Source organism: Arabidopsis lyrata (assembly GCF_000004255.2).
Source record: "Arabidopsis lyrata subsp. lyrata unplaced genomic scaffold ARALYscaffold_1, whole genome shotgun sequence".
Lineage (NCBI taxonomy): Eukaryota > Viridiplantae > Streptophyta > Magnoliopsida > Brassicales > Brassicaceae > Arabidopsis > Arabidopsis lyrata.
The window spans coordinates 858,842-1,111,288 of record NW_003302555.1 but is presented as its reverse complement, the minus strand read 5'-3'; the positions used below and the strand labels follow the sequence as shown (position 1 = coordinate 1,111,288).

General features: G+C 36.9%; 65 protein-coding genes, 6 long non-coding RNA genes and 3 other non-coding genes across 113 annotated transcripts in view; 32 read left to right on the top strand and 42 right to left on the bottom strand.

Moving 5' to 3' along the window:
* Nucleotides 1-6,834: 6,834 nt before the first annotated feature.
* On the bottom strand, nt 6,835-7,933 carry LOC110225019. Its single transcript, XM_021013509.1, has 3 exons — nt 7,642-7,933; nt 7,185-7,536; nt 6,835-6,891 (listed from the first exon to the last, which is right to left on the bottom strand). The coding sequence occupies exons 1-2, from the start codon at nt 7,912-7,914 to the stop codon at nt 7,192-7,194; spliced, it is 618 nt and encodes a 205-aa protein (XP_020869168.1). The 5' UTR covers nt 7,915-7,933; the 3' UTR covers nt 6,835-6,891; nt 7,185-7,191.
* A 1,384-nt stretch (nt 7,934-9,317) lies between these two features.
* Nucleotides 9,318-20,709, bottom strand: LOC9325534. Of its 7 annotated transcripts, none has more exons than XM_021013472.1 (3): nt 18,293-18,687; nt 17,814-18,205; nt 9,318-9,366 (listed from the first exon to the last, which is right to left on the bottom strand). In XM_021013472.1, the coding sequence occupies exons 1-3, from the start codon at nt 18,623-18,625 to the stop codon at nt 9,333-9,335; spliced, it is 759 nt and encodes a 252-aa protein (XP_020869131.1). In that variant the 5' UTR covers nt 18,626-18,687; the 3' UTR covers nt 9,318-9,332. The 7 variants fall into 7 exon arrangements, with proteins under 7 accessions (XP_020869131.1, XP_020869132.1, XP_020869133.1 ...); XM_021013473.1 differs by lacking the exon at nt 9,318-9,366 and adding an exon at nt 16,235-16,586 and having other exon boundaries at nt 18,293-18,686; XM_021013474.1 differs by lacking the exon at nt 9,318-9,366 and adding an exon at nt 17,212-17,405 and having other exon boundaries at nt 18,293-18,686.
* Nucleotides 20,710-21,040: 331 nt separating this feature from the next.
* Nucleotides 21,041-22,754, top strand: LOC110225013. Its single transcript, XR_002329444.1, has 2 exons — nt 21,041-21,559; nt 22,108-22,754. It is a non-coding gene; the product is annotated as an uncharacterized LOC110225013 (long non-coding RNA).
* Nucleotides 22,755-23,719: 965 nt separating this feature from the next.
* Nucleotides 23,720-24,702, bottom strand: LOC9325532 (the record flags this gene model as incomplete). Its single annotated transcript, XM_021013231.1, has 2 exons — nt 23,720-24,310; nt 24,415-24,702. Coding segments are annotated over 2 exons (681 nt in total), but the record flags the coding sequence as incomplete, so codon positions are not given.
* A 516-nt stretch (nt 24,703-25,218) lies between these two features.
* Nucleotides 25,219-26,549, bottom strand: LOC9325531 (CASP-like protein 1C2). Its single transcript, XM_021014779.1, has 3 exons — nt 26,190-26,549; nt 25,984-26,086; nt 25,219-25,535 (listed from the first exon to the last, which is right to left on the bottom strand). Exons 1-3 carry the CDS (start codon nt 26,345-26,347, stop codon nt 25,302-25,304), a joined length of 495 nt encoding a protein of 164 aa, XP_020870438.1. The 5' UTR covers nt 26,348-26,549; the 3' UTR covers nt 25,219-25,301.
* Nucleotides 26,550-26,766: 217 nt separating this feature from the next.
* On the bottom strand, nt 26,767-29,135 carry LOC9328237. Its single transcript, XM_021014778.1, has 8 exons — nt 28,827-29,135; nt 28,378-28,518; nt 28,194-28,286; nt 27,989-28,115; nt 27,774-27,880; nt 27,564-27,644; nt 27,381-27,463; nt 26,767-27,281 (listed from the first exon to the last, which is right to left on the bottom strand). Exons 1-8 carry the CDS (start codon nt 29,118-29,120, stop codon nt 27,062-27,064), a joined length of 1,146 nt encoding a protein of 381 aa, XP_020870437.1. The 5' UTR covers nt 29,121-29,135; the 3' UTR covers nt 26,767-27,061.
* Nucleotides 29,136-29,663: 528 nt separating this feature from the next.
* LOC9328236 (thioredoxin M1, chloroplastic) lies at nt 29,664-30,899 on the top strand. Its single transcript, XM_021013956.1, has 2 exons — nt 29,664-30,056; nt 30,418-30,899. The coding sequence occupies exons 1-2, from the start codon at nt 29,831-29,833 to the stop codon at nt 30,729-30,731; spliced, it is 540 nt and encodes a 179-aa protein (XP_020869615.1). The 5' UTR covers nt 29,664-29,830; the 3' UTR covers nt 30,732-30,899.
* Nucleotides 30,900-31,498: 599 nt separating this feature from the next.
* Nucleotides 31,499-33,529, top strand: LOC9328235 (protein ACCELERATED CELL DEATH 6). Its single transcript, XM_021013910.1, is given in 3 exon segments — nt 31,499-32,073; nt 32,075-32,293; nt 32,295-33,529. Coding segments are annotated over 3 exon segments (993 nt in total). The 5' UTR covers nt 31,499-31,570; the 3' UTR covers nt 32,566-33,529.
* Nucleotides 33,530-37,227: 3,698 nt separating this feature from the next.
* On the top strand, nt 37,228-38,617 carry LOC9325530 (putative ribosomal-protein-alanine acetyltransferase). The gene is made up of 2 exons (XM_002892126.2): nt 37,228-37,685; nt 38,278-38,617. Exons 1-2 carry the CDS (start codon nt 37,406-37,408, stop codon nt 38,508-38,510), a joined length of 513 nt encoding a protein of 170 aa, XP_002892172.2. The 5' UTR covers nt 37,228-37,405; the 3' UTR covers nt 38,511-38,617.
* Nucleotides 38,618-38,775: 158 nt separating this feature from the next.
* On the top strand, nt 38,776-38,848 carry TRNAF-GAA. The gene has a single exon. It is a non-coding gene; the product is annotated as a tRNA-Phe (tRNA).
* Nucleotides 38,849-39,253: 405 nt separating this feature from the next.
* Nucleotides 39,254-41,123, bottom strand: LOC9328234 (protochlorophyllide reductase C, chloroplastic). Its single transcript, XM_002889419.2, has 5 exons — nt 40,891-41,123; nt 40,687-40,785; nt 40,056-40,593; nt 39,618-39,973; nt 39,254-39,541 (listed from the first exon to the last, which is right to left on the bottom strand). Exons 1-5 carry the CDS (start codon nt 40,945-40,947, stop codon nt 39,386-39,388), a joined length of 1,206 nt encoding a protein of 401 aa, XP_002889465.1. The 5' UTR covers nt 40,948-41,123; the 3' UTR covers nt 39,254-39,385.
* An 89-nt stretch (nt 41,124-41,212) lies between these two features.
* On the top strand, nt 41,213-44,663 carry LOC9325529 (ELMO domain-containing protein A). 10 transcript variants are annotated; one of them, XM_021013027.1, is made up of 11 exons: nt 41,992-42,280; nt 42,429-42,471; nt 42,751-42,831; nt 42,988-43,105; nt 43,232-43,300; nt 43,413-43,528; nt 43,634-43,688; nt 43,783-43,906; nt 44,044-44,091; nt 44,250-44,344; nt 44,434-44,663. In XM_021013027.1, the coding sequence occupies exons 3-11, from the start codon at nt 42,761-42,763 to the stop codon at nt 44,533-44,535; spliced, it is 798 nt and encodes a 265-aa protein (XP_020868686.1). In that variant the 5' UTR covers nt 41,992-42,280; nt 42,429-42,471; nt 42,751-42,760; the 3' UTR covers nt 44,536-44,663. The 10 variants fall into 10 exon arrangements, with proteins under 10 accessions (XP_020868684.1, XP_020868688.1, XP_020868682.1 ...); XM_021013026.1 differs by having other exon boundaries at nt 42,429-42,650; XM_021013025.1 differs by lacking the exons at nt 41,992-42,280; nt 42,429-42,471 and adding an exon at nt 41,213-41,518.
* Nucleotides 44,664-45,869: 1,206 nt separating this feature from the next.
* On the bottom strand, nt 45,870-48,112 carry LOC9325528. The gene is made up of 5 exons (XM_021014272.1): nt 47,431-48,112; nt 47,132-47,352; nt 46,730-46,916; nt 46,463-46,640; nt 45,870-46,384 (listed from the first exon to the last, which is right to left on the bottom strand). The coding sequence occupies exons 1-5, from the start codon at nt 47,521-47,523 to the stop codon at nt 46,137-46,139; spliced, it is 927 nt and encodes a 308-aa protein (XP_020869931.1). The 5' UTR covers nt 47,524-48,112; the 3' UTR covers nt 45,870-46,136.
* A 2,071-nt stretch (nt 48,113-50,183) lies between these two features.
* LOC9328233 (photosystem II repair protein PSB27-H1, chloroplastic) lies at nt 50,184-51,136 on the bottom strand. The gene has a single exon (XM_021014218.1). It carries the CDS (start codon nt 50,940-50,942, stop codon nt 50,418-50,420), a length of 525 nt encoding a protein of 174 aa, XP_020869877.1. The 5' UTR covers nt 50,943-51,136; the 3' UTR covers nt 50,184-50,417.
* Nucleotides 51,137-52,340: 1,204 nt separating this feature from the next.
* LOC9328232 (probable protein phosphatase 2C 1) lies at nt 52,341-55,740 on the top strand. The gene is made up of 6 exons (XM_002892124.2): nt 52,341-52,575; nt 53,602-54,073; nt 54,164-54,502; nt 54,609-54,726; nt 54,818-55,041; nt 55,127-55,740. The coding sequence occupies exons 2-6, from the start codon at nt 53,831-53,833 to the stop codon at nt 55,583-55,585; spliced, it is 1,383 nt and encodes a 460-aa protein (XP_002892170.1). The 5' UTR covers nt 52,341-52,575; nt 53,602-53,830; the 3' UTR covers nt 55,586-55,740.
* Nucleotides 55,741-55,813: 73 nt separating this feature from the next.
* On the bottom strand, nt 55,814-55,885 carry TRNAQ-CUG. The gene has a single exon. It is a non-coding gene; the product is annotated as a tRNA-Gln (tRNA).
* A 23-nt stretch (nt 55,886-55,908) lies between these two features.
* On the top strand, nt 55,909-58,051 carry LOC9328231 (pentatricopeptide repeat-containing protein At1g03560, mitochondrial). Its single transcript, XM_002892123.2, has one exon. It carries the CDS (start codon nt 55,989-55,991, stop codon nt 57,975-57,977), a length of 1,989 nt encoding a protein of 662 aa, XP_002892169.1. The 5' UTR covers nt 55,909-55,988; the 3' UTR covers nt 57,978-58,051.
* A 3,230-nt stretch (nt 58,052-61,281) lies between these two features.
* LOC9325527 (secretory carrier-associated membrane protein 2) lies at nt 61,282-63,633 on the top strand. Its single transcript, XM_021014117.1, has 12 exons — nt 61,282-61,518; nt 61,608-61,712; nt 61,812-61,874; nt 61,980-62,013; nt 62,103-62,225; nt 62,297-62,359; nt 62,448-62,541; nt 62,650-62,695; nt 62,790-62,857; nt 63,006-63,054; nt 63,143-63,208; nt 63,305-63,633. The coding sequence occupies exons 1-12, from the start codon at nt 61,465-61,467 to the stop codon at nt 63,389-63,391; spliced, it is 852 nt and encodes a 283-aa protein (XP_020869776.1). The 5' UTR covers nt 61,282-61,464; the 3' UTR covers nt 63,392-63,633.
* Nucleotides 62,144-62,796, bottom strand: LOC110225155. The gene is made up of 3 exons (XR_002329564.1): nt 62,641-62,796; nt 62,365-62,534; nt 62,144-62,247 (listed from the first exon to the last, which is right to left on the bottom strand). It is a non-coding gene; the product is annotated as an uncharacterized LOC110225155 (long non-coding RNA).
* On the bottom strand, nt 63,497-65,608 carry LOC9328230 (pentatricopeptide repeat-containing protein At1g03540). The gene has a single exon (XM_002889416.2). It carries the CDS (start codon nt 65,471-65,473, stop codon nt 63,647-63,649), a length of 1,827 nt encoding a protein of 608 aa, XP_002889462.1. The 5' UTR covers nt 65,474-65,608; the 3' UTR covers nt 63,497-63,646.
* Nucleotides 65,609-65,785: 177 nt separating this feature from the next.
* LOC9328229 (H/ACA ribonucleoprotein complex non-core subunit NAF1) lies at nt 65,786-68,852 on the top strand. Its single transcript, XM_002892121.2, has 3 exons — nt 65,786-67,056; nt 67,256-67,333; nt 67,435-68,852. The coding sequence occupies exons 1-3, from the start codon at nt 65,995-65,997 to the stop codon at nt 68,707-68,709; spliced, it is 2,415 nt and encodes an 804-aa protein (XP_002892167.1). The 5' UTR covers nt 65,786-65,994; the 3' UTR covers nt 68,710-68,852.
* A 659-nt stretch (nt 68,853-69,511) lies between these two features.
* Nucleotides 69,512-71,550, top strand: LOC9328228 (beta-glucuronosyltransferase GlcAT14B). Its single transcript, XM_002892120.2, has 4 exons — nt 69,512-70,431; nt 70,602-70,677; nt 70,758-70,873; nt 70,955-71,550. Exons 1-4 carry the CDS (start codon nt 69,789-69,791, stop codon nt 71,461-71,463), a joined length of 1,344 nt encoding a protein of 447 aa, XP_002892166.1. The 5' UTR covers nt 69,512-69,788; the 3' UTR covers nt 71,464-71,550.
* Nucleotides 71,551-71,690: 140 nt separating this feature from the next.
* LOC9325526 (putative pentatricopeptide repeat-containing protein At1g03510) lies at nt 71,691-74,408 on the top strand. Its single transcript, XM_002892119.2, has one exon. The coding sequence runs from the start codon at nt 71,900-71,902 to the stop codon at nt 73,187-73,189; it is 1,290 nt and encodes a 429-aa protein (XP_002892165.1). The 5' UTR covers nt 71,691-71,899; the 3' UTR covers nt 73,190-74,408.
* Nucleotides 71,709-71,780, bottom strand: TRNAD-GUC. Its single transcript has one exon. It is a non-coding gene; the product is annotated as a tRNA-Asp (tRNA).
* A 113-nt stretch (nt 74,409-74,521) lies between the features above and the next one.
* LOC9325525 (coumaroyl-CoA:anthocyanidin 3-O-glucoside-6''-O-coumaroyltransferase 1) lies at nt 74,522-76,035 on the bottom strand. The gene is given in 2 exon segments (XM_021013200.1): nt 74,522-75,884; nt 75,886-76,035. Coding segments are annotated over 2 exon segments (1,398 nt in total). The 3' UTR covers nt 74,522-74,636.
* A 188-nt stretch (nt 76,036-76,223) lies between these two features.
* LOC9328227 (NAC domain-containing protein 6) lies at nt 76,224-77,914 on the bottom strand. Its single transcript, XM_021014116.1, has one exon. It carries the CDS (start codon nt 77,593-77,595, stop codon nt 76,468-76,470), a length of 1,128 nt encoding a protein of 375 aa, XP_020869775.1. The 5' UTR covers nt 77,596-77,914; the 3' UTR covers nt 76,224-76,467.
* Nucleotides 77,915-79,104: 1,190 nt separating this feature from the next.
* On the top strand, nt 79,105-81,345 carry LOC9328225 (coproporphyrinogen-III oxidase 1, chloroplastic). The gene is made up of 8 exons (XM_002892117.2): nt 79,105-79,726; nt 79,804-79,879; nt 79,965-80,059; nt 80,145-80,228; nt 80,411-80,498; nt 80,593-80,717; nt 80,810-80,908; nt 80,985-81,345. The coding sequence occupies exons 1-8, from the start codon at nt 79,199-79,201 to the stop codon at nt 81,051-81,053; spliced, it is 1,164 nt and encodes a 387-aa protein (XP_002892163.1). The 5' UTR covers nt 79,105-79,198; the 3' UTR covers nt 81,054-81,345.
* A 980-nt stretch (nt 81,346-82,325) lies between these two features.
* LOC9328224 (protein NETWORKED 3A) lies at nt 82,326-84,230 on the top strand. 4 transcript variants are annotated; one of them, XM_021012050.1, is made up of 3 exons: nt 82,326-82,674; nt 82,788-82,890; nt 83,232-84,230. In XM_021012050.1, exons 2-3 carry the CDS (start codon nt 82,806-82,808, stop codon nt 83,930-83,932), a joined length of 786 nt encoding a protein of 261 aa, XP_020867709.1. In that variant the 5' UTR covers nt 82,326-82,674; nt 82,788-82,805; the 3' UTR covers nt 83,933-84,230. The 4 variants fall into 4 exon arrangements, with proteins under 4 accessions (XP_020867709.1, XP_020867710.1, XP_020867708.1 ...); XM_021012051.1 differs by having other exon boundaries at nt 82,784-82,890; XM_021012049.1 differs by having other exon boundaries at nt 82,779-82,890.
* Nucleotides 84,231-85,508: 1,278 nt separating this feature from the next.
* Nucleotides 85,509-89,345, top strand: LOC9328223 (RNA-binding protein BRN2). Its single transcript, XM_021012046.1, has 9 exons — nt 85,509-86,063; nt 86,400-86,482; nt 87,226-87,277; nt 87,416-87,541; nt 87,625-87,704; nt 87,807-87,977; nt 88,173-88,476; nt 88,573-88,716; nt 88,803-89,345. The coding sequence occupies exons 1-9, from the start codon at nt 85,904-85,906 to the stop codon at nt 88,961-88,963; spliced, it is 1,281 nt and encodes a 426-aa protein (XP_020867705.1). The 5' UTR covers nt 85,509-85,903; the 3' UTR covers nt 88,964-89,345.
* A 350-nt stretch (nt 89,346-89,695) lies between these two features.
* Nucleotides 89,696-96,414, top strand: LOC9325524 (serine/threonine-protein phosphatase BSU1). The gene is made up of 22 exons (XM_021010798.1): nt 89,696-91,268; nt 91,348-91,408; nt 91,543-91,621; nt 91,805-91,878; nt 91,961-92,055; nt 92,323-92,419; nt 92,516-92,585; nt 92,733-92,834; nt 92,907-92,988; nt 93,252-93,410; nt 93,605-93,685; nt 93,857-93,941; nt 94,048-94,159; nt 94,256-94,387; nt 94,458-94,696; nt 94,809-94,893; nt 94,974-95,072; nt 95,163-95,362; nt 95,441-95,516; nt 95,604-95,739; nt 95,827-95,957; nt 96,049-96,414. The coding sequence occupies exons 1-22, from the start codon at nt 91,061-91,063 to the stop codon at nt 96,100-96,102; spliced, it is 2,457 nt and encodes an 818-aa protein (XP_020866457.1). The 5' UTR covers nt 89,696-91,060; the 3' UTR covers nt 96,103-96,414.
* A 1,114-nt stretch (nt 96,415-97,528) lies between these two features.
* LOC9325523 (LRR receptor-like serine/threonine-protein kinase ERL1) lies at nt 97,529-99,452 on the bottom strand. Its single transcript, XM_002889413.2, has one exon. The coding sequence runs from the start codon at nt 98,982-98,984 to the stop codon at nt 97,794-97,796; it is 1,191 nt and encodes a 396-aa protein (XP_002889459.1). The 5' UTR covers nt 98,985-99,452; the 3' UTR covers nt 97,529-97,793.
* A 2,761-nt stretch (nt 99,453-102,213) lies between these two features.
* Nucleotides 102,214-103,940, bottom strand: LOC9328222 (histidine-containing phosphotransfer protein 5). Its single transcript, XM_002889412.2, has 7 exons — nt 103,817-103,940; nt 103,516-103,631; nt 103,243-103,373; nt 103,054-103,125; nt 102,876-102,947; nt 102,649-102,721; nt 102,214-102,525 (listed from the first exon to the last, which is right to left on the bottom strand). The coding sequence occupies exons 2-7, from the start codon at nt 103,582-103,584 to the stop codon at nt 102,469-102,471; spliced, it is 474 nt and encodes a 157-aa protein (XP_002889458.1). The 5' UTR covers nt 103,585-103,631; nt 103,817-103,940; the 3' UTR covers nt 102,214-102,468.
* An 81-nt stretch (nt 103,941-104,021) lies between these two features.
* Nucleotides 104,022-105,864, top strand: LOC9325522 (omega-hydroxypalmitate O-feruloyl transferase). Its single transcript, XM_002892113.2, has one exon. It carries the CDS (start codon nt 104,239-104,241, stop codon nt 105,625-105,627), a length of 1,389 nt encoding a protein of 462 aa, XP_002892159.1. The 5' UTR covers nt 104,022-104,238; the 3' UTR covers nt 105,628-105,864.
* On the bottom strand, nt 105,762-111,109 carry LOC9325521 (autophagy-related protein 18g). 2 transcript variants are annotated; one of them, XR_002329275.1, is made up of 10 exons: nt 110,575-111,109; nt 109,519-109,983; nt 108,882-109,319; nt 108,398-108,643; nt 107,485-108,312; nt 107,245-107,402; nt 106,908-107,035; nt 106,292-106,773; nt 106,126-106,195; nt 105,762-106,043 (listed from the first exon to the last, which is right to left on the bottom strand). XR_002329275.1 is itself a non-coding variant. In XM_002889411.2 (9 exons), exons 1-8 carry the CDS (start codon nt 110,746-110,748, stop codon nt 106,334-106,336), a joined length of 2,877 nt encoding a protein of 958 aa, XP_002889457.1. In that variant the 5' UTR covers nt 110,749-111,109; the 3' UTR covers nt 105,762-106,195; nt 106,292-106,333. The 2 variants fall into 2 exon arrangements, 1 of the variants encoding a protein (XP_002889457.1); XM_002889411.2 differs by having other exon boundaries at nt 105,762-106,195.
* A 354-nt stretch (nt 111,110-111,463) lies between these two features.
* LOC9325520 (C2 and GRAM domain-containing protein At1g03370) lies at nt 111,464-116,237 on the bottom strand. The gene is made up of 8 exons (XM_021012296.1): nt 115,507-116,237; nt 114,201-115,421; nt 113,906-114,088; nt 113,456-113,739; nt 113,253-113,369; nt 112,873-113,135; nt 112,417-112,582; nt 111,464-112,322 (listed from the first exon to the last, which is right to left on the bottom strand). Exons 1-8 carry the CDS (start codon nt 115,850-115,852, stop codon nt 111,831-111,833), a joined length of 3,072 nt encoding a protein of 1,023 aa, XP_020867955.1. The 5' UTR covers nt 115,853-116,237; the 3' UTR covers nt 111,464-111,830.
* Nucleotides 116,238-116,574: 337 nt separating this feature from the next.
* Nucleotides 116,575-120,283, bottom strand: LOC110225291 (putative E3 ubiquitin-protein ligase RF4). 2 transcript variants are annotated; one of them, XM_021014652.1, is made up of 3 exons: nt 120,017-120,283; nt 117,589-119,654; nt 116,575-117,173 (listed from the first exon to the last, which is right to left on the bottom strand). In XM_021014652.1, exons 2-3 carry the CDS (start codon nt 119,623-119,625, stop codon nt 116,703-116,705), a joined length of 2,508 nt encoding a protein of 835 aa, XP_020870311.1. In that variant the 5' UTR covers nt 119,626-119,654; nt 120,017-120,283; the 3' UTR covers nt 116,575-116,702. The 2 variants fall into 2 exon arrangements, with proteins under 2 accessions (XP_020870311.1, XP_020870310.1); XM_021014651.1 differs by having other exon boundaries at nt 117,589-119,628.
* A 124-nt stretch (nt 120,284-120,407) lies between these two features.
* LOC9328221 (exosome complex component RRP4 homolog) lies at nt 120,408-122,178 on the bottom strand. The gene is made up of 7 exons (XM_021014663.1): nt 121,936-122,178; nt 121,764-121,865; nt 121,609-121,654; nt 121,429-121,518; nt 121,252-121,317; nt 121,072-121,140; nt 120,408-120,980 (listed from the first exon to the last, which is right to left on the bottom strand). The coding sequence occupies exons 1-7, from the start codon at nt 122,094-122,096 to the stop codon at nt 120,546-120,548; spliced, it is 969 nt and encodes a 322-aa protein (XP_020870322.1). The 5' UTR covers nt 122,097-122,178; the 3' UTR covers nt 120,408-120,545.
* A 138-nt stretch (nt 122,179-122,316) lies between these two features.
* LOC9328220 (BSD domain-containing protein 1) lies at nt 122,317-124,009 on the top strand. Its single transcript, XM_021014660.1, has one exon. It carries the CDS (start codon nt 122,480-122,482, stop codon nt 123,836-123,838), a length of 1,359 nt encoding a protein of 452 aa, XP_020870319.1. The 5' UTR covers nt 122,317-122,479; the 3' UTR covers nt 123,839-124,009.
* Nucleotides 124,010-124,253: 244 nt separating this feature from the next.
* On the top strand, nt 124,254-126,917 carry LOC9325519 (elongation factor Tu, mitochondrial). The gene is made up of 12 exons (XM_002892111.2): nt 124,254-124,519; nt 124,707-124,782; nt 124,868-124,960; nt 125,046-125,120; nt 125,205-125,309; nt 125,400-125,490; nt 125,584-125,789; nt 125,882-125,965; nt 126,048-126,113; nt 126,192-126,254; nt 126,342-126,582; nt 126,685-126,917. Exons 1-12 carry the CDS (start codon nt 124,341-124,343, stop codon nt 126,753-126,755), a joined length of 1,350 nt encoding a protein of 449 aa, XP_002892157.1. The 5' UTR covers nt 124,254-124,340; the 3' UTR covers nt 126,756-126,917.
* Nucleotides 126,909-128,722, bottom strand: LOC9328219. 2 transcript variants are annotated; one of them, XM_021014661.1, is made up of 5 exons: nt 128,571-128,722; nt 128,269-128,446; nt 127,813-128,188; nt 127,640-127,720; nt 126,909-127,556 (listed from the first exon to the last, which is right to left on the bottom strand). In XM_021014661.1, exons 1-5 carry the CDS (start codon nt 128,640-128,642, stop codon nt 127,067-127,069), a joined length of 1,197 nt encoding a protein of 398 aa, XP_020870320.1. In that variant the 5' UTR covers nt 128,643-128,722; the 3' UTR covers nt 126,909-127,066. The 2 variants fall into 2 exon arrangements, with proteins under 2 accessions (XP_020870320.1, XP_002889454.1); XM_002889408.2 differs by having other exon boundaries at nt 128,269-128,449; nt 128,571-128,720.
* Nucleotides 128,723-128,793: 71 nt separating this feature from the next.
* Nucleotides 128,794-130,404, top strand: LOC9325518 (sm-like protein LSM2). Its single transcript, XM_002892110.2, has 3 exons — nt 128,794-129,048; nt 129,293-129,451; nt 130,097-130,404. Exons 1-3 carry the CDS (start codon nt 129,046-129,048, stop codon nt 130,214-130,216), a joined length of 282 nt encoding a protein of 93 aa, XP_002892156.1. The 5' UTR covers nt 128,794-129,045; the 3' UTR covers nt 130,217-130,404.
* Nucleotides 130,405-130,469: 65 nt separating this feature from the next.
* On the bottom strand, nt 130,470-131,351 carry LOC9325517. Its single transcript, XM_002889407.2, has 2 exons — nt 131,248-131,351; nt 130,470-131,171 (listed from the first exon to the last, which is right to left on the bottom strand). Exons 1-2 carry the CDS (start codon nt 131,315-131,317, stop codon nt 130,600-130,602), a joined length of 642 nt encoding a protein of 213 aa, XP_002889453.1. The 5' UTR covers nt 131,318-131,351; the 3' UTR covers nt 130,470-130,599.
* On the top strand, nt 131,148-131,479 carry LOC110225292. Its single transcript, XR_002329674.1, has 2 exons — nt 131,148-131,233; nt 131,325-131,479. It is a non-coding gene; the product is annotated as an uncharacterized LOC110225292 (long non-coding RNA).
* A 171-nt stretch (nt 131,480-131,650) lies between these two features.
* On the bottom strand, nt 131,651-134,777 carry LOC9328218 (isoamylase 2, chloroplastic). 2 transcript variants are annotated; one of them, XM_021014649.1, is made up of 2 exons: nt 134,671-134,777; nt 131,651-134,431 (listed from the first exon to the last, which is right to left on the bottom strand). In XM_021014649.1, exon 2 carries the CDS (start codon nt 134,248-134,250, stop codon nt 131,734-131,736), a length of 2,517 nt encoding a protein of 838 aa, XP_020870308.1. In that variant the 5' UTR covers nt 134,251-134,431; nt 134,671-134,777; the 3' UTR covers nt 131,651-131,733. The 2 variants fall into 2 exon arrangements, with proteins under 2 accessions (XP_020870308.1, XP_020870309.1); XM_021014650.1 differs by having other exon boundaries at nt 134,648-134,755.
* Nucleotides 134,778-134,880: 103 nt separating this feature from the next.
* On the top strand, nt 134,881-137,399 carry LOC9325516 (DUF724 domain-containing protein 1). The gene has a single exon (XM_021014653.1). It carries the CDS (start codon nt 135,178-135,180, stop codon nt 137,182-137,184), a length of 2,007 nt encoding a protein of 668 aa, XP_020870312.1. The 5' UTR covers nt 134,881-135,177; the 3' UTR covers nt 137,185-137,399.
* Nucleotides 137,400-137,483: 84 nt separating this feature from the next.
* LOC9325515 lies at nt 137,484-141,113 on the bottom strand. 4 transcript variants are annotated; one of them, XM_021014656.1, is made up of 10 exons: nt 140,922-141,112; nt 140,361-140,427; nt 139,976-140,141; nt 139,541-139,837; nt 139,149-139,384; nt 138,778-138,951; nt 138,575-138,691; nt 138,266-138,445; nt 138,122-138,168; nt 137,484-137,977 (listed from the first exon to the last, which is right to left on the bottom strand). In XM_021014656.1, the coding sequence occupies exons 2-10, from the start codon at nt 140,406-140,408 to the stop codon at nt 137,677-137,679; spliced, it is 1,566 nt and encodes a 521-aa protein (XP_020870315.1). In that variant the 5' UTR covers nt 140,409-140,427; nt 140,922-141,112; the 3' UTR covers nt 137,484-137,676. The 4 variants fall into 4 exon arrangements, with proteins under 4 accessions (XP_020870315.1, XP_020870314.1, XP_002889451.1 ...); XM_021014655.1 differs by having other exon boundaries at nt 139,149-139,834; nt 140,922-141,113; XM_002889405.2 differs by having other exon boundaries at nt 139,149-139,837; nt 140,922-141,111.
* Nucleotides 141,114-141,847: 734 nt separating this feature from the next.
* On the bottom strand, nt 141,848-143,412 carry LOC9325514. Of its 3 annotated transcripts, XR_002329672.1 has the most exons (4): nt 143,275-143,412; nt 142,723-143,057; nt 142,484-142,608; nt 141,848-142,210 (listed from the first exon to the last, which is right to left on the bottom strand). It is a non-coding gene; the product is annotated as an uncharacterized LOC9325514 (long non-coding RNA). The 3 variants fall into 3 exon arrangements; XR_002329671.1 differs by lacking the exon at nt 143,275-143,412 and having other exon boundaries at nt 142,723-143,268; XR_002329673.1 differs by lacking the exon at nt 143,275-143,412 and having other exon boundaries at nt 141,852-142,333; nt 142,723-143,268.
* A 221-nt stretch (nt 143,413-143,633) lies between these two features.
* LOC9325513 (general transcription factor IIE subunit 1) lies at nt 143,634-147,912 on the bottom strand. 3 transcript variants are annotated; one of them, XM_021014658.1, is made up of 11 exons: nt 147,811-147,912; nt 147,229-147,374; nt 146,946-147,068; nt 146,540-146,660; nt 146,011-146,124; nt 145,773-145,882; nt 145,493-145,676; nt 144,793-144,987; nt 144,477-144,704; nt 144,156-144,372; nt 143,634-143,929 (listed from the first exon to the last, which is right to left on the bottom strand). In XM_021014658.1, exons 2-11 carry the CDS (start codon nt 147,279-147,281, stop codon nt 143,832-143,834), a joined length of 1,443 nt encoding a protein of 480 aa, XP_020870317.1. In that variant the 5' UTR covers nt 147,282-147,374; nt 147,811-147,912; the 3' UTR covers nt 143,634-143,831. The 3 variants fall into 3 exon arrangements, with proteins under 3 accessions (XP_020870317.1, XP_020870318.1, XP_002889449.1); XM_021014659.1 differs by having other exon boundaries at nt 147,229-147,351; nt 147,811-147,905; XM_002889403.2 differs by lacking the exon at nt 147,811-147,912 and having other exon boundaries at nt 147,229-147,778.
* Nucleotides 147,913-148,331: 419 nt separating this feature from the next.
* Nucleotides 148,332-151,804, bottom strand: LOC9325512 (probable inactive tRNA-specific adenosine deaminase-like protein 3). Its single transcript, XM_002889402.2, has 11 exons — nt 151,693-151,804; nt 151,111-151,256; nt 150,716-150,810; nt 150,560-150,611; nt 150,350-150,426; nt 150,147-150,268; nt 149,926-150,008; nt 149,595-149,694; nt 148,981-149,391; nt 148,790-148,893; nt 148,332-148,715 (listed from the first exon to the last, which is right to left on the bottom strand). Exons 3-11 carry the CDS (start codon nt 150,786-150,788, stop codon nt 148,535-148,537), a joined length of 1,203 nt encoding a protein of 400 aa, XP_002889448.1. The 5' UTR covers nt 150,789-150,810; nt 151,111-151,256; nt 151,693-151,804; the 3' UTR covers nt 148,332-148,534.
* Nucleotides 151,805-152,245: 441 nt separating this feature from the next.
* Nucleotides 152,246-155,865, bottom strand: LOC9328217 (putative DUF21 domain-containing protein At1g03270). Its single transcript, XM_021014657.1, has 13 exons — nt 155,428-155,865; nt 155,156-155,232; nt 154,961-155,044; nt 154,749-154,862; nt 154,397-154,480; nt 154,171-154,242; nt 153,847-153,914; nt 153,603-153,690; nt 153,451-153,524; nt 152,987-153,359; nt 152,786-152,832; nt 152,625-152,685; nt 152,246-152,527 (listed from the first exon to the last, which is right to left on the bottom strand). The coding sequence occupies exons 1-13, from the start codon at nt 155,666-155,668 to the stop codon at nt 152,411-152,413; spliced, it is 1,500 nt and encodes a 499-aa protein (XP_020870316.1). The 5' UTR covers nt 155,669-155,865; the 3' UTR covers nt 152,246-152,410.
* An 859-nt stretch (nt 155,866-156,724) lies between these two features.
* On the top strand, nt 156,725-159,469 carry LOC9328216 (TVP38/TMEM64 family membrane protein slr0305). The gene is made up of 9 exons (XM_002892108.2): nt 156,725-157,263; nt 157,402-157,463; nt 157,601-157,655; nt 157,792-157,890; nt 158,066-158,152; nt 158,268-158,384; nt 158,676-158,768; nt 159,006-159,036; nt 159,155-159,469. The coding sequence occupies exons 1-9, from the start codon at nt 157,162-157,164 to the stop codon at nt 159,331-159,333; spliced, it is 825 nt and encodes a 274-aa protein (XP_002892154.1). The 5' UTR covers nt 156,725-157,161; the 3' UTR covers nt 159,334-159,469.
* A 192-nt stretch (nt 159,470-159,661) lies between these two features.
* On the top strand, nt 159,662-161,608 carry LOC9325511 (R3H domain-containing protein 4). Its single transcript, XM_021013626.1, has 7 exons — nt 159,662-159,828; nt 159,982-160,052; nt 160,264-160,372; nt 160,515-160,597; nt 160,750-160,908; nt 161,001-161,102; nt 161,200-161,608. Exons 1-7 carry the CDS (start codon nt 159,771-159,773, stop codon nt 161,353-161,355), a joined length of 738 nt encoding a protein of 245 aa, XP_020869285.1. The 5' UTR covers nt 159,662-159,770; the 3' UTR covers nt 161,356-161,608.
* Nucleotides 161,609-162,451: 843 nt separating this feature from the next.
* LOC9328215 (basic 7S globulin) lies at nt 162,452-164,079 on the bottom strand. The gene has a single exon (XM_021013629.1). The coding sequence runs from the start codon at nt 163,930-163,932 to the stop codon at nt 162,631-162,633; it is 1,302 nt and encodes a 433-aa protein (XP_020869288.1). The 5' UTR covers nt 163,933-164,079; the 3' UTR covers nt 162,452-162,630.
* A 4,354-nt stretch (nt 164,080-168,433) lies between these two features.
* On the top strand, nt 168,434-170,090 carry LOC9328214 (small nuclear ribonucleoprotein Sm D1). Its single transcript, XM_021010792.1, has 4 exons — nt 168,434-168,541; nt 168,686-168,762; nt 169,424-169,615; nt 169,745-170,090. Exons 1-4 carry the CDS (start codon nt 168,528-168,530, stop codon nt 169,810-169,812), a joined length of 351 nt encoding a protein of 116 aa, XP_020866451.1. The 5' UTR covers nt 168,434-168,527; the 3' UTR covers nt 169,813-170,090.
* A 1,369-nt stretch (nt 170,091-171,459) lies between these two features.
* On the bottom strand, nt 171,460-175,776 carry LOC9325509 (phenazine biosynthesis-like domain-containing protein 2). Of its 2 annotated transcripts, XM_021012422.1 has the most exons (7): nt 175,553-175,776; nt 175,101-175,291; nt 172,596-172,935; nt 172,374-172,448; nt 171,928-172,089; nt 171,812-171,895; nt 171,460-171,692 (listed from the first exon to the last, which is right to left on the bottom strand). In XM_021012422.1, exons 3-7 carry the CDS (start codon nt 172,827-172,829, stop codon nt 171,585-171,587), a joined length of 663 nt encoding a protein of 220 aa, XP_020868081.1. In that variant the 5' UTR covers nt 172,830-172,935; nt 175,101-175,291; nt 175,553-175,776; the 3' UTR covers nt 171,460-171,584. The 2 variants fall into 2 exon arrangements, with proteins under 2 accessions (XP_020868081.1, XP_002889445.1); XM_002889399.2 differs by lacking the exons at nt 175,101-175,291; nt 175,553-175,776 and having other exon boundaries at nt 172,185-172,448; nt 172,596-172,925.
* Nucleotides 175,777-176,209: 433 nt separating this feature from the next.
* LOC9325508 (DNA repair helicase XPD) lies at nt 176,210-180,640 on the bottom strand. The gene is made up of 13 exons (XM_021012421.1): nt 180,492-180,640; nt 179,766-180,324; nt 179,345-179,625; nt 178,960-179,042; nt 178,450-178,853; nt 178,123-178,316; nt 177,855-178,035; nt 177,579-177,703; nt 177,321-177,410; nt 177,136-177,214; nt 176,965-177,041; nt 176,656-176,764; nt 176,210-176,557 (listed from the first exon to the last, which is right to left on the bottom strand). The coding sequence occupies exons 2-13, from the start codon at nt 180,297-180,299 to the stop codon at nt 176,438-176,440; spliced, it is 2,277 nt and encodes a 758-aa protein (XP_020868080.1). The 5' UTR covers nt 180,300-180,324; nt 180,492-180,640; the 3' UTR covers nt 176,210-176,437.
* Nucleotides 180,641-180,862: 222 nt separating this feature from the next.
* Nucleotides 180,863-183,217, bottom strand: LOC9325506. The gene is made up of 7 exons (XM_021012423.1): nt 182,511-183,217; nt 182,013-182,070; nt 181,625-181,933; nt 181,478-181,526; nt 181,303-181,397; nt 181,145-181,224; nt 180,863-181,071 (listed from the first exon to the last, which is right to left on the bottom strand). Exons 1-7 carry the CDS (start codon nt 182,657-182,659, stop codon nt 181,014-181,016), a joined length of 798 nt encoding a protein of 265 aa, XP_020868082.1. The 5' UTR covers nt 182,660-183,217; the 3' UTR covers nt 180,863-181,013.
* Nucleotides 183,218-186,600: 3,383 nt separating this feature from the next.
* Nucleotides 186,601-188,868, bottom strand: LOC9325505 (protein FANTASTIC FOUR 2). The gene has a single exon (XM_002889395.2). The coding sequence runs from the start codon at nt 187,696-187,698 to the stop codon at nt 186,772-186,774; it is 927 nt and encodes a 308-aa protein (XP_002889441.2). The 5' UTR covers nt 187,699-188,868; the 3' UTR covers nt 186,601-186,771.
* Nucleotides 188,869-189,281: 413 nt separating this feature from the next.
* On the bottom strand, nt 189,282-190,318 carry LOC110224972. Its single transcript, XM_021013188.1, is given in 4 exon segments — nt 189,282-189,912; nt 189,914-189,980; nt 189,983-189,994; nt 190,312-190,318. Coding segments are annotated over 4 exon segments (159 nt in total). The 3' UTR covers nt 189,282-189,839.
* A 611-nt stretch (nt 190,319-190,929) lies between these two features.
* Nucleotides 190,930-196,006, bottom strand: LOC9328213 (probable transmembrane GTPase FZO-like, chloroplastic). 2 transcript variants are annotated; one of them, XM_002889394.2, is made up of 11 exons: nt 195,485-196,005; nt 194,849-195,387; nt 194,662-194,730; nt 193,894-194,091; nt 193,676-193,807; nt 193,040-193,126; nt 192,509-192,949; nt 192,241-192,408; nt 191,835-192,065; nt 191,496-191,611; nt 190,930-191,339 (listed from the first exon to the last, which is right to left on the bottom strand). In XM_002889394.2, the coding sequence occupies exons 1-11, from the start codon at nt 195,972-195,974 to the stop codon at nt 191,039-191,041; spliced, it is 2,772 nt and encodes a 923-aa protein (XP_002889440.1). In that variant the 5' UTR covers nt 195,975-196,005; the 3' UTR covers nt 190,930-191,038. The 2 variants fall into 2 exon arrangements, with proteins under 2 accessions (XP_002889440.1, XP_020867862.1); XM_021012203.1 differs by lacking the exon at nt 193,040-193,126 and having other exon boundaries at nt 195,485-196,006.
* A 395-nt stretch (nt 196,007-196,401) lies between these two features.
* Nucleotides 196,402-200,576, bottom strand: LOC110225192. 4 transcript variants are annotated; one of them, XR_002329603.1, is made up of 6 exons: nt 200,293-200,576; nt 200,080-200,178; nt 199,779-199,857; nt 199,556-199,620; nt 199,319-199,451; nt 196,402-196,513 (listed from the first exon to the last, which is right to left on the bottom strand). It is a non-coding gene; the product is annotated as an uncharacterized LOC110225192 (long non-coding RNA). The 4 variants fall into 4 exon arrangements; XR_002329602.1 differs by lacking the exon at nt 199,556-199,620; XR_002329605.1 differs by lacking the exon at nt 199,556-199,620 and having other exon boundaries at nt 199,324-199,451.
* A 1,289-nt stretch (nt 200,577-201,865) lies between these two features.
* LOC9328212 (N-terminal acetyltransferase B complex catalytic subunit NAA20) lies at nt 201,866-204,229 on the bottom strand. The gene is made up of 6 exons (XM_002889393.2): nt 204,029-204,229; nt 203,833-203,923; nt 202,722-202,854; nt 202,411-202,480; nt 202,167-202,227; nt 201,866-202,077 (listed from the first exon to the last, which is right to left on the bottom strand). The coding sequence occupies exons 1-6, from the start codon at nt 204,203-204,205 to the stop codon at nt 201,986-201,988; spliced, it is 624 nt and encodes a 207-aa protein (XP_002889439.2). The 5' UTR covers nt 204,206-204,229; the 3' UTR covers nt 201,866-201,985.
* A 28-nt stretch (nt 204,230-204,257) lies between these two features.
* On the top strand, nt 204,258-206,160 carry LOC9328211 (pre-mRNA-splicing factor 18). Its single transcript, XM_002892103.2, has 2 exons — nt 204,258-205,168; nt 205,660-206,160. Exons 1-2 carry the CDS (start codon nt 204,335-204,337, stop codon nt 206,077-206,079), a joined length of 1,254 nt encoding a protein of 417 aa, XP_002892149.1. The 5' UTR covers nt 204,258-204,334; the 3' UTR covers nt 206,080-206,160.
* Nucleotides 206,161-206,278: 118 nt separating this feature from the next.
* On the top strand, nt 206,279-207,116 carry LOC9325503 (photosystem I reaction center subunit II-2, chloroplastic). The gene has a single exon (XM_002892102.2). The coding sequence runs from the start codon at nt 206,399-206,401 to the stop codon at nt 207,014-207,016; it is 618 nt and encodes a 205-aa protein (XP_002892148.1). The 5' UTR covers nt 206,279-206,398; the 3' UTR covers nt 207,017-207,116.
* Nucleotides 207,117-207,177: 61 nt separating this feature from the next.
* On the bottom strand, nt 207,178-208,385 carry LOC9325502 (late embryogenesis abundant protein 3). Its single transcript, XM_021014247.1, is given in 2 exon segments — nt 207,178-207,537; nt 207,944-208,385. Coding segments are annotated over 2 exon segments (558 nt in total). The 5' UTR covers nt 208,288-208,385; the 3' UTR covers nt 207,178-207,323.
* Nucleotides 208,386-209,677: 1,292 nt separating this feature from the next.
* Nucleotides 209,678-212,399, bottom strand: LOC9325501 (tRNA (guanine-N(7)-)-methyltransferase non-catalytic subunit wdr4). The gene is made up of 10 exons (XM_002889391.2): nt 212,120-212,399; nt 211,686-211,850; nt 211,334-211,514; nt 211,159-211,215; nt 211,005-211,075; nt 210,767-210,845; nt 210,625-210,684; nt 210,408-210,511; nt 210,272-210,332; nt 209,678-210,201 (listed from the first exon to the last, which is right to left on the bottom strand). Exons 1-10 carry the CDS (start codon nt 212,254-212,256, stop codon nt 209,836-209,838), a joined length of 1,281 nt encoding a protein of 426 aa, XP_002889437.1. The 5' UTR covers nt 212,257-212,399; the 3' UTR covers nt 209,678-209,835.
* Nucleotides 212,400-212,609: 210 nt separating this feature from the next.
* LOC9325500 (non-specific lipid transfer protein GPI-anchored 2) lies at nt 212,610-213,545 on the bottom strand. Of its 2 annotated transcripts, none has more exons than XM_002889390.2 (3): nt 213,120-213,545; nt 212,944-213,018; nt 212,610-212,821 (listed from the first exon to the last, which is right to left on the bottom strand). In XM_002889390.2, the coding sequence occupies exons 1-3, from the start codon at nt 213,430-213,432 to the stop codon at nt 212,721-212,723; spliced, it is 489 nt and encodes a 162-aa protein (XP_002889436.1). In that variant the 5' UTR covers nt 213,433-213,545; the 3' UTR covers nt 212,610-212,720. The 2 variants fall into 2 exon arrangements, with proteins under 2 accessions (XP_002889436.1, XP_020870650.1); XM_021014991.1 differs by having other exon boundaries at nt 212,944-213,015; nt 213,120-213,543.
* A 359-nt stretch (nt 213,546-213,904) lies between these two features.
* Nucleotides 213,905-216,721, top strand: LOC110224910 (pentatricopeptide repeat-containing protein At1g03100, mitochondrial). The gene has a single exon (XM_021012663.1). It carries the CDS (start codon nt 214,270-214,272, stop codon nt 216,649-216,651), a length of 2,382 nt encoding a protein of 793 aa, XP_020868322.1. The 5' UTR covers nt 213,905-214,269; the 3' UTR covers nt 216,652-216,721.
* LOC9328210 (methylcrotonoyl-CoA carboxylase subunit alpha, mitochondrial) lies at nt 216,696-221,237 on the bottom strand. Of its 2 annotated transcripts, XM_021012664.1 has the most exons (16): nt 220,821-221,237; nt 220,598-220,719; nt 220,350-220,497; nt 220,002-220,139; nt 219,684-219,779; nt 219,538-219,597; nt 219,137-219,229; nt 218,943-219,054; nt 218,645-218,749; nt 218,374-218,510; nt 217,949-218,183; nt 217,705-217,865; nt 217,455-217,568; nt 217,108-217,353; nt 216,923-217,019; nt 216,696-216,824 (listed from the first exon to the last, which is right to left on the bottom strand). In XM_021012664.1, exons 1-16 carry the CDS (start codon nt 221,169-221,171, stop codon nt 216,820-216,822), a joined length of 2,220 nt encoding a protein of 739 aa, XP_020868323.1. In that variant the 5' UTR covers nt 221,172-221,237; the 3' UTR covers nt 216,696-216,819. The 2 variants fall into 2 exon arrangements, with proteins under 2 accessions (XP_020868323.1, XP_020868324.1); XM_021012665.1 differs by lacking the exon at nt 216,696-216,824 and having other exon boundaries at nt 216,918-217,019.
* A 3,135-nt stretch (nt 221,238-224,372) lies between these two features.
* Nucleotides 224,373-230,770, top strand: LOC9325499 (protein NETWORKED 1D). Of its 2 annotated transcripts, none has more exons than XM_021014982.1 (5): nt 224,373-224,568; nt 224,793-224,859; nt 224,993-225,188; nt 225,361-229,523; nt 229,712-230,659. In XM_021014982.1, the coding sequence occupies exons 3-5, from the start codon at nt 225,089-225,091 to the stop codon at nt 230,657-230,659; spliced, it is 5,211 nt and encodes a 1,736-aa protein (XP_020870641.1). In that variant the 5' UTR covers nt 224,373-224,568; nt 224,793-224,859; nt 224,993-225,088. The 2 variants fall into 2 exon arrangements, with proteins under 2 accessions (XP_020870641.1, XP_002892147.1); XM_002892101.2 differs by having other exon boundaries at nt 224,375-224,568; nt 224,988-225,188; nt 229,712-230,770.
* A 118-nt stretch (nt 230,771-230,888) lies between these two features.
* On the bottom strand, nt 230,889-232,648 carry LOC9328209 (BI1-like protein). Its single transcript, XM_021014984.1, has 4 exons — nt 232,049-232,648; nt 231,843-231,956; nt 231,391-231,548; nt 230,889-231,274 (listed from the first exon to the last, which is right to left on the bottom strand). Exons 1-4 carry the CDS (start codon nt 232,311-232,313, stop codon nt 231,071-231,073), a joined length of 741 nt encoding a protein of 246 aa, XP_020870643.1. The 5' UTR covers nt 232,314-232,648; the 3' UTR covers nt 230,889-231,070.
* Nucleotides 232,649-232,737: 89 nt separating this feature from the next.
* On the top strand, nt 232,738-234,572 carry LOC110225382. Its single transcript, XR_002329737.1, has 2 exons — nt 232,738-232,805; nt 232,894-234,572. It is a non-coding gene; the product is annotated as an uncharacterized LOC110225382 (long non-coding RNA).
* Nucleotides 234,573-235,787: 1,215 nt separating this feature from the next.
* On the top strand, nt 235,788-250,825 carry LOC9328208 (protein SPIRRIG). 3 transcript variants are annotated; one of them, XM_021013420.1, is made up of 20 exons: nt 235,788-236,165; nt 236,358-236,706; nt 237,087-237,156; nt 237,318-237,403; nt 237,580-237,715; nt 237,796-237,852; nt 237,997-238,170; nt 238,318-238,509; nt 238,652-238,717; nt 238,889-239,003; nt 239,160-240,325; nt 240,475-241,174; nt 241,282-241,384; nt 241,493-242,607; nt 242,703-244,353; nt 244,624-247,629; nt 247,976-248,284; nt 248,442-248,748; nt 248,843-248,989; nt 249,101-250,825. In XM_021013420.1, exons 2-20 carry the CDS (start codon nt 236,525-236,527, stop codon nt 250,334-250,336), a joined length of 10,818 nt encoding a protein of 3,605 aa, XP_020869079.1. In that variant the 5' UTR covers nt 235,788-236,165; nt 236,358-236,524; the 3' UTR covers nt 250,337-250,825. The 3 variants fall into 3 exon arrangements, with proteins under 3 accessions (XP_020869079.1, XP_020869080.1, XP_020869078.1); XM_021013421.1 differs by having other exon boundaries at nt 235,788-236,706; nt 244,624-244,783; nt 244,871-247,629; XM_021013419.1 differs by having other exon boundaries at nt 235,788-236,706.
* An 801-nt stretch (nt 250,826-251,626) lies between these two features.
* The window catches only part of LOC9325498 (beta-carotene isomerase D27, chloroplastic), a 1,825-nt gene continuing 1,004 nt past the window's right edge, over nt 251,627-252,447 (top strand). Inside the window, exons 1-3 of the mRNA XM_021012101.1 lie at nt 251,627-251,963; nt 252,062-252,207; nt 252,284-252,376. Of these exons, the coding sequence (XP_020867760.1) occupies nt 251,705-251,963; nt 252,062-252,207; nt 252,284-252,376 (498 nt within the window). The 5' untranslated portion in view covers nt 251,627-251,704. The remainder of the gene's footprint in view (nt 251,964-252,061; nt 252,208-252,283; nt 252,377-252,447) is intronic.

Here is a 252,447-nt window from a genome sequence, read left to right as displayed (position 1 = left end):
AAAGCGGAAAAGTTAGTGAGACGGCAGGCAGCTGCATGCTGCGGTCACCTAGAGGATCCAAATTTTTTGGCGGGAAAAATTTTTACGGGAAAATTTTACAAGGTTTTTAAAGGTTTTTACAAGTGTTTTGGCGGGAAAAATTGCGGGATCACTTTTCCCGCCAAAAAATATTTTGTATTTTGTGGACCTAATTTTGTTTCAAATAAGGGTAAAATGGTCATTAAAAATTAAAAGAGGGCAAACTTAAAAATGGACTCTCAAAGGGGGCATTTTTGAAAAGGGGTATTGAAAAAGGGGCATTTTTAACAATTTCTCTATATATAATGAGAGAGTTTCTCTCCTCTTAAAGTGTCCACATCATCACCAAATATTTAATAATTAATAATTATTTCAAATATTTAATTTCATGTTTAATTACATCTCATTATCAAAGAGTAATCATCAATTAATGCACAGTTTTAAATAAAGGTTATTTGAATAATAATAACACAAGTGTAACATATTTACATATAAAACACTTACATTAATTTTTGGGGCTTTTGCAAAAATGCCCATTTTTCAATGACACTTTTCAAAAATGTCCCTTCTTTAAAACCTTATAAAAAATGCTCTTAAAAATATAAGATTTACCCAAATATGTATGTAACATTATTAAAACATACACAAACTACATTTCTATGTATCTAAAATCTTATAAATACTTTATAAATAACTTATAAATGCATTTTAAATACCTTTAAAAACCTTTAAAATATCTTGTAAAACCTTTGAAAAACCTTAAAAATCCTTTAAAATAACTTGTAAAACCTTTAAAAACACCTTATAAAACCTTATAAATACTTGGATCGAGTCTTCAAGTAGTAGTTACAATCCATAAGTACCTTATAAACCGAATAAAACTTTATAAAAATTTCAGATTTAAAAAGGGGCATTTTTGAAAATGGACATCTAAAAGGGGCATTTTTGAAAAAGGGCACACCAAAAGGGGCATTTTTAACAATTTTTCTTAATTTTTTGTTAAAATATAACTTAAAATGTACATAATCCCTAAATATTTAATTAAGAAATAAAAATAATTATGAAAATTTCATAGAAATACCAATGTTATTTAAGATGGACAAAAGGCTTCTTAATGAAATTTATTATACAATTACAAACAAATAATAACTTATTAAAAATAAAAAACGTTTAAAAACTATCACTTTTAGAATAATAAGGAAACCTCAAATATAATTTAGGATGAAAAAACACTTACATTAATTTTTTGTTAAAATATAACTTAAAATGTACATAATCCCTAAATATTTAATTAAGAAATAAAAATAATTATGAAAATTTCATAGAAATACCAATGTTATTTAAGATGGACAAAAGGCTTCTTAATGAAATTTATTATACAATTACAAACAAATAATAACTTATTAAAAATAAAAAACGTTTAAAAACTATCACTTTTAGAATAATAAGGAAACCTCAAATATAATTTAGGATGAAAAAAATTGAATTGAAAATTTGAAATGGAAGGCTATAAGAGTTTTGTTTTTTTTAATAATAAGAAGATATTCATATTTCATGCAAACATTAAATCTATATATATAATGAGAGAGTTTTCTCTCCTCTTAAGGTGTCCACATCATCATGTTAAACATCCAATTAAACAAAGCCATGTCATTACTCAATATTTTCTAATTTTTACATTAAAATATAATTACAATGTTCATTTAATTCATATTTATTTATATTGATGTTAGTTATAACTAATAGAAATTTTAATTAAAGAAAAACGAATTAAATATAATAAATCAAATTTTAAAATTGTGAAAGTAATACTATGGCATTTATATCAATAATAATAATATAATTCAACTTTTAACATAAACAAAATTTAAAATGATCATACTTCATATTTTTTGAATAAGTTAATGAGTTTTAGAATGGAAGTCATATTTAAATGCATGGTAGAGTAAAATTTTTATACGTAATTGTGTTTCTACAATTTTAAAGAGAAAAATAAAATTTAAATTGAAATATTAATTTATAAGAGCAATATACTACAAGATTTTATTTATTATTAAATGTTCACTAAAAAAAGTTACTAAACTGAACTTAAAATTTTTCATTTAAGACAAAGACATTGAAAGCGTCACACTTTTTTGTGAAACTACACAAACAAATTGATGACAAAAAAATTATAGAAACAAATCATGAAAATTCAAAAACGTTATAATCTGTCTTCTATAAAAATAATAATAATAATGATATTATCCATGAGTTGTATAACAAAATATACTTAAAGTGATATTTAAGTTGTTAACTAAAAAAAGTGATATGTAAATTATGTAACATATATCTCAAGTGGAACTACAACTCTATAACATAATCAAATAGAAAAACACATTTGAGAGTTTCTCATTTAAATCCAATGTTTTTTAACTCAAAAATTTGGTAAAAAAACATATTTAAAGTATATTATGTTTACATTTGACAAGACGATGTTAAGTTTGCATCACAAAATTAATAACTCAAAATAAGAACAACACTAAGCCAAATAGTGGTTTGAAATCACAAAAAATAGTAGGCTAGAGAGTGGTCTGAAATCTTAATGACTTTATCACGGATGAAGATCAATAACCTTATTTAAGTGTTAGATGTGTAAGTGTTATGAAAAAAAAAACTAATATTTTCATAGAAACTTTTTAAGTGTAATTATACATTAGATTATGCAATTAAAAAAAAAAAAACAAATTGTCTAAAAAATATCAAATATACATTTTTTTACAGATATTAGTCAAATTTTTAACGTTTAGAGTTATCTTCTTCAACTGTTATAATTATAAAAATTTGACTCCTATAAAAATATAATATATTACTAAACCCACGCAACGCGTGGGTCATTTTCTAGTATTCAAAATTCTAGACATACTATTAATTATTGTAAAGTTGGAATATTATAAGGAAAAAGTAAGAGAAATTGACAAAAGATAATAAATAGGATTGCTTGGAGTCGTGGCAATGTTTTTGGTTGCACACTGCTAAAAAGATTAATAACGTCAATTAACAAAACTGCCGCTAACTTTGAATTATAACATCATTTAAAAAAGTGATGCTAAATATTCTTAGCTTCACAAGAAATATGCTAAATTTCTTCAAGAACTAATCAATAATAATATAGAGAGAAAATGTCAATCAGAATAATTAAAGAAAGTGAGAGAAAAAAACAAATAAAATTAAAAGCCTGAATTTTTGGAGTTCTTCGTTTTTTTTTTCTCTGGTGTGAAGCCAATTTTTTTTTTGTTCTCTTTCTTGTTTGGATGATAGCTGGAGGAAAACTTAGAGAATAGTTACATCTACTAGTTAGAAGGGTATTTTGGTCAGAATAATACAATTTGGCTAATTCATGAGAAGTCATTTTGACTTTGCCAAAGTGTGGAAGAAAAACTAAAAAAAGTGTGTATGGTGAATTTTTTTTTTTTTTTTTAAGTAAAACAAACGACGCAACAAGTAAGAAAAAAAATAAGAGTAAACCAAAACAAACCAATTGTACTACAGATCTAAGCTGCATGGAATCGGAAGCGGGTACGTGGAAGTGGAAGCGTTCGGAAGCGCAGAAGCGAATTTTTTAAAAAATATAGGAAGCGGGTACGGATTGGAAGCGTATATATATATATATATTTATCTGTATTTGTAAACAACTATCCAAATACATAATTTAAATATTGTAAAGATAAAAGTAACCCAATATTGCAAAGATACATAATTTTTTTTTGATACAATCTCTCTCTCTTTATTCAGGAAGTACCACACGTACTCAATAGTCAATAGCCTACTACACACTACAGCCACCCTAGGCACTCATTCACCTGCTTTGGAACTCTAAAAAAACATCGACAAAGTAGACAAAACACACTTACACATTGATGGGCCTTCTCACTACCACAGGCCCAAAAACAAAAACGTCCAGCCCATAGACTTCATCTTCTTCTTCTTCGATACACCACGAAGGGTTTGTAAACGCAGACCGCATTAATCAACACATATCCATATTCAAATTAATCATTCGACGCTTCCATTCTCTTTTTGTGCGGTTCCAAATCGGAATCATGCGTTTCCCGTGAGCTTCCAAATTCACCTTTTTGAGAATCGCGATTCCATAGCGCTTCCGAACGATTCCGAGCGCTCCCGCTCCCGCTTCCGCTTCCGAAGCGAGAATCGGAGCTTTCGTCACGCTTCCATGCTGCTTAGCTACAGATCCAATCCGAGCTATACAAAAATTAAAAATAAGTCAAATCAATTTGATTGTGTCCGATTAAACTATAACCAAAAAAAAAAAAGAGTCTCATATAGATATTGGAAGGAAAAAAAAAAAAAAAGACTCATATATATTGGGCTTTATGGTCTTTTATGGGCTGAAGTATCGACTTCATGAGTTTTCGTAATGCGTGCCGTGTCTAACTTTTATTGGTTAATATGGCTAAATTTACGCGTAGAGGATAAAGTCTCTACACTATGTAACATGTACCGGAGAAACAGAAATCTCTTAATTTTGGCGTAATGTTTGGGTTCATGGTATTTCATTTTGGTAAACCATAACATAAATCTAAACTGAACCAACAAAATATCCTTGCAACCAAATGAACAAAAGAATCCAACTACCGATTCATGCATTTGTCAAGTTTTAGAATACTGCATGTTTAACTATATCAGATAAAAAAAAACTATATCAGATCTTATCCATTATTAACTACGTTTAAAGTGTCTAAGGTATGGGAGATGGGCCAAAAGTCCAAGACATAATCACCTATAGTAGTCTTTAGAACTCTCTAGTGTTGTATAGTTTGTAAAGAAAAATATATAATTGTTTTCAAAAGCCTAATGGAAAAAGTGGAATCAGACAGGAAACTATGCTTGCGTTTACAATTCGTTAAATATTTTTTTATTGAACTAATTACTAAATAAAGATTTTTTTTGTGGCTTTTATATATTTTGCCATTTTACTTAATTTTTTTTTTAGATTTGCCACTTTTCAAGATTTAAAAACACAATTTTACACATTATGCTTGGTTTTTTTTGTTCCATTTTTTTTAGGGTTTAGTGTTTATTATTAAGGGGGGTGTATTGGATCAAGAACTTTGGAAGATTTGGTGGAATTTGAATATTTTAGAGTTTTGAGTGATTTGGGAGAGTTATAGGTTGATTTGTTAGATTTTTATTCGTTTTATATTTTGAAAAGAAAAACTGATAAGTGATTTTAGTGAAATTCCGGGTGACTTTGAGATGTTTTTTTAAACAGAAAATGGGAAATCTGCGTTTTAGCCCTTCTGCACATGGACGATTAATTAAGCTGCAAAAATGTTTTTCAAACAAGAATATTCAGAAGAGGTCATACAATCTTTTAAATAAAAGACATTGTTTTTAATCCCTTCTTCATAATGATTGCTGTGATTGTAGTTTTGGCTAAAGATAGTTGACATCATCATAACCCGAGAAAGGATGTGATAACTATGATCCAAGTTCTACGATTAAAAAAATTATATTGCCCATGAGCCATGACTTGGACTTTCTCAAGGGAAAACTTGTAAGATTGGATGAAGAACTGTTAAACTTCTCGGCTATCAAATAGTCTCCTAATGCACGTCTGATTTCTTGAGGTTGATCAATAAGCAAATCGTACAAAAGGCCCAAGTCATCATCATGTATCAGCTCAGAATTCTTAAGCTAAACAATTACTTCAGTCACAGCCCTATCAAAGAGATGACAATACTATATACATTCATAGTAGTTCTATCTAACCTATGCTGATGTAATTCAAGCTTCAAAAAATAGATCAATTAAAGATTATTACACAAATGAATACAAAAACAGAACACAATCAATAGCACCACAAGGTCCACAATAAAGACAACATTGGAAATAATAATTATCTTAAAGCTGATATCAATATTCACAGACACGTATACATATTTATTTAAGGAATACTTCAAGAACAACTATTTTTAGAGAATCGAGATGGTATGATATGATAAAATCTCTTCATTGTTGTTCGTGCTGCTCCAAGACACTACAAATCATTGGTTAGTGAATCATTTACCATATCGTAGGTTTTGCTCCGAAAAGGCGGAATAGAGTTCAGACCCGCCGTAGATGGCGACGAAGATTTTGCCGTCGGGACAGATTCCCAAATAGATCCCATGCTATCAAATCAAAAACGTAATTGATTCGATTGACTCTGGTACCACCTTCACAACGAGAAGATCAAGTCCGCGATTAGAGAGATCAACACTTCTCGTTCTTCGCTAGAGAAACTCCCCACAGAGATGTCGATAGAGACCATCCTTTGCGACACATTTTTTCTTTGAGACTGTTTTTAAGAAAAAAATGAATCATTCAAAGTTCCACCTCAATAGGTGGTATTTTCCCAGTCCTCTTTTTCAATTAAAAAAAGTAAAACAAGTCTCCTAAAATCACTTATAGTAAAAATTTTAAAAAGAATTGTTATGTTTTGAATAACAGTGGATTTGATATGATATTTACAAATTGTTGATTGAATAACAAAAGATTGTGAATTATTTTAAGTGATTTTAGGTAAATTCCAACTTCAATAACATAGGATTTGAGAACAAATTTAAAAATCAACAGTTGAATAACAGGGGATTTTAATAAAAAACCAAAATCATCTAAAATTCTTCATCCAATACACCTCCCTAAGAATGTATTTATAAAAGAAAATCACAAATGTATTGATTTTGAAGTGGCAAATCCAATTTTTTTTAAGAAAGTAACAATTGAAAAGATTTGGTTGACAAAGTGGCATTTTCAACAATAATCCCTTTTTTTTTTCTATTGAGTTAAAAACCAGATAAAGGTCTCAAGATCTAGGGTGTATGATCAATCCTGCAATTAGAAAAAGAGAACACATTAACATTCGAGGACCTGTATGGAATATCGATTATAAAAATCATATGATAATAATCAGAAGCAAACATAAAGATACTCGAGGTTAAAGACGAGGTTGAAAACAGAAGCAAACACAAACACAAAGATTAAAGCCTTATATACATATATATATATATATATATTCAAGAAAACAATGATTAACCAGATACAAAAGTGAATATAATAATAATCTCTCTCAACCAATACATATAATTAGTAATTAATTAGGAAGAAAAGAAAGAATCCATCACCTTAAAATTAAGAGGGAGCTGGTCTGCAAAAGATGGGATGAATGTTTCTTTGCCATGCCTTGCGCTCAGCCTTAGCTTGATACTCCACAAGCTCTCCATGAGGAGACTCCTTTGCCATGAAAGTAATATAACCTTTGATTCCATAGCTCATTTGCACCACGACCCTCACTATATGATCAAGCGTAACCGTCTTATTCTCTACTTGGTTGTATTTGTCAATAGCCACATTGGCCATAATCTCCATGTACTCACGCCCCGTCACGTTTGGCTTGAAGAAGAGGGCATCCAGATCGAGACCGCGTAATCCGTGAGTAAGATGTTTAGGAAACTTATCTTTATCCACCTTGAAACCCTGTAACCCCACACACAAGACCAACAATTTTACACAAGATTCAAGCTTTTTACCAAGATTCAACTTTTACGAATTTTTTAGGGTGAATCGTTCGTTTCAACAAACCTGGCTCTCGTGGTAATGGCGCGCGTATCGACGAAATTCCAATTCCTCTTTATCCTCGGGAGGCTCATCAGGTGACTCGTAGTCTGATCCTTCGAAACTATCGAAACCCCAAACCTGGTCGTCGCTTTCACTGTCTCTCTCCTCTTCCTCGCATCCTTCATCCGGTGAAATCGTTTCGGCCTTGCGTTTTCCACAAGACGAAGAGAGATCCGAGCAAGATGCATCCATCACCTCCGGCTCAATCGTATCGACATCACTGGATTTGGGATCCATTCTTTCCCAAGTAAAACCCTAGAATTCTAAGACTCGGACAAGTTGTTAGCCAAGACGACGATAGGCCCAACTCCTCCTTCTAAACGTGGCTATTTACTATAATGCCCTGGTGTTTCAGTTTTCTTGTCTTTTTAAATATATATAGTCATTAATTTTTTATTTTTTTATTTTAAATTTTAATTTGGACCAGAATTAATAAGTGGATTCTTACAAGCCAACTTTTAAAGACACACGTTTAGTCATATATAGAGAAAATAGTGTAAAATCACGTTTAATTTATTTGATTTGAGATCTCGGCTCGATACATCTTTAAAGTACGTAATTACACTTTTAAGGAAACATAAATCTCGATAAGTAAAATTGTGTAAAATCAAGTTTAATTTATTTGATTTGAAACCTCGTCTGGATGCATCTGACATTCTAAACCTAACCCTAATCCTAGGCAACACTCAGACTATTTACATAAATGCCATTTTATTATTCTTTTAAATTAAAATCCCATTAAAGGTTCTATTCTATGCTTGTGCTTTGAACTTCTGTTCTACACGTGGATAAAAAGAATTCACCTTTCCCATTGACACATTGGACAAACTTTTCTATTTTCAGTTACTAATTAAATTTAAAACTGATGTTTGTGAGTAGAATTGACAAGTGACAACTTTATAATTGATTTTAAAAAACAAATTAAAAGAGAAGTAAAATATTAACCAGAGATATCTCACTTGTCCCATCAAAAAAAGTCGTTTTGTTTTGATGAGAGATCAAAAGCTAAATTTTCGAAGAAATTGATCTGTCTACTGATGAATTGAAAGTGAATTTTACACAAAATTAGAAGCTGTATCCTTTGTTTGAGTCATTGATGGAGTATATTATTAGTAGGCACAATTAACAACATCGAAATTAACCCCACAAACATAGGCTGATAAAACGATCGATCATAGCAAAAAATATCAATTAATATTTTGTAATCAAGTTAATTTTGTAGTTATCCTTCAAAAATGATCGAAAGTAGATTTTACATCATGTTAAAGTTCAAGTTATTCTTTCAATTTCGTGTGGTGATCATATTTTTCTTGTCAATACATGCATCAATTCAATTTTGATTATCAATTGAGGAAGAGATGTTTGATCACGTGATGGAGTGTGAGCTTGTCAATCGTCATCAAGTAATGGAGCCCACAAAAAGATTTTGCTACAGAAAATAATCTTTGAATATACCAATGTTAACATTTTCTAAATAGCCCACAAAAAGAATGTTATTAGAAATAATAATAAACATTTCCGTCTTTAAATACTTAATATTTTTTCATTGCATCATTTGCTTTTTATTTTCTAAATTGATCATTTCAAGTTATTATTTGGATATACGTTGTTACGTTAATCCATGTTCTCACCTTTTTCAACTTGTTAAACTGTTCTCAACTTCTCATCATTTTCAAGTTATAGCTGTACCTGCAGGTGTAAAAAAACTAAATTGTTAGTAATCTATTAGCTAATTAAAACTTAGGAAAGTCAAAACTCGTTGTTCTTTTGGATAAATTTGTGGAGTTGCTATAGTGTAAATTCGCAATTTGATTTGCTTTTAAAACCCTAAGGCTAACTCTTCATACTCAGGCTATTTACAAAAATGCCATTACTGTGTATTGGTACCTTTTTTTTTGGTAGGATGTGTATTAGTACTAATCACACTAATATGTTGGTGCTTTTGTATATTTTCCACTCGTGGATAAAAGAATATATACTAATTTTCATATTTCCATTTGACAAACTTTGATATATATCCTCTTAAGATTTTTAAAAATCACTTGGTACATGGTACTACGATTAGATTAATTGGAGATATAGTTGGTAAAAGTTTGGATCTGTTATAAACCACATGTTGGATGGACTCCATAACCGTGGACCTTATGCATATTCTAGAAGGCCCATGTCCATGTCCTAGAAGGCCCATGCCCATGTTCTTGAAGATTCTCCTTATGACGGCCTATATTGTACTTAGTGGGCTTTTGGGCTTTAGGGTTTACTAGCCCAATGGGGATTTGTCTCCCCTCATCATGTATATATATGTATCGAAATCTCATTCATTAATCAATAGAACAACACAGTTTACAACACGTTATCAGCACGACTTGCTCTTAACGAAAACCCTAAAACCCTAACCCTAAACATCGCCGACACTGTTCATCTCGGTACTGTTCATCGCCGTACTGTTCATCGCCGTACTGTTCATCGCCGTACTGTTCATCGCCGCACTGTTCATCGCGGGTACTGTTCATCGCGGCACTGTTCATCGTGGTACTGTTCATCGTGGTACTGTTTGCGGTTCGTTGCAGCAGCGTGAGTTACCGAGGTCTTTAGCTCCCGGTTCTAGTCCATACAACCCCATAAGGTGAAAGGTAACATCAAAACCCTAAAGCTAAAGAACCAACAATTGAACTTGAAAGTTAAGCAAAGAGAAACCCTAAAACGAATGATGATTGATTAAGTGATTGCTTTGCTTGTATGATTTGATTGCTTGTTTGATCCGATTGCTTGTTTGCTCGATTAGGTTGCTAGAAAAAGTTGATTATCGCTTAAGCTAAACTCGCCTAAGTTGCTAGAGAAGTTTTAATTGTCTAAACCTAAAATCGCAAAACGAAAATACATAAGCTAATAACCGAAACTTTAAAGGTCTAAAAACCTAAAACCTAAAACGAATCTAATCCAAAAAATTCCATAAGTTTAAATCGGCTTGATTGAGATTGTTTAGGTTGTTAGATTGTTTGCTCCTTTGATTGATTACATGCTTAACACCCTAAAACTAAAATTGCATGAACCCTAGAAAACTTAGAAAAGATAATCCTAAAAGAAATCTCAAAACCCTAAAACCTAAAATCCTAAATAAAATAGGAAACCCTAAAATCTAGGAAACCTTAAAATCCTAAATAAAATAGGAAACCCTAGATAATAGAAAATCTTAACAACCCTAAATCCTAAATAGGGAATCTTAAAATCTTCAATAAAATAGGAAACTTTAAAATTCTAATAGAAAGCATGAAAACCTAAATAAAATCCTAAATCCTATTGTACTCTAAATCCTAATTAAATTAGGAAATTCATAAATCCTATTCAAGATAGGAAAACTTTAAGAAATAGAAAATTTCCAAATCCTAATTAAAATAGGAAATCTTAAAATCTAAAATCATAAGTGAAATAGGAAAATTAATCCTAAAGTAAAGAGGAAAGTAAATCCTAAAAAGGAAAAGGAAAAGTTAATCCTAATAAAAAGAGGAAATCTAATCCTAAGCAAAAGAGGAAAGTCAAATTCCTAAGTAAATCGATTCATGGTTCGGTCTCAAATACCGCATGACACTAACGATTACATGATTTTGACTCAAAACTTTTTCTTGTAGATGTTGAATTACAACTTGTACTTTACTGCCCTAAATTTCTTAGGAGATAATTATTTTAAAATGGGCAATGGATACTAAGATTATCCTAAAGTCAAAAGGACTTGGTGAATGTATCTAATAAGGCAAGAATGCCAAGAGAGAAAGATAGATACAAGACAATATTAGACACCATCTTATTGAGAGTCTCATAATCCAGGACTATAAGTTCGTGGATGAGTCTATTGCTAGATGAAAAAAAAAATAAAAATAATGACTTACAGATAAAAACAGTGAGTTACGACCTCATAGATTAACCCCATTACCTAATGCCAATAAGGCCGCAGAGGATAAGAAAGAATCCAAAGAATCTAACCACGTCTAAAGTGATAGACCACACGGCCGTGACCGTGGTGGATGGAAAGGACGTGGTTGTGGCCACTATAACTCATCCGGCCGTGGGAACCACTATAACCGTGGATGTAGACCCAATTCCGGCCGTGGTCGAGGGCGAGGACGATGTGGTATTTCCAAACCACAACACTCGACCAAATGAGTATACCATAGATATGGAATGGGAAACCATTGGGCTAAGATATGTAGGACTTCCAAACATCGTTGTGACCTCTATCAAGAGAGTGTAAAAGGGAAGAATCCTAAAGCCCATTTGGTATATAAAGATGGTGAACATGATCAAGATGATCTAATAGAGTATGAAACTTCTGATTGCATAAAAGAATCAAGTTGATAAATCTTACTTCGACATCAAAACCTCTATGTTTTTCTTTGCATTTTATGTGTTCATTGATTGTTATTTGCTTGAATTTATTTTATATTATTTTATGTTTAGAACATGATTCTTGTCCATATAAGAAATGGCCGAGGACAAGAACATAATTGTGGTGGATAGTGGAGCCACACAAAAGATAAGAGATATTTTCCTAAATCTCATAATGAAAAATGCCAATATTAGCACCATAGCGGGTATAGCTAGTCTTATTGAGGGCCATGGTCATGCCCATATACTTTTATCAAAGGGCACGCATCTTGAAATAAGCGATGCCCTATATTCACCCAGCTCGAAGAGGAGCTTGTCAAGTTTCAAAAATATAAGATTGAATGGTTTCCATATTGAAACAAAGGGTGAAGGGAACAAAGAATTCCTAAATATAATTGAGATCACCCAAGGACATAAGAAAGTCCTAAGAGACTATACCCGCATTATCCACTGGTCTCTACTATGCTAAAATCGATATGATCGAAGCTAATATGGCAATGAACAAAGAGTTCATCGAGAAATTCACTTTATGGCATGACCGGCTTGGCCATCCGGGTCATAGTATGATGCGTAAACTAATAACTAATTCAAAGGGGCACACCCTAAGAGAGAAAAGAGTTATCCCTAAGAATCTCACGTGTGAAGCATGTTCACAAGGGAAACTCATTATAAGGCCATCACCGGCTAAGGTAAATAAAGAGACCTTAAAATTTCTGGAAAGGATACAAGGAGATATATGTATGGTCCTCATTGATGCATCGACAAGATGGTCGCATGTTTGTCTCCTATCTACTAGAAACCAAGTGTTTGCTAGGTTATTGGCCCAGATAATAAGACTGTGAGCCCACTTTCCAGATTTTCCGCTTAAGACTATACGTCTAGACAATGCCGGTGAATTCACGTCCCAAGCGTTTAATGACTACTGTATGTCCATGGGGGTAAGTGTGGAATATCCCGTAGCACATGTACATACACAGAATGGATTAGCGGAATCCTTCATTAAACGAATTCAATTGATAGCTCGACCATTACTCATGAGGTCGAAGCTCCCAGTAGCCGCTTGGGGACACGCTGTTTTACATGCATCAGAACTTATACGCATAAGGCCATCTAGTGAACATAGATATTCACCATCCCAATTACTTATGGGTCATGAGCCAGACATATCCCATCTAAAGACTTTCGGGTGTGCCATATATGTACCGATTGCTCCACCACATAGAAACAAAGATGGGACCTCAAAGGAGGATGGGAATATATGTTGGATTTGATTCTCCCACCATTATTAAGTATCTAGAGCCAACTACGGGTGATCTATTTAAGGCTAGATACGCGGATTGTCATTTGAATGAATCCGAATTTCCTACTATAGGTGGAGAGACGAACAAGCTGGGTAAAGCAATAAAAGAAATATAATAAAATCAAACATCCTTAAATTGGCAAGATCCTCGGACTCTGGCATGAGAATCAGAGGTCCATAAGATTATACATTTGAAAAGCTAGCTAATCAATTGCCAGATTCCTTTGCTGACCCAAAGAAAGTTACAAAAACGTACATACCAGCTTGTAATGCACCAGTACGTATTGATATCCAAAAGGGAATCAATGAAATTGCTACCGAGTCTAACACACGAAAGAAACGTGGTAGACCAATAGGTTCCAAAGATAAAAATCCTCGAAAATCAAAGAAAGGTGCAATAGGAATCCGAGGTTACTAAGGAAACCATCCCAGACATGGAGATAAGGCCGGCCGGCTCTAAGGTACAGGTACCATATAATGTAGTTTGGGACGCCAAGCTGCAAAGTATTAAAGGTCCTGACCATAATAAATCTCAAATCGATTATATCATGTCTGGAACATAATGGAACATATAAGAAATGTCGACATAAGATGATTTTGCATGCAAGGTAGCACTTGAATTTATGAATATAAATGAGGATCAGGAGCCCACGTCTATACTAGAGTGCACTCAAAGACTTGATTGATTAAATGGTACAAGACCATAAAACGTGGAGCTAAGAATCATTAAGAAAAGGAATGAGTTTGGTCCGACCTTAAGGACACCATTCGATGTAAAAACCAGTAGGACACAAATGGGTCTTTGTGAAGAAGAGAAATGAGAATAATGAAATCGTGAGATATAAGGCACGGCTTGTAGCACAAGGATTCTCACAAAGACCGGGGATAGATTATGAAGAAACATACTCCCCTGTGGTGGATGCTAAGACATTTAAATTTTGCTAAGTCTGGCTATATAAAGAAAAAGACTTGATTTGCGGCTAATGGATGTAATGCCTGCATATTTATATAAGTCCACTGGATGATATATATGAGATTACCAGAGGGTATTGAGCTCAAAGATAAAGATAAGAAAGGGTCTCGAGACCAATACTGCATAAGGCTGAACAAATCGCTTTATGGACTGAAACAAAGTGGACGCATGTGGTACAATAGATTAAGCGAGTACCTAGTCAGAGAAGGTTATAAGAATGATCCCATCAGTCCATGTATCTTCATAAAGAAATTTGCAAACGAAGGGTTTGTGATAATAGCAGTATATGTGGATGATTTGAACATCCTTGGAACCTCTGGGGAAATCGCCCAAACAGTCAAATATCTAAAGAAAGAATTCGAGATGAAAGACCTAGGCAAGACAAAATTCTGTTTGGGATTGCAACTTGAGTACGTGAATAATGGAATCCTTGTGCATCAAAAGGCATATACTGAAAAAGTACTCAAGAGATTCAATATGGACCAGGCCCACCCATTGAGCAGCCCAATGGTGGTGAGAAGCCTCGGATTGGATAGTGATCCATTCGGTCCAAAGAAGGATGAGGAAGAAGTTCTCGATCCTGAAGTGCCATACCTTAGTGCCATAGGAGCGTCAATGTACTTGGCTAGCCACACTAGACCAGACATATGTTTTGCCGTGAACCTCCTTTGCCTAAATTTAGTTCATGATCAACCCAAAGGCACTAGAAAGGTTTGAAGGAAGGTTTGGTTAAATTTTAAATTCTATTCTTCCTATGTTTGTTAGTTGGGTTTTATTCTATACTGATCTAACCAAAGAAGGTCTAGTTTGCTTTGGTTTAGTTTGTTTTGCTGATGCAGGTAAAATCAGATTATGGCATGGTCAATAGATAGGAACTACGTGTGGCTTGATCCCTTCCAAGGGTACGTAGGCAGCCTTCTTCAAGGCGCAGCTACTACAACATCAAAGACCATCATATGAGGAGACAACACAGCCTGTATCGCTCAGCTCAAGGACGGCTACATCAAGGGAGATCGGACGAAGCACATTCTAACAAAGTTCTTCTTCACGCATGACTTGCAAAGGGATGGAGAAGTTCGAGTGGTACAAGTTCGATCCAGCGACAACTCAGCCGATCTCTTTACCAAGGCATTACCAACATCGACATTGAGGAAGCTCACGCATCAAATTGGAATGCGGAGACTTAAGGACTTGCAGGGATGACCAAAACAGGGGGAGTAATACGTGCTGTACTCTTTTTCCTTAACCATGGTTTTGTCCCAATGGGTTTTCCTGCTAAGGTTTTAATGAGGCAGCATCCCCAAGCGTATTACTGAGATCCTTTGGCATCTACACGGTTATGTCATCCAAGGGGGAGTGTTATAAACCACATGTTGGATGGACTCCATAACCGTGGACCTTATGCATATTCTAGAAGGCCCATGTCCATGTCCTAGAAGGCCCATGCCCATGTTCTTGAAGATTCTCCTTATGACGGCCTATATTGTACTTAGTGGGCTTTTGGGCTTTAGGGTTTACTAGCCCAATGGGGATTTGTCTCCCCTCATCATGTATATATATGTATCGAAATCTCATTCATTAATCAATAGAACAACACAGTTTACAACAGGATCCATATTGTCAAGACGTTGTTTTTTTCATGCTCTACTTAGACTCAATTATAGAAATGATTAGCTAAAGTCTGGGTCTCTTAACAAGACTTTATTTTTGTTACCGATCACGAACATTTAACATGGTAAAACACATTATGAGAAAACAAAATGGTAAAAGAATTATTAATTTTTTAAAAAGATTCCCAAACAAATTAATTTTCTTTTCTTTTTTATACAAGTTGAAATTTTTAGTGAACACAGACGGAAAATACCTAGACTTTTAATAAAATACCTAAATAAAAGTTTTAATTAATGAAAAACCGAAATTATATTCAACATTGTGGGTTTTGTTTTCTCTCCCAGAAACAAACAAGAAAAAGGAGACATCGATTGTTGTAATTTCCTTTTCTGTCTGCTCACTCTGACTTTCTATTTTACAAGCCAACAAATGCTCAGTCGCCGAGACTCGCCCTGAAACAACCACCTTCCGTTCTAGGGTTCGACGAAAGCTCATCACTTTACTTCGCTGTCAAAGTCTCCGACGTCTCCTCAAACGCTCACTTCACATCCTCAGGTGATCCCAAATTTTTCTCGGTAACACAAAATCCCAGAGGACTCAAAAACCTTGCCTTTTCTTTCTTTCTTTCACCGGCGACTCTCCCTGTGTTTCCCGACTTTTTGTTGTTAAGAGAAAAACAAAGCTAAAATGAAAAACAAAAAAAAATGCAACCTTTTTGAAAACCCATTTTCTGTTTTTCCTTCTTTTGCTTTCTCTTTGTAGATCTTAAGTGTAGCTGGGTTTGTTCTCATGATTACTTGTTTTATTTGCTTATCTAACTATAATAAGTTTCAGAAATGAAAATCCAAACAAAAATGCAACCTTTTTGAAAACCCTTCTTTTGCTTTCTCTTCGTAGATCTTAAGAGTATGTGGGTTTGTTCATATGATTACTTGTTTAATTTTTGCCATTTTCTTATCTAACTATAATAAGTTTCAGAAATGGAAAAAGGCGACTCTTCGTCCATCGGAGCTAAACCCAAGGGGCAAAGACCTCAGCCTCAAGCTCAAGCTGGGAGGAACCAAAACGAGCCACCTGTAGAAGATGCTGGAGGGGTATATATGCAAGACGCTGACTTTTTTGGTTTTTCTTACACATATAAAAAGTATATAAAAATCTCTAGTCCTCATTTTTAATCTGTCTTTTAGGAATTTGGAGATGGTTCCCAGTTGTCTAAAGATTGGAGGACATTTGTAGGGATTGTTTGTGAAGTCATAAAGCAATCCGGTGGTATAAAATTATACTATAGTATATAGAGCAGTTTAAATATTTCTTGTGATTGTAGCTAGCTATTTATATTGTAATTATGATATAATCTATAACTGTTGTTGTGCAGCAACATGCTGGGCGATTGTGTTAACTCGTCTCCTCCAAGCAATCTTCAACATCAATCAAACTCATGTGGCAAACTATAAAACGTTTCTATACGAAGATTTAGTTAGTCACCTCAAACCGGATACAAAGAAAAAGGGAAAGAAAGTAGCATCTTTGGAACTTAATAATATTCAAGCTGCTCTGAATCACATGCGTAAGGAAGGGTTGCTCAAGGTTAAAGCTTCAGGAACTTAATAGTACTTAGATTCAACAATCTTCCATCACAAACTGTTAGTTCATTCTACTTCTCTCACATGAGTTTATATAAAAAAAAATCATAGCATTTAATAATTACCAATGATGTCAATTTCCCAGTTGATGCATCAGCTAGCACACAATCCATAGTTTTTAACGAGGGATAAAAATGCAGATCAATTCATGTAGAGTGACAAAATCTACCTAGGAAAAGAAAGATAGAGAAACTAAACAAGAGATGATTTGAAGATAGTTTCACACCTTTCTTCGGTGGGCAGAGGATTGGGTAAGTATCTGGCAGGAATAGGTTTCATGGCAAGAGCTGGTCTGCAGAGAATGGCATGAGCATTTCTCTGCCACACCTTCCAGTCAGTCTTGGCTTGATACTCAATGAGATCACCTTGAGGAGACTCCTTAGCCATGAACGTCACGTAGGATTTGATTCCAGAGCACATTTTAACCACGGCCCTCACAACATGGTCAAACATGACATCGGTTTGATTGTGTTGGTTGTACTTGCTAAGAGCCAACTTGGCCATATTGTCCATGTACTCACGTCCCGAGATGTTGTGCATAAACTTTTTATCGAAATCGAATGGACGACACCCATGAAAAGATCGATCTGGAACTATTTCACTATCCACCTTGAAACCCTAAACAACAACCACCATTAATTCTTAATTAGCTAACGCACATCTTCCAATCAGCACAAATATCAGAGAGAGATGAAATTAGCATACCCGGCTGTTGTAAAGATGGCACAAATACCGATTCCATTCAAAATCCACATCATCATCACTCTGCTCGGATTCATAGTCTGTTTCATCGAAGCTATCGAATCCCCAAAGTTGGTCGTTTTCGCAGCTGTCTTCATCTTCGTCCTTCTCCTCCTCCTCCTCCTCCTCCTTCTCCTCCTCCTCGTCTTCGCTCAAATCAACAGAATCCGCATCGATCTTGCGTTTTTTCTGAATCGAACCGTTATCTTCACTAGACGCCTCCGTGGATTCCGTCGTCTCGCGCTCGCTGCTTTTTTCTCCGTCAGTCATGTCGCCGTCGCTTAGATTCGTAGCCATTATCGAGAATAAAACCCTAATTTCCTCTCAGAAAAGAAAACGTCTTTGTCTTTTTGGTATCGCGATGGAAATAAATATCTCCGTGGCGAAAATATATGACCTCCAAAAACTTGGTTATTACACTAGTGCCATCGCATTAACACCACTCAACTACTACTCCTTTCTTTTTTTCCTTTTTTTTCCGTTTTGATCAAAAAAATTTAATTTTATGTTCACGATGAGGCTTTATAATTTTTTTTTTTTTAGGCTTTATAATTTTGTGGCAACTATAGTTTGTGAAAAATAAATAAGAGATTTATCTTTTGAAAGTACAGCTGTATATTTATCCTTTCTCTGTCTTCTGATAAGCTGTTTGGAAATGAGGAGAAACATCGAACATGTAATAAAAGTTGATTTGAGATTGGTATCATTTCCTACAAACCATGATAAAAATAATATCAAACATTTCAAAAACATTTCTTACAAACCATGATAAAAATAAATAGTTGAATTTTTACGTTCCAAATTTTCTGAGTACGCATAAAGTAGATGAATCCATATCGATACACTTGGTCAAACATTTTATTTAATATCACATATTGTTGTTGTTATTATTAACACTCCCCAAAAAATCACAAAACCTGACTTAAAGAAATCAAATAAAACAAACCTAATATGATATCACTATGTATTTTTACTCATTTAGGTTATCAAGAAAAGCAAGAAAATAATTGAACATTAAAATCACAAAAATACATATTTTCTATAAAATTTATATTACTTGATTCATGATTTTCGAAGAAGAAAAAAGATCGATAACATGGTGTGGACTGTGGATAGAAAAAAATGAGCAAAAAAGGTAGAGAACCAATGCAACTAAACCGGCGAAAAGCTCCGGTTATCTGATCGCAAAATCTCAGTACTTGCCCGCAAATTGGCAACCATCCCGTGTTTGCGTTTCCTCTTTTTCCCACTTGTGCCACTGCCATCACCGCTTCCAGTTGATGCATCTAGAAGCACACAATTTCAATGTTTTTCTTTTTAACAATTATTGGGGATAACACAACTACTGACAAAATCTACCTAGGAAGAGGGATAAAGAAACTAACTAAACAAGAGATTTGAAGAAAGTTTCTCATACCTTTCTTCTCGTGTTTAGGAGTCGGTGGGCAGAGGATTGGGTAAGTATCTGGCAGGAATAGGTTTCATTTGAAGAGCTGGTCTGCAGAGAATGGCATGAGCATTTCTCTGCCACGCCTTCCACTCAGTCTTGGCTTGATACTCGATGAGATCACCTTGAGGAGACTCCTTAGCCATGAAAGTTATGTAAGATTTGATTCCAGAGCACCTTTTCACCACGGCCCTCACAACATGGTCAAACATGACATTGGTTTGATTGTGTTGGTTGTATTTAGCAAGAGCCAACTTGGCCATATTGTCCATGTACTCACGTCCCGAGATGTTGAGCATAAACTTTTTATCGAAATCTAATGGACGACACCCATTAAAAGATCCTTTTGGAACTATTTCACTATCCACCTTGAAACCCTAAACCATTAATTCTTAATTAGCTAACAGATTCTTCTAACGCACGTATTCGCCAATCAGCACAAATATCAGAGAGAGAGATAATTAAGAGGAAATTAGCATACCCGGCTCTTGTAAACGTGGTACAAATACCGATTCCATTCAAATTCCACATCATCATCACTCTGCTCGGTATCAAAATCTGTATCATCGAAGCTATCGAATCCCCAAACTTGGTCGCTTTCGCAGCGGTCTTCATCTTCGTCCTTCTTCTCCTCCTCCTCTTCTTCTTCGCTTAAAACAACAGAATCCGTATCGATCTTGCGATTTTTCTGAATCGAACCGTTATCCTCACTCGACGCCTCCGTGGATTCCGTCGTCTCGTGCTCGTCAGTCATGTCGCCGTCGCTTGGATTCGTAGCCATTATCGAGAATAAAACCCTAATTTCCTCTCACAGAACGTTTTTGTCCGTCCTTTTGGCATCGCAATGAAAATAAATATCTCCGACGCGAAAATATATGACCCTCCAAATACTTGGTTATTACACTAGTGCCATCGCATTAACGCTACTCAACTACTCATTCTTTTTTTTCTTTTTCTTTTTTCCTTTCCATTTTTTTCGTTTTGGTCAAAAAAGTTTAATAATTTGAAAGTACAACTGTATTTTTCAATTTTTTTTTACTGAAATGGCTCAATAATATTTGTGTGGATTTTGGTCTTTCTTTCATTTCAGAATTATGGTGACTTTTCTTTTAAGAGATCTATGCAACAGCGAAATATTTTATGCCAAGAAATTGGACTGGTAGTTACATATAGTTTGGTTTACACATTTATGATCGTCCACTCTTGAGAGTTAAAGGACAAACTCACAAACATATAAAACTGAAAAAGACATCTAGATTAACCCATAAATGATATATAAACCAACTACTTTGGTTCAGTAGATTACAACAATAATAAGAGGTCTTAGACTATGTACATGGGCGATACTTTTAAAGTATCAGAAGCCCAGAAATTAATTTTTAATGGAGCAAACAATTAAAATGGGACTGATACGTATCAGTTTTTGATACTCAGTATCAAGTGACGTGTCATCTTCTGATTTGTTGCGTTTTGTCGAAAGGAGGAAAAAAAAAATTTATTTTGGAGGTCGAACTCTCCTCTCACGCGATCGGCGGAGGCTAGGTTTCAGATCAGAGCGTGTTCTGGATTGAAAAAGAAGCTATGTTGATGAATCAAGAGAAAATCCAGAAGCTTCAAGGAGAGAATCGGTAACGTGTTTATTGTTGCTCGGTGAGAATGGCGTCATGAATCTCGACACAACAGGTCTTGTTGTTCTTGTGTCTAAAACCACTTATAGACATTGCAGAACATCAAGCTTGTGCTTAACGATGATGAACTGAACTTCAAGCTTCTCCATCCTCCACGTTAGTGTTCTGTTCTTTCATTCGAGACAAAAATAGAGGGACGTCGTGTTATAGCTTGAGAAATACAAGGTTGTTGGTTTAGATTCATAGGATACAAGGTTATTGGTTTAGATTCATAGGATTGGAATCAAGAAATAGATTTGCTTGATTGGGTTTGATAAGAATGGGTTTATGGCTGCAAAGTTTCTGGTTTTTGCTGAGCGCACACAAGGTGTTTGATAAATTGCCAAAGAGAAAAACGGATTGGGTTTATGCAAATTTTAGCTGGCTGATGGATGAGATTCAAATAGTGAGTATGATTTAAGGGGTTGTGGAAGATAAGTAAGACAGTTGGTGTCTTCATAGCTTAAGGTCTATAAGTAAGACAGTTGGTGTCTTCATAGCTTAAGGTCGATAAGTAAGACAGTTGGTGTCTTAAGGTCTTTAATTAGAGTATTTGTGGACTCAATTCATCAATTCCTTCATAAGAAGCTATGTAACCAAAAGAAGAAAAATGTCAAGGAAGTGAATGATATCTCTTGTGATCATTCTCTTTTGTTGTCTTGCAGGTTGAAGTTTTAAAGTTAAATGAAGAAGCTTTAAAGTTAAATGTCAAGAAAGTGAATGATATCTTTTTCTTTTTACCCACTTTTACTTTATATTATGTTATCCGGCAATTGAGAATGGGCATGATGATGATGTTGATGATGATGTGAGATATTGTTTGAAATTGTAGGAGACTACTCTTGGATGAAAAGATGAGAGAAAGACAAGTTGTTGGTGCCGAGAAGTTGATACAGCTCTTGCATCCGTCAGAAGACAGAATGGGCAACTCCATTCATTGCACTGGTTTGGAATCTCATCGATATACACCAAGCATTTTAGCAGCTTCGACTATTCTTAGTTATGTCAAGCACTAAAAACTCTCGTGAGTCATATTCCTTGCTTGTAACACTTAAGTTTTTTTGGTCATACATTGTCATCACTCATAAGGACCCCCTTGTTTGATACTAGAGTCACTCAGATTATTTTCTCAGCTCTATTACTCTTGCTATAGGTTGGAATTTTTATCATAAGAGTACTAACATATGATAAATTACAGTAAAGGGGATTATGATCCTTGTCGATTAGATTATCTCAGCTTGTCGATTACATATAACTCTGTTTCGGTTTGCTCTGTAACTTGATTTATGACTTATAACTTTGTTTTATTTTAGATTTGGTTTTTGGATTTTTAAATTTATTTATCATCATGTTTTTTTTTAAGTTTTTTTTAATTTTATGTTTTATTTTGCATAAGTATATTCTACGTTTTTTTATTGTAATATTATCTTTTGTAATCCTATGTTTTTTTAGATTTATTTTTGATTTTGCATTTTTTTTTTATGATACTTAAACCGGTCTCACCAATGCAAACATATTTAGTAGGAGTATCATAAAAAATCTCAAACAATAAACAAATATTATAAATAATACTAAAAAATTCCTAATGATACTATATGAGTATCACCTATAACCATGCTCTTAAAGCTTTTGAATAATTAAATCCATTACAACAGCATAATAGCTTATAATTTTTACGAGGACAACTCTTTTTTAACTCGGTTTTTAATCATGGCAACAATAGCAGGATCCACACCATATATTTTGTTCAATAGTTTGGGAAATGTTTTATTTTGTTAGCCTGGGAGCGAAGTTGGGTATAAGGCAAAGTGGGATTTTGCTACCATATGTTCAATGCTGGAGTTGACATAATTAAAGCAAAGGTGGATATCTCTCCTGTTGGGATAGTTTTTGACCTCACTCCCGAATTTTGTAGCCTTAAAAAGGTAATTTAGTTGTCAAGATTTATTTCATCAAGTCTTTTCACACACATGTGTATATATTATATACTAAGTTTTACCAAAAAATAAAACCCGGGTATCTACACCGTACGTGGCACGAACATGGTGGAAGGACAGATGGGGAACATAGACCGACATATGCTTATCATTGTCGTAGGTTACGGCTACACGAAAGAGAGAAAACTATTCTTCGTAGATGATATCTCCAATTTCATGCTTATTTACCCGTGTTAGGCTTGGTAGATCATGATTTAGAAACAAGCTGTCAGTTTTTTTGGGATGAATATCATAGTGATATACGTTTTGTTACGTTGGTTATGTTAATCTAGTACTCATATTTTCTTCTACTTTTTTGTTAATTAGATGTTTGGAGTTTCGTAAAACCACAGAATGAATGAGCATGTAAAATGATTAATAACCAGAACCAGCGAGCTCAATGGCATCACTTACCTGCAATTAGAGAAAGAACAAAACAAATATCATTGGCAATTAGATCATCATAAACCATAAAATTCATCACACCTTTTTTATCTGTTTAGGAGTGGGTGGGCAGAGGTTTGGGTAAATATCTCTCTGGAATAGGTTTCATCTCAGGAGCTGGTCTGCAGAGAATGGCATGAGCATTTCTCTGCCACACCTTCCAGTCAGTCTTGGCTTGATACTCAACGAGATCACCTTGCTGAGACTCCCTAGCCATGAAAGTTATGTAGGATTTGACCCCAGTGCTCAATTTCACCACGACCCTCACGACATGGTCAAACACCACATTGGTTTGATTGAGTTGGTTGTACTTATCAAGAGCCAAATTTGCCATATTGTCCATGTACTCACGTCCGGAGATGTTGGGCAGAAACGAACCATTGAAATTGAATGGACGAAACCCTTGGAAAGGCCGATCTGGAATGATTTCACTATCCACCTTGAAACCCTAAACAACAACAACCACCATTAATTCTTAATTAGCTAACAGATTCTAAACATGAAATCGTTTGCGCACATCTTCCAATCAGAGATAAGAGGAAATTAGCATACCCGGCTGTTGTAAACGTGGCACAGATACCGATTCCATTCAAATTCCTCATCATCATCACTCTGCTCGGATTCATAATCTGTTTCATCGAAGCTATCGAATCCCCAAGCTTGGTCGCTTTCGCAGCTGTCTTCTTCTTCGTCCTTCTCCTCCTCGTCTTCGCTTAAATCAACAGAATCCACATCGATCTTGCGTTTTTTCGGAATCGAACCGTTATACTCACTAGACGCCCCTCGTGGATTCCGTCGTCTCGTGCTCGCTGCTTTTTTCCATGTCGGCGTCGCTTGGATTCGTAGCCATTATATAGAGGATAAAACCCTAATTTCCTCTCACAAAACGTTTTTGCATGTCCTTTATTGACATAGCGATTTAGTCCCTATTGGCATAGCGATTATGACCCCTCCAAAAACATGGTTATTACTTATTTTACACTATGGTTGATTTCCATTTTTATCTTACAAACCACGATTAAAAGATTTAAACATCATATATTTATAGGTTCCAATTTTTTTTATTACGCATAAAGTAGAATTTTGAAAGAATTATAAATCATATTAGTAAACATATAATTCTATTTTTTAGGATTTGAATACAAATAGTGACATAACTATATCATACTATTTTTTTTTTGGTCAACCATTGATTTTATGGGTGTCACATATTTTGTTATTATTAACACTCCCAAATAAATCACAAAACCTGACTTAAAAACAAATCGAATAATTTGTTTTATAAATAAATATATATTTTAAGAACTCGTTTTTTTCCTCGCATATTTATAATCGTTTGAAGTGATCAAGAAAAGCGAGAAAAAAACTGAACAACATTAAAATTACAAAAATACACATGTCTCTATAAATATTTAGCCTTGAAATTTGTATTACTTGATTCACGATTTTCGAAGAAGAAAAGGATCGACAACATGGTGGATAGAGAAGATGAGCAAGAAAACGTAGAGAACCAATGCAACTAAACCGGCGATTAAAGCTCCGGTTATCTGATCACAAAATCTTGGTACTTGGCCGCAAATTGGCAACCAACCTGCGTTTGCGTTTCCTCTTTTTCCCACTTGTGCCACTGCTACCGCCGCTGATAAGCTTGACGTCAGCAGCATTGTCACCATCTTGACGATTAATTTAGCATTTACAAATACAAAATGATTAAACACACATATTTATCGAAGATAAGCAGTAAGTCAATAACTAAGAAAATTACAAGTATCATGATTCAAATAATTTTTTTATTTTCCTAAAATGTTTATATCTAAATTGTTATTATCATTATGTTTTTGAATTGTCAACATAGTTAGATCCATTATCTAATTAATAGTAAATTAAAATAAAGTACAGCCAACTGAGTTAATAATTAACATAAGATTGAATCTCGATTCTCCCTTGAATTCGAATTCAATAGCATGAACACTTATAAGCAACTACGAGTTACATGATGATAGGAATGTCTATTTCAGTTAAACCAATGCGTACCGAACCAAAATTAAATTGGTTACGCTCCAGAATGTAATTTTGATACCATTAGGTAAAAAGAAAGAAGTTGAAAGTATAATTAATTACCAAGTCCAACACAACGACGAACTTCCACAATAAACTCTCCTTTGGAAGAAACAGAACGAGAAAGCTATAAACAGTCACAATCGCATTTGCGATCACGAAGTACCTGCCATACATACATGAATGCATAAGTACTTATCATTACAATACATATATATATATATGCTTGTCTAAATCCTAATTAAACACGCAAAATATGAAAAACTTACTTAAACGCAGCCAAATCGCTATACTTAGCTACTAGGGAGATGACAAAGAAGGAAGATCTTTCACGGCTGGTGATCATTGCGATAACCGCTCCTAATGCGGCACAAAATGCCGCAAATCGCAGCACCAACCCACCCAATCTCTGCGTTAACTTCACCATCAGTTTAGTTTTTTTTTTGGATCTCTAGAGAGTTTATAAACTGTAGAATTTAACTATGGAAGGGAAAAGGAGAGAGAGATAATTATGAAAACTAAATCACGAAATATAAACCAAAGTAAAATGAATATGTTATTGATGTGTTGGATGGGTTGGTTGGGTTTTCTTCAACTGTCTCCACCGGTCATGCAATATTTATTTTTTGTTTAAAGATATTTAAAAAGCCAAAGAATAATGAAAACTAAATTTGTAATGAAACCATGGACATTTTTCAAGCTTATATTCTTTAAGTTACTATAGATTAATTCGGTATTATAAGCTTATACAACTCAAATTTCATTTTGGAAAAGGATAATTCCTAATTTGATGACATCATAAAATGAACAAAAAATCTGTTTTGAAGTGTTGTCCTCACTTAGGTGTACCCTCTGGGTTGTTTAGTCTGTAGTTAATGTCTTAATGATTAGCTTTGCTCGTTTTGAGATTCTAGTCTTAAAACTTGCGTGGCTACAGAAACTGTCTCAAAAAGGTTACAAAATTTATGTGTTTGCCTCAACCATTTAGAACTCACTTGACATGATCGTTGTATCTGATGTCATCAATTCTCAGCCAGAAATCTACCTCTTTGCTCCCGTTGATCCTCATTGATGATCTGTTCATTACATTGTTGTGAGTTGTGACAATAGAGAAACTATTGTGTCCCAACTGGTTCTGTTGTTAGCACATGCTGATGGTGTTTCTGCCTTTACGAGTTATGGACCTGCCCATTCTTAAGCGGCGTCCTGTTAGTGAGTCCAGTAGTATGACCAAAGCTTCCTCAACTGCATCAGCTTGTTTGTCTAACTCGTAGCTGCTTAACTGTGGGAGAAGGCTAAGCTCAGATAGGAGTCCAATTGCTGCTGCAGCCGTGCAGGTCCGGTCCCATGATGGTTGTGGTCTGTACGTCAAAGATCAAATGAGGAAGGAGAACACTATTGTGGCAGAGAGAGATTGGACCAGGAACACGAGTAATTTAGAGGTTTGAGACTATTTTTACCGGAGTTTGTGCATTGCTGATGCACCGGTTGCAAGAGATATACAAGGAAGATCTTCATCTCCCCATACTGACTTTGCATGATCCTACAGATGAGTTCATAATTTAAGCATCTTTTCGTTAAGCAAGTTCTTTAGAGAAAGGAAAAAAAAGATGAAATCCATGTACAGTGTGATCAGCCTGTACCTTTAAACGCTTGAGCATTGCAGCAGAATTGTTCCACGTGCCATCAAGCAAAATGAAATGCAGAGTTTTATCCTCATCTGTCTGGGAAATATAGAAAGTGTAGAGTTTGATGTCTATATCCTCCCACAACCTTATCTAATAATTTTTCTGTTTGAAATAAGCAATGAATGAAGAACAGAGAGTGTATAGTCAAAATATTGCAATTTTTACCATGGATGATCCAGGATTCTCTGAAGCCGTAGTACCAAAAGCGTCTTTAACCGAGAAAGTTAATTCCGAGTTGTGGTTGGGATAGAGGCAACGGACTTGATTTTTTCCTGAGCATCCATCAGTACAGAAGACAAATCTTTTAGCAAAATCAATTGAGTGAAATCTATTTAAGATTAAACAAATGCATCTACACTAAGACTAGAAGAATCAACTACCTGCCCGCTTGAATTCATTCCACATGATCTCTTCGTCTTCAGCTAATCCAAAGACGCAGAGTGTAGCTGATTGGACGCCAAATATCTGCCACAATAGCTTCCCTGTGTTGTTCTGGCGTAGGAAATCCTGCCAACAGCTAAACCGCATATCAATACATAGGAACTGACGATTGGAAAAGCCGAGACTGGTTGGTGCAATACTAACCCTAGGATGCATATACAGCCAAAAACGTATACGTTTCCATAAACCACATGGCTTGACATATGAACACATGCAATCCTCCATAGCAAGCCAACACTGCATATTTAGAAAATGTTGCGCCTCTTAGGTATTGAGTTGTTATTCATGGCAAATACAACAATTCAAGAACAGTAAGTAAACGAAGTACCTTCTGGCATAAATAACCCCTGCTTCCGAGCAGCCGACAAGCAATCTGTCGAGCAGAGAAAAACCGGAACTTTTTCTCCGGGTCATCTAATGCTTCATATGTAGCCCTATGCTTCTTATCTTCGTATGCACCAAACGGTCCCTGTGATAGTTGCACAGAAGTATAAGTATCAATAAGCTCACTAACATTTAAGAGCCAAAAGATCAAGTCAATCATATAAACGAGAGGAAGAAACCACTGGCACATCACATAGCACCACATTCGTAAGCATAGGTCAAATCAGGAACGGCGACTCTCTAACTTAGCTTACTACTAGTTTGAACACAAAATTACAAAAACAGATTCATAGTTATCCAATAGAAAGCACTAAACAATCTAAGCATAAACGTAACAAAGGAAACAAGCAAAGCAACGAGGTTTCATTCATCACGATAGTCATCGGCATTTACCTGTAACTTGCCACCATTACCACCAAACTCTATCGGAGAATCCAATTTACACTCCAGAACCTTCAGATCCTCCACAATCTGTTTGACCGCAGCTGGAAGTGGAGACACCGGACCCCATCTCCGCCACTCCTCTACCGAGATGAATCCGTCATCACAACCGTCGAATTCCCTCGGCTGAGAACGAGAATTAGCGGAAGTCATTAGCCGTCTCCGGCCAACTGCTCCGAGATAACGGCTGTGAAACAGTAGAGACGGAGAGAAATCGAGTACGGATGCTCCGGCGATATAACGCATCGTCCTTGCTGTATCGAGCAATATTAATTTTATATTTTACAAGTAATTGAATAATAATGGGCTTAAATGAAACTAAGGCCCAGTAGGCTTATAGCAGTGCCAGTGTGATTGAGAACGTATCCGATATACCTACCTGGTGAATAAGATTTATACAACTTTAAAATAGCGTACTTGGATCGGGCGTCTTGAACAGTAATAATTACTTTCAAAAATGTTGAATTTTCTGAGCTATAAATTGGTTTAGATGGTTCCTAATGAGAATTTGATTTGGATGAAATTTTGACCAAGAATTTCTTTTGACTATATCTTTCTGACACTATAACTAAAACCTAAATTATTACTGTATTTTGTAATTAGCAAGTCCAATTACACAACTAGGAATAATGACAAAAAAATTCGAAAACGAGAAATTTTAATGGGCTTTAGTGAAACTGCGGCCCAATAGGCTTAGAGCTTTTATGTATTTAGATATAAATAATAGGGAATTTAACCAGAATAAATAAATTAAATAATATTAGCTCTCCTCTAACCATATTGTAAAGAAAAAACAAAAAAGATTGATCAAAATCAGTCTTCTTCTTCTATCTCTCATTTTCGATTTTTTTTTTGTTATCTTCTTCTTCTGGATATTATTACGTTTGGGACTCAAGAAGAATCGAATCTTGATTGCTTCTCTCTCTCTCTCTATCTCTATCTCTCTCTACACAACAATGGCTGCTTTCACTTGTACTTCCCGTCCGCCGATTTCAATCCGGTCAGAGATGAGAATCGCTTCCTCGCCGACGGGTTCCTTCTCTACTCGACAGATGTTCTCTGTGTTACCTGAATCCTGCGGATTGAGGACTCGCGTTTCTCTCTCTTCGGTTTCGAAGAATTCTAGGGTTTCCCGATTACGACGAGGCGTTATCTGCGAAGCCCAGGAAACTGCTACAGGGAGTATGTTCTCTCGTCTCTGTAAATCTGTTATTTCTCGATAATGCCTTTGTTTCTGTGAATTCGTATTGCTTAACTCTGATGGGGCTCTCTTTTAGTGTCTATGAATGACTTCCCTGTTGAAAAGTAGTGAACTTGGAAGACAACTATAAAAAGTTTCTTTGTATTCGAACCTCTGTCATATGCACATACTAAGATCTCTAAGTATCTATAGAAAATCAGATGCTTGTTTGTTGGATTTGGATATCTCTCTCTCTCTCTGCATAGACTTATGAAGCATTATGTATGTTAACATTGTTTTGTTATCCCTTCATTCACAATTCTAAACCCATTGATGTTGGTTTTTGCTGTTTGAAACATGCAGTTCCAGTGGTCAACGATTCAACATGGGAGTCTCTGGTTCTCAAGGCTGATGAGCCTGTGTTTGTCGACTTTTGGGCTCCATGGTGTGGACCTTGCAAAATGATTGATCCCATTGTCAACGAATTGGCACAACAGTATGCAGGGAAGTTCAAGTTCTACAAACTTAACACTGATGATTCTCCTTCAACCCCTAGCCAGTATGGTGTTAGAAGCATCCCAACTATCATGATCTTTGTCAAGGGTGAGAAGAAGGATACAATCATCGGTGCAGTGTCTAAATCCATTTTAGCAACCAGCATCGACAAATTCTTGTAATGAAGTCTAGTAGTCATTGTTAAAGGTCTCTCTTTTCTCTGTATCTCTCAAGTCTGAACCTTTTACCTATCTACTCCCCCACTCATCACTGTTCATCTAGACTTGTATAATAATATATGATGTCTCAGATTTTCAGAAATTGAGTTTACGAAAATATTTTATGTGATTTTTACCCATCTCCACGGTTTGAGGAGACCAGGTCATAAGGGATAAAATTATAATCTCTAACTAACAACATTGAATACAACTGCAAAACTGAGATAAGGTCAGACCTTCACACTCACAAACTTACAATACTTTGATCTTTAGAACCTTAAACCTTAAGGATGTTGTTCTATTGTCTTATTGAAAACATTGAACAACATTGCATAACTGAGACAAGGTCAAAGCATTACACACAAACTTACAAAGCCTTGGTGATGATAAAATTAAAGTCTGATCTTTTGAAGCTTAAGGATGTTGTTTATAACCAGAATAAAAGCGACGCCAAGTCGCTTAATCCTCTTCATGTCATCAAGAGAATATATTTCTCACATTTATAACTCTACAGAACCTAAGAAGTAACTCACTCTGTGCACAGATTCTCTCTCTGTTCGAATCTGTTTCTCAGGCTTCTGCTTTGTAAAGTCTTCAAGTAATTCTCCCTTTTCCTAACTTTTTTAACGGAATTTATTGTTTTCTCAGTTTTAAACTTGCTCTTTACGATGATCAAATGTTCATGAAGTTATAGGATTCTTATACGTTGGAGAGTTTAGAGGGTTTGGCAGATAAAGCTTATCAAAACTGACTTACTCTTTTTGTTCAGGAGATTTAAAGTGAAAGTAGCACTGAGCAAGACTATGAAGTGTGACATTAAATCTGAACCAGGGATCACATCACCCAGTGGTTTCCTATCAAATCCAAATGAGTTGACTATTTCCAAAGACAATGATGATGAAGCTGAGATTATGAATCCAGGGATTTTGTGTGCAGTAAGAGCAGGTGAAAAAGTCTCCCTCCTGAAAAGGATAAAAGATTACGTAAAGGTCACTCAACGACTCGTAGACAATCAAGGGAATTCAATACTTCATATTGCTGCTGCTTTGGGCCATATCCATATAGTGGAGTATATAATCTCTAAATTCCCAAATCTTCTACAAGAAGAGAATTTGATGGGTGAGACAGCTCTTCATGTTGCAGCCAGAGCAGGCAATCTCAATATTGTTGAGATTCTTGTTCGATCCATTACAGAGTCTTCTTTGTACGATGAGTTAATTGATTCTAAAATCAAGAACGGAGATACTGCACTACATGCTGCGTTGAAAGGAAAACATGTAGAGGTGGCTTTCTACCATGATGTCACAGAGTCGCATACAAAGTCCAGAAAGATACAAGGATAGTGTCAATACTCTTATGGTGACTGCAACACTCGTAGTAACTGTGACCTTCGCTGCAGGTTTGACATTACCCGGTGGTTACATGAGTTCTGGTCCAGATTTAGGCATGGCTGCATTGGTCAATGAGTTGAATTTTAAGGTATTTCTGCTGTTCAACAACATTGCAATGTGCACTTCTGTGATGACTGGCTCTTATTTGGGCACAACTGGGTGATGCTCTTCTGACAAAGAAAGCTTTTCAACTAGCTTTACCACTTCTGTTAACGGCTATTGTATCAATGATGATGGCATCTGTGGCTGGAATCACTCTTGTGGTGAGCGATCTCCCATGGCTTTCCCATCTTGTATTAGCCATAGATTCAGCCTTCTTGGTAATCTTGATGCTACTTATCATTCCTCCCTGTTCTGTTCTGTTTTGTATCATTGATGATGGATGGTTAGTGTTCTTTTATGAGTGAGTTTGTTTTTAACAGTTTTGTATCTCACGAGTTTGTAATTGTGTTTTTACAAAGTAACCAAAGAGCTCACATGATCCCGACTTTGCTCCTCTCGATTTCAACGGCCCATTCTCTGTTTCACAAATAAGAAACCTAATTTATCTTGAAATGATAAATTGTTACGCACTAGATAATTTTACGTAAAAATAACAAATATGACCGTTACGCACTAAAACTCAAATAATTTAATTTTACGCAAATATGACCGTTGTGAGCCTAATTGAAATCTCCTTATTTTGCAGCCTAATTGAAATCTCCTTTTTCTTAACCTCGTCAGAAAAAAGGAAACAATAGAGAGACTTTCCTTTTTTCAATTGAACAACGTTTGCTTATAAATACTCACTCTTCTTCCTTGTGAAATCAAAATTCTTCATCTTTCATCTTTTTCTCTTTTTTCATACCTCTAGATTCTTCCGCAGCAAAGCTCTGCGATTTTGTTGGTCCGATCTTTCATCTTTCATCGAGACTAAAACTAAAGAAACCATCTTTCATCTTTTTCTTTTTTTAATACCTCTAGTCTCTAGAAACCATCTTCTGGATCGAGACCGTACGTGAAGGAGATGATCCATTCAGAGATTGAAGTGAGCCGAGGATCAATGTAACGATTTCATCCGTAGGATTGGTCGGAGGAAGACATCTCGTTTCGGGAATGATCCCCATCCTCTGATTCCAGGTCGGCTCTACCCTAATTTCACCGTTCTCATGAGATTACGAAGAAAAACAAAGCGGCAATAAAGAAGATTACAGAGACAGGGAGGGTTAGTGAAGGAGAGCACCAAGACGGCGATGGATACGAGACGGTGTTTCCATGGCTGAGATCATGAATACGTCGCCTGAGGATGATCTCTGCGTTTCGTCGATAACACGAGCATCAAGGTACCTCTCTTAATTTCCTTTTTTCTCTCTTAATAAGATTTTTATTTCTGTATTTTAATTAACTAAAAATATTAAATAACAAACTATTTTCAAAACCTAAAATTAAAAACTTTAACTAATTTTTAAAAATAATAATAATGATTTCCACTTATATTCTTTAATTTAACCAAAATTTAAATAAATTTAACACTTAAACATTTAAAAATTATTACTTTTAACTAAAACATGTTAATTTCACTAAAATTTTTTAAACATTAGTTTAAGTATTGAATTTTAAACACGTCGAAAACTAACCGCGCCTAGGCATCCTGTCCTTAGTTGGTCCGTAAGCTTTTGGTGTTCGAAAGTCGGCATAGTTTCACAGGATAGAAATTTAACACTTAAACTTCTTTTTAAAAAATAATAGTGATTTTGACTAAAACTTAAAACAAATTTAATAATTAAACTTTAAGAAAATAACGTTTTTAAACTAAAACCATGTTAATTTCACTAAAAGATTTTAAAATACCTTGTAAATTTTTCCCGCAAAAAAAAATTTTTGGCGGGAAAATTTTTTGGCGGGAAAAATTTTTACGGGAAAATTTTACAAGGTATTTTAAAGGTTGTTACAAGTGTTTTGGCGGGAAAATTGCGAGATCACTTTTTCCGCCAAAAAATATTTTGTATTTTGTGGACCTAATTTTGTTTCAAATAAGGGTAAAATGGTCATTAAAAATTAAAAGAGGGCAAACTTAAAAATAGACTCTCAAAGGGGGTATTTTTGAAAAAGTGTATCGAAAAAGGGGCATTTTTAACAATTTCTCTAAATTTTAAACACGTCGAAAACTAACCGCACCTAGGCATCATGTCCTTTAGTTGGTCCGTAAGCTTTGGTGTTCGAAGTTCAGCATAGTTTCACGTGATATAGATTTAACACCTAAACTCATTTTTAAAAAATAATAGTGACTTTGTCTAAAATGTAAAACAAATTTAACATTTAAACTGGAAGAATTAAGAAAATAACATTTTTAAACTAAAACCATGTTAATTTCACTAAATGTTTTTTTTAAAATTAGTTTAAGTGTTAAATTTTAAACACGTCGAAATCTAAACTGCACCTAGGCATCCTGTCCTTAGTTGGTCCGTAAGCTTTGGTGTTCGAAGTTCGGCATAGTTTCACGTGATAGAGATTTAATTGTAATTTTAAAAAATAATTGTAATTTTGGCATAGTTTCACATAAACTTTTTTAAAAAAATAATTGTAATTTTGACTAAAATTTAAAAACAAATTTAATAATTAAACTTTAAGAAAATAACGTTTTTAAACTAAAACCATGTTAATTTCACTAAAAGTTATTTAAAAATTAGTTTAAATGTTAATTTTAAACACGTCAAAAACTAACCGCGCGTAGGCATCCTGTCCTTAGTTAATCCTAACCTTTGATGTTTGAAGTTCGGTATGTTTTCACGTAATTTAGATTTAACACTTAAACTCATTTTAAAAAAATAAGAGTGATTTTGACTAAAATTTAAAACAAATTTAACATTTAAAATTTAAGAAAATAATATTTTTAAAACTAAAACCATGTTAATTTCACTTTTTTTAAAAAAAAAAATAGTTTAAGTGTTAAATTTTAAACACGTCGAAAACTTACCGTGCTTAGGCATCTTGTCCTTAGTTGGTCTGTAAGCTTTGGTATTCGAAGTTCAACATGTTTTCGACGTGTTTAAAATTTAACATGTAAACTAGTTTTTAAAAATAAATAATGATTTTCACCTAAATTATTTTAAGAGAAATTGTTAAAAATACCCCTTTTTCAATACCCCTTTTCAAAAATGCCCCCTTTGAGAGTCCATTTTTAAGTTTGCCCTCTTTTAATTTTTAATGACCATTTTACCCTTATTTGAAACAAAATTAGGTCCACAAAATACAAAATATTTTTTGGCGGGAAAAGTGATCCCGCAATTTTCCCGCCAAAACACTTGTAAAAACCTTTAAAAAACCTTGTAAAATTTTCCCGTAAAAATTTTTTCCACCAAAAAATTTTCCCGCCAAAAAAATTTTTTTGCGGGAAAAGTGATTCCGCAATTTTTTTTGCGAAATTTTTTTGGCGGAAAAATTTACAAGGTATTTTAAAGGTTTTTTACAATGTATTTACAAGTGTTTTGTAAGGTTTTACAATGTATTTTAAAAGGTTTTACAAGGTACTTTTAAGGTTTTATAAGGTATTTATAACTTGTAAAACCTTATAAAAAACTTGTAAAACCTTATAACTTGTAAAAACCTTATAAAAAAGCTTGTAAAATCTTATAATATCTTATAAATACCTTGTAAATACGTTGTAAAACCTTTTAAAATACATTGTAAAACCTTATAAATACCTTGTAAAAAACCTTTAAAACACCTTGTAAATTTTTGGCGGGAAAAATTTTCCCGCCAAAAATTTAACGCCAAAAAAATTGCAGAATTACTTTTCCCGCAAAAAAAATTTTTTGGCGGGAAAATTTTTTGGCGGGAAAAAATTTTACGGGAAAATTTTACAAGGTATTTTAAAGGTTTTACAAGTGTTTTGGCGGGAAAAATTGGGGGATCACTTTTCCCGCCAAAAAATATTTTGTATTTTGTGGACCTAATTTTGTTATATTTCCTTATATATATTTATAATATCTTTTATTAAAAGAAGGGTAATTTAGTCATTTTGTACATAAAAGGGGTATTTTTAAAAATGGACATCCAAAAGGGGCATTTTTGAAAAGGGGTATTGAAAAAGGGGCATTTTTGTGAGTCTCCCTTATTTTAATTTCACTAAAATTTAAAATAAATTTAACACTTAAACATTTAAAAATTAATGCTTTTAACTAAAATCATGTTAATTTCACTATTTTTATTAAAAAAATTAGTTACAGTGCTGTTCTCACAACTGTTGCTCTCATATGGGCACAACTTGGTGATCTGGTGTTGATCCTCAATGTCTTCAAGTTCGTACTGCCGCTTCTTGGATTATCTCTTATTTCTATGTCTGTCGCATTTCTAGCTGGTATGTTTGTTGTGGTGGGAAACCAGATTTGGCTTCCTTTGTTGCTGGCTGCATCAGGTGTCGTCTTCTTGGGCATGGTTTTCCTGCTGGTAGTTCCGTTTATCTGCCCTTATACTTCAAGTCCACCCCTTTTCAGGTATGTCTTGCGTTACCCATTTTGGCTTCTTATGCTCACTGTGTGGAATGATACAGACGATGACTTGGAATGATATGAAAGTTTTCTGTATTGTTCATCCATACTTGGTCTAGAGCATTATTTCTGATTCTTGATTGTTCATCTTTTTAATCTTCCATGTAAACAAAACTTTGATTCTAGAAAATGCACTTCAATGGATGTATGAATAACAACTTTCTTCAAGTTTCTTACAATGATTGATCAAATCTTGTAACCTTATACAGCCCCGGCTCAATATATTTGAGAGCCTTAGGGCAAAAAATTTTTTTTTGGCCTATTATTATATACAAAGAGAAAATTTACTTAATTTTTAAAAGTTTTGCGGAGTTTTTATAGTAAAAATTGTTATTTTAAAAATTTTGGACCTTTTTATACATTTTTTTATAAATAATTAGGCTTCTTAAAATATAATTCTCATATTAATAATATTTTTAAAAAATATTTGGGCCTTTTTTATATGTAAATTTTTTTATAAAAAAAAAAGCCCCGGGTCGTCGCACCTCCGCTCTAACCATCTGAGCCGGGGCTGACCTTATAGTGTTTTTATGGTCTCTGAGATTGTGTTCTTCTGGTTACTGCTGGTTTCGTTCATTTCTTTTTCTGAGGACTAAATTGTCATAAAACTTAAACTTGTGGGCCATTTCATAATTTCGAATAATTTCTAAAAGTCGCCGCCGTCACTAAACACGATTCATCAAATGCGATACCTTATTCGCGCACACCTTGCGAATAAATGAATCAAACATCCACAAAATCGAATCTTTCTACAATGGAAAAGGGAATTGTAGTAGAACTGATTAGAGGGTCGACCAATTTGACCAAAGTTGTGGAAGATATCGTGAAGCTGGAGAAGAAAACGTTCCCTAAACACGAATCTCTCGCTCAAACTTTCGACGCAGAGCTGCGCAAGAGAAACGCCGGTTTGCTATATGTGGAAGCCGACGGAGAAACAGTGGGCTATGTTATGTATTCTTGGCCATCTTCACTTTCCGCTTCCATCACCAAGCTCGCAGGTATAAACAAACGTCCACCAAGTGTTCGATGAAATTACTCAATGGTAAAATTGACAAGCTTCGTATGAATTTTGCTGAGAAGAAATGGAATTACTTGCAACACTCTACTGAAATCTCTTTTAAACCGTTTCATAAATTAATCTGTTGGATATATATCTGATCAAGGACTAATGATTCTAGTAAATTCGGGAGCTTTCAATTGATATTCTTATAAGACAACAATTGTTTTAGCTTTGTTTTTGCATGCTAAGAGTAATGAAAATAGACAAGAAGTCAAGAACTCGTTTGGAATGTTTCTTATCAGAAAACTAAGAAATGGAATTGCTTGCCACACTCTACTGAAATCTCTTTTAAACGGTTTGATGAATTAACCTGTTGGATATATATATATATCTAGTCGAGGACTAATTATTCTAGTATATTCGGGAGCTTTCAATTGATATTTTTACAAGACAACAATTTTACGTTGTTCTAGCTTTGTTTTTGCATGCTTCACGTTTGGAATGTTTATTATCAGAAAATTTAAGAGCTTAATCATCAGGAGGAATGTATCTCAAGTGTAGTTTTTTTTCTGTTGTTTTGGATTATGTAGTGAAGGAGAATTGGAGGAGACAAGGTCATGGAGAAGCATTGTTGAGAGCGGCTATCGAAAAGTGCAGAAGCAGGAAGGTGCAACGGGTTTCACTTCATGTCGACCCCACGAGAACTTCTGCCGTGACTCTGTACAAAAAACTTGGGTTCCAAGTAGACTGTCTGGTGAAAAGCTACTACTCTACCGATAGAGATGCTTACAGAATGTACCTAGATTTTGATGACTCCATTTAGATTCATTGGATTTGGCTGGTGAATGTCTGAATGATATGCCTTGTACTGTTGTACACACTCATTGATTACTTCTCTACATCAATATATGTCTAGCAACTTCTTCATGATATAGAAATGATGCCCTGATGATATTAGGAATTAGGAAACGGTGTAAGATTACAAATTGTGTAAATATCTTATCATCGATGGTCGAAGAATTAGCTTTTGATAGTGTTTAAAATTGGTTTTACGTATTATATAATGATATTATGTTTAAATGTCAAAAGCGGGGATAGCTCAGTTGGGAGAGCGTCAGACTGAAGATCTGAAGGTCGCGTGTTCGATCCACGCTCACCGCATTTTTTAAAAAATTTTAATCGATTTAAAACGACATCGTGTTGAAGAATTAGGTAAAACGGCATCGTGTTAAATAAAGGCCCATTGAAAAGATCCGCGACACCACCAAACCGCATTCTTTTAAAAATTTTCGATTTAAAACGACATCGTGTTAAAGAAAGGCCCACTATGAAAAGGATCGACGACATAATTCAACAACTCCGTTCTCGCCGGTGTTAACCACTTTGTTATTCCGATCATCGGGTAATTTTCGAAGAGAGAAGGATGTTAGATTCTCTTGATTCCTATCGGGAGGACTCTACTCAGTTATATTTTACTAAGGAGGTTAGTCGTGTCTCAACAGTAACGATTCATGTCCCCAACTCATCAACGATGGAGCAATTAACGAATCATCATTCTAATTTGTAAGTGTCTGCAGATTCAAATTCGATTATTCACTCTATTGGACTTCACTCGAATATATTGTTCTGCTTGATAGTTATGGTACATGTCAAGAAACATAATAATCTATATGAATTTGCATATCAAAAATCTTAATTTCAAGCCAAACCAACAAGCTTCTCGCTAACCTCCCACAGTTTCTTTGCCTTCTCTGCATCACTTGCTTCTTTAGAGAGCTGATTCTCAAACGAAGACGAGTTATTGTTCCAGCTCCAATACACTCCTGACTTTCCAAGACTAGGGTCACTCACAACCTACACAAATCCACCGCCTCAGTATCAATCAAGAATCTGTTATACTTGTTAGAAAGGATTTGCAATGCATACTGACCTGTGCTAGTCTTTTCCCAGCTTCCTCTTCAGATACATAACCTTTGGTGATATACTTTTGAAAAGGCGGAAAAAGAAGCCGGAACAAAGGTATGTGTTCTCTGAACAACCCTGTTGTAGCAATGCAACCAGGGTAAAGAGAGGCAAACGTGACTCCGGTTTCCTCGTGGTAACGTCTGTGAAGCTCCTGCATTGTCAACATATTGCAGACTTTGCTGTCTTTGTAAGCCTTTGCTCCATCAAACTCTCCTCCATCTATCATTGAACTGTTTTGCCCATTCAATCCAGATGCTAAGCCTCTTAGGTCACCAAGGTTTGCCTTTGGCGGAACATTTCCAGCCAAAGTATTTGTGTTTCCTGCAAGAACATAGAAAATAACATTCATTGTTTGAAACTAGCAACTATCTTGGTGGAAATGGACTTGTTATCTGTTATTTACCTGTTATAGATCCTACGATGATCATACGTTTTGATGGATAATCAGATTTTTTCAGGTCATCAAGAAGCAATCTTGAAAGAAGAAAATGTCCGAGATGGTTGGTTCCAACGCTTAGCTCAAAGCCTTCAGCTGTAAAAGATGGTTCTTTAGCAGTTGGTTGGTAAACGGCGGCATTGCAGACAAGAACATCGAGCGGTTGTTCTGTTCTCCTGAAATTGTCAACGAACTGCTTCACGCTTTCAAGCGAAGCAAGATCAAGATGCATCACAGTGTAATCTTCCTTAGACATTCCTACAGATCTCGCTGCTTTCTCGGCCTTGAGAAAGTTCCTACAAGCCATGATCACATGCCATTTCCCTGTGTCTGCTAAAGCTTTGGCTGTAGCTAAACCTAAACCTGACGAAGCTCCGGTGATCACTGCAGTGCCTTTTCTCTCAGTCTTCTTTTGCTCCGGCGATGCCTCGCTTGCCGGCGGCGTGGCTGTAACTGTTTGTGCACGAATACCGGTGGAAAATCGCGGTTTTTGTCTTCTCTGTTCCTGAAACGAAACAGAGTAAAAAACCTCAGGACATTTTCGATATCTTTCTAAGTTTTTTGAGAATTGCACATCGTACAGGGTGATTGATTTTACCTTGATGGTTAAAAGTGTGGAGATCTTGTCGGCCCTAAGATGGTTGGCAAATGAAGAACCAGTTAAAGTCGTCTCCTTTAGAGAAGCATTGAATTTGCCCTGCAAAATCACCATGGCATTGAGGTACAAATTCTTGAGAAGTTTCTCCATTTTTATGGAATAAATCATAAACAGATGACATCATTAGTAACAGTGAAAACATACCTCTTTTTGGATTGAAATGGTTGAAGGAAGAAGAGAATAAGCAGCTTGGAGAGCCATTGTTGTACGGAACTGAAGGTGCTAGAGCGTCAGAGTGTCTTCGAGTTTCGCCGATTTGAGGAGCGACAAAAGATAAGGTAGTATTGGGTTAGTGACACGTGTCTTCCAGGGTAAAGCTTTTTTCCCTTAACCAATCAGATCACTAGTTTCAGATTCTTCTTCTATCCCTCGTTTATTGGGCCTTCAGATGGGCTTTGATTTTATTGTTAACTCTCAACTGATCTGATCGTCGTTGATAAGTGAACTGTAATGAATCTGGACCGTCCAAATGTGTCGAGAATAATTTGGTGGAAGAGAGAATAAGGCGGCAAAACTTAACGGTCAATGGAGAAATTGGAGAGAGAGAACAAAACAAAAAATGAGAAGAAGAAAAAAAAAACACTTTTGGATCACAGCTCTCTTCATCTTCTGCAATTTCTAAAAGTTGCAAAATTCCAATGAAAATTTCCATTTTTGCCTCTCTTTTGTTTTTTTTTCTCTTCTCTTTCTCTTTCCTCTTCCTCCTCCGTCGTCCAGTTTCTAGACCAACTCCTCCTCCTCCTCCAGTGTCTTGTTCCTATGCCTATAACAGGTAACTTTCCCCATCATCTTTTTAACCAATCATATCGATTTGTTCGTGAAATTTGATTTGATTATCATTGATTGCAAATTATGTTTTTTCAAGGTAATTGCATTGCCAAACTTTACATAAAAAAGTAATGAAAAGAAAACATCCTTTAATTGCGCTATTATGTTAGTTTCAACTTCTAGAGACACCTTTTTGTATCCAATTATACCAAAAATTTGACTAAGTGAAAATGGAAATGATGATGAATCTTTGAATTTTTAGAATCGAATTAGAACATGAGTTAATACATATACAATCATTCTTTTCTTTTTTTTTTTGGTGGGATCATATATAATCATTCATTTACCCTCTCTTTTTTTTTTTGGTGAAGTTCATTTACCCTTTTTTATTTTATCATCTTCTTGTCATTTTCTCAATTAACTCAAATTAAGGAGGCAAAAAATTACAAATTTATATAGAACAATCCACAATTCTGTCTAGTTTAGGTAAAACGTGTTAAAATAATCACGAATTGTTTTCTATTATTAAACATTAATAAGCTCTGACCTGTACGCAACCAAATAAAACACTAAAACTTATCTGTGATCAACTTATCTCTGTATAAATCTTCCTTCTCTTTCTTTCTGTCCAATTCTCTACAGAGAAGTCTTAGCATTTTTACCATCCAATTCCAACTTTCATCATTTTTTTTGCAAAATCAATAACTTTTGTGTATTTTTCCCCAGACTAATCTCTGTTTTGATGACTAAATAATTTGGATGTAGGGTAATACCTAAATTCTTTCTTTCCATGCATTTATTTTGGTTTTTGTGACAACAACATTTCACTTAGTTTTTTTCTTTCTCTCGACATCTTTGTTCTCTTAGTTAATCTTCTTTTCTTTGAACATTTGTGTCCATCTCATGAAGTTCAGGAAGCGTAGGCAATTCTTTCCTTCTTGTTCGTCTCATCACCAAGTAATGATCTCTTCGTCATGTTCTTCTTCTCCAAACTCATATCAAATTTGAATTATATCATCGAATTGAGAGTAATCAACAACACCACTTCAATCTTGCATATACATTGTTCTTGTGTATTCCACCCGTTTCTTTAATCATCAATGTACCGTAATTGAGTGTCATTTTGGTTGTAACTTGTAAGTGAATAAAGCTCACGCAAACTCTCTGATCTTCCTAATTGAAAATCATATGTTCTGATAATGTTAAACGCAAACATATGTCTGAAAACGTGTGCAGGTAGAGGAGGATGAAGCGCGGGAAAGGCGAGAAAAAGGCAACAAAGAGCCGCGATGGCAGCGGTCAAGTAGTTCCGCTCACGTAATAGCTCAATTGGCTAAATATATGTTTTAGTGAGTATATATTGCTAGATATCATAGGGTATAATGACACACCATGTAAATATGCATGTGATTAGTTTATTAGATATATATATTTAGATCTATCATCTCATATATGAATATAAATGTTTATTAGTGAACCAGTGGTTACAGCTACGGGTATGGTTGGAACAAGATCATGGATAGGAGGGCTCTTCACACGCTCCAATAGACGTCAAGAAAAGTCAGTCGAATACACTTTGTCTCCTCTTCAGGTTAGCATATATAATCACAAGTTTCATATATCATCATAAATATAATTAAGACATTAGAAATAGTTTGTAACACTTTTGGATTTAAGTTTGTAATACTTTTGGATTTGTAATCACTCATACACATAGGAGGAAAGACTTCAAAGGCTACAAGATCGTATGGTTGTACCTTTCGACGAGACACGCCCGGATCATCAGGTAGGTGAAATTTACTTTATCATTAAGATGTTTAACAGTGAGCAAACAACATGCAGATATATTGTTTTAGCTATAAGAATTCTGTGAAATATATTTCCGCGATTAATGGCAGGAATCACTTAAAGCATTGTGGAATGTCGCGTTTCCGAATGTTAATCTCACGGGTTTAGTAACAGAACAATGGAAAGAAATGGGATGGCAAGGTCCCAATCCATCTACCGATTTCAGGTAAGATTAGATCTATACTAAACTTATTGCAAAAAAGATGTATAAGACATCTTAAGGAAAAAAACATAGTGTTGACTCATGTTTTGTTAAACCTAATGTTTGTAGGGGTTGCGGATTTATCGCTCTAGAGAATTTGCTATTTTCTGCAAGAACTTATCCGGTAAATTACTCATAAAAACGTGTTCATATATATAGTTGTTTTATGGGAACTTCTTTGCTCCACAAAATGTGTTAATACAAATAAAATTGTGAAGGTTTGTTTCCGGAGGCTATTGTTAAAACAAAGAGGCGACCGGGCAAAGTGGGAGTACCCTTTTGCGGTGGCCGGAATCAACATTTCCTTCATGTTGATCCAAATGCTCGATTTACAAAATAATCGTAAGTTTGTTAATCTATTACCATTTTATTCAGGTCATATTTCTTATTATAAGAGGATGTTTTGTATATTATCATTTCGAGATTGATTTCTCATACGATTTCAATTTGCTTTAAATTTGTGTTTTGTTTCTGTGCAGCAAAGCCAAAATGTCTTCCAGGAATGAATTTCCTCAAACTCTTAGAAGGTAAACAATAGGAATATATATATATATATATATTTTTTTGGACAAAACAATAGGAATATATATGTTCTTCTAAACTAAATAAAAATTGATTCCTAAAAGTTAGTAGTGTAGTATTACGATCGCTAAATGATCAAGAATCATATTCCAATAATGAACAGAAGACGAGAAAGCATTCGATGTACTATACTGTATAGCTTTCGCAATGATGGATGCTCAATGGCTTGCAATGCACGCTTCTTACATGGAATTCAATGTATGTCTTCTCAATCAATCTATCTTCTTTCTCTTTTCAATCTTTTTTTGAGAATTAGTTCTTAAGAATTGTGTGTGTGTATTTATCAGGAAGTATTACAGGCGACTCGGAATCAGCTAGAGAGAGAGCTTTCTTTGGATGATATTCATCGGATTCAAGATCTTCCTGCATACAATCTCTTGTTCCAATAGAATTTTTCTTTTTTTTTGTTATTTTCTTAGTTTGATTTCGATTTTTATGTTGTACATTAAACTGAATTTATGAACGAAATGAAAATGATAATCAATGAAATGAAGCAAAAAAAGATTAAAATAGAAAATGAATGATTATGAACATATGTACTGTAATATGATGCATCATTGTTTGGTAATATTGATGATGATGGTGTTGAAATTATGAAATGGTAGTGGACTTTTTGACTTTTTAACTTTTTAACTTTGAAAAATCAACTCTCTTGTCTGTCTCGAATAATGAGTTATGAAATATTTTGTCGGTTCTTTTAATACTTAAGAGTGGTTTATGGTTGATTGATTTTATATGACATAATGCAAATTATGAAATTAATGTACACGTTTTCATTTATTCTGATAAAAGATCTTCAGACCAAACTAATTACTTCGATTGTCCTTGTCGGCATGAAATCCTGCCTGACCGTTTATTTTGATAAAATTCGGTCTGATTTAAGACCTTTTGGTACCTTTATAAAACTAAGATAACGTTCTTACGTGTGCTTTGAAGGTCGTAAAAATGGATATTTTGATCTTATCCATTAAAAACAAAACTAAAGGGACATCACTTTTGAAATCTAACGTCAAGGATAAGATGCTTTATTACCACCACATTTCCAATTCCATGATTCCTATTCAATTCGAATTATCTTTTTAATCTTTTGTTTCTTTTTTACAAGTCACTTCGATAAAATAATGTGATGAAGCCTAGATCAATCCAAAACTCTACACTTTTTTACAATTATCTAGGCAGTGATCTGTTTTCTGTAAGTAACTAAAAAAAAGTTTGGCATGTCTCTATTAAATTTGGTGGAGAAACCAAACAGTACATGAAAGTCTATGAAAGTCAAACTTCCAAATCATTTTTTGTACCCACATATATTTGACATTTTTGTCACAAAAGGTCCCTCCTTTATTCATTTCAACTTGGATGATTTATAGTAAAAAATAAATTTCCGTCTAACAATTATTTTATATTTTTATATAGCTTACATATCTTTAATTAATTAGAATTACATTCGATCATATAAGATTTGTTTCAGGATCAATTTCTTATAAAAAAATGTTGTGATAAAATATCTGACTTTTTTCCTTGGCAAAATGTTGTGATTAAATTTATATTATTTCAATGTGAAAAATGTTAAAGCATATGAGTATGAATTAACATATAAATTAAAAAAAAAAACCTAAAATTGATAATTTAGTCTCACCCATTTTACTTCCGAAAAAGAAAAATTAATTAACAAGACTAGTTCGTTACATTACTATTTCAGTAACGGTACCGAGGCACACTCAAGTTCTCTCTCCACCATGTTTCAACTTATAAGAAACAATCACTCTGTTTTTAACAAGCAACATCAATTACTCTGTTTCAACAAGCAACAAACTCTATGTACGACATATACTCTCAAAGGTTAGAAGACTCAAAACGCTATTCTAAACAAAACACTGCAAAGCGAATCGCTCGATTGCGTTTTACAAAACGCAAGAGGTTCCAGAACAAAGCAAGAATTAGACTATATATGAGGAAACAAGCAAACATCATGGTGTCATCGAACCGAGTTTTAGCCACGATGAGTCATTGACATACTGCAGAAGTAGTTGAAGTCATGATGTTGGACCCTAAGCTGTTTTAGCCAAGAATCTGCAACACTATAAAGCGAAGCCAATCTCTCTTGATCATCGTGGTCCTGCGAAAGCCAAACATCGCCTTGCATCTTGTAAGTAGCCATCCCAAATGGGAGCAGAGTTATATCTTCCCCTTCCCTCCGCACCCTCTCCTTGTCCCCACCATTTTCTTCCGGTTCCATATCTATGATATAACAAAGTATTAAACCCGATGATCACACAGACTTAAAGGATAGTAGATAGAGAGAGAGAGAATCTGCACCTTGGAAAGAAGAGGAAAGAGTGTGATAAGTGAGGAAACAAGTGGATAAGTCTTTAATGGTTCTTCCCATTGGTATATGGTAAATCGGGTACCACGCTACCGACATCCAACTTGCTGGAGAAAGATCAACGCTTCTCAACGACATCAATCCAGGGTATCTTTGAGCCAATTCATTGATCTGGAATCAAATTAAAACACCATTTGTGATGCTTACTCGATTGGATCAGGTGAACAAAACGGATGTCTACATAAGGTTATATTATCTACCTTATCCATCAGAGGAACTCTGGTATAAGGAGCTGATCTCTCAAAGTATTGGAGATAAAGATAACCCAAACGATCATTTGGATGCAAGAGCGTGTTGTTTTCAAGTCCTTCCTCAGAGACACTCTCATCGCTACCTGAATCGCTAAACGGATCTCTACCCTCACATTCCCCATCTTCAGACTCTTCCCTAATCAACCCAACACCAAATATAATCAGATATCTGTGAAGTAACCCATGAGAGCAGTCATTCTTCAAGAAACTCATATATAATACACGCATTCTGCTGAACCAGAAACCACAATCTATTCTAATGATCAACGAAATCATAAGAAAGTAATAAAGATGTCAAAGTATCAATCTTTGCTATAATACAATGAAAAGACAATGGTGGATCAAACAAACCTTAATCGGATCAAGGAGGAATGAGAGGTGAAAATCTGGATGGCAGAAAGATAAGGAACATAGTATTGAACAAGAGATTCTCCATTGGTAATATGAATAGGGACGCTAGCTCCATAAGCGCTCCATTCATCATAACGATCCCACAAATCACTCAACCTGAAAAACTCAACCTTTTCTCTCTCCCATGGATGCCACAATCGATTTAGGGTTCTAATCTCCGCCTGCAAATTCCCAATTAACACCATCAAACCAAAATTGAAACAAATCAAAAAGAGAGAGAGAAAGAAACGTTCACAAACCTTGGGGAGAGATTGGGGTGGCACTAAGGGTGTTATGCAATGAAGGAATCGATCAAGATTCGATTTTTTTGTTGACCCTTTACCATTCACCATGATCGTAATTGAGAAATATTATGAAGGTTTCTTCTTCAATGGAGGAGAAGAAAGAGATGGGCTTTTAGAGAAAGAGGCACGCAAGCGAGTTATTCAGATATCTGAGCTTTGACGTTATGTATGGAGGCTGAATTTAAGGGACAAGCAAAACCAAAACCAAAACCAAAAAAGAAAAGATGGATTCTTTCAAGAAAAAAATGTATGGAGAAAACGATTACAATCGAGAAGACAGACAATGAGTAAGCAAAGATCGAATATTGTTTTCCGTTTTTTTATATATATAATGTGATTCTCTAAGAAAAAATTGAAGCCACGCGTCGAGATTTCTAATCTTGAAGTCAGATCAATCAAGAGAAGGTAAAAGAATAAAAGGTAAAGCCATAAAATGAGGGGAAAAAAAACACAGAAGAACAGAGAAACAATTCAGTAGATTTTCGAATGAAAGGAAAGAGATTTTTCCGGGAAAGTCAAAACTTTTTCTCGGGAAATTTGGTTATGAGATTGAAAAGAAAAGAAAAACGATTGCAGACGATCGTCAAACAAATGGTTTTTGTTTTTTTTTTTTACAATTGTGTCTTCTCTTCTCGATACATTTGGGTTTTTAAGATGATTAAAGAAAAAAAAAAGACAGGTATTTATAAAAGAAAAACAAAATAAAAAATCAGAGAAAAAGTAAATGAAAAAAATAGATAAAATCTTAATTAAGTTTGACCGATTTTCCTCGTCCACCACCTCACCACAGCTCATTGTCTTCTTCACGTGGATTTGTTGTTATATATAAATCCATTCATATCCAAACTTTATGTATGAATTGATCTTATATATATATATATATATATATTTTTTTTTTTCATCGATCTTATAAATTTTGTTAGTTCAATCATTTTATTAGTTATGAGTGATCAAAGTATCGTTTTTACAAATTATTTACATCAATCATATTGTATACGGAATTTAATGATTTGATATCACAAGCTAGCGGATTAAGTAACCTATTTAGCTGCTTTTAATTTGTTATCCAATTTGTAAGGAATGTAGTAAGGATGGATCATTTTAGATTCATTAATATATATATATATATATATCCCTGTTCTAAAAATCCCCGCCTACCCCCGATTACTCACCGCTTAATCGCTAGGCCCACCCTATCCGCCTCGATTAATGACTAATCCCCTAAAAAATCAGTAACCCGATTATTCTCCGCCTAATCCGATTACTTCCCGCCTAATCTTATATACCCCGATTATTTTTTAGATTGCAAGTATAAAAAAACTTTTTATTTTTGTTATTCAATCATTTGAATGGAGAGTTTATGATGTTTTACAATAACTTGTGTTCAAATTTTAATAAAAATCATAAATTTTTACAATATTGGATTAATATATTTTAAAAATATTAAAATAACCCTAAAACTAATCCCCGATTTTAATCCGATTTTCCGATTAATCGCTAGGCCCATGCCGAACGCCCGACTAGCGCCTAGCGATTTTTCAAACAAGGATATATATATATATATATATATATATATATATATATATATATATATATATATATATATATATTCATTATCATATTACTCACGGATAAAACCAAATCCTGCATTTCACCTTTTACCAAAAAAAAAAAAAATCCTGTAACTGGTATGGCTTAAATTATAATATACTATATAGTCTATATGACTATATTGCATTTGGTGAGGTGAGCGAATGTTGACTTACAAGATTATTGGTATTGAATAAAGTTGACACGAAAAAATGATGCAAAGTTATTAACTACTGACCAAATAAATAAATTAGGCGTAATTAAACAGCAGTCAGCAGCAAACACGATCATTATTTTCTACACCCATCAATTTTAAGTTTTTAACGTATTGGAAAGGTCAGTCTAATGGTAGGCTAGTATACGATGCACACGTGTAGTTATTAATTACGTTGAATATTACTCCCTCCGTTTCTTTTTACTTGTCGTTTTAGAGTTAAAATTTTGTTTCATAATTGTTGTCGTTTTAGATTTTCGATGCAAATGTTTTGTGAAAATTCCAGTTTTATCCCTACTGTTTTAATGTTTCGGCCAATGAATTTTTTTATAAAATATATTAATAAAGGGTAAAACAGAAAATTTAATGTTTTTCTTAATTTGTGTGAAAAAACCTTAACGACAACTAAAACGAAACGGAGGGAATACTTACTACTTAGTACTACTATCTAATTAGAGTAAATAGTTTATGGATTGAATATACACTACTCTAGTTCTCTAAATACGAAGCCATGTGGTAGTTCACGTGTAGACCTGCACGTGATATGTTCGTATTCTTGTGGAGTTTGTGGTCGGTCACTTAAAAAATTAAAAGGATCAAACTACACACTTTGTGGGCTTTGTAGATGGGCCATAGAAAAGGCTTTTCATAGACTTTAAAATCTTTTTAGTTTGATAAGCAACATTTAATGCAAAAATGTAACTTAGGAGTTTTGGGATTTTCTAATGTAAACTAAATAAATTAAAGAAATTAGTTACTCCAAAAAACTAAAGAAAGTGTAAACAAATTTTCTAGGAAAGTATATCCCACAATAGAGAGTTAATAGAACTTGTTTGACAAAAAAAAAAAAAAAGAGAGTTAATAGAACTTATGAGTTATTATGACACGAGAATTACGCCAATCATTGAGAAAATGGAATTCGATATTACTAGATAAGCTATCGCTGATAAATGATAATCAAGTAATTATCATGCAGGATATTGATAAGTATTTTACAGGGAAAAAAAAATGGCATGCGATTGCGAGCCAATTCAAGTTTCTCTTCTCATATAATTTGATTGGCATTTTTAGGAAAATAAATTTTCATCAACAAGAAAATGGAGGAGAAGAAGAAATTGTCAGGTCTCACTGCAATTTTTCATCTTCCTCTTGAGAGAGCCTTCTCAGCAGTTTCCATCTCTTCAAGAATCCTCGCCTTCCTCTTCGCCGGAATCGGAGCCGTCGGACCAAAACTCACATAATGACCTGAAACAGCATTCAACGCCGAGTAAATATCCCGGAAAGAAGCTTTTCCGAGAAGAGCTTTCTCTTTCCGGTACTTTGCAACCCAAGAATTCGACGCTTCTCTCAGCTCCGCCACCGCATCGGCCACATTTGGATCTGTCTTCTGCATCGAAAGCGTACTCCTAACTTTACTGATCACTGCCGACGTATCTTTAATGTACTCTTCATCTTCAGCGGCGGAAGCTGGCGCCGGAGCTAGAAACGGAATCGATTGTGTTAGAAGCGTGGATGTTGCCGCTAGGGAGAGGAAATCGCGGCGGAGGAGGTGGTTGCGACGTGGAGGAGGAAGAGGCGGGGATACGGAGGAGGCGATGATGGTCGGTTTATGCGGCGGAGGATTGGGTTTGAGAAGAGTAGCTGTCGCTGAAGCTGAAGCCATTGTCGGAACTCGGGGAAAAGGTGTAAGAGAATGAAAGAGTTTTGTTGAGCGTTAGTAAATCGGGAAAATGAGTTTGTGGGTGTTGGTTTTTTGACACGTGTCCCTTATCTTCTTATCAAGATTGTATGGTTTTTGAGGATGACACATGATGCAGAGCCAAGCAATGGACCTCACTGCCAGGTCAAGATTTTTTTGTTTTGGTTTTTATCTTACTATATTTGTTTATGGGCTTCGACATATGGGCCTTATCTTATATGGGCTTTTACAATTAAAACAAACAAAAACAAAATTTGATTGTTTTTAGATGTTCATGTGTCATCCTCAAAAACCATACAATCTTTGACCTTATCTTCTTTGATTCATGCGAAACAATTCTGATCGAGAGAGAAGAAAGACTCCATGTGATTGATAATAAGCTTTCTAATTAAATCGTCTTTCATTGGCCAAGTGTGAAAAAGGGAAAGAAAAAAAAACGAAAGCTAAGGCCTACGTGGGAACTCCGTGAACGATTTGTCAACAGAACTAAATGGGAAAGAAGCTTTAAACTCCAATCTAATTTTACACATTTATATTCATGATCTACCAACCAACCTGTCCTTTCGTTTTTTTTTATTGTGAAAACTACAAATTCAAAAACAAAACATATTAGTAAGAAATGTTTTGGATATCATGATATTCTCTAAACACATGAATATGATGATTACTCCATACAAGTGATAATAAATTTAAACATGGCCTTTACATTTCTATTTGATTATCTATCAACCATATACTTGGCTCTCATTTTCTTTAATGGAATGTGAATATGTATGAAATTCAGAGACTTTCATTGAACATAAAAATAAATAACGAAGTGGGGATTGTTAGTATGTGGAGAAAAGTTGAACAACTCATCTGTTTTGTAAACTTTGCAAGTGTCCATTTATTTCTCGTCTCTTTTGTCGTCTTGCTTTTTATTAGGACACCACATAAAAGAAGGTTGCCTAATTAAAAAGCTAACCATTTTATTTGTTTGTAAAAGATTAAGCTAACCTTATTCATTTTACCAAAGCAAAGTTGTGCTTTTAAAAAATTAACTATCAACACATCTCAGAAACAGGACATAACCTCATAATTTATTCTAATCTATCGTGAATCGTCTACATATGACTTTAAATTTCATGTTGCTGCAAAATCAAAAATGTATGCAAAGTTATGATTACATTTTTGAATATTTTTTTCATGATATTAATCATAATGCAAAAATCATGAATTACATTTACAAAAGTTGATATTTGGATTTTCATTTTCATCTCCCTATATTTTTTGTAACAAGAAAATAAAAATAGGAAATTTAGGAAAGTATTAAAAATGATTAAATAGCAAAGCAAGTAAGCTTTTGATTTGATCTTTCATGAAAGAAAGCGAAAACCAGAAAGATTCTGTGGGGAAGCTCTCTTTTTTGTTTTCTTTATCTTCTTCTTCTTCTTCTTCTTCTCCTCTCTGCTTATTCGCTTTCTTCAATTAATGAGACCTCACCCATCTCCCTCTACCACTACTACAACTACAACAACTACTCAATCGCTAACTCTCTCCTTTCTCTTTCCATTGTCAGTCATTGTCTGATCCTCCAAAGGTTCATGATCCCCCAAAGGTTCGTTCTTTTCCTCTGATTTGCTCTAATTCCTTACATTTTTGCTTGTTTCTCTCTGTCTTGTACTGTGTTCGAGTTTCGTAGGATCTTTTTTCTGATGATTTTGGTTTGTTCTTTTCTCTCTTTTTTCACTCTGCACTTGTTTGGGTTGCAGAGGAAAGTTATGAGAAACTTTATCAGATCCATCTATCTAAATCGGATTTCTGAAAAGTGAATCGCTTTTCCACTTAAAAGGTCCCACCTTTTTCTTTTGAGGGTTTCATGTATCTATCTGTTTAATAGAATCTCCACTTCATTGTCCAATTCACAAAGAAAGTTAGTTCACGAAATTCCATGTTTTATACATTTACCAGAATCTGGGTTTTCACAATTAGGGTTTCGTTATGCTTGGTTGCAGCATTACTAAATAAAACCCATATTAGATGATGATCTCTTTTGCTTTCAGCTAAAGCTTTGGGGGGTTTTTGCATTATCATTTTTGTTTGTCACTGGAAAATGTTAAAGGTTAAAATTGATCATTAAAGGGAGTAATTTTATTAAAAACTGCAATGAAATGAAATGTATATGTTTAAGTGCAGAATTTTGGTGCAGGGTTTAGGATTAGACTCTTTAAACAATGATTCTTTAAAAATCTCTTCACTGTTAAGAGTTTGTATGGAATCTTGTTTCATTATTTCATCTTGCAATTTGCCCCATAACAATTTTTTTGATTCATGTGCCTATATGGGGAAACCCTCTGTTATTGATTTGTATGTTTTTCCGTTTTCCTGTCTTTTTTTGATTAATTTATTTGCAAAGATTAGTGAAAAGTGAATATACTGTATTACAAAACATGGAGCTATAAGAGTCTTGAGGTTGGTCCAATGCCAAACAATTAGGACAGGCTGTTTAGTAATATCTACATATATTCTATTGCTAAAGATCACATGCTGGGTTTTCTTCTTTCTGACTTGTTTGCGTCTGCTTTTCTTTTTTCGAACTTTGCATTAAACTAATCACTAATTCATTTTTCTGCAATGTTTTCAGCTCACGGTCCATGCATCATCATTGACCAAGATTCGAAGAAAAGGTTTTGCCCACAAAGAGTATTTTATACAGAAAAAAGAAACTTGTGTGAAAGCTCTTTGATTTGACCAAATAAGTTGCTAAAGCCTTACATTGGGGGATCTGGTTTTGGTACAACAACAGAAGTCTTTTGTCTTCTTTTTCTCTATCTCTCTGCGATCAGATCCATAGTGTATGCTTGCATTGACCAATGGGAGGTTGTATCTCTAAGAATTCGTGGAGCAATGAAGAGCCTATGCATCGCCCGTGTCTCGGGATGGGATGTTGTGGGAGCAAAATGGGGAAGAGAGGTTTTTCAGACCGCATCGTTTCGCTTCATAACTTAGTTTCTATACCGAATCGGATCATCGGTAACGGAAAGAGCAGGAGTTCTTGCATTTTCACTCAACAGGGACGCAAGGGTATTAATCAGGACGCAATGATTGTGTGGGAAGTGAGTTTCTTCTTCTTATTCTTCCTCAATGATGTTTATTAGAGCTTTGTGTGCCCCCAATAAACTGGATTTGCTATTGTTTTTTCGTAGGATTTTATGTCGAAAGATGTTACCTTTTGCGGTGTGTTTGATGGACATGGTCCCCATGGTCATCTTGTTGCTCGTAAAGTGAGGGATTCATTGCCTGTAAAGTTGCTGTCTCTCCTGAATTCCATTAAGTCGAAGCAAAATGGATCCACAGGAACTCGTACAAGCAAATCCGATAGCCTTGAAGCTGAGAAGGAAGAATCTACTGAGGAGCATAAATTAAATTTCTTATGGGAGGAAGCTTTCTTGAAATCATTCAATGCTATGGATAAGGAACTGCGATCCCATCCTAATCTAGAATGCTTCTGCAGTGGCTGCACGGCTGTTACAATCATTAAGCAGGTAATCATGACAACAAAAGATCTCTTCTGTTTTTTTTTGGGTTCAAAATCGATTTTCCATTGTGTTCCAAGTATCTATCGGTTTTGATGTGTCTTGATTGTTTCAGGGGTCAAATCTATTCATGGGAAACATTGGGGATTCTCGGGCGATACTTGGATCCAAAGACAGCAACGATTCGATGGTTGCAGTTCAGCTAACAGTTGACTTAAAGCCTGACTTACCAAGTATTATGCTTTAACAACATTTGGTGATATTTGCTCTAATCTCTATTTTTATTTTGATTTTGTCTAACTTCTTAGATATTATTATTTGTAGGGGAAGCTGAGAGGATCAAACAGTGTAAAGGTAGGGTCTTTGCACTGCAAGACGAACCAGAGGTGTCACGAGTTTGGCTACCATTTGATAATGCTCCTGGATTAGCTATGGCTAGAGCTTTCGGTGATTTCTGTCTGAAAGACTACGGTGTGATTTCGATACCAGAGTTCTCTCACCGTGTTCTTACAGATAGAGATCAGTTCATTGTCTTGGCCTCAGATGGAGTAATGAATTGAACTCTTAAAGTGTCTTCTAAGCATTATCAAAATGAATTTCTTTTACTGATGATTCCAACCTTTGTTTTGATAGGTCTGGGATGTGCTAAGCAACGAAGAAGTGGTTGAAGTTGTAGCATCAGCTACAAGCCGGGCATCAGCAGCTAGACTCGTGGTGGATTCAGCTGTACGCGAATGGAAACTTAAGTACCCGACTTCGAAGATGGATGATTGTGCAGTTGTGTGTTTGTTTCTAGACGGCAGAATGGACTCAGAGTCATCGGATAACGAAGAACAATGCTTCTCTTCGGCAACAAACGCAGTAGAATCAGACGAAAGCCAGGGAGCAGAACCGTGTCTTCAGAGAAACGTCACAGTCAGATCATTATCAACGGATCAAGAAAACAACAGTTACGGTAATGTGATTGCAGAGACTGATAATGCAGAGAAGGAGAAAACGACGGTAGGAGAACAGAACTGGTCAGGACTAGAAGGTGTTACTCGAGTGAACTCTCTTGTTCAACTTCCCAGATTCCCTGGAGAGAAACCTTGAGACATGGCTTTTGATTGTTTTCAGAACTGATTTTGGTCAGGAAAAAAAATGTCTTCTGCTCAACATAATCTTCTTTATTGCTTCAAGTGAAATGCCTGAAGCTCCGAATATGGAATCCTAAAAGTATATGTAAATGTCTTAGGTCTTTTGTCTCTCTGCTTGATGATGAACTCTTAAAAAAGATTAAAACGTTGTGTGAGATAAGAAAGGTTTGCACAAACATAAAAAAGGTCCCACCGAGACTTGAACTCGGGTTACTGGATTCAGAGTCCAATGTCCTGACCACTAGACCATGGGACCATTTGTTTCCGAATGCTCCAAGTTCCTTTAAAAATGAGGACTTTGTGTTCGAGTACTATATGACCAATGTCGCTACCGCACCGGCGGCTTGAAGAATTTACCGATGCGAAGATTTTACCGGAAGCCCTTTTCGTTAGCTCTTCTGAATCGTCCGCATTGTTCTTCACAATCTCTCTGTTTGTACAAAAATGGCGACTTTTTGTCGGATGATTCAAAGTGCTTGCCTTTATCAAGCTCAAGGACGAGTGTTAGGTGGGTGTTCAATAGCAGCTCACTTCCTCCTCCCGAATGGATAGAACCCTTTAACGATGTCTCCGATTTGGTGAAATCGAACCGTAATCTCCAGCCATCTCCATGGGTAAGCCAAATTCTCAACCTTTTAGATGGTTCGGCTTCCATGGAATCGAATCTAGATGGTTTCTGCCGTAAGTTTCTTATCAAACTATCGCCCAATTTTGTTTCGTTTGTGTTGAAATCCGATGAGATTCGCGAAAAACCCGATATTGCTTGGAGTTTCTTCTGTTGGTCTCGTAAGCAAAAGAAGTATACGCATAACCTCGAGTGTTATGTCTCCTTGGTTGATGTATTGGCTCTGGCAAAAGATGTGGATAGAATTAGGTTTATCTGCAGTGAGATTAGGAAATTTGAGTTTCCTATGACTGTTTCTCCTGGGAATTCTCTGATTAAGAGTTTTGGAAAGCTTGGAATGGTGGAGGAATTGTTGTGGGTTTGGCGCAAAATGAAAGAGAATGGTATTGAGCCGACTTTGTACACTTATAACTTTTTGATGAACGGATTAGTGAGCGCGATGTTTGTTGATTCGGCAGAGCGTGTTTTTGAGGTTATGGAAAGTGGCAGAATCAAACCAGACGTTGTGACTTATAACACAATGATCAAGGGTTATTGTAAGGCAGGGCAAACACAGAAAGCTTTGGAGAAGCTTAGAGTTATGGAGACGAAAGGTCTTGAGGCTGATAAGATTACGTATATGACTATGATCCAGGCTTGTTATGCAGATAGCGACTTTAGTTCTTGTGTGGCTTTGTATCAAGAGATGGATGAGAAGGGACTTCAAGTCCCACCTCATGCGTTTAGCTTAGTGATTGGTGGACTTTGTAAGGAAGGGAAATTGAATGAAGGTTATGCTGTTTTCGAGAATATGATCCGTAAAGGTTCTAAACCAAATGTAGCTATATACACGGTTTTGATTGATGGTTATGCGAAAACCGGAAGTGTTGAAGATGCGATAAGGCTTTTACACAGAATGATAGATGAAGGGTTTAACCCCGATGTGGTAACTTATTCCGTTGTTGTTAATGGTTTGTGTAAAAACGGGAGAGTGGAAGAGGCAATGGACTATTTCCAGACTTGCCGGTTTAACGGATTGGCTATCAATTCGATGTTTTATTCTAGTCTTATTGATGGTTTAGGAAAAGCAGGCCGAGTAGATGAAGCCGAGAGGCTTTTTGAAGAGATGTCTGAAAAAGGATGCACAAGGGATTCGTACTGTTACAATGCACTGATCGATGCGTTTACAAAGCATGGGAAAGTCGATGAAGCGTTAGCCCTGTTTAAGAGAATGGAGGAAGAAGAAGGTTGTGATCAAACGGTTTATACATACACGATACTCATATCCGGAATGTTCAAAGAACATAGAAACGAAGAGGCGTTAAAGCTTTGGGACATGATGATTGATAAAGGCATTACACCAACCGCAGCTTGCCTCAGGGCGTTATCGACTGGGCTATGTTTATCGGGAAAAGTGGCGAGAGCTTGTAAGATACTGGATGAGTTGGCTCCAATGGGTGTGATTCTGGATGCAGCTTGTGAAGATATGATAAACACATTGTGTAAAGCTGGTCGGATCAAAGAAGCTTGTAAATTAGCTGATGGGATAACAGAGAGAGGAAGAGAAGTGCCAGGGAGGATCAGAACAGTGATGATAAATGCATTGAGGAAAGTGGGAAAAGCAGATCTAGCTATGAAGCTAATGCATAGCAAAATTGGGATTGGTTATGAGAGAATGGGTAGTGTTAAAAGACGTGTCAAGTTTACGACTTTACTTGAAACTTGTTTTGACTCTCACTGGTAAGAATTGTTTGCGTTTATATCTTCTTCATGTGTAGTAATGTTTTTCCAAAACATCAAATATACAATTTTAGTTTCTCCACGAATATAGATGACGTCATCACTCCAAACGACGTCGTAACAAAAACGTAACAATTTCCTTTTCTTTTTGGTTATAAAATAAATTTCCATTTTTATTGATCGAGTGATTTCCATTTTTTAATATAACACGTGTGTATAAAAGAGATTTCCTTTTTGTTTTTCCGAAACGACCTAACATCTCTGCTTATAAATATAATCGTAATCTCTTCTTTCTTCTTCGAGAAAGATCAAAATTGTATCTTGAGTGAGAAAGTTCTAAAGCAAGCATAGCTTTTCGTGTTCTTCTAAAGCTTTGAATCGCAACTATTTTCGTGTGAGGCCGTGGCGGTGGATGTGAGGCCGCAGCATACGTCGATCATAATCTCCACAAACCCTATCGTCGGAGAGAAGAAGGCCCAATCGTCGTTTACAATCACAGTCCTCCTTGTCTGCTTCAATTAGGGTTGATGCTGTTATGACTCAACAATAACACCAATATCTTAATCCTCTCTTTCTTGACCTGTAAGTAATCTCCAAAATCCTCTGTTTTTCTTTATTTTCTTTTGTTTCTTTTTTTTTCGGTTCAACTTTTTTTTCTTTTCTGTTTCTAAGTTTATTATTTATCCCTCTCAACCAATATTGACTCCTTTCTTTGTTTTATTCAATTTCAGCATATTGGAAGTTATATCGCCTACTAGATTTGTGGACAAACACTATCATCAACATTACTAATTCTCTGTAAGTTATTTCTTCTATTATTCGTTCATTTTTTTTATTATAATAAAATAGAAAATGTTTTTGTTTTAAAAATAAAACTAAGTATTTTTAACACTATTTTTTTTTTATTTTACAAAATGTTTTTGTATAAAAACAAAACTAAGTGTTAAATTTAAATAGCTTGAAAACAAGTTGGGTTTAGCATCCCGTCCTTTTGGTCCGTAAGTCTTGCGATGTACAAGTTCAACATGTTTTCTCGTAATTAAAATTTAACATTTAGTTATGTTTTAAACGGTTTTTAAAAATAATGTTTTAAGTAAATTTTTATTTTATTTTACAAAATGTTTTTGTTTAAAAACAAAACTAAGTGTTAAATTTAAATAGCTTGGAAACAAGTTGGGCTTAGCATCCCGTCCTTTTGGTCCGTAAGTCTTGCGGTGTACAAGTTCAACATGTTTTCTCGATTAAAATTTAACATTTAGTTATTTTTAAAACGGTTTTTAAAAATAATGTTTTAAGTAAAATTTTATTTTATTTTACTAAATGTTTTTGTTTAAAAATAAAACTAAGTATTAAGTTTAAATAGCTTGAAAACAAGTTGGGCTTAGCATCCCGTCCTTTTGGTCCGTAAGTCTTGCGGTGTATAAGTTCAACATGTTTTCTCGTAATTAAAATTTAACACTTATTTATGTTTTAAACGGTTTTTAGAAATAATGTTTTAAGTAAAATTTTTATTTTATTTTACAAAATGTTTTTGTTTAAAAATAAATCTAAGTGTTAAATTTAAATAGCTTGAAAACAAGTTGGGCTTAGCATCCCGTCCTTTTGGTCCGTAAGTCTTGCGGTGTATAAGTTCAACATGTTTTCTTGTAATTAAAATTTAACACTTAGTTATGTTTTAAACGGTTTTCAAAAATAATGTAAATTGTTTTGATTTTTAACTAAAATTTTTTGAATTTTACAAAATGTTTTTGTTTATAAAACTAAACTAAGTATTTAATTTAAATATGTTGAAAACTAATAAGACTTTGCATCCCGTCCTTTTTGTCTGTAAGTCTTGAGGTTTCATAAACATGTTTTCACATAGTGAAAATTTAACACTTAGTTACGTTTTAAACGGTTTTCGAAAGTAATGTTTTAAGTAAAAATTTTTTTTTATTTTTAAGTAATTTTTTTTTTAATTTTACAGAATGTTTTTGTTTTAAAAACAAATCTAAGTGTTAAATTTAAATATGTTGAAAACTAACCGAACTTAGCATCTCGTCCTTTTGGTCTGTAAGTCTTGAGGTGTCATAAATTCAATATGTTTTCACGTAATTCAAATTTAACACTTGGTTAAAGTTTTTCACAAATAATGTTTTAAGTAATTTTTTTATTTTTACCTAAAAGTTTTTGATTTTACAAAAAGTTTTGATTTTGAAAAAAATCCTAAGAGTTAAAACTAAATATGGTAAAAACAAAAGCATCCCGTCTTTTTGGTCTTTAAGTCTTGTGGTATCATAAGTTCAAGTTTTCAAGTATATTAAATTTAACTCTTGACTAAGTTTTAAGTTTTTTTCACAAATAATATTTTAAGTAAATTTTTTTGACTTTTAACTTAAAAGTTTTTTTTTTTTTTTGTTTTAAAAAAATAACTAAGTGATAAATTTAAATACTTTGAAAACAAACCTAATTTACCATTATGTCGTTAGGATTTTATTTGGTCCGTTATTTAGTGTCATTAGTCCAACATGATTTCACATGATATAATTTAACATTTAGCTAAATTTTAAAGTTTGTAGCAAATAATGTTTTTAGTTAATTTTTCAATTTCTAACTAAAGCTTTTTTGGTTATATAAAATGTTATTATTTAAGTGCTAAATTTAGCAAATAATAGTGCTAAATTTAAATACGTTGAACACAAACCTCTTTGGAGAGGATGGTTCCTTTACTGAGTAGTCTGAGTTGGACCTCGGAGAACCTTCAGGCAAAAAGTGTTGTACTCTTATGTTCCAAGTTTAGTGCAAATCAAGCTACCTAAAGCTGGAGGAGGCAAAAGGAAAAGACAAAGCTATTAATAGACCAATTCGGCAATTCTTAATCCATTTGTGGTTGGACCTGTTTTTAAATCTTAAAACTTTTTTTTTTTTATTTTCCCTTTCTTGTGCTTTGGTGTGTGATTTGCGTGTAAACATGTTAGCACGTTGAGCTGAAACATTACAATATTGATCTTCATTATTTAATTGAGTTCTAATTTTGATAAACTAACAATAGAATGCTCTGTTACAAGCTTAGTTGTGACCTGTGACTTTCTAGCCACTAACCACAAATTTCGGATTCAAACTTTTCAAGTGCGTAGGGTTTGTAACCAAATTGAATCAAACCGTTGAAAAACTCAACCGGAATTCTTTTACTAGTGAACTAAATCCAATTGAAGCCTCATAAAACCGAATAAAATTCAGTAAACCGATCCATAAACCAAAATGTAAAAAATAATTCCTGTTGAATAGGTGTTGAAATTTTGCTGAACAAAAACGAAGCGAGCACCCTTTAAAATGCCTTCGATTTCTCCGGCGCCATTGATTTAGTTTTCTCTCTCTGACTACAAAGTACCCATTCGTTGAAACCATTTTCTTCCCATTTTCGATTTCTGTCATAATCCAACGACCTCCACAATCAACAAATACTCTTTCTTGAATAAGTTTCTTTATCTTAAAACAAACGATCTCAAAGAATGGCACGGCACGATCCTAATCCATTTGCTGATGAAGAGATCAATCCTTTTGCGGTAAAGAGCTCTGTTTCATAATGATTGAATAGAAATGTCTGATCTTTCTGTAATCTTTATCCATTTGATCTCAATTTATAACGTTGTAGAATAATACAAGTGTTCCTCCTGCGAGCAACTCTTATCTCAAGCCACTTCCACCGGAACCTTATGATCGTGGTGCAACCGTTGATATCCCTTTGGATTCTGGCAATGTATGATATCTTCAATACCTTCTGCATTTTGCCTTTCATGTTTACTCAAGATCTGGTTAGATGAAACCGTAAATTTCATTTTGCTGATTCTGTTTGAAGGATCTTCGAGCTAAAGAGATGGAACTTCAGGCTAAGGAGAACGAACTGAAGCGGAAAGAGCAGGTGATTTCTGGTTTTCGAGTCTCTTGGGTCGATATCCAAGCTAATCTTGAGACCTAAGTTTCAATGTGGATTGTTTCTAACAGTCTTCATCTTCTTGTAATGCAGGAGCTTAAAAGAAGAGAGGATGCAATAGCGCGAAGTAGTGCAATCTTCTATATATGATATTCTACATCTTCCAATGACCTTTTACGGGTTTTTGTAGCTAACCTGATATGGTTGTTTTGGCAGCTGGAGTTGTCATCGAAGAGAAAAATTGGCCGGAGTTTTTCCCTATAATTCATCATGACATTCCAAATGAGATTCCAATTCATTTACAGAAGATCCAATACGTCGCATTCACCACATTGTTAGGTATGTAAACCGCCTTAGACCGCTGCAAAAAATCCAGACAAAAGTTAACAGTAAATTCTTGAACTATGCAGGTTTAGTAGGATGTCTCTTGTGGAATATTGTGGCAGTAACTGTAGCTTGGATCAAAGGAGAAGGTTACCGTTTTTACCCAAACGATCAGATTCATGATGGTATTTCCTCTGACCATGTTGATTCATCTGATGTGCTTTGTTTTGTAATCAGGTCCCACTATATGGCTTCTCTCAATCATCTACTTCATTGCTGGGGTACCTGGAGCTTACGTCTTATGGTACCGTCCTCTTTACCGAGCTACCAGGTAAAAACAGCTCTCTTAGTATATGCTGGAACTTGCTCGGGAATACGATGAATTGTGAACAGATATATGAAATGAGTCAATAATACAATGAGTGTGTACCTCTTGCAGAACTGATAGTGCCCTGAAGTTCGGAGCTTTTTTCTTTTTTTACGTGGTAAGAAAAACCGCATTTCTATTGGTAGATTTCCTCTGCATTAAAGTTTTTTAAGAAGCCATGAGAAAATAAACCCGTGTCTTGCACTTTTTAGTTTCACATCGCGTTCTGCGGCTTTGCTGCAGTTGCTCCACCAGTCATCTTCCAAGGAAAGTCTCTCACGTAAGAGTTTTCCTTCTATATGAAAGCATTAGAACCAGCCTCTAAGTTTTACATTTTTTAACCATTCGTCATTTTATGAAGATGTTATAACCTTTTGAGTCTTTGATGAGCTCCATCTGATTCCATGTACTGTTGGTTTTGTGGACAGAGGTTTCTTGCCAGCACTTGAGCTTCTAACTACTAATGCTGCAGTCGGGGTAACTAACCATTCTGCTCATTTACAAGTACTTTACTTCGGATTGTGAGAGTATTCTTACCTAATTTTCTTCCTTTTCACCCTCACAGATAATGTATTTCATTGGTGCTGGGTTCTTCTGCATCGAAACACTTCTCAATATCTGGGTCATTCAGGTTTCTCAACTTCTTCTACTCCAGAATTTATCAACACTGTAAATCACTTCAATCCATCTGTTTTCTAACCCATGACGTGCAATAATCGATTTTCAGCAAGTATATGCATATTTCCGAGGGAGTGGCAAAGCTGCAGAGATGAAGCGTGAAGCTACAAAATCGACCTTGATGCGTGCACTATGAAGAAAACACTCTTCACCAGAAAATGTATCAGTGGCGGCTTGAGGTTAAAATCTTAAATCATCAACAAAACATTTGACTCAACCCTTTTCTCTGCAAAGTCTAGGCTGGCAACTGTTTTACGTTTGAATTACTTTGTAAAGACAAATCGCTTACATGGGGACCTCAAGGCAAAATTATGTGGTTTAAAGTTGTCAAACCATTTCTTTATGAATACTAGAGCATGATCCCTAGAGGGACACGAATATTTATGGCTTTCTAATGAGCATCAATCCAGCTCTGTCCAACAGTCTTTGCTACTCCTCGTCTCACCATTAACTTACGAATCTTGAGTGCATCCCCATGGCGACCTATCGCCTTGTACATGTTACTGAGAAGAACATAACTCATGTGGTACTTTGGTTCCAACTCCATCATTCTCTTTGCAATCCGCTCTGCAATACTGGAGGCATCTGTATTTGCAGCACAAGGTCCAAGCAGAACTCCCCACAGAGACGCATCATTTCTACACTCCGCTCTGTCCAACAGATTCTCCGCTTCTTCAAACAAACCTGCGCGTCCTAGAAGGTCAATCATGCAACTGTAATGCTCGGTACCTGGTTTAATCCCATAACTCTTAGCCATCAACGCAAAGTAATTCCGTCCCTCTTCAACCAACCCTGTATGACCACATGCAGTGAGAACCGCGATAAAACTGATGTAATCAGGCTTTATCCCCTTTTTAACCATATCATTGAAGAAACTAACAGCTTCTTCACCTCTTCCATTTTGAGCAAGCGCAGAGAGCATAGCGTTCCACGTTATCATGTTCCTAACTGACATCTTGGAGTAAACACGACTAGCATAATCAATGCACCCGGATTTCCCATACAAGTCAATTAAAGCCGATTCTACAATCACATTACCAAAACACCCTCTTCGCACGTACTGGCCATGAATCTCTTTCCCAAGTCTTACTGCCGCCAAACCAGCACACGCCTTAAGAACAGTGCCAAAACAATACAGATCTTTCTCTTCCATCTCCCTGAACATCTCAATTGCTTTCTCATGTTCTCCATTCTGACAGTATCCCCCGAGTAAGGCAGACCAAGATACGATGTTCTTCCTAGGCATCCCATTGAACACTTGCCTAGCCTCCCGAACTGATCCACTTTTACCATACATATCAAGGAGACTACTCTCGACCACCACATTGCTACCTATCCCGTTTGTAATAAGCTTCCCATGAATCTCTTTCCCTTGCTTCAGCCTCCTCAGATTACCACAAGCCGTTAAAACAGTTCCAAATGTAGACCCATCAGGCACCAACCCTTTTCCTCTGTGCATAGCGTAAAAAAGCCCCAAAGCTTCCTCGTACAAGTCGTTCTTCGAAAACGCAGAGAGTACAGCTGTCCAACAAATAACATCTGGCTCAGGCATTTCATCAAACACCCGGCGTGCATCTACTGGTTCTTTATTCACACCGTACATGTACGCCAATGTGCTAGAGATAACATGGTTCCACTCGAACCCATGAGTAATAACAACACCATGGAAACACCTCCCTAGCCTAACTTCTCCAAGCTCAAAGCAAGCCTTAACTGCCGAAGACAACGTAAATTTATTCGGCTGCAAACCAAAACTCACCATCTCCACAAACACCTCAAGCGCCTTAACGTGTTCTTTACTGGCAACGTATCCAGACATCATCGAAGTCCACGAAATCGCGTCTTTGACGAACATTCCATCGAAAACTCTCCGAGTCTCCCTCATATCAGGTCCCAACTTGAAGTACAGAGAGAGCAAGCTGTTCCCAACGTTCCGGTCTGTTTCCAGACCCGATTTGACGACATGGGCATGAAACTGAAGGCCGTGGATAAAGGAGAAGACTTTTCTGCATGTTTGTAAGAGAGACGCGTAGAGATTCGACTTCGCAGAGATCTCAGACGAGTGTGTTGAGTTTAGGATCCGAATGGCGTCGGTGAGCTGACCCAATTTACAAAGCTCCAGGATCCGAGATTGTTTCGTCGGAGCAGAGGAAGAATTTGACGGCGTCAGACACAGAGAGGCGTGTCGACTGAATTGGCGCTTAAGGATGAGATTCATCGGAGTACCACAATCACCGGTGAACTATTCTTACATTGAAAATTAACCAAATTGGTAAATCTATTAATTAAACGAAATTTGATAGATAAATAAATCATATAAATTAATTTTGTAAGAAAACAAATATAATAACCAAAAATAACAAATATATATAGTCAAAAATAACCATAAACACTAATAATTTTGTATAAATTACGATGGTTATAAGATTTATGAGTTATGACTGATAAAACTTAATTCACATCAAATTGTATAGTTTTTGACTTTGTATTCAAATTAAAATAAATACGAAAAAGAAAAAAAAAAAAAAAAGTAGGTGGAGGGAGAGAGGAACGGATAAAACCCTATTTTGGCAGTGGCACTACCAATACTTTGCTCTCAAAACCCTAACGTATCTGCGATAAACCCTCGCGCCTTTGCTCAAATAGCTGCCTTTATAACTTAGCCGCCACTTTTACTCTCGCAAGTCATGTTCTTTCACTTTCTTGCGCTGGTTCTTCTTCGCCCTCTCTCTTCTTGCCATGGTTGGATTTCCCCCTAATCCAGCTATAACAGTTAAAGAAGAGCTAGCTTTGCAAGTTGTAGTCGATCAAGACCCCAAGGTAAAAACTTTCAAGGACTCTATTGATTTCCCCTCCATCGATTCCTATCTGGATTTCGATTCCGTCACTTGGTTGGGGAGTTATCGGAACGGTGAGGAGTTTAGCATAGAAGATACGGACTTTGATTTCTTTGAGGACGGAATGGAGATACCTCAAGAAGGCGTTGTTACTGTTAGCGATGTAATGCGTCCTGAGTCGATTGAAGTAAAGCCTGAGCTTTGTGATGACATGTCTGGGGAAGTTGGTGTGAGTTCGGTTAGGTCTGTGTCGATGGTTGAAGTAAAGCCTGTGCTTTGTGATGTCATGTCTGAGGAAGTTGGAGAGAGCTCAATTAAGTCTGAGTCGATGGTTGAGGTAGAGCCCAATGTTTGTGTTGACATGTCTGCAAACGGTGGGGATGAACCAGCAGTGAAAGATTCAGAACCGGTTGTTTCTGAAAACTCTAGGTCAATGGAAGGTGAGACTGAGCCAGTTGTTGTGTCTGCTCCTTGTCCCACCATGGATTTGGATGAATCAGGGTTGAAGAAAACAGATGAGAGTTTGGCTTGTTCTATTGAAGTAGGGTTGAAGAAGGTAAGTTTGGCCATGGATGATGATGAGAAGAATGACGGGGATAAGGGAAAAATTGATTCTGCTGAGTCTGACAGTGAAACATCGAGCTCTTCTTCTAGCAGTAGTGATAGTAGTAGCAGTGAAGAAGAGGAGAGTGATGAGGACGAGAGCGACGAAGAGGAAAAGAAGAAGGAAGAAAAGTTTGAAGATCACATGGTTATGGGGAAAGAGGATGATCTAGCAGGGGAACTTGAAGAGGGTGAGATAGAGAATTTAGATGAGGAGGATGGGGATGACGAAATTGAGGATGACGAAGATGATGATGCTGATGATGACGATGATGAAGCGATGGTTGCTTGGAGCAATGATGAGGATGATGACCTCGGTTTACAAACAAAAGAACCTATAAGGTCAAAGAATGAGCTCAAGGTACCTCCTATGCTTCAGCTTTTCACATTTCATAGCTTTATTTACTTGAAAGAAGTACGGTCCATTCTCTTTGTAGAGTACTGATTAAATATTGCAACAAGAAAACTATATACTGTCCGCAAGCTATTTGGCATTACCTTAGAAGCCTTCTTTTTGTTGAGTAAATTTTGGAAGATTTTCCCCTTTTTAACTCTTGCAGGAGCTTCCTCCAGTTCCAGCTGTGGATGTCACTCTGGAACCACATCATGCCACACTTCCTGTTGGAGTTGTTCTTTCGGTATATTACAATTTATCTCTACTTGTATGCTATTGCTTCTCTGATTTATGTCTAGATAATCCACTGCTATAAGTATACCCGTGTGATTTGTGATTTTACAGGTAATGAGCACACAAGTAATAGTTGAGGGAATGGAAAAGCATAGTCCTTTGACTGAAGGTTCTATCCTTTGGATAACTGAAAAAAGAACGCCATTGGGACTGGTGGATGAGATCTTTGGACCAGTAAAGTGCCCTTTCTATATTGTGAGGTTCAATTCAGAGAGTGAAGTGCCAGAAGGGGTTAGTCAAGGGACACCTGTCTCATTTGTCGCCGATTTCGCTCAACACATTCTCAATATCAAGGAACTGCAGAAGAAAGGTTACGATGCATCTGGTGATAACGACGAGGAGATACCAGACGAGCTAGAGTTCTCAGATGATGAAAAAGAAGCCGAATACAGAAGAATGCAGAAGATGGAAAAGAGAGGAATGATGAATGACCAGAAAACGGGTAACACTAGGAACAAGAAGAAGAAAAACCGAGATCTCGGAAGGCCTACCAGCAGTTACTCAGGGGAATGGACAGAGAACCAGGGATCTAGTCCCCTATCCTCAAACCGTTCTGATCCTCAAATGGGTGGTCCGCTTTCAAATCTTGGTCCGCGTCCTCAAATGGACGGTTTTCCTCCAAACAATGCAGCATGGAGACCCCAGAGTAATCAGCAGAACCCATATCAGCTTCCTCATATACCTAATCAGATGGGAATGCCCAATCTAGCCCCAATGCAGATACCTTTCATGGCAATGCAAAATCAAAATCAAATGATGTTCCAACCGCAGTTCAATGGTGGCCAGATGCCAATGCCAGGTGGACCGGGAGGCTTAAACTTCTTTCCAGGACAGGCTTCAGAGCCATGGCCTGCATTGGTTGGTCAGAATTGTTTCAACCAACCATTTGGGATGGGTCGCGGTATTCAGCAGCAGCCATTACCAAATGAGCTGAGTTTTAATCTGTTTTCTCAAGGTCTTCAAATGCACCCGCCACAGTCCCAAATGCACCGGCCACAGTCTCAAATGAATCCACATTTCCAAATGCCACCACAGTTCCAAACCAACCCGCAATCTCCAATGAACCCGCAGTACCAAATGATGCACCGACCACAGTCTCCAATGAACCTGCAGTTCCAAATGCAACCACAATCTGATGTGCGACCACCACAGTCACAAATCCCGCAGTCACCAACAATTCTGCAGTCCCCAATGGAATCACAGTCTCAAGGGTTTAGCAGCGGGCAGTCTTCTGAACGGGGAAGGGGCTTCCGTGGTCGTGGGAGGGGTAGGGGTCGGGGTCGCTTCGGACGTGGGCGAGGTCGAGGCCGGCAACAGTCTGGATGAAACTGTTTTTGTGAAGCATATTGATGTGTGCCATAGACAGGACTATATTAGTTTTGTATGCCAGTTTTCAGCTATGATTTTATCATCTTTTTACACATTCTCTAATTGCTAACAGTAAATTCAAACTTTGATCTTTCTTTTTCTTTCTCCTTGCCAAAGTCAAACTGGCTATAGAGTATAGAGTCGACTATAGTCTCTCTAGCAGCAGGCAAAAGAACAGTTTTTTTTCTCGCCGTTAATTTCGTTACTTATCTAAAGCATTCTTATCCGTTGATAATGCCACGTGTACGTCGTCGCTTGTAAAGGGTGTGAGTCGTACATGATCATTAAATTCTCTACTGATTGATTTTGATTTTGCCAACAATTATTAAAGCTTAACGCCACGAATTGTTTCGTGTTTAAATTAATTGCCATGTCTCTCTGTCTGTCTCTCTGTATCTCTCTCTCTCTCTCTCTTCTTCCCCGCGTCGATTTCACATTTTCTCTTTTAAGACAGCTTTGAATCTAAAGACAATTTCAGTTTCTTTTTCTTCAAAGTATTGAAATTTCGTATTTTCCTCTCTTGCCCACTTCTGACTTATTGCAATCAGAAGTTTAAACACTTTTCCTCTCTCTTTCTGCTACCCTAATTTATCTTCTTAAAGCGTCTGCCTCTTTTAAGGTAATTTCAAGACTTAAACTTGAAGTATCTCTCGCCTTCTTCTGCTGTCTGTTTCTTTTTTGAAATCGATTTGAGATTAGATCTGACTCAGCTTTGGACTAAGACAAAACCTTTTCTCTTTGCATGCCATAAAAGCCATTGCTTTCGATTGCAGATTCCGTAGTGGGTGTTCCATTTTATCTCTTTTAAAAAGTCCTCTTTTTTAAATCAATTCTGCTGAACTTGGCCAATTCTGAAACTTTGTTCTCCTCTTGGTCTCGGTTCTTAAGATTTGAATCTGTAGTCAGATTCCTTTGCTTACTTTGATACAAAAGATTCGGGCTTTGATGCTAATTTGGTATTTTATAGACACCTTCGATCGCCTGTCTGTACATATCTGAATTGGGTTTCTTGGTTGGATAGGATAAGTGGTTAGGGAATGAGAAAATTGTATAGGAAGCTGGTTTCATTCAGAGACCCTTTTGCTAGGGTGAAGAGACATGTTAGTTCACACTCAGGGATTAGAGCTTTCAGCGACAGAAAATGGATGTTCCCTTTTCTAGCAAGCTTGATCATGTCGATTACTCTCCTGATTTTGTTAATTTCTGGCCAATTCGACGGCTTCTATGGGGAAGAAGATCAATTACCATTAGATGTTGTTTCAGAGTCTAATGAGTACTTTGTAGAATCAGATTTCAAACAATCTTTGAATTCGACGGCTGATGTTAATTTAGGGCCTCCTAGGCTAGCTTATTTGATATCGGGAACAAAAGGGGATAGTCATAGAATGATGAGGACTTTACAAGCTGTGTACCATCCTAGAAACCAATATGTTCTGCATTTGGATCTTGAGGCTCCACCTCGTGAACGGATGGAGCTGGCCATGTCCGTGAAGAGTGATCCGACTTTCCGTGAAATGGAGAATGTTCGTGTGATGTCTCAGTCTAATCTTGTTACTTATAAAGGCCCTACAATGATTGCTTGTACTCTTCAAGCCGTTGCAATTTTGCTGAGGGAAAGCTTATATTGGGATTGGTTTCTTAACCTTAGCGCCTCGGATTATCCTCTAGTAACACAAGATGGTTAGTAAAAGAATGCCCTTTGCATACATATACTCTCTCTATAATGCTTTAGTAGTCTCTCATATGTTTCATTTGCAATTTTGGTTCCTTCGGTGACTTATCATCCTTTTGAGCTTCATATTTAGTTGGGACTTATAAGTTTGGTTTGGCTTTACATTCCCTTTCTGTAGATTTGTTGTATGTCTTCTCAAATCTGTCTCGGAATGTCAATTTCATCGAGAATATGCAGCTCACCGGATGGAAACTGTAAGTAGAACTATGCTTTATTATTCGAGTCACACCAGAATCTCAAAGCATGTGTAGTTTACTTGGGACTTTCTTAGCAGTAATCAGAGGGCTAAATCAATCATTGTTGATCCTGCCCTATACCTATCGAAGAAATCCGATATTGCTTGGACTACTCAACGACGATCACTTCCAAATTCTTTCAAGCTATTCACCGGTTAGCTTCTTGAATCTCACAGTTTCATTTCTGTGAGAAAGATTATGAACGTCCTGAAGATGATTTTTCTTAATTCTGCAGGCTCAGCTTGGATAATGTTGACTCGGTCTTTCCTCGAGTACTGCATTTGGGGATGGGATAATTTCCCAAGAACAATACTAATGTACTACACGAATTTCGTGTCCTCTCCTGAAGGATACTTCCATACAGTAATCTGCAACAGCAAAGAGTTTATCAACACCGCGATTGGGCATGATCTACACTACATTGCGTGGGACAGTCCTCCAAAGCAACACCCTAGATCTCTCTCGTTGAAGGATTTCGACAATATGGTCAAAAGCAAAGCTCCATTTGCTCGTAAGTTCCACAAGAACGATCCTGCGTTAGACAAGATCGATAAAGAGCTATTGGGACGGACACACCGGTTTGCACCAGGAGGATGGTGTATTGGGAGTTCAGCTAATGGCAATGATCCGTGCTCCGTGAAAGGCGACGACTCGGTGTTGAAACCAGGACCTGGTTCTGCAAGGTTGCAGGAGCTTGTTCAAACACTTTCCTCTGATGAATTTAGGAGAAAACAGTGTTCTTGAAGTTATCTAATGATGACGCAAAATATAACATTGTATATTGTTTTGTTTGATTATAAATTTTGGTTATAGAAATTTCTTCGAAACACATGAATCAAGGGAGTGGAAAGTCTGAGAACAAGTGACGTGAAGTGGGATTTTATGGGCCGAATAAAGTGCCGTGAAGTGGGATTTAATGGGCCGAATAGAATGGAACAACAAAAACTAAGGCCCAATTAGTTTACTGCCAAAAAAAAAAAAAAAGAGACCGCCGTTGCCGGGGATCGAACCCGGGTCACCCGCGTGACAGGCGGGAATACTTACCACTATACTACAACGACTTGGTTGTTTGTTAACTCAAAACGCAAGTATTTAATCAATAAAATATTTCGTATTTCTTCTTAGTCCCAGTCAGCTTACGTTGTTTCTTGACGCCAACACCGAAAGCAGCTCCATCTCCATGTCTTCCTCGTACGCGTCGAGCTGCACTAAATTGATCTCTCTCACCAAACAATTAAGCTCTTACGCGAACCAAGGATTCCATGAACAAGCTCTCACTCTCTTTCGTCAAATGCATTCTTCTTTCGCATTACCTCTCGACGCACACGTCTTCTCACTCGCTCTCAAATCGTGCGCTGCAGCTTTCCATCCTGTTCTCGGCGGATCAGTCCATGCCCACTCCGTCAAATCCAATTTTCTGTCGAACCCATTTGTGGGATGCGCTCTACTCGATATGTATGGTAAATGCTTGTCTGTTACTCATGCTCGCAAACTGTTCGACGAAATTCCTCAGAGGAATGCTGTTGTGTGGAACGCGATGATTTCGCATTACACACATTGTGGGAAGATTCAAGAAGCGGTTGAGTTGTATGAAGCTATGGATGTTATGCCAAATGAGTCTTCTTTCAATGCTATCATAAAGGGTTTTGTTGGTACTGAAGATGGGTCTTATAAAGCTATTGAATTCTATAGGAAGATGATAGATTTTAGATTCAAGCCTAATTTGATTACGCTTCTTGCGTTAGTTTCCGCTTGCTCAGCCATTGGGGCTTTTCGTTTAATAAAAGAGATTCATTCATATGCTTTTAGGAATCTGATTGAGCCGCATCCACAATTGAAAAGCGGGTTAGTGGAGGCGTATGGGCGGTGTGGATGCATTGTCTATGTGCAATTGGTGTTTGAGAGCATGACTGATAGGGATGTGGTTGCTTGGAGTAGCTTGATATCTGCTTATGCACTTCACGGTGACGCGGAATCCGCTCTTAGAACATTTCAAGAAATGGAATCGGCGAAAGTAACACCCGATGACATAGCGTTTCTGAACGTGCTAAAGGCTTGTAGTCACGCTGGTTTAGCCGATGAGGCTCTTTTATACTTTAAGAGAATGCAGGGAGATTACGGTTTGCGTGCAAGCAGGGACCATTACTCGTGTTTGGTGGATGTCTTAAGCAGAGTAGGGAGGTTTGAAGAAGCTTACAAAGTGATTCAAGCTATGCCTGAGAAGCCAACGGCTAAGACATGGGGGGCTTTGCTTGGAGCTTGTAGGAACTACGGCGAGGTTGAGCTAGCAGAGATTGCTGCGAAGGAGTTGTGGAAGATAGAGCCAGAGAATCCCGCGAATTATGTGTTGTTGGGGAAGATTTATATGAGTGTTGGAAGACAAGAAGAGGCAGAGAGACTTCGAATGGAGATGAAGGAGAGTGGAGTGAAGGTTTCACCTGGAAGTAGTTGGTGTTTGTTCAAAGATTGACATATTACCATGCTCATGAAATTTTTGTAAGCTCATACACAATTTTTGAAATCAAGATTGTATAATTCAAATGATATTCTTAAATTCTAAGGAAATAATATGGAAAAATACCTGCAAAAGAAGTTTGTAATTTGTAATCTTTGTAACAAGTCAAGATAAAGCATAGATGATGGAATTTGAATTTTTTAAGGCCTGGCATATTTGAGCCATCACAAAGCTAAGCTTTTAAACCAACTGGATTTATACGTTGGGCCGGTTAAAGTTTAACCGCAATAAACTAACGGGGGCAATTTCGACTTTTGGGCAATGAGAAGAAGGCTAGGGTTTTAACTAGCCGCGTGCTATTTAAGATCTTCTTCCTTACTCTGTTTCATACAGTTAGAATCGACCTATAGATTAGGGTTCTTCTTAAATCGCTTAGGGTATATATCTAGTTATGATGGTTGGCAGGAGCCTCCCGGGCTAATCTGATAACTAAGGTACTTGAGGAACTAAGCCCCAAAGCTCCTGCTAGATTATTTTGCCGTTTGTGTTGCAGATTGGCCTTATTCCTTAGGCTTTTCTGTGTCAAAAAAGCGGCTATATATATATATATATATATATCTCTTTTCTATATGTGTTTTGATTTGAGCTGTGTTTGTTGATGGAATCGTGTTGGTATCAATAATGTTTGTTTTGTTTTGGCAATGATTATAAACTTACCCGCGCTTCTGAGATTAGGTCAATGAAGCAGATACGGTAAATACATGGTTGAATTCCTTAATATGAGCCATTGTTTTCTTCTTTTTCTTTGTTTTTTCTCTGAGTTTTGTTTGTTTGGCAATGATGATGAATTGTAACAGCTTGATACGCCAGTTCTGCTTCAGATAATTCTTGATCGAAAAAGCTTTATTCCTATCTGAGCCTTTAGTTGTTGAATTTTGAGAATGTCGATGATGATCTAATCCAATCTTACGAGGTGCAGTGGAGCTGAGACCCTGTTTTCAGGGAGAACCCCTTGGCAGAAGCTGCAATTTCTATGACTTGTATGGATTTTACTGAGACATTTTCATACAACTATCGGTTTTATTGATTTGAGTTTAAACTATACACTTGCACTTGTATCTTAGTGCTTGTAGTCTGAAAAAACTCATATATTCTCAGTGTTCTCATCAGCTTCCGTCTCTTTTTTATCCATGGGACTAGAGTTAAACAAGAACACTACATTTTTCTCTTCCAATTTTACATTATCTTTTTGTTTTCTTGTTTTGAGTTTCTGATTTCGTACACAAGAGTATGTTGCCTGCATGAGATTGGAGATAAATATTAAAGCATATTAAGGACGCTGGTACCTGGTGGAATGGATATGCTTATAATGCTTCTTGGGACTTATGAATTGAGGTTTTGTGTTGATTGGTAAATGCTGAATCATTTCCCTATTACAAGTTATTGGATGACTAAAGGGCTGCTACGTTTCGAATTTCTTGATCCCCTGTTGTAGAATTGAGCCAAATACTTCCATTTTCTTCTTTTCCAGTGCTATTCCAATCTCAACTCCATTACTGCCATCTCTGGACTCTGAGAATGCGATTGAACCACCTGTTTCTATGTGCACTATCTCCATTTTGCAGGGCTTTCCTAACCCAAAATCCATATCATACAGTCCCAATTTCGGAGCTCCTGCTATTGAGGTTGGAAAACGGGACATGACCCATTTACGTACTCCTTGTCCCCATGTTGGTGCTGTTTTCAGTAGATCGCTTGATAACATATCTTTGATTCTCGCTGTGATTGCGTCTGAAGCAGCCAAAACGCATTTTTCTCCTAACAAATCTCGTTTCTTGCCAGATACGATCCCAGGAGCCATGCAGTTGCCAAAGTATGTTTGTGGTATTGGTTGTGTGTACTTGAGACGATTCCTGCAATCCACATTGATCATCAAGTGAAAGACTTCGTCTTTGTCTTCCTCCTCAGCCTCTGTTTCACTGTCTTGAACAATTGTCTTCATCAAGCTTACCCAAATGAGAGCTAGAGTTACCACGAAGGTAGAAACAGGAGATTGATTCTCAGACTGCTCTTTAACCCAGCTCTTGAGATTGTCTATCTGATTCCGGCTCATTGTAAAAGTAGCTCTAACCATGTTCTCAGGCGTAACATGTGAACTGTTTTTTCCAGAGTTTTGGCTCCAAAACCGCTCCAAATGTCCTGCGCCTACCTCTCCTGGGTCCTTGATCATGTTTCTGCAGCTGTGAATAGGCAGAGGGGGTAGAAGAACCGTGGCAGGATCTTTGCCGTTGGATTTGGTCAGTGACATCCAATACTTCATGAAGTGACTGAAGGTGACTCCATCCGCTACAACATGTGTAGCTGAGTTGCCTATACAGATTCCGGCTCCAGGGAAGATGGTGACTTGCATCGCCATTATTGGCGGCATCTGAATTCCTTCCGGAGAGACATGAGGAGGAGGTAACTTGGGCAAGACGCCATGCAACACCCTGATATCTTTAGGGGAATCAGTTTTCAGTTGGTTGAAGTCGGTTTCAGTAGACTCTGCTACAGTGAAAACAAGAGAGTCTTCGCCATCATTGTACTGTAAGTATGGAGGGTCGGGACGAGACAGGATGATCAGTTTACCGGCGTAAGGGAAGAAATGTTGGAGAGAGATGGAGAGTGATTGTTTGAGGTTGGGTACAAAGTCTTTGAGGAAAGATTCAGTTGGAGTTTTGGTAAGAGAAGAAGAAGAGAGACTTGGCCAGTGGGAGAGTGAGCCACGGTGCCGTTTGGGGGAGAGATATGACAGGTCTCGATGATGTTAGGAGGTTGAGGATGAGCCATGGTGTGGTTAAGTTTTGAGGAAATGAGTTCATATTTGTTTTTGAAAAAAAGGAAAATGAAACCACCGGGCAAGTGAAGAAGTTTACATACTTTGGTCTAACGCTCTCATGTGCCCCAACCACCGATGGGCTGAATTGTTTTACTTTGTTCACAAAATTTTAGATTGGGTTTCGGTATTTTATTAGGCCCATTAAATAGAAATCCTAAAATGCTATGTAATTGCTCTGTCTCTCATACGCTCTCTACGTTCTTTGCTTCTTCGTATACTTTGATCGATCTCTCGTTTGTAATAAATGACACAGAGAATTTAACGAGTTCAGGTCTCCAATGTGGAAACCCTACATCTCGCCGGGGACTTTTACCCCGGAAAATCCACTATTTTCTCCTTCACCGGAGTTACACAAATAATACACCAAACCATATTAAGTAAGTTTTGTCATCATCCTCAACATAAACTCGACCCTCTAATACTTCTCCCTCCTCTGTATTGTGTCTGATATTTCGTCAACCCAAGTTAGATCAACAAACTCATAATTCCCCAATGCGAGGGCATCATTAGGATTGTCCATCAGCACCATCATATCATCATCTTCTTGCTGCTGTTGTTGCTGTTGAGTAACGTCACGATCTTCTTGTCCCTCCAGAAGTGTCATCGCAAAATCATCAGCCAAACCGATTAAACCTGCAGCCTCTTCTTGCACTTGTTGGTTCGACATCATCATGACGACGTTATTGTTGTTGTTGTTGTTGTTGTTCTGCATCGGTGTAGGAACCGGTATCTCTTCTTCTTGCTGTTGTTGTTGTTGTTGTTGGGTAACGTCACGATCTTCTTCTCCATCTAGCAACATCGACTCAGGGTCATCAGAAAAACCGGTTAACTCAGCCTCTTGTTGTTGCTCACAATCTTCTTGTCCCTCTAGCATCGTCTCAAGCTCATCAGGAAAATCGGTTAAGTCAACCTCTTCTTGCTCCTCACGATCTTCTTGTCCCTCTGGCATCTTCTCAAGCTCATCAGTTAAACCGGTTAAATCAGCCTCTTCTTGCACTGATTGGCTCTGTAAGATGTTGTTGGTGTTCTCCGCCACCTGAGTCTGATGAGCTTGATGATTAACGCGTCTAATCTTGTTGACCTTCTTCTGTTTCTTGTATCGGATCCGACACAAGACCAACTTTTGCTGCTCATCACTCTTGTGAAGAGAATACTCCTGCATCAGCCAATCAGTTTTGACAAGCTCTCCGTGCACTTTCCTGTGGTACGTGAAAGACTGCTGGTAACCCATCACCCTTTGATGTCCGTCCTTGATCTCTTCTTTCCCATCGTTGCTTCTCCAAGTGCCGCCTTCGCTTCCTCCTCTTCCGGGTACCTTCCGTTGCACGCTTGAACGTCGTTTAGTCAGCTGAACAAAGTAGTACCACTCCTTGTTCTTGAACAGAGGATTGTTTACGTGAGGAAGAAGCCACGGCTCGTCCATGTAGACGTCCATAGTTGTTATGAAACTGCTCTGCTTCCTCTCCACCATGTTTCGAAGATAAAACCTCACCAAACCTAGATCTTTAGGAAGAAACCGTGATCCAACCGGAAAAGACTTCATATCGATCCTGTGGATTCGAAGAAGAACTAGCTAAGGTATATATAATTCCTAGGTTAAGTAAATCTCTAATTCGTCTTGTAATAATGCTCTGTGAAGGAGAGGGTGATGGTGTGATCATGAATATATATATATATACACTACGTCATGGGCCAAACGGATTTTCTTTTGTCAGCGATTAAACTATTTTTTTTTTGGAAAGAATAAGACGGTTATAATTAAATTTATTTGGTTATTTGAGATGATAGTTAGATAGGATTCGAATCAGATACAAACCAACGACTCTGTCACTACATGGATACCATTGGTCAATGGAGGAAGCTATTTAGCTCCACGAAGTTCACATTCCGTCATAGAGAACAGAACAAATGCGCGGATCTCCTAGCAAAAAAGGCTGTTATTCATTCAAATCATTATGCGTTGTATCATTCATGTCCCATTTTCTTGTACCCTCTTGTAAACAATGATGCTGAACATATGCAATAATAAAGTTATTGGATGGAAAAAAAAAGAAGATAGGATTCGAATCTATAATATGCTTTTTTGTTTTGTTTATTACAGATTCTAACCCTTAAATAGAATCTATAATATACATGAGACCATGAGGATTACATTAGATTCGAGATGTATCTACTAGAAAAAGATCCATTTCACAAAACGTGATTGATACTACGGATTTTATATATATGATTATCTTATATTAGTTTATTTTGTTATTTGTAACTAAAACATCTTTTGATTGATATTAAGGATTTAGTTAAACAAAATCTTCTTTTTTTTTTTTTTTTTTTTTCCTTTTCGTAAACATTCATTATCATGTCTTAACAAAAAAAAACATTCATTATCATCTTTAAACTATATAATTAAAAAATATAATTACACGCTAGCTCTTTTTTAATTTTTTTTGGTCAAGCTGGTTTATAAAAGGAACAATATCCATTCCACAAAACTTGGATATTGAATGAACATGTTATATTCATATATATATGGAGGCAAATACAAATAATCCATAAAATGTCAACTAAAATGAAATGATGATTAGAAACAGAACCTAGTATCAAGATCACCCATAGTAGTAGGCTAGGGCCTAGGAGCATCACCGGACCGGACCCTAAAAGTCATAAGAACCGGTCCGGTTTCTATACATTAAACTTGAACCTTATGATGAAAAAAAAAAATTAAACTTGAATCTTATTGTGATTAGCATAATGCCGTAAACCGGCTAACCATTTTGGGCCTAATTTATGTTATATTATTTGGGCTATAAGCCCGTTGAGAAGGATTAGAGTCAATTGTGTTCTGTATTCAAGGCCTGATCTTATTGCTCTCTTTGACTTTTCAAAATTAATTCTCAATATCTTCGGTTCGACCAACTAAAATTGCAATTTTAATTTCGTGTCTGGTTTGGTTTTCGGCTAATAAATCAAAAGTGGTTTTGTCTGAGAAGAGAAACAAAACAAGGGACTTTGTTCCTTTTTCTTTTACCTGAGCCGTAAAAGTAAAACAAAAAAGAAGCGGTCAAAATCAGTGGACGACGACGACTTCTTATCATTTAATATCTCTCCATCATCTTCTTCTTCGACATCAAATCCAATTCGGATCAAACATGGCTTCTCACTCGTCGACTCTCCTCTCTTCTCCTACTTTCGCTCCCTTCTCCTCTCATCGTCTTCAGTATTCTCCCAATCTCTCTACTCTCAGATTCTCCCGTCCAATCAGAAATAAACCCAATCTCGCCTTGCGATGTTCAGTCTCAATCGAGAAAGAAGTTCCCGAAACTGAACGACCCTTTACCTTTCTCAGGGATTCTGATGACGCCACTCACTCTTCTTCTTTTTCTTCTTCCGTCAGGGCTCGTTTCGAGACTATGATTAGGGCTGCTCAAGACAGTGTCTGTGATGCAATTGAAGCTATAGAAGGCGGTCCTAAGTTTAAAGAAGATGTTTGGTCTCGACCTGGTGGTGGAGGTGGAATCAGTCGTGTTTTGCAGGATGGTAATGTCTTTGAGAAAGCTGGTGTTAATGTCTCTGTGGTTTACGGTGTTATGCCTCCTGAAGCTTATAGAGCTGCAAAGGGCTCAGCTTCAGATCAGAAACCTGGTCCAGTTCCGTTCTTCGCTGCCGGAGTCAGCTCGGTAATAAATCTCTCCCTTCAATCTTACGATTTTTGGGGTTTTCATGTTTCATCATTACGAGTTCTGTGTGATTCTAGGTTTTGCATCCCAAGAACCCTTTTGCCCCAACTCTGCATTTCAATTATCGTTATTTCGAGACGGATGCTCCAAAGGGTAAGAGCTAGATTCTAAGTGAGATTTTAAACTTGTTGTCTTTTGTATGGAAAACAGCATTGATTTGCCATTTTTTGATGCGTAGATGTTCCTGGAGCTCCGAGGCAATGGTGGTTTGGTGGTGGCACTGATTTCACTCCTGCTTATATCTTTGAAGAAGATGTCAAGCATTTCCATTCGGTACTAAGCCTTATTCCTTGTTCTAAAGATATGAGCTTTGTGATTATGGAGTTGCTTATACGTGTATTTGTCTTTCTTGTTGTAGATTCAAAAGCAAGCCTGTGACAAATTCGACCCTTCCTTCTATCCCCGATTCAAGAAGTGGTGTGATGACTACTTTTACATCAAGGTATGTTTTGTGAGATCTTAAGCAATTTCTGGAACTGAAGGCCTTAGTTCTAGAGTTGTGTTTAGGGATGTTATCGGAAAATCCATCCGAGAGGGTAGAAACTGTTTAGAGAGAATTTTATAAGCCTATTGTTAGTGTGAAGGCTTTGAAAACTTTTTAGAACTCTTTGATCTTGCTTGCAGCACCGTGACGAGAGACGAGGACTAGGAGGGATATTTTTTGATGATCTTAATGACTATGATCAGGAAATGCTTCTGTCATTTGCCACTGGTAAGGGACTGATTGTCCTTGATCTACAACAATTGATTTATTATATAATTGGTCTAGTTTCTTGGTAGACTAATTTAGCAAATGAAATTCACAGAATGTGCAAACTCAGTGGTACCGGCTTATATCCCTATAGTAGAGAAAAGGAAAGACATGGAATTTACGGAGCAGCACAAGGCATGGCAACAGTTGCGAAGAGGGCGATATGTTGAATTCAACTTGGTACTAGTCTTTTTCTCTGTTTTCATTCTCATCTCTCCAATCTTTCGTTATGAACCTTGTTCACTAATTTATTTGTAATGATGGATGGAAAGGTATATGATCGTGGAACGACATTTGGTCTGAAGACAGGAGGACGAATAGAGAGCATTCTTGTCTCTCTCCCGCTTTCAGCAAGATGGGAATATGACCATGTAAGTTCTTTTCTGATATGTGAAGACATAAATTCATTTGAATTTGGCAATGTAGTAATGGTGTTTGTGAGTGCAGAAACCGGAAGAGGGAACTGAAGAGTGGAAGCTATTGGATGCTTGTATCAACCCAAAGGAGTGGATCTAGCCTGTGTTTCCGATTGTTTGAGACGAGCCGAGTTTATTTCCATTGTTTGATGTAAGTTTTGAGCAGCTTTAGAGGATTAGATAACTGAAGAGATGGAGAAAGAGAGTGTGTAAAAGGTCAGGTTAACATGCTCCTTTCTTTCTTTGTGATGGCAATGAAGACAAACCTAAGAGCAGTGTTGTTAAAAGTCAAAACTTACCAATGCAAACAGTTTGTTTCCATTGTTTCTTGCGAGTTTAAAAGACAGCTTTAGAGGATTAGATTACTGTAAAGAAAGTTATACTCTACTCTATTGATGTGCATGCTAACATGCGACTGTTACGCTGCCGTTTCTTTGCAATGGCAACGAAGACAACTTAGAGCAGTGTTAAAAAGTCCAAACTTATGAATGCATCCAACGTTTTCACAAGTGACATGTTTATTTACGGACTCTAATCCAAATTCATATCGTCAAGAACCCAAAACAAAAACTTATTGCTGAAAGTTTGAAATTCTGAGCTTTACCAAAGAGAAGCCTCTTAGTTTAAAGCCTCTGAGCTTTACATGGTGGTGATCAGCCCAGTCCAATGCAAGCGATTGAAGCCTCTTTAGTCTTAGCCCCTGTCACAATTTCCATTTTTCTCTCCCGTTATTAATTAATGATCCCCAAATAAAGCAATTAAATTTTTGTTTTTTTGTTTGTTTGTTTGTACAGAATTCTATGCAAATTAGTGTAAACTTTTACAAATAGTGCTTTAACGCCTGTTAATGAATACTTTAATCTATAAATAGTGTAAAGATTTAACACTATTAACGTCGAACACTAGTCAAAGCCAATAACATTTTTAAGAAAAAACGAAAAATAGATTCAATTGTCTTATTGTAAAAAGAGCTAATAAAATGAAACAGAGACAAATAAAAGAACTAAACATGTAATGAAATTCATCAATTTTTTTAGTTTACTTTAATGTTTTTGTCTTATTCATTACACACTAAGCATGGAAAGTTGCGGCAAAGAGTTTTATCGACCGTTGCACAAACGCCTTTTGCGTGTTACGCTCGCCACGGCCCACATGGCCTTGTGGGGCCCATTTAGATAACTTTCGTATCTATCAGCTGGACAAAATTCCCTAACTACCCCTGTTCATAGCTCCATATATAATTGTCTTGACTACACTGATACCTATAAGGCTATAACAATTTAAAAAATTAAAGAAAAAATCTTATATAGCGAAGAAATCAGAGCATAATATTCTCCTTGACTTGGTTTAAGGAAATTTTCTATAAGAAATCGTTATTTAAGAAATAAATAATACGTTTGAAGAACGAAATCTGCCAGTCCAAAAATCCATTATAGTTGATATAGAAGGGTGAAAACGTCATTTAAGGAGAGAAACAGTATAAATCTGCCATGTCACCCGCCGCTTAACCTCGAGGGGTATTTCCGTAAATTACCAACGCTGCTGTGTATTCCTTAAATATTACACGTGGCAACATGTGATTGGTCAAGGCAGTTAATGTCAATGATAAAACTCAACTCTCAAGTCTGAAGACAGAAGAATACTAAACTCCTTAAAATTTCTCTCAGGCGGAGAAGAAGAAGAAGAGAGAAACGGCGCCGTTTATTTATTTGTCTGTCTTGGTAAATTCGGAGTCTCTGCTTTTTGTGTTGCTGAAGATGAAACTAATCTAATAATTCAAAGAGTGAGTCTTTGATTTGTATTTTACTGTTTTGTGTTTTTTGAGTGGAGAAAGCTTTAAGAAGAGTGAAAGATGGTGATGGACTCATCAAAATGGTGGTGGATTGGGAATCACAACACCACAAATTTCTCTCCTTGGCTTCATTCTACTCTCTCTGGTAAATTATTTATCTTTTTGGGTTCCAAGAATTTTTATTTAATTTATGATTTTATTCTGCTAATTTCGAATTCCAAGTGTTGAATTTGACATGGTGAATTTTGGTTCTGCTAATGTCCAAATCCAAGTGTTGAATTTGGTGTATGGGTCTTTGGTTCTCTCTCAAAGGTCTCGCCTTTATTCAGTGTTCTTGTTGTAACTGGGGTTATATATAATAGTCGAAGATGATTCTCTTTTTGGTATCTTATCTTTGGTTATGACTTTCGGAGACTAAGTAGTGATACAAAATTATTTAACTTCATTGAGATTTTGACATGGTGAATTTTGATTTTGTAATTGAAGAATTGGATGAAAAGACAAAAGAAATGCTGAGAGTGATTGATGAGGATGCTGATTCTTTCGCCGCACGAGCTGAGATGTATTATAAGAAAAGGCCTGAGCTTATAGCTATGGTCGAAGAGTTCTACCGTTCACATCGCTCCTTGGCCGAGAGGTACGACTTGTTGAGACCCTCTTCTGTGCACAAACATGGCTCAGAGAGTCATGGGAAATCATCAACTTGTGATGAGTCTTCTTGGTCTGAGGCTTGTGAGACTCATGAGGACTATGCGGAGTCTGAAATAGATAACGGTGAAAGCAAATGGGTCGATGAAGGTGAAATCGATGGCATTGTCGAGGAAATGGAATCATCGCAAGTCGAATACGGTGAAGCTAGTGGAAGTTATGAGATGATGAAGGAAGAGCTAGAAAGGCTGAGAGAGGAGAATAAGGTTTACAGTGAAATGGTGAGAGAAAAAGATGAAGAGAAGAGAGAAGCTATAAGGCAAATGAGTGTAGCAATACAAATGCTTAAAGAAGAGAACTCAGAGCTAAAGCAACGTGTTACTACTGTTGTTGCAAGGCGTAACAAGGTAGGTGGTGATTCTCAGAGGAAGCCATTTGAGTTTAAGAAGATTAATCTTCAAGGGTTTTGGGGGAAAGTAGTAGGAAATTGGGTTCTCCCAAACACAGATTCTGCTTCTAGAGAGCTCATGACTCTTTAGAGAAAACAGAGAGGTCTGAGTGATCAAGAACAGAAACTGAGGAACTTTCTCTAAACATCTTTGTACTCTGTGACAAGTAGGGTATACTCTCAAGTGGTTAGTGTAAGGTATCATAGGATTATGGTTATATAGCTAAGCTAAGTCCATGGGTGTTTGTTTTACATTTTTTTTCTGTTGTTCGTTTTTTGTGTATTTTTTTTTTTTTAATCAATTCTTTTGTTCTTTATTATCTAATATCTATAAGTCTTTTTTTGTGTGTACTTCATGGTTATAATAAGTTTAAGTCTTTTGGCCATTATTTGAGATTCTGATAATGTTCTTTTATATATGATCATAAGTCTTTACTATGGAAAACCCAAAAATGAGCGATCACAAACACATCATGAGCAATTTCTTCGTCTATCAACAGAAATATATAACAGCAGCCTACAACTACAGACTCTGGCTCTGAGTATGAGGATAAGTAAATTTGCGTCGAGCGGTCGGGTGATGTTTTCTTCTTAATTACACTATTAGTATTACTAAATTACTAGTATCGTTTACTAATGACTAATTCACAAACATGCACAAAAACAGAAAACATGTGGGGGTCAAAACGTAAAGATAAATAAAGTCAGTGGTCTTTTTGTGAAATTTGATGTAATAAATAAAGAGAATCGGAGCTGATGTGGTTATATATTTCCGAATGGCAGGACAGACCGTCTTATTTATGTTTTTGACACTAGAATTTCCTTATATTTACGACACTACCCTTATTTCAGTGTCCTCTACTAGTTGTGTCACTGAAAACGACCTCTCGTTATGGATATAAATTCCAAGGTCAACTAGTATAGTCGTATTTATTTCTATAACTATTTCTCGGTTTACTTACTCATTTTATTAGAAATCTTGAATTTGGTCATTGGATTCTCCGTTCCTAAAAATAAAATAATATATTAGATTAATAAAGGATCCATTAATAACAAATATAGTTCTTTACTTGTTACATATAGGATTGGATTGATTTTTAATTTAGTTGTTTGTTGTGAAAACGATAAGTTGTTTATATTCAGTTTTAGCTAAAAACGACAGTTTGCATATGGAATTGGTTTGGCTAGATTAAAATGTCCAAACCATCCTTTCAATGGTGTAATATGCTGTTGTCTGACTAAAACTAAAATATACATTACATAAAATGATTCATATGCAAATAGCCGTGTCCAAGTGTATTGTCAAATACTCAAATTTCAACTGCTCAAATGTAAAAGGTTTTTTCTTTTTTGTGTTTGTAACTTTGTATGTTTGATTTGGACCTTTAAACAACCCTACACTTTTTTAAATTATAGAGAATTGAATTTTTACATTTTTTAGTCATCAAAACGTAAATATCAGGTGGAATTGATAGAAAATATTAGGATAAAGGTATTTTCAACATAAACAAAATACTCGCTTTTCTAAAACCAAACGACAAGAAAAAATCCAAAAAAAATGTCTAAACATAAACAAACTTTTTGAAATTTGACAGCTATTTTAAAGTTTAGGTTTAAACAAAAAAATTGCCAGCTTATTTCACACACTCCATATTAAAAAAAAAAAAAAAAAAAAACTATTAAAAAAACGCGGGTAAAAGGAAGGATAAAATAGTAAAATTAGGTATTACAATCCCCATATTCAGACAAAACAATCCGAAAGTGTTCCCCTGGCATCCCACAGGCCCTCTTTTTTGAAGTTTGAGTTGAACAGCTGTTCTTTTTAAATGGCAATCTCGTAATTCAGTATAACGACGAGCCCAGATTTAGTCCGTATTTTAAATTTAACCACTTTCTCATCCATAAGTTACTTCTCCCAATTTTCTTATTATTATTTTTTCAAAAAAAGAGATTAAATAAATAATTATTCAGGAAGAAAAAGCCTGTAGAGAGAGAGAGAGAAGAAGAAGACCAGGACGACGAGGACGAAGTCGAGAGAGAGAGAGAGAGAGAGAGAGAAACAATGGCGGAGGAGACGATGGAGAACGAAGAGAGGGTGAAGCTGTTCGTCGGACAAGTTCCGAAGCATATGACGGAGATTCAGCTCCTCACATTGTTTAGCGAATTCTCCATCGTCGATGAAGTCAACATCATTAAGGAGAAGACTACACGAGTTCCCCGAGGTTTTTTTTTTTAATTTTAATTTTTACTCTGTTTTGTTTTCTCCAAAAGAATGCTAATTTGGATATCTTTTTTTTTTTTGTTTTTTTAGAAGTTTTTCTCTGTTTCGAGGATACTTGGAGATGGGTTTTTGATTCGTATGCTTTTGGATTCTGAAAACCCTAATTTTCTCAAATTTCTCTATGCCTCCTCTGTTTTGTTTTTCCTCGTTTAAATTTGAACTCTTTTTTATTTTATTCTGGAAGTTTCCCCTGTTTTTGATTGTGCGTAATTTCTTCTTTGATTTTTTTTTTCATTTTGAATTCTGAAAGCCCTAATTTCTTCTGGAATTGTTGTAGGATGTTGTTTTCTGACATGTCCTTCAAGGGAAGAAGCTGACAAGGTGATCAATGGTTTTCATAACAAGAAGACATTGCCTGGGGTAAGTCTTTCTTGTTATCATTCTTTCCATTTCTTGAAGCTGTTTTGCTTCATTTTCTGGGATTTTCTGATACTTGAATCTGATGTATCTGTACCTTAAAACTTGTTGATCTTAGTTGCACATTTTTCAAGCTAGTTGGAATCTCGAGATTGCTTTTTCTTCTTTTTATCCGTCTCGATCTGCATTGTACTTGGTTTTTGTCCCTGTTAATTTTGCATGTTCTTGGCTGGTTATATATCATATATCCATCGAGTTAAAATCATGAATCTGATTTGGCTGGTCAGAATCTGCCCTATCAGTTATTGGAATCTGATGACACTAGTTTCAAATCCTCTCTAGCTGATTTCTTCAAACCCAAGAAACCACATTGATTCACTATATAGATGTATGTATGTATGTACGGGTCGCTAAAACCTGCAAGATGCAAAAAGCTAGAACATCTCTTGGGATGATATTATAGGAGCCCAAATAGCAAAAGAAACTTTTGCTTCAGTGTATTGACTTTTTGTTGATTGATCGCTACTATTAACTATGTTGAGCCCTCTTTGGTGAGAACTTGATTCATCTTGATAATAGGGCAAATGAAAACTTAGTATTCAATTATACAAGTGAAAGCGGCTGTAATCTTTGCTTCTTTTTATCTTTCTGTGGCCGGTATCTGAAACATTAGGATGTTTATCGCTTATGTACACTCTTTTCCCTCTCTAGCATTATAGCATTCACTTTCTTATGATATGTTTCAGGCATCTAGTCCGTTACAAGTTAAGTATGCAGATGGCGAGAGGGAAAGACTAGGTACGTAAAATGCTTCTGAGTGATGGGGTCTAAGTACCAAAAGAGTTTTTTCTTTTTCTTTTGAAAGTTTATTCGCATTTTGTTATTTTTGTATACCAGTCAATTTGATGGATGTTCTTGACTGTTCTTGCAATCCAGAGCACAAACTTTTCGTCGGTATGCTTCCAAAGAATGTCTCTGAGACTGAAGTCCAATCCTTATTCTCCGAATACGGAACCATTAAGGATCTACAGATTCTAAGAGGGTCTCTACAAACTAGCAAGGGTATCATTCCCACTTGCTTATGCATCTTTAGCTCTCTATACCAAAGTTTTGACTGACTTTTAGGTTCATTTGATATATTTTAGGCTGTCTGTTTCTAAAGTATGAGTTTAAAGAACAAGCAGTCACAGCTATGGAAGCCCTCAACGGAAGACATATAATGGAGGTATGTCCTTACTACAACTTGTCAAATATTCTTTTAATTTCACTTTATAAAGACTTTCATGGAGAGTGTGACAATATCACACTCTTTTGTTTCTTCTTTTAGGGAGCAAATGTTCCTTTGATTGTCAAATGGGCAGACACAGAAAGGGAAAGACAAGCCCGAAGACTTCAAAAAGTTCAATCTCATGTCTCCAGACCCGATCCGCAAAACCCCTCCATGTTTGGGGCATTACCTATGGCTTATGTTCCTCCCTATAATGGATATGGCTATCATGTAAGTTCTTGTTCTCTCATCTACTTGGTACAAATTTCTGGACAGTTTTTAGTTTTTACTAAATATTGTTCCAATTATCACTTCAGGAAAAACTTGGATTTATCCGTTTGTATTAGGGATTGGAAAAACTGTAGAGATTGGTGTTTTGGTTGCTAGATTTTTTATTTTATCCCCAATTTATGTACTGTATAACAGGTACCTGGAACCTATGGGTACATGCTACCACCTATCCAGACTCAACCTGCATTTCACAATGTGATTTCACCGAACCAAGGTAACGGAAGAGCATTGCTGGGAACCGCTTTGACCGAGTCTGTCCCACCACGTTTAGCCGCCCGTAGAAACTTCCCAACGGCTCTTGGAAATTATGGTTACCATGGCCTTCAATATCCTATGGCATTTCCTAGAGGGATGGTACCTCCTCGCCCCCCTCTAACCACAGTTTCACCTGGAATTTCTAACAACGGCACATCGATACCTTCCTTGCTTCAAACAGAAGGTTTAGTTAGTCCCAAACAAGAACAAAAAAGAATTTGATGTAAGTATCTAGCCGTTATGTTACTGATATCTAAAACAATTTCTTTGATGTTCTCAGGACCAGCAGGTGCGAATCTATTTATTTATAACATACCACGAGAATTCGGGGATCAAGAACTCGCAGCTGCGTTTCAACCTTTTGGTAAGGTTCTAAGCGCCAAGGTGTTTGTAGACAAGGCCACTGGTATAAGCAAATGTTTCGGTAAGCTCTTGCTTTTCTTCCTCTATCAACACCATGTTTTCCTCAAGACTTGAATTAACGGTTATGCATCCCTTATGTTGCTGCAGGATTCATTAGTTATGACTCACAAGCAGCTGCTCAGAACGCTATTAATACAATGAACGGTTGCCAATTAAGCGGTAAGAAATTGAAAGTCCAGCTTAAGAGAGACAACGGTCAACAACAACAGAGTAACAAACCGTTATTTAACGGTTTATTAAACTCGTAAAAACCACTGACATCTCTTCATCATTAAGAGTTCGCGGGCAGGGCGGGGCGGTTAATGGTAAATCCGGTTTAGACATTAAGATGGATCTTGATGGAACTGGAGAACAAAAATTGTAGGCCGTTATTAACTAACATTTGCCAATTTGAAAAAAGCCCAAGTCTGATCATGTCATGTGGGTCGTCAGAAATTCTCATTCACTCAGAAAAGCTGTATCTTCCTGCAAAAGGGTTTCTCCTCCACTCACTCTTCTTCTATTTTTCTTTTCTAAAATTTGCGTCACTACAATTTGTAATTTATGTTGTCTGTCATTGATAAGTTCATGTATAAATGTTATGATTATTAACCATTCTAAATTCATTTATTAATCTTGTTCATTCTAAAATATACCGTTCTTGAAGACTTCTTAAATAAAGTTTGTTTGTAGTATGTTAATTTACATCGGAGACAATAAGAAACTGCATATGTAAAAAATGTTGCAGTATTTTAAATTAATTGATAAAAATGAATTAAGTAATGTTGACTGCTTGTCAATTCAAACATTTTCTTTTCGAACCGGTTTTTTTTTTTTAAGTTATAGTAAAGATCAAAATATTCAAAGAAAACAAACTGTTCAAAGACTTTCTACTATTGACTATTGTAATGTTCTTCCCAAATTTCTTACATTAATGCATATCTCTTTGTTTCACTTTAATATATATTCCTAAATACCAACTTATGGCAAAAACAGGTGCATGCTATAATTTTAAACGGTCCACATTTCTTTATTCGGTAATAAATTAAGTTTTATATTAAATCTCAATATACAGCTCACATATTATTATTTGGTAATTAAAATTAAAGGTCCACACTTCATTTTCAATTTTAAATAGTCCTAATATATTTTAATTTCTCTAAAAATCAATAAAGGGTCCGCAACTCATTTTTTGTTAATTAAAATCATTATTGTCTCTTATTTGGTATAATTGACTAAAAGGTCAACAATTATATTTTATATAAATCACTGTGTATTATTATTATTATTATTATTATTCTTTTGGAAATAAATATATTTCTTATAAATGGGAGGTCCACATTTCGTAATCAAAATTTAAGAGGTTCAATAATTATATTTTCATTATTTTTACAGTTATTCTATTCTTAAATAAATTACAATAAACATACATTTTTAATTAATATAATAGATTGAGTTTTGGGAAAGAAATCTAGTCATTAGGAAAATTAGAGATATATTAATGTATTTGGAAAACTTTGCTTAAACCTTAACTTTATCATTTAAAAATAAAATTAAAACATTAAATATGTAGTCTCATATCTTGTGGTAGCCGTGTTAATATGTTACCGCCCGAATGCAAACCTGCATTTTGTATGTTGTTGACAAAAATATATAAATACGTAATTTTTTTAATTATAAACCATCAAATATTTTGCCGCCCGAATGTCTATCTGATAATAATTCTGGTCGATGGAAAATACATACGTGATTTTTTTTATTATAAACCATCAAATATTTTAAAAAGTTTAAATCCTAAACAAGTAAATTTAGTTTAGAAAACGAGCGAAACAAATAGGGTTAATACAAAAGAAACAAACATACACATAGTAACATACTCTAACCAAAAAAACGAGACTTAAAATGTATAATAATTTCATCAATTTTCCTACAAAACATTGTTCGGGGATCCGGTCGATAAAACTATCAAATTGGAGGAAACAATATACAAAAAGTCCTTAGAACAAGTGTGCCGCGCATTTTTAAAACGCATCATATTTCTATTACCATTTTGTACTAGGAAAAAATTGTTGAACAACGACCAGCAAACGAGGCAAGAAGCGCCATTCAAAGACTATAGCGTGGGCATTTTCGTAATTTCATTAATCGCTTAGCCGTTGGACACCATTGCCATTCAAGAAATTCGTCGGAGTCTAAACTTCATTATTTGCTTACCAAAACTAAAAAGGTGCTCTCGTGGAAAATTTTAGGCTATAAAATGGAGACGAGGGCGATGGGATTTCACCACCTTTCTCCACCACAAAATCTTAATCTCCAAAATCTCAATCTTCAAGATCTGTGTTCTTGTGCGTTAATAACACAGTGTTATGGCTTCTCAATCGTATTCGTATCATCAATATCCATCTCCTTCTTATGAATCGATACAGACCTTTTACGATACCGATGAGGGTTGGCCGGGACCTAGATGCGGCCATACTCTCACGGGGGTTTTCGTCAACAATTCCCATCAGCTTATCCTCTTCGGCGGCAGTAGTACTGCCGTCACCACCCATGACTCCTCCTTACCCGAGATCAGTAAGATTTATCAGCCGATTATGAGTTAGGGTTTTGAGATTTCGAGATCCTCTCTATGATGATGGTTTTGTTTTTCTAGGTTTAGAAGGCGTCACCAATTCGGTGCATTCTTTTGATGTTTTGACCAGGAAGTGGACACGGTAATTGAGGATTTACCTTTGGTGTTAAGATGTTGATGTTTGTTTTAGGGTTTTTTTCTTTTCTTATTGATGATTTCAATTGGTTGAGTGGTACGGTGGATCTCTTTAATTTGTAATAATTCGTAATTGTGTAGGCTTAATCCGGATGGTGACGTTCCGTCTCCCAGGGCTTGTCATGCTGCCGCTTTATATGGCACCTTGCTCCTTATTCAGGTGATTGTAATCATCAATTTATCGGATTACTCATCGTGATTGTCCGAGAACATAGATCTGGATTGATTTTGTTTTAATTTCATTCTCATAGCATCTTAACTAGTTTACATGTAAAGATATATGGACATTTGGTTGCTAGAGTCTAGGATCTAACACATGAGCATGTCGTTGTTTTGTTGGCAGGGTGGGATTGGTCCATCGGGGCCTTCTGATGGAGATGTCTACATGCTTGACATTACTAATAACAAGTGGCTTAAGTGAGTTTATTTATGAATTAATTTATATCACTGCTAGATCTACTTTGTTACCGAATGTTTTACGCATTTAATGTATGTTCAGGTTGCTGGTTGGAGGGGAGGCTCCAAGCCCTCGCTATGGCCATGTTATGGATATAGCTGCTCAGAGGTGGCTTGTCATATTCAGCGGGAATAATGGTATGAATATCTAAATTTTTCGCTTTCGTTTGCCATTGATGTATTTATCTTAGCATATATCATACATATAGTACAACCATAAGTAAGTAAGAAAACATATAGATGATATTAAACCCCTCAGAAACGAAAAAATTCCTAATCTATATTTGGCATTTCAAAATCATCTTAGCGAAAAATATGGTATCTTTCAACAATGTTTTCATTTATGTTTCTACGAAGGAACTTTTTGGTTATGATATTATTCTATTACTTTTGTCTATGGAGTAGGAAATGAAATTCTTGCTGATACATGGGCACTGGACACGCGTGGATCATTTACGTGGGACAGATTGAACCCATCTGGCAATCAGCCAAGTGGGAGAATGTTAGTAATTTAGTTGATTTAAGTAACTACTGTAGTAACACATTTTGGTTTGAGTTATATATAAGTAACTCTTCATTGTTTAATATTTTGGTTTAGGTATGCTTCTGGTACTTCTCGAGAAGATGGTATTTTTTTGCTCTGCGGTGGAATAGATCACTCAGGAGTGGTATAATATTTCTTCCTTAAAGATTATGTATATAGGACAATAGAAGTTTAAAAAGTCGAAGCTCTTGTTTACTATAATGGCCAACTTTTGTTTTTCCAATCTCTTTCATTGAACATATATATACACCCTAATGCTTGCCTTTTCCAGACACTGGGAGATACCTACGGGCTGAAAATGGATAGCGTTAGTCAGTGTGCTTGGACTCCTGTTCCTGGTGTAGCTCCTTCCCCGAGATATCAACATACTGCGGTGAGAACCAATATCTTGCTCTAATCCTATCTTTTGCAAAAACTTCCTTAACTTCATTGTCTTTCTTATTAGGTTTTTGGGGGTCCAAAAATGCATGTCATTGGGGGTGTACTGAATAGGGCTCGCCTAATCTATGGTGAAGCTGTTGCTGCTGGTAAATATCTAACGGCTGTTTTCTAAGTAGTATTAATATTCCATGCGACTATATATGTATATAATATATATCTATCTTTTCTGCTTTTGCTTTTGTTTCCTAAATCCTTTTTTTGGAGCTTTAATTTAACCAATGGTCACATGTTGGGTTCTCCTTCATTTATGGAATGTAAAGCGCATAAAGAAACTGAGTTTGATCCTTATCATATATATAGCAGACTTAGTAGTGGATAATGTTATGGAAAAAAAAATTCTTCCTTGCAGTGCTTGATACTGAGACTGGTGAATGGTTAGATGCCGATAGACCAGAGACCTCTATGAGTGGCGCATATAGACAAAATCAATATCAACTTATGCGACGTTATCACCATGCTGCTGCATCATTTGGTACCCACATGTATGTGCATGGCGGGATTAGAGATGGTAATCATGAAAATTTAAATTATATTGACACCAGAATTAAAGGAAATTATATGTATTTTTGTTTTTGATATGGATTTTGCATATCTTAGCTACTAGTCAATTTGAATGTTAGGAAGTTTGCAGATTCCATCTTTTTTTGAGTAAAGGGAAAGTCACAATCTTTCTGACAATTTCATTGTTTTATTCTTGTGTAGATGTATTGCTTGACGATTTGCTAGTGGCTGAAACATCCCAGTCTTCAAGTCCTGAACTAGAAGAAGATAATCCTGAAAATTGTAAATTCCTTACACTAGAATCATTTTGCTTTTCATATATTAGTCCTATGGATTTTGCATATCTAAGAACTAATCAATTTGACTGTTACCAAGTTTGCAGATTTCTTCCTTGAGTTGAAAGTAACAATTGTTTTTTTTTTGGCAATTGCTTTAATTTTGATTCTCGTGTAGATATGTTGCTCGACGATTTTCTAATGGATGAAATACCTAAGCCTTTAGGTTCTGAACCAGAAGCTCCATCCTTTATAAGGAGGAGGTCTATACTCTTTCACACTTCTAATTTACACTCTTTTGATCTGTGCTTAAACCCTATCTAGTTGTTTTAACATTAAAACTCCTTTTTTCTTCCATAATGATGTCAGCTCAAGTGAAAGTGCGATGGAGAGATTGGCAGAGGCATATAACTTACCAACTATAGAAAATGCTTTTTATGATAGTGAAATTGAAGGATATGTTCCACTTCAGCATGGAGCTGTATGTGAAATTTTCTTTTATTCATTCATTCCTCTTTCTTTCTTTATATAGAATGTTATATGTTTAATAACTGAGTATTTGGTTGTGATTTCAAAGGAGTCGGATGGAAATAGAGGTGGCTTGGTGAGAACTGTAAGCTTGGATCGATTTGCGAATGAGGACCAGCAGACTAATATTTTAATGCCACAGTTCATCGGACAGAATTCTACTCAAGACTTGCATAAAAAGGTATATATGATCTTTCCTTTAGCATATTTTCCCATCTTCATGCACTTAAACACGTTGCTTTAATTTGCAGGTCATTTCGACTCTGTTGAGACCTAAAACCTGGATGCCTCCTGCCAACAGAGATTTTTTCTTGAGTTATTTAGAAGTCAAGTATTTGTGCGATGAGGTGGAGAAAATATTTAAGCATGAACCAACACTTCTTCAGCTCAAAGTTCCTATCAAAGTCTTCGGCGATATCCATGGACAATACGGGGATTTGATGCGTTTATTTCATGAATATGGATATCCTTCAGTGGAAGGAGATATCACGTAAGTTCAAGCTTCCTAACATGTTTTTACTGGTTTTGAGTTTTTCTCTGAATATTAGTCACTGAACCAATTGTTGTGTGTGTGTGTCTAAATAAATATATGTCTTCATCAGGCATATAGACTATTTGTTTTTGGGAGATTATGTTGACCGAGGACGACACAGCTTGGAGACCATCATGTTGCTGTTTGCTTTGAAGGTAAGATACTTTTTCTTATATCTTATTACTTTTTTGATGTTTATTTGTTAAATCTTCTAAGATCTGTCTCTTATGTGCAGATTGAATATCCGAAGAACATCCACTTGATTCGTGGAAATCATGAGTCTCTTGCAATGAATAGAATTTATGGTTTTCTTAAAGAATGCAAAGAAAGAATGGTACGTCTCTTCACAGAGTATATTTTCTCCTTGTCATTGGCTAACTAATGAAGTAATATATATATATACTCTTGTTCTGTACGTTACCAGGGTGATTCCGATGGGTTTGAAGCATGGTTAAAGATTAATCAAGTTTTTGATCATCTTCCGCTTGCTGCACTTCTCGAAAAGAGAGTTTTGTGCGTACACGGCGGAATTGGGAGGGCAGATACCGTCGAACAAATTGAAAAGATCAAAAGGCCGGTGTTCCCGGATACTACTGAATCAATTGTCTTGAAAGACATCTTATGGTAAATTAACATGCTTCAACTATTTCTTACTCTTTTTTTTACCAAGCTGTGTAATAACATTTTTTTCTGGATAAACAGGTCAGATCCTACGAGGAATGACACTGTTTTGGGTATAGTAGAAAATCCCAGAGGAGAAGGTGTTGTCTCATTCGGGGTTAGGCCTTTTCCTTATTTTTCCTTCACTTTATTAATACCATTTCCAGCTCAACTACTTATGCATTTTCTTGTCTTATAAGTGCAGCCGGATATAGTCAAGGCATTTCTAGAAAGGAATGGACTGGAGATGATACTAAGAGCACACGAGTGTGTTATTGACGGCTTTGAAAGATTCGCTCAAGGACGGCTTATAACAGTCTTTTCTGCTACAAACTACTGTGGTACGTTTGTTATTTTTATAGAAACTGATCATTTCTTTCGGCATTTGCATAGGCATGTGAATGAAAAACATTGTGTGTGATGAACAGGATTGGCCCAAAATGCGGGAGCAATATTGGTAATTGGTAGAGATATGGTCATTTATCCTAAGATGATTCATCCTAACCCTCCTCCCATCTCATCTTCAGAAGAAGACTCTCCAGACAAAGCAGGGATGCAGGTAAGCTTCCCGTTTCTTTACCATATATAATATGAAACATGTTGGGCATATGAAACATGTTGAGGTTTTAAGTTATGTGTGTTGGACTCAGGAGCTGAACATCGAGAAACCGCCTACTCCAGCTCGAGGGGAGTCCAGTGAGTAAAGGCAGAGATTTGGCATAGAGAAGCTGCGGTTTAAGAGGTTCATTTGCAAGCTGCACAAGTGTACTGGAGACTGATCGATCATTGTTGTTGTCCAATACCCTTTCTTATCTTTTTCCAACTTTTTTTTTTTCTTTTCCTTATTTGGTTTTGGTTGAGGACCATTTTAAAAGTAATTTTCTTAATAGTTAGTTTGGAAAACAGTTGATTTATTAAGTATTATTGATTCACAATATTTTTAATCAATAAAAAGTATTTTTTTCTTCTTTTTAAAAAAAGGTTACGAACTACTTATAATCATATTTAATAAGACGTTGTCCCCTTTATAGTAGTAAATAATTAGTTTCAAAATAAGTAAAACATCCCTTTTCAAAGAAAGAAAAAAAAAAATGTTAATTGCCTAATTTGAAGGGTTTTTGGATGTTTACTTACCCTAATAAATTATTTATTCTTTCCAAGATTTTTTGTTAGGATTTATAGTTTGAAAATACTAACTAGGATTTATAGTCAAAGCTTGAGGAACTTTTGCTTAAACATCACATTAAGCATTGATGAGGACGATTACTTTTCCTTCTTCCTTGAATTCCTAGTTTCTTTCTTTCTATCTTTCCTTTAATATGCTCAGCTCTAGTTTGGAAGACAAGTTGGGCCGAGTATTAAAACATCATTAATTGGGCTAAAAGGACATCAATTATGGCCCACTTGTCGGCCTTCAAATTCTGTATTTGTATACAAATTATAAAATCTATAAATAAATATGAGTTAAAAAAACTGTGGTAAAATATTCATCCCATTATCCTCACAGATAAATCCATTAAATATTTTTGTATCGTATATTTCTTAAGAGTATTATAACTTCACTACAGTGATTTCTTATTCGGTGGAGTGTTAACATCAACATTGAAGACTACATAACATTTAAGAGAGCTCCATTATAAAGTTAAAAAAAAACTGTTAATTTGGTTAGCATTTTAATAATATCTTCTGTCCTAAAGAACAAAAGAACCTCGTCCCCTTCAAAGTCTTAAAGAAGCTACCACCAGCCCAGAGGCCAAAACCATCACATTCATTTTCTCTTTTTTGTTCTTCCTCTTTCATATTTTTTCCTTGTTTATTCAACTTTCATAATTTTAAAATATCTTTTGCAATAAATGGTTGAGGTTGAAACTTAAAAGCATAGACATATAATATTCCCATTCCATTATCATTATGATTGTGTTCATAAATGTTTGTATTTCTCAAATTGATCACTCATTTATTTTCTTATGACAAATTTTATTTCATTGGAACTGAAACTGATTACTCTTTTGTCCTTTCCCACTCCTTTAATCCTTTTGTTTTTCCATTAAAACGAATTTTGAGTTATTGTTTTTCCGAACTTTTTTTCGTTAATCAATATTCATGAAACCTTTTTTGAACACTCTTCAATAAAACAAAACCATCATTTTCCAAATTTTAAATACGCAGAAACAGATGGATAGTGAGACAATCTTCATCCTCACATAAATATAATCCTTATTCCAAAGACACTTCTACACACCAAACTCTAATCTTCATTCTCACCAAACGAATAAACGAATCGTTTTTTTCCTTTAAAAGTTTTTTTAACACGTTGAAACACTCTGTGTTCCTCAAAAACTATAACCAAAAAAAAAGAAAAACATAAGTATATAAGAAAACGGCATTTACCAAACTACCCTCGCCACTCGTTGCATTGTGTAGTGGGCCTAGTCTTTTGTGGGCCGGCCTTAAGCGGACACGGCGTCTGTAACGGCGGCACCATACAGTTATACTGCAGACACAGCGAGCTGCTCACCGGAATTTCCGCCGCCGGGCTTATCTGTATTCCCGTCAAGAAGTTATGCTGCAGATACAGCGTCTGTATACTCGCCGATAACAACCTCTCCACGAAACTAGCCGGAACTTCACCGGTGAAGCGATTGCTGTTTAAGTAGAGATTCTCTACGCTTGAGAGAAGCGGAGATATCCCACCGGAGAATCGATTGTAGCTGAGATCGACGGTTGGGATCGTCACTTGATTCGCCGGCTGAATCAATCCGTAGAAGAAATTGCGTTGTAATTGAAGGTTTGTGATCGGGAAGGCGAAGATTCGACCGGGGATTGTACCGGTGAACCGGTTTAAGCTGAGATCGAGGTAGTTAAGCTGGTTTAACCGGAGTAAGACATGGTCTACCGGTCCGGTTAACTGGTTCCAAGCGAGTGAGAGGTATTGTAGCGACGGAGGGAGAGACGCCGGAGAGATTGAGCCGGTGAGGCTGTTGCGTTTGAGATCGATTCGGGTTAGGGTTTGTGAGAGAAACGGTGGTATTGATCCGGTTAAGTGATTGTGGCAGAGAATCAAATTGGAGAGCTCCGGTAAGGATCCGATTGACGGAGAGATAGTTCCGGTTAACTGATTGTAGCTCAAATCGAGTGTTCTAAGTCCACGAACCTCGCCGAGACTCGCCGGAATCTCGCCGGAGATGAAATTCCGGCTGATTGCGAGAAATCTAAGGTCTTTTAGCTGAGAGATTGTTGCCGGCAAAGCACCCATGATTCTGCCGGGGACAATGGAGAGCTCAGTGAGTGCAGAGAGTTTGCCTATTGCTGGGTCGATGCGACCCGATAAACCGGGTGACCCGGCTCTGGGGTCGCCGAGATTGAGAGAAATAACTTTTTCTCCGTCGCAGTAGACGCCGGCGAAGCCACAAGGATCAGAAGTGAAATCCCAAGACTCGAAGAACTTGGAACCTGGCAAATCATCGAGCGATTTACGAATTGCTTGCAGAGCCAAGAAATCAACTGGGTCCAGAATCGCCTTCGTGAAGAGCCCGAATCGAAGCAGGATCATCAAACACCATATCAACGTGGTAAAGCTCATCATCTTCTTCTTCTTCTTCTTCAGACTTAGCTGTTACAGGTTCAAGAAACAGAGACTATATATATACAAAAGAGAAGAACAGAGACAACCTGTAAAGCACAGAGCAAATGGGTAATGGTTTCTGATTTCTCGTGAGAGGGAAAGTCTCTGGTTTATGTGGTGGAAGTAAGGTGTTCTCGTGGGAGCTTCCGTGAGAGCTTTAATGGCGGATTATCAAACGATTAAAAAAGAAAGGTTTATCGAGAGAAGAGAAAGAGTAAACAAAATGGCTTGAGAAGGAAGCCAAAAACCAAGAAATTAATATTCTTCGTCTGTTTCTTCTTTCTTCTTCCTTTTTTTTTTTTTTTTTCATATAGAGAATATACGAAGATAAGTATATATGTTAAGTTACTTATCAATCAAGTTTGTAATCTAAACTGTATCTTTCTCTATGTATAAATAGAGTTGTACTCACATCATAATCAATAAGAAGAATATACAGTTTAACATATATATGTATTCTCTTTCCTCTTTGTTCTGCGTTTTTTACTTTCTTTGGTGGCTTGTAGTAGACGATGATATGAAAATTTAATGAAAGTCGGACAAAAAAACTAATTAAACTATCCGCAGTGGTGTAAGTGTGAAGGAGGGGTGTAAGATTTTTTTTATTATTATAATTTAAAGTGAGAGAGAAAAGAGAGAAAAAGAAATAAAGAGATAGAGTGTCTTACACCCGAGTGTAAACTTACACCCGGGTGGGAAGAGAGACAACTTTTGCATTATTTCTGTATTTTAAAATAGATACATTCTACGCAAAGATACACCACTGCGGTTGCCCATAGGATGCTAAATTAAGAAATTTGGGTTGTGTCAGTGAAAACATGGAAAAAGGTGCTTGTTTTTTTAGCTGTGGTTTTATGGGGAACAGGTAATTTGGTAAAACGGCTGTCCGAGCCTTAGGTTCGGAAAGAACCAGATTAGGTTCGGTGAGAGAGATGATAGAGGTGCCTAATTGCTAAAGTGTGTTGGTGTCTTCTCGTCACGTGAGTTTTGTGTGCGTTTCAGTCTTACTGTTTTGAGTGACAGCTTGGACGAGCGAGACTTCCGTGACACGTCAGCTTTCTGGTTCGATAATTACTTTATTGTACTATATTAACTTTTCAAATATATTTTGCTCGAATTTATTAATAACAAAACGTACTTTTAAAAGACAAAATCAGCGTTACAATTTTGATCTTCCTGATATTTAACACAAATTGTAACGCATATCGTGGGAAGTTTAACTTACAACAAAATTAGTAATATTATACTAATATATGGTTAATCAATGGTCAATGTAACTGATGAAAGTTTAGTCAAAAAAACAAAACGAATCCTCAATTTTGAGGTGTGTCCTAGTCTATCTAACTAAGCTTTACTATCTATCTACTTCCAACAAATCTTGCGACCAAAAGTGTATTTCACATCTACTAAATGTTTGGTTTGCCATAGGGCTTGTTTGATGAAGTTATAGCTAAACACATCTATCGAAAAAAAAATGTTTCCTAATCCGACTCTTTGCATAAATCAACAAATGTTTTGACAATTGTTTTCACTCGTTGAGATTTAGCTATTATATTAGTTATGACTTACTTCATTGACCAAAAAACAAACTTATTTAATCTATGTTTATATATGAAGAAATTTTTGATATGTTACGAATAAATAAAAATGAATATGAGAAAGACATAAAAGCTATGACAGTTAAATAGGTGAAAGAGAAAAAAAAGATTTGTAAGGTTGCACCAACTGTATAATTTTTACAAAGGTAGCTGGCAAATGGTCCTTCTATTCCGTGGGCGTAAAGGAAGATGATTGGTAAAAAAAGTTGGACAACGCATAAGAGATTGATGACTTTAAAAAAGGCAAAAGAAAATAAAAGTAAATATGGTAATTTTATTTCTCTAGTTTTTTTTTACTCATTTGGGTTTTCACAAAACTTGTTGTTTGTATGTAAAACCTGTATGAATAGAAGCAAAAAAAAAAGAAAGGAATAGGAGCTTGGACCACAAGTCTTAGCAACAACACATGCAGAAGATGGTCAGGTCAACATTTATAACGCTTACCCAATTTTAACACTTGTTTCACTACATACGCAAGCAACAAAATAGCTCGATTAATTCCTCTACTGTACAAGCTTTTGCCTTCTGTTTATTAGCAGATTCATCTCTACTTTTGATGTTATATACATGTACATTAGTTTCATAATGTGTAACTACCATTTTCTGAAAATAATTAAATCATAGCGTACATAAAAATACGTTTCAAATAATGATTTCGCTCTACTCATTCACATATACCAACCATACATAAAAATGATTTAGTATTCATTCTAAGAGAGACTAGGTAGTGGACCAAATTAGATTTATGAAAAGAAAACATGGCTTTGCAAGAAAGCCAAAGCAATAAGTTCCAATCACAATGAACAAAATTAAAAAGGTCTAAACCCTAAGATGGTCCCACTACGAGACAATTAACACACTCGTTTTGGGACTCTGTGTTTGTTTGGTGTGTCGTCGAATCCTCTCTCCATAGAAGGTAAGATCACTAGTAACCGATATAAGATTTTCTTTGACTTTTGAATCAGTCTAATGAAGAACCCTAAAACCAACCATGTTATACATGGATACTAAAAAAATTAATAAAGAAAACATTGGTTGAAAAGAAATAATAATAACTAAAATGATGAAGAGGGATAAGATAAAATGATGGCTAGAGAAAAAGATTTGTTATTGTTACACGCCTCCATGCCTTCAATTTATGTTTCATTAGTCTCTTTCACTTCACATACTCTTCTCTTTTTGAAAAGAAAAAATGCTTCATCAAGTGATTACCATCGACACATGGCTTCACAATTTTTGATTCCACTTATAAACAATCTATGATTTTCTTCGGCATTTTCTTTTTAATTTCGTTCCTAATTTGAGGTAATTCGGACATTGTATTAAATACATAACTAACCAGACATGCCCAATCCATTCTCAATCTATTGTCACAATCATGTCCTATAAGCCTTATAACAATAATGGTTAATAAAAGAGACCATGGAATCGTTATTCATAATTCAAACAAATCATTGTTGATTAATCCACACATAATGAAATTGCCTAAAGTGCTAACTAGTACCATTTTACTTTACGGCTTAAACCAAAATCATGAACTCAATAGAGTAGATCAGATTCAGAATTATAATGCAGAGAATTCTAAGTCATGATGGTCAGAACAAAGGCTCCAATTGGTGGTAGCATTGTGACAGGAATACATATAGACATGTCTAGTTATAAACTCAATTTTTACTCTTAGAACTCAATTAAGAGTCTAAACAAGTCAGGGTATCTGGCCAGGGACAGTGTTGCTGAACCTCATTAATCAAAATAGAACAACAACAACAAAAAAAAACCTCAGAGGAGTGTCGGCTTCATCATGTCATCAGCCTTGAACATTTGCATAATTCGAGAAACGCATCGGTCTAATTTATATCCACTTGAGGAATTGTACCACCAGCTTGGAGGATCTGTTGCTCTAACTGCAACAACATTACATAACAGAAACAGGAATATGAGAAGTAGCAAATGGTTGAGTAAAACATTGCAGTATAAAAGAATTCACGAGCAGAATTAAGTAGGTTTCCGCAAAGTTTAAAACTCACATTAAACAGATCCTGAAGTTTGGTCTTTAACATCTTATATTCATAATCCACCTGCTGCAAACACCTTAAACACCTGTACCAAATAACATGATCACAATTTGTGTGTCAATTAGAAGAAATTATAGTTTCTCATAATAAATTTTAGAGATCCAAGAACTTTTTGCATCAACAAGGTAAAAAATATACACTGGAGAAAAAAGAGACTAATTGTTTTAAACAACACTCACCCTTCACGGTTCTGAACATGGCAACATTCCTTGAAAGATATACACACATTTTTCACCCTCTGTGCACCAACACTGTATACAAAGCAGAGACTGAGCCGTTAAATCTAATGTAGTTTGGTCTCTTAAAACTAGATAAGTTATATGAAGCAGGTATCCTCGAAAAACACTCTTGACATACCTTGAGCTACTACCCTTGAGTTGATGCACACCTGAATCGACCTGTTTGAAATCCACATTATCTGGCCGCTCCCTAATGTGATAATAAACTCATAAAATGCTGTCATGAATGAAACTAACTACACCTCAAAAATGAATGAAGGAGGACTAGAGATGTGTATATAATAAGAGAAGCCAAAGAGAAACTTACAGGGATGCAGACATGGTATTAATAAGCTTGGAACAGTCGTCAAAGAAGAGAGAGACAACTTCAGCTACAAAATCAGGAGTGCCTTCATCTTGCAACTTTCTCAACTCCGAGAACTGATTATCCAGAAATCCCTTCAAATAAACAACAAAAATGACTATACATCATCTTAAAAACCCACAACTTCAAATGCAACACACTACATACACCTTAAGCTTAATATAAACCCAAAATGATCCCATTCCACCCCAACTAAGAAAATCAATAGCAACGAACCTGTTGATAAAGAGAAACGATGTAGTCTTGAAATTGTCTCTGCAACTGAGCAACGACGGTGGTGTTCATGGCTAAGTTGACCACGAACCAGAAAGGCAAAGAAAGATGGGTAAGAGCTGTTCAAAACATACAAATACCATCACTAGATAAGCCAGAAACAACGATGAATTGTATTTATAGTGTTTCCTCCGGAGATCAAGATTTCAAACTAGGCATAAAGTCAAAAGAACAAACTTCCAACTTGGGATCAAACTAAGAGATTCGAGAATCAAAATCGGAGGTGAATTCGCTGACGACATACCCCAATTCGTCGAAGATGAATGCTTGCAGCGACAGAGAGAGAGATGATGAATCTGATCGGAGCGTCAAAGCTACTACTTTCCGTTGACTGATTTTGACCATATTTATTGTAGGGGTTAATCAAGTAAATAACCATATTATTTTTTTATTATGGTTCCTGTATGGTTCCCATTATACCATGCTTGCTGGATGACACATCAAATAAATAACCAACTGTTACATTCTAGACCTTCTCCATTTAACCATGCTTGCTGGATGATACATCAAATAAATAACCAATCTATATGCAAGAACAACACCTATAACCTATACCTCACCTAGACCAAACCGGTTTAACTAATTGATATCTCTCTACAAATTCTCCCCTTTTCCTCATGTGTGTATTGGTGTAAAATCACAACCATTGCATTTCATTTATCAGAAATGGATTCTTGTATCCAAGAACTTCATTTCTCCCACCTCCATATCCCAGTCACGATCAACCAGAAATTTCTTGTACATCCATCCAGTCCAACACCTGCAAATCATCAATCTCCTCACCATAGTCTCTATCTATCAAACCTAGATGATATAATCGGAGCACGAGTTTTCACTCCCTCCGTTTATTTCTATCCGTCAACCAATACTCAAGAATCTTTGGTACTGAAACGACTTCAAGATGCTCTTGGTGAGGTTTTAGTTCCGTATTATCCACTCTCTGGTAGGTTAAGAGAAGTGGAAAATGGGAAACTGGAAGTTTTCTTTGGAGAAGAGCAAGGTGCGTTAATGGTGTCTGCGAATTCTTCAATGGCTTTATCTGATCTTGGAGATCTTACAGTGCCAAATCCAGCCTGGTTACCACTAATCTTTCGAAACCCAGGAGAAGAAGCTTACAAAATCCTTGAAATGCCGTTACTTATAGCTCAAGTAACGTTTTTCACCTGTGGTGGGTTTAGCCTTGGCATTAGACTCTGCCATTGCATCTGCGATGGTTTTGGAGCCATGCAGTTTCTTGGCTCATGGGCAGCTACAGCAAAAACCGGAAAATTGATTACAGATCCTGAGCCGGTTTGGGATAGAGAGACTCTCAAACCAAGAAACCCTCCAATGGTGAAATACCCACATCATGAATATCTTCCAATTGAAGAAAGATCGAATTTGACGAACTCCTTGTGGGATACGAAGCCATTGCAGAAATGTTACAGGATAAGCAAAGAGTTTCAGTGTCGGGTCAAAGGCATTGCTCAAGGACAAGACTCAACCTTAGTTTGCAGCACGTTTGATGCAATGGCTGCACATATATGGAGATCATGGGTCAAAGCCCTTGACGTGAAGCCACTGGATTACAATCTCAGGCTCACGTTTTCAGTCAACGTAAGAACAAGACTCGAAACCGTAAAGTTAAGAAAAGGGTTTTACGGGAATGTGGTGTGTTTGGCCTGTGCAATGAGCAGTGTCAACGGTCTTATTAACGATTCTATTTCTAAGACAACTCGTTTGGTCCAGGAGGCGAGACTTAGGGTTTCAGAGGATTACTTGCGGTCTATGGTGGATTACGTTGAGGTAAAGAGGCCAAAGAGGTTAGAGTTTGGTGGGAAGCTAACGATAACACAATGGACCCGGTTTGAAATGTATGAGACTGCAGATTTTGGATGGGGTAAACCGGTTTATGCAGGGCCAATTGACTTGAGGCCTACGCCACAGGTTTGCGTGTTGTTGCCTCAAGGAGGAGTTGAGTCTGGCAATGACCAAAGCATGGTGGTTTGCCTTTGCTTGCCTCCTTCTGCTGTTCATAATTTTACTCGGCTTCTGTCTTTAACTGATCATAAATAAGTCAATGGTGCAACACAATAGTCATATTAAGATGTCAATCACATAATCACATGATTTCGTATTGACTTCAAAAATATCACTGTCATGATTATTCCACATAAGAGTAAAGAGTTGATATCATTCCAATACTTATGAGTACTCAAAAACATATCCCCGATCAAACATAAGTCACATAACAAAACGAATTCCAATTCATCATAATCACTTAAAACAACAGGAGATACCAAAAAAAAAAAACATTGGTGTAGTTTTAGACCAAAGTGTTGATCTCCACATGGATCAAACTGTACAAAGATTAGGGCTCACTAGTAGGGTTTAAAACAACATAGAAACCCCAAATTCGAAAATATTCATTTTCTTTTCCTTTCAAGGTTTCAACCACGCCCCAACGACACCCATATATACCAAACTCCCATCTATAAAAATGTACATAATTTTTTGGCATATTCGGGCAGCCATATCTTATATAAAAGAAGAAAAGGGACAGGAAGTTATTACCACCAACTCGGAGGAAATCTTTATATAATATACAAACTCCAGAAGCCTTCAGGACTTTTGAACTATTTACCTGTTCAAATACAAAAATTAGGAAGAGAGCAAAGAGATCAGCTTCTCATTACTCACTTAGACAACAAATCATCATAAAGATGTCTAGAGGATTCACCGCAGAGAGACTCGAGGACGTGATTGTGGTTCCGAGAGAGATTTAATCTCCTACAAAGGAGACCATACCATATACCATTTCATCTCCTTGTAGTTTCTCTATGTTGTTGACGTTTAGATGATGACCATTAGTAACTTCATCTAACTTCTTTTTCAAGTGTTCTTCTTTTGGATCTGCTACTGCTTTACAGTGCTCCTCATGCAAAGCAAAACCAAAGCCCATAGGAGGTTTTCCTGTAGAGAGCATCTGTTCGTTGACAGTACTATCGGTGTGAATCGGTGGTGTGGTAAAGCCATTTGTGATCCTGGTTTCTTTGAGTGTAGAGAGGTTGGCTGTTACGGGATTCTCAATCCACCCATTTGTGTTCTTCTTCTCGATTTCCTTGTAGATCCCATTTACTGTTGGGTAAAGGGCTAAAGAAGACTTGAAAGAGTTGTTCAGATGATCCGAATCACGGAGATTCTCCATCTGTTTCGTTAAACCTATTTCCATTAAACCAAATGGTTACATCCACTGTGGCTTGAAATAAAACAACCCTAGATTTCGATCTCTTCATTCGAGAATATTTTATCTCTAGAACGTTCATTAATTACTAGGGAAAGAAATAATAATTTACCCTCTTCAGAACTTTCGGCGGACTCAACCGATCCTGGCTTAGAGTGACAGTTGATAATATCTTGGCATATTTTTCCATTAACTTGATGAGATCCCGATGCGGAGGTGTGATAACATTTCATGGAAAACCTATGTCAAACGTTCCATGATTCAAAGCATAAGCTATACAGATCAAATCAAACGTTTGGGAATATAAAAGAGAATATTTGGAAAAAAGGACAGGCTGTAAATAATCACAAGTTCGAATTCTTGTCCAACTAGAAACTTTCATCAAGCAATGCACAATACAAGAAGACAGCAAGATATGCAGAAATTTTTTGTCCAACATTTGGGAATACCTGTCTTCCAATGTTGCTTTGGTGCTGTGGAAATGGTCAAAAACTGGCAGCAGCTTTTTCTGTTTTATCTCAAGTTCATGAGCCGGAACCTTTTCTATCTCAAACTCTCCACCAGTGGAACTACTATCTCTTGGAGAATCCATAACATGAAAAGAAATCTAGCAACACATCAAGAAAGTAAGAATCAAGAGACAAGTACAGCTATATCAAAGAAAGGAAGAGTTTTTGACAAAAAAATACCTTTGAATTTTGCCACACTGGTAGCATCCCCGAGGTTACCTTTACCTCAAAGTTAGAAAGATAGCAATGTGATCTTTCAGGGGGCTTCTCAGAACAACTTATCAAATACTTATCTTCACCAAAATGGCTGTTGATGTCAAGGGAAAGACATGCAACCTCATGGCTTGTCAAGTTATTTGACACAGTCTCTAAATCATATTGCTTTTCAGTGATACTTCTGGGAAGTCGTTCCTCAGTCTCCAGCCAGTCAGACCTTCTACATACATCCCACCACTGAATAGGCTCAACTTTGACCCTCAAGTCATCCTCCTGAACTTGAACATGAGATGTTCTTTGCACTGTCGAACCATTTTCAGGTGATTCTGTGCAAACTGATGGCAGAAGTTCATGCTGCACCACATGGCCTGATGGAGTATAGACTAAGACATGCTCCAACGCGTTAGTCCGGGAGTTCAGCTGATGGTCATGAGTGACGGATTTATGAAAAACAGCAGCCACGGCACCCGATGGTACAAAAACTTTTCCAGTTGCAGCAGTAGCAGCATTGCTTACTGTGTTAAGCCACCCAAAACTGCTATACTTTATTCTGCTTACAACAGAAAGGGCAACAGCTGGTGGTGGCAATAAAGACTGCTGATTATTTGACAACGATTGAGTAAACCACCATGACAAGGATGAAGCTGGAAGTCGGGTAGGCTCCTCACCCTCACAAGGTTGAATCGCAGCGTCGCTACCAGACGAGTTTAAAACAAAAATATGGCAAGTACCCTTGGATGAAATAATAGCCACCCACTGACTCTGCTGACTAAAGCAAATGTCCTGGACAATCTGTTAAAAAGAGCAGAAAAAATCGAATCAAGAAAAGAGAACATTGAAAAGAAAAGGACATAGGTCAACCCAAAAGTGTACTTACAGCTGAAGTGATTCCTCTATGCAGTTTGAAAAGATGCATATGAGAAGATTCCCACTCATAACTTAGGTCACCAGGTGCATTATGTGAACGAGATGGCATGATCTGAAAGACATTGATATTGTTCCCACACACTGAAGCAGTAACCAATAGAGTTCCACTAGGATCAAAGCAAAGTGCTGAGATAGGACTCGTATGAGCCTTGAACTGTGATACTAAAGCTCCAGAAACAAGATCTTTAACAGCAACCTGTTGGACGAACATTCAAATAATATCACAATCTGGCAATAACAAAAAAAATTAGCAAGAGATCAAAGTAAGTGACTATTGATTAAGATCATTGGTTCAGGAACCCAGGTAAAGTAAAAACTTTGTGCTTTGAAATATATCAGCGATGCCTTAGTAATGACTGTTAGACAACTCTAGTGTAAGAGAAAAGCATGACTCAAGAATTGCTCGCAATGTTCGGATCCAGAATAAAACTAACCATTCCAGCATTCTCTGCATCTGATCCAGTAACCCCACCAACTTTCCAGATTGAATTTGGTGATGCTGGAGAAGTAGATCCATCAGGGAGCATATCTTGACAGTATTTTGACAATGTTTTGTATCCCATGTCCCCCAGGTTGATTAATCCATTGGCTAACTGCTTGCTGGACTCCATGGCATAACGGGCCATAATACTACTTCCACCTGATGATGAACTTGGGCTGAGACTGGGTGAAGACGTAAAAGTCTGTGGGCTTAGGCGCCCTGTTTTCATGGTCATGGAACTTTTGGACGCATATGCAAGCCACCTTGGACCTACAGCCATCGGACCATAGCCAACATTAACCCTGATTGTCCCTTGTCTAACTGGCTGGGGAACAGGATAGGTTAGAACACTGAACTTATTTTCCAGAGTAAGTGCGTCACAGCAATATATCTGCACAAAACAATTGGAAACCATCAGTGTAGGGCATAAGAACAAAAGATAAAGAATACATTCAATACAAGCAAGGTTCATTTGGTCTCAAGACAACTACCAAACACTTCCCTTGCCAATCATCTAAGACCAAGTACTATTGGTATGGAAGAATTTTATAATAAAGAATCTGAATTTCTTGAACCGCACTAATACTCACTTGATTTGCAAGGCCAACAGCGACTACTCGGGAGCTGCATCTAATCATGCAAACAGATGACCGAAATCTCAGGACATATACATAACTGTGGGACCTAAGGGAGTAAAAGCGAACAGTGGTAGGATAATTGATGGCATCCCCGGCTTTAGAGTCTGATTTACCATCTCTTGCTAATGAACCATTCTGGGAAAAACTGTGACCCAAACCAGTGCCGCTTGTGTCATCCCCAGCAACAACCAGCAAAAGAGGATGTGAGTTCCCAAAACCCTCATGATCACCAGACCTTGCAGGTAATGGCTGCATCTGTAAGAATGAAACTGGACCACCTCGTTTAGAGACGAGTTCATTAAAATTAGAGGCATCCTCAACATCAAAGACTTGAAAGCCATTCTGATAACCGAGTAAGAGAACATGTCTGGTGACATGTTGACTCAGTTCAAGAATGCCAAAGCCAGCCCATGTCACCTGCTCATGAAAGAGGGGGAAAAGGAGTTGTTGACTCTCCATCAGCAGGAAACAAGGGAAGAAAGTGACTACCAAAAGAAGGATGCAGAACAAAGAAACCTGGGTTATACATTTTAAGAACCAAAACGAAAATTTTATGGCAAAGAAAAATCATACTCATCACACAAGCTAAATGAGAGACGCACAGAAAGAATAAAAGAGATTAGAAGAGACGCAGGCCATACTTTTCTAACCTAGAATTGAAAATATAGCAAAACCCATTTCAAAGAGGGTCAACAGGGAAAAAGGAACTAGACACCTAATACATAAATTAACCAACCACAACCAACAAACTCAACACATAATTTCACATCAGAAAGAAGCACTTGCAAATTTTCTACTAAACCTATGCAATCATCTGGACACAGCAGCTAAAGCTAGACACTATGAGATAATGAAATAAACCCACCAACCATCATTCCACTAAATGTTTCAAAACAGGAAAGAATCCCAAATACGTCTTAGCTTTTAAATGATCTAACAAAATAGCAAAATCCAACACAAAAGCAAGTATCCAAACAGTAACTGCAAAACAAGAAAAAAACAAGGGACCTGATCTTTGTCATCTTCAGCAGCGGAAATTGAAGCAGCGACGGAGGCTCCAGCGGAACGAACAGACGACGCAACGTTGGTGGCGTTAGCCGATACAGTTTTGAGGCAAGAAGATATAATCTTAAAGGAATTCGGTAACAAGCCACTGTTCTTCCCTTTCCCCTTCTTCATCATCTTCTACTACCGAACAAACACCTAAGAGACGAGCAACAAACTCACAACGAAACAAATAAGAAAATAACCGAACATCGCTCCTTATTTATCTCGATCATCAACCGCCACCATCATCACCCCCCGAATCAACCACGGAGCATATCCTCCGATAACCACCGACGAACAGATATAACATCCGATGATAAAATCCGTGGATCTCTCTCTCTCTACCGATAAAAAACTCCGAGTAGTGTTTGACTTCAATCAAAAGCTCTCTCTCACAATTTTTTTGTTGTCTTCTCGACTACTACTTCTCTCTTACCCGTTCGTCTTTGATTTTCAGAGAAAGCGATTTTCACCTTAAGCCAATTTTTTCCGCCATTTTTTTTTTTTTTACAGACTTATCATTTAATTTAAATAATACTATATGGATAATCGTCGGTTTCTTCTTACTTTATTTTATTCAGTTTTATACGGCCCGACTTTCCAACTTGTTTACTTTTTTTCCTCTTAAAAAAAAAAAATTGAAGATAATTTTCGACCGGATTAAATAAAAAATTTAATAATCTCCACTTAACCCGGAAAATTAATTTGTAGAACCTATCTCGTTACCAAATATAAAAAAGTTACATAGCGCTAATCTGCAGCGTAATGGTCAAATCTGGTTTACCTATACTCAAATTTATTGCTCTCCACATAAATCAAATTTCGATACGACCATACAATACAAACCTCATATGTCAATTTATTGTGTGTTGTTTAATGATAACATGAAAAAACATTAGAATTATCTAAAACAACAAGTTTCTTTTAACCAATGTATCAACTAGCAATTTTATAAGAATGCTAGAGATGATCATCAGTTTCGAGGAGTTTTAGGCATATCAACATAATCACAAAACTCTGCTTCTTTCACTACAGAAAAATCAAACAAAGAAGCAGTGAATGCAGATAAAATAAAGAATCAACAAAGTTGCACTAGCAAGATCTTAGTGCTTCACCTCCATTTACACTCTCTCGCTTCACATGACTACTTGTGTGCATACAAGAGCAAACCTCCGTTTTTCGACCAAAGGCTAATAGCCTATCAGTATGTATGTATATTATGTGACTTGTTGTTGTTGTTGTTGTTGTTGTCTGCTGCTATATTCCTTTTCCAAGAATCCAAATGTCATCTTCAGACGATCCTGCAGATTTACTAGGATGTTTTTCGTCACCCTTTTCTGATGTCTAGTGCTCTTTAGCCATTCAATCCCAAAGTATACTCGCACATATGTTGTCTTTGGTTTTGATGCCGATTCTTCCATTTGGTATCTTAGATGGAGATTAAAATAGTCACCCAGTGGTACTCCATGGAGTGTCATGACCTCTTCGACAAGCCACCCATTCTTCTCTGGCACTAGGGACTTTTGCTGTGTACTGGTTACTTCTCCTCTATAACGTGATATCCTCTTATCTCTGTAGTACGTCTGCCTCTCATACACATCAGCCTTCTCTGACTCCCATGGGCTGCATGAATAGCTCTGGCAACCCGCTCTCTCCATAGCCTTTCGATCCATTTCACCCCCACCAAACAACTCCATAAAGAAACTTACCTAGAGAGTTATCATAATGATGCGTAAGACAATTTCAAAACTCATATACATTTCCACACCACAGTTGCTTTACCAATGAAAGAGAAGAACTCACCGGGACAGGGAGAGTCAAAGAGAAGACCTCAGAGAATCGCACGTCATCAACACCCAAGAACAGACCACTCTCTTCACTTTGGAGTTTCTGCTCTGATTCCTCTTCAACAGCTTGCACTTTCTGCTCTGGAGTCAAGGATTTTGCTTTCCACAGAGCCATTATTGTCCTATAAACGCAAAAACAAGTACAAAAGTCTATATAAATCTTATTATAATAAGTGTTCATTTCTACTAAGGGTGTAACTCTTGATAGTTAGTCAATAGGCATCCACGTCTAAACATATCTAACAAAAGCAGTTGATACTACAGAGGAATAGTACCGATTTTCATATTCAGATGAGAAAATGGGCATATCCAAATTAAACTAAGCATATTGATTGGGGCACAGAAAATCTAGTAGGACGTTCATAAAAGCAAGCACGCATATAACAAATAATAGGAAAGACTTATCACTTACTTTTGTGCCACATTGAAAGATACAAATGAGTGGAAATGGAACTTAAGCCTGCCTTCCTCATCATGTGTCTTTGCGCCTATCCTCGCGTCCATTCCTCTATTTGGTCTGAGAGTCATGACAATAATGGGACTCCCCATTGAGGCAAGAGTGGGAGGAAGCACTTGAATATCCTCTATATCTTCCCACAGGAAAAAGAATTTTGTTTTGTTACCAAAAAGGCTTGCATAAAAGCCAACAATTCTTGCAGACAGGAAAAGACGACCCTGCAGAAGCAAAACTTAATTACATGTGTTATAATCTCTTCATTGCTAAGGAAAAAAGCTGATGATGAATGCGGTTGAATACTAAAAAAAATGTGATGTACATCAAGAGCTCCTCACCTGCAAAGGCATTTTCCGCTTTAAGTGACATGTGAAGTCATTGATTAGAAATTCTTCTTGTGGGAGACCAAAGAGCTTCTGAAAAGCTGAATTTGTTTGAGGAGACCGCACATTAATCTGAAATTTCGATTCAGCAGATAAGAACGCATAACAACACTACCAGTTTATATGTTGATTGAGAGAACAAAGTAGTAGCCACATACCTTCTTCCCCACCTCTTTCTCCATTTTATTTAAATAGTCTCTGACAACATCTCCACCTCCTGTATGATCCAAGAAAATCCTCAAATGCAGTTTGGATTGACAAGCCTGAGCCAGTTTCCCTTGAAGTGGAACCCAAACATCCGCTAAATCAGATATATTAGATCTCACAAAGTTGATTTCGGCATTCCCCAATGAAACAGCTTCGTCAAAAGGTCCGTCGAAATCGAAAACTTCAACATTCAGTACAGAAGGAGGATCAGCCATCGCATCAAATTCAAATATTTCTGCACAAACAAGATTCCAACCCTCAAAAAACTTGTGACGACAAATCAAAGAGTTGAAACATTCAAGAATTGAAGCAAGACCCATTCTACCACTAAGATTGAGGACAAGACCCATGCTACCACTAAGATAACTGGACTTAAAATAAACCATAGAGCAACCATTTACCATTCCACTGAGGATTAGATTTCTGGAACTTGATGGAGCTGGTTCTCGTCTTTCCATTGGAAGTAAATACAATATACGGATCACAATGCCCGCTTGGATCTACAGCTGCTAGATCGACTCCCTCAATTAGAGCAACAGTTAGCAACCAACCATCTCCATGCGCTTTGATGCCATGATCACTGCCTATAATTGGATTTGACAGTTAAGGATCAGTCGGATACACACATCAGGCTTCCAATGAGAGGCCACAAGACAGAATATGAAATAGTCGATGGTGTATCTTCATGGATGTTACCTTTCTGTTTTCTTGCCTGCATGAAACGGGAAATCAGTTGCAATACTCTTTCGCACTGAAGAACGAGAACCCCACTAACAACAAATTCTCCAATTGAATCCGGTAAATCAAGGCCATTAAACTCAAGCCCTTGGATTGCACTAGGTATGGCAAACACAATATGGACAAATACATAAATACCAATCAAGAACGTGGAGAAGACAGTGAAATTGGCAAAATATTGTACAGCCAATTTCCAGTCTGATTGAGGCTCAGCTTGCAAGGAAGAGAGGGCTTGCTCCTTGTTCACCCCAATATCCTTTGAATCTACAGGCTTTACACTTTGAGCCAACAAATTGGCATACTGTTCGAAGTTGTCTTTTAGACCTTGTCGGGCTCCATTCTCTATCATACCTTTCATCATAGTGCTCTGAAGAAAATTCAATCTCCATGAAACTACCAAACGGGAACACTGCTCCCCAGATGGCAACTCAGGGCCAGGAGAGATGCAGTAAAGGACTTCAACCTTGAAGGTACTTCCGAATGGAACATCTGGAGTGGCAACACTTGCTAAAACGGCGTAAACCTCTCCGTCTGCTTTGAGGTATGTCTGCTCCTCTGTGCCTTTGACAGCCTTAATCAGTTTGGTTGGAGCCTTGAGGTAACTTACAACCCGCTTAACACTCTCGCCATCATTTTCACCTTTCCATGGTCCAATCTGAACTTCCGTGGTCCCTTGCAATTCAGTAAATGACGCATATAAACTTGAATCCGATGCGAAAAGCAGAATGTTAAGATCTGATGGGGAAATCATAAACAACTGGTCCACAACGACACCACCAGGTAGATTACTAGGAGGTTCACTTCCCTGATCTTTCGACTCCATTACCTTCAATAATTCCTCAAAGGAAGCAGAAGATGACTCATCTTCAGACAGCTCAAGGGAAAAGACTGGTCTAGAGGTCTCAGATGGTTCAGATGCATCAATGCTCCTACTAGTGGACGGTGTAGGTGTGGCGGTAATAGCATTCTTCTGAAAAATCTGAGTGAATCGACCGGCAAAGGTTGTCTGGGGGATAGATGAAGCATCATCTGATCTAGAAGGAGAGGCACAAGTGGAGGGGTCAATAGGTGATTCCAGTCTCAAGTCAGGACTCCTCGAAGCAGAGGCTTGATCCCCAGTAGAAGTCAAATCAAGAACCGAGTTCTTCTGACTGAAACATATCTTTAAAAGGATCTCACCTGTACAAGATGGATCAAAATAAAAAATGAAAATTCGAAACTAGCGTCAACGTAGTTAAAGACAAATGAAGGAAGGAGGACGTACCACAATCCTTTTTGGAACCTTTCTTCTTTGGGTTAAGAGGATACCAAACAGTGCCAAGAGATTGATTCTCTGCATCGAAAACAAGGGAAACAGAAACTCTAACCTGACCAACGAAGTCATCGTTGAAGTATTTATCCTCATCAAGAACAGAGACGACGAGTTCGTCATTCAAATCGTCGACGCCAAAACTGAAATCTTCAGCCCATTTGGGGTTCAAGTTCTTCTTCACTACTTTGGTCCGTGACCTCTGTTTTCCCAGCTGCAATCTGACGTAAGGGTCGCTAAACCCATTGAGATCCATAGCCGGTAGATTCCTCGCTTCCACGACTCGGACCTGAAGCTTCATCTCGACGACGATGAGCTACTCCCTCCAAGGGATGCACACAGTGGAAATTGACGATGGCGAGTAGAGGGAAGAACGATCCCAGAAATACGAAGAATGGAGAAGAAAACCTTGAAAAATCAGCAATGGAGAAAGCCACACAAATAGGGAGAAAATTCAAAATTGGAGATGAGAGAGAGAGAGAGAGAGAGAGAGAGAGAACTTTCAAATGGGGGGAAATTGATCATTGAGCATGAAAAAAGGGGATTTTGGCTGGAAATAAACCCTAATTTGCTTCAAATCGGAAGAAGTAAACATTAACAACAACAATGATAAATCCAGAAAGTCCTCGGCGACGAAGTCTTCGTTAATGTCTTCTTCTTTCTTTTTTTTTTTGGTTTGGTCAACGTTAATGCCTGTTTGACTTTTCATACGCGAAACTTTCATAAGTGAAGCTATCTGTATTTTTTTTACCATTGCATTGGCGCCCTTCATATTATTGATCTGTAATTGTGGCCAAACACTTCTTTCTTGGCGTCGATTTATTTACAAAACCAAAAAAAATGTATAGTTTATGGTGTTGTTATATGGATACATTAATTTGGGTTGGTGTAAATGTAAATTGTTTTCCAAAAAATTTGTTTAGTAAGTTTTGTTTGTATTTCGATGGTATTGTGGAATATTCCTCGGACAAAAAAAAAACGAAAGGATTATGTGACAACGGTAACAAAGAAAATACGGTAAGGTAAGGTAAGCCACGTGTACTCTCTAATTGGCTTGGTAGTTAAAATCATTCAAAAAGCCAAGATGGGGGTTATTAACCAAAAGCTGTCTTCTTCAGAGTTTTTACAAGTTTAAACTGGTAAGAAAGCTTTCACCCAGTGCGAGCGAAACGAGCTTGAATCCTCCTCTGGATTGTCCCACGACAAGACGGACAATCCATCATTCCTTCTTTCTCGTGAAGCTGATTGCATTTAATGCAAAGAACTTGGTGAGCACAAGGCAAGAATATCACACTCATCTCTTCGGACAAGCACATCACACATTCTCTTTCTCTTTTCACTTTCGTCATCCCAACATTCTCTCTTTTTGTTGCCTTTGACTCACTGCTGCCTTTCTTCAGTGCAATGATTCTCGAGTAGTCTGATTTAAGTTTCAGCTCTGAGATCTCTCTCTCAAGTCTCTTGATGTTATCTATGTAATATTTCACGTCAGTTTCTGCTTTCCCTTTGATCCGCTCTTCTTCCACTTTTCCAAGTGCTTCAAGTTCCTTTGTTTCTTTCTTTATCAATGATGCCTGAGCACTGAGTTTCCCTTTGGCTGTTCTTTCTTGCTTCAAAGCAGCCTGCAGAGGAATTTTCGTTAGATATCTCCATCAACTCCTGTAACTAAAAACAATCCTTTCTCAAACTTACAACATCGACCAAACCTAGATAAATAAGAAACATCAATTGCAATCAACAAACTCTTGATATTACTACACTTCATTACTAAAGCTACTTAAAACCACAAGGATGCAGTAGACTAAAATACACTTGATACTGACATTTTTTTCCCTTTAATTTCTCGCATTCCTTAGATATAGCAAATAGCAACGTACAAGGCGACATATATGTAGCCAAAAGAATGAAATCGTTACCAGAAATACGAATATGAAAGGAAGGGACGTTAGCAGATGAGACATATGGTGAAGTGCAGGTAGCTAACGATACACATCATAAGACAAGAAGACCTAACATATGTCTACAAAAGTGGCTAACCTCAATTTGATTCTGGCGATTTTTTGCTTTGGTAACTTCTTTCTGTAGCACTGCTGCCTTATCCCTTTGACCCTTGAGCTCTTCCTGCAACAGAATTTTTTGCCCTTCCCACGAGTGAGTATCCTTCAATGATCTTTGCCCTCTTTCTTTTGCTTCTCTACAGCTCTCAGCAGACTCAACAGCTTTTATCTTAGCAGCTTCCATCTCTTTCTTCAGTAAAGATTGTTCCAGCTCGAGCCTGCGAGCAGTATTGTGAGCTTTTTCCAACTGGCTGGTCGCATTCTTCAATGCAAAATCCATCTCAGACAGCCTTTTCCTAGTGTTTTCTTCCAATAACTGCTTCTCTTTTTTATACTGTTCTGCCTCTTCTCTCTCTTTCCTTAGTGCCTTAAGCTCTGGTTGGTCCTTAAGTAGTCTACCAGTTGCTTCTTTTACTTTCTGATTAGCCCAGTCAGTCCAGACCTGCATTTCATTCTGCAGATCATTCACTCGGGGAACTAGCTTTAGAATCAATTCATCTTTCTTATCACGGGGAACATATATACCCAGAGCTGCATCATATGGGATCCCAGCATAGTAATCTGGTGCTAGCTTTGCAGACAGAGATGCCTTTTCTTCAGACTTAGAACCAGACTTCTTTTCTGAAGCTGATGGTACCGAAGAATCAGACTTCTTTTCTGAAGCTGATGGTACCAAAGAATCAGACTTCTTTTCTGAAGCTGATGGTATCAGAGTTACAGACTCAGAACCAGACTTTTTTTTTGAAGCAGATTTTACCGACCTAGCAGGTAAGGCAGTTATATAGCCCTTTGCATCTACCATTACCACAGGTGAATCTAACTTACTGTTCTTTCTTACAAAACAGCCGCTATCCTCAGCTAATGAAAGTTTCACTCCAATCTCTGCTGTTATCTTCGGTGAAGAATTTTTTGCCACAAATTCAGAAGATGATTTGACTCTTTTCTCTAGAAGGAAGCTGCCAACTGATGCAAACTTTGCCGCCTTATATCCACTGCCTTTGCTGTAAGTCCTAATTTTTTCCACACATGATTTTTGCCGAAGCATAGCTATCTCTTTTTTAGTACGGCCTTTACGACAAGATACCATTTTTTCATCAGAGACTAGAGTAAACGATGTACTTCTCATGCCTTGACAAGAAACAGTGCTACCTGAGCATACTTCTTTTCCCGGTGTTGTTCCACTAGACTGAGTTTTTTTGGAGTTGGGTGAATTTGGGAAGTTTCCAAACTTGAGTGGCTCATTCCGATTGCCTTGAGGATTGGATTGTGGAGGCTTTGGGTTATCTGGGTCACTAGAGTTTGGAGGATTAGATTCAGCACCAAGAGATTCGGAATCAAATGATTTACTCGAACTCACCAATCCATCGCCTTCAACTTCAAAGGCTTGCAAGACATTCAAGTCGCACATCAAAAGCCTCCACATAGCTTCAACTGTTGATAGGGACGGCCTAACCTCCTTAACAAGACTTACCATTTCTACCAACGTATACGAAACAAGCTGTTGTAAATCCTCAAACACATAGTCTCTTGAACCAGCACCTTCGTTTCCAACCTTGAGAACACTCAAGGTGTTATTGACAATGTTTGACATAAGATTATTGCCTCCACAGTAGAGCCTACAGCCTGATATAGCTTTCAGAACTTCGTCATCGGTGTAGCCACAGTCAATAAGCTCCTTCATTGCATTAAGGAAGAGCGTGAGCAAATTTGATGACAACAATTCTTCAAGTTGACAGGCAAATGGGTCATCCCATTCGACAGATTCAGAGTCTTCAACTTGCAGCTGATTAGAAACTTCCCCAATCAATCCATTTCCGCTCAAATGGTTCTGAGGTTTCAACGAAGGTAACTCATATGGAGGGAATTCAGTGAGGGAAGCAGCATTTGGTTGAGAAGGATCAGCTAACTTTCTCTTGTTTTTCCTTCCTTTTTCCTGTGGTGACACTGTAAAGGCTTCTACTTTGTCAACATTGAGACCACAACCATTCATTTCTTCTTGCTTCTGAACCATACTCATCACCTTTTTCACCCATTACACATGAACATCTAAGTTAAGCACAGAAAAAAACCGTATAATAACATAGATACGAAATTGTTCATATGCAAAATCCATTAAAGTAACAAAGATGACTTCATCTCCTAGTTAAACGTGATTCAATCGCCCACTAATGCAATCCCAGAAACACGCCAAACAAAAAACTTTTTTTTTTTTTTGCGAGTAAACGTATAGAGATTCCTCAAATCTAAAGCGTACTACATTCTGATTGAGTGCTTAATCATCATGCAATTCAGAACCGTCACCGAATCGAAATAAAAGAAATCCAAATAATCGCACGATCATTCATTCAACCCAAAAACAATCACGAGTTTACCAAAATGGATTAAAAAGAAAAAGGCCGTAAACTGACCTTCAATGAAGACGATAACGGCTTAAGGAGAACGGCGCCGGAAGAAAAACAGCGGGAAATAAGATCGGTAGCGAGAAATAGAGAGTGAGAGAGCGAAGACGAGTATTGGTTTTGAGAGTGTGGAGAGAGCGAGAGAGACTGAAAGGGAAGAAGAGAGCCGGAGAAATTGGCCGTGAAACACTGTTTCGTGAATAAAAGAAGAAGAGGTTTGGTAATTGCTGTATCACTTGGATTCTCATGAGGGTACTTTAGTCAATTCACAAATATTCGTCTCCGACCCAAAAAGGGCAGCGAATCTTTTGGTTATTTTGTTTCTGCATCTGTAGATTAGATCCTTGACAAAACGCACTTTAGCTACAAAAATCGATACAGATTAATTGATGAATGAAAGAAGAAAGCTGTCTCCACAAGACATAACTCGATTAATCATAACCTGATGTATATAAGTACTCAAATTCGAGCAACAAGCCCACATGATCTAATACACGTTACAAGTCTCTGTTGAATCGGTGACAAAAACGGGATGGTTTCACTTTTTCCTCTTCGTGCGTCTTCTTTCAGCTTCATTCTCTGCTACCACAACGTGAAACTCTGATCCAAGCATGTCTTGTATGTCAATATTCTTTGAGTTACTGAGGTTAACAGTCTCTATGATTACTTCTAGAGTCACGGTGAAGCCTAGATTAGACAACACGCGTATCACATTCCCGATTCTGCATATGGTTTGTCGAGTCTCGGGTGGAATATGGTTTTGCTCTTTTCCTGTGGAGGAGGATGAGATCATCTCCTCATCTTTCTGATCATCTATCGCCATAGGATCTCTCACTTCAACATGTTCTCCAACCCATATGAAACCATTGCAGCCAATAATCAAATCAATCCCAAGACTTTCTACGTAATGAAAGTGATGTTTGCTTCTCTTGACCAAGTAAGGATCGACCTTCAGAAGTTGTCCCTTCTCGAGCTGTAGCGCGATTCATGGATTAATCAATGTTCAGAGGAAGAGACTAGCAAAAGGTATAACTACATGAGCATGTGACCAAATCAGAACCAACCTTGCCATACTTCTGGCTTCTGGCTTGTAACTGCAAGCTACCATCATGCTGAAAGTTGCGTACTTCAGCCTAAGAGTTTGAACAAATCAAAGAGGGAACCTTTTTTGGTCAGTTTGACTTATGTGTTCAAAGATAAAGAAGATATGTAAAGACTGGAACAATATTAATCACAGGACTTACACATACGACATCGTGCTCTACAAAGATATTCCGCATATTGAGTTCATCCACAGAGGTTCTTCGCCTCTGCCAACATCAAGAAACTTCTATATCAATGAAGTCGACATACAATGTGGAAGCCAAACAAGGTAAGCCAGCAAATATCTAAATGGCAAAATATCAAGACTCAAACTGTACCTGAATACCATCAGGCATGTTCATGGAAGAAAGCATCAGTACTCCATCCTGAGTAAAGTTGAGCTCCACTCTCCAACGTTTCTGAGCAACCTGAATAAGCAAATGTCCAATGTGATTGAAACCCTTATGTTAATCTCTCAATCCAATTTCAAAATCCAAAACACCAATTCAAAAAACTACCTCAATGACACGGCCTACAACAATATCACCAACCTCAGGCTTATACCTAAAACGTAGATCGTCAAAACCATCAGTTCTACTTAATCTCAGAGTAGAGAGTCAAAATCATTCACATTTCCTGGGAAACTAAACAAATTCGAAGATCAATCACAGACCTGGCTCGCAAGGTGCGTACATAGACAAGCTTATCAACACGCTCCACTACTCCACAGACCGTTGCCAGTAACTCACCATCGACCTCGGAAGTTCCGTGTCCCCTTGAATAAAAAAACCAATCGTGTTGACAAAAAAATTTCAATCCAGAACGGAGAAAGAGAAGAAATTTACTTGAGGAAGGCATCGTCATGATTGACGGGAATAGAGTCGGTGACGATAACAGAAGCGTCAGAGTTTGCCGTCGACGAAAGTGATTGAAGCCGCTCGATTGCTCTCTCAAACCTAACCTTCTGCGTCTGGCTCAACGGTAACTGTAGCTTTCTCAGCACCATCACAGACTTTCTCTTCCTCTCTATCTAGCTCCAGCAACACAACAATGGCGATGCAAAATGGGGGAAGAAGAGCAAAAACCTCGACGTTGAACGAATTTCTAGGGTTTTGGGTTATTCGTTGGACTAACAGATCCAACTTCTGGCCCATTTATAAACGTGAGGCCCATTTCTCTAATTAATCTGATAATTTGACGCCATAAAAAATATTAAAAAAAGAAACGAAATTAGACGTCTCTCCAGGCTCCAGCGACAACAAGCTTCAAGTCTTTTGTGATCTTCCTATTTCTGACGCAAATTCGTATCCTTCACTCTTCAAATTCATTCTTCCACGGATCAAACAAATTCTCTGAGAGTACCAATTGGTAAGATCTAAGCTTTACGCTATGAATTTCTTCAAATCCGTCTTCTCCGACGACCTAGATCCTCCCGGAACCGAATCCGAATCCGATTCACCAAAACACAGCGAAGAGAAAGAACATCCAGAGCAATCTGACCCTAACGACGACGGTGGATGGAGCTTCGGCGGTCTGATGAAAACTATAGCCACCAGATCCGAATCCGTGATTGAAACCTACCGACGAGATCTCGAAGAATTTGGTACAGGTTTGAAGAAGGAGATCGAAGTGGCTCAGGGATCGCTTGGTACTGTGGGACATGCCATTGATGAGCTCGGGAACACGGTGCTAAAAGGTACGGCTGAGATCATTGCTCAAGGTAAGGAAGCCATTTTAGCCGCTGGTAATGAATCTGATTCTTCTGATAACAATAGTAGTCAGAGTTTTGGTCGTCGTGATAGCTTCAGTTCGAAACCCTATAGTCGTTTCGATGCTCAGATTCGTGCTGTTCAAGGCGATCTCAACACTTACTGTGAAGAGCCTGAGGATTCTGCTGATTACCAAAAGTGGGAATCTGGGGTTTCTCTGGATGAAAAAGCTGAGGAGATGGAGAAATTGTTTGAGGAAAATGGTGATATGAAAGGAGTGTATAAAAGGGTTGTTCCGAGTATGGTTGATCATGAGACTTTCTGGTTTAGGTATTTCTACAAGGTTCACAAGCTCAAGCAAGCCGAGGATTTAAGGGCTAATCTTGTGAAACGAGCAATCTCTCTGGATGATGAAGAAGAATTGAGCTGGGATATTGATGATGAAGAGGAGAGCAGCGAGAAAGTTGTTGAAGCTACCAAAGAAGTTTCAAGATTGAAACTTGAAGGGAATGATGGTATGGGTAGTGGAGATGTGAGCGAAACTGTGAAAGATGAAGTGAAAAGTACAGATTCAGTGGCTAAAGTGAGCACACAAGAGGAAGTGAAAAGTGCAGATTCAGTGACTGAAGTGAGCAATGTTGGTTTGAAGACAGATACAGATTCTGAGGGAAAGAAGGAATCCGATGAGGAGGAAGTTCCAGAAGCAAAACCAGTTGTTGAAGCTGCATCTCCTGCGTCTGTTGAGGCTCCAACCCAAGATTTGGTCAAACCCAAATCTGACGAAGCTGCTCCATCCCAAGAATCAACTAAACCAGATGTGGCTGCTTCTTCATCAACTCAACAACCATCTGAAGAGGATTTGGGATGGGATGAGATCGAGGATATGAGTAGCATCGATGGTAAGGATACGAGGCGGTCTGGTGGTAGTCCAAACAGAGCTGAGCTGCGTAAACGTCTGAGTGCTGCAGAGGAAGATGAAGATTTAAGTTGGGACATTGAAGATGAAGAAGAAGAAGAATCATCATCATCCAAAGCTTAATGTTTAGTTTTAAAGTGGTGTGCTCTTTTTTATCTCTCTCCTTTTACTTGTTTCTATAAGTTTCTCCATTCTTCAGTTGTTTTTCTCTTCAACGTTTCTATTTTACATTGATATGAAAATATGTTTCTACATTTTACCTTGATTATCAAAATTAGGTCAATATAGTGCCAAGACAGGAATCTAATAGGTTGCTCACTCAATACATGGATAAATTTTAACACATTCTCTCTAATTCTTTTGAGTATTTCAATCAACTGACCCTGCGAATTCGGAGCTTTGATTGTTTCAAAATTGAAGGCAATATCTGTCCTTTGTGAAGAACCAAAATATACTGAGGCCCATTAGTGGTCTAATGGGCTTACAGGTCGGATAAAAAAGGATCCGGAAGGATTGAAGAGAAACCCTCGGGTGGAGTAAATTAACCCTCTCTTAAACCCCAATCACCATTTCAAGGCGAGAAAGCAAAAGTTTCCATCTTTCTCTTTCTGTGGCTCCGACCCAAATGGCTTCCGTTGCTCTTCGAAACTCTACCTCGAAACGCCTTGTTCCATTTTCTTCTCAGATCTATCTACGATGCGGAGGTTCCATCCCCTCGATCTCACATTTCGTCGGAGGTGATGATCGTTGTTCCCCAAGTTATGCGACCTCGTGGTGGAGATCGATGGCTACTTTCACCCGAACGTGAGTTTCTACGCTCTTCAGATCTTTCTCTCTTCTTATGGGTGATTGGAAATCTTAGTTTGCTTGGAATTGATTTGAGTTACTACTACTACTACTACTCTGCTTCTGTGGTGAAAGAGTGATGATCAGGGAAAAAAATTTGGTTTCTTAATTGGCTTATCACTTCAAATTTTGTTTATTTTTGCAGAAAACCTCATGTAAATGTTGGAACAATTGGACACGTTGATCATGGGAAGACCACTTTGACTGCTGCGATCACAAAGGTGGGATCTTGATTTGTAAAATTACTTTCAAAGTTACTGCGACGAGCCATAGAATTTTAAAAGCAGTGTTTCGATTTGTTTACAGGTGTTGGCTGAAGAAGGTAAAGCTAAGGCTGTTGCGTTTGATGAAATTGATAAAGCTCCTGAAGAGAAGAAGAGAGGAATTACTATTGCAACGGTCTGCTATTTGCTTGCTCTCTTATGTTTCCTTTGTTGATTAATATCCAACTGGTTTTTACTCTGGACAGTACTTGCTTCTGTAGGCTCATGTGGAGTACGAGACGGCGAAGCGTCATTATGCTCATGTGGATTGTCCTGGACACGCTGATTATGTTAAAGTAAGATATTATCTAATCATGATCTTGCCATACATTAATCGATTTAAAAACTCGAATCTCATACCTTCAGTTGCTGATTTTCAGAATATGATTACTGGAGCTGCACAAATGGATGGTGGAATTCTTGTGGTTTCCGCACCCGATGGACCAATGCCTCAAACTAAGGAGCATATTCTGCTTGCACGTCAGGTTTGCTCTGTTACAATCTGATTAGACAATTTAAGATACTTGAATGACTTAAGACTATTGGCTACAATCCACGATTTTCATGTCCCATAGGTCGGCGTTCCATCGCTTGTATGCTTCCTGAATAAAGTTGATGCTGTTGATGACCCAGAGTTGTTGGAGCTTGTAGAGATGGAACTGCGTGGTTTGTATAAAATTCTTATGTCTTGGAATTACAAATTCAGAATTATTCCTTATGAAGTCCAAGCTTTCTTACATCAACTGTTTTGTTTACCAGAACTTCTCAGCTTCTACAAGTTTCCTGGGGATGATATTCCCATCATTCGAGGATCTGCTCTGTCTGCATTGCAGGGTACAAACGAAGAAATTGGACGGAAAGCCATATTGAAGCTAATGGAAGCTGTAGATGAATATATACCTGACCCAGTTCGCGTGCTCGATAAACCTTTCCTCATGCCAATTGAAGATGTTTTCTCGATTCAGGTATAGCAATATACATCCTTGTGTTTTTTTTTTAAATTTCATTACTCAAATGGTTTTTGAAAAATTATAACCGATTTCTTTTTCTATGAAAGGGTCGTGGAACTGTTGCAACCGGCCGTATTGAACAGGGAACCATTAAAGTAGGTGAAGAAGTTGAGATATTAGGGTTAAGTACGGTGAGTTAGTACTGGCCGCTATTACAATTAAGCATTGTTCTTGAAAATTGTCTTAAGTCTCATTGCAAGATATAATTTCCAGGGACTTCCACTGAAATCCACGGTAACTGGTGTTGAGATGTTCAAGAAAATTTTGGATAATGGACAGGTAAAGGCAATCTGGAGAGATCTTTTTCACAGAAACTCTATAGGCATGTGAGATTGATATAATTTTCAAATATGTTAGGCTGGTGATAATGTAGGACTTTTGTTGCGTGGGCTAAAGAGAGAAGACATCCAGCGTGGAATGGTAAGCTCTAGATCTTTGTGTTGTAGAAGAGTGATAAGACCAATATTGCAAAACTAGCTTTACTGAATGTAACTTTGTGCTGTTTAGGTAATTGCTAAGCCTGGTTCTTGCAAGACTGCCAAGAAGTTTGAAGCGGAGATTTACGTGCTCACGAAGGATGAAGGTGGACGTCATACCGCTTTTTTCTCCAACTACAGGCCTCAGTTTTATCTGAGGACCGCTGATGTCACTGGAAAAGTAGAATTACCTGAAAATGTGAAGATGGTTATGCCCGGTGACAATGTTACTGCAGTTTTCGAGCTAATCCTCCCTGTCCCACTTGAGACCGGTTAGATTCACTGGCTTTCGATATCTTTATTAACCCACCAAGTTCGAGTTTCTTCAAGTTTCTTGAGTAATTCAAGTTGTTTCTATTTTGCGATTTTAACAGGTCAAAGATTTGCTCTAAGGGAAGGAGGTAGAACAGTTGGAGCTGGTGTGGTATCAAAAGTGATGAGCTAAGTCGCTATAGTAGATTCAAAAGTTCTTCAAAAAAGAAAAACACAATTGTTCTCAGTTTGTTCTCTAGTATCTAAAGATTCATCTCCATGAGATTTCTACTACTTTTGAGAGTTATATCAAATAACCGAGAGATTTGTGTTTTAAGAGAAAAGCTTCTCCAAATCTTTTTGGCTTTGCAACTTCTTTGGTTTGCGGTAGTTTAAAACTCTACAAAATCCCTTTATCAACAACCTAACATTCACAAATTAACTTTTAAGCAAGCCATCAATGGAGTTAGAAACTTGACTCCAAATCATCAGCATTTCAACAATTCAACCAAACCTAAGTGCAACCATGGCAATTACTGTGGCAGCTCTGAAGTAAACTTCCTTGATTCTTCTTTCCACTTTATTTGAGATTTCTTCTTCGTTGATTGTTTTCCTATTGAAATTAACAAGGGCTTCCCTGAGTCTACTCACCGACCACGAGAGCAATACCAAACTCAAACTCAGTGCACCTTCGAAGAATTTGTTTGCGCAAAAGGGTACCTGCCTGGAAGCAACATCACAAACCAGAAAGAAGAGCACAGCCATACCAGTTCCAGCAAAGCCAATTGAACACTGAGTCAAAAGCTCTAAGAGTTCTCCACGTGATTTCTTTAGAGATAGCATTGTGGTTTTTCTATGTTGTTCATTGCCTATCATCAGAGAGATAAGGCTCTCAAATGCATGGAGACAGTTTCTTTCGTAGAGGTCCTTTTCCTTATCTCTTATCTTCGGATTTTGTTTCTTTGGTGAAGGCTTAAGCCTAGTTTTCTCCGCACTATCATAAATCGAAAGGAATGTTCTTTAAGAAACGGGAAAGATCAAAGGAACAAAAAACTAGTTGATAATATTAGATAGTACCTCTTAAGAGGAGCAAGTGTAACTGCATCAGGCTTAACCGCGGATAGCTGCAAAGTGTCTATTAGTGCTTCACTGTTGAATCTGTAAAACGAGAGAGAGTAAAACCTTAATGTTAAACCCAAAAGGATGAGCAACATAGGTATGGATCAAAGTTGCAGTGAAGAATTAACTACCGCTGAAACTGCGGGACAAGCCGTGAGAGCTTTCTCCATCTTGTTGAGTTCCTTAACCTATGAAACTCAGCTGCCGTAGAGACGAAATCATTCAATTCAGCTCTGCTACTTAAGAACAGAATGTTACCATCCACCATGAGATCCAAAAGCGGCTTTGCAAATTCTTGATTCAAGTAAAAATAAGAAGAGGTCGCAAATGGTAGCTGAGAACTTGATCCCAAAGCCTCCAGACCCATCAATTCAGATAGCAGAGACAAATCGAATCCTCCTTCTTTGAGTTCTTCTGATCTAGACAAAAGGAACTCTAACACCTTCTGTTTTTTTGCATAATGCCCAGTGATCCCCAAGCTTAAACACACAGGGTCTGGTCCAGTTTCTGTAAACCACAGTTCATGTCAGTAGAAAAAAGGATTACAATTTGGAAAATTCAACTGCAAATTGATCAAAGTCACATACCATGAACATCCATGAGCCTATGCTTCATCATGGTTGAATCAAACTCCACAAAGTGGTTAGACTTACTCGAAGAAGAAAAAGGTTTCAATGGCTCCAAGAGTTGTGGTTTGAGGTTAAAGGAGCTTTCTGGTAATATGTCATGTTTTCTTCCTCCAGGATTCACCAGATAAGCCCGGCTCTTCTGAATCATTCATAGACATAAGAACCAAACAAGAGAAGAAGAAGCAGATAGAACCAGGACAAGAATTCAACGAGAGATTCTAAACCCAAGTGTTTTAAAACAGAGAAAGTAAAAAACTAACCTTGATGATTTCGTTGCTTCCTAGCTCTTGAAGGAGACTAAACCCAAGTGTTGAATAGCTATGAGAAGCCATTGAGAAAAACGTGGCTTCTTCTTTGTTCTCTTCTTCGTCACAAAACCATGGAAACAAATAAGAAAAAGCTTATCGTCAGCAATCTCACCTATATATGCGTCAGATATTATTAGATTTGTGTAAATCTTTTCTTTATTCTGTTTTGGCTGGTGACCAAAACACACATGAGGTTTTAAATATTTACTTTTTGAGGCCCTTATTAGTTATTACTTGAATTAGCAAGAACAGACCCAATCTTTTGAATAATTACATAAGTAAAGCTTTTGTTTGTTATATTCAAAATTAGCCCCAAAGATCATTAGGGTCTACTCGACATAGAGAAGTTCTAAAGTCCTCAAATCCCGCAAAGCTTTTTCAGCTTCTTTGTTGAATTGCGAGAGGAAGAAATCAGCAGAGAAAAAAAATGGTAAATTTGAATACTTTCTTCGTCTTTCCTGAACTTGAGTGTTGGCAATTGTTTTGTTTGACCTAGAAAAGTTTTCTTCTTTCTTCGTAATTATTCGTGGGTGTGTTTCTCTTTTAGCCAATGGTTCTAGGGTTCTTGGAGATTTCGGGTTTTTGGTTTCCGATGATGATTTAGGTTTTTGGTTTCCGATGATGATTTAGGGTTTCTCGTAATGGGTTTTGATTGTGTTTGTTCTCTGGTGCAGTTGTTCTTTTCTTACTTCAAGGATTTGGTTGGACAAGAAGTGACGGTTGAGCTGAAGAACGATTTAGCCATAAGAGGAACTCTTCACTCAGTTGATCAGTATCTGAATATCAAGCTCGAGAACACTAGGGTTGTTGACCAGGACAAATACCCTCACATGGTAAATTTTCTTTCTTTTAAGCGATTTCTCCCAAGAATTGGGAATTTAGGGTTTATTGGAGCAGCCCATGATTTTCTTGTTCACTTAGGCAATCTTTTCTTTGTTTTGTGTGCTTGAATTGTTCTTTAGTGGTTTATATTTCTGTTTGACATTATCTTGAGATAGATAACCACTGGACTTGATCTCACTCGCTAGTTTCTTGTTGTTTCGTATTGTAAAATATCACTTATGAACTGATGAATTCGAAAGCTTAATGCTTGGCTCTTGCAGATGTCTTTAAGCCATCACTCTTTCTTTTTTTCCCCACTTACATTTGCTCCAAGCTTGAAAAGCTTTAAGGTGATATTGATTAGATTTACAATCGCAAAGGGATGATTTGAAGTGATAAGTGGTTCTGATTGACATATTTGATTGAGATTGCTGCTTGTGTACTGCAATTTGTCAAGTTTACTCAGAATTACAATAGATTTGCAATATGTTTGCAGAACCAATTTCAATGCTTTTAGCTTTCATTTTGGTATTTCTTTGGCACTGTACTTATTTATCTTGTCACACTTTAAGAATCTTGTCAAATTGTACCGATTTCGCTAGAATCTTCCCGATGATGTTTTTAGCTTACATATTTGTGTGTGTTGTCTTGTGTAGCTTTCAGTGAGAAACTGTTTCATCAGAGGATCAGTGGTAAGGTACGTGCAGTTACCTAAAGACGGAGTTGATGTTGATTTGCTTCACGACGCCGCTAGAAGAGAAGCTAGGGGTGGCTGATTCTGAAAAGTCGTTGTATCTCCAAAACTTAAATACTTTTCATTTGGTGTAATGGCTTGATAATGAATGTTTTCCTGATGTAGAGCCTATGTTATGGCCATGAATCTTGTTTCCATTATCTTTACCAAAGGATCATCTAACTTTGTTCCTCATTCGATGAAAAGTTTATTTAAAACACATAGAAACTCCTTCATTCTTGTCATTACTTTAGTTTCCTCTTCCTTAGATGAAGCAAACAGAGGAAAAACATATAGACTCAGTAAGAAGGAACTGATATAAAGCAATATGAGTACTTGTCTGCATAGCAAAATGATCCTTAACTCTTGTCATTAATTTAGTTTCTTCTTACTTAGATGAAGCAAAGAGAGGAAAAACATATAGACTCATATAAAGCAATAGGAGTAATTGTCTGCATAGCTAGTGTAACGCTTCATAGGATTTGTATCCATGTACGGTCTGGTTTGCCAATAGGGGAAAGGACCAGCTGCAGCCATAGGAGGATATGCTGCAGCCATAGGCGGATATGGTGAAATGTGAACACCATTGAACATTGTGGCTCGAGGCATGGATTGGTATGGATAAATTGGACCACCACAAGGTCCACAACCACCATATGGTCCATACATCGCTCCCATCGAAAATGGGGGATAATGGCTTCTAGGGGCTGCGGATATGGGCCACCGGTTTAAAGGATTGGGTCCACCATGGTAGATCATCGATTTAGCGGTGTAACACGGCGGGTTAACATCATTTTTCTCACTTACCAAGTCCTTCTTTTTACCAACATCCTTCTCTTTCTTTGTACTTGAGTGTTGCCATGTGAGGATGCTCTTCTTCTTCTTATCCTTCTGATCTGTTTTTTCATGTGATCCTTTTTCCTCATTGGAATCTTTTTTCGGATTCTCACTCTCTGAAACTTTCTGTTTTTCTTTCACATCCTCTTCACGAGACTCTTCTGTTCATCAGAAAGGCAGAAACTTTAAGATTTGTGAAGATAAGTTAGAAATCTTCTGATAGGTTAAACCACTAACCTTCGGTTTTCTTCGAGTTCTTCTTCTTTATTGCTTTAACCTGACACTTTGAGCAGCAACCGTCGTTCATTTTTCAGATCACGTTCCTGCTGCTTTCAAAGAAACTTGAAGAATTTTTGGGTTTTACTTATAGAATCGGTTATGTAATTGCTAAAGATTATAAACCCTAAGCAATCCATATCTTATCCTATCTACACAAAATGAATAAAGATTATATCTTTATGCTCTTAAATCTTGAGGAAAATCTTCTTTCCATATATACAATGAACGTACTCTTTTGAATCCATAAAAGGCAGGTTTCATCACCTCGTATCAGAACGAATAATGATCACTGATTTGAGGAGATACAGTATTAAGCTTTGGATACAAGCAAAAGGCACAAGTGATGTTGCTATATCAGATATTGTGGAAGTCATTGATTTAATTGAATATTCTTATTGGAAATATGACAACACAGTAACATATACAAAGATCATAACTTGAGTTCTAAGCAGTAGCATTGATGGTTTCAAAAAGGGTACAACTGTACGGCTCCATCTCATACACAATCAGTTGCTGCAGCTGTTCTTCTGCTACAACAACGGTCTCTCCTTCGACAGAGAAAAACCCCGGGAAAGGAAGAGCTGTGTCGACCAATCGTCTCCATTTGCTTCCATCCGGAAGTGAAGGTAAGATTACACTCTCCGGATGATCACTTGCATTGAATCCGATGAACAGATCATTGCTCTTTGGCTCAGTTGGCTCAACCAGTGACGCAGTTTCCTCTTCCTCTGACTCTGATTTGATCTCCAATGCCAAAAACTTAGAAGTAGGATCTTCCCACTTTGGAGTTGTTTGGTCATTTGCATACCAAACAATATTTTCAGGTTTCAAAAAGTTTCTCCTCTGAAACACATCGCTTCTTCTTTCTCTTACTGAAGTCATGAAGGAGATGAATTGCGTGATCTGTGTACCGAAAGCCGAAGCTAGCAAGTTCCAATTAAAAGGTTTCCGTGATTCCAACAAAGGCGAGCCCTTTATCGAGATTCCACATTCATCTCCCATGTTAAGCACTGGAATTCCGAGTGATATGTACTGTATAAACAAGAAGTTGCGGATTTGCTTTAGCCTTCTTTGAAGAACAGCTGATTTATTTGTTGCTCCTTCTTCCCCACAATTCCAACTTAGCTCTGAAGCTAGCTCAGGGCCACTGAAACTGACTAAGTCAACAAGAGAGAGTCCTGAGTTTCTTGAAATGTAGTTGAAGGAGAAAGCCGGACCTCTTCCATCGGTAAATATGTCACCACTTCCACATATTCTTGTAGCCAGATCGCTAAGAACACCTCTTCCCCTCAGAAAATTTCTTACATTTCGACAATATCTTGTGTTGAGTTCTGCCCATTGCTTCCAATGCGGGAACCGTACTTCTTTTGGCATCATTTCAAGTGGATCCCAGCAATCAGAAATTAGTTTGGTTTCCGCAAGAAGTGGATCGAAAGTTATTGCTTCAACCAAGGGAGGACGAGAGAGCTGTTCACCGTGAACGCCTCTCAAGAGAGACGAAGCATTTATGAAACAAAAACCATCTACATGAAACTCGGTAACCCAATAACGCAAGCTCTCCAAAATCAACTGCTGAACAACAGGATAGTTACAGTTCAAGTAACTTTTATAATCTAGATCATTGGCCCTTCCCTTGTAATAATAGCAACTGTCATCAATTCCATGAAGAGCTCCAGAATCAGTGGTATGTGTAAAAACTACTTCCAAAAGTACCTCTATTCCCTGACTGTGCAATTTCTTCACCATCTCTTTCATTGAGTTAACCGCGGATTCAAGGCTATTGGAAGGTCCATATATGTCCATTGGTGAAAAGAAATGAAATGGAAAATAAGGACCTTTTTGCTCGGAGAACGAAAATATTGGCTCCAAGAGAACACCGTTGACTCCAAGGGTTTTCAGATGGCTAACTTTCTCAGCTACACCAGAAAAAGTCCCTGCTACGTTACTAGGCAACTTGCTGGATTTGTGTTGTGTAAAACCCTTCACATTCAACCGGTAAACAATAAGTTTCTCCAGAGGTATATTCGGAGACACATCTTCTCCCCAATCAAAAGAAGGGTTCTTAAATAAACTTCCAAGAAATTTCTGAGAGACAGATTTACCAATGACTGTGGCATATGGATCCAAAACAATTGGCTCAGCTTCAACATCGACATCTTCTTCCGAGTGAGCCGTCTCCTTGCAACGGTAGCCATATCTCACAAAATCCCATGTATTGTCAATTGAAGCATGCCAAACATCACCTGTTCGGTTGACATAAGGATCGAGATCAAGCTCTAAAGCAGGTTTATTGGTTGTGGTATCATCATACAAGCATAAAACCACGTTCGTTGAGTTTCTTGAAAAGAAGGCAAAATTCCAAGAGTCATCATCTGGCCCTGAAGAAAGGCCTAACGGCAATGGATGACCAGCAGTAAAACCAACCGGGATACAGAAGTCAGTGTCCCTGTGTGTCAGCATTTCTTGACCGTCCGGATCTCTTCCTGACACTAACTTCAAGTGAAATGATAGGTAGAAAGGCGATTCTTTCCCATCAAATTCTAGCCCTAGCATTAACTCAGACAAGGAGCTTTTCACAAATGGAGTTTCTGTTGTGTGGGTTTGTGAGTCTTGGGAAGAGTTTTCGAAATCCAGAGGCAAAAAACAGGAAGAATCAGACCTGTAGACACCCCAAACCATCACCAGTCTACTCTTGTCATCACCAGTTAGTTCCAAAGATGAGACATAAACCATAATGCTGTACTTTTCTCTCTTCTGTTCAACTTTAACTTTAACAAGAGCACCAGATTTTGTCCTGAATGAATATGATGTTACCTTCTTCAGGTCATCAACCTGAGCTCTTTTAGTAGACAATGCCTCTCTCAGCTCGATGGAAGTCTTCGAAGCACATATCTTACTCAACTGATAACTTTTTAACGCGCTAGTAACCAAATCCCCCATGAAACGTTTTCTTGTAAACATCAGTGTCTCTGATCCAAGTTTAATCTTGTTCTTACCAGTAAAAAACCTTGCAGAAGGAAACTTCCATGTTCTAGTGACGCCCTTATTAAGACAACAAGATCATATCCCAACTGATGGTGACCAAGCAGCCATTGTTTAGACAAAGCACCAAAAACTTTAGCAATCCAGGTGATGAATATCCCTGTTAAGAACACAGATCAAACCCCAAAGCTCTTTATTAAGATTGAATGATAGAAAACAGAAACCAAATCACTCAATGAATTTCACAAGCGAAACTATATCCCGATAAATAGAATCAACAAGAACAAGACGTCTCAGGATCAGGATAAATCGAAAGACTACGAAATAATAGAAAAAAAAAATAAGGAACACAAGAAAGCGTAAAGAAGAGACAAACGTCGTAAAAAAAGTCGAGCTTACTGTCGCATAAGCATCATCACCGCCATTGAAGCAAAAAACTGAGCTTTAAAATGGAGAATTTCACAATGATTGAAACAGAGATATCTAACACTACCCATCTGATGAATTGAGTGAGTGTCCATGAGTGTATGATTTGATTTTTATTTTGGATGAAACTGAAAGGTTTTGTCTGGTTCCTTCACGAACTCTCACACTCACCTCACGCGCCTACAAAAACGGTCTTTAGCGATTGCAACATAGACACGCGCGTAAGGTGCGTCTGGGAGTGAACGAGGAGTGATCTTATCTGGGCCGAGCCCATCAACCCAATAATTTGAAAAGTACGACAAATGTAAAATTTAAGACAGAAGTGAGCTGAGCTGTTTTCACTTCCAGAGTTTAAGAGTGGAGTGTTCCGTTTTAAGGTGTGTCTGTGAAGAAGAAGAAGAAAGAAGAAAGGGCGCGTTTTTACTATTTTTGTTCTTAGGGTTTTGTTTCAGAGCCAAAACATTGGTTGTTTTTCTGTCAATGGAGCAAACGATTTTCAAAGATTGTGAAGTTGAGATCTGTTCTCAAGAAGAAGGGTTTAGAAACGCTTGGTACAGAGCAATTCTGGAAGAAACCCCAACGAATCCGAATTCGGAAAGCAAAAAGCTTCGTGTTCGTTATATGAACTTGCTCAACAAAGAAGGTGCGTCTCCCCAAACGGTCGAACAGGGGTTTATCCGACCAGTCCCGCCGGAAAATCTATACAACGGCGTCGTTTTAGAGGAAGGAACGGTGGTTGATGCTGATTACAAACAAGGATGGTGGACCGGTGTTGTGAAAAAGAAAATGGAGGACGGGAGCTATTTGGTTTACTTCGATTTTCCACCAGACATTATTCAGTTCGAGACAAAGCATTTGCGAGCACATCTTGACTGGACCGGTAAGGAATGGGTACGACCAGAAGTTAGGGAACTGAGTAAGTCCATGTTTAGCCCCGGGACATTAGTTGAAGTAAGTTGTGTAATAGATAAAGTTGAAGTTTCCTGGGTTACTGCAATGATAGTTAAGGAGATTGAGGATAGTGGTGAGAAGAAATTTATAGTGAAGGCATGGAATAAACACTTGAGATGCAGTGTTGATGAGGCAAAACCAAAAATGACCGTTGATTCACGCTGTGTTAGGCCTACACCGCCTCCTTTTTCGGTTGAAGAGTATGACTTGCTTGATTGTGTAGAGGTGTTGTTTCATGGTTTGAGTTGGCGTCAAGGGGTGGTGATGGGAGTTCTCACTGAGAAACAGTACATGGTTAGGTTAGAGGCTACAAAGGATGACTTGGAATTGAAACACTCGGATCTTAGGCCTTTTAAGGTGTGGGAAGATGGGGTTTGGCATAACGGACCACAGCAAAAACCCGTAAACGAAAGTCCTTCCAAAGACATCAAACAGAAGCCAATGTGCTCTTCTCCTGGTGCTAGGCCAATGGCTACAAAACATACGAGAAGATCTCTAAATCCTGAGGAAAATGGCGAGACATTCTCTGTAGCTGAAACTGTTGCTGCCACTGGAAAGAAGGGGTCGGGTGCTGTGATGAATGACAATATTCCTCCGGTAATAATTTCGAAAGTGACATTCATAGCAGAAGAATCTGTTTCATTTGTAACACCGTTGAAACAAAACGCTGAAGGAATGAAATCTCCTGAGAAGACACTTGAGCCGATGAGGAATCAGAATAGCTTGGGAAATGATTCAACTCAACAGAAGTTGCCTGAGGAGGAGAATAGCAAAGATGGGAGCAGAAAAAGGAAAAGAGAAGAATACCTGAATGAAACTGATGGGACATGTAATGGTTCAGAGGCTGAGATAAGTGATACAGGTAAAATTATCTGCAACAATGATGATGCTGATGATCAGCCATTCTCTACTGAGCTATCCTCTTATCAGAGCTCAAGTGTGGTGCATAGTTTTGCTTCTCCTTTTGAAAAGAAGTTGCCGTTTTGGAAGACATATGAAACAAATGAGTTGTACAAATCAGTACCACAAACTCCTCATTTCAGCCCGTTGCTCAAGGCTAAAGAAGATATTCGCGAATGGTCAGCGGTTGGTATGATGGTGACTTTCTATGGTTTATTAGAGGAAGTTAAACATCTGCAGCTCGATGATTCCTCGAGCAAACTAAGTTGCCTCGCTAGTTCTTTTGCGGAGCTCGAGAAGCACGGTTTTGACGTTGCAAATCCACAGTCACGGATCAACAAATTGTTGGCTTTCCAAGATAAGCGAGCAAAGAAAGCAGAGGAAAGAAAATGTCTTGAGAAGAAGATTGAAGCTAAAGAGATCGAAAGGCAGAGGTTTGAAGAAGAATTGATTGAGTTTGAACGCATAATGCTTGATATGAAGAGACAAGCATTGGTTGCCAAAGAGAAGAAAGAAGCGACGGAAAAAAGGATTGTTGAAATGAAGTCACGTGCAGAAACCATTGATCAGGAGATTAAAGATGAGGAGCTTGAGTTTCAGACAAGTAACTGTCTCGGCTCCATGGTAATAAGATAAAGAAAACAAAAGTATGGATGACATCTAAGCTCTATCTATATTTTGGGAAATGAAAAATTAGAGTAGATGTATGTAAAAACAGTTATCTACAATCTTTATCTCCGTATGGTTATTGTTAATGCTTTGTTTAGGCTAATCTTATTAAGATTAACTATGAGAATCATCTTTTGTAGATCTTATGATGAATAGAATCAACTTAACAGGTTTCTGAATCATTTAATATCCCTTTATAAATTTCTTTTACTAACTTTTTTCTTTATTTGAAAAAAAAGACATTGGCTTTGTTAAACAACCACGAATAGACTGAGAAAATTCATAGGTCCATAATCTGGTTTGAGTTTCAGAAGACTGAGAAAATCCATATAGCTCATAACTTAAATAAAGCTAGATCCACATGCAACCCCCGATCCAAGTTGTGGTCTAAAAAAGTAGGAAACAAATCCATTTATTCTTTAGCATTTAAGAACCCTCTATGTACAATAACTTTATTCTTCAGTACCAAACAACTTGTTCGGTCTCCTTGTCAAAGATGTCCCAACCATCTTCAAGAAGATCTCTACAATCATCTTTCTCTTTGTTCATGAAGGAAGCTGCTGCTTCTGGGAAGTTCTTGTTGCTTGAGGTTTCAGGCACTCCATTCAATCGCTCAGAAGGATTCCCGAGCACCAAGCTTCTCATAGATGATCCGCATGAACTAGTGAGGCTTGAGGAGATTAAATTGGTTAATTGCACTCGGTTTTCGAATTTCTCTTTCAACAGCTTCACATCTTGACAGATCACAGAAATTTCTCCTCTGCTCAAAGAAGCAAGAGAGGTTAAAAATCCATTTAATATAGCAGATCATTACGAATATCCGCAGTAAAAATTGCTAAATGATTCATGGGTTTTCTAAATAAATAAACCAATGTACGGTTAGTGGGACGAGAATGGGACTTACTGTAAGGAATCAACGATCTGACCACGATCCATAAGAAACTCTCGAAGCTGCAGGCCGAGAAGACGAAGAAAAAAAGATATGAGATTGAGAAGAATTTTGAGTTTAGAGGAAACTCATCGCTAGTGTTTGTAACAGTGATTGTACCTTGGAATTTTCCTCTGCCTCCTGCTGTAGAAGCTTTGATTCTTGGACCACTTTCTCCATGTTGGCTTCTTGCTCAACAAGTGCCTGAAGTGCAGAATCTTCTTTGTTTTTCTTTTCTTGCTCAGCAGTCTTTTTCATCTCAAGTGCTGTCGCTAGTCTTATTTCGAGACTTCCTCGCATCTACAAAGAAACACAATTAGATAAATCTCTGTACAGTGTGAAACAGAGGCAGACAACTGGTCATCTAAGTTTCGTTTTAAGAGGGGGAAAAAAAACACAAATCTTTATAATCAGCAGATGGAAACATACCTCATCAAGGATAGTAAGAGATTTGTTTCGTTCTTCTGATAAGTTGAGCAACCGGTTTTCAAGCTCTTTCACTTCAGTGGCCAAAATTGACTTCTCTCCATATACTTCTCCAGCATGCTGAAACATCAAGGTATATTAGCTCTAATTACAAAATCAAGCACCTTTAACAATATGTATTGGCCCATTATAGGTAACAATGTTACCATGTCATTTGCTTCCTTTGCATGTTCCAGCATCTTCTTGAGCTCCTCGACCTTTTGAAGAGTATCTAAACCTCCCCTAGCAGCTTCCTCCTTTGACTTCTCTGCATCCTTCTCTTGAAGTTCAACTTCTCTCATTAAATTCGTAACCGTTTCCATCTCAGTAAGCAAGGTTTTCTACATCATTGCACAACCAAAACAAATACATGAATAATGGGTTCCTTCAAATCTACCAAAATGCAGATAAGTAACTAGAAGTTGTAGCCCTGGGTCCAGCTTTTCGGACCTCTGCACCAGTGGAAACAACTCAATGTACATAAACGAAAGAAATTTTTTTTCACAGGCTTAAAGAATGCTAAGATTATGTGCCATACCTTGTTACTTTTGGCATCCTCAATAATCTCTTCAAGGTGATCAACGCTGCATACATGGGTTGATGTGCTAAAAGTATCACCTATTTCAGTATCACCATTTTCAGAGACCAATGAACGATTTGAAGTCTCGTCCACAAGATTTGTACTCCCAGAGTCAACTTCAAAACATGAACCCTGCTGTGTAGTTGTCGTAGTATCCCCAGGAGTTGAATCGACCAGCTTCGATACAGCATTTTCTGCTTGATTCCATGTCATACCAAAACAAAGATCTTCCCAAAAATCGCTAGTCAATTTAATATTATCTAGGGAAATGGCAGAGACGACTGAGGCGATATCATCCTCTGGCACAAGCAAGCCAAGTTTTGCATTGCTCTTAACATCAAAACACCTACCAAAGAAATCATAGTTTCCGTGCTCTTTTCCACGAGCCTTTTTCAAAGATTGAACTTCCTCACTTTCCAGGTCTTTATGGCAAACATCAAGACCAACATTTGGTTGCAAATTTGTTGGCTCGTTCATATTTGAGACCAGATCAGTACTTAGAGCACGGGTATTGTGGTCACGGACAACAACCAAGGGAAGAGTTTCTGAAGAAGAGGAAGAACAAGAAGAAGAAGTGCTGGGCTTTGAACCAGAAGCTCCAAGAAAAGGGCGGCACCTAGAAACAACATCTTCCAAACCACGTTCTACTGCATATTAAACAAGCATTTTATCAACATTTGCTCTCTGAAAATAGAAAAATAAGAAACCTCAAGCTGTGAATGTGCAAGCCAGAGCAACAAACAGCTCACAAAATGGTTATATTCCATGGGCTATATAAGTTGTACCTTCGCGGTCTGAAATACTTCCAGATGACTTGTTGGAAGATTGAGTAAGATTATGAGACAAATTTGAGGAAAATGAAGGAATAATCTCTGAAAGAACCACAGCAGCAGCTTCATCAGCATCCTTGGGGTGTTCGATTGCAACAGCCCTCAAAATTCGTGCATCAATCTGCAGTGGAACATAATATATATTGTGGTTTGGATAAGACTAGAGAAGACATGACTTCTATATGACAACACAAAACAAAAGATGATTCAGCCAAAATAAAAATATGGTGTCCAGTGAAACCATTTGATCAAACTAATATATCCAATGGCACACCAGTAATTGAGTGTTACGATTTCATTGCTAAAGTTGTATTAAATCAAATAAGAGATCAGTTTTTACCTGAGGAAAGATTTCGGTTAGAGATCGATAAACAGAACCGAAACCCATGAGTGAAAGTTAATACACTCTGCAGAAAACAAGCAAAATATTATTTATTGATTGATGCAAAGAAGACTGAAATATAATAACTTTGTCTGCAAATATTTTATCATATAAGTATATAACTAACAAAGCCAACGAAAAAGGAAAACATTACAAGCCCCTTGTGAAAACCTTAAAGCTCATGGACGTGTTAGTTACTTGCGTACATCAAATAACCCTAAATTTTGTTTATGCAGAAAAAAGAGATACACTATCATACAAGTGCAGAAGACAAAAGAACAATTATCCAAAAAGTACAAATTCAGTATCACCTAATTAAGTTTTCTAAAATTGAAGAACGGAGATTCCAAAACCTAATCAACAAAAAAAAAAAAAAAAAAAAAAAAGAGATAAACCTAGCCGTCATAATCATCAACGGATCATGAAAAGATCAAACTATAATTTTTAGAAACGATCACAAATCATCAAAAAATATACACACAGGAAAATCAAATTATATTTCTTAGAATATTTAATTACCAGAGAAAAACGAAGAGAATACAACAAAACCTTTAGCAAATATTCGATTTTTGAGGCAAGTAAGAGATCAGAAGCGAGAGCTGTGAGGAGGAAGAAGTATAATTTTTGCTCCGTCTCTTATGTTAAGACTTGAGGACTAAGTCGTGCTGTAGGTGGTGGTATCGTAATTTTGTAGCGTATCCGAGGGTATTTTGGTCAAGATCTTGACTTTTTTGTCGGCTAAGATTTATAGAGGTCCATGCAACAAACCAATTGGCAATGGACAAATATTAAGGAAAGTACCTTAAATTATGATTGGCTTGTGGTTTATTTTATTTACAAAAATAATTTAATTGTCTTTTCCAATATTTTTCTGGATGAAACAAATGAACGTTATGTGTGTGAATCTGTTCATCTAATTTACGGAAAATTTTTATTAACAAAAAAAAAAAAAAGAGAGATAAATTTGAAAATACACAAACTATCACCACATGTCGAATATCGCCATAAATATTTCTGACAGACTTAGAGCATCTCCAATGGTGAGAGCCTTCCATGGGCTCTCACCATTTTTTTAAGATTAAAATTTTTAAATTTATGAGATGAGAGCTTTTGTAAATTTTGCAAAGTCTAATGGTAGGCTCTCTTTGTGGGGTTCTCAGGAAAAAATTAAATTATTTTTTTAATTATTTTATTTCATAAATCTGAAAAATATTATTGCAAAATTGAAAATAAATATATAAAAACATAGGATTTGGTGTATTGAATTTTTGAAAAGAAGGATAAAGAAGAGACAAGTGAAGTTTGGTGTTTAATTAAGTCTTGATAAACACACTTCATCAAATTTTTGTGTTTTGGTTATGTAGAGAAAAAGAAGATATGGATTCAAGTCATGGTTTTGTGGTTGATGTAATGTTTTGTGCTAGTTTGTGTGATATATAGCACTATGAAAAGAAAATAAAGAAAAATTCATCACTAATATCAAATATTTTACACACCAGAAGTAGCAAACTCGTAAAACACAAAGTTTTTCGCTACAAATGCATCACATATAAATGGAGTGTTGACAGTATAAGGGGCAATACAAATGCAAGTGGAATGTAGAAAGTGTTTTATATAGCAGAATAGCTGTAGTCAACAGTATCATCATTGGAGGAGGAAGGAAGAAGACTTAGCAGAAGCAGTGAGTACCACAAAGGTACCAAAGAGAATAGTGATAATGGCCGTGAAGTTGAGGAGAAGCAGTGAGTACCACAAAGGACCATGTTGCCATGTCAAACGATTCTTGGTGTGTGCTGCTACTTCTCCATCTTCAATGTGTAAAATTGAACAGACATATCATTGATCAGTCTTTGATTAGACAAAGCACACACATACTACACTATTGCTTTACTTTCTATAGTTTTTATGTGTGAGACCCAAAATGACAATCCCTGAAAAAAATCATCACACATAAGAGTTTTTAAGTCTAAAAGATAGCCTCAACATTTCTGCAAACATAGCCAATCATCACAGATAAGAGTTTTTAATTCTTGTAACAACAACAACAATAAAGAACTCTTTAGTAGATCAGCATCATATACCTCTTGTTTCCATCAAGCACTTCTTTCACGTTTTCCGCCAGCTCATCAAAATCTTTCCGGTTAGCCTCTGGGAGTATAATCATTTTCACTTGACTCCGTCTTGCAGCTATAGTCTTCTTTTTCACCTGACAAAGAGATATTTTGTGTATTACAATGAGAGCTTAGTACAAGAAAGTGACAACAAATCTTGCAGCAAATCTTAACCACACTCACTTCGGACTAAAAGGAAAAGGAATTACCTTGCAGCATGAAACTAGATCATTACCATGCCAGTTTGATCAATGTCAATGAATAAGCCATAGGGCTCCACACGTTTGATTCTCCCAATAATCATATCTCCAACATGGAATTTCTTTAAGTCATATGATTCAGATTTTGGCTGCCCACCAGCATTTACTGTCTTCAAAGTTTGAAATTAACATAAGTTCTACCATAAGGAAAGTAATAGGTTGCAAAGTCATGGTAAGAGTTGGCATTACGTTCTCCTGCAATAGAAGCCATCATTATAAACATGAAAAAGCAAGCCTTTGCCTGCAAACCTTGCAAGTTTCAGTATAAAGATGACTTCTCCAACCTTAAATTGCAAGCCATAAAACAATTGCTCAGCCAAGAACAAATGAGTTTCAAACCAAGAACTAAGCCATCGAGAACATCTCAAGTAACAAGAAAGAGAGATCCTTAACAACGAAATTTCTACCAAAAATACAAATTTGAAATCAATTCATTAGAAAGGATTCCGGAAATCGATAACGTATCAGAAACGAAAATCTCTGATCTATAATGTTTCCGACCTTAATTAATCCACCTGCGGCCTCTCCATCTTCCCTCAATCGTCGCCGGCGGCCTTAATCGTAACCTCAATCGTCGGAGAAAAGGCATCGCCATCGCCTTCGCAAAGAAACAGAGAGAATAGTCGGGAAATGATATATTTCGGCTACTCTCATTCTTTTTTTTCTACGCGTTTTTTTTTTTTGATCAAAAACAATCGACGGCTGAGAGAAGGCCACGTCGTCGGCTCTCATGGTACTCAAGATTTTTCTCAAGAGAGACAGCTCTCTTCTTAATTCACAGTTTTGATTTATTTTTCAAAAAAAATTTCAAGAGAACCTACAAAGAGAACCTGATAATGCATCCATTGGAGATGCTCTTATAAAACAACAACACTTGTAAATTGGACTTTGGTCCAAAACCATTTTGTTTAACAGATATATTAACCTTTCGTCTGCTTCGACAAGTACAATATGAGAAATTTGGTGTAGCTGATGAGATACTAAAAGTCATTAGTGTACATGAGAATTCACAATCGACCACTTCTTCATTCTATGATCAATGGTTGATCCATTTGCTTTCAGCCTTCTTCCCAATCGATGTCGTCTTCCTCTTCTTCTTCTTCACCACCCGAAGCTTCTGCTTCCACATTCAAGTCCACCTTGTAGTTTCCATTAGCTGCAAGTGAATAACATGTTAAGTTACCAAATTGAGCATCATGCACCCATGACAGACCTGTGTAATCTAACTTATATAGTTAAATATTAGCATGTCTTAACAAGTATCTTCTTGTTGAAGCTCTGCAATTTCAATATATACTCTAAAGACTAAACAAGGTTCCATCTAACTAACTGTGCGTCGTAAGTGATATGGAAATGAAGTAAGTATGTAAACTCAAACTGACCTGCAACAGGAGCCTTTTCTTCCCATTCAACATCTTCTTCATCTTCGTCTTCATCTTCTTCTTCACGTTTGGCCTTCATACTAACCTGACGACCTGAGGATGTAGTACCCAACTGGATGTCAGAAGCTGATTCCCCAGCGGATTCTTGTTGATTTCGTCTTGCAGCAAGCTCTTGCTGCTTCAGAAGTTCTAAGTAGTAAGCTTTGAGATACTCATCCTGAAGCAAAATGAAAATACTGTATCAAGATTCTTGAAACATATCCAGAAGATGCTACTGTGGGAGTCTAAATAGATACAAAGGATTTGTCCCCAAAAGCATGCCTTCAAATCCTTCTCATCTCCATTTCCACTGGCTGATTTCTTGTCTTCTGAAAGTTTTGCTGCTCCTCTTGAGCCACCATCAACCTTTGCTTCCTGTCTCATCTCTCCTCTTTGTTCTTCGGTCAGATTCATTCCTTCCTTGATCATCCATGGAGGCAAGACTTTCAGACTGGAATCTCCACCTTTAGATTTAACATCTTCGTTTCCATCGCCAAGGTTAACCTCAACCTAACCATGTAAGATTTAAGAAATCAACTAACCACAATGAAAGAGGAAAAGTGCAGGGAATTTTTGCAGATGTATAAGTAGTGATCACCTTTGTCTCTCCGAGAAATGGCATTGGTGTTGAACCATACCCACTCTGTGACCTCAAAGGATCATTAGGGTTAAGATCACCATTCGCGCGAGCAGCCATAGCTGCACGAGCCTCCCATGCCAGAAAAGATCCAAATTCAGGAATTGGTAGGTCTTTTACTCTATTTAACTGATCCATCAGAGGTTTCATTTGAACCTGCATTTTATACTCAAATTGTCTCAACGCACAAACTATATAACTAAAGCCAGAATACAAGAAAACACAATCAAGCAAAATAATCGCTAAAAAACAGCAAGGTATAAACCAACATCACAGAGGCAAATTTCTGCAACTGTCAACTTCAAAGTAAGTATGAGATGATGTCGAGAATGAGCTACTATATCAGCATGGCTAAAGTAAAAGTTACGCGTGAAAAGAGGATTGCAGTGGGAAACAATACTCAATTCCTAATAGAGAATATAAGCCATGAGACTGTTGCAAAAAGAAAAAATAACATTTCCTTATCAAAAGTAACCATGAAAGCTACAGACTCTTATTTGCAATCTCAAACATTGGTCATTTAATATCTGATCTCCAGGAATACTAAATCAAATCATAAATCATTCTGGTATCATCTTGAAAATATCGAACGATGCAAAGCTTCAGTGAGGCTTTATCAAATTTTCTAGAATATTGAGGCACTAAAACAGTATACACATACCTCCAACTTCTGAAGCATATTTTTTAGTTTTTCCCGCCGCCGTCTCCTAGCATTATCATCTCCATCAACAACTTCTTCGGAAGTTAGCTTGTTACATTCCACAACAAGTTCACCATTGCAATTTTCACAATGAAAAGAATCGTCTTCCATAGAAATTAATCTCAGAGCATCCAGCGCATTATATCTAAATCAGAAATGAAAATTTATTCAACTTTAGTGAACATAATACAACTTTCATAAGTAAAGATTTTATAAGCACATAAAGAGTAATGGACTTTACTTTCTTTGGCAGTTAGGACAGCCATACTCCTGAACAGTATTCTTATCTTCTAGCTCATCTTTGAGCCTTTTTTTCATCCGATGCAGTCTAAAACGAACAACATCACATATCTGTAAAAAAGAAAAAGCAACTTAACAAGGTATAGGATAGTATGATAAAATAAAATTCTTAAAAAAAAAAAAAAAAAAAAAAGCAAAACAGCAAACTGAACAAAATAATTTAGGGACATGAAGCATGCCTGTGCATAATCGAGACAACAATACGAGTGGGTGTGAAGCTTAACTTTGTCCTCTGCTCGGCCATCAGTTGTAGCAGCCACTGCAGCACTATACATCTTTGCCCCCTTTGCAGTCTATTGAAAAGATTTGAGAATCAATAAAGCAACAAAGTAAAGAAGTGGTAAAGAATTAGAGATAAGCAAACATTTGAACCAAAAAATGTAGAACACGTGGTGAAAAAATACAACCACAAGTTTCACAAAGGAAAAATAAAATAAACTATCATTCATTCACACTCATGTTGAATGTTGAATAAACTGTCGTTCTTTGGTTGAATGAGCATCAACCAAAGAACGCAAAACCTGGAATACCCAATCTATCATTCATTCACACTCATGTTCTTCAATCATTGTTATACTCTAGATATTTTATGACAATATGCTATATATCATAAGACTAAAAGAGTCGTTGAGTTGAAAGCTTAGCAAGGGGCATATTGCAAATTAACTGCTATATAACAATCTGAAAGAGCAAAGTTTCTGCACAGACCTCTTTCCGGTGGTCACGCATAATCAACTTTTCTTCTTCAAAGAGTCTTATTATTTTTCGAAGTTGCTTGGCGTGCAATTGCAAATCTTTTGCCAAATCTTCTTCTCTAACCCATTGCCGCCTAGCAGACATAGAACAAAAGAAATAACAGAAATAAAAGTCAGTGAAAACACAGCAGGTTTAAATAGTCAATCTAAGAAATATCAACCCTAAACAGCCAATAATCAAGTTTCAAAAATTATCCTTAAACCCCAGCTGACAGGGAGATGTGAGCCAGTTGCTCAACAAAGCTCATAATGCAGTAGTTACAAAAAGTTGTCTGGAAACTATTGTGACAAGTTTAAATATTATCAATATTCACCTAAGAGACTCTTGGGGTTAAAAAATAGAAAAGATGTACACAAACCTCGCCAGGGCGTCTAGCACCACAGCGGCAATCCCTCTGTTGTCACTTCTTGCAGATTTCTGCTGATTATCGCTTTTCGTAGTATAATCATCATAGAAAGCCCTCGCGACAAGCCTCACCAGCCTAAAAATTAAAGTAAAACAACATAGAAAATGCAAAAACAATTGATAAGGGCACTATTTGAACATATATATATATATATATAAGAAGACTGAAGACAAAAAGTATCGCTATATCTGTGATTGAATAGAAAGAAAAAAAGTTGTATGGTATAGAGAGTTACTTGACAAATGGCTGGAGCACAACGGCTTTCTGCACAGGGCCTGATTTTTCCATGGACTTAACAACCCAAATACTTACATTACCAGTCAAGGAACCAGTATTAGGTTTGTGTTTGATACAAAATCTTCATTGATACAGAGAATAAACCTAAAAAGGATCCATCACCGTATAAGTAACTAACAGAGATTAGCTGTGAAAAACTTAAACACACTAATGCCACCGAGCGTATAAAAGTAACTAACGGAGATGATATTTGCTCCAAAACATAGAAACTACGAGCTCAATTTTAAAACCCAGATCCATCGATGAGAAGAATGACCTCCAAAATCCATCTTTCAAAACAAATCAGCAACAAGAGAGAACTCAGGCAATTCAGAAAATCAAGAATAAGGGTTCGGAAACTGTGAGAGTCCCCAAGGACCACGAAATTAGGGTTTATACGGCAGTGCAATCAACTCAATTCGAAGAAACAATTAGAACCTCACTGAGCAGTGAAGTTTCTACAAGAATGGAGATATCTAGGTTAATCAAAACTATCTACTTATACGATCACTAATCCAACAGGAAAAACGACGAAGCTTACCGGAAAGTTCAAGAGATGGAGAGAAAACACGACGGAGAGGTCTCTGTGTTTTTCCTTTTCTGTCTACCCTTTTGTTTTTTTATTTGGTATTAACATTTACCAATTACCATATATATATATATAGATCAACCTCATTTTAGTTCTCATAGAAATTTCCATAATCAGATTTTTAACTCTTTGTATTTGTAATTACACTAACTAGGAAGTCCACCCGCGCACGGGAAAATGAAAACTTGAAGTAATTAACATTGCTAAATCGTTTAGAGTGGAAACTTGATTATTCTAAAACCACATAAATCTGGGTTTAGTAGTGAGAGAAATTATGAAACCACATAAACGATTAGAAAGGGACACAACCATTTTAAACAGAGATATTTTCGCATAAATTCACATGTTGAAATAAGCGATTAATCATATATCATAACAAATAAGGCGTTTTATGTAAATTTTTTCCATTGGAAAATAATTAAATGCATTTGTAAGAAGATTTAATTTCATAGTCATAAATCAAAGATTAAAGATTTCATCAGCTCAAAGTATTCTTTATCCCTCCTTTATTATTGTTGAGATTTGCGCTCGTACAATTTGGAAACCATTTCTCTTATTTGTATAGAGCATGTTGATAAAGAATTGGATGAGAGATGGAGTGAAACTGTTTTTATTTACTCGACAACTTTCTCACCCAGAACCTGTAATACAATTATCGATCGACTACAACAATGCATTAGACCATGGTCATTTGCCTAAGTGCGTCATCAGGCAGCAAAACTCTAAACACTGCATAATGATGGTTCAAACTCTTTTCCCCTTGAAGTCTATGAACACTCCCGAGACCACCTGCCGTGGGGTTTGGAAAAGCATAGAAAATCCGTTTTATTCTTTGATGCACAAGCGCCATAGCACACCTTGGGAACATATTACGACTTTATTAGATACATAAACTTGCGGAGTTTGAAGGGTAATGTATGTAGAAGCTCACATTGCACAGGGCTCCAACAGGAGGAAAATGTCATAACCAGTGCAGAGGTACGGCCTTTCCATTGAAGGATCTCTAAGAGTCTCTTCTCCGCTGTCACTTTGGACCTATCGGTAACTCAAAAGTGTAAGAAAGAATGCTGTACTAGTCAAAGCACTGGAGGAAATTCAAAACCTTGGTTGGAATGAACTTACGTCTGGACTGTGACTGCTTGTTTTCTGCTTTTTAGCCGGAGAATCTGTATTTGAGGGCTGAACATGATCCTGACCAAAAATCTCGGATGAATTGGGAAACAGATGTCTATCTCTGGCCGAAGAAGATTCAATGGCAACCATGGAAGCATGCCTAAGAGGATTCCATTGGCTACAAATTTCAGTGTCATGCGGCTGCAAACTCCATTGCCAGGGATTTAGACAAGCAACAGCAGACAACGAACAATTCTGTTTTTCAAGTATGCCATTTAAGCATATTTCCCCTGTTTCCTTGAAGGGCCTGGTCCCTGCGCTAGTATTGTCGCGAGGAGCAGATGATGCATATACTTGATCAGTTTCACTAGCTATTATTCGCCTAACTGAAGGATCAACTATCACTGCAGCATTTACAAGCTGAAAAGTACAATAGAAATGTGGTAAATTGAGATCCTTTTCTATGTAATGAATCCGTGGTAAATCTTACTGCCAAGAGAAAAAGGATTGAGGCGCTAAAAAAAGCGAATGGTGTGTGAAAATGAAAATAGATGATTAGGAGACTCCGGTCTATTGTTTAAAACTTCATATCGATGTTATTTAGATCAATAAAAAATACTTACTGGTTTATGACCAGATACTGCCATATCAATAACAACTCTCATGAACTTGCAGATCGATTGTGTATCCTCCTCGCTGAACCCACCGATGCCATCTATATTGCTGTCATTGGCAAATACAAAAAGTAAAAAATCATTGACTGCTGCACTATAAACAAAGACATATATTGCTATCAATGCAAATAAGAGCACTAATAGAAATCATCAAGAAGTAGGATTATTCTAGAACGACTAAAGCTTAGATATTAAAAAGATAAGAAAGATAATGTAGACTCCTTTGGTTACAAAAAAGATCCAAGAAACCAAAAAGCTAACAAAAAGACATGGAGCTTACTAAGTTGGGGGGTGAAAAGAAGTTGGCCATATCTTACTCTGTTCTTCCCACTCTTCTTTTGATACCGCAGCATATTTGCATACCTATCATAGTTATTGCATGAAAATATGAGATTCCACTGAAAATATAATTGAGTGAGCAGAAAGAAATCTTTGACTTGGAATCAAAATGTACAAAATCCTTGAAGAAAATTGTGGTGGGAAAAGAGAAAAGAAACCTACTTGTGTAATAAAAGGACTCAACTCATAGGGATCAACGAGTTTCTGCACATCAGGTGGCATATTGTTCAATTGATCGTGGTGCTCAGGTGCTAGACATAAGATGACAGTCAACTGAGTTTCACCTGCCCAATAAGCTTGAAATCAAAACCTCATAATGTTATGTTTGGTGTATCACAGCGCCAAGAAAACTAACAACGGGATACCGCTATCTGGAAGAATCTTCTTCTTCACCCTTTTAACATGGCGAAGATCTTCTAGAGGAGCAATCTTACATAAATGCCTATCATAGCAAAGTCAAAATCCACTCATTTAAGTGTAGAGTTGGAAAAAAGCTAAGCATGAGATTACAACTGAAAGTCGAAGAAAACTGAGTAAGAGATTACAACTATAAAGTCGAAACAAGAATGACAAACCTGACTATCATATTGGCAAATTTGGGTTTAATTAGACTCGCATATACCTTTACTGTGAACAACAACAACACCCACACACAAAAGAAGAAGTTTACATAAAGAACCTTTGATAGACTAAAAATCCAAAAGGAGAGGCCTTTGAGATTGAATCATTACCAGTGGGCTGATGGTCAGGTGACAATGCAGGCTTTTCAGGTATATGGATGATTTCCCATGCATCTAAATCCATAATCTTTCTGTATTACTTGAGCCTGATTAACATAATTAGCTCAAATTTGAAGAAATGGGGATAAAACCGAGACAAAAACTCCAACTTTCTCAGTGGAGATTGATGACAATTGAAATAAGAGAACTTGCAAAAAGTTTCAACATATAACCAAACACTTTCAATTTCCAGCTTCAATTAGTAGAGTGGTGAGTAAAACCAAGGCTTTTCTAAAACAATTGATAAGGGCACTATTTGAACATATATAAGAAGATTCTAGACAAAAAGTATCGCTATATCTGTGATTGAATAGAAAGAAAAAAAGTTGTGTGGTATAGAGAGTTACTTTACAAATGGCTGGAGCACAACGGCTTTCTGCACAGGGCCTGATTTTTCCATGGACTTAACAACCCAAATACTTACATTACCAGTCAAGGAACCAGTATTAGGTTTGTGTTTGATACAAAATCTTCATTGATACAGAGAATAAACCTAAAAAGGATCCATCACCGTATAAGTAACTAACAGAGATTAGCTGTGAAAAACTTAAACACACTAATGCCACCGAGCGTATAAAAGTAACTAACGGAGATGATATTTGCTCCAAAACATAGAAACTACGAGCTCAATTTTAAAACCCAGATCCATCGATGAGAAGAATGACCTCCAAAATCCATCTTTCAAAACAAATCAGCAACAAGAGAGAACTCAGGCAATTCAGAAAATCAAGAATAAGGGTTCGGAAACTGTGAGAGTCCCCAAGGACCACGAAATTAGGGTTTATACGGCAGTGCAATCAACTCAATTCGAAGAAACAATTAGAACCTCACTGAGCAGTGAAGTTTCTACAAGAATGGAGATATCTAGGTTAATCAAAACTATCTACTTATACGATCACTAATCCAACAGGAAAAACGACGAAGCTTACCGGAAAGTTCAAGAGATGGAGAGAAAACACGACGGAGAGGTCTCTGTGTTTTTCCTTTTCTGTCTACCCTTTTGTGTTTTTATTTGGTATTAACATTTACCAATTACCATATATATATAGATCAACCTCATTTTAGTTCATAAATTTCCATAATCAGATTTTTAACTCTTTGTATTTGTAATTAGCAAAATTTTGGCTTTGATTTTAACTGATAATTGAGTTACCAAAAAAAAACAAAAATTATTGACTTAATTACAACTGTCTGTCTGATTGTGGATAACACGAGACAAGATTTTGTTTGGATTTCAAAATTAACTCATATCATCAAAATCCAATAACACACAAGAAGTAAAAATATGACCAGAGATTAGATTGACCCATATGCATTGCTTAAACGACATGCCATTCACTTACTCATGGGACTATGGGTGAGGCCTTTTGTGAAGTGGCTTACTACACATTAAGTGAACTATAATATCTCTCGATTGAGCATTAAGGAGAATGATGGAAATACATTTCTAGTCCTTGGCCACTTTTGTGCTCATACATCATATCGTTCAAGCTGATCAAACCGGTATGTACCATTTTATTGGTTTAGAATGAAACAAAACTCTTTTGTTTTTCTTATTTTGTTCATTATTTCAACTTTCTATATAGACACAACATACAACAAAGTAAGTGCTAAGAGACGTGACACTGAACCTTAAACCTTATATTACTATCTATCTGATTCTGCTAAAAGAGTCTCTGTGATTTTTGTTGTGTAATTCTTTGTACCTCGTGCTTCTTTCCCAACAAGCTTCTTCACGGTTTGTCCTACCTTGCTTTGAATCTCCTGTACCACACAAGAGAGTCATTAATCACCCACAAGTTTTCAACTTTTATTCAATAAAAGATACCAAAGATTTGATCAGCCAATGTTGCTTGCTTACCGCTGGTGAAGCACGTGTTATGGATGATACAGCTGCTGCTGCAGCTGCCGCCACACGTACCCTGAAATAATGGCAATGTATGATGCAGTTTTACTATTGTAGTGGACCTTATGGTAAGCATTAGAGAAATGACTCAGAAGTAATAAATACCACTACAATACCTTTTATGTACATCGATGTAAACATCAGTTTCATCCACGATTTCTGCCTGCATTTTCAGTAAATCACCAATGGAAAGCTTCTTAAGTGAAATGTATATAAAAAAAATGTGCGTAAAAGAGAAATTTTTGAAGTCGTGATAATGATTAACACGCGCAGAGGATCAAATCAGAAAAGGAAAAACGAGAAGCATAAGATCATACTTGTAGAAGTTCTTCAAAGACATCCTCTAACGTGATGATGCCAATCACTTCTGCATCCTCGTTATCTTCCAACAAACGCGGTAAGTCTCTTGTCACAGTACCGTGCTGTTGGAAATTTCTTCCCCTATTTTTCACATGCTTTGGTACTTTATCAATATCAACAACAACATCATGGGATTCATGCTTCAACAAAGGAGCCGTTAAATTACTACTCTCATAAAACTTCATATTTTCTTTTGGTGTTTCGCCATTAATCAGCAACTGCATGTTATTCATTTTATCTCTGTCTTTAACTTTGACAACTGCAGCCATGTGACTGCTTCCTTTTTGAAACTCATTGAGGATATCGTACAATGGCATGTCTGATGGAACCCTGGAAAGGTAATGTATGGGAACTTATACTTGTTTTCATGTAGAAACATAATATGAGTACGTCAACTTATACTCAGGGAAGCAAGATATACCTTGGGATCTTCCTGATGGAAACAGAACTTACAGGTGCCTCTGTCTCCGCTCGGACAGTTAGAAGACTCTTAACCTAGATAATACCAGCAGATACAGAAATAAGTAATCTAATAGGATTTAGTGAAGCAATGCAAGAGTTTAACAGGAGTACCAATAGAAGCCCAATGATATTTTTCGGATTCCCTAAGTAGACTGGGATTCGGCTATGACCTCGTGACAGTATTTTTCCAATTGTTTCCCTGCATTTAGAAGGTGAAAATTCAGGATTTCAAACCATGCGTTATTATTACTAAGCAGATAGACCAAAGAAAAGAGCTTACTTTTCAAAGACTTGACAGTTGACAGATAGAGAAAAGCAAATTGTCTAAAAAAGGCCAATTCTAACCTTAACTCACCAGTCTAACTTTGTATTTACATCCAGCGAAAATGTTGATTCAATTGGCGTCATAGCTTCCTCAGCAGTCTGAACTTCCAGAAAATGAAAGTACATGAATTAGATCATTAGAAGTAATCTTGAAGTAAAGTATGTTCTGAACTGGAAGGCGAAGAATCAAAGTATATGCACAAAGTAAAGTCATCCTTGGCAACTTCATGTAGCTGAAGAGCTTAAATCCGGATCAATGGCGCATAATAAGTAAATCGTTTCATTCACAACATAACTTGTTCATCAGCATGGCCTCCGGAGGTTTCAGATATGCACGGCTAATTCAAATACATACCTTCTGGCTCAAATCCAGGGCTCCGCTTATAATCATTGTTTCCTCGTGTGTCAGTTCACCCCCCTTACCAGCCTATGTTGGAGATAAAAAGCATGTCAATGGGAGCTGGAAACAATAATACTTTTGATAATCAAGTAACTTAATTAACTACTTCACAAATCAGACAAGGTTACAGCGTAATATCTGTCCTTTTTACTATTCTGGTTAGATCATAGAGAGAAACTACCTCCTGGCTGTGAATTGAGACAAGGGCTTTTAGCTGAGCTCGCCTAAATAGTGTGTCATTATGCCCAATTACAGCATCAAGAACCTGAGGCATGTAAAACGTTGATAAAAGTAAGCATCTACAGCTGCATACTACTCTGGCATAATAAATGTATCAACTTGTCTTGGTGATATAATCAATGCAGTTAGCTCTAACAAGTACCACTTCTTAAATACATTGCTAGATTTTTCAACATATTTCCCAATCTTCCATGGTTGTAACATAACGTATTGACTATTGTAGCAACTAGTGAAACAAAACCGATCACTAAGGTTTATTGACACGAACAAAGAGTAGTCTTCAACAGCATTACCTTTCCAATAGGGTAAGCAATGGGATAGCAGAGTATCATCAAAATGCGAACAAGCCACAAAAAGTTTGCGCCAACAGCAAGTCCGTATCTCGAGCATATAGCTTGCGGAATGATCTGGTTAGAATTGCAACAACATAGTTTTTATCAGTTATAAATGGACAGTACTGAATAGAACACAATTTGATACCAAGAAGATATGTAAATAAAGTAACCTCTCCAAAAGCAAGAACAAAAGTAACTGAGAGTAAAACAGCCACAAAAGGATGGAATATCTTATCCAGGCATATAGGAAGAGCCTGAAACAAAAGATCCAAGCACAAAATTCACTGATTCTGAGGTGCAAAAGAACAGTTATTTTATCGTAGTAAATCAGAAAAAAACTGGGGTAACAAATCTCAATAATTAACCTCCATAGCAGCTGCATTGCAAAGAAGTAGAGTCACAAGAAGTTGATGCTGCTTCTTTACCACTGGTAAGATTGCAGCTGCAATATCCAAAAACAACCCCGTCAAGAATAATAATAGAGACTCTATCACTCAGGTTATAACCAAAATTACAGAATAAGAAATTAAAAATCAAATTTTTAAGAAATTCTATAGCCATTGCGAATCGAGCAAGTCATGTATGTAATTATGTACCAATAACACGTCAAATTGTACATAGATATCGAGAACCGTACCGGCCTGTTTTTTCTCGGCGGAGGAACCGCTCTGTTGGAGAATCTCTAGCTCAACGAGACCAAGGGACATTAGTCCGAGCGTGAGTCCCGACATTATTCCGGCGAAGAGTACGAGGAAACACGCCACACCGACGACGACGAACCACCACGGAGAACCGAATCGGATGTCTTCGGCTTCAAAGACGAAACTGTTGAGCGAGTAAGCGGCTCTTACCAACGCTAAAGTGCTCAGAACAACCATTGCCGCGCTTCGATTTGGTCGCTTGAAGAGAGACTAAAACAGCGACGGAGCCAGAGAAAGAGGGAGAGAGTGTTGTGATGTGAAAGTTTTTATTTTTTTGTTAGGAAGAAGAAGAAGAAGACGACGATGAATGGCTTTGATACGGGGATACATGGACCACCTGACACGTCATCATCCAACACGCGTTTTTTCCTTATTTTCCTCTTTTTATTTTTCCGTTCTCTTTATTTCTTTTTTTACTTGCGTTTTCTCTAAATTCACCTGTTCGATTAATTAACTTAGCTAATCGTCTTATTTATTCAGCTTTCACCGGTTTTAACGCCCGAGAAAGATACACACACCTTTTCACCTCTCATCACATTATTCTTGAGATGAACTTTTTGGACCGTTACCCAAAATATGTAAATAATAATATTTTCAAGTTACAAAGCTAATGTTATTGACAAAAGAAAAAAACAAAACAAAACAAAACGGTGCTCTTCGGATGATATTATCATAGTTTAAAATTATATTTTAATTGTCATTATGTGAGACACCAAAGGATCAAATCTTGGAAAGCTACAGCATTTTGTCCTGCCCAACGCAAATTGTAACACTAAAGGTTTCATATGGTCAACGTGAATCCTAATTTAATCCTAAATGTTGTTTTTAGTGTAAACCAGTATTAAATTCCCTTAATTCATAGGATTTGATTTATTTCATTGTGTTCGTATCACAAACAAAATATTCGACACCTCTATATTTTATTGAAATAATCTTTTGAATGAAAATTACGTAGCAAATCAAATTTCAATATTATAAAAGTCGTAAAAAAAAAATCCAGAATCTTACATTATTCAAATCAGATAGTCACATTTACCAACGAAAACATATGTACAACGTAGCATGTTTGATGCATCTTGATTAATATGGCATAAAATCAATCCATTGCAGTGAACCCATGATGACTCTCAAAAGTTGTGAAATTTGATTGATTGAGAAAATATCTTGGTATAAATTTGATTTACTTTCTTTGGGCTTTTGGGGGTCAAACTATGAGCCTAATAATGGCCCAAAAAGACTTGGCGGAAAATACTTTTTTATTTTTCTTAACAAGTGAAACCGGAACGAGCGAGACGCAACAGAAGAATCTCAAGATCGAAGACCAGTGAAATCGAAGAATTGAAGCACAAGCTTCTCCATCTCTGCAATCTCTCTATCCACCTCTGAAATCTCTCTATCTCGTTATCGCATGTTTCGCTTTCCAATTCAGACGACAGAGAGACGACGCGTCTGAAGCATATCTCCGGAATCGGGGTGAAGAGAAACGCGGCGAGAAGAAGAGGCAGATTTTCGTTTTGGGAGGGTAGACAAATCTGGCGAAAGTGGAGGGCCTAAGGGCGAGGCCATGGCTTAAGCCAGGAGCTTGTATAAATGGAGATCAATATGACTACGACGGTTCGGAAGACGACCATTCCAGGCCTTGGTGGCGTCGTCGTCTCAGATCCTTGTATATGGCGGCCATGTCCTTTACTCCGTCCACTTTTCGAATCGCAATCTCGTTGCTCCTTCTTGTTGCTATCGTCACCGCCGTCATTTTTCTCCCGGTCGAACAGGCAATTTCTCTCTCCCTCCTCAGTCTCATCTTGCGGGTAGCTTTAGTAATAATGTAGCAACAATAGTCTCTGTATATTCTAAGTTTAGAAATCGATACAACGGAGTATTGCTGAGCTCGCTATGATCCCTTTCTGCAGAAATTGAAGGACTTCTTGTTATGGATTAAGGAAGATCTTGGACCTTTTGGTCCACTTGCATTGTAAGTTTTTCATGCTTGCTACTTTTTTTTGGTTTTACTCTAGTTTCTACCACTTATTGGTTTATTTTGCTGACATTGTTTTCTGGCTGCCTTAAATAATCTTGTGATGAGCCTTTTTTACCTCATTGAAATTGCAGGGCTTTGGCTTATATTCCTCTCACAATTGTCGCAGTTCCTGCTTCTGTACTCACGGTAGGTGTGGATTCATAACTATTTAGTGAAATCTAGTGTGCTTTTCTAAGATGTTTGTTCATAATTTTTCATTACAAGATAGGATACTAGGACTTTTTAATTCCTGTTCTGATAGTCTTCATTTTTTATCTCTCAGCTAGGTGGTGGTTACCTTTTTGGCCTGCCAGTAGGATTTGTAGCCGACTCTCTTGGAGCTACATTAGGTGCAACTGCCGCATTTCTGCTTGGTAGAACGGTATGTCTCTTCGTTATGGTTCCATCTGTTATCATATATTTCCCTTGCAATGGTGTTGCTTGCCATAACCACAAAAGTTTGTGCGTCTTCACCACTAGGCAATTTAACTAAGTGTGTCATCTTGGCTGTCTCATTGTTGCTAATGATTTATCTTTGTCTTTCTGGTATCATGTAGATTGGTAAATCTTATGTCACCTCAAAAATAAAGCATTATCCAAAGTTTCAAGCTGTTTCCGTTGCAATTCAAAAATCTGGCTTCAAGGCATGGAAATCTAGTAACACTCTCTCAGTTAATTGACAGTTCGTTTTTCTTCATAGATAGTGATGAAGTATGGCAAAGTATCTCAACTATATATTGATATTTTCTTCCTTTGCAGATAGTCTTGCTACTACGCGTTGTCCCCATACTGCCCTTCAATATGTTGAATTACCTCCTATCTGTAACCCCTGTTCGCTTAGGAGAATACATGCTGGCCACTTGGTTGGGAATGATGGTACTCTCATTTCTTAAAAATTCGCTAGTATATTGGCCATTTATACTTTGATAGTGGTGGAAGAAAAGCCTAGTGCTTTGATTTTGATCTATTCTTGGAGTTAAGTAGTTGTGCTTTCGGTTAATTCAAATGGTCATGTGTTGTATGTACACAATTCATGGATTGACACCAAAGGGGAGAAACAGAGAAAACAGCGGAAATTGTTTCAAGTTAGCATTCATGTGAAAGTGCTGATTGCTAATATTATCCATAATAGTAATACTAATCTTTTGAAATGTTTTGATGTAACAGCCCATTACGTTTGCGCTAGTTTATGTTGGAACTACTCTGAAAGATCTTTCTGATATTACACATGGATGGCATGAGGTGTCAGTATTTCGTTGGGTAAGTTTTCGCTCATTTACTTCTACTTAATATGATATACATTTGTGGGATCTGAAAATAGAGAATTTAGCTTAAATATCCTGAGGATGATGATTTTTTTAACCAAGTCCGAAGCATCCTATATGTAGGGAATAAAATTGCGATAGTCTCAGCATCTGCACTTATTTAGTTGCGGTTTTATAGCTTTGATTGAAGTGTGATTTCTCATTTCTTCTGCATTTTCACTTGGGGATGCAGGTAATAATGATGGTTGGCGTTGCTCTAGCTGGTAAGTCTCTTCTGCAATCATATCCAAATATATATCTAGTTAGCTTCACTTCGTTGTGAGCAGTGGAACGACACCGTGTGGTGTGTGTTTTGACCCGTCTTTTTTTGGGTGGGTGCAGTAATTCTGATAATATGCATAACAAGAGTGGCGAAATCATCCTTGGACAAAGCATTGGCTGAGAATGGTACTGATTTAGATGTGAAGAAGAATGACGATGCTTCCGTGCTCCCGATCGCAGAGCCACCACCGGATCTACACGAGCCTCTCGTTATCAGAATCGACCCATCCAATACTTGAATAATATAGACCAGAAGAAACCCCTCTTGAGTTTGTAAATTTGACGAAATTTTTTTGCCGAGGGAGATACTAGATACGTTTTGTATAGCATCATAATAATATACTTCACCGTTTAATTCGTTTTTCTTCACTTGTTTACTTGAGGTTTTGAAATCGTGTAACTTGTAACCGGGAAATTAATTTTACCCGAGTCCTTGTCAGACCGGTTGAATCGGGTCGGGTTAGAGAAATCAATATTCCGGTATATTCCGTGGCCTTTGATACGTTTGCGTCAGCCTTTTTTTGTCTCCGAATCCCAAAAGTGTTGCTTCCTTCATTTTCGTGGTGCTTGCGTCGTCTGTAACCGCAATTACAAGTCGAATCCATTTTCGAAAGAGTTTTATCGGACCGGTTTTCTGTTCAAATCAGCCGATTTCCTCAGATTTAATTGTTGAATCATGGCGGCTACCAATGTCATGCGGCGAGATGAGAGCCTTCTTATTGATCCCCTTAGAGGTAATTCGAAGTTCAATTCTGATAGACCCGTGTTGGATTTCATTCCCTTAAATTCGAGAAATTTCTGTACTGGGGAATTAGGGTTTCTGATAACAGGGATTGTTTTTTTTTTTTGGTTTCCTGGGAATGAATTTCTTAGGGTTTGACTTGCAGGAGATACTAGTGTTTCTCGTGGCCTCTCGCTTGAGAAGAAAATTGAGGCCCTTGAGAGCCTGGCGGGACAAGTGAGTGCCTTTTTCACTCTTGTTTGATTTTCTTGTTTACATTTGCTGGGAAATGTTGTCAATCGTGTTTCATTCTGGTATTCAGTTTTTTTAGTTTCTCTTATTAATTCTTGAGAAGTGATTTTCCTGTGTTTCTTCATCTAAAGGTTGGTTATTTAAGACCATGAGGTTGATTTACTTTGTAGCTAATGAGTTTTTTTTGCTAATGCAGGTTAGTAACAGGCGATCTCGGAGATGGTTAAATGATCGTATTCTGATGGAACTTGTTCCTCGTTTGGATGCCCAAGAAATCAGAGGCTTGTTTGCTCCACCACCATGGGGTAATATAACATTCCATTCTAAGTTTACTCTTCCTCTATAATCTCAATTTCACTTGGAGCTTCTGCCATGCTTTCGTCTTTTTGCTATTGTTATCCTTGTTAACACAATCATCGTTTCACTGACTCTATGAATGCTCAATAGGCGATGATGTCCCACCCTCAGCCTTTTCTTTGACTAATGTTGGAGAATGGGACAAATTCAGAAACATAGATATGGACAAGGAGGTAAGTAACCTCTCTTTTGGGACTGTGGTGTGTCAGAGAAGAAGTACAAGTTACTATATTGCTCTGAATATGAGTTGTTTGTAGAATCAGAGTAATGTGGTTTGTTTGACATATTTGGTCTTAACTATTGTTGATAATGGTGTTTTTGTCAGGCCAACATCATGGATTCCTTGAACAGGTCATCCGTAAGGCAGAAAGGTCGTGTGGATGCTGACAAAACCGCTGTCTTAAACGCTTGGCGGAGAATAGATTGTAGGACAAGAGAGGCTCTTCGACGTAGCTTTTTACCAGAACTAATCGAGGGATATGAGGTAGATATTCTTCAGAGATGACAATATTAAGCCATACATGTAAATACAGACCCTTTGCTCCTAGACTCCAGAATTGTTTATTATTTCCACAGAACTGTATAAGTCAATTTATCGAGGAAGGTGGTGAAGGAGATGTTCTCGATCTCAAGGTTCAAGACCCATTCCATAGATTGCTTTTGCACGGTGTTTGTGAGGTATGAGCCCGGACATCTCCTGAGCTATGTTCTGCTAAGATGTTAATTAAAGATATAGAGAGAACCAACCTAAAAGAATCTCTTTTCTTTGGAGCAGTACCACAATTTGGTATCAACAACTGCTACAGAACAGATAGGAAGGATAGCAATGAAGACAACGACCATCAAATGGAAGAAGAGTGGCGATTCAGGGGAGAAACCAAGCATCAGCCTCGCTCATTTCCTTAGGATGTCAAAGGAAGGAGCTTGGTAACATCACATACACTCCTTTGTAGCTGTGTAATTTTTATGAATAAAAAGCTGCATTAGCGTCAATTTAAAGAATTAGCGTCAATTTAAAGGGCTATTTATGCAGCAAAAAGATCTCAAGACTCTCTCTCTCTCTCTCTGGCCTTTGCTACTTACCCCTATATGGCCTCTTGTAAGCTTGTATTTGTATCCTCAAATGTATACGGTTTTATTATTAAAGAACGAAATATTGACAAAAAAAAATTATTTAGTGCTTATTGTGAATTTTGATTCTTTAAACTTATATTTTTGATATTAACTTGTAGAAACCCTTTGAGCACTTACAAAGCCCAACAGTTGGACGGTAAATGACTTTTCCAACGTTTGGAAAAAACAGATATTTTAAAATTTCATAAATTTTGGGTTTTGAAGTTTAAGATCGTGGAAGCCCCTTGGCCCATTGGTTGACCAAGAGTTAATTAATGCTTCTACACCAAGATGTCTGGGGTTCGAGTCCCAGATATTGCGATTTATTAATAAATATGCAGATTAAAGAAGGTAAGTGTGCAGGAGATCTCCAGCGAAGTACAATTATAGCCGTTCGCCAGGATTCTACGCAGAGAAAGAAGTGTCGTCAGGTCGTGGATCATTGAAGGTGTCCGTCAAGAGCATGGAGAAGGAAGTGTTGTCTGTCGTGGATCTAATAAGGGTCGGAAGGAATTGTCCGTTGTAGAATCGTCTATGTAACAGTTCTCATAATTTGCAATAAATAATAAATCTAGACGTAAAAAAAAAAAAGTTTAAGATCCATTCGAATATTTTAAAAATTTTAATCTATTCAGATATTTTTAACTTTCAAAAATTTTGGGTTTTGAAGTTTAAAACCCGTTCGAATATTTTAAAATTTTTAATTAGGATTAGGATCGGGTTTTCCGGATCAAGTTAGAATTGATTCTTCGGATTCGTGTTTTAGACATTTGCCTAAATTGGATGACTAATGTGAAATGATATCGATGTATTATTATGCATAATCATATAAACTAATCGGATTTAGCATCTCATTCGTTTAATCCGTTAAATGCTGTTATAAATTTAACATATTTCACGTGATACAAATTTAATGCTTTGCTAAATTTTAAAGATTTTTATCACTTAAAATTCATTCATTACATAATTTATTTAAATCAAGTGATGAAAAATGCCAAGAAATGATTCCATTGGCTCCTTATTAATCACATCAAACATAATATAATACCCACTAAAACATATTTATTTTCAAGAAAATGATCAACTAATTTAATCAAGCAGTGGAAGTGAAATTGAAGTTGGCGCAGTTAGTACGACGGCCCAATAACGTGGAACTAAACCCAAATCTGTTACTCGCCAAATCAAATTCGATCAAATTATCCTCCAACTGGAACCCTCCGATCACCACAGAGGTTCTTGCGTTGACTCCTCCGTCAACGAAACCTAAACAGATAACGTCATCACTGACACTCACCATCGAGTTAGCTCCAAAGATCCTCCAGACGACGTCGTTGCTATGAAGCACAAGCTGAATCTCCGGCACTGCGTATCCCAGGCGCGTGACGCCGACGTTCTTCGTGCTGAAACACGCGCTGAACGGTTTCACCGACGCTACTCTCGTGATGTTCCTCGCCGCTGCTTGTTTGACGAACTCCGACGTAAAAGCATTGTAGATCGATGACTCCAACACCGTGTACGGATTCACGGAGCTGATTTTGGTTCCTCCGAATCCGGTACTTGCGTTGATTTTCAAAAGCGTTGGATTGATCGGAACTGTTTTCTCGACGATTTTAATCGCCGTCACGCCGATGAAGTACTCTGAGGATTTCTCACCTTGTGAAAACGCAGAAGCAGTGCTCACCGGATTAATGAGAAGCGGCGTCGTTTGGAGACCTGAGATCTGGATTCCGGGGAGGAAAACGTAAGGTCCGTTGCCGAAGAAGGCGACTCCTCTGCCGGAAGTTAGACACACGGCGAATTTGCGGTTGAAGCTAAACGCGGCGGCGAACTGAGACGGTAAACCGATGTTGTGACGTCCCATTCCGGCCATACCAACGGTTCCAGTAGCAAGTCCTTTAAGAAGAAACGTTGCTCCACAATCGAAGATCAAGTTGGGGATTTTAACGACCCGACCCGGATTGGATCCGTTAGTGGACTGGATCGACACAACGTCTAAAGCAAATTCGCCGGAAGTAGCGGTACCGGTGACGGTGTTATCTGGAATGCCGCCGCAAGTGTTGTTACTACAGCCAGGTCTCGGAGGAGAAAAGCATGTGCCGCAGCTGTTGGAGCCGGCGCGTGAGCACACGGCGGATTTGCAGCGAGGAGATTGGTAAGTGGAGGAGACGTAGTCTTTGTCGCAGTCGACCCAGAGTTCTCGTCCACCGAGGTCGAAGACGACGGAAGCAGGGACGAGAGGTGTGCGTTGGTTGATGACGGTTGTGTACTGGAGGGTAGATTGGTCTTTTGTTACTGGGAGAAGGAGAGCTTTGGGACGGAAAGATGTTTGAGCAGATGATGAAAGTGAGAAGATGAAGAGAAGAAGAACGGAGAAGATGATTGGAGAAGACGCCATTGTTAGAGATATGAATGAAGATGATGAGTTTGATGAAGAGGATTGGTGTGTGAGTGTATTTATAGGGACGAATTTGGGATTTTTGTGTGTGTCGGTCGGCTAATTTGAATAATTGGATAATGGTGTGACGTTTTTGACTTTTATTTAAGATGCAAATGATATATGGTTTCGTGATTTTGCTTCTCATCTCGTGAAAATGACACAAATCAAATCTAGTAGTTTTCTCTTTTGGGGTTAGACCAAAAAAATAGCATTTGTTTACTGTGTTCTTCTTTCCCGTATCGGTCTTTGTTTACTCTGTTTACCTTTTTATGGAATCGGTCCTTTTAAAAATGAAATAAAATTTACTACCTTTAGTTCAATATTTTGTCGGTATTTGAAATAAAACACATGTCTAACTATTTTTCAAAAAAAGTGTGTTTGTGCTTATGAAACTTTAGATTTTGGTTTAAAATCTTTTGGTTATTCTTAAACAACATGTAATTGCATTGATTGGGGTTGATTAAGAATAATAGTAGTGTGTAACTAAATTGATGAATGAATCGTTCCTACGTTATCAATAAATAAAATATTGGCAAAATATAAAGAGAGGAGGAAACACCGTGGGATGGTCATAGAAGCAAAGCTTGGTGTTTTTGGTGATGAAATCAATTAAATGCCAGGTGGGCGTGAGGGTGCCTTTCTTGACTTTTCCTCTTTATTTCTCGATTGCATCCATTTTCACAATTTCAGAATATGTCAGTCTCGATTTAACATATTTATTACTAATATATTCTTCATGTACTGTTATCGATTACTCCCGACACGTCCATGGATTCTCTTTTTTTTTGGGTTAAAGAATATTCAAATATTATAAATAAATGTCTATTGGACTATTTCCGGATTAGCCCCATACATTTTTCCTTTAGGACCCAATCCACAAACATCAAACCAAACAAAATCATCAAAACAAAACCGACTCGGTTTAACTAAGCCGAACAAACCGGACGACACAGCAAAACCCTAATCACAAATCGTAGAACACGATTTAAGCCGCCGTCCAAGATCTGCAGACACTCGCCGGAACAGGACCTCCGGTGAGCCTAGACTACGTGACTCGAACGGAGATGGTGATCCAGGATCCGTTGTCATCCCGCCACCGTAGAGCAGTTTTGAGGAGGAAGAAGAGATCCGAGCTTCCTTTGTAGCGAGTCTCCATGCTCAGTCGTGAGAGTTGACGGTAGTAGGGAGTAGATCTGAGGACCATCGACGGTGGCTTAGCTTCACCGAGCCGGAGTCGACCTCCCCCATCAAGCGACAGCCCCTTGAAGCTTCCAGAATCTCTAGTCCGCAGATCTAACCGCCGTCATCCCTCGTTCTTCGCCGTGAAAACACTCTCTTCCACTCCGCGTCGCTACACCGCCGATAGAGCTCTTACCGTCGGAGTCTCGCTGGATGCTTCTCCTCGGCGTCCTCGCCACTGCTTCGTGACTTTAGATCGATTGATTCGTCGAGTCGATGTCGTAGACCACGGATGAAGAACCATGAGCCGTAGGGTCCTCTTCGCCACCAGAATTAGCAGAGAACCCACTGTCGGCGCATGAGATCATGTTCAGAAGAGAAAAAGATGGTGAGAGAAAAATCGCCGCGAGTAAGTACCACGCACGACTCTCTCTCAATGTTTTTAGGAAAAAAGATGGCTGGCTACACGAAGTATCCGCGAAGACATGGCCACACATGCAAAGTTTAATAATAGATCCTAAACTACATGAACTATATGTATCGCATGCCCACATATACGAAATATATGTAGTTATGTCGTCAACATCACGAACATTTTTTTCCGGTACACTTTTCGCTGGAATCCGGCATTGACCAGTTTGACTGGCGTTGACCAACATAAATATTAAAAAAAAAGAAAATTTAGTTTTTTTTAATATTTAGAGTATTATGTTATTAAATCATTTATAATATTTTATAATTAAAAAAATATATACAATATTCAATATAAAAATATTTTGTATATATATTCAATGCATTGATTTTTATAATTAGTTAGTTTCAATAATTTCAAAACTAAACTAAAAATAAAACAAAAACCAATTAGGTAAAATAATTATAAATAGAAAATTTTAAATACTCTCTAGTCTAAAGTTTTTTTATAATATGTTGTTAATTTTTTTTGTATTATTAAAAAAAAATTTCGTAATAATTTTAGATACAAAAATTAACAACATATTATACAAAAAAACTTTAGACTAGAGAGTATAGAAAATTTCATATTTACAATTATTTTACCTAATTGGTTTTTATTTTATTTTTAGTTTAGTTTTGAAATTATCAAAACTAACTAATTATAAAAATCAATGCATTTCATATATATACATAATATTTTTATATTGAATATTGTATATATATTTTTTAATTATATAATATTATAAATGATTCAATAACATAATTTTCTAAGTATTAAAAAGCTAATTTTTTTTTTTTTTTGGAATATTTATGTTGGTCAACGACGGTCAACGCCGGTCAAACTGGTCAATACCGGATTCCGGCGAAAAATGTATCCGAAAAAATGTTTGTAATGTTGGCGACATGACTACATATAGTTCGTATATGTGGGCATGCGATACATATAGTTTGTGTAGTTAGAGATACATTTTTAAACTTTGCATGTGTGACCATGTATTCGCGGATACTTCATGTAGCGAGCCATCTCTTTCCATGTTTTTAACGTCCATGGATTCTTTCTTTAACGATCATCTTTAATCTTTAATAATATCAAAAACGTCCATGGTTTCTTTCTTTAACGATCATCTTTAATTTTCAATAATATCATTCATATCTTATCAATATCACGGTTTTGAATTTTATGTTACCACTCTTCTTGAATAAGATAAGGTCATGACATCATACTATTATATTTTATATGATCAGGCATAATAATACATCGAAATCATTTTACATTAGTCATTCAGTTTATAAAACATGGAAAAGGCATGAAAGTGTTTATGTTTCAAGTTTCTCATATGTATATATAATTTATATATACACATTTAGAATATAATGTTGAAATACTAAAAGAAACCCACATTAGGATATCTATTATTTTTGGTCATTATTTTTCTTAGTAAAGCGGTAGTCTTATACTAGTAGGTACAAATACATTAGTCGGAACATTGATTTTGGGTCACATTAATGAATGGATATGCTGATGAATCATATATATAAAAGTTGGCCAACTCTCTCCATATGAATGAGATATCATCACATAAGTAAATGACATGTGTCATTCAATATTAGTTAAATTAAAAATCAGCAAAATTAATTGAAAGAAAATCAAAAGTCTCCTATTGTGTTAAATCCTCCAATAATCCATTTCTTAAATGATTTCTTCAAAATAAAAATAAAAGTATAAAATTATTTTAATAAATCAATTACTACTTTCATTTTACTTTTATTATATTTCTATTTTTTTTAATTTAATAGTCAATGGTCATCACTCGATAATGACTAAATAATTATTTGTGTTGTAGTTTAGTTGTTTGCTACCTAATATCTTATTAGTTTAGTATTTTTACCTTTAATATTTTTTTATTATTACGTTATGGTTCATATCTTATCATATGACATTTTCTCTTTTCATTTTTGTATCTTATGGTAAGTTCGTAACATTAACTTGCAAAATTTTACAAGTAATAGGCTTTGAGACGTTAGACATACCACGAAATTCAAGACAAATCCATTTCTCTTATATGGCTATATGCAATAGCATAAAATCTAAAAGTATTACTTAAATAACTCTTTAACTTTTGCTTTCTTTTTCTTCTTTTCATACGAAAAGTACTCTTGAGAGAAAAATATCTTATATTCTTGTTGTGAGGATTCATGATAATGAACAAATACTAGAATTTTAGATATAAAAATAATTAGATTATACATGAAAATGTATAATTAGATATTTAGAGTCAAAAACGAATCTAACAATAAATATTTTAAGTACATAAGATGAGTTTAATTTTATTAAGTATACAATAACAAACAAAAAAATAAACACAAATTAGCAACAAAAATAATTAACACATTTTTATTTTAACAATTTTTAAAACAAACCCACGCGTAACGTGGGAATTCATCAAGTATAATAAACACGTTACTAGCTTATATCGTAATCACATAGACTACTATTAAGGAGTATTAAATTTTATTTTTGCCTTTTATTTAACAGTCAAACAATCAACATCCGTTTGGTTAATTCTAAACGTTTTCAAGATAAGCGTCTCAGATAGAAGAAACAAGTGGCCTAGTTGTTACGTTACGGGGGTTAGTTAAATATCTGATTCTGATAAATGAAGCCCATCTACATAAGAGGCTCATAATAAAGACCCATTATGGTTTGATATACTGAAAAAAGTAAAGCCATTAATTTATTTATCATAACGAAAATAGAAAGCGCATGTTGATCCAATTTCACCGCTTTGGGTTATTTTGTGAATTTGAGTTAATAATGGGCTTTTATGAGAACATATATAAAAAAGTTAGATCCCTTCAATATCGAGAAATTTATTTTACAAAAAAATTAGTCATCTGGTCGTCTTCTTCTTCCTCTCGCCATGAAGCTCGTCAGGTAAGCTTTTTTTGTTTCTAACTTGTGATTTGTTTGTTCTCCATTTCGAATTTGTTTCTCTCTAGGTTTTCTTTGTTCATTGTGTTCAAAAATTTGACTTGTTGGAGCTCGTTCGTGGTTTGATCCCAAATGGGTCTCTCTCAGGTTTTTGATGAAATTGAACAATGAGACAGTTTCAATTGAGCTTAAGAACGGAACCATTGTTCATGGAACTATTACAGGTAAACTCTTTCTCATATCCCCAGCTCCTTTTTCCTCGTTTAGGGTTTTGCTGAGTCTCCGATTTTTCTTATTCTCGTTTTGGTTCTTCCACAATAAACCTTAATTTCTCCTAATTTATCAGCTATGATTTGTATACATTTTTAGAATGTTACTCACCGCAGATTATGTGGTGTGATTCTTTTACTAGTATTTTACAAATTCTAAGTTAATTTCATTTTCTATGTAAAATGCTTGTGTTGCACTGTTTCATATACAAAATCCGAGTGACACTGACCGATTCAGATACATATTACATTCTTTATCATGCCTTGAAACTTTGGTTTTAAGTAGCTTCTTTAGTGGCATGACTTTGGCTCTTGAAAATACTCTCTGTTATCTCTCTGTATACTTCTGAAATGTCCATAGAACAGTTTATATGTAGTCTACTAGACTAAAGCATTAACAATATCTTCTTGCATTTTCTTCCCATAAAACTCACTTCTTAATCAGCCTGTTCAATCGTGGTGAGCTTACCAACAAGTAGGGTGTTGTCAAACTTCGAAATTGGTCACTGTTGTTGATGTTGTGGTGATTCTATTTTTCTAGACATGGTTAGTTGATTCAATTGTAATGCAATTAGCTTTGATTGATGGATTTACTCTTGGTGATAACTCATTGCAGGTGTAGATGTTAGTATGAACACTCATCTAAAGGCCGTAAAACTAACTCTGAAAGGGAAAAACCCGGTTACGTTAGACCACTTAAGTGTTAGGGGAAACAACATTCGGTATTATATTCTTCCTGACAGCTTAAATCTCGAGACTTTGTTGGTTGAGGACACACCAAGAATCAAACCCAAAAAGCCAACTGCTGGTAATCAAAAACATTCTTTCACAGCTTCATTTATTCTTAAACCATTATAAGTTTTAAGCATCTGTATTCTTCTGGATCTCGAGGCTGATTCTTATATTCATCTTTTTGCTTATGCATGAACGGTATCAGGGAAGACACCAGCTCGCGGGCGTGGCCGTGGAAGGGGTCGTGGACGCAGCCGTGTTGGTGGTCGTTAAGCATTCATGATCCTAAGTTTTTATTCTTCTTGTGACACTAGAGGGATTGTGTGTTGTAGTGAGGCGAGTCTCGTAAAGAACAAATTCTTGTGATCTAATCACCAGCAAATTTAGATTTATAAATCACATATGGCCAAAGAAAATAACACTTTGTCGTTTAGATGAGTTTAAGAAAAATGAAACCAAGACATTGTGCAGAAAGTAAGGCAAAAGAGGTAATGTTTTCTTTTGATGTTTTGATCACTCTTCAAGCATGATGGAATCCGTTACTCTGTCTTTATTGTGGATACAAATATATAGGCGTGTGGAAAAATTTTATTCGTTTAATCGTTTACAAGAGACTGATTTTTCATAGCCAAGACGCAACCTTCCATTACAGTGATTGTTTTGCCTCTGATCAGAACCCTCTGCTTATCTTTGTCCAGATGAACCTTCAACGGTTCAGCCTCTGCTTGAAGCTTAAACAGCAAACAAACACATTCCAATAATACCCAAATTCCTCATGAACACTCATCATTTTAAATTGGTCTGTTAACTTGTATAACTCGTAAGTCAAAACCCCTAAAGTATTAGGTTAAAAGATTGTAAATAACGTTGTAAAGATAATTGTAAAAGTATTATGCATTATCGACATTAGTTTAGTTTCTACTAATCCCACATCGATAAGATTTTAAAGAATAAGCTCGAAACGTTTCTTATATATGAAGACTATGTTGAAAGTGATTTATTTTTCCGCAGGATTCTAAGAGACAATTTGCATGTACAATTTTACTGACATACTATAATATAGCAAGAAGCCATGAATCCTGCTACTGTGGATGAATCTCGAAGTAGGCATCATCCATGGTGGTGAGTCTATACAATTCCACTGTGGAACTCTCTTTGTTTTCCTACTTAATTAGAGATATATATATCAATCGATGTGATTAACGTGTCTGGTGAATGCAGGAAGAGCAAATACGTAATCTACGACATTATGATACACATCCTTGTGATAGCCTCGAATGTTGCAACGTTCCTGTATGTGAGAAATTACAAAATCCCCATAGCTGGAGATAAAATCTATATGATCGAGCTCGTAGGTTTCTACTCATGCTTTAGCGGCATCTTGGGTGTGGTTGAATGGGTAGACATCTTCAAGAACATTCCGGACATGGAGTTCAAAGGAGGCTTTATGGATCGCATTAGCCATATCTTTGGTCTTGTTTTTCTCATCGTCTTATTATATTCAATTTCTCCCGTCTTTGCTCTCTATTTTGGTATTCCTTCTTCTTTGTGGTTTTTATCCGTTTTGATTTATACTATGCACGTATTATGCTGCCGAAGCTACCGGACTAGTTTTCCTAGCTAGTTTATTGTGTACGTACTAGTAATTTTATTTTATTTTTGCTTAACTTTTTGTTGTTTGAAAGGAACATACTGTACTCGATCATCAACTATATGCATTGTGCGTAAAACATGAGAAGGATAACTTCGTTGAGATAAATGCGATATTTAAGGAAGGGGGATAAAGCTCAAGTTTATTGGTTTGTTTAACGTTTTTGATTCTCCCGAAATTTTATGGGATTTGTTACCTCAGGTATATTGCTTTTGTTTCTTGGGCGGATATAGACAAGAAATATCTTACTTTCCAGGAAAGATTCTTAGTTGACTTTTTGGAAAACAAGAAAATCACACTGTTGAAAAAGATACCAAGATTGTCAACTTAAAGAACATCAGGATCATGATTGTGTAATATATTACAAGAGCCTGATTTTTCATCATAGCCAAATTCAAACTAAGACATAACCTTCCATAACAGTGACTGCTTTGCCTCTGAGCAGAACCCTCTGCTTCTCTTTGTCCAGGTGCACCTTCAACGTTCCCCCTCTGCTTGAAGCCTAAACACATTCCAATAATAACCAAATCTTTCTTCAGAAACTAATTAATAGTAATACTCATCATTTTAAAATTGGTCTCAAGTTTGTGTGTGGAGAGAGAGATAGCTAAAAGAGAGAACCTGGTAGGCGAAGAAATCACACTTGTTCATCTTGAGGCTCCAGTAATGTGCTAAGGCACAATGCGCACTTCCAGTAACAGGGTCCTGAAGAGCCACACAGGAAGAGGTCATGTTACCTCATTGATTCCGAATCTCGGGGCAAAGTAGCGACTACAGAAATCATAAGTAGATTCAGCAGAAGCAGCGGCAGACACCATCATTCCTTCACAAGGGCATTTCGATATCTCATCTAATCTTGGCTGCAATTCAATGACAGCTTCCCAAGATGAAAGCACAACCTGCAAATCAATCGAAAAGAATCGAGATTTGATTCAATGGCGCCGCCATAGCAAGAAAGAAATGGAGACAGTAGTTGACAAAAATATATATTTACGAGGATGTCCTTCTTTGTGGCTTTAACATCAACAATGGTAGCTCCATTCAAGGCTTTGGAGAACAAAGAGAGATCATCATCAATGTAGTTGACTTCAAAAGTAGGTACAAGAGGGAAATCCAATTCGATTTCATCATCAATTTTGAGATGTTTAGCTGTTAGAGCCCCTGATAATGTGTCGAACTTAACTGTTTCGGAATCAATCAAACCAGTTGAGAAGAGAACGTGAGCAGATGCTAAAGTTGCATGGCCACACAAATCCACCTGCACACAAAACATAAAAAAGCTGAGAGATTCACAAGAGCCAGTGAAATGTATACAAGAAGTTATCTGGATCTCTATCAAGTCAATGATAACAAGTCAACGGAACAATTCCGAATTCAAAAGTATAGCAGTCATTAGCGAGCTAACCTCAGCGACAGGAGTGAACCATCGGAGACGGAATCGAGGGAAGTCTCCGATGATCGGAGTGAGGAAACAAGTCTCGGAGAGGTTGAACTCGGCAGCAAGAGACTGAAGCCACGCGTCGTCTCTCTGGTTATCGTTATCGTCGTCTAGAAAGCAAACAGCAGCTGGATTCCCTTTGAAGGCAGATTCAGCGAATGCATCAACAACGAAGTACTTGACTCCCTTTTTCTCCGCCATTTTTTTGTTTGACCACCCAAGCTTCTTTTTCTTTTTTTATTGGTGAATATTTTTGCTTCACTCTCTTTATTATTGGTCGCTGACTCTTTAGTCTCCTCAAATTACACTAAAAATATATAAACATAATAACAAAGACAAATCAAAGACAGAGACTAATATAAAATGTACAATGATCTTTAACTTCCTTCCATGAAAATACTACTAATCATAAATGTGATAAAGCATCTTAAATATTCTTTTACCAAAAAATATACAAGACTGTTTGGTTGAATGAGTTTTATAGTGTAAGCCGTTATTTATCATAACATTTTTTGGACTTTCTACTCCTACGTACTCAAAACGTGAAATCTAAGTATACATAACGTTTATATAACTTGTGAACATCTATAATGATCAAATGCTAAAATAAAAAATTCGGCTAGTATATATTTTTTTTTGTAAAATGCGATTAGTTTTCACATCCTTTTTATACAAATTGAACTTGGAAAATCTCTAATGATTAAATGACGAGATCTAAAATGCGTTTAGTTTTACATCGTTTTGTAAATTTAGTTTTATTTAAATTACCTTCCATGAGAAAAGACAATATCAAAACTCAAAACTTTTTTTAAATAAACTGAAAATTTTGAATGTTAAATTGACATCACGATGCAAAAATAAATTGAACTTGTGAAACTAATGAAATAACAAAGTTAAATGACATGATGCCTAGGCGCAGTTAGTTTTCGACGTGATTAAAATTTAATACTTACATGGTTTTAGTTTTCAAATGACTAATTTTTAAAAGTTAGTTTTCAAATGACTAATTTTTAAATTTTTTTAGTGAAATTTACATGGTTTTAGTTTAATAAAAAGTTATTTTCTTAAAATTTAGGGGCTTTTGCAAAAATGCTACTTTTTCAATGCCACTTTTCAAAAATACCTCTTTTTTAAAACCTTATAAAAAATGATCTTAAAAATATAAGATTTATCCAAATATATATGTAATATTATTAAAACATACACAAACTACATTTCTATGTATCTAAAATCTTATAAATACTTTATAAATACCTTATAAATGCATTTTAAATACATTTAAAAACCTTTAAAATATCTTGTAAAACCTTTGAAAAACCTTAAAAATCCTTTAAAATAACTTGTAAAACCTTTAAAAACACCTTATAAAACCTTATAAATACTTGGATCGAGTCTTCAAGTAGTAGTTACAATCCATAAGTACCTTATAAACCTAATAAAACTTTATAAAAATTTCAGATTTAAAAAGGGGCATTTTTGAAAATGAACATCTAAAAGGGCATTTTTTAAAAGGAGCACACCAAACGGGGTATTTTTAACAATTTCCCTAAAATTTAAGTGTTAAATTTGTTTTAAATTTTAGTCAAAATCACTATAATTTTCTAAAAATGAGTTTAAGTGGCAAATCTATATTACGTGAAAACATGCCGAACTTCGAACACCAAAGCTTACTGACCAACTAAGGACAGGATGCCTAGGCGCGGTTAGTTTTTGACGTTTTTAAAATTTAACACTTAAACTAATTTCTTAAAAGTGATAGTGAAATTAACATGGTTTTGGTTAAAAATATTATTTTCTTAAAGTTGAAGTTTTAAATTTGTTTTAAATTTTAGTCAAAATCACTATTATTTTAAAAAAAAAGTTTAAGTGTTAAATCTATATTACGTGAAAACATGCCGAACTTCGAACACCAAAGCTTACGGACCAACTAAGGACAGGATGCCTAGGCGCGGTTAGTTTTTGACGTTTTTAAAATTTAACACTTAAACTAATTTCTTAAAAGTGATGGTGAAATTAACATGGTTTTGGTTAAAAATATTATTTTCTTAAAGTTGAAGTTTTAAATTTGTTTTAAATTTTAGTCAAAATCACTATTATTTTAAAAAAAAAGTTTAAGTGTTAAATCTATATTACGTGAAAACATGCCGAACTTCGAACACCAAAGCTTACGGACCAACTAAGGACAGGATGCCTAGGCGCGGTTAGTTTTCGACGTTTTTAAAATTTAACACTTAAACAAAAATTTAAAAAGTAATAGTGAAATTCATATGGTTTTAATTAAAAAAAAATATTTTTTTAAATTTAAGTGTTAAATTTGTTTTAAATTATAGTAAAATCATTATTAATTTTTAGATCATTAGTTTAATTGTTTTAATTAACAGTTAATCTTTTTAAATTTATTTATTATTTAAACTAATCTTAAAGAAAAATAAAAGAAACCAAAAACAAAAATAAGAATGAAGAAAGTAATACCTTGTATAAATTGACCTGGCCGAATGGGATGCATTGTCTCTGTAGGAATCCTACAGTAGGATTATAGGATAGGCGAGAGTCAGACAAACTTTGATGGGCTTTGTAGTGTCTGTCCAAAGAGTTTCAATGACTGCAAGTCGTGTGGGCAATCCAATCCGTCTCTCTCACGCTCCGAAGTTGCGACAACATATCTACGTACAAAGAAGAAAGAATTGATTAGGAATCTCGAACAAAAATCAAAAACTTTGAGAAAGATATATGATTAGGATTAGAGGGAATTAATATAAGACATAATTTCAAATTTGATTAGTATAAAACCACTTGAAACATGAGAAGTCTCTGTTTTGCGATCGACTAGAAGAATAATTAGGTATTTATATATGATTTGATTTGGTCAAAAATTCCAACGAGATATAGAAAAAAATACATAAACAGATAAAGAAGCAAAATACCTTTTGATCGAACAGAGTGTTGTAGTCGGCGCAAGTTGGTTTGATCTCTTTACGACAGCCTTTACTTTTGCTTATGATCGCTCATCCCCAAAAACGAAAATCGATCGATTTTTTGGTTTGTTTCATGTATCAAACACAGTAAAAATTAATGAAAGAGTAGACTAAAATTCACGACTGATCTGGGTAGAAGAAAGAGAAGAGAGAAATAGAGAAAACAAAGAACGTTTTCCTGATATGAGAAAAGAGAGGAAAGTGCTATCGAATGGATCTCTGACTCTCAAGTTATATTTATAAACAATATTGTCAACTTCGAATGGAAACCTAAAAAAAAAGGAAAACTTGGCCGTGAGAGACAGAAATTACGTAAATACCCCCTCATTAGAAAAAAGGAAACTTTGTTTTTCGACCGTTGAAAAATTTCGTTTACGTAATAACGTCTAGTGGGTGAGCTGGAACTCCCATAGTTGGGCTTTGCAAGTGTCCAAAGGGCTTCGACAGTACTTGAGACGGTTAGTGTTTATCGGGTCGTCGCACTAACTCTGCCAACTTCAATTCCACTTCCACTGCTTGCTTAAATTTATTTAATCATTCTTTTTTTTAGTTGTATGTTTGATGGATTTAACAAGGAGCCGATGAATTATTTCTTGATCTGAATAATGATGTAATAATGAGTGAATATAATAATCTAGTTATCTCAAAATTAAACATACATTTTGCTAATATACTAAACCCAAACCCAACTTTTACGAGCTTTAAATTTCAATTCGATTCTTGAAAATCATCGACAAAAGAACAAATATGGCACCCTATAGGAATTTTTTTTGCTATGAAAGTTTTTGATAGACCTAAAGAAAAAAAAAAAAAAAAAACACACAAACTGGTTTACTAATAAGCCATGTCTTGCACACCGGTCTCAGCCATCTTCTCCAAATCTTCTTGTGTCAACAGAGTTTTCCTTCCCATAGTCCCCGCCTTATCATACGGTTGAGCCATTTTCCGAAGAAACTGCAAAAAAAAACACCACAAAATTGTTGATTCATTATTTTGCCTTGTTGTTTGTTTCACTGAGAGTTATAGAAAAGCAGTGAATTATATAGGTTTACCTCGCGAGCAATGTGAATAGCCATGTCAGTGCTTAGATTCAAGTGTGCATCACGCAGATGCGAAAGTATCCAACCAGGTAGTTTGGACCGCTTATCATGACGGCTATATCTGCAAGTTTTACCGTCAATGGCAGTGTGTTTTGTTAGACCAAAGTAATGTGACATTCTAAACCAACATAAGCATATCTAATACTTAATATACTAGATAGAGTATGGAGAGAATCACATTTAGTAAATATCAAGAATCTAAATGACCAAACTCAGAGAGGGAAACTTTAAAGGCACATATCATCATCCCATAACTTATACCTTTTGTCTGCAAATATCATCATCCCATAATCAGCCTTTGACCGGATTACTCGCCCTACACATTGAGCTGCTTGCCTCTGTTTTAAAGCCAAAAAAGAGTTAACAACAGTCACAAACAGCTAAAAGAGTTGCACACCAAAATATAATATCATCATAAACTAAGAATCTTACCAAGGCATCAAAAGTTAGGAAATCGCCTTCTTTTATTTGAAACGTATCATGCAAATACTCCAATCTTGCTCGTAATATCCTGAAAGTTTCACCGTTTCCATCGTATCATCTCTCACGTACGATGAAAATATAAATACAGAAAACCGGAAACTGAAAGGATAAACATTCATTTGAATAGAACTTACTTGCTTAATGTATACTGGAATGGTACTCCGTACATTACAACCAGTCTTCCATAATGACGATCAAAATCGATACCTTCAGCAACTTTCCCCCTGCCGTTTAAATACAAAATTTGATCACTTTCTTTCAAATTTCTAAAAGAAAACTCATACTGAAACCTCTTTAATATTTAGTTAACCAACCAAAAATAGGAGAGAAGAACCAAAAATTTATTGCCATGAATTCCCAAACCATCTACCATTCACAAATAGAATGTTTACCTGGCCACAGAGAAGAAAACTGCACCTCTTCCGCAATCGCAAGCCCTGCGATAATTATCCAGTGCCAATGTTGTTTCTACAACATCTTGTGTTTCAATGAAAACAAGCTTCTGTTGCATTATTTCCTACAAACATTAAAAGCATTGGTAATATTGGTAAACACATATACATTAATGCCTGTAGCACTACAAATATTTTCAGGTATCATAGAAATTCCAATTCATGCAAAACTGTGAAAAAAATACTGGCATGGTAAAGCCAAGAAGAAGACCTTACCTTCAGAATTCCAGTTTCATTCCATGTAGCAATAATGCCATCCATGTATGAGTAACTAACAAAGAAGCAGACAACTCCATCAGGAACAATAGATACCATCTCTACCAAAAGCTTTCCGTAATTCCTCACAACACCAGGATCACTTCTCATGTCAAATTTGGTGCTAACAGGAAGCTGATCACTGAAAAAGAAGACAACCAATAATGTCATTACATATAAAGTTAAAATATAAGGTAAGTGTTCAGGATTTGTTTTATGAACCACATACCTTCCCCGAGTCAGAACCATAGGGCAGATGCAGTCTCGTGTCATTGACATCTTAAAGCTTCGACTAACAACAGGAGTGAAACTAAGAAGACGTGGATAAAGATCAATTGGGCTCAACGTGCCTGATGTAATCACGACTGACTGGAAACGATCAAACACCGGTTTGATCGCCAGAGACGCATCATGACAGCTCAACTAAGATACAAAAGGATATATGTTTCAGATACATTTCTCAATTATTCAAACAGTAGCATTTACATTTTGAGTCATAATATCTTAAAACCCCAGTGACAATACTCAAAAGTAAGTAGATCAACACCATATTTACCTGCAATATAGGATCTGGAATATGGGGCATTCTCTCGTCATAAGGCTCAATGATGATGGAAAATCCCCGGGCATATGTCCCAACAAGAGTTGCAAAGTCGCACACTGTCTGGATAGGCAAAAACTCATCTGTATCTGTAATTTCAAGGGTTAGCATGAGAGACTGGAGCCGGTCATAACAGAACTTCAGTGTTTTCTGCTCAATGCCAGCCTGAGAATTCAGCGACGATACAAAGCTAACAGGGCTTTCTTTCTCTACGTTCTCAGTGTCAAGCCGTACCCCCAAATACTGAAGTAATCGGCGTAAAACATGCACAAAATGCTCAGCCCGTCTGATATTCCCCGGGACAGCCTCCTTTAGAATATCATGGGGCAGTGCAGGGTTTGCAAGCCATTGATCACTTCCTGCAGAAAAAAATTGTTGCGTCAAGTTCATAAAATTAGAAAATATGCCTAGTACTTTGTGTGCTTTCAATCAAACCACAGATCACCTTCCTGAACACATACTTACCAGATAAGTCCCCTCTCAGTGCTAAACCCTCAACCAGCCGGTTGTATTCAGCTCGCAATCTTCCTGCATCAGTAGCCTTGAACCTTCCTACCAGTTGGACAATTTTAATAATGATGACAAAGCGTTTGTAAATTTTTTGTTCCCCTTTCAGTTCTTTGAGAAAAAGCAGTGCCATAAAACCAGATTCTTTTCTTATTAACTTAAACTTCCCTAAGAAAACCAACAATTAGCAACTGGAGTGAGCAGACACCCAGATGGCATTCAAGAACAATCAGGAAATTCAATTGAAAAAGAAAAAGACCCTATCACTATGTTTATTGTTGTATTAAGAGTGGCATGTCCAAGCGTACTTAAGAATAAGCTATGTAGGAAAAAATTAGCGTACCTATCAATTTCTTGCCTAATCTTATTAAGATTTCGATTAGCTCCTTCAAGTGTAACCCTCCTCACACTGACGCTGAGTGCTTCAATACACACGTTATCGATATTATGGGCCTCGTCAAACACTACAACTGACTCCTTTTGTAACTCCTTTGATATAATTCCAGCAACCTTAGGATCCAGTAAGTATTGGTAGCTATAAACAATAACGTTGGCGAACTGAACCATATGCCTCGCGAGAAAGTAAGGGCACCATCCACGATTCTTACCAAACGCCCTTAGATCCTAAAATCCAAACACACATATACCATCAGCCAAAATGTGCAAGTAACCTCGGAATAGGTCCGAAATCAAACAGCATTCCGACTTAAACATAAACTTGATCAAGCAACAAATGTGAAAAACCTAAACTTTATAAATCTTACCTCTAAAGTATAAACACCAGGAGGCAACAACGCATTGTCAGCAGCCTTTTCATAGTTCTCAAAGTAGTCACAGAGTTCTACATTTGGATTCTCCGTGGACAAAGCCCTAACCCAACTAGCAGTCCGTTTCCTACAGGCGGCATCAACAGAATCACGATTCTCGGCAGCTAAAACCTTAGTATTAACGCAAAGATTCTTCCGAGAGGAAAGACCAATGGCGAGGATCATAGCCTGGGCGCCGAGATGGCGTACTTGGTAGTCATGTAGTAGCTTAAGCTCACCCAATGTTTTCTCCATCTCGTGGACAGTACGAGTACAGTAGACAAGCTTGATCGGAGAATCAGGACGAGAGAGTCGATAGCTGGTGATTAGAGAGAGAAGAGCAATGGTTTTGCCAGTTCCGGTAGGCATCTCGAGAAGACAATGTCCCTTAGCGTCTAGGGCTCGCTTCAATTCAACCATGTATTCGTATTGTTCTGGATATATGTTGTCATAAGGGAAGTAGACAGTTACGTCTTCGATCTTGAAGATCATCTTTCTCTTCCTCCTCGTTAAAGACCTAGAAATCGAAATTGGAAGCAGAAGAATTTAGAACTTACAAAACCCTAAAAACTCGGGATTCACTTCAGCAAAACAAGCGATTTCGAGTTGGAGTCTATAAACCCAGCCAACGAGAAGGAAGGAGCAATTGAAATTAATCGAAGAAGATAACGAGAGAAAACTTACCGGCGAGAATGGAAGCTTCGTTGTGTTATCAACGACTGAGAGAGAAATCGGTAGCAGCTTAAACGTAGAAGAAGAAATTTTGCGCCTGTGTTTGTCACCGAGAGGTGAAGGAAGTAGAAGAGGACTCTTATGAAAACTTAAAAGCTTTGTTTCTTTTTCATTCTGACCCATATTTATTTATTTTTATGCGTTTGACCCCCCAACTTTATATATATATATATATATATATATATATATATATATATATATATATTAAACTTCTCGAGAAAATTAGATTTTTAACAAAGAAATTAATATTTGAATGAATAGCCCTTTAATCCTTTTTTTTTTTTTTTAAACAATAGGCATATTTCATTGTTCTTCTTTAAATGTGGATGGCAAGTTTAGTAAGGTGCTAATAAACCAGTAAAAGAGTACAATGTATTTTCGAAATTGGAATTGATACAAAAAATGCTGGTTTTATCTAAATCTGGAACAGGGTTTAGTTACAACAATATAGAGATACATACAAACTCTCAAGTCTTATTCTTCAACTGGTTGATGGAAAGCTAATCCCTTTATCACATGTCGGCATTGAAACCTGCAATGACACAGAAGGCATTGTCAAAAACTTGTTTAGTGTGTAACTGGAGAACTGTGAATAAGAGAACTACCATATTAGATCATTTGTGGGCGGAGAATTTGTTGCATTGTCTTGCGTTCTGCACTTGAATCTCAACTTTGAAGGCACAAACTGCAATAATAACAGGTGAAGGAAATCGGAATCTTCTACATGGATGTGTGAAATAGGATTAGTACAAGTCTACTATACCTTTCTGTTGTATCTGAAGTCACGTTTAGGAAGGAAATGTTGGGGAAGATTCAAAGTAGGTGGAGCATGAACCAATATGAAGAGCCTCATTGGACCTGCAACTCAGAAGAAGGGAAAAGAATCACTAACAGTTCACAACAATGCTTAAGAAGTTTGAAATTTATGCAAAAGTTACCTGGGTAGGAAGTTGATCCAGCACCCGCCGAGATCAGTGCTCGGATAGTCTATAAAGCCAAAAAGAGTGAAGGGCTCAACCTTTGCTTACTTAAAATGGACAAGGAACAAATCACAAGCAACATGAACACAGAGGTAAGAAAACAACCTTTTTTGAAAGTGCTTCTGCAGCTTTGGATTTAGCAAAGTCACCTTCGTAGCCCAGAAGAGAATCACTGTGTTGTGTGAATAACAACTCATAAGCTTTTTGAGGCCGTAATGGACTACCACCAAGAATCAACACAACTTTCTGAATATCAGGAGCTTCACGGATCATTAACTGCAGCGCACTTCGGAGACTAGAGATAGTTTTCATCAGTTTCTCCAGTTTCTTAATCTCATTCTTCACCTCTCTCTTTCTACTCACCAGTTTTCTTCTAACCAGTGGTTTCACTTGAGGTTGTGTAAGATTCGCCTCCTACAACCTAAGATTCTTAGATTGTGAAAAAAAGACCTTAAACCGTAAAGTGAAAATGGCGTCAGTAGAACTAACATACCAAATCCGTAAGTTCAGTTTGCAATCCATCAAATTCAAGGCTCATGTCTTGTATTACCCTGCACAGATGTAAGTAACCAACAACAGTCATATTGGTAAAGGAGCTTTGTGTAGCCAAAACCAAAAGCTGCAAATTTGAAGTTTCTAGCTTTGATTTTCAGTAAAATACTCATAGTGGAAACAACATGCTTAATTCTAAAACCTAATGGAAGTAGTTGTAGAGCTTTTCGATTTCCCCTAGAATTGAACATAACTCACCTTCACCTACCAGGAATTAATCTCTAAACTCACACTAATTGATCCAGAATACACAAAATTCATAAACATCAATCTATAGTTCCTCTAGAAAAAACCTATTAATCACGGGAAATCGAACACACTAGACAAAATTAACGGAGAGATTCAACAACACACAAAACAGATACATCGCCACCAGATAGAACACCAAATTAGGATAAATCGAAGCATAGAGATACGAAAAGAGGAAGAGATAACATACGAAGGGATCTGTTGATGCATATAGAGGACGAAACCGACTATGTCATTGATGATATGGAAGACGCCGGAGCCACCTAGTGAAGAAGCGGTGGTCGCGATGTCTACGTCGTAGTTCTCCTCCGTAGTTCCTTCCCCTTCCGCCATTTCCATCTTCAATCGAAAGCTCTAGATCCGCCGCTGGTTTGTGTTGCTGAAGAAATTTGAAAAAAGCCAGTAGGCGGGTGAGAGAAGACGAAGAAGAAGAAAACAGATCGCTCTAGAGGAAAAAAATCACTAAATTAATCCCTCTATGAACTGAGAATAACAAATCAACCCCTACACTTTATTAATTCAAAAGTTAAACTTGTTGATTTATTACCAAATCACCCCCCCTAAGCGGTGGCGAGTGTTGGGCCGAGAATAGAGGGAACTAATTATAATTGGATCCAGTTTCGGCCCAATTTTCTGGTTCTATCAGTATCATCAAGCTGCTAAACAGTTTCTACAATTTGATAGAAATCATTGGTCTGGGCAAATAAACCAAACCGAATGTACCGAACCGAAACCGAAGTAAAAAAAACCGAACCGTACCGAACCGAAATTTTGAAAATAAACGAATGGATAGTAAATTTAATAGCCGAAATAACTGTAACCGAAATATTTTGGGTACCTGAAATATCCGAAATACAATTATATTTTCAAAATAATTAGTTATTTATATACCAAATAATCAAAAATACTTGAAAATATGTAAAAATAGTTAAAATAATCAAAAATAACCGAAATATATCCAAAAATATCCGAAAATACTCAAAAATAACGGAAATATCCGAAAATATCAAAAGCAAAATAACCGAATGGATACTAAATTTTAAAACCGAAAAAACCGGAACCGAACCGAAACCGAACCGAAATTTTAAAATATTCGAATGGATACTAAATTTTGAAACAGAAATAACCGAAACCGAATGGACCCAACCAATAACCGAATGGTTACCGAAAGCCCAGGCTAGAAATCAATGTCATCGTGTATAAATCTTTACCAAAAAAAAAACCCCGTGTAAAATCGTGTTATTTTATCAAATAATATTTTCATGACCACAGTTATGTTATTTTTTCATTACACACATGCACTCCCACCCACTTGAGACTAAAAGACCTAATAAAAATTGAAAATTTATCTAATGATAAAACACCAAGATTACTTGGTATGAAAACCCTTTTTTTTTTATGTTTCATATTCGGATTCCGCTGAAATTAGTTTCATTCCATTAAGGAAACATATAACTAAAACTGTTACAACATCTTGTTGTGTGCGATGACTAATTTCATCACATATTAGTCGAGACACTATAACGTAGTAAAACTATAATGAATGCACATATTTAACCATACAAAATTATTGTACCGGCCGGCTTTATTTTTGTTGCCAAAATTGATATAGTTGTTGCCAATATGAATTAGTGATTTTTTTGGTTTAAGAGATTAGGTTATTTTGCCCCAAAAAAAAAAAAAAAAAAAAAAAAAAAGAGAGAGAGATTTAGTTTACCAAAAAAGAAGGTCATCAAAACTCAAAATAGAAACTGGGCAAATAAAATAAAATATATATGTTTGATTATTAAAAAGAATGATTGAGATATCACAGAAATGGGTGCCGCATGAGATAGTGGTCAATAATAAGCATCAAGTGGCACATAGAACCATGGAAATTGAGCTCTCTCTCTCTCTCTCGATATTCGTTTGCAGAGAAACAAAGGACACTTTAATATATTTACACACTTTTGGGACTTTAGATTATTGGACATTACTCATAAGTTGTCTAATTCTCATTGGTGGACATTTATATACTTTGCAAAATTTATATGTTGGGATGTTCATTATGTACGGACACTGGGACTAATTTCTTCGTCCATGTCGGGGAATATATGCAGAATACATTTTTTTTTTTTTGGTAAAAGTATGCAGAGAAGATTAGCATGGTCTATGCAGAATACATATGTACACCTCGAAACAATTTCTGTGAGTTTATAACATTTAACACCAGAGTTTTGGTTTTGGATCTTGACTCATAGTCTCGTTATAACCGGTCAAGTAAATCCTAATGAACAAAATATATATATATATATATATATATATATATATATATATATTCGTTTCTTTTCCGAGCTTCGGGATATCAGAATCAGTGTTTCTTTTCGCAACTTAGCCATATTCACTCATAAACGATCCGAAACATTTTTGAGTAATAATGTTGTTTTTATTTTTCCGTAGTGTGCTCTAATCTGTTTCTATTAATCTCTGTAACTTCTGTCAAAAATTTAAAATAGTATAAAATTTCACTTTTTACCAAAAAAAAAAAAAAAAAACCTAATGAAAATGCATCCGATTCTCGAAAGATGATATATATTTGGATGGAATTCCAAATTACTCTAAAATTTATGAAAGAGCCGAATATCCTAGAAACATTTCAATTATGGCCAACCATAATTAGACTCAAAACAAGAGAATACTAGAACATGTTTTTTTTTCTTTAAAGGTAGACATTTCAACCACTAAACCACCATGAATTGATTTAGAATTATCCATGATTATATGAGACTCTATATAGTGAAAATGCCCATGTTTTATGTGTTTCATTTACCAAATATTCTATAACCAAAAACTAGAAACGAACGATTGATGTTGGCAAAACAACAAGCATATCGATTTTCAGTTGATGCATGCACGCAAAAAATTACTTCAAATTTTACATGAGCGATATTATATATACCTACCGGTTCTATGATTATTGTGTAAGCAAAATCTAATTTACTGTATATCGACCAATGAGACAACAAGTAAACAATACCGTTCGAAATATTAAAATTTTAACATTTTAAATAAAAAGTAAAATGATTAATGAGGTCATGCACTTTGGTATGATAACGCAAAAAGAAAGTAAGAGAGTCTCTGCAGTCTGCACAGTTCGTACAAGGAAAATCTATAAACAGAATCTAAATGATAGAGCAAAAGGCAAATTTAAAGTTTAAATAAATAAAAATGGTGGGAATTAAAAGGAGAAGTGAGCAGATTTTTTTTGCATGTGATGGTCATGTGCGTGTGGGAACAATCTTTCCTAATGTTTTTTTTTTTTTTTTTTTTAAATCTTCCTAATGTTCATGTGGCCGTTGTACATACCACATGATTTTTTCGCACATGGTTTTTTCAAAAAAAAACATTTTAGTCATTTCAACTATATTTAATAATTTCTAGTATAGCTGGGCAGTCGGCCATTCACTTTCGTTCATTTTATTAAGTTTGATATTTTTGGGTTGTTAGATTTGTATCATACTGACCAGATGTATTTAGCTTAAGACCATTATAAGATTCAAAAAAAATGTAATTTAAAATATAAATCATCATCTGATGACCTAAATAAATACTCCAAGATATTCTTATCTTTGATATACTTCCTCCATTTTACAAAGAGTGTCATTTTAAGGTTTTAATTTCGTTTCACAAAGAGTGTCGTTTTTTGTTTTCAATGCAGTTTTTAAGATTAATTATTATTTTTATCTTTATTATTTTAGTTTATTAATTAGAAAAATGAATTATCTAGTGTAATAATAAAGAGTAAAAATGAAATTTGTTTATTTTTCTTAATTTGTGTGAAAAATTGTAGAATAACTTTGTGAAACATAGAGAGTATTATATATGAATTTTAGTACTATTGATGTTCCTAATTAAATTCCTGCTGCTACTGTTGATGTTGTTGTCTACTTGTCTTCATTACATTGGTAATTGGTCTCTTCAAGTATTTTGTCAAACCTCATTTTTTAGTTTGTAAATCGATCTACTTCTGGTTTTGGAAAGAAATGAACCGCTCAGAAATTTTCTAATACTACAAAATATATTTTGTCAAATAATTATAATAATCAGTCGGAAATTTATACAAAGAGTAGAGTGGAAAAACTGAAAAGAGTTAGTGTTTAGGAAAATCATTCTAGGAAGCTTCCTAAAGGACATTTTCGGATATATTTTTTTCCTTGACGTACAAAAAGAAGTTAAATAGTACCAATATACTACTACATTATTATTCAGTTATTAGTTGTTATGATGATTATTTATAAATCTGACAACAATAATTATGATAATATTATTAGACCCATTTAACATTACATTTAATAGAAGTAAAATACATTACCAGTCCCCTCAAGAAATCATACTACAAATAGAAAAGACAAGAAAACATACAGACATATTACATAGATAAACTAAAATAAAACCCACGTTAATTAGTCGAATTAAGTTGAAGTAGCGACCCAAAAGTGCTGCTGCTTCCAAGTAAGCATTGGTTTAGGCTCACGACCATTCTCCTTGCATCTTCTGCTTAATCTGCTAAACTTTTTATTTCCATATTTACCCTCCATGATATCACTAGTTTCCTCATCGATGCCCTCCTCTGTTTCTTCTTCTTCCTCCTCCTCCTCATGACTGTGACTAAGAAGAGAACTTTCCGACGTTAACATGAGACGAAGCCTTCCTTCACCACGTTCAGCTACAAAGCAACTAGGCGGAGACGAAGCCCTAATTGCTTGAACTACAAGTCGACCATCTTCTCCTAACCATCTCACCATACGATTATACTTTGAGTCTTCAACGAACTTTATCGGCGGCGGGAAACTGTTGTTGCGAACCATCGGCGATTTCTTGTCCGTCAAGTTAGTATCTTCTCGTGGTTTCAGCTGAAGAGGAACCCTAGGAGTAGTGGCTGCTTCAAACGCAAGCAATGATAACTCGTCACCACTCTCGCTTCCTGTTTCGGTTCCGAGACTCTCAGTGCACATCTCTAAGCTTTTCTCATTGAGCTTAGAAACAGAGCGTTTCTCCATCGGGTGAACATAAGCTTTATCCTCTTTGGTTTGGACAATGGCAGTGATGTCGGACATAGATTGCAGGAAACTCAACCCACCCATGTCATCTTTTTGATAGAAACTTTGATTCTTCGGAACGATGTTATCTTGAGGTTGACAAACAACAAGTGACATTTTTATATGTTCTTCAGAAAAACAGAGCAAAACAAAGGATTTTAATGAGGGTTGGTGATTATTATTGAGATCTAATGTATAATAACAGAGAGATTGGATGGTAATTAAGAAGAGAGGAATGAATTTGAGAGGGAAGAGGAGGAGGGGTGAGCAAGTATTTATAGTGGCGAGTCCACTTGGCATTGGATTCTTTATAGGCTTTTTTTTTTTTTTTTTTTTTTAATTATTCTACACCTTTATTACATGGACATATACTAAAATCTTATAATCCCTATATTTAATCATATGGAACCATTTTAACTGGCACCAGACCATCCAATTTTTGGTAGTTTTTTCTCTAGTGAAAAACATTAAATATGTAAATATTTTTGTTGTCTACAAGTTACACAAATTACGTTACAAACCTAGATTATAACACTAGATCATATTAATACACACCATTAAATTATATGTTTTAGTATTTTCATATGTTTGTAACTGATAAACTTGTTTCATTTGTCAAATTTCATAGATAAATCCTTCACCGCGCCACTAAACCATGACTCTTGCTTTATAGTTTTGTATAATCTTTATGTTTTGTCTCGAATATTATCGTAATTCGTATATCCAAATGTTCAAAGTATTTTATATAATACAAACCAATAGTGTCGGAAATGAAAGGATGGATGAAAATATAAGTTTGTGTTGTTGTTGTGTCGTGTCAACAACGATTTAAAAAGTTCGTAGCAGAAAGTTTAAAGAAGAAAAAAAAAAAAAAGAAAGATGATACTTAAGCATAGAATTTAGACATTTTAAACATTCTCAATAGCCCTTAAACACATATTCGACCTATTGAGCGGTAGCACTATGGAAAAAATGGCTTTCATATTTTTCTTGATATTTTATTGCCTAAAGATATAAAAATTGCTTCATTAAAAGTTAAACACATCATTATTTTATTTAGGAAGTAGGATTAGATTAAAATAAAGGTAGCATCAATTAACCCCGGTAATTCTCACCACAAGTGACATCGTTACAGTTGATTTAAAAACATTTGTTTAATTTGACACCTACATACATGCATGTTACAGCTTTAATTTGTAACAAATTTGTTAAGCAATAATAATTCAAATTCTGCTAACGATTCGTAAATTTAGTAAAAAGTATCCTATCGAATAGGTCACCTAACCTATAGCACTTCAGTGATATTTTTATTTTTTGGTTTCTTCCTCAAGTTGTGGCTGTAACTTGATCTTGTAAAATCACTTTGTCCAAATGAATTGGTAGGCTTTTTTTGCATTCTTGTACGTTAGTATTCTAATTCTTATAGAAAATATATATTTTCAGTTAACCGGCTGTTCCATAATTTCTCTGTTTTTTTTTTTCATTAAAAAATAAGACTTATCATAATTTTTCTAGTACTAATCTTTCTAACCAAATACGGATAATAAAAATAAATTATCCGTTCAGACCAGAACGAATACTGGATATATCTAGTCTAGCGATACCCGTAATCCATCAAAGACAAATAAAATGAAAAATAATGAAAGGCCCAAGAAAATCACAAAGACAAACCAACTTGCAGCAACTGTAATGCAAACTGATATGAACCATAAATAATACAAATCAATATATATATGTATATATATATACATATATTTTTTACTTTTTTTAATACGAAATAAAAAAATACAACTATAAGCATATATGCGATATTAATTACCAGGTATTTGCTTCTGTATCGAAATTGATTAGAGTAAGTGCAGAATCAAACGAAAGCAGTAACATGCTTACCAATCAATAGTATAATGGCCCCAAATCAGTTTCATGTCCAAATCCTTGAGATTGTGTTTCTGATACTGCAGCATCTCAATATCATATTGACAGTTTCCTAATACTTGTTGGTACATTGAAACCAGATTCAAAGAAAAAGGAAGTACAACATACGAAGAACCGAGCTTTCTTCTTATGATTAATCTACACCTCTCAAATTGTAATGAATGTTTAAAAACATGTATGCCTTGTAATAGAAAACTTATGGGAATACATGTTTCAGAGCGCGAATCAATGCTTGGGTTCGAGAGTGACTCCTCTATAGTCCATAGGTTCTCAAAGAAGTAATAAATGTAGGGTCAGTTAAGGAACATAGACAATAAGCATGTCTCATACTAACTTAGATGACAAGTAGTGATGTCTTCTATTACAATTATTCAGTTAATGGAACAGTACACCAAAAAGCTACGGGTAGCAAAAGAAGTTTCCATTTCAAGTGAGGAAAACTTTTCAAACCTTCATGTGTTGTGAAAACAAAAGTTTTTTGTTAATGAAAACTCGACAAAGACCAGTTAAAAACGTGTGTAGTATAACTTACTGGTAAGTAAAGCTATAAGCAAGAATCTGTACCTTATTTTCTCTCTCTAGTGATCCCTGACCATCCGGATTTCGCATTCGCCAATCTCTGTGTTTCCGTGTGTTTTCCCCTTTTTGGTTTTAGATTTGCCTAAACCAATCAAAACAAGAGAAACCTTGAAACAAGAACCAAAAAAAGTGGGCTTTCTCTGCATCATCATTCCACTTCTGGTCCCCAATTGAAAAGGACAATCCAAAGCTAGATCCCTTCAAAATTTCTGCAATTTTTAATATTACTTTGCAAGTCTATGTTTCTTTCTGATCTTTAGCAACAAAGGAAGGTGGAATCTGTTTCACGTTTACACAAAAACATGTCAACTGGGGATTTTCTCTTTCCCTAACTTTTGACCATACTTAATATTCTCTCTTTGTTTTTAATAAAATAAAAGGTTTGGTTATCAAGCATACATGTCATTAGCTTAAAGCTATTACCTTGATTAGAAAACTAACGAGGAACCTATGAACAAGCTTTTACACAATGTTAGTCTAACGTTAATTACGTTAATTCTAATTAATTTCCAGCATCAAGCATTAACCAAGGTTTATCCTACCAATTTTGGATTTTAAAACTTCTCGAACCAATCCTTACCTAGAAAGAAGTTTTTTGCGCTTTTATCTTTTCAAATCATAGCTAGCATATGCTGAGAATTACTCTTCGTGGAAACCTATACTATGAATTTTTTCCATATCTAAGTAGTTAAAGTCAAAGATTAGTACATTAACAACAAATTTTAGATGCTCTATGCGGACAATCAATAGCATATGAAGCTATTCATGAACTCCCGAAGAATATAAAAATCTCAATGATAGAAAAAATGAGTCAACTAACATACTAACCTGTGATGTGAGGTACATCCGTACCTGTGCTGGTCAAAGAACAGAAGTATATTTCCTCCACGAGTCTCCTGAGCTACATTCATCTAGTGATTTGTATCATAAGCAATCTGAAAAAAGAAGTAAGAAATCATTATACCAGAATTTCATGCCCATAATGCTGTTGTTTGGTTCTTACAAACCATCAGTGAGTCCATTTCAAGTCGGAACTGGCAGGTCTTATTCATTATGACAAAGTACATACACTTGCCCCCCACTGAACAATGTCAAGAAGGGAAAACCCGACATTGTGTTGGAACAGCTAAAGTCTCATCTCATCTCGTGATACATGCAGGTTATCAATATCAACTTGTAGCAACTGTAATTTACTTCTAATATCTGACAGTTCTTTCTGGATTCCTAAAAGATGATCAAGTCTTAGCTGAGCTTCTTCTCGATAAGGCTTGGCAACGATATTCACAAAGTTTACTAGATTATCAGTCGCATCTGAAAGATCTTTTCGCATAGAATCTTCTAGTTGTTGAGCCAACGCATCAGCCACTTTATTCACTTTGCCAATTATAGCTTGTCTTCGATATGGGAAGTTTGCTATAGCCACATACCTGCCACAAAGATTATGTTATATATACAGCCAGTATGTCTTAAAAAATCATAATATGCCTTTAGTTGCGAGAAAAATGATACATTAGGTGATGTGATATAAGAAGTGGAGTAATGAGACAATGGGAAAGATGGGAAATGCAGAGAAGTATCATTACCCTCCAGCGGAGCAAAGGCCAAGAGCAAGAAGATCTTCCAATGTGGTGGGTAGCACTGAGGTTAGAAGTGATGCAGATAGTCCCGCAGCTCCAAGCCCACCAACTGTCACAACGAACTAGAAAAGGCAAGCAAAACTCAATTATGTCAAAAGTGTCACTTTAGATTGATTCTTGAATAACCAGACGAAGTATATGGGAAAATACAGTACTGAATTAACATCTCCGTCAGATCTTAGGTTCGGGTTGAACAGATGACACAATTAAACAATGATGAAGATCAAGACACTTTAATCGACTGAACTCTAGTTAGAATAAAAGTATTTAATACTTGAAACTCACCACTTCTCGAATATCTTGTTCCAATCGTTTTGATGTGGTCCCGGCACTCAAGTTCTGTATTGTTTTCAAGCTGAATTTATCAGTTTTCCGAAGTAAGTCATATGTGTCTATGCCCAATTGAGTTTTTGAATTGACATATGTTGGCCATTTGTTTTCGAATGATTTCAGGGACAGACTCCCTTCACGGGCAGTATTTGATTGTAGCCATTCAGCATATTTTCCAAGCAACTCCTGCAAACCAGTGAAATGTAAAGTCAATTCCTTAGGATTAGAAACCAGTAACCAGCATCAATCAGGTCACAAGAAGACATTGTTAGACAATATTTAACTTCTGCATGAATAGAGACTATATCTCAGACCTCAAATATATGACCAACATGTCCACAGTTAGGACAATAACACTTACTTTAGCATTTGTGAGTGCTGGAGCGAGTATTTCACCTTGAACTTTGGATGTAGCTGCTATTGAGGCCGAGTTTTCCCCTTTGAATAAGTAGGAGACCGCAAGATCAAGGCTTGATAGTCGCAGGGTAGTTCCTATTAGATCAACAACTTGTAGTCTGGCATTATCTATCTGCAATAAAAGCCAGAGTACAAAACACAAAAAAGCCAAGTTAGAACAATCCAATTTCCTCCTACGTGATTCAACAAGATATATCTAATAGAATTTATACCAACGAGAGAGCCTGCCTTCTCCAAGAAATGCTCTCATATTCCATCTTAAGCGCGTATTCTTTAGTTCGATTGATAATCTTGTCTGCTGACGCCAAGTCTTCCCTAGCAGCTAGGCAATCTTGTCTCACAAGAGATTCCACAGAGGCAAGGAGACGCTCAGCAATCGCCATGGGTGTCTCCAATTTAAGCCTTATTCTCTCCATCCCGGTAGCAGTTGAGCTATCCAAGAAGCTATAAAGAAATTTCTCAAGTTCATTGAAGCTCTGGACTCTCCAATTAGAACCAGGATCTGAGACCTCAAGATCATCTCTGCCAACCAAAGAAGCTGTTGAAAGCTTCGCCTCAAGAGCAGACCGTGCGGACACCGGATACAATATCACATTTTCTGTATTAAGCAACTTCCGTGTATTCTCTTTAACAAATGAAATCGCTTCCTCAAGCTGCAGCAGTAAAATTAATCTTTAGTCAAGAAAAATCCAGTAATTACAGAGACTATCAAGGAAAGAACATAAATCTTATTTCTGATAAACCTCACGGGCATCACGGTAAATATCAGATTTATTCAGAATAAACACAAATTTCTTCTTCCACTGCTGTGTGTAACGGAGAAACGCAACCTGACAACACAAGGAGATGTAAACCAGCCTACAGTACATTCAAGAAAGCAGGAAGCAGAAGAGGTAGAGATAAAAATGACATGGGCATGATGACACTGAGAACCTTGTTCCTAATTTGAAAACTTTTCTGATTTTCAGAATAAATACCAAATATCTATAAAATTAGAACTTTCATAAATGATCATTTACATACAATTTGCCACCAGGAGGCAAAATCAGTTTTGCTGTACCAATAACAACTAACCTCTCATATGTCTTGGCCTAAGCTTTACCAATTTATGGACCAAAAGGACATACTGGTTCCAGCAATAGCTATAACACCCATTCTTGAAAAATAATTTGAATAATTTAAATTTATAATCAAGAAAACCTTGATTTATGCATTCAACCTAGTGACAACTTCCCCCTCCCTACACAAGGTCTTGATGGTCTATACATGACTTTACTAACTACTTTTGTGAAAAAATAGATTTAACCAGCTACTTAGGCAGATACATATTGAGCAAAAACAACAACAACAAACAGACCAAGTAAAACAGTAACTTCTACCTCACTTTCAGTTAGAGGGCGGTCAGCAGAAAGAACGAAAACAAGCAAATCTGCACGTGGAACAAATTCTTCTGTAAGACGTTGTTGCCTTTGAAGGATCACATTGGTCCCAGGTGTGTCAACAATATTTATCTGCAAAAGGAGAACAACCCAAATCAATTCCTCCAAATAATTAGAAAAAATTCAGGACTGCGATGGTGGAATTTTGAATGACTCACATCCTTAAGTATTGGTGCAGGAAGATAGCATACGTATTGGCCATCTGGATGTGTTTGGCAACGTTGTTGCTCTTCGGATTCCAAGTCAGAGTAGCACAGAAAAGTGATTTCATTGGTAGTGGGGACTACCCCCTCTTTCAGGTATCTCTTCCCAAGAAGTGCATTGATAACCGTTGATTTTCCAGAGTTAAATTCCCCCTAGTACCAGCAAATTATGGATTTCAATACATAATCCATACAGAAACTAGTTTGAATCATAGAAGCTACTTGTCCCGCTTAAAACATTTTCTAAGTTTAAAAAAACCCAAATCAGAAGTAGATAGAAAATTAGTTGGAATCCTCTAAAAATGACATGCAAAGCTTCAAAAATTTTAAACGAAACATGATAATTTTTTTACTCTTCTAACCACCAAATAGCTATAAGAACGGCATACTCACAAGTCACAAGAAAGCGAAATAATATGACTACAAGCAGATGGTACAGTTAAGAAAAATGCAGTTCCCCTATAACCAGATCCATAAGCAAAATAAGAATAGAAGCATAGACAGAACAAAAGAAGAAGCGAAACATCATAGGTGACTAAAGAAGATATTGAGAAGCACTAAAGAAGAAGTGACTAGAAGCATGCACATTGTTTAGCAGAGATCTATCTCAAGCTATCTAGTGCTGGCAAAAGTGTGTAACTAAAAATATTTCTAATGAATATAGAGCTAATACCAATGCAAATTCCTGGAATCACAATTTGACGGAGTTGAGTGCAGAATTACCACTATAACCATCAGAAACGGCTCATCAATCCGAGAAACAGCATCAATTAGAAGAGAGACCTCCTCCATCTGTTATGGAAAAATAGTCGAAGAAGTAAATTAAACCATATTATAACCACAGAAAACCTACTTTAGAACCATTTCAAAACATTGACTTCAACTACCAAATGTTTGAAATAAAAATCACCAGTGGAGCCGCCTTCTGGATGATTTCAATCGTTTCTCCCAACACTGATTTCTCCATTTCTATTATTAGTTTCTGTTTGTCCTCTAATTTTATGAACCCAGCAGAATTATTTTTCTCCGGCAGGTCACTCGTTTCAACCAATGTTTTATCGTTAAGAATGCTTTCATTCTTATTTTGTGTCTCATGATTTACAACATAAGCTCCATCAAGACACTGGCGAAGAGCTACATCCCTAGAAGAACGCAGATCTTTCAACGATATAACAAAACCAGAAGCGCCTGATTTCAGTAACTGCAATTCTTCTCTTTTGCTGCTGCAAGTAACAAAAATCGGAATTTTCACGCTCTTCAACAAAGAATCTGACAATAAACCCACTTGTTTATCTTCACCACTTCCAAGTATAAGGAAATCAGCACCCTCAGAGCTTGAAGCACTTAGAGCAGAATCAACATCCTTCACAATCCTAGCTACTAAAGGAAGAACTACCGAGTCGGGATTGGATCCCATCAATGTGTTTCTTGCCACTATGGCCGGAAGACCTGTACATAGCATTGAGAGACAAACTCACTGAATGAACAACACTTACTAAAGAAGCAGAAAGCTAAAATTGAATGAATTTGCAAAAATTAGATTTACCTTCGTCGGAGAGAGCAACACCACTAGCACCAACGGCGGAGGCGATATCAACACGTTCGGCGATCAAGAGGTAAGCACGACCCTTGACAAGTGATTTCAACAAACAAGCCGCCTCGTAGAGCTTACCAGCGGTAGCTCCGCCATCAATCACGACGATTTGAACCGATTTAGCTAAAGCACGGTCGACCAAATCGACAGTCTCTTCACGATTTCCACTCATAACCTCATCCGCGTCTAGCCGGAGAAGGACACCGGGAACGGCGAGTTCGGGACGCTTGTAACCACCAGGATAAAGAGTTCGCGGCCTAGAAGAAGAAGTCTGATCGGCGGATTCATGCGAAACGTTTCTGATCGAGAGAGAAGGAAGACGCCTATGACGTGGAGCAGTAAAGGAGGATAACTGAAAGCACCGGCCAGGAAACGGTGGAGATGCGGCGGAGATAAGAAACGGTGACGTCACACATTGCCGGTGAGAGATTAGAGTTCTCATGGAGAGAGAGAGAGAGAGAGAGAGAGAGAGAGAGAGATTTCTGATTTGTTTTCTTATCTCTTAAATATCCGCTTGGCCCATCCCAAAGCTATCCAACGGACGGCGCGATTAGTTATTTTTCAAAACAATAATTTATATTAACTAATTAAAGTTTGATCAAAAGTAATTATAAATTTGTGTGAGATGAAAAAAAAAAAAAAAATTATAAATTTGTGTGGACGAAAATAAGAATATAATAATTCAAATACCAAACCACAGGAATAAAATATTTTGGAGTGACCAAGTTAGGGTCTTAATCATACTTTAATTCATCAGGTATGATAGGTCTCTTGAGAGGAAATCACCGACCTTTTGTCTACATCTCTTGATAATGCCTTCCTCATATCTGTTTTTTTTGAGATCAAACGATTTAAGCTTTAAACAAAAGAAAAAAAATAAGCACGAATCATAGATAAAAAGAAGTGAATCAAAGCCTCGCCTAATCCATCTTCCTCCCCTAAATAATAGCGTAAAACCTGCCTATAGATTATGTAGCCAAGCTGCCACAAAAAAAAAAAAAAAGAGACGGTTAGTTTCATTAAATTTATGTTTGTATTTTGTAGTAGTCCTGAGTTTTATATCTGTTATCCGCGAATATCTGTACCCGTATCCGGTTTTTGATCCGAATAAATGGCTATCCAGCAAAACAGATATGAATACGAATGTTAAAATGACGGATTTTCCAGATACGGATACGAATAGTCTTAAAATTTGGGAAGGATAACGGATATTCGGAGTATGATTAGACCCACATAAGATTTTATAACTTAAAAGACGTATGACTTCAATTTTTTAGTGTTAAAGTCCAAAAAAAATTGTAAGCCCAACTTTTTTACTTATTTTATTTTATTTTCAATGTTAATAAATAAATCATATGATAAAATATAAATAATAAATTCTAAATTTAAGAAGTTGATTAATGTCTTTTATTTTGTTTCAAAACATCACTTAAATCTTTTGAGCTTTTTTCTACTTTAATAAATTCTTTGTTCTTTAATGTTTGTATGTTTATCAATTTTTAGCTATTTTATTAATTTTTGAGCTTTTTATGTATGATATTAACCATTTGAAAACTCTATTTCTGCGAATATCCGCGGACATTCGGATTTATAACGAATATTCAGATACCGGATATCCGGAATTTCAGAATAAAGATATTAAATTGGCGGATAATACAGATAGCCCAAACAAACCAGATATATGCTCCGTTTATGGACCTACTTTGTAGTCGTTTATACAGTTTTAGAAAGTACTCCCTCTATATCACAAATAATGATTTTTGAGGTTTTATTCTTGTATCAAAAAGATTGATTTTCTGTAATATATTTAATACATTTTTTATTTTCAAGATCAATTGATTGGAGTAAATAGGGTAAAAAGCAACTTTAAATTAATTTTATAAAATATATAATACAAAAGTAATCAATAAATGTATAAAATTTATTATTTTCTTAATCTTAGTGAAAAACCTCATAAAACAATCTTTTTGATACAGAGGGAGTATGTATTTTATGTACAAAATGATTAAAATTATAATATAAAATAAATAATAATCTAACTTTAAGCCAATTTTCGCCATTGGAGGTTCTGGTTCACCATGTTGCTGCAAATAGAAGTAGACGGAGGATTAGCCCCACAATGCAACTTGCTCTTGATGATCCTCTAGTCGACTTTAGAGTTGAGTTCGTGTTGCAAACTTATGACAAGACAGGGGTGCCTAAACAACTGGCTGATGACAGGATAATGGAGCACATAAATTCATGGATGGAGGCTCGCGTTCAAACCCAGACAACTTACAGTGTATTGGTTCTGTTCAGTCACGATGCAGATTTCGCAGACATAATGCGCATTGCTCAGCAACGCTTCAGGACTGTTTTCATTCATAAATCTAATTTTGACGTGGGTAAGAATTTGGACTTGTACTTAATTGGCACGGAAATTAACCATGAGATTGTAGTTGAGAATGAAGATGAGGGGGTGAAGATAATGGAGATAACGGAGGTAGCGATGAGGGGGATGATAGTGGAGATAGTGGAGATAGCGGTGATGAAGATGGTGGTAGAGGTCAACGTCGAGTTCGAAGAAGAGACCCTAGTTATCCACCTTTGGGAGCTCGGCGTAGAGGTGGTGTGTTTTATCGGTCGAAGAAAAGAAAACATCCTATGCGGATGGAGGCTGTGGCTGCTATATTGGTTGCTTGGGTCATCAATAAGTGTCCGGTTCCAGTTGCCTTTGGCGAATTAACCGACGTCTCTAGTGACATCCAGAGAGTATGTTGTTGTCATGACAATTTCAGGAAGCATTTTGCATCATTGTCGAAGTTTATCTATTACTAAACTAGGGAAAAATCCGGACTACGCCCGGGTAAGACATTTGAAGATTGATATTTTAATTTAGTTAACTTAGTTTAAATTCTTTGTAGTTTCTTTAGGAAATATGAAAAGAAAATTGTATAATTTTTAAAAATGTTGTATTTAACATTTTAACAAAAGCTTATATATATAGAGGCACATTTTAGAGCTAGTTATAATTTTTTGTTTTTTACTTATTTGATTTCTCTTAAATACCCTTTCTTATTGATCTCTTTTGGAGCCTATATAGAAATTATTATAGATCTAAAGTTAAAAGGCTATCACTTGGTCATAAGTTTTACCACATCTTTTAAAGGCACCTATCATGCAACAAATAAATGGTGAGTACTCAGTTAATTGCGATAGTCAAGCCATATTTTATTTTTTTGATGATAGTATAAATAGGTTTCTACAAATTAACTTAATCTCTAGCTTCGAGAAACTTTTGAAGCACAAATGATATTACCTAGAAAAGGTCATTGTTGTAATAGGTTTTGTTTGTGAAAAATATATGTATACCCACCACCTCTGGCCTTAAAAGCTGAGTCTTTCAAAGCCTTACCAAACAACTTTGACATTACATAATATACCCACCAGGCCACCAGGTTTTTGTCCTTGGCAAAACGATACATATCTTCAGTTGCTTTTTATATAAAACTGCATTTCCAAAAAAATACCAACACATAAATGGCTCGCCAAGTAGAGTTGAAACAAATTCACTGTCTCCGTGTCTCGTCTGCAACCATGAAAAGCAACATTTGATCTGTAACATGCTATGTACCATTAAAAATCAAAATCATATTAATAAACTGCCCTCTTATTTAGATTTGCAAAGCATTTACTTGCTTGCTTGGCTTCTCACGAAACTATCAAACTCTAGAGTTCTACTTTATGAAGTAAGAAATATACAAACAAAAATCCATACTAAATCAAGAGTTAAAATTTGTGGCGAACCTCACTTGGATGGATTCTCGGCGTCGTCTCAGTACAGAAGGAGGATTGGACCTTTGCTGTCCTATGCAAATGGTCGAAGCAAGTATTAGATTTGGAGAGCTTTATTGATTACTATGTACAGTCCACTACGTACCTATGACATCATGTTTGAACAACATCTATATCAATAAATTAAACTACAAAATATGTCTTTTTGTTTAAATTTTACCAAAAGAGATTTGATCTTTGTTCTCTTACTCCCTTGTCTTTATCAAAAACTGCTCATGTGCCGTATTTATAATTAGTGTGTAGAGGCTCCTAAACTGTAATCCAAATTGGAGGCTATATAAAGTATAAATGATTAAAAAATACAGAAACTATTGATGAACAAATTTGCACCATATATAGATTCTATTAATCTTAAATCTATGTCTCCCATACTCATTGATCACAACTACCTCAAAAGCACGACTTTACTTACCATGAGAGCTGTGATCGATCGAAATCTAGCTATAAGCTCCTTTGAACGATTGTAAAGTTCTATCCTCTTTTTTGATATCCTAAGAACAACAATTGATGAAAAATTAGATGTATTGTTGTGAAAGTTCAGAACTGAAAGACACTTTCTTGTTGATATATATATCACCTACGTATCCGCTGAAAATTGGTGGTGAAATACGCTTAAAGCTAGAGGAGGAGGAGGAGGAGAAAACGCTTTGATGCAATACCGTAATTATTTAAATGGAACAAAAACGTAATAGGAATGAAGAAATATTATTTACCTTAGCAAAATATGGTTCCATGAATCCGCATGATCTCCAAAATTAGGGTTTCGAACCACTTCAGAGTTTGCATATTGTTTTTGTTTGAAGAAATTCTGTCTATAAGCGAGCAAAAGACAAATACACAAATATAATTGCCACTGCTCTCCATAACTGTTAAAAAAAGGAGAAAAATCATGCGTTAATCGATTGAACTTTTAAGAGAGAGGTTACCATGAAAGAGAGAGCCAGATTGCAGGGGAGGAAGATGAAGACAATCGATTGATCAGATTGAACTTTTATATCGTAGGGGAGAGGAAGTGCCGCTTGTGAGACTTAGTTTAGAAGGTAGTAAATGAAGAGATTAAACGATACAAAGAATTGAAGGAAGATGAAGCGTCCTTACAATGAAAATGTCGAATGACAATCATCATCTCATAAACCACGTGGCATAAGGTAAACTCACAAAACAAAACAAATTGATGTGCTGATGCGGCTTTTTCATAGGTAGTGTTTTTTTTGCTGATGTGGATGACCTTAGACGCCTCAATTAGCATCTTTTATTAGTAAGAGATTACTAAATGAGGATAACCAGATTTTAAAATTAGATTTAAAAAATTCCTTGGCAATTTCAGTTTTTCAAGTCTTCGTAAAACATCAATGAGGGAAGTTGTTAGAAATTTGAAATTTTCATAATCATAGCATGTTCCAGTTGTCTCTGATGCCGAATTAGTATAACTGATTTGAGTAGCCCTGGGCATACGGTTTTTTCGGTTAATTCGGTTTTTCGGGTTATTCGGTTATCAAAAATTCTGCCGAATTGAACCGAATAAAAATTCGGTTCGGTTCGTGTTTTTTTCAGTTCGGTTATGAGGTTTAAAATCAATTCCGAAATAAACCGATTCTTTTTTAAATTCGGTTTATTCAAACCGAATTACACAAAATCAAAAGATTTTGGGCTTAAAAATAACAATAAATCAACAAAATCCAATAACAAGCCCCGTTTAACATATTTACAAAGCCCGTTTAACATATTTACAAAGCCCAAACCGCCAAACCATTAACAATTAGGGTTTGATGGCGATGGCGACGGCGACAGCGACGGCGGCGGTGGCTCGATATCTCCGTCCGATGAGCCTTTATTGAAAGGCATCCATGGAATCTCAAGGCTGTTGTTTCGATCCTTGTTTATTAGCCAAATGTACTAAACCCTAGCCATCGTGATAAAAGCAACAGAAAAAAATATTGTTAGTGAAGCTAAATCAAATGTGGTTCTAATCACTCTAATCTCTGTAAGAAATAACGAAAAGAAAAAAAGTGAAAACAAAAAGCTCACCAGAATGGATCGACAAAGAGCTCACGGGAATGGATCCCTCCGTTTGGTGATATTTCCGGCGGAACAGATCGGGATTCCGATGAGGTTAAGTGATGAAAGTTCTCAGAATTTTTAAGCAACTAAAGGGGTTAGAGAAGAGGAGAAAATAAGGGATTCACGTTAGATCTAGGGTTTTTTTTTGGCTTTTATAGGGTGTCTCCTGAAACCGAGAAAACCGATCGGTTTTCCTCTGCCGAACCGAACCGAACTGTTAACCGAACTCCAATTATAATTCCGCCGATCGGTTCTCGCCTGTGAACTGAAGTGAAACCGAAACCGAAAAATTCGGTTCGGTCGGTTCGGTTTTTTTCGGTTCTTTTCGGTTCAAACCGAACGCCCAGGCCATTTGAGCTTTGTATCCTCTGTTTCTGTTCTTTGAGGTTTTTTGTAAGAAAGTTTGCTTTTAATAAAGAAGACAATTCTGGAAAATTAAAAAAAAAAAAAAAATTGTGGAAGAAAAGCAGTAATAATAATTCAGATACAAAACCACAGGAATAGAAACATCATCTAAAAGATCTTGGAGTAATTTTAAATGCAAATAACAGTTGTGTCTTAATCATACTCTAATTCATCAGGTGTGATAGGTCTTTTGAGAGGAATCACAGACTTTTTCTCTACATCTCTTGATAATGCCTTCCTCATATCTGTTTTTGAGATCAAACGATATAAAGCTTAAACAAAATAAAATGTAAGGGCGAAATCATTGATAAAAAGAAGTGAATCAAAGCCTCACCTAATCCATCTTCCTCCCCTGAATAATAGCGTAAAACCCGCCTATAGATTATGTAGCCAAGCTGCCACAAAATGAAATAGAGACGGTTTGTTTCATCCAAATGGCCATTGAGAAGAAGTCCATCAAGGAGATGCGTAAAATGTGTGCATGACCCATTTGGGAAGTTAAAAATCTTCTTTTTTTTTCTCACAATGTCATCAAGATTATGAGGCTTCTAATCAATTTCATAATCCTAATATATTACCTTTTCATACATCTTGATGGCTGGTGTGTTGGAAGCTCTTACAAAAAGATCCACAAAGTAGGCTTTATCACTGCAATCAATAACCACATGTATAATAATCATTAGAAGACCAGAAAGTACCAGAGAATATAAAATCAATGAGAAGCAATTCAAGATTTTCTTCCTTTGAACCTATCTAAATATCGGTTTTCAAAAATATAAACGGTCCACTTGAAAGCCAATATCAATATATTAAAGCTTCCATCTTTATTTAATTGTATATCAAAGAGAAAACAAAAAACTGGAGATGCTTTGTTTCTGTTAAGTCCTACATCTTGTCACTGATATCTTCCAGAAGGTTCATCAGTTTCTTTGCGAGTTGCTGCCTGCGATATTCTGGAGAGACAGTGACGGCTGTCACATGACCATGCCAAGATTCACCCTGTCCTTCAACTTTACCCATAACTGAAACCATATAGAAATTAGTTAGACACATGCTTTTAAAATGATATTCATAACAAGAAGTTTTATCATACAGCTCTAGTTCCCAGATTTTTGTATAACAGATGATCATTCAAGAACACCTAGATAAGCCACTTACGTGGATTCTCAAGAATATCAACCATAACATTTCAGCTATACAAAAGTACATTTTCAGAAAAAACTGCTTAATTTTCACATGAGTTGATATCCATAAGCTTAGTTTTACTCTCAGCCCTTTCAATGGATTCACTATACTTGCAGGGTCTCTTTCCAAACTATACCACGAAAAGGGAGAAAAACAGGTTTAAATTCGTGAAATCTCTCTCCCACAATTAAATTTACATCTTCCAAACAAAGCCAAACGGCTTGAACCAGTCAAGTAATAGGGCACCACAAGAACGGAACGTCAAAGATTCAGATCAATAACGAAGCATATATGGTTCTTCAAGAAAATAAAGAAAGACGAAGCCTAGAATAAATCACATTTCGAACCAATCCAATAAGGGATAAAATAACTATACTTACAAACACTGAAAAACAGATAAAAGTTGAGCCTTGATATAACTCATTAACTCATTCTATGGACATTTAGAAGTTAGCACCAACAATCTTGAGCCATGGTTGCTATGCATCTTCTACCCCATATCAGGATTTCTAAAATCGCTAACTACACAGGCTAGAACTAATAATACAAACATATAAAAGATTCCCTTTTTCAAAATTTAGCTGAATGCCACAAAACAACTGAGATAGCTGAGAAATTTGTTAAAACACTTATACATCAAACAGTCACTCTTCCTGGTTTTAACAACATTCAAGCTATCTCCATCTGATAACCAACCAAATAAAATCAATAGTGGCTTTTCCACTAACACTTTATTATCTAAGTTTTAAACCTAAAATTAAACATAATCTCCACGAACGAAGACATAAAGAAATCAAAACGAAGAGATTACTTACTATAACCCATGACACGATTGCCGGGACCTTCAGCTACATGAAAATAGTCAGGCCATCTCGCTAAATAGGTCATGTAGAAAGACATATTGAACTGTTTCACAAAACCAAAATTTGAACAAAAAATCAACAAAAATCGCCAAAACAAAGCAATAATCAGAAAAAAACCAGAGAATACGAAGAAGAAACAGGAGATTACTGTTTCAGTGAGGTGGTCCAGATTCACGGAAGTGAATCGGAGAAGGTCGTTGCAGCTGAATCTACGTATCGTCGTCATCTCTTCTTCGAGCTTCGTCAGATTCTCTGGAAGAAGAAGAAAGAGGAAACAACAACAAAGCAATATACATGGGCCAATTAGAAATTTAATAAAGCCCATTTATATTTGGGCCTAAGACCATGATGACGTCATGTTTTAAGATAGGCAAATATCATTGTAATCTTCCGTCGTCGCGACAATCTCAGACAGAATCAAATCTCCTCGGCGGCGATTGAAGAAACCTTTCCGATGGATCTGCTCAGAGAAGAGATTCTGAAGAAACGGAAGAGTCTAGCTGAGGAATCTGGTGGTAAGAAGTTCTTCAAGCGGTCTGAGATCGAGCAGAAGAAAATCCAGAAGCTTCGAGAAGAAGAACGACGCGAGCACGAGCTTAAGGCTCAGCGGAGAGCCGCTTCCGGTGGAGATGGAAAATTATCCGGTTCTGCTCCTGGTTCTTCTAACGCATCTGCATCTGCGTCTTCCAAATCCTCCGCATCGGACGCTGCTGCTATCGCCGATTCGAAATCCCTAACCGACGAAAACCTAATTCTCCCGAGGCAGGAAGTGATTCGTCGTTTGAGATTCCTTAAGCAGCCGATGACTCTCTTCGGAGAAGATGATCAATCGCGGCTCGATCGACTCAAGTACGTTTTGAAGGAAGGATTGTTCGAGGTTGATAGCGATATGACTGAAGGACAGACGAACGATTTCTTGCGTGACATCGCAGAGCTTAAGAAGAGGCAGAAGAGTGGTATCATGGGAGATAGGAAGAGGAAGAGTAGAGATGAGAGAGCAAGAGACGAAGGTGATAGAGGTGAAACGAGGGAAGATGAACTTAGTGGTGGTGAATCGAGTGATGTTGATGCTGATAAAGATATGAAGCGTTTGAAAGCTAACTTTGAGGATCTATGCGATGAGGATAAGATCCTTGTGTTTTACAAGAAGCTATTGATTGAATGGAAGCAGGAGCTTGATGCAATGGAGAACACTGAGAGGAGAACTGCCAAAGGGAAACAGATGGTAGCCACTTTTAAGCAGTGTGCTAGGTATCTTGTTCCTCTCTTCAACTTATGCAGGAAGAAGGTAAAGATTCTTGCTTTCGATCGTTATTTAGGCGTAAATCATTGTTTGGCTAGAAAATTGTTAGGGAATTTATCTCTGTTTATGAAACTGGAGATAGACTATCTCAGTTCTAGCCAATAAGCTTAGGGAACTATGTTTATTAAGCTTAGTTTGGGTAGGAAGACCAATGTACAGTGTTTAGGTTCCATTAGTTTGTGTGCTTTTGATTACATGGTGACAAGGACGAGTTTTTCAATAAGCTCTAATGCTAGGTTGACAATGAGAACGTAGAATAGCAAGTTGGAATCTGTATGCACCTTGAATTTGCCATTGAGGCCTCTGTTAGTTATCTCCATTTAGATGAAGAAAAATAGGCTGGAATGTTGAATGCAGAAAAAGTTTCTCTCTTTCTGTCTTTGTCTTATAAGTGTTAATAATATATACTTTTTTACACTGAAATTTTATGAGGTTTCGTGAACTTGATCTTTCTAGTTATGGCTTACAAATTGCAGGGTTTACCAGCTGACATTCGACAAGCTTTAATGGTGATGGTTAACTACTGCATAAAGAGAGACTACCTCGCTGCAATGGACCACTACATCAAACTAGCTATCGGGAACGCGCCCTGGCCCATTGGAGTGACTATGGTTGGTATTCACGAACGTTCAGCTCGAGAGAAGATTTACACCAACAGTGTTGCTCACATCATGAATGATGAAACCACTCGCAAGTACCTTCAGTCAGTTAAAAGACTAATGACTTTCTGTCAGAGACGTTATCCAACTATGCCTTCTAAAGCCGTTGAGTTCAACAGCTTAGCCAACGGAAGCGACTTACAGTCATTGCTCGCTGAAGAGAGATTCTTTGGTGGTGATCGTGAACGGGTCTCAGAGGAGAGACTCAGGCTCATGCCTTCTCAGAGCGAAAGCTAGTCTCACTGTGTTTTCTGCTTTGTTGTATCAAAACGTTGACTCTGTATTATCTTCTACTTAAAACGTTGACTTGGTTCTCTAGTCTTATGTGGCATGTAGGAAACATAACAAAACTCACAAAACGACATCACTTAAAGATCTGGAAAGGGTAAGAGGAGAATCGAATCTTGGAACCCTATTGGTCCAAATGATATGATCACCTTATCCAAAAATGTTCGATTCTCATCAACCCCCTCGTTGTCAGATTCTATTAAGCCATTTCATCTCTATCAATTTTACTTCACAAAGAAAGATTTAGAGAAAGGAAACAAAAGAGATTATGGCAACTCAAGCCGCCGGAATCTTCAGCCCTGCCATAACAACCACTGCTTCAGCCGTCAAGAAACTCCACCTCTTCTCAACAAGCCACCGTCTCAAGTCTCTCTCCTTCACCAAAACCGCCATCCGGGCCGAGAAAACAGAGTCATCCTCTGCTGCCCCAGCCGTGAAAGAAGAAGCTCCTGTTGGATTCACTCCGCCGCAGCTAGACCCAAACACACCATCACCAATCTTCGCCGGAAGCACAGGAGGTCTCCTCCGTAAAGCACAAGTAGAAGAATTCTACGTCATCACATGGAACTCACCGAAAGAACAAATCTTTGAGATGCCAACCGGAGGAGCTGCGATAATGAGAGAAGGACCAAATCTATTGAAACTAGCGAGGAAAGAACAGTGTTTGGCTTTAGGTACGAGGTTGAGGTCTAAATACAAGATCACTTACCAGTTTTACAGAGTGTTCCCTAACGGAGAGGTTCAATATCTTCACCCGAAAGATGGAGTTTATCCAGAGAAAGCGAATCCAGGAAGAGAAGGTGTTGGACTAAACATGAGATCCATCGGTAAAAATGTTAGTCCCATTGAGGTTAAATTCACTGGAAAACAATCTTATGATTTGTAAGGTTTGATTTCGTATTTTTATATAATGCTAGACAACAAAAAATCACTATATGTAAAATCTTGTGGATGTTATAACAACAACTCTTTGAACTTTTTAATCAGCTTTTTCTTTTTTTGGTTTTGCCGATCGAGTGATACCATGGTTTGAGAGAGACTACTTCCTTCATGTGAAATTCTTGCAAATAATATGAGAATTTCTATAAACATATATATAATAAAGGAGCGAATTGATAGAGAAAACCATCTCTTTTATTCCTTCATGTACAACTTCATTAATGGCCCAAGAGACCAAAAGAAGAGAAACTTAGCTAGAGTTGCTGATTGAGCCTTGCCCCGGCCGACATGGAATCTGCCACACCACCAGGAGTTGTCTTCATCTCAGAACTGCTTCTAAGTTCCGCTCCAACCACCGCCTCGGCATCTTCACTTGTCACCACCTTGTCTCCTGGAAGCTTCTCCGCAGCATCCTACACAACCCAACAATCCGAATGCACCAATTTATTAGACTTTTAGAATGAAACACTAATAGAAACAAAAAGATGTAAAGATTTATGGACTTAATTGGTTATGAATAGAGATTGAATAACGGATGTTTAATCATATAAAGTGATTCCTAGCAAAGACAATCTCGTATATAAAGACCAAAAACAAACAAAAAAAAATCCAACATATTGAATCCATCTCGATGTTATTAGCCATAGAAATAGTCACATTTCATTTCCAACTATATCTGTTGTACCTAGACTACTCTGAAATATTGGACCGAAACTTAAGACTAATCTATCTGGGCTAATATGAAATTTACAATCACTACATTGATTTCAAGATCCCACAATCTCTCCCTCTACCTTATGTTTCTGTAGTTATAATGAAACAAAGCAAAATTATAAAAATGTCATTACTGTGAGAATGTCTTCTACGAATGAACAGTCGGTGACACCAGGTCGCTTGAGCCGCTACTGCAAGACCACCAGGTCGAGCCATAGACTCACCGGTGGCTCTAGTTTCGGCGGCTTGAATGGCAGCTGCGTCTTTATGATCCACAGGCTTATCTCCAAGAGATAAAGCCGTAGCCTCCAAAGCCTCTCCAATCGTAACCGTGTCTGCGGATCCCATCGTCGCAACCGTTGGATCAGGTTGAGAGAAACTAACGCCTTGCTTTCTTGCCACGTCATCATCACCGGAGACGCTGAAAACGTCGCCGTATAGTTCATGCGGCCGTGTGTTTTCCTGATCTCTTAGCCTTTGAGGAGAATGCTGATGCTGTGCCATTGCTTTATTTAGTTATTTTGTGTTTTTTTATTCGAGGCTTCTTCTAGGGAGCTTCTCTGATTTGTTATTACTATTTTCGAGTTAATGGGATTTTGGATCTTGAAAGTAGGAGCTTCTTGTTTTTTTATTCGATGTCTGTTTGACACGTGGATGTTGAATTTCACACTTGTCTTGCGGCATGTTGATGACATGAATCGACCTTTTTGGATTTTATCTAACAAAAAAAGGTATATAGGATTTTGCTAATTTTCTGTTTCTTCGTTTAAATCCGATTTAGATACATAAATTCAAAATTTGAGAATTTCTAATTCTAAATTTTTGTTTACTTTGGAACTATAATTCAATATGCATGTGGTACTTTGAAATTGAATTGTTTTGATTGGTTAGTTAAATTGATGTGGACCTTAAAAAATTATTAGAGCATTTCCAACCAAAAAAACTGATGGGAGTTTCTTAATTATATTATTTTATTCATTTAATAATAAATAAATTATTTACTTAAATTTTAAATTATAGAAAAGAAAATCTGACCAATCATATAAACCTAACTATTAAAGTGGGTGTCTCAGAGTTTCTCATATGAGAAACTGTGTCTAGTTCTCTCTCCACCTTTTTATTACTTTTTATTTTTTTAATCTTTAGACACTCTTTGAGAAACTGCCATTGGAAATGGTCTTAGAGCCCCGCATAAATTTATTTGAGATTTTTTATTTACTTAAAACACAAATTATGAAATTGTAGCGCATGCATTGGAGAACCCGCCGGATGGATACGAGGTAGCACCGGCATCTTCTAACTGCAGCCCATAGATCAACAGAGCTTCGGAAGCATCTATGTAGCTCTAAGACGATCTCCCATGTAAATCTCTATTTTTTTCTAAAATAGAGTGATTTTAAAATAAAGCTTGATTTCTCTCCAAAGTATCACTCCTATATGTTACTCTAAAATAGAGGTAGTGTAAAAAAAAATAGAGTTACTTTATATATAAAACAATTCTATCATTTACTCTATTTTAGAGAATAATAATATAGAGTGGGCTTGGAGAAAATGTACTCTATAATAATATGGGGTTGAAGATGCTCTCAAAAAGGGTTTTCTTATCTCTGCTATAATACATACAAGTAAGCTCTGGATTCCAGACTAAGGCTATGCAAGGACTGAAATTTCTACCGACTTCGCAAGACAATTACATTTAAAATTATTTTTCTTTAAAAATAAATTTTTGACTCAATAAATTTTTAAAAATATATATATACGTTTTTCTACCAAAATAAAAAGAAAGAAATCTATATATCTATTTAGCTACTAATTTTTTATTCATCACCAAAAACATATATACACGTTAAATTTTAAATTTATAAGAAACTAGTTTAACTGTGAGTAAAATAAATAAAGGCTTTTACTTTTTTTTTAATAAATAGATAACATTTTTGAAATAGTAACAAAGAAATTATAACGGTAACATAATGATCAAGATTCAAGATACAACGAGTGAGTCAGAAAAACAGAGATAATAAGCCAAAAAAATTTTTTTTTGGCAAAATGCAATCATTGTGTGGTTTTCTTATCATTTCTGGTTCTTTTTCTGAACTCTCTCTTCTCTTCAGAGTATTGCTTCTTCATCAAAAGGCTGGACATTGCCGCTCTCACAGCTTCTGCCGCGGCACTCATTACACTCTCTTCTATTGGAACTTTACCTTGTAATTGCTCCAACAGTTTGGTCCCTCCTGGAATATGCTCGTCTTCAAGGATTGAAGATTCGGTCTCAAGGCACGAGATGACCCGAACCCTTGAAAAACCAGGATGGTTCGAACCAGGCAGGTTTGAGGCTCCTGATACCATCCATAGTAATCTTGAAGATGCACTTACAGATATACTTGTAGGAATGAAACTTTCTCCAGGGATTTTTATCACCTACAAGATTATTTACCCAGTTATATTATAGTTTTGTTGATTTTACTGGATTTGCTAACAGTATTCATACCTTTCTGATAGAGAGAGTATGTGCTGTCAAATCACAGCTTAACAAGAATATTCCTTGAAAACTGCATTTACATTAATAGAGGTAATCAAACATCTGATTCAAACGAAACGTATGTGGGCTAAAATATTGGACTTGCCTTTGAATTGCCACTGCTGCAAGAGAAGAATTCGGGATAGCGCATATGTCGGTAACTGTGACTTGGGTCGGCGACTCACTTTCATTAGACTCTAAATGCCCTGCCTTCAATACGTACAAACAGAAATCACTTACGCTGACGAATATTGAAAAAGATTCAAAACCAGATATATAACGATTAATTAGCAGAAGAATATAAAACTAAATAAGGATTTTACCACTGTACTAACTTCACATGTGTCAAGAAGAGACCCAGATGTAATATCCCACAATCGAACCTGAAATTAACAACATTAGCAAGGAGTCAAGCATCACTGACTGGTCGTAAGAACTGGAGATGTAGACTTTAAGATGACTTACAGTTGAATCTCCACTTCCAGACATGAGGTATCCCTGAGTAAGCTCTGGAGTGCTGACAAATGCTGTGCAGGTGATGAACCTATTAAGGTTTAAGACAATGTTAATGGAGCTGTTCGATACTCAGCTTTGTTTACAATCTTTCATTTTGTAAACAACACTCTGATAAATATCCTAGAAACCAAACATTTAGGATGCAAAGAGAATATTTGGGATGAGATTACATGTTACTCGAACTTACTCTGAATGTCCAAGACAAAAACTCTGTATTTCATGAGCCCCTTCTAGAGGCTTCTTGGGAAAAACAGTCACCTGTGATGGCAAACATAATCACTATAGGAGTTACCGAACAAGAGAAGCATGACATTGTACATTAGTGAATTAGACTAGCTTACCCTTATCTTAAAGTCCCGATCAGCACTAAGAATATATCTACCATCTGGGGAAAACTCCTATAAACAAGAACAAATCAGAATGAGTGACATAGTAAGTTAAATCTTCAGCTATTTCATAATGCAACAAGAACGAGACAACATAGAAGAAAGGCGTTTTGACAAAACTTTATCTTACCAGGCTAGTAATAATACTACAATAATGTGAAAGCAGCAGCGCACCCTTCTTACTAGGTAAAGTTTTACCCTCATTGATCCCATCCAGCTCGATCACCCATACAACACCAAACTTGTCCGCATAGCAAACATGTGAATCATCGCTACTTATAGCAACTGCGCTAACTCTCTTCTCAGAACATCTGCCATTATTATGATGTTATAAGCCTATTAAACCTGAGATGAGCATAGAGTCTGTTTTGGAAAAACAGAGAATTGCAATGCTAGAAACACAATTTGTGAAAAGTAACACTAAAAATGGAACACCAATTAATAATCATAGTAATGCTTACGATATATAGTTACTAACTTACACTGTGTTAAGGCAGCGCCAAGAATCTGTAGACCAAATCTTAACGAGTTTGTCATCGCCTGCGGACACAAAAAGCTTTCCACTTGCACTGTAACGAATAGCTCTAATGGATTCCTTACGGGAAGGCCCATCAGATTCATCCACCAAACTAACTGGGCGATTCTCTCTGTCGATTAAACATTTAAAGCAATAAGTTAACTATCACTAGATAGATAAACTAAACACTCATCTATTCCAAGTTTAAAACTTTTGCATTGGTGATTAAAATTCAATTGAATCAGCTTTAAGCAGCAGAACAAAATTCGTCAAAAACTTGTTAAATTACACAAAACACACGAAGAGAAGTTTCCGGGTTCCGATGTCTGAACCACATTATTGTTTCCAAAAAAAACACAATATATGAAGAAACAAATTCGAATTCGATTATGAACTTACATAAGATTGAATACACGAAGATCCGAACCGACAGCGACAGCGAGAGATTTCTGAGATGGATGAACGGAAATCAATGCAGGAGCAACTTCGAGTTTGTTTTGGATTTCTACTTCTTCGGTGTGAGATTCTTCCTCCATTGTTACACAGAGAGCAAAAAAGGTTGGAGTTTTAGGGTTTAAAGCAAAAAAAGCCGCCACGAACAACAACAAATCGATTTTATATTTGGATTGTTTGGATGTTAGTCTAATCGTTTTCTCATTAGAGTTAAGAAATCGAGCGTGTGTGGTACTCGCTTTAGATGCGCGTTAGACTGGCTTTCTAAGTTGGGCCAGAAATCGAAAGCTTAAGGGCCCATTGGACTATCTTTCCTGCTTTTAATATATCTCAAAGATTTCTATTTTTGTTTTTCTTTTTTATCAACATATTTCTTTTTTTTTTTTTTAATGTTTTATATCGAAGTAGGAAAGACTTCAACGTACATGAATATGAATTTTATGTCAAAAACTCAAAACTAATATATTTAATTTAATAAAAATACATTGAGGAAGCACTACATGGAGACATAAATTGTTTAAAAGTAGAATAAAAAGAAGATTGAAATTCATATTTTAGCGAGGACCAGAGCAATGGATACTAAAGACAAAACGATCACATTTCTTTTGGACGAGCTTTCATTACTACTCCATGGAAACTTCTTCGATCCTGTTTACAAGTTTCACCGATTAAACAAAAATATGAATTGTTTTCTAACAGTCAATTTTCCAAAAGCACAATTCTTAAGAAAAGAAAAGATTTTGAAGTGAATTGAGTTATTTATGGTGAACCTGACGGTGAAGGAGCACTTTGAGGTGAACCTACAGGAGTATTCGCCGGAGACGTGCTTGGTCTGTTACTTCCTGCTATATCATACGCCGGAAAAATTATTATAACCCACAATATTTTTGGATCAACAAACATATATTTTTGAAGTGTATAATGTTAGAATTAGCAAGTTTCTTACTGTTACACTGGCTAGGTGATGGAGTTTGAACATTGCAAGCGGTAGGGAGATTGAGAGCCAAAGTCCGGTTAAATTTGAACCCTGAAAATGAGCTTTCATTGCTATTAACCACATAGCACAAACATTCCGGTGAAGATTGAACCACCGTGGAAAATTGACTACAACAATTCGAAGAAGGTGACGTTGAGCCACCGTTGAGGTAATTGAGGCAAGGGGAAAGGCTGGTCAGAGCGTCATTACATCCGGCTTGGACCGTGGTGGCTCCACCGTATAGAACGGTGGCTATTACAAGGGCTAACATTGCAAGAATCATTTGGGGTTTTTCGAAAATACGTGTACACTTTGGGATTGTATGGGATATGATCAGTGGTCATGAGGGTGATATACTTATAGAAATGTTTGAGGGGGCTTTGTTAAGAGTTATGGATAAACCTGAATTTATGCATTGCTTTTTGTGTTTATGCGTATTGGTAAACCAAAGATGTTATAGAATTTAATGACACCAACCCTATTGATAAAGCTGAAACTATGCATTGCTTTTTGTTTTTGGATTAACTTGTGTTTATATATGCGTGTTGTTAATTAAACCAAAAATGTTACCATAGAATTTAATGAAATCAACCCAAGATTAGTTAAAGCTTAAACTTATGAAATGTTATAAGTTGAACCAAATGAAATAACTAAGCATGATTTGGTTCTAACTTCTAACTAACAATTCAATTTTTGATAGACCATTTAATAACACCGTATGATATAGTTATACTCAATTTGACAAATTCCTTAGAATATTAGTTATTCACTTATTTTTCTTTTCTCTTTTTATCAACACTTCGTATTTTTCGGTTAATCAAAATTTACAAGTTTTCTTCTGGCTATAGTGATTAGTGTGATTAAGGTTTCGTGGATTTTTCGCACCTGTCATCATCAATGGTGAAAGACACACCGTCTGCTCAAGAAAGCTTTTGTCTTTTTGTCCTAATCTCCTGTTAGTGCTCAAAGCTTGCTGGTTCAGTTCACGCACCAAGTGTTCGACGAAATGTCTGAATGAAACTTGGAGACAGATTTCATAAAATACTCATAACAGTCGAGGAGGTTTAGACTTGGTATTAACGAATTGACGAAGAAAAACAAGATCTTTCAGATAATAGAGATGTTTTCATGGAGGAAAACGAAGCTTCGGGCTGTTTCACTTCACCAGTGCCGTTTGAGTTCTTTGTTTCGTGGAGTTCTCCTCGACGCCATTGAAGTTACAGGTACTCAATTTCAAGCTTCTTTACAACATGGTTTGGCGGGTAAAGATGTTCTGTCTAATGCAAGAAACCTCAGTGTGTTATCTAAGCTTCGTATTAGTACAAGATTCGATGTATGGTCTATCCATAGAACAGATGCATTTTCAAGCATTTCTGGATCTATATTGCTTCAAGCGAGGGATCCTGCTAAACTCAATGAAGAAATTCAAATTGCAGTTGATGAACATAGATGTGATGAAGCTTGGAGACTGTTTGAACAACATATGCAAATGGAAGGGTTTCCGCGAAAATCTGTTGTTAACAATGTTTTGGTTTGTTTTGCTGAGAGTCTTGATTCCAATTGGCTACAAAAGAGTTACAGTTTAGTGGAACAAGCCTATGAGGAGAGTAAACAGAATTTGCTGGAGAAGGAACCTCTATTATATCTATCCTTGGCTCTCGCCAAGTCAGGCATGGCTGTTCCTGCATCAACGATCTTGAGGAAGCTAGTTGAGACAGAAGAGTATCCTCACGTGAGTGCTTGGTCTGCAGTTTTGGCGCATATGTCTCTTGCGGGATCAGGAAGTTATCTTTCTGCTGAGTTGGTTCTTGAGATTGGTTACTTGTTTCATAATAACAGAGTTGATCCACGGAAGAAGAGCAACGCACCTTTGCTTGCAATGAAGCCTAATACTCAGGTGTTGAACATTGCTTTGGCGGGTTGTTTGTTGTTTGGGACAACACGAAAAGCTGAACAGCTTCTTGATATGATACCCAAGATCGGTGTTAAAGCTGATGCTAACTTGTTAGTAATAATGGCTCATATATACGAAAGAAATGGGCGGAGAGAGGAACTGAAGAAGCTTCAAAGGCATATAGATGAAGCTTGCAACTTGAATGATTCTCAGTTTTGGCAATTCTATAACTGCGTGCTTATTTGTCACTTAAAATTCGGGGATCTTGAATCTGCTTCGAAAATGGTTCTGGAAATGCTAAGAAGAGGAAATGTAGCAAGGAACTCACTTGGAGCCGCCATTCTTGGATTTAATACTACAGATGATGATAGATTCAATACCAAAAAAGTATCTGAAAAGGGATCAGAGATTAAAGAACATGATAATCCCGAAACTCGAGTGGTTTCTACTCACAATATGATTCCCTATGATGAGTTCTGTAGAGACAGGAAGTTTTTGAAACTTGAAGCTGAGGCAAAGGTTGTTCTTGGTGCATTGTTGGCTAAGTTGCATATACAAGTCAAATTGATTACCTCGGAACGTGGTGTTTTGCAGCCGACGGAAGAGATTTTTGTGAAATTAGCAAAGGCATTCCTGGAGAATGGAAAGATGAAGGAATTAGCAGAGTTTCTGTTAAAGGCAGAACATGAAGACTCCCCTGTTTCTAGTGATAACTCGATGCTGGTGAATGTTATCAACGCTTGTATTTCTCTAGGAATGTTAGATCAGGCGCATGATCTACTCGACGAGATGCGTATGGCTGGGGTAAGAACCGGTTCTTCGGTTTATTCTTCGCTCCTCAAAGCTTACTGCAAGACAAACCAAACTAGAGAAGTGACATCACTCCTTAGAGATGCTCAGAAGGCAGGGATTCAATTAGACTCAAGCTGTTATGAAGCTTTAATCCAGTCTCAAGTGATTCAGAATGATACTCATGGAGCTCTCAATGTGTTCAAGGAAATGAAAGAGGCGAAGATACCGAGAGGTGGAAGTCAGCAGTTCGAGAAGCTCTTAAAGGGATGTGAAGGAAACGCAGAGGCGGGACTTATGTCGAAACTCTTGAGAGAAATCAGAGAAGGGCAGAGTTTGGATGCTGGTGTTCATGATTGGAACAATGTGATCCATTTCTTTAGCAAGAAAGGTTTGATGCAAGATGCAGAGAAGGCATTGAAGAGGATGAGAAGTCTTGGGCATTCACCGAATGCTCAAACTTTTCATTCTATGGTCACAGGATATGCAGCTATAGGGAGTAAATACACAGAGGTCACTGAGCTATGGGGAGAAATGAAGTCCATAGCCGCAGCTACTTCATCGATGAGGTTTGATCAAGAGTTGCTCGATGCGGTGCTCTACACGTTTGTTAGAGGCGGATTTTTCTCACGGGCTAATGAAGTTGTGGAGATGATGGAGAAAAAGAATATGTTTGTTGATAAGTACAAGTATCGGATGCTCTTCTTGAAGTATCACAAGACTGCTTATAAAGGCAAAGCTCCAAAAGTTCAAAGTGAGTCTCAGCTCAAGAAGAGAGAAGCTGGTTTAGTATTCAAGAAATGGCTCGGACTATCTTGATTATTAATGTAATCAATAAGATCTATATAGAGGCAGCACAAGCATTGATAAAGCTTTGGATTTATTTATCTTTTGTAAGATTTCTGTTTATATACACAACCAAATGCGTATTAGTTGAGGTTTCAGGTAAGCCAGAGCATGGGTTTGATCAATCGCAAATCGTGTTATTTATCCTGCAAAGATTGTGAAACTGGTGGAGTTGGTTGAATTCTCAAAGGATGATATGAATGTATAAAGGAAAAAAAAAGGCTGGTACTAAATTACCACTAACCTTTGATTCTGAATAGAGCACTGCCATCTGAAACCTGTTGGCCTGCTTTAACTTTGAGGTCCTGTATGCTTCCAGAGGATGGTGCTTTCACAACGTGCTGAACCACCATGGAGAAGGGAGAATAAAACGATAGTTACTTAACTGTTTCTTATGTTTATGGTATATGAAGAGGTTTGTATACTAACCTCCATCTTCATTGCCTCTAGGACTAATACAGGTTGACCTTGATCTACTTTGGCTTCGTTTTCAACAAGGACCTTGACTACCAAACCAGCCATGGGGGCCACAATGGTTCCTGGAGGGTGTGATGATGTTTCGGAGCTGGTTCTGTGTTGGACTCCTTCTTCATCTTCAGAGAATTCGATTCCTACCTTCTGCTTGAACTGATGGTGTTCTGAACCATGCCATATATGGATATGTTTATAACAATCCTGTTACCAAAAACAAATCATAAGTAGCAATTACGAGAGAGGCAGAAAGACCATGAGATAAAGCTGTGAAGAGTTGCTTGAACATGATGCTAATGATTTACCTTCAAGTACGCAGCTAGACTAACATTCATGCTCAATCCAGCCGCTTCAACTCTAAAATTGCACTTTCCTTCTCGAGTTACTCTGACTTCTAAACTTGGAGAATCATTGCCTTCCTGTCTCGTGGAATGTTGTCAAAACATCAGAATTCCAAATTTCCAATTATAAGACTCATAAATGAAGTATGTATATAATGTAGCAATGGTGTTCATTTTTATCCTTTTAAAACGAATCTAAAAGTGAGTTAAAAACCTGAATGAGATAGCTTCCATCTGGTCGAGATATTACACCGAGTGATATAAGGTTAGAGCCAGCTCCCTCGCATTCATTATTCCACTCTATCTCAATGGTTTGTTTGGCTTCATGATGGACCCTAAAAGGAGGATGAGAATACCATATCGATGGAAGTTTCCCTGGATGAGTTTACACATATGAATTAAGGCATACTCGGGAATCATTAACTTGTAAAGAAGAGACTAGACTCATGTGAACTGACCATGACTACTTTCATTCCAAGCAGAATGCTCGATTGTGGAGATACAAGCAGCCACCAATGCTGCACTATGCTTGACTGCCTTGTATGCCACTTCTGTTGCAGCTGGATTGCTTTCATCAGCAAATAGATCACTTTTATGGTGCTCAATAAAATGAGTTTCTACATTGCCCACTGCAAACTCCTTATGACTAGCAAGTTTTTGAAGGAAATTTATGTTTGTAGGTACACCTGCTACCTGTCAACAGATACCATGTAATTACTGAACTATTGTGCTAACTAAGAAGCGATGAGCCGAGAAACCCGAAAAGGTTTCTTAAGAAATTCATAATGGAACCATAAGGCCCTGACGATTTATAGTTATGCTGAGGTATAATTAAAATTGCAGAGAGCTCCAAAACGTTGTTACATGTTCTCAGGGAATCTACCTGAAAGTTAGACAAGCAATCCTTCAGTTTCACTAAAGCTTCGCCGCGATTACCTCCCCAGACAACAAGCTTTGCAATCATAGGATCATAGTGCATGCTAACTGTGTCTCCTTGTTCAACTCCAGTTTCAACCCGAACTATTACAGAAAAATTCCAACATGAAAGAGGTTAACAACATGACAAAAACAGGGTCAGATATCTAAGAGAGAAAAAAAAAAAACTTTCCATAAGATGGAGAAAAATCACTTGTATACACGATTTTGTACTTCACCTGATGGTGAGACAGCAACAGGGCGATAATGATTGAGGACCCCAGTTGCAGGAAGAAATCCTTTTGGAACATTTTCAGCATATATCCTGGCCTCAAACGCATGACCTGCCAAGAAGATAAATATGTGGGTCAAAATAAAGAATTCACAGCTGCAAATTAATAGATAAACTATCAAAAGAATGTTGTTCAGATTATTTTTTTCAGCCACAAGTAACATCTTATGGACTCAACACGGAATAACGAATGAGAATAAACCAAACCACTATTTTCCATTTATATTAAGGAGGAAGAGCGATACCTGACATTGGCACCTCGGATTGGTTTATGGGGAGAGGTTCCCCATTGGCAACCCGAATTTGCCATTCCACAAGATCTTGACCAACAATCATCTCGGTTACAGGATGTTCGACCTAAGAAGGATCATCAGTTTTCCTTTGGATAGCCAGATGTTTATTGAGTTAAATTTAATAAACATATAGATCAAAGAAGCACCTGTAGACGGGTGTTCATTTCCATAAAATAAAATTGATCAGACTCAGTGTCAACTATAAATTCCACCGTCCCAGCATTGTAATATCCAACTGCCTTTAAATATCAGAAGGTAACAGAATATAAGCGCTTCGTGTGGAAGTTGAAGTGAAAGATAGCCTAGCAAGAAGAGGTTTCAAAAGACTACACATCAATTGAACTCAAATTAACAATGGTAAACTTCGATCATATAACTCATGATCAAATATTAGTAGTGCACAACATAAAATAGAGACACATGGGTCATACAATCTACTATGAATAAATGCAATATACAGAACATGGTAATGCAACATTTTCGAGTAAGATTTCTCACTAAAAACAATTAAATCTGAACAAGATGAAAGCAGGATTTAAAGGGATACCCGTGCGGCAGAGACAGCAGCTTGGCCTAAGTTTGCGCGGAACTTTTCAGATATATTAGGCTGCACCAGCAGAGTGTCAATCAGACCCACATCCATTTATGGTAGAAAAGATACGAAATAATAATAGAACGAAATACGGTCATTACCGCAGGAGCTTCTTCGATAATCTTTTGGTGTCTTCTTTGCACACTGCAATCCCTTTCGTATAGATGAAGAACATTTCCATGTTTGTCACCAAATATCTAAAAGCAGTGGAAACACCGAAGCAAAATTAGTTAAAATGCTAGAAAAAGAGAAAAGCCAGAAATGGTTACTCAATGAATACGCCAGAAAAGAAATAGAAGTTAAGGTTTCAAACCAAAGAAATAATATATGTCTTCTTCTATACACAATAACTGGGTTTCAATGCGCCATAATCAGGCTCTCATAGAAGAAACAGAATATGGAATTTCATGACCCGCTACCTGGACTTCGATATGCCTCGGTCGGGTGATGTATTTCTCGAGAAGAATAGTGTTAACGCCAAAAGAAGCAGCAGCTTCACGTTGAGCCCCTAAAAACGAGTCAGCAAAATCCTTCTCACTTTGCACTATCCTCATTCCCTAAAAACAAAAGCTTACTTTGCTTCAAAACCAATAGTATAATTTAAAAGGGTATCAAACTTATTGACCAATGATCTGTCTTTCCGCCACTAAAAATATTATAAACCATGTTTCCAGAGCTGAGATCAAATTAAATAGAAACATGTGAGTACTCTGACTATTGCAACAAGCCATCTATTGGACAAACCAATGTCATAAGTCATAACATACCTTCCCCCCACCTCCATGTGTTGGTTTGATTATTATAGGGTATCCAATCTTTTCCGCTTCTGATTTCATATGATCAATATCTTGCTCATGGCCATGATATCCAGGCACGAGAGGAACTCCAGCAGCTCCCATTATTCTCTTGGATGCACTGAATAAACTCACATGAGGGACACGTCCTCAGAAGCTATTCAAGAGATGATAAAAAAAACAGCTTGTGCAAATGCGCAATAGGGAGGCTGTTATGGTACCTTTTATCACCCATGTCTCTAATTGCAGATGCTGGAGGTCCAATGAATGTTAGACCCGAATCTTCACAGAGTTGGGCAAAGTCAGAACTTTCTGACAAAAAACCATAGCCAGGATGTATTGCCTAGTTATATTTCAAAGAAGAACATCAGCTACGAGATAACGATTATCTCCTAATCCAATGAAGTCTCGGGAACTAAACAATAAAGTAATCAAAACTCACACCTGTGCACCAGTCCGAGACGCTGCCTCCATGATAGTCGCACCGCTGAGGTAACTGAGCCTAGCCGAGGGCGGGCCAATCCGAACCGCTTCGTCTGCAGATTTCACGTGGAGCGAATCTTTATCAGCGTCACTGTAAACCGCAACGGTCTGAATCCCTAAACGTTTCGCCGTTCTCATGATCCGGCAAGCAATCTCGCCTCTGTTCGCCACCAAAATCTTCTCAATACAACGATCCTTAGGCTTAATCGAGGCTCCTTCAAAAGATGCGGAGTCGGAAATATATCTCAGGAGCATCGAGTAATTTTTCCGGCGAACATTCCGTCGGAGTGCCCACACCGTCATCATCGACATTTGATCTCGATTTTCGAATTTTCCGAGTGGAAAAAAACAAGTGTGACTCAGCAACTACGTTGGCTCACGGCTGTGTTTGTAGTTGTAGATAAAACCAAACAACGAGGGTATTTTTGTCTTTACATTAGAAACTAATCGACGATGAGTAGTGACGTGGCACACTTTATCATGGTTGGTCGGAATGGATATGCGTCTGATGTGCCGCTTGCGTTGCGTCTTTACCTGATTTTACAAGTCTGGGCCTATGGGCTTCATTATTTTATTAATTAATGGGCTTATCTGTACGGAAGATTCAAAGCAACCTACAAGGCCTTGTTTCAGTTTTGAAATATAAATACTTTTGAATCATCGATATAAATCGCATTTATGTTAGAATGTAATTTTAAATTACTTGGTCTTACTATATACTAGATTTTAATATAAATCAAATTTGACTAATAAAAAACATGTGGACATAGTTATTATGATTTTGAAAATCATTATTGTAGTATAATCTTTGGTGGCATGAAACCGATCGAGCTGGGACTAATATACTATTAAAGTTTTTGTTAGGTAGGTGGCTGTTGAGTGTTGACTCCTCTATTTATTTCTGTTTTGCATCAACATCCTCTAGTCTATAACCGACAAAAACAATACAATTAAGAGAAAAAAAAAAAAAACACAATCCTTTAAATTAATTCAATATTGGCAACGAACTGAACGAGGATATAGTTATAAGAAGACAATATATTGATTTGAAGTCACGCTGTTGATTATTATTTAGTTTACAATATATAAATGAATCTTTAAGTCACTCGAAAAGTTTATGTAAAATAGTATATAACCGTTTGTGATGCTTAGAAGTCAGTCAGACTCCCTAATTGTTCCCAATAGGTGGATAATTTATTTGTCCGTGTCTTGAATCTTCATTTGAGTTTGGTTGGGTAACCAAAAAGAGAGTGAACATAAGTTGTGTCAAACAAGCAATGCATACCAAACAACAAAAAACATGTTCAGTCATGATTTGCTGATTAGTTCTTGTAAATTAAATTTGACTTTTTCGTTTTTAATCTTGATCTATTAGAAAGCTGAATGAAATGATTTTAAATGTAACATTCGATCGGATTACTCAAACTATTCAATATACAATAACATTAGTTAGTCACCGTATATTTATCTCTTACAAATGTTACATGAAGAAGTCATTAACAACGTAACTCCGACTCAACTTTAAATGATTGAAAAACGTTTGACACGCAAGATCGGCAATAGCAATAGATCGAATCTAAAAGCCAACGTGGAGAAAATAACAAAGGGTGACGAAAGTGGTCCAAAAGCTCACCGTCCAAGACATCCTGTCTTTGTCACTTTTCTCTTGTCAGCATCCTTATCATTATTTCTTATTTAATACCGAATGAAATAGTATTATTATTCCAAATAATAAACGAATTAAAATTATAAATTCATTTTAGTTCTTGGCCAGACGGGTTTGATCGATCATTCACATAAGAAAAGAAAGGCTCCGAATGGTAACCGCGTTTTGCGGTGCGGGAGAAGTGCGGTATTATAGTGCGGTACGGTTCAACTGCGGGACGTGTGGGAAAAATATATTTGCGGGACAAGTGCGGTTTGTATAAAATAAGCGGTACGAAATAATATTTGATTGGTGAAAAAACTATTTGCGGGATAAGTGCGGTTTTATATATAAATATATATATATTAATAATTAATTATTATTTTTGTTAATAAATAAACAATAACAGATATTTATAAACCATTAATACACAAATTGATCAAAATATAAATTTAATTTTTAAACATACATATTGTTGAATCCGTTGAATAATTTTATCATAAAAAAAAGTACAACACATTAAAAAATATTATCTATTACTTTGATTTTCCCATAACATATTTGCAAAATTATCTCTTATTTGCTTCATATATTCTTCATCTCTTATCTCCGTTGCTTCTATGTCATCTATTCTATATTTAAATCATTTACAAGTAGGCTTCTATGTCATCTATTCTATATTATCTCATATATTCTATATCATCGGTTATTTCATAAATGATATATATATTTAAATCATTTACAAAAGATACACAATAATTCATATTATTTATCATAACCTATTTAAATATTAACATCATTTACATTGATTAATGCAAAATTTTAATTTTTTTTTCAAATGACACAAATTAACATCAATAATAACAAATGATGAAAATAGTTGCATCACTTTTTTAAATGGACACAAAATATTAGAGTCACCAATTTTTTTTTTTGGGCAAAGAGTCACCATTTATAAATTAAAATATTACCTGAAAATGTGGGAGACTTGAGAATAAAATTTTAAAGAAAAATTATCAAAAAAAAATGTTAAAGTTTGTATTTGTGTATAAAAGAGAAGTTTGTATTTGTTATGAAAGATATTAAAATGTTTGTGTTTGTGTATAAAAAAAATGAAACATGTTTGTGTTTTAACATGTATATGTATTTTGTTAAACAAAAAAAAGGGGAAAAAAGCTGTATATGTACTAGTAGTTTTAATTATTTAAAATGCAAAAGCATGTTTTATTATCCGTTGTATTATTTGTTGCTGCGGTTTTGAAAACCGCTGGATAATGACCAGAAATTTTTTAAAAGGCGGTCCAAGGCTTTAACCGCTGGACAATTCCGCAAATTTTTTTTTTTTTTTTTTTTTGAAAAACGCAAATCTGTTCAAAAAATGGTGAATGGTGACCAATTGACGGATTTGCTGAAAAAGGTAAAAAAAAAACGCCTTTTTTAGTGTTACCATTTACACCCAAAAAATCAGCGGATGTTTATCGTGGCATAACGGCAGTGCATCTTACTTTGAAAAAAAAAAAAAAAGCATTCTCAAAGAAAATTTTAATATAGATTTAAAAAAAAAAAAAAAAGGAACTGCAGAATTGATGGGAAAATGTGAAGTATCAGATCGAATCTCTGTTTTTTTTTTTGCCATGGGCAAAGGACAAATAAAGAAATAAAATAAAATAAAAAATCACAGAAGATGTCATACTGTAATTAATTGTCGATCGATAAAAAATAATTTTCTTTTGGACATGAAAGTCGCATAAGTGTTTTTTCAAATAAAAAAATTGGCAGCGAAGGCGATCCCAAGGAGGCAAAGTCACGCAACAGTGAATTAAAATAATGAAAGAAAACAGTTTTACGAACTGTACTGGAGGGTAATATCGTCATTTCAAAGCTTGTCTCTAAGTCCACCAATGATACCTAAACAATTCTTCTTCTTCACAACGTAAAAAAGTAGGAATCAGAGCAGAAACGCCTGGAGAGAGATCTAGATGAAGAAGATGAGATGAGAAGAAGAAGTAGAAGTGAAAGCGGAAGCTGATCTCAAGATTTTTTAGAAGAATTATTGTTGTTCCGGTAACACTCGCGATCTTTGGTTTCAGACCTGATTTCAGTTTCAGTAGTGAATTAGATTCGCTTGGTAGATCAACTTCTTCTGTAGCTAATTTCAGTTTCGGCTAAGTAGTGTACAATAATCTCTGATTCCTGCTCCATCATGTGGTTTCTCTGCCTATCTTCTCTTGGATTTTGGATGTATCTGTCTTTATGCTGATCCAATTTTTCATCTTTTGCTTGACCAGGTTACTTACTACCGATTGTTTTGGCCAGTTAATTATTTTTGTCTCGAATTTGGCCTCCATTGACTTGGTAATTCGTTTCTATGTGTTTCTATTGTATTCTTCTGTATTTGTCTTTTATGTGACTGATCAACTTGTTTATTATTATGGAAGCTTAACCCTTGCCATTTTCTTCTTCTTCTTCTTCTTCTTCCAAAGTTTAGGAATTTGTACAGAAGAATTTGGTGTACTTGGCATTGAGAGAGAGACTTTTGAATTTGCACATTCTGGTTCCGGAGTGTGGAATTTTGCTGGGAAAAATGACTGCTCTTGTGAATGGTAACTCTAAACGCTATTCTTGGTGGTGGGATAGTCACATAAGTCCCAAGAACTCCAAATGGCTTCAGGAGAATCTGACAGGTATGTGACTTTCTTGTTTTAACGTCCCTTGTATTTTCCAGGGGAATTGTCATTTTCATCGTGATGTGGAAGCCACAATTTTTTTTTTTTTTTTATAACTTTAGTTCAGTTTTGTGTCATGCTTGGACACTTTTTATGCGATCTACTTATATGTTTCTATTTTTGTTGACAGATATGGATAGTAAAGTCAAGCAAATGATCAAGGTTATTGAAGAAGATGCAGACTCTTTTGCTAGGCGAGCAGAAATGTATTACAAAAAGCGGCCTGAGCTTATGAAACTGGTTGAGGAGTTTTATCGAGCATATCGTGCATTGGCTGAAAGATACGATCATGCCACCGGTGTTATTCGTCATGCTCAGCAGACTATGGCAGAAGCCTTCCCAAACCAGGACCCCATGATGTTTGGTGAGGAGTCACCTCTTGCTTCTTCCACCGATGATTTTGATCCACAAACGCCTGAGAGTTATCCGCCAATCCGAGCTCCAGTTTACCCCGATGATTTACGAAAAGGTACTTTGGGGATTTCTTCCTCTCATTTGAGTACCGTTAAGCGCAATATAGCCTTCATGGAAGACCCTCAGTCTGTGAGTAGTGGGAAAGGTTTTAAAACTGCAAAGGCAAGGAAAGGACTGAATTTCAATGATGTTGATGGAAAAGAAAGAAATGCTAAGGTTCTTTCAGAATCTGAACGCGCAAGCAAAGCTGAGGCTGAAATTGTGGCTTTAAAAGATGCTCTTTCTAAAGTGCAGGCTGAAAAGGAAGCTAGCTTAGCTCAGTTTGATCAGAATTTGGAAAAACTGTCTAATTTGGAGTCTGAAGTATCTCGTGCACAAGAGGACTCTAGGGGGCTTGTTGAACGAGCCATAAGAGCCGAAGCTGAGGTCGAAACGCTCAGAGAATCCCTCAGCAAAGTAGAGGTTGAAAAGGAGTCCAGCCTTCTTCAGTATCAGCAATGTCTGCAAAACATAGCTGATTTGGAGGATCGCATTTCTGTAGCCCAGAAGGAGGCTGGAGAAGTAGATGAGCGAGCCAACAGTGCCAAAGCTGAAACTCTAGCACTGAAGCAAAGCCTTGTTAGATCCGAAACTGACAAGGAAGCTGCTCTTGTTCAATATCAACAATGCTTGAAAACCATATCTAACCTGGAAGAGAGGTTGCACAAGGCTGAGGAAGATTCAAGGTTAACCAATCAGCGGGCAGAAAATGCTGAGGGTGAAGTTGAAAGCTTGAAGCAAAAGGTTTCCAAATTAATTGAAGAAAACGAAGCTTACGAACTCCAATACCAACAGTGTCTGGACACAATTGCAGATTTAAAGCTCAAGCTGTTTCATGCTCAAGAAGAAACGCAAAGGCTCAGCCGTGAAATAGAGGATGGAGTTGCTAAGCTAAAATTTGCAGAGGAAAAATGTGTTGTGCTTGAGAGATCAAATCAAAATCTTCACTCTGAGCTGGATGGTCTATTGGAGAAACTGGGGAATCAAAGTCATGAGCTCACGGAGAAACAGAAAGAGATGGGAAGATTGTGGACTTGTGTACAAGAAGAACACTTGCGTTTTATGGAAGCTGAGACCGCATTTCAAACCCTACAACAATTACACTCTCAGTCTCAGGAGGAGCTAAGCACTTTGGCATTGGAACTGCAAAACAGGTCTCAAATCCTGAAAGATATGGAAGCCCGTAACAATGTTTTACAGGAGGAAGTTCAGGAAGCCAAAGACCAGAACAAAAGCCTCAATGAGCTCAATCTCTCCTCGGCTGCATCAATTAAAAGTTTGCAGGAGGAGGTCTCAAAATTACGAGAGACAATACAGAAACTTGAAGCCGAAGTTGAACTGAGAGTGGACCAAAGAAATGCTTTGCAGCAAGAAATATATTGTCTTAAAGAGGAATTAAGTCAGATAGGGAAGAAACACCAGTCCATGGTAGAACAGGTGGAGTTGGTTGGTTTACATCAAGAAGGCTTTGCGTCTTCTGTCAAGGAGTTACAGGAGGAGAACTCAAAGCTAAAGGAAATCAAGGAAAGAGAAAGTATTGAAAAGACGGCCCTGCTTGAGAAGTTAGAAATGATGGAAAAGCTTGTTCAGAAAAACCTTCTTCTGGAGAATTCCATATCAGATTTGAATGCTGAGCTGGAAACAATCAGAGGAAAGCTGAAAACATTGGAGGAAGCTTGTATGTCACTTGCAGAAGAGAAATCAGGCCTTCATTCTGAGAAGGACATGTTGATTTCCCGTCTGCAGAGTGCTACAGAAAACAGCAAGAAACTCTCTGAAGAAAACATGGTACTGGAGAATTGTCTTTTTAATGTCAATGCAGAACTCGAAGAACTCAAGTCGAAATTGAAAAGCCTAGAAGAATCATGCCACCTGCTGAATGATGACAAGTCCACTTTAACTAGTGAAAGAGAAAGCTTACTCTCTCATATTGATACAATGAGAAAAAGAATTGAAGATCTGGAGAAAGAACATGCAGAATTAAAAGTGAAAGTTTTGGAATTAGCGACCGAGAGGGAGTCTTCTCTTCAGAAAATTGAAGAGTTGGGAGTGTCTTTAAATGCCAAGGACTGTGAGTATGCTAGTTTTGTGCAATTTTCTGAGAGTCGGATGAATGGCATGGAATCAACGATCCATCACCTTCAAGATGAAAATCAATGCCGGGAGAGAGAATATCAAGTGGAACTGGATCGAGCTCATGATGCTCACATTGAGATTATTGTTCTGCAGAAATGTTTGCAGGACTGGCTTGAGAAGAGTTCCTCTTTGATTGCTGAGAATCAGAATATCAAAGAGGCTTCTAAACTGTTAGAGAAGCTAGTTTCTGAACTGAAAGAGGAAAATATTGGGAAACAAGTGCAGATTGACTCCTCAATTAACTGCATTAAAATTCTGAGAACGGGGATCTACCAGGTATTGAAGAAGCTTGATATAATTCCAGGTATAGGTTCCGGTGATGAGAACTCGCGAGACCAGAAAAATATGCATGATATATTGAATAGACTTGATGACATGCAAACTATGCTTTTGAGGATTCGGGATGAAAACCAGCACTCTGCCATTGAGAACCTCGTCCTTATTGAATTTCTTCGGCAACTTAAATCAGAAGCTGTAGGTATCGAAACAGAGAAGAAAATCCTTGAGGAAGAACTTGAATCTCAGTGTCAGCAGCTCTTGTTTTCGCGGGATGAGACCCAGAAACTTATCTTCGTGAACGGAGAATTGACCACAAAAGTTAATCAAGGTGTCAACAGAGAAAAAGTTTTGACGGTGGAAATTGAGGATTTGCACAGGCAGGTGTTGCAGATACGAGATGACTACACCATTTTGCAGGGAGATAATTACAAAACGTTGGATGAGAAAGCATACTTGACAAAGTCGACATTGCAGTTGGAGGAGGAGAAACGTAAACTAGAAGAGGATATCTCTTTGCTTTTGTCGGAGACTATATATCAAAGCAATCTCATCATTCTATTGGAGGATGTCGTCTTGGAAAAACTTTCAGGAGCAATGAAACTAAACGAGGATCTAGACAGACTCAGTATTGTCAAGTGTAAGCTTGAGGAAGAGTTAAGGGAGGTTGGTGATAAGTTAAAATCTGCAGACATTGCGAACTTTCAGCTTCAAGGTGTGCTAGAGAAATCGAATGCCGAACTACTCTCTGCCAAATCAGCCAATGTTCATTTGGAACATGAAATAGCTAATGTGAAGGATCAGTTGGATCAGAAGGAGAAAGAGCTTTTAGAAGCAATGCTGATGATCTCCATCATGCAAAATGAAAAATCTGAATTATCTAAGGCAGTGGAGGGTTTAGAATGTAGATACAAGGAAGCTAAAGCGATAGAAGAGGATAAGGATAAGCAGGTCTTGAGACTCCGTGGAGATTACGATGAGCAGGTCAAGAAGAATAGTCATTTGAATGAAGCTAATCTGAAATTGGAAGCTGACTTGATGAACTCAGTCATAGAACTCGAAGAAATCAACGTGGAGAAGGAAAATCTGAACCAGGAGCTTTTTAAAGAAAGGAATGAGATTGAACTATGGGAGTCTCAATCTGCAACATTGTTTGGAGAGTTGCAGATTTCGGCTGTTCATGAAATATTGCTTGAAGGGTTGACCCATGAGCTGGCCGAAGCCTGTAAGAACCTTGAAAGCAGAAGCACATTAAAAGACAGGGAGATTGAGCAGTTTAAAGGAAGACTGAACAACTTAGAGGATGCGAACAAAGGACAAAACGATCTTATGTGCAAATACGCCCAAGCTATTTCCCTGTTGAAGGAAAGCATACAATCTCTGGAAAAACATGCCATGCCTCACGAATTCGAGAATGAGCCAGCCACAGTAAGTTATCTTAGCAAACTCTGCTTCTAATAATCATATTCTTTTTAGTTGGTCGTAATGAAGTTTTAGACAGATTTACCCTTGATCTGACATTTTTCCGTTGAACCGATGTTGCATCTGTTGCTTTGTTAATTTCAAGTTTTTCTTGTTGGATATTGACCAATCTTTTGTGGGTATTCTCTTACCAGGACACTGCTTCATTGGTGGATAACAACGATGGCATCTTAGAGATACAAGAATTGCGTTTGAGAATCAAAGCTATTGAGGAGGCAGTAACCAAAAAGCTTGCAATTGAAGAACTAAAAACTTCCTCTGCCCGAAGAAGCAGAAGGAGAAGTGGAAGCCTGCGGAAACAGAACCATGAAATCTACTCCGAGGAAACCGAGATGATCACAAAAGATATCGTACTCGATCAGGTTTCTGATTGCTCATCATATGGGATAAGTACAAGAGACATTTTGAAGATAGAAGATGGTCACAGTTTAGAGGTGAAGTCACAAAACCCTCCGAAAGGTAAATCCTTGTCTGAAGAGTCATTGGTTGTGGACAAACTAGAGATCTCTGATAGATTCACGGATCCAAACAAAGATGCAAACAAGAGGAAAGTTCTCGAGAGACTTGATTCAGATTTACAGAAGCTCGCAAATCTTCATGTCGCTGTTGAAGATTTGAAAAGCAAAGTGGAGACAGAGGAGAAAGACGAGAAAGGAAAAGAAAACGAGTACGAGACGATCAAGGGACAGATCAATGAAGCTGAAGAAGCATTAGAGAAACTATTAAGCATCAACAGGAAACTGGTGACGAAAGTCCAAAACGGATTTGAGAGATCAGATGGAAGCAAATCGTCAATGGATCTTGATGAGAATGAGAGTAGCAGAAGGAGGAGGATATCAGAACAGGCGAGAAGAGGATCAGAGAAGATTGGTAGGTTACAGTTGGAGATACAGAGATTGCAGTTTCTGTTACTAAAATTGGAAGGAGATAGAGAGGATCGAGCAAAAGCAAAGATATCAGATAGCAAAACGAGGATTCTTCTTCGGGATTATATCTATAGCGGAGTGAGAGGTGAGCGACGAAAGAGGATAAAAAAGCGGTTTGCGTTTTGTGGGTGCGTGCAACCGCCTCCATCTCCTTGATAGTTAGAACTTAGAACTGTTGTTGCGAGTAAGCTAAATAATGTTCATGTGAATGGAAACGAATTGAAGTTTGATATGAAAGAGAAACACACTTTTGCTAATATCTGTTAATTCGTTTCCATAGAGTTTAAACGAAATTTTTTATATTGCTAATAGCTTAAATTCCAAAGTTGTTTTACGTTTGCGTTTCAAAGCAGACGTAGCTATGGTGTGTTTAACCAACATAATCTGGTCTCCAAGCGCAAGTTCCAATACTACTCGATTACTTTAAAAAATACATTGCCAGGTTATGTTTTTGTAAATGGGAATACTATAAAGAAAATGAGTTTTGTTAACAAACAATATTAGAGATTTACACATTTTAAGGATATGATAATACACTGATCGAGACTTAAAAGGAGTAAAGAAGCTTCATTCGGCAGCTCTGAAAATGGTAAGGAGAGCCAAGAAGAGGTTGATAATATCTAAGTAGAGCGAAACTGCTGCCCAGATGTACTCATCGTAACTGTAACGTTTGATGAGATTGTCTGTATCGTAAACTATGTACCCGCAGAATATTATCGCAGCCAAACATCCATAGATCATCACTGAGATCCGACCCAACGGGAAGAAAATCTGCAAAAAACCAAACACAACCCAAAAACCCACGATCAGGGCTCTGTTTTCAGTATGAATTTCGAATGTTAAACCAAAACAAGCATTCATTGTAAGGGACAAGACAATGTGTTTACCTGAATAAGGGCAAAGACCATGAGAACGATGAGAGCACCAAACAAGAATGGACCGAGGAAATTGAAGTCATATCCTTTCTTTGCTGCCCAAAAGGTGTAAAAGGTTAAGGAAAGCACCACTACTGTTGTCAAAATCGCTGCCTCAAGAATCACTTTCCCTGTTCCAACAAGAAAGTTCCAAATTCTAATGAATAATTTTATAATCCCAAAAGTCTATGGTTTCTAAAGGTGGATTAAACACAAATCCATGTTTCTATGCAACCATGGAACTTTAACCTATCAATGAACCAGTTGTTATTGAGTACGAGGAAAGTCAAAACCAGCTCAAATGTGTTGGAGATCTTACAGGCTAATTTTAAATAAATCTTAAGCGTGTGATTTCAAGTAATTAATAAGTTACTTGAGAGGCAAGAAACGAATAAAGAGAACTTATTTCACAAGGAAAGTCTTACCACTGGTGAAAGCACATGTTAATCCAACGGCAAAAGCTAAAGCCACCGTGAAAATCCCTAAAAGCAGGTAATTCACCGGATGTTTCTGGTGGTAATAGTACAAAGGACACATTACTGCAATAACAAAACAATAACAGATTCAACCAAAACCCTAATCACATAACCATCGAATTGATGAATTTAACAAAAATTGCTTATTTGGTTACCTATAAGAGGCGTGATGATTAGGACAATCCAGAGAGCAAGACCGGCACTAGTGGTGGCGAAGAACACGGCAATGGGACGGACGAAGACCACCGTGGCGGCGACGGCGATGGTTGCTAAGAGCTGGAATGCGATTATGGAATATACCTTTCGGATGAAACCCCATCTGAGTTCGGGGCTCTCAAGCATAGTCGGATACAGAGATCTCTCACCGCCACCACCGGTCTCCACGTCATCTTTCCGGTAAGGAAGATTCCACTTATACATTCTGTAAAACTGTAATCGAAACTCTCTGAAAACAATGGATTCTGATCAAACGAATGGAAAAAAAAACGCGGGAATGTTCGAATCTTGAGAGTAGAAGAAGGTGACGATCGACGAATCAACAAGTAACGGAATTTGATTTCGCCGGCTGAGAAATTTTTGTTTGTTTGTTACGATTTTCCCGAGAAAATGCGAGAAAGTTTGAGATTAGAGGGTGGAGAGAAAATTAGGATTTTTGAAGTTATAAAAGCAGTTGAGTAAAGTAGAACGTTCTTGAAGGCACCAGGTTTTGACACGTGGCGTGTGAAGATGAATGCGTTAAGTTGTTGTTAACCGTAAAGTAAACCGGCTCGAAAAGTCTCTAGATGGCTCCAAAGGCCTAAACTAAACCGGCTCGACAAGTTTTTTCATGGGTACTCAGGAATTTCTTTCTTTCTCATAGAAGAATCTTGAAGGGGAGCCCAAATTAGTCCGTGAAATATATGGAAGAGTTAGGTATGTAATCTTTTGTAGAGTTCGCAATAACCAATTTATAATTAAAATCATAGTAGAATAAATAACTAGAATTTATATTTTCTTTAAGGACCTAAACTATAGCATCATAATCTAAGCAGAATTGTTATCCTCCGCATCCTCCACCACATCCTCCGCCATGTCCACCACAACCACCGCCGTGATGACCGTCGTTATGACCGCAGTGATTCCCGGAGGAGATAGCCGCTGCTGGAAAAATCACTAACCCACCATCTCTACTTCTTCTCACGTCATTGCTAGCTAGTACTAGTAGTGACTGTTTGTTTCTTCTCGTCCTCATGTAGACAGATGCAACAACATATCGTACCACCGATAAAAATCGAAATAAAGAGGACTGTCAAGACAGTAACAATATCCTCCATTATTGCTTCTACGTTGTGTTGGAAGAACTTGTTAAAAAGGATTTATTTACCATAAAAATTTACCTTCTCTCTATATATAATATTTTGTTTTGCCTTTCATTTTTATTTAATTATGGGTTATTTAGTGCAATAATGTTTGAGGTGTGTGATTTAAAATCTTAAGATATGCCAAAAAATGCAATTTTAATGTGTATTTTGTTATACATTTAGACGTGTTTCAAGAAAAAGTGTATTTTAAAAAACAAATTTTTATCTTGTTTTAATTGCTATTGATTTTTTCATTCAAAGAAAAAGTGTATTTAATAAAAATCTGAGGACCAACATCGCCTTTTAGCAATTAGAAAGTCCAATAGATGTATATATAAACAAATTTATTAGGGAACTAGTTAAGTTATAGCATCATAATCTAAGCAGAATGGTCATCTATCTTCCACATTCCCCAGCGCATTCTTCGCCATGACCACGACAACCATTGCTGTGACGACCACGTTGAGTCCTTGATCGTCGGAGGAGATAGCCGTAGCCGTTGGTTGTACGACTATTCGAGTTTAATTATTCTCCGTCATGAGACAGAGGCTACAACAAAATACTGTACCAACGATAACAACCAAACTAACGGTGGCTAACACGACAATAATATAAACTTCCATCATTGCTTTTATGTTGTATTGGAATTTCGCTGCGACAAGTTTTTCCTAAAGATTCTAACCATACAAATTTAGCTCTCTCCGTATTTATACTTTTTTTTTTCCTTTCCTTTTTTTTTTTTTCATTATGGGTTAACTACTGTTAGTGTAATAATGTTTGAGGTGTGTGATATTAAATATCTTAACATATGTAACAAATAAATTTAATCTATGTAGATGCGTTTGACATTAGTGTGACACATGTTTAAATATATCTAATAGTATTAATTATAATGCGATAAGTATATCAAACATTTTTAAGATAATAAATTAATATAAAAGAAAATAATATTTACTATAACTTAAATGAAATGTGCATATTTATGAATAATTAGTGCAATAATGTTTGAAGAAGTATCTCAATAAATGCAAAAAAATCATATGTTTGTTGAGCCTTTGAGGTGTTGATGACATTTCTAGTTCATCTAACTTGTGTTACCGTCTCATCACATATTGGGCTTATGTGGACCTAATTTGTGAGAGAATTACTTAAAAGTGGGCTTTCACAAAAACAGAACATGGTTCAGACTTTTACCCTTTAAAGGTCCATTGTCACTAATATTGGAATTGTTTTTTTTTTTTTTAATTTATTTATTTGACATCTCCAATATTGGAATTTAGTCCTAACTGTGAAAGATTTATGCAAGTGAGGTAATTAAATATAAAATTTCCGACAGTAACTTTGTCGGCTATTGTTTTTTTTTTTCCTGTCCTCGAAAATGATTATAATTGTCACATACAAATTTTGGTGTTTAGATGTGACAGGAATGAGGAATCAGACAAATGAAATACTATAATAATTGTTGGAAAATTATTTTTCGAAGCATAATTTGGACTAAGTTCTATCTTTTATTTTTCTGAAAATATATGATCTATTTATTACCAAAATTTCTAATTTTGGTTGATGACTATTTACCACCACTACTAAGTTTTATTGTTTGTTTAACATACGTGACAATTTGCTCACAATGACATAAGTTATACTATTTTTTAAGAAATTCATATATAAATTTATATATAGACGTGTTTTTCAAATTATTTTTTAAAATGACATAGAAAGTGTTTTGGTCCTAAAAAGTGTTTAAATTTTCCAAAGAGGGGATCACGTCTCTCGCAATCGTTCAGCAAACCTATACGAACACGTGGCATTCTCGTCCCGTGGGCTCTACTTGCGATTGTAGACGTGAACCTAGAAACTATATTTGTGTTTGACCTCTCATTGGCCCTTCTTTTTCTTAATAATTATAATTTAGGTCTCGTTTGTTTTTAAATCGTCATCCAGATCCATTTTGCCATTAATTTTATATTCTCTGTTAATATATTGTCCCCACTACTAGATAATAACTTTTGACAAATAAGGTTTCCAAATTCTTTTTATGTTGTGTTGGCTCTGGTATTACAAAAAATAACCAAAACTGTATGTTAAATAAAATTAGTTACTATTTTGGCATGAAGTAAATATACTATACATATATAGGCTAAAAAGTAAAAACTAAGAAAGGTAAAAATTACCTTTAATTTTTAAGAATAAGTCAAGACTTATTGTAAAATTCCAAATGTAGTATTGTTTTTTAATTTCTTATCCATATGGAGTTGTTTTAATTTATTTGATTAATATAAAACAAAAAAAAAAAATCCCAATGTGTATCTATCTCTAAAACATCCTTATTTGACCATTTGTATATAAACTAACTCAAACAATGATATAAAATGATAGAAGAAGAACAAGTCAACCTTTGTTACTTTCACGAACGAAATGTCAAAGGTATTCTTCAAGTGGATCCCTAGTTTATGATTTTATATATACCTTGTCTGCGCCATTGTTTTGGTCTACAATATTTAGTTGTGGGGTTTGCAATGCAAGACTAATTTGGGGGTCAAACTAGTAATGAATATATTGTAGTGGGTATAAAATAGTATAAAAACGAAAATTAAAGGGCTAATAAAGTAATAAAACTGGAAATAATATACGAAGGAGAAACAAACAGTATCGTGTTTTAGAGAGAGAAAGTGAGACGACTTGAGCGAGAAACAAGGCGCGGAGAGAGACGCCGTCAACAACAACACCCAGAACAAAGAAAAAGAAACAAGGAAGAAAAAAAGAGAGAAGGAGATTTGATTTAAATCTGTTTAATTTAAAATTTAATTAAGAAATAAAAACAAAATCAAAATCGCGATTTTCCGCTAAGCTCCTTTTCTTCCCTTTTTGTCAAAATTGGATTTTGCTCATTCTCGTGGAAGAAAAAAGAGAATTTTTGAAGTGTTTTGGGAGGGTAAGGGGTTCACGATTTGAAAATTTTGGATCTTAGATCTTTCTTCTTCCTACGAAACCCTAATTCGTCACATTGTATCAGCTCAATTTGATCTAAAAAAAAAGACTCTTTTTTTCTTTTTTGGGTTCTTTCTTTAATTTGAATTCCTCAATTTAAGGATTGTGTGTGTGTTTTTGTTTCCTTGTGGTGAAGGAATGAGAGTTTTGGGTTGATCGCATTTTAGGGTTGATTTTTTTTTATCTGATCGACGACTCGGATCTGAGGTGGGTCGTGTTTGGAGACCGAGTCAGGGTCTGGTCTGGTCTGGTGAGGTCGTCGTCGTCATCGGATGAAAGTTTCTGGGATCGAAAAGGACAACGATGAAATGGGCAACATTGCTTAAGGACATCAAGGAGAAGGTTGGATTAGCTCAATCCTCTGACGCCGCTACCTCCGACCCCTTTTCCGTTGACCTAACTGCTCCGCCGTCCTCTTCCTCTTCTCCTTCTTTTACTTACGCCTCCTCTTCTTCTCTTCATCACTTCAACTTATCTCCTTCAAGGTTTTCTTCTTTTCTCTTCTCGTTTTGCTTGATCTGGTTCTGGTTTCCGATGTTGCCCATTGTTGCTAGTTATAGCTTTGCTTTTTATGTTTTGTTTTGGGACCAGAGTTTATATTGCTTTATAAGTGATCGACACCAACTAAGTTTCTTTTAGATTGCTTTATTGTACCATTTGTGGTGCTAGATTTTTGTGATAGGTTGTTTTGGAAGATTTATATATGAGAGTCAAAGGCTGCTTCTACTTAATTGAAACAAAGATATAGTCTTTGAAGCTATCAGCTGCAACACTTTTCAATTGGATTCTGTAATTTTGTTGACTCATCGCTGTTGGTGTAAAACAATTGTTGATCCTCTCTTCTCTTTACTCCTCTCGAAAGCAGAGATAACCATGAGTTGGAGCTGGACTTCAAGAGATTATGGGAAGAGTTCCGTTCATCAAGCTCTGAAAAGGTACCTACTTCGATTATCCATACTCTTGTACACACGTTAGTTATTTTTTGGAACGTCTTACCTTTATTCTTGGAACAATATCTCTTCTTGTATTTTCTATACTGGATGGGCTTACAAAATACTACCATTTTATGAGTGCTAATCGTTCATATGTAATGCAGGAGAAGGAGGCCGCCTTGAATCTGACCGTGGATATATTTTGTAGATTAGTGAAGCGGCACGCTAATGTAGATCAGTTAGTTACTATGTAAGCTGTTCCTAACTCTTTTTCCCTTTTTGGTTGGATATACGTTGGATTGGGGTTTGTTGTTTCCGAGTGTCTTCTTCCCCTGTCTAGCTAGTCATCTTCCGTACCTCATATTCTATGCTTGTAGGTCAGATATGGTATAATTACCAATATTGAGAAATTTATTTTAATTGCAGGTTAGTAGAAACACATATATTCTCTTTTGTCATTGGGAGAGCATTTGTGACAGATATTGAAAAGTTGAAGATCGGCAGCAAGACAAGGTCACTGGATGTAGAGAAAGTATTAAGGTTCTTTTCAGATGTCACCAAGGTTTGCCTTTTCTTTCTGAGTGTGCATCTTGACATGTCACACTCTATTCTCTATCTTTAATCCATGATTTCTTCCTACAGGAGGGATTTAGTCCTGGTGCAAACCTCTTAACTGCTGTTGAAGTACTTGTATCTGGGGTACCTTTTCGACTTTTTCCTGTGTCTTTTAATTTAGCCACTCCATAAAATCTTGCAAAGCTCAATTTCTCATCGTCCAGGATGCTTACTCTTTGATGGTTTTATGCCTTATATATTGTGTTGCCTCTTATGTGTTCTTTTCAGCCTATCGACAAACAATCACTACTGGATTCTGGGATATTCTGTTGTCTAATACATGTTCTCAGTGCACTTCTAGCATATGATGAACTAAGCAAAAGTAAAATAACTGCTGATTTAGAAGAGGTATCAGCGGAAAAAGATGCTGGATACAGAGTTTTCCAAACTAGACGACTTGAGGTTCTGTTTCAATTTTTTTTTTCCAAATCATAATACGATTAGATATGTTTTTCGTCATTGTTTTGAGCTTAATATTGACAACCAAGTTTATACTACACAAATGCTTTATCAGTTTAATAAATACTTTGTGCCCCTTCATTCTTGTAGGTGGAGGGTAGTGTTGTCCATATCATGAAAGCATTAGCAAGCAATCCTTCTGCTGCTCAGAGTTTGATTGAAGATGACTCTCTTGAGTCGCTTTTCAATATGGTTGCCAATGGCTCCGTTACAGTTTTTTCTCAGTATAAAGAAGGTCTAGTTCCCCTCCATAATATACAGCTTCACAGACATGCAATGCAGGTATTTTTCACACATCTATTTTAGAACATCGTGCTATGAAATGGAAAACTTCCGTGAACGGCTTTCTAGATGGACAATTAAAACTGGATTGAATAATCTGATGCTTATAGTTTCATTTGACACCCTTTCGTGTCTCTTCCAGATCCTTGGACTTCTACTAATCAATGACAATGGGAGCACAGCAAGATACATACGCAAGCACCATCTGGTACGCCAGTGAATTATGCAGACTGCCTGAGTGTAGTATATTGATTCTCATGCATACTTTTAAGATGACCCTGGGAATAGTTTATTCTTTGTTGCTAATGCTGAACTATGAAGTGGCCAGTGCAATAAGGCATTAAAAAATAAATTCTTAATTTTTTGAGTTCTTGTGCAGATAAAGGTGCTCTTGATGGCTGTCAAAGATTTTGATCCGAGTTGTGGTGACTCAGCCTACACTATGGGCATTGTGGACTTGTTACTTGAATGTGTGGAACTATCGTACAGACCTGGTAAATTTAGTCTACAGAGCTCTAAATATTTTATGTCCGTATGAAAAAAATGCTGCGTGAGAGTAGAACATTCAGTAGTCACATTACATATATGGACATGTAAGCTAAAGCTGTTCTGATTATGGCTACTAATCTTTTTCAAATTTGACTCTGTAGAGGCTGGTGGTGTTAGGCTCAGGGAGGACATACGTAATGCACACGGTTACCACTTTCTTGTTCAGTTTGCCCTGATTCTATCTTCCTTGCCAAAAAATCCGACTTTTGTGTCCAGTCGTTCATCTATTAATCAGGATAGTGGTTCAGATGGCTCTGAAGTGTTTCCTGATGGAGAAAATACGAACAGTAGGGAAAATGCTGATTTTTCTTCACAAAACTTTGCTCCATCGTTGTCAAGATTGCTTGATGTCCTCGTCACCCTGGCTCAGACTGGTCCAGCTGAGCCATCTGTAGGGAGGGCCTCACGGTCATCCCAAATGAAGCCAACTGGGCATAGCAGAAGTCGAACTTCATCTGTTGACAGTATATATGATGAGACATGGGAACAGGGAAGTGGTAAAGTTAAAGACCTGGAAGCTGTCCAAATGCTGCAAGATATCTTCCTGAAGGCAGAGAATAAGGATCTTCAGGCAGAAGTATTGAATAGAATGTTCAAGATATTCTCGAGCCACGTGGAAAACTATAGATTGTGTCAGGAATTAAGAACCGTTCCATTGCTTGTCCTCAATATGGCTGGTTTTCCTTCCTCGCTGCAAGATATAATTCTCAAAATTCTTGAGTATGCTGTCACAGTTGTGAATTGTATTCCAGAGCAAGAATTGTTGTCACTTTGTTGCTTATTGCAACAGCCAATTACATCTCAGTTGAAGCACACCATACTTTCTTTCTTTGTGAAGCTCATATCTTTTGATCAACAATATAAGAAAGTCCTACGTGAAGTTGGTGTTTTGGAAGTCTTACAGGATGATTTGAAGCAGCACAAGCTTCTTATCGGTCCAGATCAGTATAGTGGGGTCTCTAATCATTCAGATCGGAAGCCTAGCTCAGGTAGCTTCAAAAAGCACTTAGATACTAAAGATGCCATTATTTCATCACCAAAGTTGATGGAATCTGGGTCAGGAAAGTTACCTGTTTTTGAAGTTGACAACACTATTACTGTTGGTTGGGATTGTTTGATCTCTTTGTTAAAGAAAGCTGAGGCTAATCAGTCATCTTTTCGTGCGGCCAATGGCGTGGCGATTATTCTTCCTTTCTTGATATCTGATGCCCATCGAACTGGCGTTTTGAGGATCTTATCATGTCTAATCACAGAAGACACTAAACAGGTATCTTCTTTTTCTTGGATCAACTACTCCACTGTCAATTTTATTGCAAATTTGATGTGTTCGCTTACATCGATGCCATCATAGGTATTTATTTTGCCTAATTGGCAAACATTCTTTATTTACTTTTCTTGCAATTACTCTCCAACCAGGTCCATCATGACGAATTAGGAGCTGTTGTCGATTTGTTGAAGAGTGGAATGGTCACTGGTATTTCTGGCCATCAATACAAGCTTCATGATGATGCCAAATGTGATACAATGGGTGCTCTATGGCGTATTGTTGGTGTTAATGGTTCTGCCCAAAGAGTCTTCGGCGAAGCCACTGGTTTCTCTCTTTTATTGACGACCCTTCATACTTTTCAAGGGAATAGAGAGCACATGGATGAGTCTGATTTGACGGTTTACATCAAATTGTTTAAATATCTATTTCGCCTTATGACAGCTGCAGTCTGTGAGAATGCTGTTAATAGGATGAAACTGCACGCTGTTATAACGTCTCAGACATTTTATGAGCTTTTGGCTGAGTCTGGATTGCTGTGTGTTGAGTTGGAAAGGCAGGTTATACAGCTGTTGTTAGAACTTGCACTTGAAGTGGTGCTTCCCCCATTTTTAACATCAGAGTCAACGGCCCTTGCTACTATACCAGAAAGTGAAAACGCAACTTTTATTGTAACAACCCCATCGGGCCAGTTCAATCCTGACAAGGAGAGAATTTACAATGCAGGTGCTGTCAGAGTTCTGATCCGTTCATTGTTGCTTTTTAGTCCAAAAATGCAGCTAGAATTTTTGAAACTTCTGGAAAGTCTTGCACGTGCCAGTCCATTCAATCAGGAAAACCTCACATCAATTGGTAAGACCAGTCCATTCTTCAATCAATTTTATGATCCCTATCGCTTTTGGTTTTTCGTTTTTCTCTCTCAACCCATCTCTATCTCGTCATGAATTGTAATTGAACAGGCTGCGTGGAACTCTTGTTGGAGGTCATTTACCCCTTTCTTGCGGGTTCATCTCCATTTCTTTCTTATGCTTTGAAGATTGTGGAAATTCTTGGAGCGTACAGGTAAAGAATGTCCTGCATTATCACTAAAAATTTTAAATATATTTCCAACGTTACTGCTTTCATATTACTATCTGTTTTCTTAGTATATAGTTTTTTTTGTGTGTGTAGATTGTCCCCATCTGAGCTCCGAATGCTGTTTAGATATGTTTTGCAAATGAGGATTATGAATTCAGGTCATGCAATAGTTGGCATGATGGAAAAACTAATTCTCATGGAAGACACAGCCTTGGAACATCTATCTCTGGCTCCTTTTGTAGAATTGGATATGAGCAAAACTGGGCATGCTTCTGTTCAGGTTTCCCTGGGAGAAAGATCTTGGCCTCCTGCTGCTGGTTATTCATTTGTTTGTTGGTTCCAGTTTCGTAATTTTTTAACAACCCAAGGAAAAGATTCAGAAGCCTCCAAAGTTGGCGGTTCATCAAAAACGCGAATTACAAGTGCGCAACAACACGAACAGAACATTTTCCGGATGTTTTCTGTTGGTGCTGTAAGCAATGAAAGTCCATTCTATGCAGAACTTTACTTCCAGGAGGATGGTATTCTGACCCTTGCCACTAGCAATTCACATTCTTTGTCGTTTTCTGGATTGGAGATTGAGGAGGGCAGGTGGCATCACCTTGCTGTTGTTCATAGTAAACCGAATGCTCTTGCCGGACTCTTCCAAGCTAGTGTTGCATATGTCTATCTTGATGGAAAGTTGAGGCACACGGGAAAATTGGGGTACTCTCCTTCGCCTGTTGGAAAATCTTTGCAAGTAACAGTTGGAACTCCGGCTACTTGTGCCAGAATTAGTGATCTGACATGGAAAACACGCTCATGTTATCTTTTTGAGGAGGTGCTCACATCAGGTTGCATTGGTTTCATGTACATTCTTGGTAGGGGGTACAAAGGTCTTTTCCAGGATGCAGACCTCTTACGCTTTGTGCCTAATCAGGCTTGTGGTGGGGGCAGCATGGCTATCCTGGACTCATTAGACACTGACATGAATTCATCGTCGAATGGACAAAAATTTGATGGAAGCAATAGACAAGGTGACTCCAAGGCAGATGGCAGTGGAATTGTCTGGGATCTTGAGAGGTTGGGAAATCTTGCCTTTCAGTTACCTGGCAAGAAACTCATTTTTGCATTTGATGGAACATGCTCGGAGTTCATCCGTGCGTCTGGAAATTTTTCCCTCCTCAATCTGGTTGACCCATTATCTGCTGCTGCTTCTCCAATTGGAGGTATATAGTAGTCTTAAAATCTCTTCTTCATTTTGTACATATTCATCTGAATCGATTTCATAATTTGATTCATTCTTCTTTTTCAAATGGTTCAGGAATACCACGTTTTGGGCGTCTGGTGGGAAATGTATCTATCTGCAGACAAAGTGTGATTGGTGATACTATCCGACCTGTGGGAGGAATGACTGTTGTACTCGCGCTTGCTGAGGCTGCCGAATCTAGAGATATGCTACATATGGCTCTTTCATTGCTTGCATGTGCGCTTCATCAAAACCCTCAAAATGTGAAGGATATGCAAACCATCAGGGGATATCATTTACTAGCTCTGTTTTTGCGTTCCAAAATGACCCTGTTTGATATGCAGTCTTTGGAGATATTTTTTCAAATTGCAGCATGCGAAGCTTTGTTTTCAGAGCCAAAAAAGTTGGAGAATGGTCAGAGTAATATTAGTATGCCACCTACGGAGACTATATTTGAAAACAGCTACGAGGATCTTAGTCTTTCGAGGTTCCGGTACGATAGTTCCTCAGTTGGGTCTCATGGAGATATGGATGACTTTTCTGTTCCCAAGGATTCATTTAGCCATCTCTCTGAGCTAGAAACAGATATCCCTGCTGAAACTTCAAACTGCATTGTCTTATCCAACGCGGATATGGTTGAACATGTCCTCCTGGACTGGACCCTTTGGGTAACATCCCCTGTTTCCATCCAGATTGCTTTACTTGGTTTCCTGGAAAATTTGGTTTCAATGCATTGGTACAGGAATCACAATCTTACAATTCTGCGCAGAATCAATCTTGTGGAACATTTGTTAGTGACACTTCAGAGAGGTGATGTGGAAGTTCCGGTCCTAGAAAAATTAGTTGTTCTGCTTGGATGCATCTTAGAAGACGGATTCCTGACTTCTGAGCTTGAAAATGTCGTTAGGTTTGTGATTATGACATTTAATCCCCCTGAAGTGAAGTCACGAAGCTCATTATTGCGCGAGTCGATGGGAAAGCATGTAATTGTGAGAAATATGCTTTTGGAAATGCTCATTGATCTTCAGGTAACCATTAAAGCAGAGGAACTTCTGGAGCTGTGGCATAAGATAGTCTCGTCAAAATTAATAACATACTTCCTCGATGAAGCTGTGCATCCTACTAGTATGAGGTGGATCATGACCCTTCTCGGTGTCTGTCTTGCTTCTTCTCCTAACTTTTCCCTTAAATTTCGAACAAGTGGAGGTTATCAGGGGCTGATGCGGGTACTTCAAAACTTTTATGATTCCCCAGACATATATTACATATTGTTCTGCTTGATCTTTGGGAAACCTGTTTATCCAAGACTACCGGAGGTTCGAATGTTAGACTTTCATGCTCTAGTGCCAAATGATGGAAGCCATGTGGAGTTAAAGTTCATAGATCTGTTGGATTCAGTGGTGGCAATGGCTAAATCTACTTATGACAGGTTGATCATGCAATCAATGCTCGCCCACCAGTCTGGAAATCTTTCTCAGGTGAGTGCTAGTCTTGTCGCAGAGCTTATAGAGGGGGCAGAAATGACTGGGGAGCTTCAAGGGGAAGCTTTGATGCACAAAACTTATGCGGCACGTTTGATGGGTGGCGAAGCATCAGCTCCTGCTGCTGCGACGTCTGTTCTCCGTTTCATGGTTGACCTTGCAAAGATGTGCCCTCAATTTTCTACTGCTTGCAGACGTGCAGAATTTGTTGAAAATTGTGCTGATCTTTACTTCTCATGTGTCAGGTTGGCATTACAGACCTACTGATATATGTTTTCACCACTTAGTAAATATTGATGATTTTTTAGGTTCTTGAAAACAAATATATTTTTCTGCATAGATTTTATCCTTCGTTGGATAGACTATGTGAACAGTAGTTTGTTTTATTTTTCATGTCGTGTTCAATGTCAAAGGGTCTTAGATAAGACCAGGATATATTCATGATGTTGGATTTTGTGTGACCTGCAAGATGTTTATTTGCATAACTTGCGCCTAAAGGCTATTTTGTGCTGTAGGGCTGCCTATGCTGTGAAGATGGCGAAACAGCTCTCTGTGAAGGTGGAAGAGAAGCATATAAATGATGTCGACGATAGCGGCTCACAAGTAAGCTTGCCTCATGATCAGGATCAGTCCACTAAAACCTCCATCAGTGCTGGAAGCTTCCCTCAAGGGCAGGTCAGTCTTAGTTCCGAAGACATGTCTTTACCTGCAAATTATGTGGTTAATGATAAGATGGAGAACATTCTTACACCACCAACACAGGACGCAAGTAAATCATTACAAGGTGTTGAAGATGTTAAGAAACAAGATGATCATCATGTCGGTCCTTCAGCTTCCAGTGAAAGGGACTTTCAAGATTTTAAAGGTAATCCACTTCAAGTTCAGGCAACAGATTCTCAGAGCTCTGCATCTTTCCCTATGATCGAGTCTCCCCTTTTATCTGAAAAATCAAGTCTCAAAGTCTCATTCACTCCATCACCATCTCCGGTTGTTGCACTTGCATCCTGGCTAGGTTCTAACTATAACGAATCTAACAGTTCTACCTTTGGTGGTTCTCCTTCCCTTGAATCTTATGTCTCTGTTAATGAAGTTGATGCATCTTCAGAGCGAAAGTCAAGCTCCCAAGGATCTTCGGCTGCCAATGCATTCTTCACAGTTAGCCCAAAACTTCTCCTTGAAACAGATGAAACTGGGTATGGTGGCGGGCCTTGTTCTGCTGGAGCGAGTGCCGTGTTAGATTTTATGGCAGAGGCACTTGCTGACTTAGTGACTGAACAGATTAAAGCCGTACCGATTCTGGAAAGCATAATGGAAATGGTTCCTTTCTATGTTGATCCTGAAAGTGTGCTGGTCTTTCAAGGCTTATGCCTTAGCAGGGTCATGAACTATCTTGAAAGGCGTCTCTTGCGTGATGATGAAGAGGATGAGAAAAAACTGGACAAGGCCAAATGGTCTATGAATTTGGATGCATTTTGCTGGATGATAGTGGATCGTGTTTATATGGGTGCATTTTCTCAACCCACTGGTGTTCTTAGGGCTCTAGAGTTCTTGTTATCAATGCTCCAATTAGCTAACAAAGATGGTAGGGTTGAAGAAATCACTCCTTCAGGTAAAGGTCTTTTATCTCTTGGAAGAGCAACGCGACAACTTGATGCTTATGTGCACTCAATCTTGAAAAACACAAATAGAATGGTATTATATTGTTTCCTGCCATCATTTTTGATAACTATCGGAGAGGAGGATCTACTATCCCAACTGGGTTTGCTTGTTGAATCTAAGAAGAGGCCATCTCCGAATCCAGCTACTGATGAATCTGGGATTGACATCTCAACAGTTTTGCAGTTGTTGGTCGCAAACAGGAGAATCATATTCTGCCCAAGCAACCTTGATACTGATTTGAATTGCTGTTTGTGTGTGAATTTAATCTCCCTGCTCCTTGACCAGAGAAAGAGTGTGCAAAACATGTCACTTGATATTGTCAAATATTTGCTTGTACACCGAAGATCTGCCCTTGAGGATTTGCTCGTCACTAAACCAAACCAAGGACAAAACTTTGATGTTCTACATGGGGGTTTTGATAAGTTGTTGACTGGAAATCTACCAGAATTCTTTAAGTGGCTTGAAAGCTCTGATAAGATTATTAACAAAGTACTGGAGCAATGTGCTGCAATTATGTGGGTACAGTACATAGCTGGCTCGGCAAAATTTCCCGGTGTCAGGATAAAAGGCATGGAAGGTCGTCGGAAGAGAGAGATGGGGAGAAAAACACGAGATATGTCAAAGTTAGACCTAAAACATTGGGATCAGTTGAATGAACGAAGATATGCGCTAGAAGTATTGCGTGATGCCATGTCTACGGAGCTTAGAGTAGTTCGGCAAAACAAATATGGTTGGATACTTCATGCTGAGAGTGAGTGGCAAACTCATCTCCAGCAGCTTGTGCATGAGCGTGGGATATTCCCAATGCGTAAATCCAAAGGGACTGAAGATCCTGAATGGCAGCTCTGTCCGATTGAAGGTCCATACAGAATGCGCAAAAAGCTTGAACGATGTAAGCTAAAAATTGATAGCATCCAGAATGTTCTTGATGGAAAGTTGGAACTTGGAGAAATTGAGCTGCCCAAAGTCAAAAATGAAGATGGACCAGTTATTTCTGACACAGATTCCGAGCCTGCTTTCCTACTCAGTGAACTCTATGATGAGTCGTTTTTGAAAGAGTCTGATGATTTTAAAGATGTCGCTTCCGCCAGAAATGGATGGAATGATGATAGAGCTAGCAGTACAAACGAAGCAAGTCTTCACTCTGCTCTTGATTTTGGTGGAAAATCTAGTACAGCTTCTGTGCCCATAACAGACAACACACATGTGAAATCTGAGACTGGCTCTCCAAGACATTCATCCTCTGCTAAAATGGATGAAACTAATGGCCCAGAGGAAAAATCAGAGAAGGAACTGAATGATGATGGTGAGTATTTGATTAGACCTTATCTGGAGCATCTTGAAAAGATTAGGTTCAGATACAACTGTGAGAGAGTTGTTGATCTCGACAAGCATGATGGAATCTTCTTAATAGGGGAATTCTGTCTGTATGTGATAGAAAACTTTTACATTGACGAAGATGGGTGTATTTGTGAGAAGGAATGCGAAGATGAGTTATCCGTTATTGATCAAGCGCTGGGTGTGAAAAAAGATGTCTCTGGAAGCTTGGATTTCCATTCCAAGTCTAGCACATCAGGGACTACAACAGTGAAAACAGGAGCAGTAGGGGGAAGAGCATGGGCATATGGTGGTGGTGCTTGGGGGAAAGAAAAAATGTGCATGACTGGTAACTTGCCACATCCTTGGCGTATGTGGAAGCTTAATAATGTTCATGAAATTTTGAAACGTGATTACCAGCTGCGTCCGGTTGCTATTGAGATATTTAGCATGGATGGATGTAATGATCTCCTCGTGTTCCACAAGAAAGAGAGGGAAGAAGTTTTCAAAAATCTGGTTGCCATGAATCTTCCAAGGAACAGCATGTACGGTACCATCGTTCTTTTCATCTCATTTCTTTTTTTCCTCTCTACTGGATTGAACACAATGCGTTGTTTGTTATTTTTACATTTTATAGCCATTTATTTTTCTCTAGTAAAATGAATAAATCTGTCAATCTACTCACATGAGTTAGCGTGGGTGGGTCTCTTTTTTAAAGCTTACTTTGACTAGTTTTTAAGGTTTCTATTCTTCATTAGTTTGTTTACTAGCATCCTTGAATGGTCTTCTGTTTCTTGGCCGTAGTACTCATGTGGAGTTATTATAGATGAGATTTTCTGTCTTCATTGATCTGCGAAAGTGTAATTTATTCCTTTTTATTTTTTTATCTAGGCTCGACACAACCATTTCAGGATCAGCTAAACAGGAAAGTAACGAGGGAGGCCGGCTTTTCAAATTAATGGCGAAGTCTTTCTCGAAAAGATGGCAAAATGGAGAAATCAGCAATTTCCAATACCTAATGCATCTCAATACCTTAGCAGGACGTGGATACAGTGATCTCACGCAGTATCCTGTATTTCCGTGGGTTCTAGCAGATTATGATAGCGAGAGTCTTGATTTTTCAGATCCAAAAACATTCCGAAAGCTTCACAAACCAATGGGTTGCCAGACACCTGAAGGAGAAGAAGAATTTAGAAAACGGTTTGTGATGTGCATTTAAACTTTGTATAGTGCCTGTTTCCCTTGTGGTCTTCGTCATACATCAATTTTTTCTTGTTAATTTGCTACTGTTTCATGATATCAGAGTTTTATCTAATCTTTGCTTATCATGCATTCTTTTTTTCCTGCTCGATTTCAGATATGAGAGCTGGGATGATCCCGAGGTTCCAAAATTTCATTATGGTTCTCACTATTCTAGTGCTGGAATTGTTCTTTTCTACCTTATTCGCCTCCCACCATTCAGTGCTGAAAATCAGAAGCTCCAGGGCGGTCAGTTTGATCATGCTGATAGACTCTTCAATAGTATTAAAGATACTTGGCTAAGTGCAGCAGGAAAGGGAAATACTTCAGACGTTAAAGAACTAATTCCTGAATTCTTCTACATGCCCGAGTTCTTGGAAAATAGATTCAGCCTTGATTTGGGTGAAAAACAGTCAGGAGAGAAGGTTTGTGCCAGTTTAAGGTCTTTTAGTGGTGTTTGAATTTACCACTTTCCTTTCATGTTGACTTGATATACTTATATTTCCTGCATAATTTCAGGTTGGTGATGTCTTTTTACCTCCATGGGCTAGAGGTAGTGTTCGTGAGTTCATCCTCAAACACAGAGAAGCGTTGGAGTCAGATTATGTCTCAGAGAATTTACATCATTGGATAGATCTCATCTTTGGGTACAAACAGAGAGGAAAGGTACATTACACAATATTTTTTCCCTTTGCCGCTAGTCAAGTAGAATGCAGATATCAAAGTATTGTTATGTTATTTACTTTCCTTTTCCTTTATTGGAATGTTTATTCTCAGGCTGCAGAAGAAGCTGTGAATGTTTTCTATCATTACACATACGAGGGGAATGTTGATATTGATGCAGTTATCGACCCCGCAATGAAAGCTTCCATACTAGCGCAAATTAATCATTTTGGGCAAACTCCTAAGCAACTATTCCCGAAAGCTCATGTCAAAAGAAGAACAGACAGAAAAATTCCTCTCCACCCTCTGAAACACTCGATGCATCTAGTTCCTCATGAAACACGTAAATGCCCATCTTCTATAAGCCAGATCATTACATTCCACGACAAGGTTCTCGTTGCCGGAGCCAACTGTTTCCTGAAACCTAGAGGCTATACTAAATACATAACATGGGGATTCCCAGACAGGAGCTTGAGATTTATGAGCTATGATCAGGACAAACTGCTATCAACCCATGAAAATCTCCATGAAAGCAACCAGATCCAGTGTGCTGGTGTTAGTCACGATGGGCGCATTGTGGTCACTGGAGCAGAGGATGGTTTAGTGTGCGTGTGGAGAGTAAGCAAGGATGGTCCCCGTGGTTCACGGCGTTTACGGTTAGAGAAAGCCCTATGTGCTCACACAGCTAAAGTCACATGTCTACGTGTAAGCCAACCGTACATGATGATTGCAAGCGGGTCAGACGACTGTACAGTCATCATATGGGATCTCAGTTCATTGAGTTTTGTGAGGCAGCTTCCTGACTTCCCAGTTCCCATTTCAGCAATCTACATAAACGACCTTACTGGGGAAATTGTAACTGCTGCTGGAACTGTCCTTGCGGTTTGGAGCATCAATGGCGATTGCCTTGCTGTGGCTAACACATCACAGTTACCATCTGATTCGGTATTATCAGTAACAGGCTCAACATCTTCCGACTGGCTTGAAACAAGCTGGTATGTAACTGGTCATCAGAGTGGAGCAGTTAAAGTATGGCGGATGATACATTGTACTGATCCGGTGAGTGCTGAGAGCAAAACAAGTAGTAGCAACAGAACAGGAGGGCTGAATTTGGGTGATCAAGTGCCAGAATACAAGTTGATTCTACACAAGGTGTTGAAATTCCATAAGCAACCGGTCACCGCGCTCCATCTCACGAGCGACCTGAAGCAGTTACTAAGCGGTGATTCAGCTGGACAGTTACTTTCATGGACAGTACCAGATGAGACATTAAGAGCTTCATTGAAACAAGCTTCATTAAAACAGGCTTCATTAAAACAGGCTTCACTAAAACAGGCTTCATCGGTTTAGAATCCAGAGCAGAGACCAGTAAATCCCCTTTTGGTTTCTTTGACTAGAATCGAAAGAGTTGGCCAGGGAACTTAAGGACAGGGCCACATAGGAGGAAGCAGACCAAAGTCTGAACAGTGTTAGCTCAGAAAGAGAGCATAGCGACCCACTCTCAACTCTGTTGTACTGGTGAGTTTTCAGGTTTGAGAAGGAGAAGGAGAAGAGGTTTGGTTTGAGAATTTGTGTAAATAGATGGGAAGATTACAAGCTTTTACAGGGAAGTGTGTGTACTGTGTACAGTATGGTATTTTTGCGGCCTTTTTTTGTATTCTTACTTAAAATTATTTCTTCTTGAAAACTCATTGAAAATAGCAGAAGCTGTGCAAATTAGTATTTACAGCCCCATCTATATCTGTATTTTCTCAGATGCAATACTTGCATTATTTTTATAGTTTGTAACCTTTTGTGTTCTTCATGTTTTGCTTCAATGTCAATGATAATTTTTTTGTTCTCGAGTGAGAGAGAGAGAGAGAGAGATCTGGTCAGGGAACTTAAGGACAGGACCACATAGGAGGAAGCAGACCAAAGTCTGGCCAGGGAATTTTTTTTGTTCATGTTGGATTTTTTTCTTCTCATATACTATCAATATTTGTTATCCAAAAGCTTGATATATTTAGTAAATCAACAAGTAAACAAAAGACCACATACCTACCACAGAGAAGAAAAGAAATACGACTCGTAAGTCAACGAGATTAATTTTGTGCAGTCAAATGCATTAAAGAAGATTTTTTCTAAATGCATATTAATTTATTAGAGTAAATTCACACAAAACTATGTGTTTGTTTATATGATATAAGTATGTGATATTTTTTTTGTCGAAAATATATGTGATATTTATATTTATGTTTCTTTAATAATAGTAATGATTTTTATAACTAATTCAAATTGATATAAATGATAATAGCTTTCTTTCAGATTTTTACCGAAAAAGAAGATTAAATACCATTTCAAACACTTTAACCATTCAGCCTTTTGAAAAGATCTATAAGTCATAAATTGAAAGAGAGAGAAAAATATGATGTACCTCTCGAGGTTTAAACAATATCTTCCAAAAGATAGAGAAATGAGAATTTTCTAAATTCTTCATTGTTTTCTCGTTTTAACTTTCTTAGAAAGGACTCTGTCTTTACCGGGAAAAAAGAAAAGAAAGGACTGTCTATTTAATAAAAAGAGAAAGAAATCTTTTTAATGAAAGATAGAGACAAAAAAAGATACAGGCATTCAAGGCCATATATATATATACTTTGGAGACGTCAATTTCTGGCCTTAGAAAAATAAAACAGAGAACCAAATTTCTGCCAAAAGCTCTTCTTCTACAAAGACCAGAAGATGAACACTAAGCTATCACTTTCTCAGACCAAGATCCTCACTTTCACAACTCGATTCAACGATACTCGAAGTGGCTTAGATAGACGCTCAAGCATTTCCCCGACTCTCAGCTCCAAGCCTGTCTACTCCGGTGAACTCAAGGCTGCAAAAGAGACAGCAAGAATTGAGCCATCGAATACTAAGAATGCCAGTATTCAGGACAGCTTTTTCTCGAAAATTGCAATCAATTATTTATCAAAGAATCTTCAAGACGCAGCAGGTTCGTATCTATCTCACATCTATTCTTTGATCTTTGCTTGTTTAGTGCATTAAAAAGTTATACTGTTTGAGGAAGAAATCTGAGAATTTTTTCTTCAGGGATTAGTAGTAGCAGTAAGAGTACCGATTATGATAGGTTAGTGGACACGGCAACTAGGGTTGCGCGTAACTTTGACACCAAGCAACAACATGAGTTTGTTCTTAGCTCTTTGGACAGAGCGCTACCGACAGTGATAAGCTCCTTGGTAAGTTCTTATGGATTAATTAAATCAAGTAGCACCAAAATATGAACATTTTAAACATTTCTTGCTGAAATTACAGATCAAAATGGCATTTCCACCTTCAAAACTCTCGAGGGAGCTCTTCGCTCTTTTCACGACGATATCTTTCGTTTGGCTTGTTGGACCTTCAGAGGTAAGAGACCCTAGTTTTTTTTTTGTCTTTGTGAGTTGAAATTATCTGAACATTTTCATGGGTTTTAATTG

Excerpts from the sequence above, each read along its gene's own strand:
- LOC9328233 (XM_021014218.1), bottom strand. The coding sequence starts at position 50,942 with ATGGCTTCAGCTTCAGCGACAGCTACTCTTCTCAAACCCAATCCTCCG.
- LOC9325506 (XM_021012423.1), bottom strand. The coding sequence starts at position 182,659 with ATGGAAATGGCGGAAGGGGAAGGAACTACGGAGGAGAACTACGACGTA. Across the intron at positions 181,527-181,624 it reads CAGAAGCACTTTCAAAAAAG|ACTATCCGAGCACTGATCTC; the intron begins GTTGTTTTCTTA and ends TTGGCTTTATAG. Across the intron at positions 181,225-181,302 it reads ACTTCAGATACAACAGAAAG|TTTGTGCCTTCAAAGTTGAG; the intron begins GTATAGTAGACT and ends TTATTATTGCAG.
- LOC9328228 (XM_002892120.2), top strand. The coding sequence starts at position 69,789 with ATGAGAAAATTGTATAGGAAGCTGGTTTCATTCAGAGACCCTTTTGCT. Across the intron at positions 70,678-70,757 it reads CAGCTCACCGGATGGAAACT|TAATCAGAGGGCTAAATCAA; the intron begins GTAAGTAGAACT and ends CTTTCTTAGCAG. Across the intron at positions 70,874-70,954 it reads TTCTTTCAAGCTATTCACCG|GCTCAGCTTGGATAATGTTG; the intron begins GTTAGCTTCTTG and ends TTAATTCTGCAG.
- LOC9328214 (XM_021010792.1), top strand. Across the intron at positions 168,763-169,423 it reads TGTTCATGGAACTATTACAG|GTGTAGATGTTAGTATGAAC; the intron begins GTAAACTCTTTC and ends AACTCATTGCAG. Across the intron at positions 169,616-169,744 it reads ACCCAAAAAGCCAACTGCTG|GGAAGACACCAGCTCGCGGG; the intron begins GTAATCAAAAAC and ends GAACGGTATCAG.
- LOC9325521 (XM_002889411.2), bottom strand. The coding sequence starts at position 110,748 with ATGATGAAGAAGGGGAAAGGGAAGAACAGTGGCTTGTTACCGAATTCC. Across the intron at positions 108,644-108,881 it reads ATGCAGAGAATGCTGGAATG|GTTGCTGTTAAAGATCTTGT; the intron begins GTTAGTTTTATT and ends TTCGTCCAACAG. Across the intron at positions 107,403-107,484 it reads CAGTGTGGCAAAATTCAAAG|ATTTCTTTTCATGTTATGGA; the intron begins GTATTTTTTTGT and ends ATGTGTTGCTAG.
- LOC9328222 (XM_002889412.2), bottom strand. The coding sequence starts at position 103,584 with ATGAACACCACCGTCGTTGCTCAGTTGCAGAGACAATTTCAAGACTAC. Across the intron at positions 102,948-103,053 it reads CTCAAGGGTAGTAGCTCAAG|TGTTGGTGCACAGAGGGTGA; the intron begins GTATGTCAAGAG and ends CTTTGTATACAG. Across the intron at positions 102,526-102,648 it reads AACTTCAGGATCTGTTTAAT|TTAGAGCAACAGATCCTCCA; the intron begins GTGAGTTTTAAA and ends ATGTTGTTGCAG.
- LOC9325516 (XM_021014653.1), top strand. The coding sequence starts at position 135,178 with ATGGAGCAAACGATTTTCAAAGATTGTGAAGTTGAGATCTGTTCTCAA.
- LOC9325523 (XM_002889413.2), bottom strand. The coding sequence starts at position 98,984 with ATGATGAGCTTTACCACGTTGATATGGTGTTTGATGATCCTGCTTCGA.
- LOC9328230 (XM_002889416.2), bottom strand. The coding sequence starts at position 65,473 with ATGAATCTCATCCTTAAGCGCCAATTCAGTCGACACGCCTCTCTGTGT.
- LOC9328211 (XM_002892103.2), top strand. The coding sequence starts at position 204,335 with ATGGATCTGCTCAGAGAAGAGATTCTGAAGAAACGGAAGAGTCTAGCT. Across the intron at positions 205,169-205,659 it reads TCAACTTATGCAGGAAGAAG|GGTTTACCAGCTGACATTCG; the intron begins GTAAAGATTCTT and ends TACAAATTGCAG.
- LOC9325513 (XM_021014658.1), bottom strand. The coding sequence starts at position 147,281 with ATGGAAAAATCAGGCCCTGTGCAGAAAGCCGTTGTGCTCCAGCCATTT. Across the intron at positions 145,677-145,772 it reads TGTCCTAACTGCCAAAGAAA|ATATAATGCGCTGGATGCTC; the intron begins GTAAAGTCCATT and ends TTTCTGATTTAG. Across the intron at positions 144,705-144,792 it reads CATTTCTCGGAGAGACAAAG|GTTGAGGTTAACCTTGGCGA; the intron begins GTGATCACTACT and ends TTACATGGTTAG.
- LOC9328224 (XM_021012050.1), top strand. The coding sequence starts at position 82,806 with ATGGTGATGGACTCATCAAAATGGTGGTGGATTGGGAATCACAACACC. Across the intron at positions 82,891-83,231 it reads GCTTCATTCTACTCTCTCTG|AATTGGATGAAAAGACAAAA; the intron begins GTAAATTATTTA and ends TTGTAATTGAAG.
- LOC9328218 (XM_021014649.1), bottom strand. The coding sequence starts at position 134,250 with ATGTTTACAAGAAAACGTTTCATGGGGGATTTGGTTACTAGCGCGTTA.
- LOC9328221 (XM_021014663.1), bottom strand. The coding sequence starts at position 122,096 with ATGGTGCTGAGAAAGCTACAGTTACCGTTGAGCCAGACGCAGAAGGTT. Across the intron at positions 121,519-121,608 it reads TTGTAGGCCGTGTCATTGAG|GTTGCTCAGAAACGTTGGAG; the intron begins GTAGTTTTTTGA and ends TTGCTTATTCAG. Across the intron at positions 121,141-121,251 it reads TAGAGCACGATGTCGTATGT|GCTGAAGTACGCAACTTTCA; the intron begins GTAAGTCCTGTG and ends TCAAACTCTTAG.
- LOC9328216 (XM_002892108.2), top strand. The coding sequence starts at position 157,162 with ATGGCGGCCATGTCCTTTACTCCGTCCACTTTTCGAATCGCAATCTCG. Across the intron at positions 157,264-157,401 it reads TTTTTCTCCCGGTCGAACAG|AAATTGAAGGACTTCTTGTT; the intron begins GCAATTTCTCTC and ends CCCTTTCTGCAG. Across the intron at positions 159,037-159,154 it reads GGTTGGCGTTGCTCTAGCTG|TAATTCTGATAATATGCATA; the intron begins GTAAGTCTCTTC and ends GGGTGGGTGCAG.
- LOC9328215 (XM_021013629.1), bottom strand. The coding sequence starts at position 163,932 with ATGGCGTCTTCTCCAATCATCTTCTCCGTTCTTCTTCTCTTCATCTTC.
- LOC9325505 (XM_002889395.2), bottom strand. The coding sequence starts at position 187,698 with ATGCCAAGTGGACTCGCCACTATAAATACTTGCTCACCCCTCCTCCTC.
- LOC110225019 (XM_021013509.1), bottom strand. The coding sequence starts at position 7,914 with ATGGATCCCAAATCCAGTGATGTCGATACGATTGAGCCGGAGGTGATG. Across the intron at positions 7,537-7,641 it reads GCCATTACCACGAGAGCCAG|GGTTTCAAGGTGGATAAAGA; the intron begins GTTTGTTGAAAC and ends GTGGGGTTACAG.
- LOC110225291 (XM_021014652.1), bottom strand. The coding sequence starts at position 119,625 with ATGAGTATGGTTCAGAAGCAAGAAGAAATGAATGGTTGTGGTCTCAAT. Across the intron at positions 117,174-117,588 it reads ATCGCCAGAATCAAATTGAG|GCTGCTTTGAAGCAAGAAAG; the intron begins GTTAGCCACTTT and ends ATTCCTCTGCAG.
- LOC9325500 (XM_002889390.2), bottom strand. The coding sequence starts at position 213,432 with ATGATTCTTGCAATGTTAGCCCTTGTAATAGCCACCGTTCTATACGGT. Across the intron at positions 213,019-213,119 it reads ATCACCTAGCCAGTGTAACA|CAGGAAGTAACAGACCAAGC; the intron begins GTAAGAAACTTG and ends CGTATGATATAG. Across the intron at positions 212,822-212,943 it reads AAGTGCTCCTTCACCGTCAG|GATCGAAGAAGTTTCCATGG; the intron begins GTTCACCATAAA and ends ACTTGTAAACAG.
- LOC9325518 (XM_002892110.2), top strand. Across the intron at positions 129,452-130,096 it reads AGGACAAATACCCTCACATG|CTTTCAGTGAGAAACTGTTT; the intron begins GTAAATTTTCTT and ends TGTCTTGTGTAG.
- LOC9328210 (XM_021012664.1), bottom strand. The coding sequence starts at position 221,171 with ATGTCGATGATGACGGTGTGGGCACTCCGACGGAATGTTCGCCGGAAA. Across the intron at positions 218,511-218,644 it reads TGTTGCTGTCTCACCATCAG|TTCGGGTTGAAACTGGAGTT; the intron begins GTGAAGTACAAA and ends TTTCTGTAATAG. Across the intron at positions 217,020-217,107 it reads TAGAGGCAATGAAGATGGAG|CACGTTGTGAAAGCACCATC; the intron begins GTTAGTATACAA and ends ATGGTGGTTCAG.
- LOC9328212 (XM_002889393.2), bottom strand. The coding sequence starts at position 204,205 with ATGGGCTTTATTAAATTTCTAATTGGCCCATGTATATTGCTTTGTTGT. Across the intron at positions 202,481-202,721 it reads GAAGATATCAGTGACAAGAT|TGATAAAGCCTACTTTGTGG; the intron begins GTAGGACTTAAC and ends TATTGATTGCAG. Across the intron at positions 202,078-202,166 it reads AGGGGAGGAAGATGGATTAG|ATATGAGGAAGGCATTATCA; the intron begins GTGAGGCTTTGA and ends TCTCAAAAACAG.
- LOC9328219 (XM_002889408.2), bottom strand. The coding sequence starts at position 128,642 with ATGGCTTCTCATAGCTATTCAACACTTGGGTTTAGTCTCCTTCAAGAG. Across the intron at positions 127,721-127,812 it reads CTTGTCCCGCAGTTTCAGCG|ATTCAACAGTGAAGCACTAA; the intron begins GTAGTTAATTCT and ends CTCGTTTTACAG. Across the intron at positions 127,557-127,639 it reads ACACTTGCTCCTCTTAAGAG|TGCGGAGAAAACTAGGCTTA; the intron begins GTACTATCTAAT and ends GATTTATGATAG.
- LOC9325509 (XM_002889399.2), bottom strand. The coding sequence starts at position 172,829 with ATGGCGGAGAAAAAGGGAGTCAAGTACTTCGTTGTTGATGCATTCGCT. Across the intron at positions 171,896-171,927 it reads CGAGATTCGGAATCAATGAG|GACCCTGTTACTGGAAGTGC; the intron begins GTAACATGACCT and ends GTGGCTCTTCAG. Across the intron at positions 171,693-171,811 it reads GTGATTTCTTCGCCTACCAG|GCTTCAAGCAGAGGGGGAAC; the intron begins GTTCTCTCTTTT and ends GAATGTGTTTAG.
- LOC9325531 (XM_021014779.1), bottom strand. The coding sequence starts at position 26,347 with ATGGTGAAGTTAACGCAGAGATTGGGTGGGTTGGTGCTGCGATTTGCG. Across the intron at positions 26,087-26,189 it reads AGCGATTTGGCTGCGTTTAA|GTACTTCGTGATCGCAAATG; the intron begins GTAAGTTTTTCA and ends TATGTATGGCAG. Across the intron at positions 25,536-25,983 it reads TCGTCGTTGTGTTGGACTTG|ATGGTGACAATGCTGCTGAC; the intron begins GTAATTAATTAT and ends TTAATCGTCAAG.
- LOC9325511 (XM_021013626.1), top strand. The coding sequence starts at position 159,771 with ATGGCGGCTACCAATGTCATGCGGCGAGATGAGAGCCTTCTTATTGAT. Across the intron at positions 160,373-160,514 it reads GTTTGCTCCACCACCATGGG|GCGATGATGTCCCACCCTCA; the intron begins GTAATATAACAT and ends AATGCTCAATAG. Across the intron at positions 160,598-160,749 it reads ACATAGATATGGACAAGGAG|GCCAACATCATGGATTCCTT; the intron begins GTAAGTAACCTC and ends TGTTTTTGTCAG.
- LOC9325512 (XM_002889402.2), bottom strand. The coding sequence starts at position 150,788 with ATGGATTTAGATGCATGGGAAATCATCCATATACCTGAAAAGCCTGCA. Across the intron at positions 149,392-149,594 it reads CAGTATCTGGTCATAAACCA|CTTGTAAATGCTGCAGTGAT; the intron begins GTAAGTATTTTT and ends TGTACTTTTCAG. Across the intron at positions 148,716-148,789 it reads CTGTTGGAGCCCTGTGCAAT|GTGTGCTATGGCGCTTGTGC; the intron begins GTGAGCTTCTAC and ends TATGTTCCCAAG.
- LOC9328223 (XM_021012046.1), top strand. The coding sequence starts at position 85,904 with ATGGCGGAGGAGACGATGGAGAACGAAGAGAGGGTGAAGCTGTTCGTC. Across the intron at positions 87,705-87,806 it reads ACGGAAGACATATAATGGAG|GGAGCAAATGTTCCTTTGAT; the intron begins GTATGTCCTTAC and ends TTCTTCTTTTAG. Across the intron at positions 88,717-88,802 it reads TGGTATAAGCAAATGTTTCG|GATTCATTAGTTATGACTCA; the intron begins GTAAGCTCTTGC and ends ATGTTGCTGCAG.
- LOC110224910 (XM_021012663.1), top strand. The coding sequence starts at position 214,270 with ATGTTTTCATGGAGGAAAACGAAGCTTCGGGCTGTTTCACTTCACCAG.
- LOC9328213 (XM_002889394.2), bottom strand. The coding sequence starts at position 195,974 with ATGAGAACTCTAATCTCTCACCGGCAATGTGTGACGTCACCGTTTCTT. Across the intron at positions 194,731-194,848 it reads TCCAGAAGGCGGCTCCACTG|ATGGAGGAGGTCTCTCTTCT; the intron begins GTGATTTTTATT and ends TTTCCATAACAG. Across the intron at positions 192,409-192,508 it reads GAAGGCAGGCTCTCTCGTTG|ATAGATAATGCCAGACTACA; the intron begins GTATAAATTCTA and ends CTTTTATTGCAG.
- LOC9328225 (XM_002892117.2), top strand. The coding sequence starts at position 79,199 with ATGGCTTCTCACTCGTCGACTCTCCTCTCTTCTCCTACTTTCGCTCCC. Across the intron at positions 80,229-80,410 it reads ATGACTACTTTTACATCAAG|CACCGTGACGAGAGACGAGG; the intron begins GTATGTTTTGTG and ends TCTTGCTTGCAG. Across the intron at positions 80,718-80,809 it reads GATATGTTGAATTCAACTTG|GTATATGATCGTGGAACGAC; the intron begins GTACTAGTCTTT and ends ATGGATGGAAAG.
- LOC9325526 (XM_002892119.2), top strand. The coding sequence starts at position 71,900 with ATGTCTTCCTCGTACGCGTCGAGCTGCACTAAATTGATCTCTCTCACC.
- LOC9328231 (XM_002892123.2), top strand. The coding sequence starts at position 55,989 with ATGCGAAGATTTTACCGGAAGCCCTTTTCGTTAGCTCTTCTGAATCGT.
- LOC9328237 (XM_021014778.1), bottom strand. The coding sequence starts at position 29,120 with ATGCGTTATATCGCCGGAGCATCCGTACTCGATTTCTCTCCGTCTCTA. Across the intron at positions 27,645-27,773 it reads AGAATCCTGGATCATCCATG|ACAGATGAGGATAAAACTCT; the intron begins GTAAAAATTGCA and ends TATATTTCCCAG. Across the intron at positions 27,282-27,380 it reads TCAGCAATGCACAAACTCCG|ACCACAACCATCATGGGACC; the intron begins GTAAAAATAGTC and ends TTTGACGTACAG.
- LOC9328234 (XM_002889419.2), bottom strand. The coding sequence starts at position 40,947 with ATGGCTCTCCAAGCTGCTTATTCTCTTCTTCCTTCAACCATTTCAATC. Across the intron at positions 40,786-40,890 it reads CCATTTCAATCCAAAAAGAG|GGCAAATTCAATGCTTCTCT; the intron begins GTATGTTTTCAC and ends GTGATTTTGCAG. Across the intron at positions 39,974-40,055 it reads CATCGTAGGATCTATAACAG|GAAACACAAATACTTTGGCT; the intron begins GTAAATAACAGA and ends ATGTTCTTGCAG.
- LOC9325524 (XM_021010798.1), top strand. The coding sequence starts at position 91,061 with ATGGCTTCTCAATCGTATTCGTATCATCAATATCCATCTCCTTCTTAT. Across the intron at positions 91,622-91,804 it reads GCACCTTGCTCCTTATTCAG|GGTGGGATTGGTCCATCGGG; the intron begins GTGATTGTAATC and ends TTTTGTTGGCAG. Across the intron at positions 94,160-94,255 it reads TTCCACTTCAGCATGGAGCT|GAGTCGGATGGAAATAGAGG; the intron begins GTATGTGAAATT and ends GTGATTTCAAAG.
- LOC9328229 (XM_002892121.2), top strand. The coding sequence starts at position 65,995 with ATGGTTGGATTTCCCCCTAATCCAGCTATAACAGTTAAAGAAGAGCTA. Across the intron at positions 67,057-67,255 it reads GGTCAAAGAATGAGCTCAAG|GAGCTTCCTCCAGTTCCAGC; the intron begins GTACCTCCTATG and ends TAACTCTTGCAG. Across the intron at positions 67,334-67,434 it reads CTGTTGGAGTTGTTCTTTCG|GTAATGAGCACACAAGTAAT; the intron begins GTATATTACAAT and ends GTGATTTTACAG.
- LOC9328232 (XM_002892124.2), top strand. The coding sequence starts at position 53,831 with ATGGGAGGTTGTATCTCTAAGAATTCGTGGAGCAATGAAGAGCCTATG. Across the intron at positions 54,503-54,608 it reads CTGTTACAATCATTAAGCAG|GGGTCAAATCTATTCATGGG; the intron begins GTAATCATGACA and ends TGATTGTTTCAG. Across the intron at positions 55,042-55,126 it reads TTGTCTTGGCCTCAGATGGA|GTCTGGGATGTGCTAAGCAA; the intron begins GTAATGAATTGA and ends TTGTTTTGATAG.
- LOC9325508 (XM_021012421.1), bottom strand. The coding sequence starts at position 180,299 with ATGATCTTCAAGATCGAAGACGTAACTGTCTACTTCCCTTATGACAAC. Across the intron at positions 178,317-178,449 it reads TTCCAGATCCTATATTGCAG|TTGAGCTGTCATGATGCGTC; the intron begins GTAAATATGGTG and ends TTTGTATCTTAG. Across the intron at positions 177,215-177,320 it reads TTCCAGTATACATTAAGCAA|GATATTACGAGCAAGATTGG; the intron begins GTAAGTTCTATT and ends TGAAACTTTCAG.
- LOC9325528 (XM_021014272.1), bottom strand. The coding sequence starts at position 47,523 with ATGGTGAATGGTAAAGGGTCAACAAAAAAATCGAATCTTGATCGATTC. Across the intron at positions 46,641-46,729 it reads GAGTTCCTCTGATGGATAAG|ATCAATGAATTGGCTCAAAG; the intron begins GTAGATAATATA and ends ATTTGATTCCAG. Across the intron at positions 46,385-46,462 it reads TCTTTCCTCTTCTTTCCAAG|ATATGGAACCGGAAGAAAAT; the intron begins GTGCAGATTCTC and ends GTTATATCATAG.
- LOC9328208 (XM_021013420.1), top strand. The coding sequence starts at position 236,525 with ATGAAATGGGCAACATTGCTTAAGGACATCAAGGAGAAGGTTGGATTA. Across the intron at positions 238,718-238,888 it reads ACATACGCAAGCACCATCTG|ATAAAGGTGCTCTTGATGGC; the intron begins GTACGCCAGTGA and ends GTTCTTGTGCAG. Across the intron at positions 248,285-248,441 it reads GAAGAAGAATTTAGAAAACG|ATATGAGAGCTGGGATGATC; the intron begins GTTTGTGATGTG and ends GCTCGATTTCAG.
- LOC9325522 (XM_002892113.2), top strand. The coding sequence starts at position 104,239 with ATGGATTCTTGTATCCAAGAACTTCATTTCTCCCACCTCCATATCCCA.
- LOC9325530 (XM_002892126.2), top strand. The coding sequence starts at position 37,406 with ATGAATCAAACATCCACAAAATCGAATCTTTCTACAATGGAAAAGGGA. Across the intron at positions 37,686-38,277 it reads TTCCATCACCAAGCTCGCAG|TGAAGGAGAATTGGAGGAGA; the intron begins GTATAAACAAAC and ends TGGATTATGTAG.
- LOC9325527 (XM_021014117.1), top strand. The coding sequence starts at position 61,465 with ATGGCACGGCACGATCCTAATCCATTTGCTGATGAAGAGATCAATCCT. Across the intron at positions 61,519-61,607 it reads AAGAGATCAATCCTTTTGCG|AATAATACAAGTGTTCCTCC; the intron begins GTAAAGAGCTCT and ends ATAACGTTGTAG. Across the intron at positions 62,360-62,447 it reads AGCTTGGATCAAAGGAGAAG|GTCCCACTATATGGCTTCTC; the intron begins GTTACCGTTTTT and ends TTTTGTAATCAG.
- LOC9325534 (XM_021013472.1), bottom strand. The coding sequence starts at position 18,625 with ATGGCTACGAATCTAAGCGACGGCGACATGACTGACGGAGAAAAAAGC. Across the intron at positions 18,206-18,292 it reads GCCATCTTTACAACAGCCGG|GGTTTCAAGGTGGATAGTGA; the intron begins GTATGCTAATTT and ends GTTGTTGTTTAG. Across the intron at positions 9,367-17,813 it reads CCTCTGCCCACCGAAGAAAG|GTACAGCTATAACTTGAAAA; the intron begins GTGTGAAACTAT and ends TTACACCTGCAG.
- LOC9328209 (XM_021014984.1), bottom strand. The coding sequence starts at position 232,313 with ATGTATAAGTGGAATCTTCCTTACCGGAAAGATGACGTGGAGACCGGT. Across the intron at positions 231,549-231,842 it reads AACATGTGCTTTCACCAGTG|GGAAAGTGATTCTTGAGGCA; the intron begins GTAAGACTTTCC and ends TTGTTGGAACAG. Across the intron at positions 231,275-231,390 it reads TGGTCTTTGCCCTTATTCAG|ATTTTCTTCCCGTTGGGTCG; the intron begins GTAAACACATTG and ends GGTTTTTTGCAG.
- LOC9328217 (XM_021014657.1), bottom strand. The coding sequence starts at position 155,668 with ATGGTTGTTCTGAGCACTTTAGCGTTGGTAAGAGCCGCTTACTCGCTC. Across the intron at positions 154,863-154,960 it reads TTGTTCTTGCTTTTGGAGAG|ATCATTCCGCAAGCTATATG; the intron begins GTTACTTTATTT and ends AATTCTAACCAG. Across the intron at positions 152,686-152,785 it reads TACATCGATGTACATAAAAG|GGTACGTGTGGCGGCAGCTG; the intron begins GTATTGTAGTGG and ends CCATTATTTCAG.
- LOC9325517 (XM_002889407.2), bottom strand. The coding sequence starts at position 131,317 with ATGAACGACGGTTGCTGCTCAAAGTGTCAGGTTAAAGCAATAAAGAAG. Across the intron at positions 131,172-131,247 it reads GAACTCGAAGAAAACCGAAG|AAGAGTCTCGTGAAGAGGAT; the intron begins GTTAGTGGTTTA and ends TCTGATGAACAG.
- LOC9325520 (XM_021012296.1), bottom strand. The coding sequence starts at position 115,852 with ATGAAGCTTCAGGTCCGAGTCGTGGAAGCGAGGAATCTACCGGCTATG. Across the intron at positions 115,422-115,506 it reads AGGTTCCAAAAAGGATTGTG|GTGAGATCCTTTTAAAGATA; the intron begins GTACGTCCTCCT and ends CATCTTGTACAG. Across the intron at positions 113,370-113,455 it reads AGAAAGAGGTGGGGAAGAAG|ATTAATGTGCGGTCTCCTCA; the intron begins GTATGTGGCTAC and ends TCGAAATTTCAG.
- LOC9325503 (XM_002892102.2), top strand. The coding sequence starts at position 206,399 with ATGGCAACTCAAGCCGCCGGAATCTTCAGCCCTGCCATAACAACCACT.
- LOC9325501 (XM_002889391.2), bottom strand. The coding sequence starts at position 212,256 with ATGGAGGAAGAATCTCACACCGAAGAAGTAGAAATCCAAAACAAACTC. Across the intron at positions 211,515-211,685 it reads TGGCGCTGCCTTAACACAGT|ATGTTCTGAGAAGAGAGTTA; the intron begins GTAAGTTAGTAA and ends TAATAATGGCAG. Across the intron at positions 210,685-210,766 it reads CTGGAAGTGGAGATTCAACT|GTTCGATTGTGGGATATTAC; the intron begins GTAAGTCATCTT and ends TGTTAATTTCAG.
- LOC9328236 (XM_021013956.1), top strand. The coding sequence starts at position 29,831 with ATGGCTGCTTTCACTTGTACTTCCCGTCCGCCGATTTCAATCCGGTCA. Across the intron at positions 30,057-30,417 it reads CCAGGAAACTGCTACAGGGA|TTCCAGTGGTCAACGATTCA; the intron begins GTATGTTCTCTC and ends TGAAACATGCAG.
- LOC9325529 (XM_021013022.1), top strand. The coding sequence starts at position 42,418 with ATGAAGTTCAGGAAGCGTAGGCAATTCTTTCCTTCTTGTTCGTCTCAT. Across the intron at positions 43,301-43,412 it reads AGACACGCCCGGATCATCAG|GAATCACTTAAAGCATTGTG; the intron begins GTAGGTGAAATT and ends GATTAATGGCAG. Across the intron at positions 44,092-44,249 it reads TTTCCTCAAACTCTTAGAAG|AAGACGAGAAAGCATTCGAT; the intron begins GTAAACAATAGG and ends AATAATGAACAG.
- LOC9325519 (XM_002892111.2), top strand. The coding sequence starts at position 124,341 with ATGGCTTCCGTTGCTCTTCGAAACTCTACCTCGAAACGCCTTGTTCCA. Across the intron at positions 125,310-125,399 it reads ATATTCTGCTTGCACGTCAG|GTCGGCGTTCCATCGCTTGT; the intron begins GTTTGCTCTGTT and ends CATGTCCCATAG. Across the intron at positions 126,583-126,684 it reads CCCTGTCCCACTTGAGACCG|GTCAAAGATTTGCTCTAAGG; the intron begins GTTAGATTCACT and ends CGATTTTAACAG.
- LOC9328220 (XM_021014660.1), top strand. The coding sequence starts at position 122,480 with ATGAATTTCTTCAAATCCGTCTTCTCCGACGACCTAGATCCTCCCGGA.
- LOC9328227 (XM_021014116.1), bottom strand. The coding sequence starts at position 77,595 with ATGAAGTCTTTTCCGGTTGGATCACGGTTTCTTCCTAAAGATCTAGGT.
- LOC9325499 (XM_002892101.2), top strand. The coding sequence starts at position 225,089 with ATGACTGCTCTTGTGAATGGTAACTCTAAACGCTATTCTTGGTGGTGG. Across the intron at positions 225,189-225,360 it reads GCTTCAGGAGAATCTGACAG|ATATGGATAGTAAAGTCAAG; the intron begins GTATGTGACTTT and ends TTTTGTTGACAG. Across the intron at positions 229,524-229,711 it reads TCGAGAATGAGCCAGCCACA|GACACTGCTTCATTGGTGGA; the intron begins GTAAGTTATCTT and ends TTCTCTTACCAG.
- LOC9325515 (XM_002889405.2), bottom strand. The coding sequence starts at position 140,408 with ATGGGTTTCGGTTCTGTTTATCGATCTCTAACCGAAATCTTTCCTCAG. Across the intron at positions 138,169-138,265 it reads AGGCAGAGGAAAATTCCAAG|CTTCGAGAGTTTCTTATGGA; the intron begins GTACAATCACTG and ends CTCGGCCTGCAG. Across the intron at positions 137,978-138,121 it reads CAGATCGTTGATTCCTTACA|AGGAGAAATTTCTGTGATCT; the intron begins GTAAGTCCCATT and ends TTCTTTGAGCAG.